Source organism: Carcharhinus amblyrhynchos, chromosome 14, assembly GCF_965287045.1.
Source record: "Carcharhinus amblyrhynchos chromosome 14, sCarAmb.v2.hapA, whole genome shotgun sequence".
In the NCBI taxonomy this organism is placed as follows: domain Eukaryota; kingdom Metazoa; phylum Chordata; class Chondrichthyes; order Carcharhiniformes; family Carcharhinidae; genus Carcharhinus; species Carcharhinus amblyrhynchos.
Genome location: NC_137337.1, coordinates 64613805 through 64863215, shown reverse-complemented (window position 1 = coordinate 64863215; position 249411 = coordinate 64613805). Strand labels below are relative to the sequence as shown.

The window sequence follows — 249411 nt, the reverse complement described above, 5'->3', positions numbered from 1 at the left end:
ATTGGCACTCAAAGAAACAAATAGATAGAAATGTCATATTGCTCTAGATTTCATGAGATCGCATACATTCTGTATCTAAATGTCGACCTTGATAAGGCTGCAACTAATTTGGCTTCAACTGTCCTTGCTGTAATGTACATGGATTCACTCAGGCTGCATTGTATAATTTATAATTTTTCCACAAAGTTGCACACCGTTTTTAGAAAGACTTCATATGTGTTGATTGTAAATAAGCCATGATCTTATCATATAGTGATAGTTGTTGCAATATTGGCTTGACAAAGCTGCAATGAGAGCAAATGTCCCGTCATTGAACCAGAGAGTAGGGTGGAACCAAGTAGCATCTGGATCCTGTTGAAGTTTTGTTTTTGTTCCAGCTAATTTCCAGCATATGAAAATTAGAGTTCACCCCTTGTACTACATTCCACCACTGCCCTGCCTCCCCCAAAGTCTGATTTTCCCAAATCAAGAACTCAGAATAGCAGGTGGAGTCCACAAGGCCGGAGCATCTGGAGGCCTAGCCCACCTTCACAGTGTAGGCCACATTCAAATACACTGAGCAGACACTGTGCCCTGCACCCAACCTGATTAATGGCCTGACTGGTGGATGAGAACAGCAATTTTTGTGGTAGGAGATTGTGGCTGGGAATCCATGGGAGCAGAGCCCGACAGTCAGAGGTGAAAGGAATGATCTACGGGCATGAGTAGGGACAAATGATGTGAAAGGATGGTGAGGTGGGGGAGGAAATCCGGGTGCCACTGGCTCTAGGCGGGAGCCCTTGTGAGGCCTGGGAGTTAGGAACGGAGCTGGAGGGAGGAATTGAAGGGAATGGGGAATGGAGGTGCTGGGGAATGGCAAGGGGACAGCTTTGTTGCTCTAGGCTCAGAGGAACTTAGAATCAGGTAAAGCTCTGACACTAGGCCCTGTCTGGGCCAGTTATTTCCTCCTATCCTTTTGTTGCTATGGACAACAACAAGGTCACTGCTATCTCAATCTTAAGTAGGCCCACCCTTCCTTTTGGTTGGCATGGATGGGACAGCCCAAGGGATGAGAGTGCAACAGGCCTAGGTCCTGTTGGCTGGACATTTAAAATCACCACCATGATCTATGTTTTATTCAGACACTTGATAAAGCCATAGTTGTGGTAAAAGGGTTAGTAATGGGCTGCAGATCTAACTGTGTGGGTGCCTCTGGAATTCATCAAACTAAAGCACATTCTTCACCAGAATCATCATTTTTCACAGAAAATCCCTACAGTGCAGAAGAAGGTCATTTGGCCCATTGAGTCTGTACCGACCACAATCCCACCTTGGCCCTATTCCCATAATCCTCACTTACCCTGTTAATCCCCCAGGGGGGACATGGGGAGAAAGTGCAAACTCCACCTAGACAGTGACCCGAGGCTGGAATTGAACCTGGGTTCTTGGCGCTGTGAAGCAGCAGTGCTCACCACTGCACCGCTACGCCAGGCCTTTTCCCTTTTAAGTATTTGTTTGTTTTCCCAGTGAATCTACTTCAGACAGAGTTCCAGATTCTAACAATTAGCTGTGTTTAAAAGAAAAATCTCCTCATTCCCCTTTGGTTCTTGCTGGAATTCCTGTAAAGTGTTCCTCCAGTCACCAACCCTGCTGCTAGTGGATACGGTTTCTCCCCATTTAACTCTATTAAAAGCCCATGAGGAATGGGTTGGCCATTCAGATCCATGAAGCTACTGCATGATCGAATGATATCACGACTGGTCTGCACCTCAACTGAATCTGGTGAATTGGTGCAGCAACCATAATCTCTCCCTCAATGTCAATAAAACAAAGGAGATTGTCATCGACTTCAGGAAGTGTAAATGAGAACATGCCCCTGTCTGCATCGATGGGGACAAAGTAGAAAGGGTTGACAGCTTCAAGTTTTTAGTTGTCCAGATCATCAACAACCTGTCCTGGTTCCCCCCCTGCCGACACTATAGTTAAGAAAGCCCACCAATGCTCTACTTTCTCAGAAACTAAGGAAATTTGGCATGTCAGCTACAACTCTCATCAACTTTTACAGATGCACCATAGAAAGCATTCTTTCTGGTTGTATCACAGCTTGGTATGGCTCCTGCTCTGACCAAGACTGCAAGAAACTACAAAAGGTCATGAATGTAGCCCAGTCTGTCGTGCAAACCAGCCTCCCATCCATCGACTCTGTCTACACTTCCCGCTGCCTCGGCAAAGCAGCTAGCGTAATTAAGGACCCCACGCACCCTGGACATTCTCTCTTCCACCTTCTTCCTTCAGGAAAAAGATACAAAAGTCTGAGGTCACGTACCAACTGACTCAAGAACAGTTTCTTCCTTGCTGCTGTCAGACTGTTGAATGGACCTACCTCGCATTAAATTGATCTTTCTCTACATCCTAGCTGTAACTGTAACACTACACTCTGCACTCTCTTGTTTCCTTCTCTATGAACGGTATGTTTTGTCTGTCTAGCATGCAAGAAACAATACTGTTACTATATGATAATACATGGGGCAATAATAAATCAAATCAAACCCACCCTTGATCCCTACCCCTACGTATACAAGAATCGTACTAGGCCTTAATGGTATTATCATTAGACTATTAATCCAGAAACTGAGCTAATGTTCTGGGGACCCGGGTTCGAATCCCCCTATGGCAGATGGTGGAATCTGAATTCATTAAAAAATATCTGGAATTAAAAATCTACTATGACCATGAAACCATTGCCAATTGTCAGGAAAAACCATCTAGTTCACTAATGTCCTTTAGGGAAGGAAATCTGTCCTTACCCAGTCTGGCCTGTTCTGCAGCCACAGCGATGTGGTTGACTCTCAACATCCCTCCAAGGGCAAATCAGGATGGGCAATAACTGCTGGCCAGCCAGCGATGCCCATGTCCCATGAATGAATAAACAAAAATGAGAGGATGTACAATCATTATTAGAAAAGGCCTGTTCTTTTGAAAAGGGAATGCTGAGGGGTGATCTCTTCATATTGGTAATTATTGAAAGGATTCAATAGTTAGAGGGACATTCTGTTGTTTCCTCATTGACTCAGCATTCATATAGGTCTAGATTTCCACTACCATTTGTGTGAAAAAATGTTTCCTGACATCATTCTGCAATGGCGGGGTGATTTGTGGTGATTATCCCTTTAAGGGCAACACAGCAGAGTAAGGGTCACCTGGATTGGAGGACCAATTGGGATGTAGAATAGAGAATCCAGGGGGTGGAGCTCCCCTTTAGGTAGGAGACACATAGGGAGCTAGGGCGGACATGCTGGCTGCTGTACTGCAGTACAGTTTTTTTAATTAATAAATATCTTTTGTGTTTCTAGTGAAGTCATTGAAAGTACATCAGTATATCTAGCAACGAGAATAAAATTATCATGACCCTGCCTTTGGCCTGAGTCCTGTGAGTATCCTATTTTAATTGAAGTCTGAAAACAAATACTCCAGATAAGCTCTGACCAAGGTTTGTAGCATCATTTCCTTAATTCTACATTGCAAAACTTCCAAAATAAAGGTACTTTTTGTATCTGTGCACAAACTTTTAGTCATCTGAGCACATGAACATCTAAAACTCCTCGATCTTCATACATGCTAATAGAAATTAAGCTGGTTGGTGAAGACACAGAGTTTTATTTTCCCAAGAAAATTTACTGACTCTGTTTGATCTTATACCTCTCCTCCATGCCCAGTGTCCCACCTATCCCCTATTTATATGCGACCACAGTACTTAATTAGACAATGTCGCTCATGTATGCAGCTTGACAATTTAACAATGCACACCTCCTAGTCTCTTGTCATAAAGATAATATTTAATTCAGTCTGTCACAGATACAAATACTGTTTACACTCAATTCTACCTGCCATGGCTTTCCCACTCACATATCCTTTCTATGTAGCTTTCCCCTGATGTCCCTGACAAACCTAACTATAAAAGTCTATGCAGTCAGCTTGACTAGATACATGAACTGGTCAAATGTAAATGCTTGTATGAGTGACACAGGTGAGACTCAAGATTGGAACTTAAAATTACCAGGCCATTACCCGGTTTCAGATCTCAAATTGAAAATCATCCAATTGATTGCTACTTGGGAAGAGCTGGGAGCCCAGTATCGATACCTGGAGAACACCAATTATAACATTTTGAAAATCACAACATTCTCTTTACCTCTACTCTTTCTCCTACATTCCAATCAAATACCAATTATTGTCACAAGTGTGTTGAGGAGGCAGAAAAGAGATAAAGGGAATGTTGTGATTTTTGGATTCTTACAACTGGTGTTCAGCAAGGAGGCACAGTGGGTTAGTACTGCTGCCTCCCAGTGCCAGGGACCCAGGTTCAATTCCCGACTTGGGTCACTGTCTGTGTGGAGTTTGCACATTCTCCCCATACCTGTGTGTGTTTCCTCCGGGTGCTCCGGTTTCCTCCCATAGTCTGAAAGACATGCTGGTTAGGGTGCATTGGCCACACTAAATTCTCCCTCAGTGTACCCGAACAGGTGCCAGAGTGTGGTGACTAGGGGTATTTCACAGTAACTTCATTGCAATGTTAATGTAAGCTTTACTTGTGATTAATAAATAAAATGAACAAGATCGCTTCTGTTGATCTACTTAACACAAACATAGAAACTAGGAGCAGGAGTAAGCCATTCGGCCCTTCGATCCTGCTTCACCATTTATTTGATCATGGCTGATCATCAACTTCAATATCCTGATTCCCCCATTCCCTCCATATCCCTTGAGCCTCTAGAGCTTTATCTAATTTCTTATTGAAGTTACACAATGTTTTGGCCTCAACTACTTTCTGTGCTAGTGAATTCCACACATTGACCACCCTCTGGGTGAAGAAATTTCTCCTCATCGCAGTTCCAAAAGATTTATCCCTTATCCTCAAACTATGACCCCTAGTTCCGGACTCTTTCACCATTGGGTACATTCTTTCTGAATCTATCTTGTCTAATCCTATGAGAATTTAGTAAGTTTCTTTGAGATCCCCTCTCACTCTTTTAACCCCCAGTGAATACAATCCTAACCAATTTAGTCTCTTCTCAAATGACAGACTTGCCATCCCAGGAATCAGCCTGGTAAACACTCTATAACAAGGACATCCTTCCTCAGATAAGGGCCTCCTGTATGGATATGACCAGCATTGTGTTGGGTGACAACACACTCTTCATTGGTGGGGGTATACATGAGCTACAAATTATGTCATTATTTTCCCTCAATGGCATTAGATACTTTGGCTGTTTTTGGTTCCTCATTGTGATTCTCACATCCTTATGAATAGTTTCATTCATTCTGATATCTTTGTTTAAATAATGTGCTCCAGGATTTAAAAAACACAGGTTTGTTTTTAACCCCTATCACACCTATTCTACACCCTAACAGGAATTTTCCCACAACTTCAAACAGGAAAGCATCAAGTCGGAGCTTATTTCAGACTTTATTCAGCGAATTTTATTTAGAACAAAGAAAAGTACAGCACAGGAACAGACCCTTTGACCCTTTGAGACCGAGCCAATCATGATGCCCTAACTAAACCGAAAAAATCCTTCTATCCTTACTCGGTGCATACCTCTGTATTCCCTCCCTATTCATGTACCCATCCAGTTGTCTCTTAAATGTTGCTAATGTATTTCCTTCCACTGCCTCCTCTGGCAGTGCATGCCAGGTGCCCACCACTCTGTGCATGGAAAACTTCCCCAAAACATCTCCCTTAAACCTTCCCTCTCTCACCTGGAACCTACGTCCCCGCCCCCCCTTGTAATTGACACTTCCACCCTGGGAAAAAGCCTCTGTCTATCCACCTCTGTCTATGCCTCTGATCATTTTGAAGACCTCTATCAGGTCTCCCCCTCAGCCTCTGTCTTTCCAGTGAAAACTGTGCCAGTTGTTATGATCTGGAATGCACTATCTGAAAGGACAGTAGAAGCCAATTCAATAGAGAATCGGATAAACGCTTGAAGGGAAAAACATGGCTGTGGAGATAAAGAGAGAGGGGGATATTACTATCAGAAATTTGCATAAGTATGATGGGCAAAGTGATCTCCTTTTGTGTTGATTGCTATGGAGTGAATTAACTCCTTGAGATAAAAATAATAAACGTTTCCAAATTCCATGCTAATCTTTATATATTCAATGATTATTTTCTGATTATCTCATGTCATGTGAAAACTAATTAACCAGAGAGTTCTAAGCTATTTGATGACTTAAATGAAACATAAAGATTGTCCAGCAGTTATGAATTTGAATAATTCTTTTCTTGATTCAAAGGATAATATCATCCTGGGCATATCTGAGCTAATAATAAAGATATGGCTGGCGAAAATTTGTAATCTGACTCATTCTTCTATTATGTAGCCATAATCTTATCTTATCATTGTCTTATGAGATAATGGGCCTGATTTTCAATTTAGGATTTGAAACCTGATGCCTGGGTAATTACAAGTCCCAATCTCGTGTCACTCACCCAATGCAATGGACAAATGTAAATGCCCTTTTTGTGGCAATCATGTAATATATATATCACTTGGGGTGACATATTCCTAAGGCGCAAAAAAATTATAACCTATGTAAATAAAACTTAATTTTTTTTTGCAAAATTTGCTGAACCAAAAAATGGCTGCTGTAAGTCATCTGATGCCTGGAATTGTAAGATGACCATGAAGGCATTGTATGGATTGCACTGGAGACATGCTCTGACATGTCGCTCCAAGAATCTGACATCTGGGATTGCCAAGGTTTATTTCGAAAAAGGAACTACTGAAAGGAAATGAATGCCATTTGCATCTTTATAAGCTTAGCCCACCCCCCAGCTGAGCCCAACACAATAGTTTCCTGGAAGAGGGTCATCAATATGGATGGTGACCATTTCAGAGGCGAATAACTGGACTTTATAAGTCATAAAACAAAAGCCAATCTAGACATACTAGATAAGCATCCCTTTGTGAAAGCGTTACGGAAGAAGGAGGTCACATGACTCAGGTGACCATTTTGAAATCTCGATAGACAATTGAGAACTCAGAGACGGGCCACCTACTAATTTATCTCCAACCTTTTGGGTGGCATGGTGACACAGTGGTTAGCACCGTTGCCTCACAGTGACCCAGGTTTGATACCTGCCTCGGGTCACTACCTGCGTGGAGCCTGCATGTTTTCCCCATGTCTGGGTGGGTTTCCTCCGGGTGCTCCAGTTTCCTCCCACAGTCCAAAAGATGTGCGGGTTAAGTGCATTGGCCATGCTAAATTCTCCCTCAGTGCATCCAAACAGGTGCTGGAATGTGGAGATTCTCACAGTAACTTCATTGCATTGTTAATGTAAGCCTACCTGAGACTAATAAATATACTTTAAACTTAACCTACAAATCCCTCCTGCACTCCAGACTGACTAAGCAACCTGTAACAAATCCTCCTCAAAGCCTATTTACCTGGAAGCCTCTGGCCACTATTTGCCAAGCAGACCAAGTCTATGTACCTCCTCCCAGTGCATCGCCATCACCTTGAAAGGAATTCTGCACTTCTGTCTTCAGCCAGGAATCCACCCTAACTGAAACTGTTCATTGAAGGAAGCCCTCCGGATTTTCATTATTTAGACTCTGGCAAACATGTGAACTGATTTCCATTTCCATGTTTCTTTTTACCATCAAGGTCACCATAGTTGTAAAACCTCTTTCCAATTATATACATGTGTGTGTATCTGGGTGTGTGTATGAAGCTGCGATTACCCCCAGTACACTGTTTACAGACCAATGTCAAGAGAATAAAGGAGTTCAGTTTTGCTCCTCTCTCATGTCCATAACACCAAGTGTACATATGATGTGTGTCAGTCTGGGTATATATTCAATGTACATTAGTTTGGGTGTATTTGTAATGTTTTTATGTCCAGGTATATATGCAATGTGCATCAGTATGCATGTATGTGTGATGTGTATCATCTGGGTGTATTTAAGATGTGTATCCGATGGGTGTCTATGCAATGTGTATCAGTCTGACTGTGCATGTGATGACTCAGTCTCAGATGCATTTGAGATGTGTAATAATTTGTGATGTGCTCCAGTCTGGGTGTATATCTGACCTGTTTCTTTGAGTTGGGAATCTATCCCTGTGAGTTATATGATCAGCCTGACAGATGCTGCTTATTTGAGTGTGCCATATCTTGATACATTTGGCAGTGTGTATACTCACTGTGTAATGTTTGAGTGCACCTCTGGTGTGTGTACACTGTGCAATGTTTGACTGTACAAAATTTGAGTATATCTCTGGCAGTGTGTACATTCACTGTGTGTATCTTCGGCCACGTGTACACTCACTGTTTGACTGTACCTCAAGCAGTGTGTACGTTCACTATTTGAGTGTATGTTGAATAGTGTGTACACTCACTGAGTGTACCTCTGGCAGTGTGTACAGTGCAATGTTGAGTGTATAGTGAGTGTACTCTGGCAGTGTGTACACTGTGTAAAGTTGAGTATACAATGAGTGTGCTTCTGGCAGTGTGTACACACTTGTGCAGTGTGTGAGTGTACTTTGGCAGTGTGTACACACTGCCAATGTTTGAGTGTACACTGGGTGCACCTCTGGCAGTGTGCACTTTCTGCAATGTTTGAGTGTACAACGTGTGAGTGCACTTGTGGCAGTGTGTACACTCACTGTGCAATGTACTCTGACAGTGTGTACACTGTGTAATATTTGAGTGTACACTGTCTGAGTGTACATCTGGCAGTGAGTACACTGTGTAATGATTGAGTGTACAATGTGTGAGTGCACCTCTGGCAGTGTGTACACTCGCTGTGCAATGTGTGAGTATACTCTGGCAGTGTGTACATTGTTTAATGTTTGAGTGTACACTGCATTAGTGTACCTCTGGCAGTGTGTATACCCACTGTGCAATGTTTGAGTGTACAATGAGTGTGCCTCTGGCAGTGTGTATACCCACTGTGCAATGTTTGAGTGTACAATGAGTGTACCTCTGGCAGTGCGTACTCTGAGTAATGTTTGAGTGTACACTGTGTGAGTGTACCTCTGACAGTGTGTATACTGTGACTGTACCTCTGACAGTGTGTGCTCTGTGTAATGCTTGAGTGTACAGTGTGAGCGTACCTCTGACAGTGTGTACTCTGTGTAATGTTTGAATGTACACTGTGTGAGTGTACCTCTGACAGTGTGTACACTGTGTAATGTTTGAATGTACACTGTGTGAGTGTACCTCTGACAGTGTGTACACTGTGTGAGTGTACCTCTGACAGTGTGTACACTGTGAGTGTACCTCTGACAGTGTGTACTCTGTGAGTGTACCTCTGACAGTGTGTACTCTGTGTAATATTTGAGTGTACACTGTGTGTGTACCTCTGACAGTGTGTACTCTGTGTAATGTTTGAGTGTACAGTGTGAGTGCACCTCTGACAGTGTGTACTCTGTGAGTGCACCTCTGACAGTGCGTACTCTGTGAGTGCACCTCTGACAGTGTGTACTCTGTGAGTGCACCTCTGACAGTGTGTACTCTGTGAGTGTACCTCTGACAGTGTGTACTCTGTAATATTTGAGTGTACACTGTGTGAGTGTACCTCTGACAGTGTGTACTCTGTGAGTGTACCTCTGACAGTGTGTACTCTGCGTAATGTTTGAGTGTACAGTGTGAATGTACCTCTGACAGTGTGTATACTGTGAGTGTACCTCTGACAGTGTGTATATTGTGAGTGTACCTCTGACAGTGTGTACTCTGTAATATTTGAGTGTACTCTGTGAGTATACCTCTGACAGTGTGTACGCTGTAATATTTGAGGTACACTGTGTGAGTGTACCTCTGACAGTGCGTACTCTGTGTAATGTTTGAGTGTACTCTGTGAGTGTACCTCTGACAGTGTGTACTCTGTGTAATGTTTGAGTGTACAGTGTGACTGTACCTCTGACAGTGTGTATATTGTGAGGGTACCTCTGACAGTGTGTACACTGTGTGTACCTCTGACAGTGTGTACACTGCAATGTTTGAGTGTACTCTGTGTGTGTACCTCAGCCAGTGGGTACTCTGTAATATTTGAGTGTACTCTGTGAGTGTACCTCTGACAGTGTGTACTCTGTGAGTGTACCTCTGACAGTGTGTACTCTGTGTAATGTTTGAGTGTACTCTGTGAGTGTACCTCTGACAGTGTGTACTCTGTGTAATGTTTGAGTGTACTGTGTGTGTACCTCTGACAGTGTGCACTCTGTAATATTTGAGTGTACTCTGACAGTGTGTACTCTGTGAGTGTACCTCTGACAGTGTGTACTCTGTGAGTGTACCTCTGACAGTGTGTACTCTGTGAGTGTACCTCTGACAGTGTGTACTCTGAGTGTACCTCTGACAGTGTGTACTCTGTGAGTGTACCTCTGACAGTGTGTACTCTGTGAGTGTACCTCTGACAGTGTGTACTCTGTGAGTGTACCTCTGACAGTGTGTACTCTGTGAGTGTACCTCTGACAGTGTGTACTCTGTGAGTGTACCTCTGACAGTGTGTACTCTGTGCAATGTTTGAGTGTACTCTGTGAGTGTACCTCTGACAGTGTGTACTCTGTGAGTGTACCTCTGACAGTGTGTACTCTGTGAGTGTACCTCTGACAGTGTGTACTCTGTGAGTGTACCTCTGACAGTGTGTACTCTGTGCAATGTTTGAGCGTACTCTGTGAGTGTACCTCTGACAGTGTGTACTCTGTGAGTGTACCTCTGACAGTGTGTACTCTGTGTGTACCTCTGACAGTGTGTACTCTGTGAGTGTACCTCTGACAGTGTGTACTCTGTGCAATGTTTGAGTGTACTCTGTGAGTGTACCTCTGACAGTGTGTACTCTGTGCAATGTTTGAGTGTACTCTGTGAGTGTACCTCTGACAGTGTGTACTCTGTGAGTGTACCTCTGACAGTGTGTACTCTGTGAGTGTACCTCTGACAGTGTGTACTCTGTGCAATGTTTGAGCGTACTCTGTGAGTGTACCTCTGACAGTGTGTACTCTGTGAGTGTACCTCTGACAGTGTGTACTCTGTGTGTACCTCTGACAGTGTGTACTCTGTGAGTGTACCTCTGACAGTGTGTACTCTGTGCAATGTTTGAGTGTACTCTGTGAGTGTACCTCTGACAGTGTGTACTCTGTGCAATGTTTGAATGTACTCTGTGAGTGTACCTCTGACAGTGTGTACTCTGTGCAATGTTTGAGTGTACTCTGTGAGTGTACCTCTGACAGTGTGTACTCTGTGAGTGTACCTCTGACAGTGTGTACTCTGTGAGTGTACCTCTGACAGTGTGTACTCTGTGAGTGTACCTCTGACAGTGTGTACTCTGTGCAATGTTTGAGTGTACTCTGTGAGTGTACCTCTGACAGTGTGTACTCTGTGAGTGTACCTCTGACAGTGTGTACTCTGTGAGTGTACCTCTGACAGTGTGTACTCTGTGAGTGTACCTCTGACAGTGTGTACTCTGTGAGTGTACCTCTGACAGTGTGTACTCTGTGAGTGTACCTCTGACAGTGTGTACTCTGTGAGTGTACCTCTGACAGTGTGTACTCTGTGCAATGTTTGAGTGTACTCTGTGAGTGTACCTCTGACAGTGTGTACTCTGTGAGTGTACCTCTGACAGTGTGTACTCTGTGCAATGTTTGAATGTACTCTGTGAGTGTACCTCTGACAGTGTGTACTCTGTGCAATGTTTGAGTGTACTCTGTGAGTGTACCTCTGACAGTGTGTACTCTGTGAGTGTACCTCTGACAGTGTGTACTCTGAGTGTACCTCTGACAGTGTGTACTCTGTGAGTGTACCTCTGACAGTGTGTACTCTGTGAGTGTACCTCTGACAGTGTGTACTCTGTGAGTGTACCTCTGACAGTGTGTACTCTGTGCAATGTTTGAGTGTACTCTGTGAGTGTACCTCTGACAGTGTGTACTCTGTGAGTGTACCTCTGACAGTGTGTACTCTGTGAGTGTACCTCTGACAGTGTGTACTCTGTGTAATGTTTGAGTGTACTCTGTGAGTGTACCTCTGACAGTGTGTTCTCTGTAATATTTGAGTGTACACTCTGTGAGTGTACCTCTGACAGTGTGTACTCTGTGAGTGTACCTCTGACAGTGTGTACTCTGTGTAATGTTTGAGTGTACTCTGTGAGTGTACCTCTGACAGTGTGTTCTCTGTAATATTTGAGTGTACTCTGTGAGTGTACCTCTGACAGTGTGTACTCTGTGTAATGTTGAGCACTGTCGGAGGGGGCGATGTGTCTGTGAGGTTTTCTCGGGACCAGGCTCTGGGGGATCGGGGTTTGCAGGAGCGGATCGGCCCGGGGGCTGCGGGCTGTGTGGATGTGAGGAGCGCTCCCACCCCGGGGAGGACGGGCTCAGCCCCGCAGTGTCCCGGGGCTGCTGCGGGAGAGCCGGGGTGGGGGGGCAGTGCCGGCCGGCCAGCCGCTCCCGGCGGCCCGCGGACAGAGAGTGGAGGCGGGCGGAGATCGCGGAGCGGCTCCGGGACCGGGGAGGGGGGGCTGAGCTCTGGGGCTGGGGGATGTTTGAGGAACCATGGCCGATGTCGGGACCCCCACCATCACCACCAGGATTAAGAAGCTGCTCCGCTCCCCTTCGCTCAAACTGCGGAGAAGCAAACACCAGAGCGCCGGCAAGAATATCTGTGAGAAGGTGAGTGTTTTACCCTGGGCTTGGACAGAGACTGAGCAGGGAAAATATCCCAGTCAGTCCCAGGCTCATTAACACTGACAGCCAGAGCACCAGGACTGGGTTAAAAACCCAACACTAACCAGGGAGAAATCTCCCAGACACAGAGGGATGGAGACAGGAGTTGATGAATTGCGTTAAGTAAAAGGGGTTGAAAGGGAAAGCTATAACCTGGTGCTAGGCAGCATTATCAGAGAGTACAGCTTAGCAGGAATGAATCCCGATTGGAATTTGCAGTGGATTATCACTCTGTTCCTGTTGCTGAGACTGCACTTTCCCCCTGTCTGCCTCAGAGATGTGGGGCATTATTTGTACCTGGAGTGTTTCCCTTCCAGCTCCACACTGTCAGCAATCCGGGCTCATGTTGTATCCACTCCACTTTCACCCCGAGGGTTCAGACCCACTCTGCTGCCAATCTGCACTCTCATCAGGGGATTTTCACACTAACTTCACTGCAGGGTTAATGGAAGTCCACTTGTGACACCAAACTACAAACTTAACATTATTTACACACTCTCTCCATCCAGAGTTTCATTATTCACTCTCACTCTCTCTGTCCAGAGTTTCATTATTCACTCTCACTCTCTCTGTCCAGAGTTTCATTATTCACTCTCACTCTCTGTCCAGAGTTTCATTATTCACACTCTCTCCGTCCAGAGTTTCATTATTCACACTCTCTCTGTCCAGAGTTTCATTATTCACTCTCACTCTCTCTGTCCAGAGTTTCATTATTCACTCTCACTCTCTCTGTCCAGAGTTTCATTATTCACTCTCACTCTCTGTCCAGAGTTTCATTATTCACACTCTCTCCGTCCAGAGTTTCATTATTCACACTCTCTCCGTCCAGAGTTTCATTATTCACACTCTCTCCGTCCAGAGTTTCATTATTCACACTCTCTCCGTCCAGAGTTTCATTATTCACACTCTCTCTGTGCAGAGTTTCATTATTCACACTCTGTGCAGAGTTTCATTATTCACGCTCTCTCTGTGCAGAGTTTCATTATTCACACTCTGTGCAGAGTTTCATTATTCGCACTCTCTCTGTCCAGAGTTTCATTATTCACTCTCACTCTCTCCTTCTGGAATTTCATTATTCACTCTCACTCTCTCTGTCCAGAGTTTCATTATTCACACTCTCTCTGTCCAGAGTTTCATTATTCGCACTCTCTCTGTCCAGAGTTTCATTATTCACTCTCACTCTCTCCTTCTGGAATTTCATTATTCACTCTCACTCTCTCTGTCCAGAGTTTCATTATTCACACTCTCTCTGTCCAGAGTTTCATTATTCACACTCTGTCTGTCCAGAGTTTCATTATTCACACTCTGTCTGTCCAGAGTTTCATTATTCACTCTCACTCTCTCCTTCTGGAATTTCATTATTCACTCTCACTCTCTCCTTCCAGAGTTTCATTATTCACTCTCACTCTCACCATCAGGAGTTTCATTATTCTCACTCTCACCATCAGGAGTTTCATTATTCTCACTCTCTCCATCCGGAATTTCATTATTCACATTCTCTCTCTCTATTTAGAGTTTCATTACTCTGACTCTCTCCATCTGGAGTTTCATTATTCACACTCTCACTGTATCTGGGCTGTCAGTTTTGATTTTGTCAGTGCTTGTGGGATTTCTCCTTGGACCGATCTGTGTGTAGCACTGCTCTGGGATAGCTGTTAGAATTTCACCGATAATTCCCCATCAGTCTCTTGATCTGATCATGGGCTGTTAGCCATCGCCTCAATAAGAAGTTGCAGAGATGATTGTCAGGACAGAGTTGATGGAGGGAGAGTGAATGAGCATGTGGCTGATATATTGAAATATCTCCAGTGGAGGTCAGTCTGGTTCATTGAGACAAGTTTTGACATTACATGATGTTTTGTCATCAGATAAGGATGATGGTCATTTCCACTTACACTTGTGCTGAGTCAAGATAGCTTCGTTCCATTTCTATTCTGCGCAAAGTTTCAGAGTGCAAGGGAAACCCAGCTACCATAGAAGATTAAAAATAGCACTGTCTGTAACATGGTGAACTTAAGTGAATGGCTGCATTTAACTGAATGCAAATGTATTTCGTTAGTTAAAAACTTCCTTCCTCCTCTTGCTCCCCTCAGTAACACGTTGCTCATTAACTGTTGACAGAGGTTGTGGGGGCGAGCTGATGGAGGTTTGTCTGTAAGATTATAAGGAGCATGGACAGAGTGGATGCTCAAAAGCTTTTTACCAAGATGGAATAGACAATTACTAGGGGGCGTAGGTTTAAGGGGCAAAGTTTAAAGGAGATATACGAAGGTGATTAGTGCCTGAAACTCGCTACCGGGGGAGGTAGTGGAAGCAGATACAATAGTGACTTTTAAGGGGCATCTTGACAAATACATGAATAGGATGGGAATAGAGCGGTATGGTCCCCAGAAAGATCGGGGGTTTAGTTCAGCCAGGCAGCATGGTCGTTGCAGACTTAGAGGGCTGAAGGGCCTGTTTCTGTGCTGTAATTTTCTTTGTTCTTTCTAACTGTGTAACTTCCATGATTGTGTGAGCACTCTTGTCCCTGGGCATCTCACTGTTAGAAGTCTCACAACGCCAGGTTAAAGTCCGACAGGTTTACTTGGTAGCAAAAAGCCACTAGCTTTTGAAGCACTGCTCCTTCATCAGGTAAAAGCTAGTGGCCTTTGCTACCAAATAAACCTGTTGGTCTTTAACCTGGTGTTGTGAGATTTCTAACTGTGTTTACCCCAGTCCAACGCTGGCATCTCCACATCATCTCATTGTTGCCAGGTTGGGACCGCTGTGGTCTGTACATTGTCCAAGTTCAAGCACTCGAGCTTTTGAAAACCTGAGCACGTTCAAAGGAAACCAGTCATCAGGCAAGTGCAATTGATGCTTCCTTCCAAGGTCCTGAGGAGGAAGTTAAGATGGAATGGATGGCAGGATATTGCTCCCAGCAGGATATTGCTACTCTCCTTACACTTTCTTTGATGATCTTTGCGCCAGAATTCTGGTGACTTCAACAAAAGTGCTGGCCTGGGTAAAACTAGCTTGCAGCAAAGGCAAGTGCTCTTTTCTGGGCAATGTGAAGGCCTTACTTTTTAGCACCCACTGCTGCATCCCCACCCCCACCCCCACACTCTCCACACCCTCACCCAGCGCCCCCCCCCCACGCTCTTCACACACCCAGCCAGTGCCTCCCCACCCCCCACGCTCTCCACATACACTCACCCAGTGCTCTCCACATACACTCACCCAGTGCCCCCCATGCTCTTCACACACCCACCCAGCACCACCCATCCCCCACGCTCTCCATACACCCACCCAGCACCCCCCCCATGGCCTCCACACACCCACCCAGCACCCCCCCCATGGCCTCCACACATCCACCCAGTGAACACCCCTCACGCTTTTCACACATCCACCCAGCACCCCCCACAATCTTGACACACCCCCAGCGCCCCCACCACCCAAGCTCTTCACACACCCACCCAGTGCCCCCCCCCACGCTCTTCACACACCCACCCAGTGCCCCCCCCCCACGCTCTTCACACACCCACCCAGTGCCCCCCCCCACGCTCTTCACACACCCACCCAGTGCCTCCCCCCACGCTCTTCACACACCCACCCAGTGCCCCCCCCCACGCTCTTCACACACCCACCCAGTGCCCCCCCCCACGCTCTTCACACACCCACCCAGTGCCCCCCCCCACGCTCTTCACACACCCACCCAGTGCCCCCCCCCACGCTCTTCACACACCCACCCAGTGCCCCCCCCCACGCTCTTCACACACCCACCCAGTGCCCCCCCCCACGCTCTTCACACACCCACCCAGTGCCCCCCCCCACGCTCTTCACACACCCACCCAGTGCCCCCCCCCACGCTCTTCACACACCCACCCAGTGCCCCCCCCACGCTCTTCACACACCCACCCAGTGCCCCCCCCATGCTCTTCGCACACCCACCCAGTGCCCCCCCCCACGCTCTTCACACACCCACCCAGTGCCCACCCCATGCTCTTCATTCACTCACCCAGCGCACCCTACGCCCCACACTCTCCAAACACCCACCCAGCACCCGCCACGCTCTCCATACACCCACCCAGCACCCGCCACGCTCTCCATACACCCACCCAGCACCCGCCACGCTCTCCATACACCCATCCAGCACCCGCCACGCCCTCCATACACCCACCCAGCACCCGCCACGCTCTCCATACACCCACCCAGCACCCGCCACGCTCTCCATACACCCACCCAGCGCCCGCCACGCTCTCCATACACCCATCCAGCGCCCACCACGCTCTCCATACACCCATCCAGCACCCGCCACGCTCTCCATACACCCATCCAGCACCCGCCACGCTCTCCATACACCCACCCAGCACCCGCCACGCTCTCCATACACCCACCCAGCGCCCGCCACGCTCTCCATACACCCATCCAGCACCCGCCACGCTCTCCATACACCCATCCAGCACCCGCCACGCTCTCCATACACCCACCCAGCACCCGCCAGGTTTTTTTGATTCTCAGAGTCTGGGTGAGCCATGAATAACAGCAATAACACAGCAAAAAAACCCACAATACTCTTAACAGACGTGCAATAAAAAGTAAAGTTTATTTATTAGTGTCAGTAAGCTTACATTAACAATGCAATGAAGTTACCGTGAAAATCTCCTAGTCGCCACACTCCAGCACCTGTTCAGGTACACTGAGAATTTAGCATGGCCAATGCACCTAACCAGCACACTTTTGGACTGTGGGAGGAAACTGGAGCACCCGGAGGAAACTCCAGATGGAGAGAGTGTGAATAATGAAACTCTGGATAGAGAGAGTGAGTGTGAATAATGAAAGAGACTCGGAGAGGATGTGCAAACTCCACAGTGACCCAAGCTAATGGGGATGGGCTGGAGAAGGTTGCAAATTGGAGGACAGAGACGAGGCAAGGACGTAGGGAGATATAGACATAAAGCTATGAATTTTAATTGTAAGGAGTTGTGTGACTGGGGACCAGAGTAAGTCGCTCCCCAGTCACACAAGTTCCCCCAGTCCCCAGTAAGTTGGGTGGTTAGGGAATGGAACTTGGTACACGATGGTATTTCAATGCTGGAACTATGGATGAGCTGAAATATATTATGTATAAAGAGGGATGAGAGGGTGGAAAAGCACTGGAATTGTCCGCCAGGGAGTGTCAGAATCATGGATAAGGATCAGATTGAATGAACTAGGACGGAGTGGACAATGTTATAGAATTTAAATTCGATGGAAAGGATAGGGAGTCAGATGTCAGGTCCAGGATCATTTAGGATGTCAACAGTTTTGACTAGCCTGGAGTAGCTGTCAGGGAGGGTGCTGGAAAGTGTGGCAAGGGCACAGAGTTTGTTGGGCACGGTGGGTACAAGGTTTTGATCTTACTAGTCCTTATCCAGAGGAAATTTCAGCTCCTGAGTCTGGGTACTGGATAAGAAGAAATAAATGATGAAGGACTCTGGAGAAAAGAGCTGGGAGCCAAGGATGGATCACTGGGGGCTTGTGCAGTGCAGGAGTGGGATGTGAAGCCACATCTGGAGATGCTGTGACCCTGCATGGAGTGAAGCCAAGCTACAGCAATCCCAAGGTGGGTTGCCGAGGAAGAATGTCCGCTAATCTTCACTTGAGCAGCTTGTGTGATACTAGAGGGGCATTGTACACAACTCTAGTCCAGGCCCTATGAAATCCAGGTACCACCTTTAAGTACTGGACAAAGGTTAATCGGCAATGGGGATGGGTGGCTCATTGTCTCCCCCTCTACCTAGCCAGACAGCAGGTCTTGTGGTGCAGTAGGTGGTATCTCTGCCTCTGAGGCAGAAGTTCCGGCTTCAAGACCCATTCGAGGACCTGAAGACTGAGGAAGGTGTGTTCGTAACACGGCCAGACAGACTGAGCACCAACCTGTAAATTCATCCAACACACACTGATGGCAGGCAGTAAGACAGGAAGAGATTTCTGCTGAGGGAAAGAAAATTGAATTCTGTGCCATCACTACTCAAAGCTCTGGACTACAACATGCATGTAAAAGTGTGCGTTTCCATAGAAACTTGGCCTCCCACGGGGTTGTGAGGGGAGAGGGGTAACCTTAGGAAGGATATATTGGCCTTGGAGGGAGTGCAGTGTAGATTAAGAATGATATCTGGGGACTTCAGGGGGTTAATTATAAGGAGAGATTCTACTAATCAGATCTGTTTTCTCTAGAATTTAGAAGGTTAAGTGGTGATCTGACCAAAGTCTTCAAGATGCTAACAGGAAAAGACAGGATAGATAAAGATAAACTGTTTCCACTGGTTGGGGATTCTAGAACTAGGGGGCATAGTCTAAAATTAGGGCCAGACTATTCAGGAGAGGTGTTAGGAAGCAATTCCTACATACAAAGGGTGGAAGAGATTTGGAACTCTGCTCTGCAAATGGCAGTTGATGCTAAGTTAGTTGCTAGATGGAAAATGCTTTAACCTCAGTCGCCTTCGTACCACAGTTGAACTCACTGGCAAAGGCCCTCATGGTCTAGTTTACAGATGACCTCAGTGTCGTTGCCCACTCTGTGCCAGGTTTACAATCCATTCTTGATCTCTTCAATTCTGCGCACAAAAAACTCAGTCTGTCCTTGAATATCGACAAATCAAAACTCAGATCTCAACCCACATCCTGGTCAGTCAAATATTCCACCTACTGTACGTGTTGAGGGAACCACTCTGGAATGTTTTGAGAGGGGCATAGGTTTAAGGTGAGAGGGGAGAGATACAAAGGGATCCAGAGGAGCAGTTTTTTCATACAGTGTGGTGAGTGTCTGGATCAAGCTGTGGTGGAGGCAGGCACAATTTTGCCTTTTAAAAAGCATTTAGACAGTTACATGGGTAAGATGGGTATAGAGGGATATGGGCTAAATGTGGGCAATTGGGACTAGCTTTGTGGTAAAAGCTGGGCAACATGGACAAGTTAGGCCGAAGGGCCTGTTTCCATGCTGTAAATCTCTGCGACTGTATGGCACCGGCCACACTTTGGCAACCACCTCTCTCAAAAGGCCACCATTGATGAGGAGACCCAACATTGGGCTAGCTTACCATCCAGAAACTGCAGTAACAAGCGTACTGCTTCTGTAAGCTCCAGTATGCCCAATAACAATGCCACATTGACAGATGGGGCTTCTCCACCATTGGTAACCTTTGTCTATAGTGCAGTTATCTTCGACAGAGCCAGTGCACAGAGCTGGCTCCACGTGTGTTCCTGGATGCTGCTTCTCGCTGTCAGATGTATTCCAGTTTGTCCTGAACTTAAATTTTGTTCTTCTGCAAATTACTGCTGCTGATATTGTGCCCAGGTAACGTATCAAATTTCAACCTGGGCCTGAACACACACTCAGACTGGAATAATCGATTTCCCACTTCTATCTCGGGGTGGGGGGGGTGTGGCGGTGGGGGGGGGATACAGTGGTGGGGGGGGGGGGGGGGCGGGTGGGAGTGTGGCAGTGGGTTGGGTGGGTGGGTGAGGAGGCGTGGCAGAGGTAAGGGATGACCGGAGGTGGGTGGGGGCATGGCAGTGGGTAGGGGGCATGTCTGGGGGTGGGTGGAGTAGGGGGAATCTTGGCGCTAGGTGATGATGTTCTGTTTCTTTCCTGTACTTTGATTTTGTGGGCACAATCTGGATGGAAGGGAACCTCGTGCTTTGGGTCTAACACATGCCAGGCGTGTGATATTTTTTACCAATGATTCGCCCACCCCATTTCACCACTGAACTTAGCACCAAGTGCCAGTGTCAGCGGAGATTTGTGCCTGAGTTTTATATTTGAAGTGAAATCCCCTTTTAGTTAATCTGTGGTAGCCTCACAGCGCCAGGGAACCGGATTCAATTCCCAGCTTGGGTCATTATCTGTGTGGGGTTTGCACATTCTCCCCATGTCTGTGTGGGTTTCCTCCCACAGTCTGAAAGAAGTGCTGGTTAGGTGCGTTGGCCGTGCTAAATTCTCCCCAAGTGTCCCCGAACAGGTGCCGGAGTGTGGCAACCAGGGGATTTGCACAGTAATTTCATTGCAGTTGTTACTGTAAGCCTTGCTTACAGGAACATAAATAAACTTGACTTCTAGTGAGTCAGCAGGAAATGATTGAGTTTTCTGCTGAGTCTGATTGTGCACTAAGTCCTGAGTAACTGCTTAGGCACTCCCTCCCTTCAGACACTTGAACTTAAGTGTGTGCTAAATAAACAGCAGTACGCTACGCTGAGCAAGAACTGAGGAATTCATGGTTGCAGGCATTAAACTCCAATTGATTCTTGTTGATCCCAGCTCTTGCTGGGACGAGTTGCTGCACAGTGGTTACAAGTATTACAGGGCAAGCTGTCACAATTGGAGCTAACATTGTGGATTCTGGAAATGTGAAATAATAACATTCTGTTGGAAATACTCCGCAGCTCAGGCACCTTCTGTGAAGAGAGACAGAGCTAACATTTCAGATCTGCGGCCTTTCATCAGATTGGCTCTGGTGTCAGTTCTGCAGAAGTGCAGCACTGCAGCTGATGTGAGCAGCAATCCAGGTCCTGTTACTCACCTCCTCGAGACTGGTCCTTTAAATTCATTCAGGGGACGTGGGCGTTGCTGGCTGGACCAATATTTATTGCCCTCCCTAGTTGACCTTCAGAAGGTGAGCTGCCTTCTTGAACCGCTGCAGCCCCTGAAGTGTAGGTGCACCCACAGTGCTGTTAGGGAGGGAATTCCAGTGACAGTGGAGGAAGGACGATATACTTCTGAATCAGGATGGTGAGTGGTTTGGGAGGGGAACCTCCAGATGATGGTGTTCCCAGTATCTGCTGCTTTTGTCCTGCTAGATAGTAGTGATCGTGGGTTTGAAAAGTGCTGTCAAAGGAACCTTGGTGAGTTCCTTCAGTCCATCTTGTAGATGGTGTACACGACTGCCTGTGTGCACCGGTGGTGGAGGGATTGAATGTTAGGAAAGGGTAGCAATAAGCGGGCTGCTTTGTCCTGGATGGTGCCGAGCTTCTTGAGGGTTGTTAGAGCTGTACTCCTTCAGGCAAGTGGGGAGTATTCCATCACATTCCTGACTTGTGCCTTGTAGATGGCGGACAGGCTTTTGGGGGATCAGAAGATGAATTACTTGCCGCAGGATTCCCAGCCTCTGATTCTTGTAGCCACAGTATTTATATGGCTGGCCTAGTTCGATTTCTGGTCAATGTTAGCTCCAAGAATGTTGATAATGAGTGATTCAGTGATACCACTGAATGTCAGGGGGTGATGGTTAGATCCTCTCTTGTTGGACGTGGTCGTTGCTTGGCACTCGTGTGAAGTGAATGTTATTTGCTACTTGTCAGCCCAAGCTTGGATATTGTCCAAGTCTTGCTGCATTTGTAGGTGAATGCAAATCATCTACAAATGAATGGTGCTGAACATTGTGCAGTCATTGGTGAACATCCCCACCTCTGACCTGATGATGGAAGGAAGGTCATTGATGAAGTAGCTGAAGATGGGCCTAGGACACAATCCTGAGAAACTCCTGCACTGATACCCTGGAGCTGAGATGATTGACTCCAACAACCATCTTCCTGTGTGCCAGGTAAGACTTCAACCAGCGGAGAATTTTCCCCTGATTCCCATTGGCTCCAGCCTTCTAGGGCTTCTTGATGCCAGACTTAGTCAAATTCTGCCTTGATGTCAAGGGCAGTCACTCTCACCTTGCCTCTGGAATTCAGCTCTTTTGCCCATGTTTGAACCAAGGCTGCAATGAGTTTAGGAACTGAGGGGACGGCACGGTAGCACGGTGGTTAGGGTGCCCCAGGGTCCTGGGTTCGATTCCCTGGCTTGGGTCACTGTCTGTGTGGAGTTTGCACTCGTGTCTCCCCGTGTCTGTGTGGGTTTTCTCCGGGTGCTCCAGTTTCCTCCCACAGTCCAAAGATGTGCGGGTTAGATTGATTGGCCATGCTAAAAAATTGCCCTTAGTGTCCTGAGAGGTGTAGGTTAGAGGGATTAGTGCGTAAATATGTAGAGATATGGGGGCAGGGCCTGGGTGGGATTGTGGTCGGTGCAGACTCGATGGGCCCAATGGCCTCTTCCTGTACTGTAGGGTTTCAATGATTCTATGACCCTGGTGAAACCCAAAGTGGGCGTCACTAAGCAGCTTATTGCTGAGTAAGTGCTATTTGATAGCCATGTTAATGACCCCTTCCATCACTTTACTGATGATTGAGATTAGACTGGTGGGGTGGTAATTGGCAAGGTTGGATTTGTCCTGTTTCTTGTGTTCAGGACATACCTGAGCAATTTTCCACATTGCGGGTGGATGCCAGTGTTGTAACTATACTAGAACAGATGGCCAGGGGTGTAGCAGGAAATTTACTTGAGGGATGAGTGAGTCCTGCTGGCCCACAAGCAGTGCTGTAAAAAGTACTTAAGGACTGAATCAGGTTGCTCCCATCTCCCTTTTAGTTGGCGATTTTCCCGATTCCCGGGAAAACCCGGCTGGCCGGTGTTAAATTTAAATGGCTGCCCAAGGATCAGTAATGGAGCCGCATTATCACACCCACCAGATTCCCAAATCCACTGTGGCTGAACCGAAAGTGAGATCATATCTGTCTTCCTCCTAAATTTTGGAATTCTCTATCCAAACCTCTCCGCCTCTACCTCACTCTGGATTAATCCATTTGAGTCAGGTAGAATCATAATAAACCACCAACAGCTCACACTCTCTTGCAATTCTCAATCTTTATGTCTAACTTAGCTTGGATAGGTGACTGGCTGATGGACAGAAGACAGAGAGTCGGGATAAATGGGTTTTTTTCTGGATGGCAAGAAGTAATTAGGTCCTTGGACCCCAGCTAGTTACAATCTATATTAATGACTTGGATACAAGGATAGAAGGTTCTATAGCTAAATTTGCAGTTGACACAAAAATGGCGGGTCAATAAATTGCAATGGCAAAATAAAAACCTTACAAATGGATATAGATAGGTTCGGAGAGTGGGCCAAAATGTGGCAGATGGAGTTTAACGTAGATGATTCATGCATTTTGGCTGTAAAAATAGGAAGGCGACTTATTATCTAAATGAGGAGAGACTTCGGGATGCGGCAGTGCAGAGGGATCTGGGTGTCCTCGTTCATAAGTCACAGAAAACTAGCATGCAGGTACAGCAGATAATACAGAAAGGAAATGGAATGCTGGTATTTATAGCTAAAGGAATAGAATATAAAGGTAAGGAAGTAGTATTGCAACTATACAAGACGTTGGTGAGGCCACACCTGGAGTATTGTGCACAGTTTTGGTCCCTTATTTGAGGAAATGGCATTGGAATTTGAGGAAAGATGTAATGGCATTGGAGGCAGTTCAGAGGAGGTTCACTAGATTGATTCCAGAGATGAGGGGTTTCTCGTATGGAGAGAGATTGAACAATTTAGACCTGTACTCACTGGAATTTAGAAGAATGAAGGGAAGATCAATTGAGGTAGACAAGATGGTAAAAGGTATGGATAAGGTACGCGTGGAGCGGATGCGTCCTCTTGTGGGGCATTCTAGGATGAGAGGTCATAGTCTTAGGATAAGGGCGAGCAAATTTAAAACAGATTGAGGAGAAACTACTTCTCCCAAAGGGTTGTGAATCTGTGGAATTCACTGCCCCAACGTGCGGTGGATGCTGGGACACTGAGTAAATTTAAGGAGGAGTTAGACAGATTTTTAATTGGTGATGGGTTGTAGGGAGGAGGCAGGAAAATGGGGATGAGGAGCATATCAGCCATGATCAAATGGCAGAATGGACCCGATGGGCTGAAAGGCATAATTCTGCCCAAATATCTTATGAACTCTCCCCTCCTTTAAGATGCTCCTTAACACCTACCTCTTTGACCAAGCTTTTGGTTGCCTGTCCCTAATATCGGCTTGGTGTGGCCCAGTGTCAGTGTTTGTCTGGTAGCGCTCCAGTGAAACACCTTTTACTGTGTTAAGGGTGCGATGGAAATGCATGTTGTTGTTGTACACCAATAGGAAACGCAGCACGTGCGAGGAGAGGGATCAGGTTTCAGATGTGGACTCTTTCTGGGAATGGTATATTCCACTCAGAAAGAAACGCTCCTTAAACATTAATGTGCGCGTTCTCCAGGGACACTAATAGTGTGACACTGAAGCGTGTCTTCCCTATTTTCTGTTTATTTTTATAGTGTTTGTAGTATTTTCCTTTTTAATATTAACACTCATTACACCAAACTTGATCGCTGTGAAGTTTGTAATTTGCCGCTTGTTAAGTATGCTAATTAGGTTAAATTTGCACATGCAAATAGTCTGACTCACTGAAAATATTTTGGATTTGCAGTGTCCTGGAATGTAGTTTTTATTTAGTCTGGAGCGCTACAAACTCTTTCTTTCTCCTGTGTTCATGTCAGCATGAAACAATTACAGCAAGAACTCTTACTCCCGGGTTAGGTACAGGACAAAGCATTTCTATTACATCTAATAAGCACTCCCGGTTATGATGTGGTTTTGTTCTGGTGTGTGCTGGAGGGGAGGGTGAGATCTGAGTGGGTCAGAGTAATCCACTTGAGTCAGATAAAATCATCATAAAACACCAACAGCTCTCACACTCTCTTGTAATTCTCAATCGTGTCTAACTCACTTTGCTCCATCTGTTTTGACCTTTCTGTCCCTTTCATTGTTTCCTGCTTTATCTCTCTATTAATTTGCCTGTCTCTGTTCTCTTACTGTCTCTGTCTCTCTTTCTCCGTCTCCTTTCTCTCTCTGTCTCTTTTCTCTGTGTGTCTCTCACTCAATCTCCTCTCTCTCTGTTCTTTCCCTCTGTCTCCTTTCATCTCTCTCTGTCTCTTCTCTCTCTGTTTCTGTGTGTTTATGTATGTGTCTCTGTCTCCTCTCTCTTTGTCCTTTCTCTTTTCTCCCTTTCTCTCTGTCTGTCGCTCTCTTTTCTCTTTCTCTCTCTGTTCTTGTCTCTATCTGTCTATCTCTCTGTCTTATTCTATCTCTATCTCTCTTTCTCACATGACTGAAAGCAAAATACTGCAGATAGTGGAAATCTGAAAAAAAAATCAAAGTGCTGGAAAACTCCTCAGGTCTGTGGGGAGAGAAAGTGAGTTAATGTTTAGAGTGTTACATGATTCTGTTTGAAACTGTCCTCTTGCTTTGCCTCTGCTCCTTCACCTCATTCATTCTTCCTTCTGTTTTTAACATCGTGTTTCTGTCTGATTCCGATGCCCGAGGCAGGCTCCAGAATTCGGGTTCCAGCTACTGATTCCACCCCCCCCAAACTCAGGACCTGCCTCAGGAATCCATCATATTTAATGCGTAGATTCAACATGTGCCAACTGATCCATTTCCCCCCTCCATCCCTCAGTACCCCCTGCCTGGGTACGTTATTCACAATGTGGAGATACCGGCGTTGGACTGGGGTAAACACAGTAAGAAGTCTCTCAACACCAGGTTAAAGTCCAACGGGTTTATTTGGTAGCAAAAGCCACTAGCTTTCGGAGCACTGCCCCTTCATCAGGTGAGTGGAAGTTCTATTCACAAACAGAGCACATAAGGATACAAACTCAATTTACAAAATAATGATTGGAATGCGAGTCTTTACAGCTAATCAGATCTTAGAGGTGAAGGGGATAGAGGGAGGTTTCAGCAACTCCAGCCCCAAGGATGGATGGATGGCAATAATACTCATGATGTGGAGATGCCGGCGTTGGACTGGGGTAAACACAGTAAGAAGTCTGACAACACCAGGTTAAGGTCCAACCGATTTATTTGATAGTAAACTCACAAGCTTTCGAAGTTCCCCTCTTCACCTGACGAAGCGGAGAACCTCGAAAGCTAGTGAGTTTACTATCAAATAAATCGGTTGGACTTAAACCTGGTGTTGTCAGACTTCTTACTGTAGCAATAAAATTCCCAGATATTAACAGAACTAGCCCAGGAGATTTGTTTATAATCCTGACAGATCTTCACCCTTTCCTATTTGTCAATCACTGCTTATATTCCTTTCAGTGTTGCGGACTGATCCACCCTTTGAATGTCTCTGTGTGTTTCCCCACAGCTACGCCCTGTGATGTACCCAATGAATATCCCACACGCATGAGATGTCCTCTTGTTGACCCTGTAACTCTCAATAGGGAATAAACAGTTTGGGCCAGTATTCCTATTTCTCCATTGTTACTGTGTTTTTCTCTGGTGGAGCCTGTACTGTGGGCTGCATCCCTGACAACCCGAACCACAGATTTTCAATCCTTCTCGTTTCTGGGACAACTCCCCGTGCTAATTTGACTGTCTTTCTATCTCTCGCCATCTGACAATGTTTCTTTCTTTCTCGTTCTGCTTACTGATCACATGTCGCTCCCAGTGGTTTATAAATAATTGCGATCCAGAATAACCGTAACCCCCTCAGGGCCCTTGGCTTTCTCTCCTCATTATTTTGTACCTGTGTGTGCAGGAATCACTTTGTCAGTCAGGTCTTTGAAATTTATATATGCCAGATTTCCGAGAGAGCTGATCTAGAGTGTAGCTGAAAAGAATGGCATAAGACTGCCGAGGTACGATAGTTTAGTGGTTAGTTTACTGGACAAGTAAGCAAGAGGTCTGGATTAACAGTTGCAGCAGGGTGGTTGGCACTGTTGCCTCACAGTGCCAGGGATCCGGGTTTGATTCCGGCCTCGGGTGACTGTGTGGAGTTTGCACATTCTTCCCGGATCTGTTTCCTCGGGGTTTCCCCCGGGTGCTCCGATTTCCTCCCACAGTCCGAAAGATGTGTGGGTTAGGTGGACAGGCCATGCTAAATTGGCCCTTAGTGTCAGGGGGATTAGCAGGGTTAATGCGTGCGGTTATGGGGATAGGGCCTGGGTGGGATTGTTGGCGGTGAAGACACGATGGGCCGAATGGCCTCTGTAGGGATTCTAACAAATTGAATTCAGATGGGAAAAACGTGCAGGTGAAACACTGATGTTGGGAAAAGTGACCATGAAGCTGTAAAACCCAACTGGTGCCTCGTTCTCTTTCACGAAATAATCCTGCTCGATCTGACCTGTGTGTGACTTCATTCCCGCATCAACCACACCTCCCAAACCGGTTTGGTAAACTCACCGTTGGCATTCCCAATCTAGCCACACTGGGGCCTGGATTTTACCTTTGGGCTGGGTATCTGGGAGCAGGTGCAATTCCACTCCTGACTGAGATCGCGTCGTTAACGCGGTATTACACTAGGTGACCAGTTAAGGCCCAGCGTGAACTGCATCTACCGGTTGGGTTTGCACCGTGCGGGGGATGGGAGCATGTTGGGCTGTGAGTCCAATGGGGGCACAGCAGAGAGGGGGAGGGGGAGGCCTCTCTCTGAAGGCTGTTAGGAGTTGTCGGGGAGGCTGACGGAGGGACCTGGAAGGAATCCAATAACTGTCCCTGTTCTGTAGTCATGGCCTTAGCTCTTGGTGTGATTGGAAAGTGGGAGGGCTGGTGGGGTGGGCATTCTGACCCCATTCCTCCAATCAGTGCCTGGGAATCCTAGAGGAGGAGGCCAATGCCAGCTGGCAAATTCTCATGCCCAGGAATGACAAGGCAAGGCCACCCCACCTGAGCAAGAAGGCTTGGGCAAAGGTCACTACCAGGTCAGTGGGCAGGATGTGGTTTGCTGCATATGGCTACAGGGCCACTAAAGGTTCAATGATCTCCTGCGGTCAACAAGGATAAGTTCAGCGAAGACATGGACCTGCGCAGGGAAAGGTAGTCAGATGTCCGTTCTTTGGGTAGCTCAAGGGTCTGAGTGTGTATGCCAACTGGCACTGAAGCCTACCCTGCCAAGGCTGGACTGGCAACATGATTAGCCTCAGTGTATTGGAAGATGAGGTGTAATGGCCCACTACATGCCAGGGTAGGGCCCGCTGGTTTGGACCTACAGGAAGGCAAAGCACAAATGAGGCTTTATAATGTTCCCTGTCAGAAGAAGACAAGCCACCACTCTGCGCAGCGCCACAGAACTGGTGGGCAGTTCCAAATCTGCTGATCTACTGGAACTATAGTGCCAGCGGCCAGCTCACTCCTGCGGGTCGTGGTGAGGGGTGGGGTGTTCTGGGATGAAGATAAGGGTGCAGGTCACACATGCATGTGCTGTGGGTATGGGCAATATTACAGAATTCTGTCATCAGAAGGTGAGCTACCACAGCCAGAGTGTCTACTGAAGCTGCGATGTAGATGGCACACACAGCATCTCTCCATTGTCTCTGCAGCCTGCCAGCACGCAGAGTGACGGGGATGATTGAATTCACTGATCTTTTTCCTTCCTTCCATAGATAGGCCTCGGTGACCTCGAGGACCCCCTTTAAGCTGCCAGGAAGAAATCACTCCTGCTCCAGGGTCATGCCCTCTCTCTGGAACCAGGCACAGTTCAGATACTTGCATGTCGGCGGGCATCAGGCCACGGGGTAGTGCGCAGTAGTGAGGGCACGTTGCACTCGCTCGGGGAGGTGGCCGAGGCAGGGAGCTCCCAGGATTCTGAGTAGGAGCATCGCTGGAGAGCAGGACTGAGTCCGAGGCAGATGAAGAGCCTCTGGAGGTTGGCAGATGCTTTAATGTCCAGTGGGATGCACGGGGAGATCAGGCAGAGATCCCTGAGGGACTGAGTGCCAAGGTGCCTGTCACATGCGGGACACAAACACTGTGCTGACCCTGAGCACTGGGCCTCCTCCATTGAAAGAGTAGTGAGTTATGTGGAGAAACTGCTTCAGGGACACCCTCAGGGGTCACACTTTGACCCGCATGTCAGCAGTCAGGCTGTGACCTCTGGAGGTCACTGCCGGTGTGAGAGATAAATGAGGCACTAAGTCTCTCTGATAAGTAGCCATCCATTAGTGGTGAGCAGGGAGGTGCAAACGCTTTCTGCCGTCTCTGTGGGCTTCCCTCAGAGCACTGTGAGGACAGCAGCTCCTCTATCCCTCCGCCAGTGCCCACTGCATCTGAGGAGCATCCAGTCATGGTATAGGATGTTCCTTCCCAGCCAGAGCCAACTCAGGCACTGGTCTCTGTGGGTGGGGGTGAGGCTAGGGGGAGGGTGGTGCACCAAAGCACAGCACCCACATTGCCAGTGGAGGGTCGAAGCACCAAGTTTTAAGCAGTGTCTTAAGGGAGAGAGAGGTGGAGATGTTTAGGGTGGGAATTTTAGAGTGAGGGCCTAGATAACAAGGTCCATCCATGATCCATCTCGGCCTCCTCCAAAGGTTCCCGGCCTCACAGATGTCAGCCAATTTGATGCACTCCACATGATGTCAAGAAATGGCTGAAGGATACTGCAAAGGCTACAGACCCTGACAATATGCCAGCAATAGTACTGAAGACTTGTGCTCCAGAACTAGCTGCTCCCCTAGCCAAGCTCTTCCAGTACAGCTACAGCACTGGCATCTACCCGGTAATGTGGGAAGTTGCGGAGATATATTCTGTACACAAAAAGCAGAACAAATCCAACCCAGCCAATTACCGCCCCATCAGTCTACTCTCGATCATCAGTAAAGCGATGGAAAGGGTCATCAACAGTGTTAGCAATAACCTGCTCAGTGACGCCCAGTTTGGGTTCCGCCAGGGTCCCTCAGCTCCTGACCTCATTACAGCCTTGGTTCAAACATGGACAAAAGAGCTGAATTCCAGAGGCGAGGTGAGAGTGACAGCCCTTGACATTAAGGTAGCATTTGACCTAGTGTGGCATTAAGGAGCCCTAGCAAAACTGGAGTCAGTGGGAATCAGGGGGACAACTCTCTGCTGGTTGGGGTCATACCTGGAACAAAGATTGTAGTGACTAGAGCTCAATCATCTCAGCTCCCAGGAGTTCCTCAGGGTGAGTGTCCTGGGCCCAACCATCTTCAGCTACTTCATCAATGACCTTCCTCCCACCATAAGGTCAGAAGTGGAAATGTTGGCCAATGATTGCACAATGTTCAGCTCCATTCACCTCAGACACTGAAACAGTCCGTGTCCAAATGCAGCCAGACCTGGACAACATTCAGGTATGGGCAGTTAACTGACAAGTAACGTTCACGCCACACAAGTGCCAGGCAATGACCATCTCCAACAAGAGACAGTCCTATCATCACCTGTTGACATTCAATGGCATTACCATCACTGAATCCCTCATTGTCAGCATCTTGGGGTTTATGATTGACCAGAAACTGAACTGGATCAGTCATATAAATACTGTGGCTAAAAGGGGAGGTCAGAATTCTGCTGCAATTAATTCACCTCCTCAGAATCTGTCCACAACCTACAAGGCACACGTCAGGAGTGTATTGGAATGCATTTCACTACCCATGATGAGAGCAATTCCAAAATTCAGGAAGCTTGATACTATCCAGGACAAAGCAGCCCACTTCATTGGCATCCCATCCACTGCCTTAAACATTCACTCCCTCCATCTCCAATGTACAGTGGCAGCAGTGAGGACCATCTACAAGGAGCAACACACCAAGGCTCCTTCAACTGTGCCTTCCAAACCCATGACCGCTATCACCTAGAAGGAAGGAAGCAGCAGATACATGGGAACACCACCTCCCGGAGGTTCTCCTCCAAGCCATTCTTAACCCTGCTTTGGAAATATATCGCTCTTCCTTCACTGTCACTGGGTCAAAATCCTGGAACTCCCTCCCTAACAGCATTGACTGCAACGATTCAAGAAGGTGCCTGATCAACACCTTCTCGAGGGCAATTAGGCATGGACAATAAATGCTGGCCTAGCCCCATCCCATATAACAAGCCAAAAGCAGCCAGGAATGACATGATGGTCAGAATTAGAAGATTCAGAGTTTTTGGGTAGTTATCAGACTGAAGGAGATTACAGAGGCTCAGAATGATTTGGACATGTTTATCAGAATGTTAAAATCAAAGTGTTTGGGAACAGGGAACCATCATTGGCCAGCGAGCACAGGGGTAATGTGCGATTGGATATGAGTTAGAACAAAGGGGGAATTTTCCTTCCTGCCCACCACGGGTATTGTAGTGGGTGTGGGGGGGGTGGACCATGCACAAATCTGTTGACTTTGAACGGGATTTTGGGATGAGCGTGGCCACAAAATCCCGCCCAAAGTGTTTGGGACCAGGGAACCATTGCCGGTCAGCAAACACAGGGTGATGTGTGAATGGGTATGAGATGGGACACAGCAGTAGGATTTGAAATGAGCTCACATTTACAGAGAGTGGGAGATAGGACAGCAGTCAGTAAACTGCTGGCCTTGTGGCCAATGTGGTTCTTCCGTGATTTCTTTATTTCCCTCGTTGATGTCTTCTCCAACATAACAGAGCCTCATGTGACTCCCCACATACACTGGCATCTATCAGCTGGGCTGATTGATGGGTTTGCCCAGGTTCTTTAGATCTGGGATTGGTTTTCCAATTCTCAATGACCTGTATTTCTCTCCATGCAGGTGGTTCTGGAGAAAGTGCTGGGAATCACTGTGTCTGGAAGTAGGGGACTTGCATGTGACCCGAAGACAGGACTTGTAGCCTATCCATCAGGGTGAGTAGATGTTCACATGGAGAATTTCCCTCTTTCACTGGGTTTATACGCAATGTTGGTATCTAAACAAAGACCCAGTAGATTGGGAAGCTAAATGTATTGGATTTGATGGTGATCTAAAGTTGCATGTATATTTTGCATTGATATATTAATTTGAATGCAGAGATTGCTGCAGCTTAGTGGCTGTACCCAGGTATTAGGGGAAGAACGTTAATGAGCAACTGTGTGTGACCCATTCCACCCATCCCACAGGTTGCAGAGAGATACTGGTCAATGCTTGATGAGCAATCCCAGCAAGGAGGTGAAAGGAGATATGCAACCAATGAAAATTTTGGTCATTTCTGTGCTAAAACTTGACCCTGGAAATAGACAACTCCATAGCCCCTAGAATGATCTGTCCAAGGAGGCTGTTCCAAAGATTCTGAAAAGCCAAAGGCTCAATATGTTCCTATTCAGGGCTGTTGCAAACTATTGTTTCCACAATGCTGTTGGCACAACTTTAAAAGCAACATGATTTATATATGGAACATATCCATGTGATGTAAGCAGTTGGAACAAATAGATGTTTCTAACACATACACACATATAGGTACTTACAGGGGTTAAATATTGAAATTAAACTGAAGGATATTTCAGTTCACTTAGGCCTCACTGTGTAAGTTGTCTGGAGCTGTTATTCAGCGAGGTGAGGGTTATCTGATGTGTCGCTATGCACTGTTCCTGTTTGGTTGCAAGTGAGGAAAAATAATTCAATTCTATTCTTTCAGATAGACAATTGCCACAGATTCCAATTATTCTGGATGTGTGTGTATGTACTTGTGGGTGTCCATGTGCCATGTGTGTGCGCCCATGTGCATCCATGTATGTATGTACCCATGAGTGTTTGTGTGTCCATGTGTGTGTCTGTGGGTGTATCCATGTGTGTGTATGTGTGTCCATATGTCTGTGTCTGTCTGTGCATGTGTCCATGTGCGCGTGCCTGCATGTGTGCGTGTCCGTGTATGTGTGTGTCCGTGTACGTGCGTGTATTGAGTAATTGAGGTAATAAACTCACCTCCCATTGCTGTCCAGAATTTGTTTTGTTTCTCTGAAATACTAATTGCCTACACTCCACACAGTCTTTCTGTATACGACTGGATTTTCAGTTGCCAGTTGGGGTGAGAACAGATGTGGGTGCGATTTGGAAATTGTGTTTCAGAAGAGAGGAACTTGGACCTTTCCACCTCTGGGACAGTTTGCTATATTAAACCTGCTTACTGCCAATTAATGCCCCTCTTGGTCTTTTAAGGAGATTGCTGGGAGCTTTGTCCAGAGCAAAAATGGGTTTTCTGATCTGTTTCTGGACCAAACCAAACAGTTTGGTATAAATCACTGTCAGCTCACCACAGGGCAAAATAAAGTTTCTTTCAACTGGTAACTACTCATGAAATTTGAAGGATCAATAAACATTGAGTCAAGTGCTTTACCTCAACTTGGCACCAGGACCATATTGCACCTTCTGGCCCTCTAGGATTTGCTTTTCCTTCTCAGCAAGGCTCCAGCAGTCCCCACTATGGCTGCTGCCTGCATTTGCTGCTAGCTACGCCTCCCCCCCCCCCCCCGGAGCAGCTGATGTTTCTAACTGGGAGCTGAGTACCGCCTACCCAATTAGCCTAACGATCTTTAAAAGTAGTGTTGCCAGAGTTCAGGGCTAGAGTTAGAATCTGGAATTCATCCAGGTGTTGGGTTCCTTACCCGCTTTGCTAATCTGGCCCCCTGTCTTTGCCTCTTTGTCCCTCTCTTTCTAGTCATCTCCATTTTTACTTCTTTATTTTCCTCTTCGTCTTGTACCTGTAAGTTGAGAATGGCTGACAGCCATGAGGAGGTTGGGAAACACACTTAGCCCCGCAGGTTGACAATTTGAAAATGCTGACTTTTATTCCGGGCACGGTTCAGATGAGGGATCAGTCTTGAGAGGCTCCTAATTCTGTGAGGTCATGACCAATGAAACCAAAGACATTATTGTCTACAAAATGGCCACTGCGGGCATGCAGTGCGGGTGTGATTTGATTGCATTTGTGGATAAGATGGAATGACTGACTTCCTGCCATAAGAAAATGAGCAAGGAAGATCAAAAATGTTACAAAAATGCATCTGTTGGAAGCTACTGGCCCAGTTCTAAGAATAAATGCTAAGGGAAGCCCTCCAGCAGGAAAGTTTAGGAAACCTCTTTTCACACTGGGAATGCATTGGCTCAGGTACAGGTGGGGCTAAAGTTGAGTCAGTGCCTGGTGGACAGACATGTCATCATCTACCCAAATTCTGTGTCACACACCCAGTGATGTTTGTAATAATTTGCCTGCTGTGTGGCTAAAGTTGACTGGCTTAGAGGTTTGAAAAAACGGGCAGCATGGACAAGTTGGGCTGAAGGGCCTGTTTCCATGCTGTAAACCTCTATGGCTTCACTGAGGATTTGCTCAGCTGGAGTTTTTTCTAACCAGCAAGTCCATGTCAATGGAAAATAAACCAATATTTTGGGGAAGGAGGTCAAAAGTCCAACTTTGCTACGTTCTTGTGAACATGTGACATTTGCCTCACTTTGCCGCAGTGTTGGCTGTCACTCGCCGAGGTTTCCCAACTGCCTCAGCAGTGCCAACTCCCGAGTTGGTGGGCCTTTGATTGGGCCAGCAGAGCTGCTGTCCGTGCGAAGTCTGCACGTTCTCCTCATGTCTGCAGGGGTTTCCTCCGGGTGGATCACAGAATCATAGAATCCCTACAGTGCAGAAGGAGGCCATTTGGCCCATTGAGCCTGCGCTGATCACAATCCCACCCAGGTCCTATTCCCTTGACCCTACATATTTACCCTGCTATCCCCTGACTGTAAGGGGCAATTTAGCATGGCCAATCCACCTAACCCCCACATCTTTGGAGTGTGGGAAGAAACCAGAGCACTTGGAGGAAACCCCTACAGACATGGGGAGAATGTGCAAACTCCACAGTGACCCGAGACTGGAATTGAACCCAGGTCCCTGGAGCTGTGAGGCAGCAGTGCTAACCACTGTGCTACTGTGCCGCCCAGTTTCCCGGATGGTCCAGTTTCCTCCCACAGTCCAAAAGAAGTGCTGGTTAGGCGCACTGGCCATGGTAAATTACCCCTCAGTGTACTCGAACAGATGCCGGAGTGTGGCGACTAGGGAATTTTCATGGTAACTTCATTGCAATGTTAATGTAAGCCTACTTGGGACACAAATAGATAAACTCAAATTTAATTGGACGGAGGGCTGGGCAGTAGCCAATTTGAGGCTATGATTGGTAAGGTCACCGAGCCAGTGCTGGCCAGGGGACTTCAGGACTCTCACTTAGTTCTGAAGTCAAGGTCCTCAGTGAAGGCTTGTGTGGCCTGTAGCTTCCATTCAAGCTCAAGAGGAAGGATTTCCCTTTGCTTGGCATTAAGCTGGAGTGTTGCCCTCACGCCAGTCTTTGCATCAGCTGAAGAGTAGGATTGAGATTGGTGGAGGAGGTAAAGAATGGGGAGGTGTCTTATTAATGTTATCCAGAGGACTGGGTTCAAATATTTACATTGACAGTCAGAGATTAGATTGGGAGAAAAAAAAACAAAATTCCCTCCAGCGCCAACCCTGACACAAACATCATAAAAACACGAGTTTCAGTGAAATAAGAACAGAAGGGGCTGGATTTTCCAGCCCTTCCCACTCGCAGGATCTTAACCACCCTGCAGCAGGCAAACAACACAAAACACTATTGACATTGGCGGGACTGGAAGATCCCACCACCATCCAATGGTGAGCTGCCTCTGCCGTTGGAAAATCCACCATGAAAGGGATAGAAAAATCCCATCCGAAGTGCTGGAAAATCTTAGCTGCTCCGGCAGCACGTGTGGAGAGAGAAACTGAGTTAACATCCCAAGTCCAGAGCGACCCTTCTCAAGGGAAGAGTTTTTGTTTAAAGTTTATTTATTAGTGTCACAAGTAGGGTTACATTAACACTGTAATGAAGTTCCTGTGAAAATCCTCTTGTTGCCACATTCCAGTGCCTGTTTGGGTACACTGAGGGAGAATTTAGCATGGTCAATGCACCTAAGCAGCACATCTTTCAGACTGTGGGAGGAAACCGGAGCACCCGGAGGAAACCCACGCAGACATGGGGAGAACGTGCAGACTCCGCACAGACAGTGACCCAAGCCAGGAATTGAACCCGGGTCCCTGGTACTGTGAGACAGCAGTGCTAAACATTGTGCCACGTGGTGCTCCTGGTTTTTATTTCACATCTCCATCTTCTGCAGCATTTTGCTTTTATTTTAGTGCAGGATTATCTTTTTAATATAATGACCTGGCTGCTTGATCAAGGGTCTTAAGATCGATGCTCTTAATTGTAAAGTAATAAAACAGTTTGTTGTACGCCAGGCACTTTGGGATATCGCTGAGACCCTGAACTCTCTGGAGTTGGGTCCTGGGTTCCTGTTGAAGTGGTGAATGTGGTTGGTGTGAGGGTTAATTGAAATTGGCAGTTCTTTAGCTATCTTGATACAAACCTCGCAGATTACCATTGAGTGTTGAACAGATGGAGCATGGTGTAAGGAAGTGCCTTCCAGATGAAACCACAGTGACTGATTCAGAGTCATAGCTTTGCAATTTAGACAACATGATGACAGGAACTAACTTGATTGTTGTTTCAAGGAACTTGTTATTGAATCAGAAGATGACCCATTGATTGAGAATGTGGCCTGAGCAGTCTATGGACCTTTTCTGAGTCATTAGGTTTAATAAAAAGGCTTGTCACTGTTATCCATGTGGAATTTTCATAGAATTATAGAATCCCTACAGTACAGAAGGAGGCCATTTGGCCCATCAAGTCTGCACTGACGCCAAGATCCAATTCCCATAACCCCACATATTTATCCTGCTTGTCCCCTGGCATGAGAGTCAATTTTAGCACGGCCAATCAACCTAACCCGCACATCTTTGGACTGTGGGAAGAAACCGGAGCACCCAGAGGAAACCCACGCAGACACGGGGAGAATGTGCAAACTCCACACAGAGAGTAACCTGAGACCGGAATTGAACCCAGGTCCTTGGCGCTGTGAGGCAGCAGTGCTAACCACTGTGCCACCGTGCCGCCCCCTGTTGTATGGTTTGCTTCTTGTATAAAAACTCTGAATCTGCTCCACAATTTGCTCCCAACTTTCTTTCCAGACCTGTGATTCGGGATATACGGTTTGAATATGCCCTCCTCAGGCAGGCCCCAGTTTGGAAAGGGGGCAGGGAAGGAAGAAACCCTTTACTGTTTCTCATAGTTCATGCCGACGTCTACTTTTCACAGACCTCCCGATCTTACTGACTGCCCTTCAATATGTCACTTGCACAATTAGACAGGAAGATAGTGGTCTTACACGATAAATAAAAATACAAAAATACATCCTCTTTGGGGAACAGGAGTACGAGCGGTCTTGTCACTTTGAGTTTAGCATGTGGGGCAGAATGGGAGGTGGGCCAGCCCAGAGTTTCTCACTCTACCAGCTGGGGCGCACCGTCTTTTTTGTTCAGGGAGGATTGAGCTGAGGGATGGGAGTGTGAGGGTGATCAAAGCTACCTGTCTGCAGAGTATCTGGTAGCCTGTTAGAGCAACTAAAGACCCTGTTACAGCCAGCCCACTCTGTAAACGCCGATTAGAATTTTCCAATCAGTGAGCCTAATTTTACCATTTTCATTCTAAGTGCTGAATCTGGGCACAATTCAGAACCGACTTGGAAATCTGTTTCTCAGACTCCCCCCTTTAAGCACTTGGCCTTAAAATAAGATCGTGAGTCTGAATGGCGCTGTGGGCAGGGCTCATCAGGCCTGGACCGATCGGAGCTCTGAACAGCGCATCCGTGGTCACAAAAAAATTGAAAATCGCTCCGCTGTCACATCGCTCCCGGGCTGCAGAAAGTGGATAAAGTGGCCCGGGAGTGATGGTCCCCCCCCACCCCCCCCCACAACATAACTGTCCCCCTTATCCACCCACCCCCTCCCCGCTACTCAGACCGATCACGACCCCCTGCCCCCTTTCTCCCCACCGATCACCCACAGAGTGGCAGTGGATGCCCCCCCCCCACCACCCGCCCGTCCTACCAGAGAACGATTTGGCCTCCTCCGCTACTCCCCCCCACCAGAGAATGATCGGACCTCCCTCCACCCTCCCCCCACCAGAGAATGATTAGGCCTCCCTCCTCCTCCCCCCACCAGAGAATGATTAGGCCTCCCTCCTCCTCCCCCCACCAGAGAATGATCGGGCCTCCCTCCACCCTCCCCCCACCAGAGAATGATCGGGCCTCCCTCCTCCTCCTCCCCCCACCAGAGAATGATTAGGCCTCCCTCCTCCCTCCTCCCTCCCCCCACCAGAGAATGATTAGGCCTCCCTCCTCCTCCCCCCACCAGAGAATGATCGGACCTCCCTCCACCCTCCCCCCACCAGAGAATGATTAGACCTCCCTCCTCCCTCCCCCCACCAGAGAATGATTAGGCCTCCCTCCCCCCACCAGAGAATGATTAGACCTCCCTCCTCCTCCTCCCCCCACCAGAGAATGATCGGACCTCCCTCCACCCTCCCCCCACCAGAGAATGATTAGGCCTCCCTCCACCCTCCCCCCACCAGAGAATGATTAGGCCTCCCTCCACCCTCCCCCCACCAGAGAATGATTAGGCCTCCCTCCACCCTCCCCCCACCAGAGAATGATTAGGCCTCCCTCCTCCCTCCCCCCACCAGAGAATGATTAGGCCTCCCTCCTCCCTCCTCCCTCCCCCCACCAGAGAATGATTAGGCCTCCCTCCTCCCTCCCCCCACCAGAGAATGATTAGGCCTCCCTCCTCCCTCCCCCCACCAGAGAATGATTAAGCCTCCCTCCTCCCTCCTCCCACCAGAGAATGATTAAGCCTCCCTCCTCCCTCTCCCCACCAGAGAATGATTAGACCTCCCTCCTCCTCCTCCCCCCACCAGAGAATGATCGGACCTCCCTCCTCCCTCCCCCCACCAGAGAATGATTAGGCCTCCCTCCACCCTCCCCCCACCAGAGAATGATTAGGCCTCCCTCCACCCTCCCCCCACCAGAGAATGATTAGGCCTCCCTCCACCCTCCCCCCACCAGAGAATGATTAAGCCTCCCTCCTCCTCCCCCCACCAGAGAATGATTAGGCCTCCCTCCTCCCTCCCCCCACCAGAGAATGATTAGGCCTCCCTCCACCCTCCCCCCACCAGAGAATGATTAGGCCTCCCTCCTCCCTCCCCCCACCAGAGAATGATTAGGCCTCCCTCCTCCCTCCCCCCACCAGAGAATGATTAGGCCTCCCTCCTCCCTCCCCCCCACCAGAGAATGATTAGGCCTCCCTCCTCCTCCTCCCCCCACCAGAGAATGATTAGGCCTCCCTCCTCCCTCCCCCCACCAGAGAATGATTAGGCCTCCCTCCTCCCTCCCCCCACCAGAGAATGATTAGGCCTCCCTCCTCCTCCTCCCCCCACCAGAGAATGATTAGGCCTCCCTCCTCCTCCTCTCCCCACCAGAGAATGATTAGGCCTCCCTCCTCCTCCTCCCCCCACCAGAGAATGATCAGGCCTCCCTCCTCCTCCTCCCCCCACCAGAGAATGATTAGGCCTCCCTCCTCCTCCTCCCCCCACCAGAGAATGATTAGGCCTCCCTCCTCCTCCTCTCCCCACCAGAGAATGATTAGGCCTCCCTCCTCCCTCTCCCCACCAGAGAATGATTAGGCCTCCCTCCTCCTCCTCCCCCCACCAGAGAATGATTAGGCCTCCCTCCTCCTCCTCTCCCCACCAGAGAATGATTAGGCCTCCCTCCTCCTCCTCCCCCCACCAGAGAATGATCAGGCCTCCCTCCTCCTCCTCCCCCCACCAGAGAATGATTAGGCCTCCCTCCTCCCTCCCCCCACCAGAGAATGATCAGGCCTCCCTCCTCCCTCCCCCCACCAGAGAATGATTAGGCCTCCCTCCTCCCTCTCCCCACCAGAGAATGATTAGGCCTCCCTCCACCCTCCCCCCACCAGAGAATGATTAGGCCTCCCTCCACCCTCCCCCCACCAGAGAATGATTAGGCCTCCCTCCTCCCTCCCCCCCACCAGAGAATGATTAGGCCTCCCTCCTCCCTCCCCCCTCCCCCCCACCAGAGAATGATTAGGCCTCCCTCCTCCCTCCCCCCTCCCCCCACCAGAGAATGATTAGGCCTCCCTCCTCCCTCTCCCCACCAGAGAATGATTAGGCCTCCCTCCTCCCTCCCCCCCACCAGAGAATGATTAAGCCTCCCTCCTCCCTCCCCCCACCAGAGAATGATTAGGCCTCCCTCCTCCCTCTCCCCACCAGAGAATGATTAGGCCTCCCTTCTCCTCCCCCCACCAGAGAATGATTAGGCCTCCCTCCTCCCTCCCCCCACCAGAAATGATTAGGCCTCCCTCCTCCCTCTCCCCACCAGAGAATGATCAGGCCTCCCTCCTCCCACCAGAGAATGATTAGGCCTCCCTCCTCCTCCTCCCCCCACCAGAGAATGATTAGGCCTCCCTCCTCCCTCTCCCCACCAGAGAATGATTAGGCCTCCCTCCTCCCCCCACCAGAGAATGATTAGGCCTCCCTCCTCCCTCTCCCCACCAGAGAATGATCAGGCCTCCCTTCTCCTCCCCCACCAGAGAATGATCGGACCTCCCTCCTCCTCCCTCCCCCCACCAGAGAATGATCGGACCTCCCTCCTCCTCCTCCCCCCACCAGAGAATGATCAGGCCTCCCTCCTCCCTCCCCCCACCAGAGATACATCTGACTTGCCTCCTGCTCCCTTCGCACCCCCACCACCAGAGAATGATCTTGTCCCCCTCCCCCAACCACCGATCTGAGTCAGAGAGATGTTGAAAGCTCTGAACTTACCCTTTCAAAGCTGGAGCGCCCGAACAGACCTTTGTTGAGCATGTCTGTTTCGTGCTGAATCTGGACAGGCAAACGCGATGGTAAAGGGGGAAATACAGGTAAGTTTGGGCGTCCAGCTCATTAAGTCAATTTAAGTACATGCAAATGCATTTAAAATGACGTCACGCCCGTTTCAGGCATGGTTCAGGTCACTGCCATTTTCGGGCCTTGGTAAAGTGGGCATCTGCGCAGACGTGGATCCTGCTAATCGCCTCACGCCCGACTTTACCAAGTTTTCGCGCCCAAAATCGGGCCTTGTATGTCCAATTGGCCTTAATTGGATGAGGCACTGCACCCCGGCCAACAATTGGCCAGCTTGTTAAAAGCCATGTCGGACATCAGGCAATTAAACTCATGGACTTGTGGAAAGTGGACACTTTATTTGTAAAACAAAATGGAGGATGGACACTCTGCTTTGAAGCAAAATGGAGCCGGGAGGTCAGGTGACCTCTTCTTTTGTACCAATATTCAATGACTATTCAATATCCATGGCTGGAAGATAGCCTGTTTGCCTGGACAGAATATTAAGATGATCTTTTGTGGAGAAGACATTAAGGCGTTCACCCGATGTCATGATGACAAATTCAGTCCATGGTCTTCGCTGGATGCTTCCGTGTCTCTCATTGGCAATGGGATTTATTTCTGAGTCTGCCATCAGCTTCACAATAGGATTATAGGAATTCCAGACAACAAAAAGACCAAGGGGTCAGCATGGTTAACCTTCTCCACATCATAACCTTCTACTAACTATCAGGTGCCTGATACAATAGAATGGGGTGTTAACTGATCATTGCAATCAATATCTATTTATTAATCTACTACAGATCAAGACATGAGGTGAGAAATACCCCCAGGTGTGGGGAACTTGCGCAAACATCTGAAGTTCCTCCTGATCATCTCGCAAATGACCGTGCCTCAGACGACCCATGCTCTGTCTAAATCCTTTGGGGTTGAATCCCACCGCGGCAGATGGTGGAATTTAAATTCAATAAGTATATGCAGAATTAAGAATCTACAGAAGGCTGTGGAGGTCAGGTCATTGAGTGTCTTTAAGACAGAGGTGGATAGGTTCTTGATCAATAAGGAGATCAAGGGAGAAGGCAGGAGGATGGGGATGACAACCATATCATCCATGATTAAATGGCAGAGCAAACTTGATGGGCTGAATGGCCTTTATCTTATGGTCTTACGGATGACTATGAAACTCGTTGTTGGAAAGACGCATCTGGTTCACTAACATCCTTTAGGGAAGGAAATCTGTCATCCTTACCCCGGTCTGGCCTACATGTGACCCCAGAGCCACAGCAATACGATTGACTCTCAACTGCCCTCTGAAATGGCCTAGCACGCCCCTCAGTTCAGGAGGCAATTAGGGATGGGCAATAAATGCTGGCCCAGCCAGCGACACCCATGTTCCACAAATGAGTAATAAATATGTTGGAAAACCGACCTGATTTGCAGCTAAAGGAATCGATGCTGTTTCCACTGGCGTCCCTGAGGACCCTCCGAAAATTGCACCTTGCCTTTATTTCAGTCCAGATTGCCAAAGATAGGTTTTTTTTTGCTGCTTCCTGACCAACTGATGTTGCGCCTTCAGTTCACAGCGGACTCTCTCGATTCACATGGCAGAGTGGGGGGGTGGGGGGGGGAGTTTGGCAGCGAGGCACATTGCTGTCTGTCAAAGCTTGCTGTTTGCAAAATGGCCACTGCGTTTCCCTACACGGGAACAGCGACCGGGACTCATTGGCTGTGAAACTCCAAGGCATGCGCTGAAAGGGTGCTATGGAAGTCTAAGTTGTTGTTGTTGTTGAGCGCTGCTCTCTCTCCCTCTCTCTCTCTCTCTCTCTCTCACTCACACAATACGCCCACACATGGGGTGAGCTCCTCAGTTGGGAATTCTCTGCCTCACTCACCGTTTCATTTCCTTCCTCGGCCATCACCGACTGAGCCTTGCGCCGTCTCCACATACCTCCTGTATTTGCGGTTTATTCAGGACTCGTCACTCCCCGCGGTGCACAACCAGCGTTTTCGAGGCACTAATCACTACTTCACTAATAAGTACCAGATGAACATGGGGAGGGGGAGGAGGTGGGGCTGTTTAGCTGCCATCGTTAGTTGAAGAAAGAATTGCATTTACGTAGTGCCTTGAAGGTGAGTGCTGCGATGACACGGTTTCCCGGCACCGTTTCCACTCTGCGCAATGGAGTAAGCTGCCCACCTCCTCAGTGGGTAACCTTTGTCACCCAGTACCCAGCTGTAGGCCTGAGGTGTAGGCCTGAGGTGTAGGCCTGCAGGTTTGACTCCCTCAGGATGTGAGAATCACGGCAGTTTGCAGGGAATCGTGCCGAGACTTGCAGGAAAACCCCATTGTGGTCACACACAAGCTGCACGTTGAGAGAATGAGAAGACTTTTCTGTCCGTATCTCTGTGAGCCTCCACTGTTGGTGCTTTGATAGTGATGTACGTGCGATCTACCATGCCTCGCACGTCATAGAATCCAGCCGTGCAGAAGGAGGCCATTTGGCCCATCGTGTCTGTACCGACCCAGGCCCTATCCCTATCTCACCCTGCATTTATCCCAGCTAGTCCTCCTGACACTGAGGGCTAATGGCCGATCCACCTAACCCGCTCATCTTTGGGCTGTGGAAGGAAACCGGAGCACCCGGAGAGAAACCCACAGAGACTTGGGAAGAATGTGCAGACTCTGCACAGACAGTGACCCAAGCCGGGAATTGAACCCAGGTCCCTGGCGCTGTGAGGTACCAGTGCTAACCACTGTTTCACCACGCTACCCTCTGTGGAAAGCCAACTATTGACATGAGCCCTTTAGCTCTGGGACTCCGTGGGGACGATTCTCCCAGCCCGACTCTGCTCGAGTAGTGGGCCCAGGACTGAGTATTCCGGGCCCGCTAGCTATCGCCCGCCCCCGTCGAGAGTGGTTCACTCCAGCAGGGTTTACTCCTGCTCCCCACTAACAGGCAGCCTGACCCCACTGGAGGGAAGAGAGGCCATTGAGGCCCTCCCTAGGTGGTTGGAAGTAAGGGGGGGGGAGGGGAGTCCTTGGGCAGTGCCAGGGTGCCATGCTGGCACTGTCTAAGGAGGTGTCTGCAAGGCTAGTGATATGGGGTTGCAGGGCTGGCCAGGATCGGGAAGCCAGCAGTGCGGGGCCACTGCGCACGCGCCGATCTCCGCTCTGACAGATTGGCAGATGTGCAATGGCCGACTCAGCGCTATTCTGCCAGGAATAGGCACAGAGTGCCTATTCATTCTGGAAATCACGCTAAAAATCAGAGGGATTTACTCCCATTTTCCTGCACGTTGCCAACTTAGAATTATTTGGGAAAATCCCGGCCCATGTCGTTGGGAACTTAGTTTTCTACCCGAGCCTACTAGATGGCCTTAGTCACTGATGGATGGCTGATTGCGAGATCCCGCAGAATTCTGGAAGGATCCAGATAAAAGTTGAGGAGTAACGTTTTTTTGGAAACTGGCAGGATTTGGGCAGTTGTCGCTCAAGGAGCGAGGTCTGCCCCCCAACAGGTCGCTGACTTTTCCAACCACGTCCCGAGACACTCTAAATCTTTGTCTGCTCTGCTTTCCCGTCATTCTGAGGAAGCTGTATCCATTCTGGTAGACCCTTCACTCAGGGTAATATCTCACCCTCCTCATCCTCCTCGCTCTGTCTGCCTGGGGATCCTGCCCACTCATGCCCAGGTACAAAGCTCCTCCAGCCTATTCTGCTGCCTTGCCCTTTCCTCAATGTGCCACATGTAGGAGGTTGCTGCTCCCATTTCTTCAACCTTCCTTCCTTTGTGAATCTCAAATGCAAATTCAGCCTGAAATCTGACACCTCTCGGAGCTCTATACATAGAAACTAGAAGCAGGAGTAGACCATTCGGCCCTTCGAGTCTGGCCTGCCATTCATTTTGATCATGGCTGATCATCAAATTCAATATCCTGATCCCCCCTTTCCCTCACATTCCTTGATTCCCAAGAGCTATATCCGAATTTCTTGAAATCAGACAACGTTTTGGCCTCAACTACATTCTGTGGGAGTGAATTCCACACATTCACCACCCTCTGGGTGAAGAAATTTCTCCTCATCGCAGTTTTAAAAGGTTTACCCCTTATCCTCAAACTTTGGCACCTAGTTTTGGATTGCCCCACCGTCAGGGACACTCTTGCAAAACTTAGCCTGTCTAACCCTGTTAGAATTTTGTAAGTTTCTATGAGATCCCCTCTCACTCTTCTAAATTCCAGTGAATATAATCCTAACCGACTTAGACTCTCCTCATATGACAGACCTGCCATCCCAGGAATCAGTCTCATAAACATTCGCTGTACTCCCTCTATAGCAAGGATAGCGTTCCTCAGAGAAGGACAACACAGTACTCCAGGTGTGGCCTCACCAGCAGCCTAAACAAGGCTTAGAATTCTTTACCTTGCCTTCAGAGCTGTTCATGTTTCCAGATCCAAGTCGAGGAGGACTCACAGCGAATATTACACATTTTGACAGTGAGAATCGCGACTTCTTGATATGACTGGGGGATTTATAAATGCCACGCGTGTGCTTTGTGCCCTGCCCTCTTCCACACAGCTGTCAATCGTGGAAATGCGGAAAATTGGGGCGGGACCTACGGATCTGGGTCCTGCCGCCATTTTGAACCCTCTAGGGCGTCTCCCCCAACTCCAAGAAAATTCGGCCCTATGACCCGACCTCTGACCCCACACGGCACACCCACCCTCTCTCTCCCTTCTGCCCGGGCATTACGGTGACCGATGGACTGGCAACAAGTTGTCATTGTAGGCAGCCATCTTTATTTCCGCTGAGAGAACGTGGATGACTGACCTCAGAATTTCTGCTTTCCATTTGAAAAATTGTGAGTACCCGGAAGGGGGGGGGCAGCAGGGCTCATGGCAGGATTCGCCACCAACAGTTTATTCACTAAGCTGGAACAAATCCAGCTACAGGAAACAGATTTGTGACTAAAATGGCAACAAGACTGCTTGAAAAAAGCAACTTCTTTCCCCAGCAATGAGTGCAGAAAAGATACACTTTTTAAAAACATATTAACAATCCTAATTCTGTCTCCAGGCATGATTGATTTGCTTTTATTTGATTTATTACTGTCTTATGTATTGTATTGGGATACAGTAAAAGGTATTGTTTCGTGCACACTTTACGGACAAAGCATACTGTTCATAGAGTACATAGGGGAGCAAGAAAGGAGAGGGTGCGGAATGTAGTGTTACAGTCATTGTTAGGCTGTAGAAAAAGATCAATTTAGTGCGAGGTAGGTCCATTCAAAATTTGACAGCAGCAGGGAAGAAGCTGTTCTTGAGCCGGTTGGTACATGCCCTCGGTATGTTTGTAACTTTTTCCCGACGGGAGAAGGTGGGAGAGAGAATGTCTGGGCTGCATGGGGTCCTTGATTATGCTGGCTGCTTTGCCGAGGCAGTGGGAAGTGTAGACAGTCAATGGATTGGAAGGCTGGTTTTCGAGATGGACTGGACTTTGTTCACAAATCTTTATAGTTTCTTGCGGTCTTGGGCAGAGCAGGAGCCATACCAAGCTGTGATACAACCAGAAAGAATGCTTTCTATGGTGCACCTATAAAAGTTGGTGAGAGCTGTAGGGGACATACCAAATTTCTCCTTAGTCTCTTGAGAAAGTAGAGGTGTTGGTGGGCTTTCTTAACTGTAGCGTTGGCATGGAGGGACCAGGACCGGTTGTTGGTGATCTGGACACTCAGAAACTTGAAGCTCTTGACCATTTCCACTTCATTCCCATTGATGTAGACAGGGGCATGTTCTCCACTCGGCTTCGTGAAGCCGATGACCATCTCCTTTGTTTTGCTGGCATTGAGGGAGGGATTATTACCATCGCACCAGCTCGCCAGATTCTCCAACTCATTCTGTACTTCGTCTCATCGTTGTTTGAGTGGGTAAAATTATCCAGTTATTTCCACTCTGACTGTTATATTATTCATGAGGAAATAGGAATTATTGGTTATGAGAATGGACAACCAGGTGCCATGTTGTATTGCTGTACTGGAGCCATGTGACAAGTACCAGTATATATGGCCACAGAAGAAGCACTGTAAGAAATGCACTTGATGAAGCTCTGACACACTTGAGTGTAAAATCCATAGAATCTCTATATTGCAGGAGGAGCCATTTGGCCCATCGAGTTTTTACAATCCCACCCACCCCTATCCCTGTAGCCCCACATATTGACCCTGCTAATCCCCCGACAGTAAGTGACAATTTAGCACGGCCAGTCAACCTAACCTGCACATCTTTGGACTGTGGGAGGAAACTGGAGTAACCCGGAAAGAAGTGCAGACACGGGGAGAATGTGCAAACTCCACACAGACAATGACCCGAGGCTGGAATCGAACCCGGGTCACTGGCGCTGAGAGGCAGCAGCGCTAAGCACGGTGTCACCGTGCCGACCCTGTGGGATCAAAAAAGCACCACGCAGGCCATTGTAGTTTCACCGTGGGCAGGCTTTAAAAATAGCATCTCAAAACGTCCTTCTCTGTCATTCCCAACATGAGAATAAAGCGCGTTGTCATGGAAACCACTATAATTAGCTCTAATAGCGCCCATTCCCTTGAATCATGACTGTTGCAATTATACGTTGGGATGAACATAACCAGAACTGCTCAGTAATCTGCTGCTTGTGATGGGATCTTCCCTTGTATCTTTGTGGTTTTGGTGCTATGGCAGTGCGGTGTGCAATCTTATTCATGTGCTGTCTGCTTTGAGGTTGGAGTGTATTGGGTACTCTGTGTCTGACAAGCCTGGTGTGATATGGAAAGAAAGGGGATGGGGGTTGTTGGGGGTGTGTCCCATTCCCGAGTGGTATTGAATCGCTTATTGATTTCAAATACCTCGATTAGATTATCCCTCGACCTTCTCAGCTCAGGGGAACACAGACCAAGGTTGATGCAACCGGTCCTTGTCATTTAACCCTGTAAGATCATTGTGGTGAAGCAGTTCTATAAACCCCTTTTTCCTGAGTTGAGCTGCCCTAGAAGTGATTACAGTTGGCTAGATAGGAGCTCTGGATGGAATTTTCTCATCTGGGACCAAGTCCTGCGGTGGGGAGGTGGGAGGGGGAGTGTTTCCCACTGCAGAGGCCATGCATGGTGGCACAGTGGTTAGCACTGCTGCCTCACAGCGCTAGGGACCCGGGATCGATTCCTGGTTTGGGTCAGTGTCTGCACTTTCTCTGCATGGTTTTCCTCCAGGTGCTTTGGTTTCCTTCCACACTCTAAAGATGTGCTGGTCAGGTGCATTGGCCATGCTAAATTCTCCCTCAGTGTACCCGAACAGGCACCGGAGAGTGGCGACTGGGGCATTTTCACAGTAATTTCATTGCAGTGTTAATATAAGCCTACTTGTGACACTCATAAATAAACTTTGGATGGCGGGATACTGCGCCGTATCTTCCAGCCCCCACTCATTAATTATGCATCTGGGGGTTTAGCGCTAGATTCTATGGCAGGGCGGACTTGAATGTAGCCTTCATATCTGGATGCTATATTTAAAAAGGTGCCCAATGTCACTGACCCACCATTGAGGAAAGGAGATGGAGCTCCAAGAACACTAAGGTTGGAAGCTGGACCTCCTCGATGGCATTGATAGATTCTCACACCACTCACTGCTGTGGTCTTCCAGGGTTGGCGGTGGCCTCCACCCTGGGGGCAGCTCCAGGTGTTGTCCAGGTGAGTCCCGATTTCTCCTTGCCACCCTGTTTGAGATGTGTTCCGGACTGGTGTCACGGAGAATTGCGCATGAGGGGCAGATACCAATCTGCCTCCCATTAATGGGATACAAACCAGCTTCACGCCTGTCTCCGATAATTTTCCTGTTCTGTCATAGTGGGCACCAACGGAAGATCCCCTGGGAAATTCACGCCGGTGTAAAACTGATCTCTGGGCCTCCTGTTGAATTGCCTCCCTCCCCCCTGCCCCCCACCCCGCCCAAGCCCACCATGCTGGCGGGGATGTGGGGAAAATTCTGTCCTTTAAACTGGAGCATTACTTGCTCACTGTTGAATTCAAACTGCTATGTGATAAATTTTCCATTTGCTTTTCTTATCGCCTCTTGTATTTAAGCACTAGTTTTTAATTATTCAGACTTCCTCTGTGACCTAGCAACAGTGAAGAAACAGCTGATATATTTCAAAGTCAGGATGCAGTGCGGCTTGAGGACAACTTACAAGCAATGGTGTTTCCATTGTCACTGCTGCCTTTGTGCTTCTAGGTGGTGGAAGCCATGGGTTTGGAAGCTTTTAACCAGCAGCAATCCAGGAGTTTGTATCATGGAAAAAATCCTGTTTCACGTTTCCAATGGTGTTGTGTCACCCTCCTCATTTTGCTTATTTTATTTATTCATTCACGTCACAAATAGGCTTACATTAACATAGAAACATAGAACAGTACAGGCCCTTCGGCCCTCAATGTTGTGCTCAGTATGTCCGAACCCAAGATCAAACTATCCCATTCCCCATCATTCTGGTGTGCTCCATGTGCCTATCCAATAACCACTTGTAAGTTTCTAAAGTGTCCGACTCCACTATCACAGCAGGCAGCGCATTCCACACCCCAACCACTCTGAGTGAAGAAGTTACCTCGGACATCCTTCCTATATCCCCCAACATGAACCTTATAGTTATGCCCCCTAGTAGCAGCTACATCCACCCGAGGAAATAGTCTCTGCACGTCCACTCTATCTATTCCCCCTCATCGTCTTATAAACCTCTTATTAACACTGCAATGAAGTTACTGTGAAAATCCCCTAGTCATCACATTTCAGCACCAGTTTGGGTACACTGTGGGAGAATTTAGCACCAGTGCACCTAACCAGCACATTTTTTGGACTGTGGGAGGAAACCGGAGCATCTGGAGGAATCCCATGCAGAAACGGGGAGAACGTGCAGAGACCCAAGTTGGAAATCAAACACAAGCTGTTGGCGCTGTGAGGCCGCAGGGCTAACCACTGTGCCACCCTGATTAGAATCATAGAATTGCTACAGTGCAGAGGAGACCATTCAGCTCACCGAGTCTGTACTGACTCTCTGAAAGGGCATCTTACCCAGGTCCAATCATCGCACCTGTAACCCGGGTCCCTGTGACCCGTGCATTTACCATGGCTAATCCATCTAACCTACACATCTTTGGGGCACGAAGGAGCAATTTAGTATGGCCAATGTGCCTAAGCTGCACACCTTTGCACTGTGGGAGGAAACTGGAGCACCTGGAAGAAACCCACACAGACACAGGGAGAATGTACAGATTCCGCACAGTCAACCAAGCCAGGACTTGAACCCAGTGCCCTGGTGTTGTGAGGCAGCAGTGCTAACCACTGTGCCAACCATTAGTCCTTTTAAGAAAAATTGTGTCACTTCTGGGTTGGCATCGTGTAATAAATTTGTCTCACTCTGTCTCGGGATTTGGCAGGAGTTGGGTGAGAGATGAAGGGTTGTGCTGGTGGCAGTGGGAATGAGGTCTTTATACCAATGTGCTGTATCTGAGGAGGCCTGATTTTTAACCCAGGTATGGGTAAAGGGAGAGGGCATGGTGATGGGGGTGGGGGTGACACTGTAATATGGTCTGTGGGGTCTGAGAGGAACAGGGTTTCTAACCCGATTGGAACTGTTCTGTCTCAGGGACGGCAGCTCTGTTCAGGCTTGTTCTCTGAATTACTGTTAGCAATTTGTTTCCACATGTTGGCAAAGAATGGATTACTTTTTTGCTGAGTTAGCAACTCCAGTGGGACAAAGCAACATTTATACTGGAAAAAATCTGCATGAGTTGCTGCATATTATTCTGGCAGGAGACTGAGTAGCAGCTTTTAGCTACATGTTTAATGTAGGATATTACAATATTTATAGTATTGTACCGAATATTCATTGCAGCATAATCAGTTCTGTGCCGTGATAACATCAGATCACATCATATCTTCTATAAAGCAGCTCATTGTTTCGGCTGTGGCTGAGTGACATTGCCTTTCAGCTCCGAGGTTATGGGTTCAAGTCCCACCCCAGGACTTGTTTAAAGTTTTAAAGCTTATTTATTAGTGTCAAAAGTAGACTTATATTAACACTACAATGAAGTTACTGTGAAAGTCCCCTAGTCGCCACATTCCAGCGCTTGCTTGGATACACTGGGGGAGAATTTAGCATGGCCAATGCACCTAAACCAGCACACCTTTTGGACTGTGGGAGGAAACTGGAGCACCCATAGGAAACCCACGCAGACATTGGGAGAATGTGCAAACTCCACACAGACAGTGACCCAAGCCAGGAATCGAACCTGGGTCTCAGGCGCTGTGAGGCAGCAGTGCTAATCTCCATGCCATCGTACCACCTCATTGAGCACAGAAATCAAGGCTGATGGTGCAGTGCAGTACTGGGGCAGTGCAGCACTGTCAAAGATGCTCTCTCTCAGGTGAAGTGTTAAGTCAGGCTTCTGTCTGCTCTTTTGGCTAAGATCCATAGCATTGAATGTGAAGAAGCAAAGGGTTGTTATCCCTGACCCCATTTTAACATCTATTCCCCAATTCCATTATGACATGGCTGTGTGTGGAATTTTGCTATGTGTAATATTCATTGCCACATTTCCTACTTTACAGCCCTGAATGCAACTGAAAAATGGCTCATTGGCTGGGAAGAGCTTTGAGACATCATGTGTTTGAGATAGGTGTTATATAAATGCAAGTCTCTTTTAATAACATCTCTCCACTGGCTGGAGTCATACGTGGCACAAAAGAAGATGGTTGTGGTGGTTGCAGGTCTGTCACCTCAGCTCCAGGACATCACCTCAGGGTTAGTGTCCTAGGCCCCGCTGCTTCATCAACGACCTTCCTTCCATCATAAGGTCAGGAATGGGGGTTTTCACTGATAACACAGAGCACCATTCGTGACTCCTCAGATACTGAAGCGGTCTGTGTCCATGTGCAGCAAGATCTGGCCAATATTCGGGGCTTGGGCTGACAAATGGTAATTAACATTCGTGCCGCACAACTGTCAGGCAAATGAGCATCTCCAGCAGGAGAGAGCCTAACCATTGCCTCTTGATATTCAATGGCATTACCATCATTGAACTCCCCACTGTCAACATTCTGTAGGTTATCATTGACCAGAAACTGAACTGGAACTAGCCATTTAAATACAACGTTACAACAGCTGGTCAGATGCTGGGAATTCTCTGGCAAGTAACTCACCTATTGACTCCCCAAAACTTGTCCACAAGACACACATCAGGAGTTTGATGGAATATTTCCCACTTGCCAGGGTTAGTTCAGCACCCAGGAAGCTCGACACCATCCAGGACAAAGCAGCCCGCTTGATTGGCACCCCATTCGCCACCTTAAACATTCACTCCCACCTCTATCAATGTACAGTGGCAGCCATGCGTACTATCTATAGATCACACTGCAGCAACTCACCAAGGCTCCTTTGATAGCACCTTCCAAACTCATGACCTCTACCATCTAGAAGGACAAGAGCAACAGATGGATGGGAACAGCACAATCTGCAAGTTTCCTTCCAAGTCTCATGCCATCCTGCCTTGAAACTATATCCTCTTCCTTCACTCTCTCTGGGTCAAAATCATGGAACTCCCTTGCTAATAGCACTGTGGGTGCACCTACACCACAATGTCTACAGCATTTCAAGAAGGCAGTTCACCACTATCTTCTCAAGGATAATTAGACCTAGCCAGTGATACCACATCCCGTGAAATTAAATAAATATATATGTCTCTGTGTTGGCTGTGGTTTGGAGTGGGACCTGTAGAGAGCTAATATTGGATAGCTGAAAGCATTCACCAAGCAGTCATTTCAGTTTTGACTTCAGAAGTTGACGGCACAGTGGTTAGCGCTGCTGCCTCACAGCACCAGGGACCCGGATTCAATTCCAGCCTTGGGTCACTGTCTGTGTGGAGTTTGCATGTTCTCCCTGTGACTGTGTGGGTTTCCTCCAGGTGCTCTGGTTTCCCTCCATAGTCTGAAAAACATGCTGGTTAGGTTGCTTGGCCATGCTAAATTGACCCTAGTGCCAGGGGATTAGCAGGGTAAATATGTGGGGTTACGGGAACAGGGCCTGGCTGGTCAGTGCAGATTCAATGGGCTTCTGCACTGTAGGGATTCTGTGAGTCTATGAAGTTGTTATAAAAGTGATGACAATTGGTCAGAATGATTTTGGGGCCCCTTCAATTGGTCAGTAACTAATTGGGTGACTAGATTTTGGAGCTGGCCAGTAATTTGTTTGGGGCTGGGGTCTTTCAGTTGGACATAGGTGGGCAGGACACATTACATTGGAGAATTGGTAAATAACATAACTGGTGAAAGTGTTTTGTGTGAAACGCCATTGTTGATTAGCAAGCTAAAATAGCAACAGTAACGTATGACAGTGCATTCCAATAACCTTTCACTCTCTAATCTAGACCTAGTTATTGGAAATTACGACTCACAGCAGGCTGCTAATTCTCCTGTCTGTTTTATTCCTGTTCTTGAACCATGATTAATTCTGTCAGCTTCATTTAATCGCTCCACCATTAGATCAACGTTTGAAGCTAAGATGCGTCATGTGTCATTCCAAAGAATATTCTCAGTTAAAGAGCCCAACGTCAAGTTGAGAGACAATGTGGAAGGTTTGATCAAACAGGATGTAGCAATAACAGCAAATGGTGAAAGCTTTTTCTGGTATCATGGGGTCATAAGGCGGGACTTTCCTATCCCACCCACATGGGAATCGTAGTGGGCAGGACAGAACATGCAAAGGTCCGTTGAGTTTCGGACAGGAGTTTCTGGCCTTGAGGTAAATGCAGCCAGAAAATCCCACCCAGAGAGTTTTGGAGCATGGAGAAAGGCCCTTCAGCTCAATGTCTCTGCACCAGCCAAGAGCTAACTATTCTAAATGCATTGCACCTGTACGCTACTGTGTTTCACAGACTGAGAGTGAATGGGAAAAGGGAATGGGAAAGTAATGGGAGTATGGAAGTGGGAGCAGGGTCTCATAGAATCCCGGCAGTGCAGAAGGAGGCCATCTGGCCCAACCAGCCTGCACCAGCAACAATCCCACCCAGGCCCTGTCCCTGTAACACTCCATGTATTTACCCTGACACTGAAGGCCGATTTAACATAGCCAATCAACCTAATTTGCCCACTTTTGGACTGTGAGGGAAACTGGAATACCCAGAGGAATCCCACGGGGAGAATGTGCAGACTCCGCACAGTCACCCGAGGCCGGAATTGAACCCACGTCCTTGGTGTTATGAGACAGCAATGTTGTTGGGTACAATGGGATGATTGGTGTCCTATGTTGCAAATAGTATGATGATCTACCTTTGTGCTTCTTGTGTACAAATTGGTTGCTATGTTCCCTACATCACCACAGTAACTACACTTCCAAAGCAGTTTGTCAGAACATGCTGAGGTCACAGAAGGTGCAATATTAATACAAGCGTGTCCGTCTTTCTATAAAACACAAAGGTGTTTGTAGACATTGGAAGCAGTTGGGAAGGATGGTGGTCTGTACAGTATCAATGAGCATGGAGGGATTTTGCCCGCTGGGAGTTAGTCCAAGAATGTGACAGTACTGTTTATCTTTTACTCTTAGTTAATGTGTCAGTCCTGAGCGAGTCTAAGAGTTCTGCAAACATAGATACTCAATTAAAAGCAACAGTGCTTGAGATTTCATGAGCTGTTGGCAGTGGAAATATTGTCTCTGCTCTATGTGAAATGTGTACTTGTTGGATTAGGTTTTTCTGTACATATAATTAGAGTGTATGTGTGCTTGTTAGGGTGTTGATTATAAGATGTCCTGTCAGGCGATTTGCGGATGGGACTGTCTCTGAATTCCTTTGACTGGCACTGACCAACAGTGTTAAAATACAATGCTCTATCCAGACTCTTAGCCTCAGCAGCACTAAGTTAACCCTTTCACTGCCTGTGCTTGCTTGCAGTTATAATCGTTACCCATCTAACTGAGGAGATTGGCCTCAGTCACATTGATAGCTTGTTGCCTCCAGGCCATCACACTAGCTTGCAATGGGATTACAGAGTGCCCCTTTTGGACCTCAGAGCCTGAGCTTTGATGAAAAGATAAGCTTGCTAGTGTAATATGCCTTCGGAGGCAGATGTCCCTTCACCAGAATCCCTTTATTTACAATTCCAACAGCAGTATACAGAGTGCTAGCCATCAGCGGTCTACTTTCAGGAGTGCCAGAGGAACTGACACTCCTGGCTAAATGCAAGGAAAAGACTCTCTGATCGGCCCATCAATTGACTCCTTAATCAGGGAGCTCATATTCCAATAGGCCAACCTCAATGGCCTGATTGAAGTTATTACAGGTAGGAGGTGAGTAATTAAGTGTAGGCTCTTTTCTTGGTGTTCTTAGCTAGTTGGCTATTTTCTTGAGTAAACACCTATAAACCTGAGTATAACCATAACTTTATTTTCCAGTGGTGATAGGTCAGGGATTAATTTGATCAGATTAAATCGTTGAACTGTTGTGGGGTGCCCATTTGGCCCATCCAGTCTACTTCCCCATTCAATCATGACTGATATGCTCCTCACCCCCATTTTCCTGCCTTTCCCCCATAACTCTTCAACCCATTACCAATCAAAAATCTATCTAATGTCTCCTTAAATTTCTCTGTCACCTCAAAGGGAACTTAGAAATAGGAGCACGTCATTCAGATCATTGATCCCCACCTGCCATTCAGGCAAATCATGGCTAAGCTATGTCTCAACTCCATTTACCCCCATTTACTCCACATCCCCTGATATCAAACAAAATCTCCCTTTCTCAAAATCTTCCTATCTCCATCTCTCAAAATCTATCACTAAACTATTAATCCAACAACTCAGCTAATGTTCTGGGACCTGGGTTCGAGTCCCGCCATGGCAGATGGTGGAATTTGAACTCAATAAAATATCTGAAATTAAGAATCTACTGATGACCATGCAACCATTGTCAATTGTAGGAAAAAATCATCTGGTTCACAAATGTCCTTTCGGGAAGGAAATCTGCCATCCTTACCTGGTGTGGCCTACCTGTAACTCCAGAGCCACAGCAATGTGGTTGACTCTCAACTGCCCTCTGAAATTTTCTAGCCAAGGGCAACTAGGAATGGGCAATAAATGCTGGCCAGCCAGCGATGCCCATGTCCTACGATTGAATTAAAAAAATGCAATCTTCACGGTTCTCCATATCCAGAGTCTTTTGAGGTGGGGGGAACAAGTTCCAGAGTTCCAAACACCCATTGTTGTAAAATTATTCCTGAATTTCATCCTTGAATGGCCTAGCTCAGAGCTTCTCAAACTGTGGGTTACAAGCGCGCCCCCTCCACCCACTGGTGTCATGAACTTCCAGGCAACAATGGCTGTCCAGGGGCTCTGGCTGATTTCTGACAGTTCTGAGGCCCCTTTAACTCCTTGGGTTTTGTTTTGTGAAGGCCCTGGCCTAATGGATTGCTCTTTGAGATGTGATTGCAGCTAGTGCAAGTAAATATGTGCATTTGGCTGCGTGGCTGCCAGCTTCACAATGTATGGAGTCTGCACATTCTCCCAGTGTCTGCGTGGGTTTCCTCCGGGTGCTCCGGTTTCCTCCCACAGTCCGAAAGACATGTGGGTCAGATTGATTGGCCATGCTATATTCTCCCTCAGTGTACCCGAACAGGTGCCGGGATGAGGCGACTAGGGGACTTTCAGAGTAACTTCATTGCAGTGTTAATGTAAGCCTACTTGTGACGCTAATAAACTTTAAAAAAACTTTCTAATTCTATAGAAAATAATTTGCTGCTGTCTGTTCGTAAGAAATGGGAGCAGAATTAGACCATTTGGCCCATCCAGTCTGCTACCCCATTTGAACATGGCTGATATGCTCCTCATTCCCATTTTCCTGCCTTTTCCCTATAACTCTTCAACTCGTTAGCAATTAAAAAATCTGTCTAACTTCTCCTTAAATTTACTCACTGTCCCAGCATCCATCGCAAATTCCACAGATTCACAACGATTTGGGAGAAATAGTTTTTCCTCAATTCTGTTTTAAATTTGCTAAGGCTATGACCTCTCATCCTACAGGAAGCATCCGCTCCTCGTCTACACTATCCACACCTTTTATCATCTTGTATATCTCAATTTAATCTCCCCTCATTCTTCTAAATTCCAGAGAGTACTGGCCTAAACTGTTCAATCTCTCTTCGTATGACTAACCCCTCATCTCATCAACATGTACAGGTTAAATTACTCCCCCAGAACTGTGCCACCAGAGTCCAAAGTCTTTTTATAGACCAAAACTCGAAGATAACCTTTGGTGGTTTTCCATGAGATTTCCTCCTTGAGCTGTGCGTCCCTGTGCTTTTTTTGTAAAGAGAGCAGCAGATAAATCATGGTGGAGGAGTCTGTACTTTCTTACTTTTCCTCCGTTCGAAGAATTTATCACCCCGCCACCAACTCAGGGAAACAAAATCCTCAATGGCAAGTAGTTAACTAGAGAGCACCAAAGTACGATCACCGTCATCAAAAAAGGGAGAGGGAAGAGGTTTGGAAAATGTATCTTTGTGCAGAGGGTCGATGGGGCTTGGAATACCCTTCTGGAGAAAGGTAGAGAAGGCAGAGTCCATTAAATAATCAGTATTTGAAAAGATAAAATTTAAGAGTGTTTCGGTGAAGATCCAGAGGAAAGGGACATCAGAAAGCGGGCTGGGGTTGAGTGGGCCGAAAGGTCTCACTTTGTGCTATGGTTATAGATGATTAAGTCAGCTTGCGGTGGTGTTAACTGAAACTTTGCTATGACCCACCACCCCCCCACCAATCATTTGCTTTTGACACCTAACTGAAAATTAGAAAAGATAGTCAGAATGCAATGTCTGAGAGTTTTTATTTATTCCTGGGATATGGGCGTCACCGGCTGGTCAGTATTTATTGCCCATCCCAAGTTGCCTGAGGGAAGTTGAGAGTCAACTGCATTGCTGTGGCCCTGGAGTCACGTGTAGGCCAGACCAGATAAAGACGGCAGATTTCCTTCCCTAGAGGACATTAGTGAACCAGGTGGGTTTTTCCGACAATGGTTTCATGGTCATCAGTACTCTTAATTCTAGATATATTTTCTTGATTTCAAATTCCATCATCGACTGTGGCAGGATTCGAACCCTGGTCCCCAGAACATTAGCTGAGTTTCTGGATTAATAGTTTAGCAATAATACCAGTAGGCCATCACCTCACCTTCACCCCAAGTGTGGTGGAGACAGATACAATCGCGGCTCTCAGAAGGGAACTAGACAGTTATTTGAAGAACGGGTTGGGGAAGGAGGCCGGGGAGTAACACTAAGTGAGATGCTCATTCAGAGAGCTGGTGCAGATCTGATGGACAGAATGGCCTCCTTCTGCGCTGTAACAGTTTTGTGTATCAATTTTATCTGTAGGTCTGAGTTGAAATTAGCATATAAAATATCACTGCCCTTCACATTATCTATAATTTAATTGTTGACTACCTCAGGGCAATAATATTCTCCCTTCATCAACTTGAGTGCATGCAGATGAAAGAGTTCAAACTCCATAAGCCATCTACCAGGAGATGGCAAAGTAAATCTGGATACATATTTATATTCTTCTCTTTCATGTATTCTGTGTTATTTCCTGTAACACTTGTTCTGTCACACGCTGTGTTGATAAGACCTCTCTTGATACACAACACGTTATCTTGTCAGGTCACGAGGAGTATTTGCATGGGAAAGTGAATTAAATCATCGGAAAATTGAATCATGACTCCCCCCTCCCCTAACCCCGTCCCTATTTTGGCAATGGGCCACTTGAGGAAGATGTAAAAGGCAAGTTTTATTGTGACAAAGGTTAAAACGTGTGAAAGGTGAGACTGCAGCACAGTTAAAGATCCTGATTTTAACCCGCTGCAAATTGATGGGTTAAAAGTGGGCCTGAACTCCCTACACTTGGCAGCAATCTGCTTGGGGTAGCATGGGAAGAGTTTGTATCAATGCACCAATGAGAGCACTGATTCTAAATATCTTATATCAGTAGCGTCGCCCCTTTAAGAGGTGGCTGTTCGTAGATCATATGACCCTCCTGGGACCTATCAGGAAGAAGCATTCAAACCATTACTTATCAGGTGTTAGGACGTGGGTCCTGGTTTGATTTGATTTGATTTATTATTGTCACATGTATTAACATACAATGAAAAGTATTGTTTCTTGTGCGCTTTACACACAAAGCATACCGTTCATAGAGAAGGAAAGGAGAGAGTGCAGAGTGTAGTGTTACAGTCATAGCTAGGGTGTAGAGAAAGTTCGACTTAATGCGAGGTAGGTCCATTCAAAAGTCTGACAGCAGCAGGGAAGAAGCTGTTCTTGAGTTGGTTGGTACGTGACCTCAGACTCTTGTATCTTCTTCCCGACGGAAGAAGGTGGAAGATAGAATATCAGGGGTGCATGGGGTCCTTGATTATGCTAGCTGTTTTGACGAGGTAGCAGGAAGTGTAGACAGAGTCAATGGATGGGAGGCTGGTTTGCATGATGGATTGGGCTACATTCATGACCTTTTGTAGTCTCTTGCGGCCTTGGGCAGAGCAGGAGCCATACCAAGCTATGATACAATCAGAAAGAATGCTTTCTATGGTGCATCTGTAAAAGTTGGTGAGAGTCGTAGCTGACATGCCAAAGTTCCTTAGACTTCTGAGGAAGTAGAGGCGTTGGTGGGCTTTCTTAACTATAGTGTCATCATGGAGAGGCACCAAGACAGATTGTTGGTATTGGTGTAGGGAGGAATCTGCTGTGTGAGCCCGAGAGTCAGTGGGACTAGACTAGACATGTATCTGTACAGAGCTTTCTTTGTATATAGTTTTAATCATCCTTCAATAAACCAACATTGTCATTCAACACATTCCTGGTTGCCATACCTCACACGACAATAAGTAGTTTTATAATTTTATGACACTTTTAACATAGCAAATGTCCCTTTGCAATATTTTGAGGGCAACGTAATCAGACCAAATAAACACAAACCAAAGAAGGAGACAGTAGGAGAGGTGGCCAAACACTGGGTGAAGGACCTGGGTTTTAGAAGCATCTTAAGGAGGAGAGGGAGATGGAGAGGTTTAACCAATGAATTCTTGAGCTTAGAACCCAGGCAGGTAAAACTTTGGCCACAAGTGACGGAGTGAAGAGAATTGGAGGAGCATTTAAGAGGCAGGAATTTGAGGAAGGTAGAGGCCTCCCAGAGGATGTCTCAGAGATAGGGAAGGAAGAGGCCACAGGATGTGGGAGTGAGGTGCATTGGTCATTCTAAATTGTCCCTTAGTATCCTGGGATGCGAAGGTTAGAGGGAGTAATGGGGTAAATAGGTGGGGTTACAGGGATTAAGGCCTAGGTGGGATTGTTGTCAGTGCAGATTTGATGGGCTGAATGGCCTCCTGCCACACTGCAGGGATTCTTTCTTCTATGAAGAATTTAAGCACAAGAATGGGGATTTTAAATTGGAGGTGAGAGGGAATCTTGGGCCAGTATGGATCAGCGTACATGGGAATGATGGGTGAAGTGGATGTCAAGATACTGACCGCTTAGTTTCAGATGACCTTCTAGAGTGTGGAGTTGTGTTGGAAGAATGTCTGTCAGATTGTCTGAGAGCAGGAGGCTTTCGGCAAGGGACTGCATCTTAGTTTTCATCACAAGCCCAGTGAAAGCTGCACTTGGAGTCAGGATGGCAGTGTTCCTCTGAGTCAGCTGACAACAATCCACTGTCTTGTAAAAGGAACCCGCAGAGAGCAAAGGCTCCACCTTCTGCCATGAAAGCTGCTTCTGAGTGAAGGCCCATCTGCTGTGTGAGAACTTTCTGTCATTGCTAGCTGTGTACAGCTGGGGAAGTGTGACAGTGTGACAGGGCGCTTGCAAAGGCTTGGCAAACAAAGACCTCATTCCACATATTCCGTGTGGAAAGATCAGATCTGAAGTTGAACACCCTGGTGTAGGAGAGGAACAGTGAATGCAGTGAGGACATCAGTCTCCCCATGCCTCTGGAGAACAGTTCCAGCACAATGTTCGATAGTTCACAGGAACCTGGGGCACTGAGAGAGCCGTGGAGATCCCTGCCTTCGGTAGCTACTGAAGCTGGACAGGGTCAGTTGACAATGTCGGAACTTAGGCTGACAGATCTTAGTTTGGGTAATAATATTCATACAGTCCCCACAATGCAGAAGGAGGCCATTCAGCCCATCGAGCCTGCATCGACAGCAATCCCACCCAGGCCCTATCCCTGTATTAACCCACCCAATTCCCCAGACACTAAGCAGTGAATTTTTCCATCCTGTCCATCATGGGAATCGGAGCGGACGAGGAGTGGACCATGAGAAGGTCCATTCACCTTGGGTGGGATTTTCCAGTTTCAGGGCCAACACGACCAAAAAATCCAACACCACCCCCCCTCCCGGCCCCAAGGCTGAGTTGAGTATAGCCAATCAACCTAACCCACACATCTGCCAGACTACGGGATGAAACACCGGGAGGAAACCCACGCAGCCACGGGGATAACATGCAGACTCCACACAGACAGTGCCCCAAGCTGGGAATTGAACCCAGGTTTCTGGTGCTGTGAGGCAGCAATGCTAATCATTGGGCCACCATGTCGCCCATGTAACAGTTCAAAAGGGCCACTGTCTCGTCTGAGTAAACTAAGCCGCCAGGTAATGGGTGGCACGGTAGCACAGTGGTTAGCACTACTGCTTCATAGCTCCAGGGACCTGGGTTTGATTCCCAGTGGGTCACTGTCTGTGTGGAATTTGCACATTCTCCTCGTGTCTGCGTGGGTTTCCTCTGGGTACTTCGGTTTCCTCCCACAGTCCAAAGATGTGCAGGTTAGGTTGATTTGCCATGCTAAAAAATTGCCCCCAGTGTCCAGAGATGTGTAAGTTAGAGGGATTAGCAGGTAAAGATATGGGGGTAGGGCCTGGGTGGGATTGTGGTCGGTGCAGACATGATGGGCCCAATGGCCTCTTTCTGCACTGTAGGGATTCTATGATGTAAATTTATTTTTAATTCTCATTATCCCTCTTCCCTTCAGCCATCCATCCAAGCTATTTTTGAATGTTGACATGTTCATATTGGGTGAGACATCAACCTCTGGTGTGCCATCCAGTGGTGGAACCCTCCGCTGAGCTTTACCCTCAGACCAAATGGCACAGATAAATTTTATTAATGTTTACGAGGAGAAGCTCTGGCTGGTTTCTTCTTGAATAATCAATCATACATCCACAGTTCCAGCCTCTGCGCAGTGATCAGCCAGGAATGAAGTTGGGCATCTTTACTATCCTGAATGACTCTTTTTGAGTGTTGATTCTGGGGAATGGGTGTCGCTGGCAAGGGCAATATTTAGTGCCCATCTCTGGTTACCTGTGAAAAGAGAAAGTGGCTTCTGACTTTACAGAGCTTCTGTTCTCGATGAAGAACCATTTGCCATCCTTCGACCGTGATCTATTTCTTCTTACTACTACCCACAAGTACAGGGACATTGCTGACCCATTGGCACCTTCTACCAATCTAAGAGCAGCCTGGCCTCACAAAGAGCTCAGTAACCCCACGCACGATTGGCAGTGAAACTGGGGACACTGACTAAGGTGCAGTGACTGGGCGAAGCCAGCAGAAACCAGCACAATACAAACCTGGCATGAACCCATTCAAATGACAATCTGGCAGCACGGTGGCACAGTGGTTAGCACTACTGCCTCACATTGCCAGGGATCCGGGTTCAATTCCCAGCTTGGATCATAATCTGTGTGGAGTCCGCACATTCTCCCCATGTCCGTGCGGGTTTCCTCCAGGTGCTCCGGTTTCCTTCCATAGTCCAAAAGATGTGCAGGTTAGGTGCACTGGCCACGCTAAATTCTCCCTCAGTGTACCCAAACAGGTGCAGCAGTGTGGCGACTGGGGGATTTTCACAGTAACTTCATTGCAGCGTTAATGTAAGCCGACTTGTGACTAACAAATAAACTTTAAACTTATAATTTCGTGAACCGAGCCGGTGGATGGGGGTGGGGTGGGGGCAGAAGGGGAGTGGGAGGTGGTGGGGTGGGGGTGGGTGGGAGGTACTGCAAGCCAAGAGGCAGAGCTGCAAACCATCATTGTAAAATGAAAGGGAGCAATGTTAATGTTATCACTCAAAGGACCCTCCTGGGAACAATCAGGAGTGACAGCTAGAATTGCTTCTGCTCACAAGAATTGTCTTCCACTGATGCTTGGTATTAAATGTTATCCTCGTTTATTCAGAACTATTAAAATGTCTCCACTGAGACCCTTTAAGCATTTCACCATTGCAGTCAACACAGAGTAATACTGGGCAGGGGCTGAAAGCAGCTGACCCCACGTGACTCCTGTCTCTTGGTTTACGTTTATTCCCACCAGAATCTTACAGAACAGGAGGAGGCCATTCTGCCCATCATTGTTTGTGATGATTCTTTGAAACAGCCATAAAATTAATCTTTTCCCTGTCGCCGTGCCAATGTTTCCCTTCCAATTATTTATCCGGTTTCCCTTGTGAAGTTTGTGACGGAATTTGCTTCCACTGTTTTTTCAGGCATTGTGTCCCTGATCACAGTGACTCACTGTGTAAACAAATTCCTCCTCCTCTCTGTTTTGGCACTTGTCTTAAACCTGTATCCTCTGGTTACCGACCGTCCCGTGAGTGCAAACGCTTTCTCCTTATTTACCGTTTTGAACACCTCTATAAAATCTCAGCTCAACTTTCTCTACTGCAAGGGGAGCAATCAAGGTCCCCAAACTCTCTCACTTTATTAATGGCACCATTTGTCTAGAGAAGACAGAACAGTACAGTACAGCACAGGAACAGGCCCTTCGGCCCACAATGTTGTGCCGAGTGTGACACCAAATTAAACTAATCCCTTGGGCTATATCCCTCTATTCCTTGCATATTCATGTGCTTATCTCAAAGTCCTTTAGACACCACCACCCCTGGCAGCGCATTTCAGACACCTACCACTCTGCATAAAAAACTTGTCCCTCACATCTCTTTTGAACTTTTCCCCGTCACCTTAAGTGCATTCCCCCTAGTATTAGAGGCAAATAGATGGCAGCAGGGTAGAGAGTCGGGTGAAATAAGGAAGGATATCAGCAAATAGCAGATAAACCGCAGTAGCAAAGAATGGCTCAGCTTCTTGGAGTGGCGACCACAAGGGATGTAGGAAGTTGTTGAGTAGGTAGAGCAAAGGGTGGCTTGAGTAAAAGCTGAAGATTTAATTCCACAAGGGAACGGTGGCACAGTGGTTAGCTCTGTAGACTCACAGCACCAGGGACCCGGGTTCGATTCCCAGCTCAGGTCACTGTCTGTATGGACTTTGCACATTCTCCCCATGTCTGCGTGGGTTTCCTCCGGGTGCTCTGATGTCCTCCCACAGTCCGAAAGACATGCTGGTTAGGTGGATTGGCCGTGCTAAATTCTCCCTCAGTGTACCCGAACAGGCGCCAGAGTCTGGAGACTAGGGGATTTTCACAGTAACTTCATTGCAGTGTTAATGTAATGTAATATGACACTAATAAATAAAGTTTAAAACATTAAACAGTGATGGACAGGGATTGTCGCACATAGGGTTAGCCTGGGGGTGGTGGGGTGTGCTGGGATTCCCAGCGGTGATGCATGTAGAGCCAAGTTGGTCTTGTGCCAGACGTGTCAAAAGTCAACAATTGAATTTTTAACAGGCTCATTGATCTCATCTCTCAGAGAACAGAGTTTGTACAAAAGGGGATAAAGAATCTGCTCTCCCCAGACACCGAGTGTTAGCCCTGCTCTCACCTGTATTGACGTTGAGAATCTATTCAGCTCGATCGAGGTACAATGCTCTTCGTTGTGAGAATTGGCAACGTCCCATAGAAAGCTGTGCGTGCAGCAGAAGTATTAATTTCTGACACTGTGTCTCTGCAGGATTGATATCACCAGAAAGGAGGTGGAATACTCAAATGGAAATAAAATACCGTAGCTGCAATAAAAACCAAAGATACTGGAAATTCTTAGCATCTGTGGGGAGAGAAACTGAGTTAGTGGGTACAAACTTCCCAAAATTGCACAAGAGTATTGGAACAAGTGGGAAAAGAATAGATCATGGACCATTCGGCCCATTGGGTCTGCACCAACAACAATCCCACCCTGGCCCTATCCTTGTAACTCCACATAATCCTCCGACATTAAGGGGAAATTCCACCCAGACCTGTTCACTGTAACCCCAACTATTTACCCCACCATTCCCTCCAACCTACACATCTTAGGACACTAAGGGGCAACTTAGCAAATGCCACCCATGTGACACTCCACATGACCCACATTGTCATGTAGTCATGTGACAACCATGTCCATCTCCAGCATCCAGAGAATATTGGCTTTTCATTGTCAGTTTAAAATGACCAGTATTGGATTGGCAGCCCATGGTACATCCCATTACGCTTTCTCTTTCGTACAGATTCATTAAGGAGGAGAAATAGACATAACCAGGGGGATAATACACTGCCAAGTGAGGTGGTTGAGGCAGATACATTAGCGACATTTAAGACTTAACCCGGGAGGCATATGAACAAACGAGGAAGAAAGGAGCTTGGGCTGAGCACCTGTGTTAATGAATGTTCGTATGTTTAGTTAATAAGTCTCCCATGTTTTGAAAGTTCCTTGTGCCATCATTGACATAACAGATTACGCAGAACTACCCGTTGTCAGGGCTGGCAGCATGACACAGGGACTTTGAAACATTGACCCACTTGTCTTTGGTGAGAACGTGGTGTACAGTTGGGACAGATTCAAGTAGGAATGGATCATCTTCTGTGTCTAAAGAAACCAAAAAGATATAAGCCTATACTCAAAGAAAAGTACAGCACAGGAACGGGCCCTTCAGCCCTCCAAGCTTCTGCCAGTCATGATGCCCTAACTAAACTACATAAAAAGCTTTCTTATTTGGCCCATACCCCTCTATTCCCTCCCTATTCATGTACCCATCCAGATGCCTCTTAAATGTTACTAATGTGTCTGCTTCCACCACCTCCTCTGGCAGCGTGTTCCAGGCCCCCACCACTTTCTGCGTGAAAAATTCCCCTGCACATCTCCCTTAAACTTTCCCCCTCTCACCTTGAACCTGTGCCCCCTTGTAATTGACACTTCCACCCCGGGAAAAAGCCTCTGACTATCCACCCTGTCTGTGTCTCTCATCATTTTGTATCAGGTCTCCCCTCAGCCTCCGTCTTTCCAGTGAAAACAATCCTAGTTTATTCAACCTCTCCTCGTAGTCAGCGCCCTCGAGACCAGGCAGCATCCTGGTAAACCTTCTTTGCATTCTTTCCAAAGCTTCCACATCCTTCTGGTAGTGTGGTGACCAGAACTGCACACAATATCCAAATGTGGCCTAACCAAGGTTGAATATAGCTGCAACATGATTTGCCAACTCTTGTATTCGGTGCCATGGCTAATGAAGGCAATCGTGCCATATAGCTTCTTAATCACCTTGGCCATCTGTCTGGCCACTTTAAAGGAGCTGTGGACCTGCACGCCGAGATCCCTCAGTGTGTTAATGTTCCTAACTTAAAGTATAATTCACACCTAAATTTAATCCTCCAAAATGCATCACCTCACATTTGTCTGGATTAAACTCCATCTGCCATCTCTGTGCCCAGATCTCCCGTCTATCCTGTTGTATCCTCTGACAATCCCTGGCCCTATCTGCAACTCCACCAATCTTTGTGTCATCCTCATGTTGTATATTCTGCTGGGCTTAGCAGCTCCCACAGTGGTCGGGAAGTTTAGATTGTTTAAATTAGGTTGGTGTTACCGTCACTGAATCCCCCACTGTCAACATTCTTGGGGTTACCATTGACCAGAGACTCAACTGGACTCGCCACATAAACGCAGTGGCTACAAGAGCAGGTCAGAGGTTAGGAATATCGCGGTGAGTAACTCACCTCCTGACTCCCCAAAGCCTATCCACCTGCAAGGCACAAGTCAGGAGTGTGATGGGATACTCTGCACTTGCCTGGATGGGTGCAGCTCCAACAACACTCATACATCAGGTTAACAGGCCTTTCAGCCATGTTAAAGCTACAATGCTACAACATCAGTGTGGGGTACAGGAAGTCTACCTAGCTGATACTTTCTCCAGGCCTTTCCTACCCACCACAGCCCAGGCTGATCATGAGGCAGACGTAGACATTGTGAAGACTGAGGTACTTTCCTCCTGCCATACCCAGGAGTTGGAGCTGCAGCGAGGTGTCGCGTAGACTTGACTGCATAATATCATCAAACAAGGCTGACCAGAATCCTCTGGGAAACCTCCTCTTGACCTCTATGTGCTCTTTGCTTTAAGAGAGGAGTTAACCATTCGAGATGGTTGAATCCTGTGAAGCCAGCGAATTGTCATTCCACCTGCTCTCCAATGGTGCTACGCCAAGTAAGTCCATTAAGGGCATCCCGGATTAGATACAACTAAGGCCAGGGCCTAAGAATCGCTGTATTGGCCCTCTGACATTGAGAGAGAACGCTCCAGTTGCTCCCCTGCAATGCACTTAAGCCCCACCAAACAAAAGAGACCCTACAATTGCATGAGCTCCCAGAGAGTTCACAGCAACAGGCATTTTTGAATGGGATGGCAGGCAACACCCGGTATTGGTGGATTGCTACTCTGGATGGTTCAAACTGGACTATGGTGCCAAGCACAACCAGCAGTTTGGTAATTGTGACACTGCCATGCATGGCAAACTTCAAAAGCTCATGACCAACAATTCCCGTCAGCCTGGCTTTGCGGAATTCCGTACCTTTGCTTCCACTTGGGATTTTCATCATGTAACAAGCAGCCGTCTATGGTACAGTCCAGTGGGCTCAGTGAGATCCGTACAGTCCACTAACCATCTTCTGGAGGAGTGTGCCTGAGACATCACTGATTTCTGTGCTGCATTTCTAAGCCTGAGAAATCTTCCCCGATAGAGCCTCTACTTGTCAGCTCGACAGCCCTTCTCTAAATGCACCTGGGCCATGATCCCGAGCGTCAGAACCTGTACCCAATGTGCGTGAAGCACGTTAAGGGGTGGCACGGTGGCACAGTGGTTAGCACTGTTACCTCATAGCGCCAGGGACCCGAGTTCAATTCCAACCTTGGGTCACTGTGTGAGTGGAGCTTGCATTGTTTCCCTGTGTCTGCGTGGGTTTCCTCCGAGTAGTCCTGTTTCTTCCCATAGTCTAAAGATGTGGTGGTTAGGTGGATTGGCCATGCTAATTTGCCTCTTAATGTCAGAGGGATTAAAATGTAAATGTGTGGGGTTATGGGAATAGGGCCTGGGTGAGATGTGGTTGGTACAGACTCGATGGGCTGAATGGCCTCCTCTTGTGCTGTAGGGATTCTATGAGCATTGCTACAATGTGGAGTAAACAACAAGGCACATTATTACAGATACGCTCACACGCCGTATGTCCTCTAGCACCAGACCAGACTGTCTGTTTGCAGACAGCATGAGGCTACGACCAGTGGCCAATGATAAGGCCCTGCAGCTATGCGGTGGTCTGTAAGGGCAGCCAGTATGTACACAGTCACCGTCACCTGTTGCCTGCAGCTGAGCCACCACCGGCAGCTCATTACCCTCATCCGCCACTCTTCCTGGACCTCAGACCCCACATGCCTTCCTCAACCCGGGCATCCTTGGAGTCCTGCATGGCGCATCCAAGGACTTCACACTGTACAATGTGCCCTGCATACCCACCACAACACACACTGTCGAGAGGACAGTGCCCACCTACCTGTTGGTGCCTATGCACATTCCAAAAGAAAGATGTCATGGACTCAAAGGGAGTGTTAATGGTGCCATTAAAGACAGAAGAGTACTAATTGTAACAAAAGCAAAGAAAGCAGAATGAGTTAATAGGAGAACTACGGTCAGTGCTCAGTGGAAGCCAAACTGAACAAGGGACAGATGGCCATGTGGGGAAGGGGTAGAGCTTGGTTCCCATGGGGCAAACCATGGGAACCAAGATGGAGAGGAAAGTTCGCAGTCTCAGGCTGAGTTCATTGTTGAGTACAGAAGGCTGTAATGTATCTAATCAGATGAGGTGTTGTCCTCCCAGTTTGCGTTGGGCTTCACTGGAGCAAAGCAGCAGACCCAGGATGGACATGTGGGCGTGGGAACAAAATACTGGGTTGAAATGGCAAGTGACAGGAAGATTGGGGTCATGCTTGTGGACGGAGCGATGGTGTTCCACAAAGTGGTCATCCAACCTGGTTTAGTCTCCCCAGTGTAGAGGAGACCGTAATGGGAGCAGTGCTGTAAATCCCTGCCTCCATTTGTAAAGCTTCTCTTGCTGATCAGCTACGCATTGACAATGCTTGAAAGCAAAATGAATCAACTAGTTGGATCTGGAACAGAGGGTCTGGGTGGTCTTCTCTTGTCTCTATGTTCCTGTAGATTGCAGCCTCTCTGACTAAGTCATTGTGCCAGAGAATGTACAGAGCAATGGAGTGGATTTGACACTGGCTTGGTGCTCGCTCTCGATAAATTATCTACTCAAATGCAGAGTAGATTTTCACTGTGGCCCTCTGAATAAGTTATGTGTGTCAACTGGATTAGACACAGTAAAAAGTCTGACAACACCAGACAACACCCACATCATGTCAACTGGATTAGACAGGGGACTACAGCTGCAGTGTTTATAGGGAGCACAGCTGGTAATGTGGGTTGTTTAGGTGTACTGGACTTGGGCAGGACTCTGTGCCAACTTGGGAGTTGGACCCAGGCTGTAAAGATGGCCAATGACAGCAGATTGTGCCAAATTTCAGTGCAGGATTTCCTAAATAGGTCACATTGTGGTAGAAACCCGACACCGGGAGCGTCACTCACACCGTGAGGTGTGCAGAGGAGAGCTTTACCCCTCCCTCCCAGAGCTGGTTCACTCTAACAAATGCTGCTTTAATTTTACAATCTGCATGAGCCAAGTCTAAATGATTGATTAAAGCAAAGGGGGCTATCCCAGTTAATCCTGTCTGGCACTCGTCTGCTCAAAGTGTTATGGGTGGGAGGTAACCATTACCCTTTATTTTTCTGAGGCTGGGGTTCTCCGGCCCTGCCCAGGGGTGGGGGGTCCTGTAGCAGGGGGGTTTCTCCTGCAGGGGGTCCTGCTGTGGTGGGGGGTTGAGGGGGGGGGTCCTGCCGTGCGGGGGGTTCCTGCTGGGGGTGGGGAAGGCGGAGTTCCTGTCGCAGGGGATATGGTGGAACAGTCATTTTTAGCTGGAGCAGATGACCCTGACTTTTACCCCCATACACTGCCCTGCTGGTTTTAACAATAGTTTGATTCCTGCCATGTGATCTCCATGGTGACAACGTCTGAAGACCCCATTTTCCTTTTTGTCTCCAATCTTAAAACATTATTTACTGTTTAAAACAAATGTATCTTCAACCCTCCACAGGTCAGTTGGGGCTGAGTAGTTTTTTTTTAACGTGTCTTCACACCTACACTGTTTATTTTTTTTTCCCCTTTTGATTTGTTTGTGGGAAGCAGTGGAAGGATTCCGATGGGCCAAATGGCCTCTTTCTGCACTGTCGGGTTCCTATGATTCTATGAGCCACTACAAACCCTACAGTGCAGAAGGAGGATGTTCGACCCATTGAGTCTGCACCAACCACAATCCCAGCCAGGCCCTATTTCCGTAACCCCACACATTCACCCTGTTAATCCCCCTGACACTAAGAGGCAACTTAGCACGGCCAATCAACCTCACCCAAACGTTGTTGAAATGTGGGAGAAAGCTGGAGCACCCGGAGGAAACCCATGCAGACACGGGGAGAATGTGCAAACTCCACAGAGATGGTGACCCAAGGCTGGAATTGAACCCAGGTCCCTGGCACTGTGAGGCAGCAGTGCTAACCACTCATTTGGCTCACCGAGCCTACACCGACAACAACCTCACTCAGGCCTCAACCTCAAAACCCCAGGCATTTATCCTCCTCGTTCCCCCCAACAAGTAAGGGGCGACTTAGCATGGCCAATCATCCTAACCTGCATATCTTTTTGGACTGTGGGCGGAAACCAGAGTACCCGCAGAAACCCACGCAGGCATGGGAAGATCTTGCAAACCCCACAAAGACAGTTACCGGAGGCTGGAATCGAACCCGAGTCCCTGGCACGGTGAGGTCATTGTGCTAACCACCGTGGTTCTCTGCACTGATTATTATTATGAATGCTGCTTCTGTGGCCAACAAGTCTTGATGTTGACTCGAACCTGGAGCTCCTGGTTCAGCGTTAGGGACACCCAGACCCCCTTCTGCTCAATAGACATTCACTCATCTCCCTCTGAGCCAGCGGGTCATGGCTTTGTGTCCCAGTAAAGCAGATTCTACTGATCATTGCCACATCTCTGTCAGCGGGATCGTGCTGTGTACTGCCACCTTTCCTGTGTTGCAACTTTCAGTAATACTCCATGGACTGGGAAGCGCTTCCGGGTTTCCTGAGGTCGTTGTGAACCACGCTATAAAGATTGGAGTTTTCCGGTCTGTGACGTCGGGAGGTCAGGCCCTGGGGCGGGTGAACAGGACTGTCACTCCCAGCTTGGCAAATGGCTGCAGAGCAGCAATAACACAAGACTGTATAAGGAGACAATATCCACTGGAGCAGGAATTCTGATAAAACGAGGAAAAACACAAGGCTGCATATTTAAAATGGTTTTTCACCAGTCAGTAAAACAATCTGCTTGTTTAACCCTTTAAATGCAGAAGTTATACAATAAGCATTTCATAGAATCCCCACCTTGCAGAAGAAAGGCCATTCGGCCCATCGAGTCTGCACCGACTCTCTGACAGAGCATCTTACCCCGGCCCAATCCCCGTAACCCCACATATTTACCCCACTGATTCCCCCTAACCCACACATCTCGGGATATAAGGAGCAATTGAGCGTGGCCAATCCACCTCACTCACACTTCGGAGTGTGGGAGGAAACAGGAGCACCCGAAGGAAACCCACGCAGACATGAGTGGACCTGCAAACTCCACACAGACCTGAGGCCAGAATTGAACCTGGGTCCCTGGCGCTGTGAGGCAGCAGTGCTAACCACTGTGCCACCCCCCAAGTGCCAAAGAATTTCTCCACAGATCTCTCTACCTCCCTCCCGCATTATTTTCTTTCTCGATGCTTGAAAAGCTTCCTGTATGCCTGGCAGAGGTCTAGTCACCCTCTCTAATATCTCACTCTCCGGTTCAGTGTATATCTGTGTCAGGCTACACTCTCTGGGACCTTTCACTACATTAACTGTCCTGTTTGCACATTCAGATAGTTACTGGGTATTCTGACAAAGGGAGCTGGGGCATTAAAACTGGCCTAATTTGTAACAGTCATCACCTTGAACCAATGCTGTTTTTTAAGGATCACCCATTCTGTAAAGCAGCTCAATGCCGTACGACATCTGTGACATCTCCCCGGTACCACCCACCCTTCAGACATTGTGCCAAAGGGGAAACCATAAACCTGGTGATGGAGGAGCAGTGGTTTGGATGAAGGGGGGAGGTCTGAATAGCCTCAAACATCTGGACCATGTGACCTTGTTGCTGAGACAACCGTGAGGAAACCATGGAGGCTGCTGGAGGTTGACAGCCACGTTTGATCGTCTAACCTTGATGCTCCGTTTCATTATGTGGCTTGCCTGAGGTCAGCCAAGAGATGGAGGCCTAATTCAGTCACTGCCAGTAATCAAAGCAGTAATTTATTTACCCTCTCTGTGGCTGAGTTCTGATATTAAAGACATGTCCTAATTGCATCATAGGTTACAAAGAATGTATACTTTAGTTATTTTGTAAGCGAGAATCAGTGTTTTTGCCAGGGCCATTGCTGACATTGCCACTGGGCAGCACGGTGGCACAGGGGTTAGCACTGCTGCTTCACGGCACCAGGGACCCGGGGTTCGATTCCCAGCTTGGGTCACTGTCTGTGCAGAGTCTGCACATTCTCCCCATGCCTGCGTGGGTTTCCTCTGGCCACTCTGGTTTCCTCCCACAGTCTGAACGACGTGCTGGTTAGATGCTGAATTCTCCCTCAGTGTAACCCGAACAGTGGCGACTAGGGGATTTTCAGAGTGATTTCATTGCAGTGTTAATGTAAGCCTACTTGTGACACTAATAAATAAACGTTAAACAATTTGGGTGAAACAAGTCATGCTTGCCCGATGCCACATGTTCACTTCACACTGTTAGCTCTGAATATGATTACTCCTCGAGGCACACAGTTTTTTTCTAAACTTGGTGGAAAAATGTTGTAAGAAAGATATTTCAGATCCAGTAGAACAGAGGATCCTGTGATGAATAAAACATCAAAAGATCATAAAATATTTCAAGAGTATCCACGCTCCCTTTGTTGGGTGCAGTTGCAGAGGAATAATTACAGAGTGTTAGAAAAGCATTTTCCAAAGACAGACCTCATATCACTTCTGGAACCAAGTGTGAGGGTGGGGGGAGGATTATTATTTTGTCCTGAATGTTGAGGCTCGTCCCCAAACCAGGATAGTAACTGGGGCAGGGCGTGGTTGCCTCTGATCTATAGAACAGAATCCCTACAGTGCAGAAGGAGGCTATTCGGCCTATTGAGTCTGCACAGACTTAGCAACTTAACCAGGCCCACCCCTGCCTTATCCCTGTTATTCTGCAAACTTAACGTGGCCAATCCACCTAACCCGCACATCTTTGGACGAGGAAACCGGAGAACCCAGAGGAAATCCCTGCAGATATAGATATGGGAATCAAGTAGATAAGGTTGTTAAGAAGGCATACGGTGTCTTGGCATTTATTGGTAGGGGGATTGAATTTAGGAGTCGCAGCGTTATGTTGCAACTGTACACAACTCTGGTGCGGCCGCACTTGGAGTACTGTGTGCAGTTCTGGTCCCCACATTACAGGAAGGGTGTGGAGGCTTTGGAGAGGGTGCAGAGGAGGTTTACCAGGATGTTGCCTGGTATGGAGGGGAGGTCCTATGAGGAGAGGCTGAGGGATTTGGGGTTGTTTTCACTGGAAAGAAGGCGGCTAAGAGGGGATCTTATTGAAACATATAAGATGATTAGAGGTTTAGATAGGGTGGATAGTAATAGCCTTTTTCCTCTGATGGAGAAATCTAGCACGAGGGGGCATGGCTTTAAATTAAGGGGGGTTAGTTATAGGACGGATGTCAGGGGTAGGTTCTTTACCCAGAGGGTGGTGAGGGATTGGAATGCCCTGCCTGCTGCAGTTGTAAATGCGCCTAGTTTGGGGGCGTTTAAGAGATCCGTGGATAGGTTTATGGACGAAAAGGGATTGGTTTAGGTTAGTGGGTCATTGTTTTGTAACTGGTCGGCGCAACATCGTGGGCCGAAGGGCCTGTTCTGCGCTGTAATGTTCTATGTTCTATGTTCTATGAATGTACAAACTCCACACAAACAGTCACCCAAGGCTGGAATTGAACCTCGTCCTTGAGGCTGTGAGGCAGCAGTGTTAACCACTGAGCTGCCATGCCACTCATAATAGAAGCTGGGGCAGGGCCTGGGAAAATCCATGCTTATTTTCCTGTGATCAAAGTCAATTACCACTCTCTCATCCTGAGGTAGTGGGAGGTTGGATGATAAAATCTTACAACACAGAAGGAGGCCATTTGGCCCACTGGCCCCCATGTCAGCTCATTAATCCCACCGCCCACCCGCCTCTTTCTCCAGACTCCTGCAGATCCCCTTTATCCAAAATGACTATTCAATTCCCCATCTGGAGAATCTGGAGTCCAACATTCCTTGGATTACCAGTAACAAATTGCACCATCCATTACTCATTACCACAGGAAGCAGTTGATGCCAAAACATTGAATGTATTCAAGAGGCGGCTGGATATAGTACTTGGGGCAACAGGATCAAAGGTTATGGGGAGAAAGCAGGATTAGGCTATTGAGTTGGATAATGAGCCATGATTGTAGTGAATGGTGAAGCAGGCTCGAAGGGCCAAGTGGCCTCTCCTCCTCCTGTCTTCTATGTTATTCCGAGTTGCATATGGTGGCAAACTGCTGAAGAAACAATGTGGATTAAACAACATGAAAATACAACCGGACCCAGCTCCATTTATTGGGAAATAATCTTGTCCTGTTGAAAGAAACAGCAGTGTTTACATTTATATTGCATCTCTTGTAACTTCAGGATTTCCTACAGTATTTGGCAACTGTTTAGATGCTGTATTTACTGTTTAATTTATCCAACAGGACCACCACTTTATGCTCGGCAAAGTTAAAGTTAAAGTTTATTAGTGTCACAAGTAGGCTTACATTAACACTGCAATGAAGTTACAGTGAAAATCCCCTAGTCACTATACTCCGGCGCCTGTTCGGATACACAGAGGGAGAATTTAGCGTGGCCAATGCACCTAACCAGCACGTCTTTCAGACTGTGGGAGAAAACACACGCAAACATGGGGAGAACGTGCAGACTCTACACAGACAGTGACCCAAGCCGGGAATCAAACCCTGGTCCCTGGTGCTGTGAGGCAGCACTGCTAACCACTGGGCTGCCCATACAGCAATATGGTAAATGACCATATCTTTTTTTTTGATACATTGCTTGGATATGGGTGTTGCTGGCTGGCCATCATTTACTACCCATCCTGTCCGAGGGCAGTTGTGAGTCAGCCACATTGCTGTGGCTCTGGAGTCACATGTAGGCTGGACCAGATAAGAACGGCAGACTTCCTTCCCAGATGAATTTTTCCAACAATCGACGATGATTTTGCGGTCATCAGTAGATTCTTAATTCCAGATATATCTTATTGAATTCAAATTCCATCACCTGCCATGGTGGGACTCGAACCCGGGTCCCCAGAAGATTAACTGAGTCTCTGGATTAATAGTCTAGCAATAATACCACCAGGCCATCACCTCCCCTGGTTTAGTGATGTTAGTTAAAGGCCTGGACATCAGGCAGAGCTCTTTACAGCTTGAGGTCATCCCTTGGGATCTTTCTGTGCATCAGGGCAGACTGGGCCTCAGGTAAAGGTCCCATTAAGAGATGGCGCCTCTGGGAGTGCAGCACCTTATTGAGACGTCAGCCAGAACATTGTGCTCCAGCGGGATATGCACTCCATAAACCTATCACTCGGAGAACGAGAGCGCCACCCAGCATGCCACAGCTGAGAGATCTGTGGAGGTAAAGTGTGACCGTCACTTCTGGAGGTGACATCTGTCACCGATCTGCCCACCTGATTCTACACTCTACACCCCCTCCCTCCAACTCTGCCCACCCCCATGAAACCCAGGCGTGTTTAATACAACATCATCTCCGGACTATACAATGGGGGAGAATAATACATTTACTCACAAAAACACATTTGTGAATTTTGTGCTCTTGGTCACGGCCCTTTTCAAACATCCGGAACAGATCATCGGGAATCTGCTTGGAATTGCCCGAGATTTTCCTGGAATGGATGACTGATCGCCCCCAGGGTGTTGCAGCTGGCTTCCTGAGAGGAAAAACATTTCCATGTTCTGGTTTCAGGTGGGAACAGTAGAAAGAGGAGGAAGCCATTCAGCCCAACGAGCTTGTTCCTGCATTCATCTCCAGGTTTATCTTACAGATTTTTAAAAAAATTACTTACAACAGCAGCTGCACTTCCAAAGTACGTCTTGGGTTGGAAAACACTTGCGGTTGTAAATGGTGTTTTATAAATACAAGTCCCCTCTCCCTCCCTCTCTCCCATTCACTCCCTTCTCTTTCCTTTTTCTTCCCTATTTCTGTTATTAAGTTCAGTCCTCCAATTTCTTTTACTAAGAATTTCCCACCTTTTCTCCGGAACCCCAGATACCATAAAATCTACAATCACCAAACGGGTGGATCTTTCTGGAGCTCCGAAGAGCATTCCCAGCCTTTACCAATGATGAGAACACCTTGGGAATGATAATCAGGCTGTCCCGTGATCAAGTGCAACCCTAGACATTTCTTTTTCTTTCACAAGAACATAAATAAGAGCGAGGCAAGGTGTTTGTGCATGAGAAAGTTCAACAGATCATTAATCATTTATAAGGTCTGCCTGTAAACTCCAGAGCATTTACTGGGGAAAATGTTTAAGAAGATACACACTCACAGACTGTGTGAATGTCCTGCAGCTGAACCACCAGGATTAATTCCAAGCAGAGTGAGTGGCTGGCTAGTTTGGGCTTAACTCACCCACACAGTGTGAAGGATAAGCTGGGCATGTAAGGACCTGGCAGGTTTGGAGGTGCTGAGACTGAGAGAGCCGTTCAGTACTGTATGGGAGTGAGCTGTGCCTTTTATCAGGTGTGTACTGTACAAGCCCACTTTCTCAACCCTGTCCCTCACTTGAGGTGCGCCGATCCTCAGTTAAATCAAATCAAAACCTCAAAAGGACAGAGCAGCCCATGGTCATCTGGGACTGTGGCAACTTTACCTTTACTGTGCAGGCATACACGCACGCACACCGTGCACGCACATCCACACACCCTGCGTGTACAGACACACACAAACACACACACCGCAAGCGCACACACACCGTACACACACACCCTGCACGTACACACACCGTGCACACACACACATCCTGCACGTACACACACCGTGCACACACACACATCCTGCGTGTACACATACTGTGCACACACACACATCCTGCGTGTACACACACCATGCACACACACACACCCTGTGTGTACACGTATCACACACACCGCATGCACACACACACACCATGCACACAACACATGTGCACTTGCACGCACACAGATGCACATACACAGACACATGTGCATGCACACACACCACACACATGCATGCACACACACAGGCACACACACATTCTCACAAATACACACCCAGGCACACATGCACAGGCACACAGGCATAGACACATGCACACGCACACACACAGAGTCAGATACACATACTGTCTCACACACACACCCACACAGGATACAACGCACAGACAAATGAGGGGTAAATGAGGGACCAAATGTCACCTTGACGATAGAGTGAAGAACAAGAGGAGTTCCGTTTATGGACAAAAGAATCAAATCTTAGAATCATAGAACCCCTACAATGCAGCAGGAGGCCATTCAGCCCATTGAGACTGTACCGACCACAATCCCACCTAGGCCCTATTCCCATAACCCCACATACTTACCCTGCTAATCCCCCTGACATTAGGGTCAATTTAGTATGGACAATCCACCTAACACACACACAGGCACATAGACACGCATGCACAGACACACACTACATAGTCATAGACACACACACATACGCAAACACACACACACTCGCACATACACACTCGCACATACACACACTCGCACATACACACACACACAAACGCACATACACACACACACTCGCACATACACACACACTCGCACATACACACACAAACACACACACACTCGCACATACACACACACACTCGCACATACACACACACTCACACACACACTTGCACATACACACACACTCGCACATACACACACACACACTCGCACATACACACACACACACACATACACACACACACACACTCACACATACACACACACAAACACACTGTACAGCACCAGGCAAGAGTCTTCCTGTTTCACCTCAGTATTGTAATGTGATTGGATGTAAATGGAACAGGTCATGTGTAACACTGATCTGGGTTGATAATTCCCCTGCTTGCCATGCAGCCTGTCACCCAGTATGTTCTCAGGTTTCACATCAATATTGTCAAACCCTCAGCTACATTTCAAACACTGTGTAACAGCTCCCACTGGGAGGCTGAAGTTCCTTGTACTCCCCGGTGGTACATTGTTTAGCTGCTGATGTTAACCCAACAGGCTGATAGAGGGATTGAACCAGAGAAACAGAATTGTTACAGCGCAGAAGGTGGCCATTCAGCCCACTCAGTCTCGAGCTGGTCCCATTCTCCGGCCCTTTCCCCATAGCTCTGAAAACCTTCTCCATTTAGATATTTGTGCAATTCCCTTGTTGAAAAGCCACACTTGATGCTGTCTCCAACGTCACTTCAGGCAGCGCGTTCCAGATTCAAACCACTCGCTGCTTAAGAAGAGGTTTTCCCTCACATTATGCAGCACGGTAGGACAATGGATGGTGCTGCTGCCTCACAGCACCGGGGACCCGGTTCAATTCTGGCCTCAGAATGTGCAAACTCGACACTGTCTGTGTTGAGTTTGCACATTCTCCCCATGTCTGTATGGGTTTCCTCCAGGTGCTCTGGTTCCCTCCCACAGCCCAAAGATTTGCGGGTTAGGTTGATTAGCCATACTAAATTGACCTTAACGTCAGGGGGATTAGCAGGGTAAATATGTGGGGTTATGGGAATAGGGCCTAGGTGGGATTGTGGTCGGTACAGTCTCAATGGGCTGAATGGCCTCCTGCTGCACTGTAGGGGTTCTATGATTCTAAGATTTGATTCTTTTGCCAACCACCATAAACTCCTCTTGTTCTTGATTCTTCTGCCAAGGTACATTTGATCCCTTATTTACCCCAGATCAGGGTGCACTCTGTGTCTTCAGGACTTGCTACGTCTGACCTCCCATATGCATAGGATGGGATTTTCCAGCCCTTCCGGAATCGTCTGGAGGACGATACAAGATGGTGCTGGAGCAAGGCGACTTCTTGCAAGCTGTCCCCAGCATATTCTATCCTTTACTCTCGTTCTGTGCTTCTAAAACTTTATTCTAAATCTTTGAAACTCTCTGACAATCCATGACTGTAACAGCACGTCCTGTACTCTCTCCTTCCCTTCTCTATGAACGGTATGCTTTGTCTGTATAGCGTGCAAGGAACAAAACTTTTCACTGCATACTAATACATGTGACAATGATAAATCAAGTCAAATCAAAGATTACGCTGCCCACCAATGCGAGCTGCGTCTACCGCTGGAAAACACACTGCGGTGGTGCTGGTGGGAGCCGGAGAATCCCATGGTTAGATGGAGAGACGCGAGGGTGGGGAGAGATTATCCCGGCATTCCTGCTCCTGATCACCGTCCGTGGGCTCCTGCTGGAAAGTGTGAGTGAGGGTGGGCGATTGGGAAGAGCTGCGATGCCCACTTCAGTCGCACAGCTCATCGGTACCTGCCCTGCAGGTGGGCGTTTAACCTGGATGGTTTGGAGAGCAGGTAGTGAGAGTGGCACTCAGCCCCAGCGTGAGGTCTGGCTTTCTGAGTGAGAGGAGGCTGTTTTATGTCAGTAACTACCCAGCCAAAGCAGCCTCATTGGCTGTAAAACATTCTGGGGGCCTGATGTTGAGGAAAGGTGTGACCAAAATACAAATCCTGCTTCACAACTCCTTTTGTGCTAATTAAGGGCAGTTATTCACACCACATGGTCACTATGACATATTCCTGGTCATGTAAAGGACATGTTTCCACCTTCCACGCTCCAGACAGCAGAGATTCCCCGGAGTTCTCCAGTGGGGCGCCAGTGTTTAGGATGGACTGGGCAAGGACAAGACCCCTCACTCAGTTCACCTTTCTGTTACAGTGCCACACACACACAGCTCAAACTCACTTTGAGATAGACCAAAAGCCTGAGTGAGGGAAATGGAAGGGGTGGGAGTGAGTAGAGTACAGACCCCTGCAACAGGAATAATCTTTCCTGCGTTAGCACAGGCGAATGCAGTACTGACTGGCAGCCAAGTTTTTTGGGCCCTAGGTTCTGGAACATCTTCCTCCAATCTCGCCGCCTCTCTCCCTCACCCTTTCAGACCCACCTCTATATTTAAGGCATTATAAAATGTAAATAGTTCTTCTGTCTGTATTCATGAGATATGGGCCTTGCTGTCTAAGCCAGCAGTTGTCTCCATCCCCAGTTGCCCTTGCTAAGGTGGTGATGAGCCACCTTCTTGAATCTCTGCCATCCTCGTAGTGTTGGCACACCCGCTGCGCTGTCACTAAATGAGACTCATTCATGGAATCATAGAATCCCTACAGTGCAGAAGGAGGTCATTCAGCCCGTCGAACCTGCACTGACAACAATCCCACACAGGCCCTATCCCTGTAACCCCACATTTTTAGCTCACTAATCCCCCGACACAAAGGAGCAGTTTAGCACAGCCAATCCACCCTAACCAGGACATCTTTGGACTATGGGAGGAAACTGGGGCACCTCGAGGAAAGCCATGCAGACACGGGGAGAATGTGCAAACTCTGCACAGACAGTGACCCAAGCTAGGAATTGAACCCGGGTCTCTGGCACTGTGAGGCCATGATCAGGAGAACAGTGACCACGATGCCACACAATCCTGCCACAGCAACCTCTACAAGATGTGCCGGATCATCGACATGGATGCCATCATTTCACCTGAGAACACCATCCACCAGGTACACAGTACATACTCTTGCAACTCAGCCAACATTGTCTATCTGATACACTGCAGGAAAAGATCCTGCATGGTATATGCAGGTACCATGCATATGGCACATTGGGGAGACCATGCAGATGTTACGACAACAGATGAATGAAAACTACTCATCAGTATTCTCTTCCTGTTGGGGAACACTTCAGTAGTCATGGGCATTCAACCTCTGATCTTCGGGTAAGCGTTCTCTAAGGCGGCCTTCACAACAGCGTAGAATCGCTGAGCAGAGACTGATAGCCAAATTCTGCACACATGACGACAGCCTCAACTGGGATCTTGGGTTCATGTCACACTATCTGTAACCCCCACGACTTGCCTGAGCTTGCAAAATCTCACTAACTGTCCCGGCTGGAGACAATACACATCTCTCTAACCTGTGCTTGGTCCTCTCTCCACTCACATTGTCTGTACCTTTAAGACTTGATTACCTGTAAACACTCACATTCTAACCATTATTTTGTAAATTGAGTCTGTGTCTTTATATGCCCTGTTTGTGAACAGAACTCCCACTTACCCGATGAAGGGGCAGCGCTCCAAAAGCTCGTGGCTTGTGCTACCAAATAAACCCTGTTGGACTTTAACCTGGTGTTGTGGGACATCTTACTGGCAGCAGTGCTAACCGCTGTGCCACCAGTAAATGGAAGGCAGGCTCTGAGGTCATGTTACATCGCTGTGCTCAAACATAGAGAGCAGCTCAGGATTCCAGATCAAACAGGTGTCCGGCTAGGGTTACCAACCCTGCAGGATTGGCCTGGAGTCCCCAGGAATCGAAGATTAATCTCTAGGACAACCCTGGAGAAAAATCATCGGGACATTAAAAAGATTTTTGTTTTTTTGTCATAAAAGAATTGAAAATTGGGAAAAAGGGTTGTTTGGCCGACAGTCAAGCATCATCCAATGGGATAATGAGTCTTCTTGGTTTCTGATTGGTGTAGGAAGGCAGTACGTCACAAGGATGGGTGAATTGGCCAACCAATGGCTGGAGGGGGGGGGGAAATCACGTGACCAGATCTCCAGAAATACCTTTAATCACTGTTGACAACCCATCTCCCAGCATGAATACATTCCAATCACTTAAATCTACACCTTCAAACCAGCTTGGTGAAGGATTTGAATTCAGTTTTTGAATATCTGCAAATAAAAACAGTGACAGCAGAAGCTGTCAGAGTATCATAAAAATCCAACCGGTTCATCAATCCTCCCATTCAGTATTGGGTGGATTGAAGTCACTGACTGGCTTTGGTTCCTTCCACAAACTTCATTTATAGAGTCATAGACGTTTACAGCATGGAAACAGGCTCTTTGGCCCAACTTGTCCATGCTGCCCTTGCTTTATCGCTAGGCTAGTCCTAATTGCCCATGTTTGGCCCATATCCCTCTATACCCATCTTACCCATGTAACTGTCTAAATGCTTTTCAAAAGGCAAAATTGTACCTGCCTCTAATACTACCCCTGGCAGCTTGTTCCAGAAACTCACCACCTTCTAAGTGAAAAACCTGTCTCTCTGGACCCTTTTGTATCTCTCCCCTCTCACCTTAAACCTATGCCCTCTAGTTTTAGGCTCCCCTAGCTTTGGGAAAAGATGTTCACTACCTAGCTGATCTACACCCCTCATTACTTTATAGGCCTCTATAAATAAGATCACCCCTAAGCCTCCTATGCTCCAGGAAAAAAAGCACAGTGGCACAGTGGGTTAGCGCTGCTGTTTCACAGCGCCAGGGACCCAGGCTCAATTCCAGCCTCAGGTGACTGTTTGTGTGGAGTTTGCACATTCTCCCCATGTCGTGTGGGTTTCCTCCAGTAGCTCCAGTTTCCTCCCACTCTCCAAAGATTGATTGGCCATGCTAAATTGCCCTTAGTTACAGAGGGACTAGCTAGGGTAAATAAGTGGAGTTAAGGGGATGGGGTCTGGGTGGGATTGTGGTCGGTGCAGACTCGATGGGCCAAGTGGCCTCCTTCTGCACTGTATTATTCTATCCAGCCTCTCCTTATAACTCAGACCACCAAGTCCCAGACTTCACGAACTCCCAATTCTGTCCACTGCAGTTTCTGTTACTGCGGGGACAACAGAGTTACTGGCCAATCAGGTTGGCCAATAGCTCTCTAAGGCATCACTTCCTCACGAGTGGGCGTTGGAAGTCCCGCCAATGAATGCTTATCGGAGCGTGGAATGGGTGTGGGACAGGCAGTGTCAGTCGGCATGTGTTCCCTGCCAACCCTTCAGACAGCGGGATGGGCAACCCACCATCGGAAATATCCTGGCCATTATCTCCATAATCCTCTATCAATATCGCGCTGGGAGCGTTAACCTGGAATGTGAAATCAGTCTTGAACCCTCAACCTTTTAACCCGGTGGTGACAATGCCACGCACTGAGACACAGCTGGCAACTAAGCGGAAGATGATATAAAAGGAGGTGATGTAAGTGGGTAGAATTGTCCTTAAGTTGTGTCCCGTGTGCCTGGGGTCGGAGGTAGGGCTGCAACAAGTGTTTCTCAGATCCTACGTTTCCATCGAGACAGCTCTGCTCACCAGTAGCGGGGATTTGGAGGACGGCCTTTGTAATACAAACAAACCTACCCGCAGTTTCATTGGTAACTTAGACAACTTCCACAGAGGGAGGTGATTTGCTGTGAATGGCACACAGAGCTCCTGTTTGTTCAACAGGGTAAGGATTACTCAGTTTGTAATACTACACGGTTCTTGTTTATAGCAAGGATATGGTTCATTGGGAATTATATTCCAAAGGGATTGCAGATAAAATAATCCATCTCCCTGATTAATACATTCTCACCATTATTCTCCCCGGTGACTCACTGACCAGTAAGTATCTCACCAGCCACACAGCCTAAATTGTACCTGCCTCTACTACTGCCTCTGGCAGCTCGTTCCAGACACTCCTCTGAGTGAAAAAAATTGCCCCTCAGGATGGACCCTTTTGTATCTCTTTCATACCCTCTAGTTTTATACTCCCCCAGCTTCAGGAAAAGATGTTGACTTTCTATCTTATTTGTGCCCCTCATTATTTTATAGACCTCTATAAGATCCCTAAAGCTCCCTCTAATGTGCCAATCACACGGTCTGGGTGGATAAAGTTCCTTTCCACATTTGTTTGGGCCACAATTATTCTTCCTTCTCTTGTGAGCAGCACCTGAGCCAGAGTTATATTTGCTGTGCTGGGTGTTGGAGGGAAAAAAACAGGAAATTCAAGGGCTGGTCGAACTGGCACAGGAAAACTAGGCCTTGCTCACTGCTCCTCTGGGGAGCTGTTACACATGATATATTGGACAGTAAAATACTCTCCAACCCTGAGGTACACGCTAGGGAAACATAAGACCGAGTGCTATTGATGAGTGAATGGACTTCGTGAAGCCTTGAGCCTTTGTCTTGGGCAGAGTTGCCAATGTACTGTGTTTTGCTCAGGGGTCGGGGTTTAAAATGGACAGGGCTGTGAGCAAATCCAGTAATTGAAACACGCAACCATTATAAAAATAAATTCCATTTTGGGAGCCGACCGTAGCTCAATAGGCAATATTCTTGTCCTTGAGTCAGAAGGTTGAGGACTTGGGGCAGCACGGTGGCATAGTGGTTAGCACCACTGCCTCACAGCGCCAGGAATCCGGGTTCAATTCCAGCCCCGGCTGACCGTCTGTATGGTGTTTGCATGTTCCCCCCGTGTCTGCGTGGGTTTCCTCTGGGTGCTCCGGTTTCCTTCCACAGTCCAAAGATGTGCGGGTTAGATTGATTGGCCACACTAAATTGACCCTAGTGTCAGGGGATTAGCAGGGTAAATATGTGGGGTTATGGGAATAGGGCCTGGGTGGGATTGTGGTCACTGCAGATTCAATGGTCCGAATAGCCTCCTTCTGCACTGTAGGGAATCAGTGATCCTATGACTTACAGTGCCGATACTCCTGTGCCGTACTGTGGGAATGCCACACTGTCTTCCAGCTACAATGTCAAACTGAGGTTGCGTCCTCCATGGCAACGGTCAAGTTTGATTCTATCAAACGGTTATTCTGTTAGGTGTAGACGCCTTGGGGCATCCTGAGGTTCTGAAAGGAGCTTTATAAATACAAGTTTTAAAAAATATTTCTAGATTTTCTTCTGAACACTTTTGTTTATTATTATTAAAAAGTATTGGCGATGTGGGAAAAGGTTGGTTAGCTGACAGACAGGGATTGTCCGATGGAATGAAGGGGAGTTTGTTTTCTTTTCCAGTTGGTGTGGGAAGGTGCCAGTGGGATCAATCACTCAGAGCAGGGAGGTCAGGACTACCACAGTCAGAGTTGGCAATCGCAGTCTGGCAGAATCCACTGAGAACAGTTCATTGACAGTCATTCACAGCACATTTTTTACATCAGCTGTTAGGAACTGGAAGGGTGGCGTGGTGGTTACCACTGCTGCCTAACAGTGCCAGGGATCCGGGTTCAATTCCTGCCTCGGGTCACTGTCTGTGTGGAGTTTGCACGTTCTCCCCATGCCTGCATGGGTTTCCTCCGGGTGCTCGGGTTTCCTCCCATAGTCCAAAGATGTGGAGGTTAGGTGGATTGGCCAAGCTAAATTGACCCTTAGTGTACAAAGATGTGCAGGTTAGGTGGATTGGCCATGCTAAATTAACCCTAAGTATCCCAAGATGTGGAGGTTAGGTGGATTAGCCATGCTAAATTGACCCTAAGTGTCCCAAGATGTGCAGGTTAGGTGGATTAGCCATGCTAAATTAACCCTAAATATCCCAAGATGTGCAGTTTAGGTGGATTAGCCGTGATAAATTGCCCCTAAGTGTCCTAAGATGTACAGGTTAGGTGGATTAGCCATGATAAATGGGCAGGGTTATGGGGATAGGCTGGAGATGAGGCTTTGGGTAGGATGCTCTTTCAGAGAGTTGATGCAGACTCAATGGGCTGAATGGCCTCTTTCTGCATTGTCGGGATTCTATGGAGTGCGCTGGCTGAGAGGATAGTGGAAACAGATTCAGTAGTAACTTTCAAAAGACAATTGGAGAGATACTTGCAGAGAAAACATATACAGACAGGGCTGTGGGACTAATTGGATAGTTCTTTCAAGGAGCCAGCCTTGAGATGGGCTGAATGGACCATGAGAGGGTTGTAAGGTTTATTCAGAAGGGTCACCCTCTGCAGCTCCCTTGACCTTGCCGTGGGCGGTGGCAGAATGTCACAACAGCATACATATCACACACGTACAGGACAAATACCCCTCGGAGCCAGCAGGAGCACTGGGAAACTTATCCATTGTAAAGGTTCGGGGCCTTAAGATGGACCTCCTGCCTCACCTCAGTGGGGATAACATTCACCCTGGCATTGGAATGATGGAGTTACTCCCCCTGCTGCCAGAGAACAGAATTGGATTTATAGGCAAAGAACAAAGAACAACACAGCACGGGAAACAGGCCCTTCGGCCCAACGAGCCCGCGCCGCCATTTTAACATTGTGAGTCCCCTCTTCCACCCATGACCCTTGTCTACGCTTATGGCACTCCACATTGGAAACCAGATTGAGGGGAGACTAATTTAGGGACAATTTGTTACACCAATCAGCCTAAGAGCACATCTTTGGGGTGTGGGAGGAAACCGGAGCGCCCAGAGGAAACCCACGCAAGCACGGGGAGAATGCGCAAGCTCCCACAGACACAGGCCCAAATCCATGTATCTGCACAGCAAACAGTGATAGTCACTGAGCTGTCGTGTTGGCGTGGGAAGGTTTTCAAAGAATTTTAAAGCAAAATACTGCAGATGCTGGAATCTGAAACAAAGGCAGAAAACGCTGGAATATCTCAGCAGATCTGACAGCGTCTGTGGAGAGAGAGTAGAGCCAACATTTTGAGTCTAGATGACCCTCTGTCAGAGCCATCCAGACTCAGAACATTGGCTCTATTCTTGCATATTGCCTACTCCTGCTCCTATTTCTTATGTTCTTATATTTTCTTGCATATTCTATTTCTGCTTTTGAAGGGCTTGATGGGCTGAATGGCCTCCTTCTGCGCTGTAAGATTTCAAGCTGTCCTCCCCCTCTCCCCCACCACCCCCCCACCCCACCCCTGATGCTCTCTGCCAGATTGAGACCCCCAGCGAGTTTCCGCTAAGACCTGTTGGGGGTGGTGGTGATGGGGGGGTTCATAGGTATTCCCCCCCTGATGTGGGGAATGGCGGGCAGAAGGTCCCACCTGTTACCCCCTGGAGGAGGGTGGAATGGGAACCTAGGGACAGAATTCCAGCAGAACCTCTCCATTTTCCAGCCTTGTGTTTGCTTTGCTTCGCTCCTGATTGGAACTGCAGGTTGTATGGATTTGATCGGGGGCCGCTGTACAAACTGTAACCACTGCCCCAGAAGCTCCACCTTCCCCGGTTTGTGTTAACCCCTCTGACACCCCCACCACACCCTCCAGCCATTGACTGTAACTCTTACTGCTCCAACTTAAGTCCAAAGATGTGCGGTTTAGGTTGATGGGCCATGCTAAAATTGCCCCTTAGTGTCCTGTGGTGCTTAGGTTAGAGGGATTAGTGGGTAAAATATGTAGGGATATTGGGGTAGGGCCTGGGTGGGATTGTGGTCAGTGCAGACTCAATGGGCCGAATGGCCTCTTTTTGCACTGTTGGGTTTCTATGATAATTCTGACAATATTGGGGTTAGATTCATTCTCATCTCAGCAAAACATTTCCATTCCCGACAACATTTTAATAACTGAGGTGTCAATGAATCACTCAGACTTAAAGGATTTCTTTTTGTAACATAAGGAGTGAGAAATCTGTAGGGCTGCTATTAAGTTGTGGTGTTTGGAAGCTGAATTTGGCAATGATGACATCTTCCCTTGTCACAGGGCTAATTATTCTGTTCTTTGTTGTTGTTGATCAGGTGTTGTTCTGCAAATTGCTTTTCGTAAGTGATTTAAAAATGATGGGAAGAGTTTAATATTCCACCATTACCCACCCACCTAATAAACCTGTGTGTGTGTGTATGTGTGTGTGTGTACATATGTGATTGTTGCTTATGTGTGTGTGTATGCTTGTCCCTGTGTGTCTGCTTGTATGTGTGTGTATGTGTGTGTGTACTTGTGCTTATGCTTTGTATGTATATGTGTGTGGGTATATGTGAATGTATGTGTGTGTATACATGTGTGTGTGTGTATTCGCGCTTATGCTTATATGTATGTGTGTATATGTGCGGGCATATGCGTGTGTGTGTGTATACGTGTGTGTGCTTGGATGTGTGTGTGCATGTAGTTGCATGTATGTGTGTGTGAGCATGTGTGTTTGCATGTGTTATGTGGGTGTTTACAGGCTCAGACAATGCACATGTTGACGTACTGATAGCCCACATGTTGGCTGGGATTCTCCCAAAAAAAACTCAAGTGCCCAACAATCGGGAAAACGGGGGATTTTACGACCCTTTTTTTGGACATACTTAGTTTTACGAATCTCCAGCACTCTGTGTTCTACAGAGTGCCTCAGGGAGATTCCCGCCGGGAAGTTGGGGGTAGGAGGGGTCTCATCCAGCAGGAGAGGCCGGCAGCATAGTGCTGAGTGAGCCATTGCGCATGCGCTGATCTGTCAGAGCGGAGATCAATGCCTGTGCACTGCCCCCCTCCCCCTCAATCACTGCCCCGCCCCCCCCCATCGCAGGCTTCCCAAACAAGACCCCCCCGCTCCAGCTGCTGGCCTACCTGAGGCTTCCATCCAGTCATCGACTTACCTGACCTCAGGTCAGCCCTAACCTTCCCCCCATGTGCAGCTCCGATCTCCACCCCATCCCATGTGCAGCTCTGATTGTTCCTCTCTTCCCCCTCCCTCCCCCACCGATCCCATTGCAGAGAGCATAGCTCCCCCCCACCACTTCCTCCCACTGTGATATCCAGTGATGCTACAATCAAAGAATTGTTACAGTGCAGAAGGAGGCCATTCAGCCCAATGAGACTGTACTGACAACAATCCCACCCAAGCCCTATCCCTGTACCCCCACACATTTACCCTGCTAATCCCCCTGACAATTTCACACGGCCAATCCACTTAACCTGCACATCGTTGGACTGTGGGAGGAAACCGGAGCACCCGGAGGAAACCCACGCAGACACGGGGATAATGTGCAAACTCCACACAGACAGTGACCCGAGGCTGGAATTGAACCTGGCTCCCTGGCGCTGTGAGGCAGCGGTGCTAACCACTGTACCACCCATCAAAAGGGAAGTTGTGATGGAAAACCAAAAGCCATCAATCACCTACTTTGAACATCCTCAAAAATTTACAAAACCAGAGGACGAGCAGGACAATATATTCCAAACAAAGAATCCTTTGTCTCGGTAAATCTATGCTTACAGTTTAAACCGAACCATTAACTTAAAGCCTTAAAAATATCAAATAAGAATTGTGACCACAAGCAGGATTACGAGTTCCGCATCTGGTGACACATTGGAATTTTAAAATTAAACTGCGAACCTGTGTCAGAGACAGGAGGTGAATTTAATCCTGGCTTTGGCAGCCACACCCATGTCCCATGTGAGGACTTTTTTTGAAGTGGATATTTAAGTTTTTAACTCAGTTGCCACACCCTGCTTCAAGTCTCAGTGTCAGCCTCAGTTTAGCGGGTCTGGGTCAAAAGGTTATTGGTTCAAGTCCCATTCCAGACACCCAAGTGTGTTGTCCGGGGCAGTACTGGGGGTGTGCCTCACGATGTGGAGATGCCGGCGTTGGACTGGGGTAAACACAGTAAGAAGTCTCACAACACCAGGTTAAGGCCCCAACAGGTTTATGTGGTAGCAAGTGCCACTAGCTTTCGGAGCGCTGCCCCTTTGTCAGGGGAGTCACCTGACGAAGGGGCAGAACCCCGAAAGCTAGTGGCGTTTGTAACCAAATAAAGCTGTTGGACTTTAACCTGGTGTTGTGAGACTTCTTACAGTGTGTCTCACTGTCAGAGATGCTGTTGCTTTGACATCTCATCAGAGCAAGCACCCATCTGCGCTCTCAAGTGGGCTCCATCTACACCCCTGACAGTGTTTGGACAAGTGGTGGAGTTCACGCCAGTGTCCCATCCAAGCTTTATCCCTCGGGCAAACTCACAAATAGCATAATCTGGCCATTATCACATTACTGCTGTGTTCAAATTCGTTCCTGCTGAGTGACTACAGTTCAAAAGTGCTTGTAAAGTGCTTGGGGAGTTCCCTCAGCTCGAGGGGCTTCTTAATTGCAAGTCCTTTCTCCCTTTAACGTTGCTCTGACAGCAATCATATCCTGTTGTGTGATGCTGAGAATTATTGCAGGACACAATGTAACATGCGGAAAGTGGCAACTAAAAAGCCCAGCATGTCCTGATTGTAACATTGGTTGGCATGGCAACGTCTCTGATCCGGGATGGGAGTACTCTAAAGGGACAAACTACTGTGCAAAAATAACTTTTAATTTCACTTTATTGCTGCCAGATGGTTGATTTTGGCAGAGGTACGGGTAGTGTAGCGTCGACCCTGTTCCCCAGTCACCGGCTCCTGACTTCACCGATTATAACAAATCTCCTGCTGCCTCGCTCACTCACTTCCTTCTCACACAAATACTAAACTCAGCACCCACTGACTTGCAGTTAATGCTCTCTGAAACTCAACACCACTTCACAGTAGGCGCACGCCTTCCGATAGAACCAGCCTCCAGAATAAAATAGAATAAAATCCGACAGTGCAGAAGGAGGCCATTCAGCCCATCGAGTCTGCACCGACCACAATCCCACCCAGCCCCTATCCCCGCGACCCCGTGCACTTAACCTAACTAGTTACTCTGACATTAACGGGCAATTTATCGTGGCCCATCCACCTAATCCGCACATCTTTGGATTGTGGGAGGAAAGCAGAGCACCCGGAGGAAACCCACGCAGACACGGGGAGAATGTGCAAACTCCACAGTGACCCAAGCCGGGAATCGAACCCTGTTCCCTGGCGCGCTGTGAGGCAGCAGTGCGTGCCACTGTGCATGGCCTTGGGTCCTCAGAACATTAGCTGGGTTCCTAGACTAATAATCCAGTGATAATACTGCTAGCCCATTGCCCCCGCTTATATCCATGATCAAAAAGGTGCTGCTTTCTCTAACAATGGTCCCCTTCATTTCACACACATCTTAACATCGGAAGTTCGGCCGTCCAAACTCAACAACCAACTTCCAAATATCCCCTTCCTGTTACAGACAAAGCAAACTCACTTTACAGAACGGACGGTTCACAGTGAAAGACCAAGATTCTCTGTTTACCATCAGTTGCCACTATAGTTCCATACCACAGCTACAGCTGTGGAGAAACTACTCAGAAATCTCTCCAACACTGTGGGTGCATTTGATAGAGATCAGAACAGCGGGGTGCGGGGTGGGATTAGAGACACAGGGTTCAGAGCAGCAGGATGGGGAGGTGGGCTTAGACACACAGTTCAGTCAAGAAGGGTGGGGGGCAGTTAGAGATATGGGGATCAGTACAGCGGGGGGGGGGTGTTAGAGACATGGGGATCAGTACAGCGTAGGGAGGTTAGAGACATGGGGATCAGTACAGCGGGGGGGTGGTGTTAGAGACACGGGGATCAGTACAGCGTAGGGAGGTTAGAGACATGGGGATCAGTACGGGGGGGGTTAGAGACACGGGGATCAGTACGGGGGGGGTTAGAGACACGGGGATCAGTACAGGGGGGGTTAGAGACACGGGGATCAGTACGGGGGTGGTTAGAGACACGGGGATCAGTACGGGGGGGGTTAGAGACACGGGGATCAGTACGGGGGGGGTTAGAGACACGGGGATCAGTATGGGGGGGGGGGTTACAACATTTCCCCATAAAATTGCAGCTTGCTCTGTGCTCGGTTTCTGAGTATATTTGCTTGTTAGAGCAATCATGAAGAGTTTTGTTTCCAATTGGAGCCTCTCTCTCAGTGACCTAGATATTTCTGACAAGCTCCCATATGCAGCAATGATGTTCCCAGCCTGTATTTGCAGCTTCAATGAAATAAAATCAACTGAGATGGCACATCTGTCAGAAACAAGTGCCTAGATTCATATGAGAGAATCATCAGTGTGTGTGCTGTCTGAGTACATCAACATGTACACTGTCCGTATCTGTACATCAATATGTACACTGTCTGTGTCTGTACATCAACATGTACACTGTCCGTGTCTGTACATCAACATGTACACTGTCCGTGTCTGTACATAAAAATGTACACTGTCCGTGTCTGTACATCAACACGCACACTGTCCGTGTCTGTGCATCAACACGTACACTGTCCGTGTCTGCGCATCAACACGTACACTGTCTGTGTCTGCGCATCAACACGTACACTGTCTGTGTCTGTGCATCAACATGTACACTCTGTGTCTGTGCATCAACATGTACACTGTCTGTGTCTGCACATCAACATGTACACTGTCTGTGTCTGCACATCAACATGTACATGGAGTGAGTTTGTGCATCAACATGCACACTGTCTGTGTTTGTACATCAATATGTACACTGTGTCTGTACATCAACATGTACACTGTCTGTGTCTGCACATCAACATGTACACGGAGTGAGTCTGTGCATCAAAATGTACACTGTGTGTGTCTGTACATCAACATGTACACGGAGTGAGTTGTGCATCAACATGTACACTGTCTGTGTCTGCACATCAACATGTACACGGAGTGAGTCTGTACATCAATATGTACACTGTCTGTGTCTGTACATCAACATGTACACTGTCTGTGTCTGCACATCAACATGTACACGGAGTGAGTCTGTGCATCAACATGTACACTGTGTGTGTCTGTACATCAACATGTACACGGAGTGAGTCTGTGCATCAACATGTACACTGTGTGTGTCTGTACATCAACATGTACACTGTGTGTGTCTGTACATCAACATGTACACGGAGTGAGTCTGTGCATCAACATGTACACTGCCTGTGTCTGTACATCAACATGTACACGGAGTGAGTCTGTGCATCAACATGTACACTGTGTGTGTCTGTACATCAACATGTACACTGTGTGTGTCTGTACATCAACATGTACACTGTGTGTGTCTGTACATCAACATGTACACGGAGTGAGTCTGTGCATCAACATGTACACTGTGTGTGTCTGTACATCAACATGTACACTGTGTGTGTCTGTACATCAACATGTACACTGTGTGTGTCTGTACATCAACATGTACACGGAGTGAGTCTGTGCATCAACATGTACACTGTGTGTGTCTGTACATCAACATGTACACTGTCTGTGTCTGTACATCAACATGTACACGGAGTGAGTCTGTGCATCAACATGTACACTGCCTGTGTCTGTACATCAACATGTACACGGAGTGAGTCTGTGCATCAACATGTACACTGTGTGTGTCTGTACATCAACATGTACACGGAGTGAGTCTGTGCATCAACATGTACACTGTGTGTGTCTGTACATCAACATGTACACGGAGTGAGTCTGTGCATCAACATGTACACTGCCTGTGTCTGTACGTCAACATGTACACTGTGTGTGTCTGTACATCAACATGTACACGGAGTGAGTCTGTGCATCAACATGTACACTGCCTGTGTCTGTACATCAACATGTACACGGAGTGAGTCTGTGCATCAACATGTACACTGTGTGTGTCTGTACATCAACATGTACACGGAGTGAGTCTGTGCATCAACATGTACACTGTGTGTGTCTGTACATCAACATGTACACGGAGTGAGTCTGTGCATCAACATGTACACTGCCTGTGTCTGTACGTCAACATGTACACTGTGTGTGTCTGTACGTCAACATGTACACTGTGTGTGTCTGTACGTCAACATGTACACTGTGTGTGTCTGTACATCAATGTGTCCCCTTGAACAGTGCCAGCCTGGTACACAGAGGCTTGGGGGTGGAGCGCTGGGGGGGTGGGTGGGCGGCGGGGTGGAATATGGTGGGGCGGGGGGGGGCTAAGGCCGTTAAGTGGCCACTTAGGGACCTTGATTAGGTGAAGGGGCGGGTTTCCCGCCGGCAACCCAGTCACTCCCATTCCTCCCACTCTATCCACAGATCCCTGCAATGTCATTTCCCTCTTGCACCCATCTGTTTTCCTTTTGAAATCGTTAATTGTCTCCACTTCCACCTCCTTTGGAGGCAGCAAGTTCCAGATCATCACCACTTGCTGTGTAAAAATGTTCTTCTCACACTCTCATTGGATCTCTTGGCCAAAGTCTTAAATCTGTGTCACCCTTGTACCACCAGCCAATGGGGACATCTGTCATGATCTTGCATACCTTTTATCAGATCTGACTTTGTTCTTCACTCTGAGGAGAACATCCCGAGCTTCTTCAATTAATCTTGTAATTAAAATCCTTCATCCCTGGAAGCTGACAGGTAAAAACTCCCTGTACAAAAAAGAACAAAGAAAAGTACAGCACAGGAACAGGCCCTTCAGCCCTCCAAGCCCATGCAGACCATTGTGCTCCAACTAAACTAACTAAAACCTTCTGCCCTGACTCAGTCCATTTCCCTCTATTCCCTCCCTATTCCAGTACCCCTCCAGATGTCTCTTAAGTGTTGCTAATGTGCCTGCTTCCACCACCTCCTCTGGCAGCACCACACTCTGCGTGAAAACTTGCCCCGTACACCTCCCTTAAACATTCCCCCCCCCCACCACCCTCTCACCTTGAACCTGTGCCCCTTGTAATTGACTACATGATGATAGGGGTCATGTGGAGTGTCACAGGGCTAGCGTTTGGCAGAATTACCCGGGACCTTGGGCAGAGTAGGTGTGTTAATGAGTGTTCGTATGTTTAGTTAATAAATTTCCCATGTTTTGAAAGTTCCTTGTGCCATCATTGACTTACCCGATCACATGGGCTGACAGGCATGACACAGGGACTTTGAAACATTGACCCACTTGTCTTTGGTGAGAACGTGGAGTATAGTTGGGACAGATTCAAGTAGAAATGGACCATCTTCTGTGTCTAAAGAAACCAAAAAGGTATAAATCTATACTCAAATAACAAAGAAAAGAACAGCGCAGGAACAGGCCCTTCAGCCCTCCAAGCCTGTGCTGATCATGATGCCCTAACAAAACTACATAAAAAACTTTCTTACTCAGTCCATATCCCTCTATTCCCTCCCTATTCATGTACCCATCCGGATGCCTCTAAAATGTTACTAATGTGCCTGCTTCCACCACCTCCTCTGGCAGTGCGTTCCAGGGACCCACCCCTCTCTGTGTGAAAAACTTGCCCCGTACATCTCCCTTAAACTTTCCCCCTCTCACCTTGAACCTGTGCCCCCTTGTAATTGACACTTCCACCCTGGGAAAAAGCCTCTGACTATCCACCCTGGCTGTGTCTCTCATAATTTTGTAGACCTCTATCAGGTCTCCCCTCAGCCTCTGTCTTTCCAGCGAAAACAATCCTAGTTTATTCAACCTCTCCTCGTAGTCAACGCCCGTGAGACCAGGCAGCATCCTGGTAAACCTTCTTTGCATTCTCTCCAAAGCTACCACCTCCTTCTGGTAGTGTGGTGACCAGAACTGCACACAATATCCAAATGTGGTCTAACCAAGGTTTTATGTGGCTGCAACACGATTTGTCAACTCTTGTACTCAGTGCCCGGGTGATGAAGGTACGTATGCCATATACCTTCTTAATCACACTGGCTACCTGTGTTGTCACTTTTAAGGAACCATGGACCTGCACGCCCAGATCCCTCAGTATGTTAATGTTCATAAGGGTTCTGCCATTTACAGTAATTCACACCTAAATCTGACCCTCCAGAATGCATCACCTCACATTTGTCTGGATTAAACTCCATCTGCCATCTCTGTGCCCAAATCTCCAGTCTATCCAGGTGTATCCTCTGACAATCCCCGGCCCTATCTGCAATTCAACCAATCTCCGTGTCATCTGCAAACTTAATAATCAGACCACCCACATTTTCCTCCAGATCATTTATATAAGCTACAAACAACAGAGTTCCCAGCAGTGATACCTGTGGAACACCACTAGCCATGATGTGGAGATGCCGAACACCACTAGCTACAGATCTCCATTCTGAAAAACACCCTTTCACCATTGTGTTATTTATGTTGGGGCGTAGCCCCTTTAAGGGAACAGTCAGGTGATAGTGGGTGTGGGGTGATCCACCCAAGGACCACCCTGAGGGTAGTTTTGGTTTGGAGTGTGAAGCAAATAAGACTGCAATAAATACCTGTGTTCTCTGACACCCGTCTGTGTTCCCTGGCGCCCGCCTGTGTTCACTGATGCCTGTTTGTGTTCCCGGACACCTGTCTGTGTTCCCTGATGCCCGTCTATGTTCCCTGACGTCTGTCTGCAATACCTGACGTCTGTGTTCCCTGATGCCTGTCTGTGTTCCCTGATGCCTGTCTGTGTTCCCTGACGCCCATCTGTGTTCCCTGGCACCCATCTATGTTCCCTGGCACCTGTCTATGTTCCCTGACTCCCGTCTGTGTTCCCTGACTCCTGTCTGCGTTCCCTGACACCTGCCTGTAGAGTGAGTCCCTGAAGGTCCCTCAGTAGGAGAGAATTTCACAACCCACAGCCACTGAAAGACCCTCACAGCCTGGCTAAAATATGGCACCCAGAACTGAACACAATACTCTTATTTGTAGCCTAACCAGAACTTTGTAAAGATTCAGCAAACCTTCACTGCTTCTGTAACCAGTACCTCCATTTAAGAGGCTCAAAATCCCATCAGTTTTGCTAACGTCTCTCAGTTCATCCTCAAGGATCCATGCGCATGAACTCCAAGTAATTTTGTCCTCTTACTTATTCATCCTGAAACCGTAAAATCCTTCCTGAGGTCAACAGACCTTTCCATTGTTTGCCCCTCACCCGCTCTGATTCCCGTGTTGGTGGGATGGTAAAACTCCATCCTAAAAGTCTACTGATGACCACGAAACCATTGCCAACCTTAGGAAAAACCCATCTAGTCCACGAATGTCCTTTAGGGAAGGAAATCTGTCGTCCTTTCACAGTCCTTACCCAATTCCTCTCTCCATCCACACTGTTTAGAATTAAATTGCCTCTCCCTGCCCCTTCTGCCAAAATGCATCACCTCACACTTCCCTTTATTAATTTCCATCTGTCACTGTGCGCTGATTCTGCTCATCAAAAGGATCAGGACTGTGTCTGGCCACAATGTATACTGACGTAGGCATTATGCCTGATCATTTCTTCAGCATTTTTTCTTCCTCTTACAGTGAATAATAAAATGCTGCCAGGTTTATCAATGCTGTAATGCTTAGCAACAATCACCTCCACAGAGATAATGGTGCAGTAAGGAAGGCAGTGGCACAGTGGTTTTATCGCTGGGCTAGTAACCCGGAGAGCCACAGTGATGCTCTGGAGACCCAGGTTCAAATCCCGCCACGGAAGATGGTGAATTCAATATAAATCTGGAACTGAGGGCAGGATTTTACGGCCTCGCTCATCCTGAAACTGGAAAAATCCCGTCCGAGATCAAAGACCTTTCCATTATCCGCCCTTCGCCCACTCCGATTCCCGTGGTGAGTGGTAGGGGTAAAATTCCATCCTGAAAGTCTACTGATGACCATGAAACATTTGCCGATCATAGAAAAACCCATCTAGTTCACTAATGTCCCTTAGAGAAGGAAATCTTTTGTTTGTACCTGGTCTGGCTTATATGTGACAATGTGGAGATGCCAGTGTTGGACTGGGGTAAACACAGTAAGAAGTCTCACAACACCACTCACCTGACAAAGGGGCAGAGCCCTGAAAGCTAGTGGCGTTTGCTACCAAATAAACCTGTTGGACTTTAACCTGGGTTGTGAGACTTCTTACTGTGTTTACATGTGACTCCAGGGCCATAGCGATGTGGTTGACTCTTAACTGCACCCTCATGGACAATTAGGGACAGGCAATAAAATGCTGGCCCAGCCTCCGATGCCCATGTCCAAAGAATACATTTTTAAAAACTGTTTTAGAACAGCTTGCCAGTCCATTCAGGGAAGTCTGTGAGACTACAGGAATAGTAACATCCCAAACTTTTATTAAAACCTAAATTAAATGAATTGTCATGTGGGATGTCTGCCCTCATGGAGGTTTCCATCAATTAACTTTTCTTCTTCATTTAAAATTGATTCTTTTCCAAAAATTGAAATCTATTCAGTAATTAAGAATAAAAACAGCAAATAATTTCCAACAGCGCAAAACCAATAAAGGCTGGTTAGAGAAACACACTGATGTAACAAAATGATTAACCTGATAACAAGGATGTTAACTTCATTAGTAATGACAGTAGCAACACTGTAGTATTATTAATACTATACACCAGTAACATTAGGGACTTCAGTAATATTGATGACTAGTAATATTAAAAGGTAATAATATTGGAAGCCAGTAACATTTTATTAAGTTAGACATTTGTAATATTGCAGACCAGCAATATTGGAAGCCAATAATATTAAAGACCCATAACATTCGAAGCCAATAATAGATCAGTAATATTGACTCCAGTAATATTGGAGAGCAGTAATATTAGAGACTTGGGCAAGGATGTTATAGCTCTGGGTGGGATGTAATATAGGAGATTAGCAGTATTAGAGATCAGTAATATTTGGGGTCAGTCATTCTGAGGGCCAGTAATATTGGGGGCCAATAACATTGGGGACCAATAATATCAGGGACCAGGCATTTTGTGGACCAGTAATATTGAGGGTCAGTAATCTCATGGACCAGTAATATTGGAGGCCAGTACTATTCGGAACCAGTAATATTGGAGGCCAGTAATATTCGGAACCAGTAATAATGGGGGCCAGTAATATTAGGAACCAGTAATATTGGGGGCCTGAAACATTGGGGGCTAGTAATTTAAATGGTCCAGTATTATTGGGGTGGGGCACTTATATCAGGAACCAGTAATATTGGAAACCATTAATATTGTGGAGCAGTGATATTGTGGAGCAGTAATAATGTGGAGTAGTAACTTTGGAGTAACAATACTGTGGAGCAGTAATAATATGGAGTAATAATAATGTGGAGGAGTAATAATGCAGAGGAGTAACAATGTGGAGCAGTAATATATGTGGAGCAGTAACATATGTGGAGCAGTAATATATGTGGAGCAGTGATATATGTGGAGCAGTAATATTTGTGGAGCGGTAATATTGGGGACCAGTAATATTGTGGAGCAATAATTGTGGGGCCTAGTACAATTCAGGGCTAGTAATATCATGGAGCAGTAATAATGGGGAGAAAAAGAATAGAGGACCAAAAAAAAATTAGATCATTTATATCAAGGACTTTAGTAACATTGGAAACCAGGAATGATAAGATATTTGGCAATGTTGGAGACATCAATCAATTAGAGGCTTTAATCTCTCCATATAAAATCTCAGTGACACTCAAAGAAAGATCAAAGAAAATCTGAACTATACATGTGAACTATACATTGCGCTTCTACTTTTATGTGTTTTGCTCCAGGTTTGATACCAATTATAGTCATTGAGAAGTCTCCTTAGTTTGGACTCCACATTGTTGAGCTTCGGACACAGTGCAGGCATCACTCTTTCTCCTGTTTCCTCCAGTTGAACTTGCCTGTGCCTCTGCCCTTTTCCTCACTCTGTGTGAAGTGGACACAACCACAGAGGCTGATCACTAGCAATGGGCTTGGCAGGCAGAGGAGGTTGCGAAGCGCGCCCCTTTAGATTTGCATGGGCCCGAAGGGCAGCTCACGTTATTAGGAACTTTACAGTTTTGCTTTAGACAAAGCACTCAAATGATGAAGCCTGTGCCTATCAAAGCCCTGTGTCTGTCATAGTGAGACCAATTATATTTATTACTGAAGGGCCCCAAGACTCCTTGTCACAGTTTTTGTAACATTGAGATATAGTTGAGCTTGTTGCTGAACAGCTCCTGTTTTAACTGTGCCATGTCTGCAGTGGTGCAATGGACTTTGGCTCATTATTAAGATGTCGTCTAATCATCTTGTAAACAACGAGGCTGAATTAACCTCACCGCTGAACTTGTCCCTGTCTGTGATTCTGTGCATATCTATGTTATTTAGCTGTCCCAGTTTGTCAGTCTGTCACAAATATAATTCCAAGGATGAAATTAGTTCCCACATCCTGTCACATGCATTATAGAAATCTCCTGTGCTAAAAGGGCTCACGCTTATGCAGCACTTTTACGACCTTCCAAAGCACTTCAGCACCAATGAATGTTGCAGTAATTGTGGTCTGGAATAATATATTATTTCCTTTGGCTATCAATTAAAATCTAACTGGAGGGAAAAGGGGCAGCGCAGTGGTTAGCACTGCTGTCTCACAGCACCAGGGACACTGGTTCGATTCCCGGCTTGGGTTACTGTCTGTGAGGAGTCTGCACATTCTCTCCGTGTCTCCGTGGGTTTCCTCCGGGTGCTCCGGTTTCCTCCCACAGATGTGCGTGTTAGGTAGATCTATATTGCCTCGTAGTGCCAGGGTTATTAGTAGGGTAAATATGTTGGATTCTGGGGATAGTGCCTGGGTAAGATGCTATCGAAGAGTTGGTGCAGACTCGATGGGCCGAATGGCCTCTATCTGCATTCTAGGAATTCTGTGATTCTATGATTGTAGCTGTGTTATTCCTGGTCTTGTGGGGTGAGTTTTAGAAGGTTTGATTAGTTCAGTGAGAAAAGTATACTTAAGACTTCAGTCACTGTGTAAAATGTAAGTGGAGTCATTCTACCAGATCCCAACTGATCAAATCCTCTTAATGTTTGGTGCTAATTTCAAGGAAGAATTTGCATTTTTATAGCATCTTCCACAACTTCAGGAGGTTCCAAAGTGTTTGATGACCAGTTAAGCTCCTTTGAGGTATAATCACTATTGTAATAACAACTTATATTTATATGGCACCTTTAAGGTAATAAAATGTCGCAATGTGCTTTGCAGGGACATTATAAAGCAAAATATAACACTAACCTAAAGGAGGGGGGGATATTGGATCTGATGACCAAAAGCTTGCTCAGAAACGATAGGTTTTGAGGAGTGTCTTAAAGGATGATAGAGAGGCAGAGGGATATAGGGAGACCTCGGCAACTGAAGGCGAGACCACTTCTGGGTATTCGGGAGTATTCAGGAGGCAAGAACTGGGTGAGCCAGATATTTCAATGTGCTGGAGGTGATTACAGAGAGAGGGAGGGACAAGGCCAAGGAGGGATTTAAACAAAGGATGAGAGCTTTAAAGTCAAGCTGGGCCACAAACTATTACTCGGCTATTAATTTAAACGTCCTCCAGGCGTTCCAGTTTAATGAGACAAACAAGAACAGGAGCTGAATCTTTAATTCATTCAGCAGTCTCTCTTTATTTAATTCTTTAGGTACCCACTCAAACTTAAATAGGTGCAACTCCTTTAACTCTTAACTGAACATTAACTCTGAACTTTAATTTTCATTATTTAACTGAAAATAGATACTAGCAAGTTTAGGAAAAGCCTTGGCCAAGAATATCTCCTTTGTAGAATATATCTTCGTAGTTCCCTGAAAAAGTCCTTCAGGGCACACTTTTTACAATGGTGTATCTCTATAGGATTATCATTAGCAAACAAAGGATGCATGTGTCTTTTATCAATAAATTCCTTCACTTGCTTCCAGAAGATTCTCTGTCATCCAGCCAAACGTGTAACCACAAACCGATCACACGGCCCGAACAGCCAATGAAATGACTCGTAAATGACACCGTTCTGCTTAGTTCAGATTGCATGTCCCTCACATAACAGCAATAAAATTCAGGGCCACCAAGTCTACTTGAAAATAAACAACTGCCCATATTTGGTCAACACAGGAAGCTTTAAGTCACCGTTCCCAGACCAGATCCTAACTCAGAGTAACTTCACAACCTACATCAGATTTAGAATCATAGAATCCTACAGTGCAGATGGAAGCCATTGAGTCTGCATCGACCACAATCCCACCCTATCCCCATAACCCCATGCATTTACCCCACCTAGCCCCCCTGACACTAAGGGGAAATTTAGCACAGCCAATCCCGCACATCTTTGGACTATGGGAGGAAACCGGAGCACCCGGAGGAAACCCACGCAGACACAGGGAGAATGTGCAAACTCCACATAGACAATGACCCTAGCCGGAAATCGAACCTGGGGCCCTAGCACTGTGAGGCAGAAGTGCTAACCACTGTCCCACCATGCCGCCTCAAAGAAGGGGCTTTGCATTAACAGAGAATCAAACCCAGGCCTCCCATGTGGCAGGTGAGAATTCTACCGCTGAACCACCAATGCATATTATAAGTTGACCAAAAATCCCAGCATGCTTAGTCCTCAGCCAGAATAGCCATTTTAAAGCCTCGATTGCCATTATTGTTATTAAATCATTGTTGTAGCCATTCTTTATCCATCTACAGAACCAATCTGGGTCAATGATCTAATGGGCGAATGGCACTTTGACACAAGTGGAGACACAGCCAGCAGAGTTTAGGATGATCTCAGGTTTATTGAGGGTAGAATGTGAGAGAGCAGTCAGGAGTGCACTGGAACAACCAAACCTACAGGAAAGAGAAGGAGCGAGTGACGGCTTCAGCAGCACGGGAGCTGAGACTGGGGTGAAGTCAGGTGATGTTATAGTGGCAAAAATAGACATTGCAAATGGTTTTCTGGTCACAATTAGATAGTTAGGCAAAAGGAACCCTGTCCAGATGGTGATAGGTAATTTATAGGAAATGTTTATTATGAGCCCAAATCTTCCCATTCATTCTCATTGTATACCATTCCAGTGGAGGCAGCTCTATTGAATGGCAGCGCCACTGGGAAGGCAGAGGTTATTGGTGGAACAACACCCATCCGAGGCCTACTGGATCCCAGGCCACAAGTGATTGATGGCGGGGTGGGTGGGGGGGTCACCAAGTGTCGGGATCGCAGGGGAGAGGTTTGGGAAGCTCTGGCAAGCTCTCACTGGGGCCCGCCCTTTCCTGATGTTGTGTCCCTTGATCATGAACTGAGGGGGTGATGCCTGGGGAGGGAGTAGCAGGAGATCGGGGTTCCTGCGCATTGGCACCCAAGCAGGCGGCCTGCAGCCTGCTACCCTCCCACTCCACACTGTCCATCCCCACCCAACACTGCCGTGGATCCCCTGACTGCCAAAACAAAGTGACAGAATGTGGGAAGATTGCTTGGGATAGCTTGCTGAAAACAAAGTTTTGACACTCTTATGACACTCAGGGTATGATCTTACCGGCTCGCCGCCCCAGTTGTTCAGCGAGGCAAGATGATAAGATTGAGTATGAGGTGAAAAATTTGGTTCACACCCGGTTTCTCACCTCACACAATTGTACAGGCACTGTATTGCCAACAAGATTGCCCACCGCTGGCATCCCAAGCTCTTCTGTCTGCTCCCAGCCATCGCCACATCTAAATGAATCCCCCCATGAGGCTCCCATTGGGGCATGCCCCTTGGCACGGATTGATACTGCCAGGTCAGCATTGCCAGGCTGGCATGGGCATGGTACCAACCTGTGCCAAGGGGCAGAGCCAGGGGGCATTTCCATGCCACTGCCTGGCCCAGGGCTATACTTACCTTTGCACCCTTGGAGATGCCCCCCCCACAACAGATTCATCTCTGTGTGAACCTGTTGTAAACCACACCAACGTGACGTCACATTGGCGTGGTGTCAATATATGGAGGGGGTGTCAATATCTGGCAAGGGTGCGGGTTATTAATATTTAAATACATTCAGATAAATACAAAGCATTGTCGCCCACAAGAGACAATGAAGATCCGAAATCTCCTTCCCACTGGTGAGAACTGCAACATCTGATCCTGAGCCCTCGCCGGCATTCTCACGGACAGCAAACACGGGCTCAGGATCAGCCTCAATGTCTGTTCTTACTCGCGCTCATTATATTGAATGTCAATTAATTGATCCAACTACTGCCATAGTATTGGATTCCAATGTGCTTTTACAGTTTGAAGTTTCACAACACTAGGTTGAAGTCCAGCAGGTTTATTTGGTATCACGAGCTTTTGGAGCGCTGCTCCTTCATCAGATGAGTGTTTTATAATAATTTTACAGTTTGAGGTGGCTGAAATGGTTCCCTGTAAGAAGTGTTTGTTGTTGCTGTTTTTTTAGACTCTGATGGAGAGTACACACTTGTGTGTGAACATGAGCCCCAGCTGCTTAATCTTAATGGACCAAATTCTTCAACTGCATTCCTACTGTCTCGGAACCATAATCACTAACTAATATTAACCCCCTGTTACCCAATGATCAATACACTCATTAACGTCAAAACTGCTTCTGAACGATTGACTCTTTTAATGTTCTGTTGGGTCTGTTTTATATTCTTGGTGCTGTTTTCATAGCACCATAGCATTGTTACAGTGTAGAAAGAGGCCATTCAGCCCATCAAGTTTGCATTGACTTTCTGACAGAGCATCCCACCCAGGTTGTATCTCCGTAGTCCCGCTAATCCCACTAACCTACACATCTGGGACACCATGCGGCAATTTAGCACGGCCGATACACCTAACCCGCACATCTTTAGACTGTGGGAGGGAACCGGAGCACCTGAGGAAACCCACACAGACACGGGGAGAACATGCAGACTCCTCACAGATGGTCACCCAAGGTCAGAGTTGAACCCGGGTTCCTGGTGCTGTGACTTATTTCCTGAGTACCATTTGTTTAAAACCAGGGGGTGTTATTTTCCTCCCCCTCTGCTGTGTGTTTCATGGCAGTAGGAGGCAGTACATGACTCACTGTAAGAGGGACTTTCTGGTCCTGCCATTATCAACAGGGTTTCCTGTTGAATGCATCCCTTGCCGCCCGGAATACTGTGGCAGGGGTGCACTGTTGGTGGGACCATCAGATCCCGCCGGTGAGAACGGCAGCAAGTTTTTGGCGCATATTTATTTCATATGAGTTCCTGATACTCAAACATGTTGCTTTGTCTCTGTCTTTGCTGAGGTTTTGCTACAGTTTAATGCAAAATACTGCGGATGCTGGAATCTGAAACAAAAAAATGGAAAAACGCTGGAAAATCTCAGCAGGTCTGTCAGCATCTGTGGAGAGAGAAGAGAGCCAACATTTTGAATCTGGATGACCCTTCATCAGAGCTGAGAGACTCAGCAGAGGTTTACATCATGAGGGTAGGGAGGGGTGGTGGAATTTATATTCCCTTTGTCCAATACCACTACCTCTCTCCGCCCTCACACTATAAATCTCTGCTGATCCTCTTTCCTCAGCTCTGACAAAGAGTCATCCAGACTCGAAACGTTGGTTCTAGTCTCTCTCCACAGATGCCGACAGACCTGCTGAGACTTTGCAGCATTTTTCTGTTTTTGTTCTGCTATAGATTGCCTGGTCTCCCAGCGACTCCCTCGCTGTACGTGTATTACACTCTGTTAGCTTAAATACTCCACATACCCTCAGTTGTGTTAAACTTGTGTAAAACACTGGTTAGGCCTCAGCTGGAGTACTGCGTCCAGCTCTGGGAACCACACTGTAGAAGAGATGTGAAGGATTTAGAGAGGGCACGGATTCGCGAGAACGATTCCAGGGACGAAGAACATCAGATGTATAGAAAGATTGGAGAAGAAAAATCATTGAGATTTAAGTTGATGGAGGTGTTCAAAATCATGAGATGTCGGAGATAGAGTAGACAAGGGAAAGCCGTTCCCATTGGTGGAGGTTGGACAACTAGATGCATGGATTTAAGATAATTGGCAATAGAAGCAATGGTAACATGAGAAAAATGTTCTTACGCAGGGAGTGGTTGGGATTTGGAACGTTTTTTTAATATTGTTCATGGGACATGGGTGTTGCTGGCTGGCCAGCATTTATTGCCCATTCCTAGTTGCCCCTAAACTGAGTGACTTGCTCAGCTATCTCAGAGGGCAGTTGAGAGTGAACTACATTGCTGTGGCTCTGGAGTCACATGTAGGCCAGACCAGGTAAGAGCGGCAGATTTCCTTCCCTAAAGGACATTAGTGAACCCGATAGGTTTTTAACAACAATCGACAGTGGCTTCATGATCATCAGTAGATTCTTAGTTCCAGATTAACTGAATTCAGATTCCACCACCTGCCGTGGCGGGATTCGAACCCGGGCCCTCAGAACATTAGCTGAGTTTCTGGATTAATCGTCTAGCAATAATACCACTGAGCCATTGCCTCCCCTAAAAGTGCTGCCTGAGAGTGTGGCGGAGGCAGAGAGGGAATTGGATCATTGGCTGTAAGCGAACAATGGGCAGAGTTATGAGGAGTGGCACAGAGATGATGGGCCAAATGGCCTCCTTCCGTGCTGTCACACTTCTGTGGTTCCACCCTCAATCCCAGTACTGAATGTGTTTTCTTTTCCCACTTTAGGTGTGTGGTCGTGCTCTTTAACCCTAAGAAGAACAAGCAGCATCATATTCTGAATGGATCAAGGTAGGATATTGCCAGCTCTCTGACCATAGATCATAGAACCCTGCAGTGCAGAAAGAGGCCCTTTGGCCCATCGGGTCTGCACTGAACACAATCCCATCCAGGCCCTAACCCCATATCCCTAAATATTATACCCACTAATCCCTCTCACCTACGCATCTCTGGACACTAAGGGGCAATCTCTTAGCACGGCCAATCAACCTATCCCGCACACCTTTGGACTGTGGATCAGTGTAAAGAACGTATTCACATCTTTATTGACGGCGTCACTTCACTAGGGGGCAAAGAAATCAACAATGAGCTGGCTAGCGCAAAATCACTCAGCGGACAGCCAAGGTCAGAGGCAGCGCTGATCAGAGATAGAGCTACAGCACTGTGGTGCCATGACTTTGTCTCTCACTGTCTCAGACACAGCAGTTGTTGGCAGTAGTGAATTTACCCCTTCAACCCCAATCTATAGGGAGCTGATGATGGGGCAGAAGAGAGAAAAGAATCAGAGGAATCATTGTCTTGGGTTCTCTTATCCTGGATATGAAAGGATTAGAGGGATATGGGCTGAAACACAGGCAACTGGGATTGGCATAAAAGCAAATTACTGCGGATGCTGGAATCTGAAACCAAAAGAGAAAATGCTGGAAAATCTCAGCAGGTCTGGCAGCACCTATAAGGAGAGAAAAGAGCTGATATTTCGAGTCCAGATGACCCTTTGTCAAAGCACATCTGGACTCAAAACGTCAGTTCTTCTCTCTTCTTACAGATGCTGCCAGACCTGCTGAGGTTTTCCAGCATTTTCTTGTTTGGAATTGGGACTGGCATGTTGGCATGGACCAGGTGAGCTGAAGGGCTTGTTTCCATGCTCTATGACTCTCTTTGAAAGGGAAAGAGGGGAGTGAAAATTCGTCTGGAACTAGTCCAGGAGATGATATGGACCATGTATTATCTATGAGGCGACTGGCCTTTTATGTGATGAGGAAAGCAGCCTGACTTCAATCCTTATTTTTTCCAGGAAAACCATCACGGCTGTGGCCTTCTCTCCGGATGGCAAGTACCTGGTCACCGGTGAGGTGAGTTCCTTCTCCAAATTCCAATGCCTGGTTCCTTGTGCCCTGTCCCAGTGTTGGTATGATAGTGGGACATGTGTCTCCCTTGTCTGATGCAGCAATGTAAGCACTGGTGTCTGGAGGTAGACTCCAGCATGCTCCCAAGCCTAGGACCCAACAAAGAATTGGTGCAGTGCAAGAAGTGAGACCTGTGGCTCCAGCCCCTATGGATGTAGATGGCAGCTCATGGTTGGCCTGAGACCAGAACAAAAATATAGGCTAACAGTTCAGTGCAAGACAGAGAAAAGATCTCACTGTAGGAGGAGCCATTTTTCAGATGAAGTATTAACCTTTCCAGGATGGAGCTAGAAGTACCCATGACAATATTTCGAAGAATTGTAAATTAACACAAATGCTTTGGGGTGTCCTTGCGAAAGACACTTTACAAATGCAAGTGCTTCTCTCTATATAAGCCTTTGATAGATTATGGGTGGAATTTTACACCCCCTCCCACCTCACTAGTGGGTTTGAAGGCCATGGGGGGAGGGGGGGGGTGGGTGGGGTGCTTGTGAAATGCAGCAAGAGGCCTGCCCACCACAATTCACCCCCCCCTCCCCCCCAGTTTACAGGGAGCAGTGGAGGCCTCAGACCTCAGTGGCCACTGAAGTGCCTCATCCACCCCAGCCACAATCTTAGCTGTGGTAGAGGGAGACCTATGCTGGTCAGGTAGCCTGGCAACTTTTGCTGGGCAGGCTGGTGTCGGACTAGGAGGTGGGCTAGATGTTACCATAGAACAATAGAATCCCTACACTGCAGAAGAGGCCATTTGACCCATTGAGTCTGCACCGACTCTCTGGCGGATGATCTTACCCGAGCCCTCTCCCCTGCCCTCTGCCCGAAACCCCACACATTTAGCGTGGCCAATTCACCTAACCCGCATGTCTTTGGACTGTGGGTGGAAACTGGAGAACCTGAAGGAAACCCACGCAGACACGGGGAAAACATTCAAACTCCATAGAGACAGTCACCCAAGGTCGGAATTGAATCCCTGGCGCTGTGGGGCAACAGTGCTAACCACTGCGTCAGCTTGCCAACCCATCGTCCCTTAGGGCATGCTGTGCCCATCAGAGACACTCCCCCAAAATGGTCAGAGTCCCCTCTCCGGCCTCTCAAACACCACCCCCTCCCTCCTTCAATCACCCCCATTCTTTTGTTGTGGCCTGCCAATGAGGCCCCACTGATACCCTGGACTGACCTGAAGTCCAGCCTCCGTTAGTTCCTCTTCTGCAGGGACTGCCTGCAGTTCCAGTCGCCACTGGAAGCTGGCGCTACAGAGCTGCTGGCCAACTCTCCGGGTGAAGTCCCAAAGTCCCATCTTTGGTTTGATGTGGTTTGGTTATTATTGTCAATGTATTAACGTACAGTGAAAAGCATTGTTTTTAGCACGCTATACAGACAAAGCATACTGTTCATAGAGAAGGAAAGGAGACAGTGCAGAATACAGTGTTAAAGTCATAGCTAGGGTGAAGAGAAAAATCATCTTAATGCAAGGTAGGTCCGTTCAAAGTCTGACAGCAGCAGGGAAGAAGCTGTTCTTGAGTCGGTAGATACGTGACCTCGGACTTTTGTATCTTTTTCCCAATGGAAGAAGGTGGAAGAGAGAATGTCTGGGGTGCAAGGGGTCCTTAATTATGGTGGCTGCTTTTCTGAGGCAGCAGGAAGTGTAGGCATAGTCAATGGATGGGAGGCTGGTTTGCGTAATGGATTAGGCTACGTTCATAACATTTTGTAGTTCCTTGCAGTCTTGGGCAGAGTAGGAGCCATACCAAGCTGTGATACAACCAGGAAGAATGCTTTCTGGGGTGCATCTGTAGAAGTTGGTGAGAGTCGTAGCTGACATGCCAAATTTCCTTAGTCTTCTGAGAAAGTAGAGGCATTGATGAGCTTTCGTAACTATAGTGTCGGTATGGAGAGACCAGGACAGGTTGTTGGTGATCTGGACACCTAAAAATTTGAAGCTCTCGACCTTTCTTACTTCATCCTTGTTGATGTAAACAGGGGCATGTTCTCCTCTATGCTTCCTGAAGTCGATGACAATCTCCTTCATTTTGTTGACATTGAGGGAGAGATTACTGTTGTTGCACCAGTTCACCAGATTCTCTTATCTCATTCCTGTATTCTGTCTTGTCATTGTTTGAGATTTGACTACGGTGATGTCGTCAACAAACTTGAAAATCGAGTTGGAGGGGAATTTGGCCACACAGTCAGAGGTGTATAAGGAGTATAGTAGGGGGCTGAGAACATAGCCTTGTGGGGCACCGGTGTTGAGGATGATCGTGGAGGAGGTGTTGTTGCCTATCCTTACTGATTGTGGCCCGTGAGTTAGGAAGTTCAGGATCTAGTCGCAGAGGGAGGAGCTGAGGCCGAGACCACGGAGTTTGGAGATGAGTTTGGTAGGAACCAGCTCCAGCCAGCCAAAGCTCCATGGGGTGTTAAATGGTGGCGCAGATGTCAGTATTGACTGGGGTGGGTTCCCCTTTGAGTGGTGAGGTGGGAAATTGCACCATCCGTCTCTGCATCCTGGGCAGTTTCCAGATTCTATTCCTCCCCTCAAGCGTTCTTCACATTTGGGCTTTTCACGTTGTTTCCAGAGGCTTTGTTCCTCTCAGTATGGAGAGCAAACACACATGGCAGAGTTTAAAACTAAAAAGAGTTGCATTCTTTGCAGTAATTCTGTCTGCATAGTTAATCATTTCATTCACACAATCTGGGGCTTTGGATTTTCCCGAGGCATTTATTTATTAAAACTGTACAAAATATTCCAATGCACAGCGGGCTGGGAATCTCTGAATTGTGTTTGGAAACAATCTGTGAGTAATTCTGTGTCACCAGAGGGATGGTTACACCTACAGGGGGTTCGGATGAGAGACTGTTACAGTCTGATTTGTCTGACCTGTACCCCTCGGAGTGTGTGTGTGAAAGCATAATGCCCCACCATTCAGTAAGATCACGGCATGGTGGCACAGTGGTTCGCACTGCTGCCTCACAGCACCAGGGCCCCGAGTTCGATTCCCGGCCTTGGGTCACTATCTGTGTCGGATCTGTATGTTCTACTGTGTCTGTGTGGGTTCCTGCTAGGTGCTCAAGTGTAACCCGAACAGGCATTGGAGTGTGGCGACTAAGGGATTTTCACAGTAACTTCATTGCAGTGTTAATGTAGCCTACTTGTTACACGAATAAATAAACTTCAACTTCAATCCCACATTCCTGCCTGCCTCCGATAACCTTTCACCTCTTTTGCCTCAAAAGTATTCCAGGTTGGTGAGGAAGAATCTGATTGGCTAGTTACACCGGTGTCACGCCAGTCGATCGGCATGGCGAGCCAATAAGATCGCACGAGATTCATGTCTGGTTTCTTGCCTCTTGCGACATTACCGGCCCTCTTCTGTTGGCGTAGGTGCAAGGCTGATTTTAATATTTATAATCTAATTTTAAGATGATTAGTGAGCCGGGGAGGGATTGAAGACAGCAATCAGGAGGGTGTTGGTTTTGGGGGCAGTGGGGCGCAATCGGAGATGAGAGGGTCTGTGATCAGGGGGATGATTGTGGGTGCCGTGGGGCGAGTGACACTCTGTACTCTTGTGCACCGGGAGATTAAGTGCATATGCAGTAGCGCACTCTAGTAGTCAACAGCCAGCTTCCTGGTGTGAATTGACTGAATCCACTCCCCCTATTGGCGAGAAACACAACTGGGTTTTTTTTCTAAGTACCATAAGATGGCGTGTAGGAGTTTGCTCAAAAAAATGGTTTTCACGCTCGTTCAGCATTTAGAATTTTAGTGGTAAGATCGTCCCCTCAGACTCCAGTTCCAGTGCCTTTTGAGAAAGAGAGTTCCAAGACTCGTGGGCCTCTCAAAGAATCTCTGTCTTAAATGAGCAGACTCTTATTCGTAAACTGTGACTCCTGGTTCTAGATTCTCCCAGAAGGGTTTTGAGTGGTGACCTGATGGAGGTTTTTAAGATTCTGAGAAAGTCTTTGAGAGGGTAGACATAGACAGGAAGTTTTCATCTGCAGGTGAGACCGAAACGGTGGGCTTTAAATAAAGGACGATCACTAGTACATTCTTCACCGAGAAAGCGCTGAGATTTTGGAACTTGCTACCACAAGGAGCAGTCTGCTGGACTGGTGCATTCAAGGGGAAGTTTAGAGGGTGCATACGGGAGGAGGAAATAGATTAAGTGGATCGATTGTCAAGGACGTAGATTGAGAGGGGACACCTGTGGACCAGTTTGGTCACATGACCTGTATCCATGTTCCCAAGATCCATTGAGGTTGTGTCACTTTCTGTCCTCAATCCTTACTTCAGAATGCAGTGCCTCACCACCACCTCCTCAGGCACAGTGAGAGATGGGCAATAAATTATTGTCCAAGAGAGGAACGCTCTTATCCCATGAGCAAAAAGAAATTTGACAATGTTGCATTTATTCATGGTTTACAATTTGAACTGAGTTCCTGATGGGAAAGGCACAGAATGACATGGAATAAACTAAGAGACTTTTATCAGCCCCTTCCCCATTTTGAAAATGGTGTAACAGCTCACTCCAAAACAAACCACCTGGCTTCGAATTGAAGAGGCGGCAACTGATGTTTCAAATGTTTCCTGTGAGAATGAGATATTACTGTAGAAACCAGGGCACTTCCTACTAAGAATTATCATTAAATCCCTACAGTACAGAAGGAGGCTATTTGGCCCATCAAGTCTGCACCAACCACAATCCCACCCAGCACCCTATTCCAGTAACATATTTACCCTGACACTAGGGTCAATTTAGCATGGCCAATCAACCTAACCCACTCATCTTTGGAGTGTGGGAGGAAATCGAAGCATCCAGAGGAAACCCACGCAGACACGGGGAGAACGTGCAAACTCCACACAGGGCAGAATTGAACCTGGTTCCCTGGCGCTGTGAGACATCAGTGCTAACCACTGTGCCACCATGCCACCTACGTAACACATTCTAAAATATCTTTATTTTTAAAAAATATTTAAATTCAACTTGTAATTAATTTTCCACAAGCAGTTTTACTGCACTCAGACCAAATTCTTCTCTTGGCTAACTCAAGAAAGCTGTCAAGAATTTAACTCTCTTCAACAGTATACTCAAAGGCAAAATACAGCTGGGACTGTAAATCTGAAATAAAATCCAGCAAGGCTGCAAATACTTAGTATGTCAGGCAGTTAACATAGACACAACAGCATTATCCTTGAGTCAAATCACTTCTTCATTAAGCAAAATATAAAATTCCAATGCTTATCACTACTGTACCCTGTTCAAAACACCCAAGTGATTTTACCTTCCTTACTACCATTACAAGTTTCTCAGCATAGCTTTAAACAAATAATACTTATTTCATGAAGTTGTGGAGACGTCACCAACTAATCATATGGCCAGATATGAGGGGCCACAGTGCCTCACACCTCCGGGGTCCCAGGTTCAATTCCTGGCTTGGGTCACTGTCCGTGCGGAATCTGCACATTCTCCATATGTCTGTGCGGGTTTCCTCTGGGTGCTCCGGTCAGGTTGATTGACCATGCTAAATTATCCCTTAGTGTCCCAAGATGCGTAGGTTAGAAGGATTAACGGGGTAAATAAGTGGGGTTATGGAGATAGGGCCTGGGTGGTGGTGGTGTCAGTACAGGCTCACTGGGCCAAATGGCCTCCTTCTGCACTGTAAAGATTCAATGATTTCTTTCTATGATGGTACAAACGGGGATCAAACTCCGTCTTCAAGCCGAACGCTTGAGGCTACCTTCCACCATGGTTTCTCCATTGGCTAAATCCGTCACAACATTTATACCTTCCTTGGGCTGTTCGTCTATTTGTATTTTGTAAATTGAGCTTGTGTCTTTATATGCCCTGTTTGTGAACAGAACTCACCTGACGAAGGTGCAACGCTCTGAAAGCTAGTGGCTTTTGCCACCAAATAAACCTGTTGGACTTTAACCTGGTGTTGTGAGACTTCCTTCAGATTACTCCAGACATCCCTGTTTACTGCTGCCCATCCATCACAATCACTCTCTCTTATTTCCCGTGTGATTGGTGATTGTTTACAACCACCAGTTCATTTCACATCTCTGGCACCTCCAATTGATAGCGATCATCTTTCAAAGACCAGATCTCCTGCTGTCTTGTATCCTGTGGCAAATTCCTTAGTGCCTTACAGCGTCTTAACATAGAAAAACATAGAACATTACAGCACAGTACAGGCCCTTCAGCCCTCAATGTTGTGCCGAGCTATGTCCAATCCCAAAATCAAGCTATCCCCTCCCTATAATTCTGGTGCGCTCCATGTGCCTACACAATAACCGCTTGAAAGTTCCCACAGTGTCCGGCTCCACTATCACAGCAGGCAGTCTATTCCACACCCCAACCACTCTCTGAGTGAAGAATCTACCTCAGACATTCCTCCTATACCTCCCACCATGAACCTCATAGTTTTGTCTTCTGCAACTTAACCACGGTTCCTACCAGCCCTTAGTGTCTCTGTAACTTAGCCATTTTTCCAGCAATATTTGGGCCAAAGCCACCAGATGGAAACAGTTAATGTTTCAGATTGATGAGCTGTCATGCGAATAGCACCTGATTAATGACTCTCCTCATCCTGTTGTTAAAGCTTGGGAGGAGGTTGGCATCTTAGTAAAGAGCTGGAGTAGGTGAGGAGAAATCATTTTACTCAGTGGCTGGTAAGCTGGAAGGCACTGCCTGAAAGTGTGGCGGAAACGGATTGAAGAGTAGCTTTCAAAAAGGGATGAGGGACCCTACTTTGAAAAGAGATTATTTGCAGGGTTGTGTGAGTGGGTCTAACTGTACAGTTCTTTTCGATGGGCTGAATGGACTCCTGCGCTGTATGATTCTTTGATAGATGACATCCCTGGACACTCCTTTGTCTGCTCATGGGATTTTCTGTTCCCACGTGTCGTGTTTTCTACTGGTGGAGGTGGCTTACTATTGGCTGGTATTTTATGTTGTTCGCCAGCTGCGACTGCGGGCAACCCACTGCAGGGGTGGGTCGCCATCGGGAGATCCCCACTGGCGGGAAGGACTGGAAAATTTGGCCAAATGACCGCCTCAAAAAAATAAATGAAGTGAGTCATTCCTCACTCTTACTATGCTAATGCTCTCTGACAGATTCTTCTTTGCTCATGTTACTCATGGTAGTTTTATAGATTTGTAGATCCAGTGAATTTTGACAGTGTAGAAGGAGGCCATTCAGCCCATCAAGTCTGCACCGACTCTCTGACAAGGCATCTTATCCAGGGTCTCTTCCCCAACCCTATCCCCGTAACCCCACACATATACCATGGATGATCCATTTAACCTACACACCTTCGGACACTAATGGTCAATTTTGGCATGGCCAGTCCACCTAACCTGCACATCTTTGGACTGTGGGAGGAACCCAGAGCACCCAGAGAAAACCCACGCAGACACGGGGAGAATGTGCAAACTCCACATAGCCAGTGAACCGAGGCTGGATTTGAACCCAGGTCCCTGTGAGGGAGCAGCGCCAACCATGCTGCCCAGATTGTAGCCTTGGTCTGGTCTCGGTCCAGACACTGACTCTAGAACTGGATGGCAAAGGAAAAATCATGACCTGAGGCCATTTCAATATCTCTGCGAATTATGTCAGCTAAAATAGTTTGAAGAACCCAATAGTTCTACAATTATTGTTAAATCAGACCCATGAAGGGAGATTATAAGGAGCTGGGAGCTAGTGTCAGTCTCTTTGACTTTCGTTATATTGGCAATGTGATAACTCCCTAGGACTTGCATGGGGAACCACTGATTGTCCTTCCCATAGGACTTGTTGAATACAAGCTCCCCAGATGTTAACTCGTGTACTGAGCCCGATATAAAGCAGGCCCCTGAGTGGGTCCATTATTGCTTTGTCCTGGTTGGGACCTGCTTGTGTTAACCACAGGCTTGTGGATTTTGCTTTACTTTATTCTGTGCAATAAAGCACTGTTCCTTTACAGGTGACTCCTGGAGCTATTATTGGCAATGGGCCCATACCGATCCAGCTAAACATGTTTAACCTGTGTTTCTGCATATGTCATTCTGCCTTGTGGATGGTGGAATTGTTCACTCAGTACTTAACCAGCATTCCAACACCGGCATTGCTGTCAGGCACACCAAGCCGCTTATCATAGAATCCCTACAGTGCAGAAGGAGGCCATTTGGCCCATCGAACCTGCCCCGACAATAATCCCACCCAGGCCCTGCCCCTGTAACCACACGTATTTATCCTGCTAACCCCCTGACACTAAGGGGCGATTTAGCATGGTCAATCACCCAACCCACACATCTTTGAGGACACCAGTTAAAGTTTAAGTTTATTTATTATTGTCGCAGGTATTTATTTATTTGCACGTTTATTATTGTCACATGAACACTGCAGTAAAGTCACTATGGAAGTCCTCTAGTTGCCACACTCCGGCACCTGTTTGGGTACACTGAGGGAAAATTTAACATGGCCAATGCACCTAACCCGCGCGTCTTTCAGATTGTGGGAGGGAACTAGAGCATCCAGAAGAAACTCACACAGGCATGGAGAGAATGTGCACACTCCACACAAGACAGTGACCCGAGCCGGGAATCAAACCTGGGTCCCTGGCGGTGAGGCAGCAGTGCCAATCACTGTGCCACCATGTTGCCAAAGTACAAAATGATCCCTGATGTAGACCCTCCCAACACTAAATCTGTCAACATTGGACGAGTCTTCGGTCACCTGTAGGAAGGAACAAGTAGTATTAGCATATCCCCTTTCTCCAGCCCCTCTTACTGCACTTCACGTGATGATAAATGTTGCCCCAGCAGTATCTAAAGCCCTATGGCTGCCTTCTCATCAGCAGCTTTCTTGCTTGTCCTTTCCTTCAGGTCCAGCTGGGGTTTAATGGCTTCTCAGGCCCTAGCTGGATGAACCTAGCCTTGGAGAATCAGCTGGGAATTCGATCACAGGAAGGTCAGAACTGAGCCAAACATGATCAGAGAAGAAACTCAGTGTTAGCACCCTAACCCAGTGAAACACGCTGATTGTCGCCATAGGGAAGTGGCTAATTCAGGACATTGAGGAGATCATTTTGAGGAGCGGGGCACAGTTACGATTTGTCTGTGGGTTTCCTCCGGGTGCTCCAGTTTCCCCCCACACTCCAAAGATGTGTGGGTTAGGTTGATTGACCATAATAAATTGCCCCTTAGTACCAGGGCGACTAACAGGGTAAATACGTGGGGTTACGGAGATGGGGCTTGGATGGGAGTTTGGTTGGCGCAGGCTCGATGGGCCGAATGGCTTCCTTCTGCCCTGTAGGGATTCTGTGATTCCACTCAATGACTGAGGGGCCACAGGCATAATGTGAACACCGGAGAGGGATGTGTTGTGCTTTGGGCCAGCGTTATACCAGGAAGAAAGTTAGCACATAAATTGTAACAAATGACATAAACTTGTGAAGAGTTTTGAAAGGTCATCATTCTGCAGGGCAGCACACAGCTGTCTGTGGATGAATAAGGAGCTGATACATCCACCATTCCAGTTTAAGGGATTGCACATTGATCTAGGCCAAAGAAAAATAACCAGTGAGATTGTAGTCCAGGAACAGCAATTTGGCATCTGTTGATCTATAAGTTTCTCTTTAAACTGTTACTGAGCCTCTACAAAACTACTTAGAACCATTGCAATCAATAGTACAGAAGGAGGCCATTTGGCCTATCAAATCTGCACCTTCCACAATCCCACCCTGTCCCCATAACTCCTTACCATTACCTTAGCTAGTCCCCCGATACCAAGGGGCAATTTAGCACGGCCAATTCACCTAACCCGCACATCTTTGGAGTGTGGGAGGATGGTGAGCCAAGACAAGAATTGAACCCGGGTCCCTGGCGCTGTGAGGCAGCAGTGCTAACCCCTGTGCTACTGTGCTGCTTATTCCTATGCTGTAAACGCAATGCAATTTTTATTATTTTATGGACATGATTGTTACAGTAACACATTACAATTTCCCTGATAGCTACATTTCAATGGAAAGCGATGGCCCAATTGCTAGATTATTGATCCAGAAACTCAGCTAATGTTCTGGGAACCCGGGTTCGAATTCTGCTATGGCAGATGGTGGAATTTGAATTCAATAAAATAATATAACTGGAATTAAGAATCTACTGATGACCATAAAACCACTGTCGATTGTCGGAAAACCCATCTGGTTCACTAACGCCCTTTAGAGAAGGAAATCTGCCATCCTTACGGGGTCTGTGCGGAATCTGCACATTCTCCCCATGTCTGTGTGGGTTTCCTCCAGGTGCTCCAGTTTCCTCCCAAAGATATGTGGGTTAGGTGGAGTGGTCATGCTAAATTGCCTCTTTGTGTCCAAAGCCGAGCCGGTTAGCTGGATGGTGAATTTGGAGTTATAGGGATAGAGCTGGGGAGAGGGTCTGGGTAAGATACCCTGCTGGTGCAGACTCAATGGGCTGAATGGCCTTTTCTGCACTGGTGGGATTCTGTGATTCTCCTGCAGTGGATCTCCTGGTGGCAGGATGGGAGAGCCAGGCGAAACATCGATGCCCAGAGATCACGCTGTGGCAAGCCACAAATGCCACTGGAAAATCTGGCCCATAGTCACAATAAAACCATGCTTATTGACCCTGGACACAGGTACAGAAATGCGAGCTCTTTCTTCTATCTGGTATCCAGTTTCTATCTCTGACAAGGTCAGCTACAAAAGGCCAGTATCAGGAGATGTCTCTGGGGCCGGGTGGAGGCGGGGGGTGGGGGGGGTGGTTAAGTTTGGGGACGTCAGTCAGGTATTTCTACTGGTTGCTGGATTGAAGCCCTCTGGAGTGTGGCATTTGAGGCCTGGGTCAGGCTGGCTAGGGAGGGAATGGGCCTAGCAGGGTAAACAAAGCAAAACACCAGAGGATTGTTCCAATCTCACTTGTGTGTGAAGCTCGACTGTGATGAGACAATGGAGCACAACACATTCCTTGGGTTTTTGCCTGTGTTTTTCTTTTCAATGCACCCGTTATCCGGAGAGAACAGGACGGTGTTGACATTTGAAGCAGCGCCACGCCGTGACACCCATCGAATCAGGTTCAACTCTTTTCCTTCCCGTTCCTGAGGCCGATGGCTCAGATTCCAAGCTCATTCCCGTTTCCATTGCGAGGTTCTGAACGCAGCACTTTGTGTGAACAGGAGGGAGAAGGAAAAAAAAACAGGAGGAGATCATTCAGCCTTCCCTGTCGTGGTCAACACCACCTTTAGGGCGGCACGGTAGCACAGTGGTTAGCACCGCTGCCTCACAGTGCCAAGGATCCGGGTTCGATTCCCGGCTTGCGTCACTGTCTGTGCAGAGACTGCACGTTCTCCCCGTGTCTGCGTGGGTTTTCTCTGGGTGCTCCGGTTTCCTCCCACAGTCCAAAGATGTGTGGGTTGGATGGATTGGCCATGCTAAATCATCCTTTAGTGTTAGGGGGATTAGCTAGGGGATAGGGCCTGGGTGGGATTGTGGCTGGTGCAGACTCGATGGGCTGAGTGGCCTCTACACTGAAGTATTTCTTTGATCCTGTATATCTCGCGATGCCCTTCCCTAATGAAACTCCGTCATTCACATTCTCGGAAATTAATTAAAGGCCTGATTAGCATCTGAAACATTATGTTCAGAGTTGGACATTATACCTCAGGAAGCGTGTGCTGTCTGTCCTTGGAGAGAGTGCAGAGTCAATTCACTGAAATGATATCAGAGCTAAAAGGGCTAAATTATAAGGACTGATTGCATACACTGGATGTAATATCCCCTTGAAATCTAATTGAAATCCTTAAAATGATTAAAGGAATTAATAGGATAGATACAGCTCCCTCTGGTGATGGAGCCCGGAACACAAAGAACAAAGAAAAGTACAGCACAGGAACAGGCCCTTCGGCCCTCCAAACCTGTACCGATCATGATGCCCGAACTAAACTAAAAAAAACCTTCACTTGATCTGTATCCCTCTATTCCCTCAGGTAGAAAAGTGCAGGTGGGGCCACGTCAGTCCAGCCACGATCTTACAGACTGATGAAGCAGGCTCTAGAGGCTGAATGGCAGTTATACTGTTCAAAGGTACAAGTAGGCCATTTGGCCCCTCGACTCTGCTCTGTCAATCAGGAAGATAATGGACTATCTGATGCGGCCTATTCCCTCCTGTCTAACATCGCCTTGAATATATTCAATAATCCAACTGCCACTGCTCACTGGGGGGTGGGTGCAGGTTGGAGCCAGGAGGAGAAGTGGTGGGGCTACTCTAAATGCTACCAACCCTCTGAGAGAAGAGATGTTGTGTGAGAGAGTGCAAATCTGGAACTCCCTCTTGCTGAGAAGCTGTGGAGGCTAGAGATCAGTTGAAAGTTTCCACGCTGAGACTGGGGATAACTACAGATAACAGATGAATGATATTTCTGAATTTGGAACCTAATGAGTGTAGTATAACACAGTAGAGATGGCAGGACGGGTGTTGTGTTGCAGCTGTAATGTGTGGGAGCTGGTGGACACCAGCATGAACCACAGTGACCATATCTACAGTAAGTGTTTGCAGCCTGAGGAATTTTGGCTCGGAGTTGATGAGCTGGAATCTGAGCTTTGGACGCTGTGATGTATCAGGAAGGGGGAAGGTTACCTGGACACTTTGGGTGGGATCTTCCAGCTCTTCTTGCCAAAAGGATCTTCCAGTTGTTGAGGATTAACCAGACAATGCACGGTGAGTACTCAGTCTCCCAAACTTCTTTTACTTGCTAGCAAGGAGAACAGACAGAGTGAATTTCACTCTGATATTCTGTCGATCCCTGCAGATAATTAGCAGTTATAGTTAATTACAACAAATGAGAAATAAGCAACTTTCTAATCCTTAATTTGCATACAGAATCCACCAATCATTACATAGCTTTTTGCCCTTTCTTATCTCATAGAAAACTGTCTCCTTCATTAGCATAATGTCACCATACCTTCTCTTTTGGTATTTGTCATGGTAACTTGTCTTTGTTTCATCCCGTGGCCAAGGCCAGGAATACAGTGTTTATGAAACTGACATGAGGTTAGATTAGTCTCTTTCCTGAATGCGCAGCTGCTGACCTCCACGAGGCCTTGTCTGCCTTCCTGACAGAGCAGCCTGCTATAGTTGTTGTAACTTAATTTGCACACAGTCCATGCTGAAGTTGACCCCCGTCCCTTCCCCACCCTCTCACTGAGCTGAACAGGTGAGCTCTGCAAAAGACTGTGGCGGAACTGGAAGTTCCCGCTAATGGCCAATGGCTGCACTGCAGGAAAATTCACCGTGGGGGTGGGCAGGGATCGGGGGAGGTGAGGGCGGAAGATCCCAGTCTTTGTTCCAGGAAGCAGTCACACCTCTTTGGACAGTTACTTCTGGTTTGGTGCATGATGTGGAGACAGGAGGGTGTGACTAACATATGAACCAGGAGCAGGAGTAGGCCACTTGGCTCTTCAAGCCTACCCTGCTATTCAATGAGATCATGCCTATTCTGACTAAGCTCCTGCCTATGTCTAATACGTCTTATTTTTTAAACAATGACCCCTACGGTGGGATTTCACAGCCTCGCTTGTCCCGAAACCATAAAATCCCACCTGAGGCCTATGGACCTTTCCAATGTCTGCACCTTACCCGCTCCGATTCCCGAGGTGGTAAAATTCTGGCCCTGGTTCTAAATCCCCCCACAAGAGGAAACATCCTCTTCACATTCACCCTGTCAGTCAAGTCATAGAATCCCTACAGTATAGAAGAAGGCCATTTGGCCCATTGAGTCTGTGCTGACCACAATCCCACCCAGGCCCTATCCCCGTAACCTTACATATTTACTCTGCTAATCCCCCTGACACTAGGGTCAATTTAGCATGGCCAATCCACCTAACCTGCACATCTTTGGATTGTGGGAGGAAACCAGAACACCCGGAGGAAACCCATGCAGACACAGGGAGAATGTGCAAACTCCACACAGACAGTGACCCAAGGCCGGAATTGAACCGAGTCCCTGGTGCTGTGAGGCAGCAGTGCTAACCACTGTGCCACCAGGTCACCTCTAACTCTTCTAAATGCCAATGGATACAAGCCTAGTCTATTGAACCTTCCCTCATAAGACAACCCGCCCCATTCCAGGTATTAGTGAAGTAAACGTCCTCTGAACTGCTTCCGATGCCCATGGCCTGTGTCAGGTATGACTAAGGAGTTGAGCTACAATCGTACTGAATGAGGGAACCGACTCAAAGGACCAAATGAGCTTTTCCTGCTTCTATTTATTATGTAACTTCTGTAACTGCGCATTGCTACGTTTAACACGAGCTGAATAAAGACATACAGTGTTGTTGTGAAGAGCTGACCTAATTTAGCAAGAATGCCTCTCCAGTCAGTGCATTTCAAAGGAAGATGCAGTGAGGGGTTAGTTATGAAGTTTGACAGCTCTCAGGATCTCTCCTCCTGCTTATCCATCTGTGAGCATCTGTCCCTCCTGTCACCTTTTTCACTCGCAGTTTGTATTTCTTTCTCTATCTTTGCTGTTTGCTTTTTGCCATCGAGTGTGTGTGTGTGTGTGTGTGTGTGTGTGTGTGTGTTTGTGCATATGTGCACATGTCTTTGCATGTGTGCGTGTTTGTGTGCATTTTCATGTGCATGTGTGTATTTTTGTGTGCGTGTGTGTATTTTGTGTGTATTTTTATGTGCGTGTGTATTTTTGTGTGCATGTGTGTGCGTGTCTGTGTGTATTTTTAAGTATGTATATGTGTGTGTACCATTCCATCACTCACGCAAAGCCTCAGTCCTTACACATGGACACCAGTACGTTAGGGTTGGCCAGGATTGGCCTGATCTTTCTAATGGAATGACGGCATGGGAGGAGTGGGAAGGTGGGGTTGCCATGGCAGCACTGGCTGAGATGATGGAATTGGCCAAGTATACTCATGTGACTGCACATGCTCTGTAGATTAGTGCTTGTTATATCTACAAGGAGTCAAAAGTATGAGGGAGTAGTCTCCACTCGCCTGGATGAGTGCAGCTCCAACAGTACTTGTGAAGCATGACACCAGCCAGGACCAGGACCAGCTCATCCACTGCCTTGAACATCCCCCGCAGTGGCAGCAGTGTGTACCCTCTACAAGATGCACTGCAGCAACTCACCAAAGCTCCTTTGACAGCACCTTCCAAACCCATGACCGTGACCACCAAGAAAGACAAGGGCAATAGATACATGGGAACGTCAGCGCATGCAAATCCCTTCAAGTCATTCACTATCCTAACTTGGAAATACATCGCCATTCCTTCACTGTCATTGGGTCAAAATCGTGGAACTCCCTCCCTAACAGCACTGTGGATGCGCCTACGCTACGTGGACTGCAGCGGGTCAAGGAAGTGGCTCACCGATTCAGGATAAGCAATAAATCCGGTCTGATCAGCGGTGCTCAAATCCCAAAAACAGATTCAAATAAAATTTCCCTCCATTACCAAACTGAGTTGGCACGGTGACACACTGGTTAGCAGCAGGGTCCCGGGTTCAGTTCCAGCCCAGGGTGATTGTCTGTGCGGAGTCTGCATGTGGGGGATAGCAGGGTACAAACACAGGGTTACGGGGATAGGGGCTGGGTGGAATTGTTGTCAGTGCAGGCTCGAAGGGCTGAATGGCCTCCATCGGAATGTAGGGATTCGAGGAATCCAAACATACAAATTAAGAGCAGAAGTAGGCCAGTTGGCCCCTCAATCCTCGCCTGCCATTCAATAAGATCATGGCTGATCTGTTAGTGTTTCAAATCCCACATTCCCCCAGCTACTCCAGATCACGGATGTTAATGTTAATTGTTGACCGGAGAGAATTAGGACAAGGTTACAGCTTTAGAAAGGAGTAACGCAGAGGCACTCTCGAAAGCGTGGGAATTGTCAAAGGCGAGTGGCTAGTATGAGACTCGGTAAATATGTGACTACCAATCTGCGAAATGGCTGGTCTGACACCAATTATCAGAAACTAGTCACTGGGATTATGAGGTGGAGACTGGCATAGCCAGGGACAGGATTGCTGGGAATCAGAGAGAAGTCACGGAGACATGGAATCCATAAAGTGCAGAAGGAGGCCATTCGGCCTATCGAGTCTGCACTGACCCTCTAACAGAGCATCTTACTTCCCCTGCCTATTACATCACGTCTTTAACCTGCTAATCCCCCTAACCTAGACATTTTGGGACACTAAGAAGCAATTTAGCATGGCCAATCCCACCTAACCCCCACATCTTTGGACTGTGGAAGGAAACCGGAGCACCCGGAGGAAACCTATAATATCTCTTTTCCGCATTTAACACTGAAAGTGCTCTGTGACAGAAACCTTGCAAAAGGAACTTCTTAATCTTCATTCTAATAATATTTAGTCAGTCGGTTGCTTTTTACAGTTGATGTCTTACTGTGCCCCTTTATTTGTTACTCCATTGAGGAGTTGCAATACTGGTTAGGGAACATGTTGCAACTGTACAGAGGGAAGACACCTTGGAAGGAACATGTAACCAGACACTGTGGGTAGAGCTCAGTAACAGGAAGGGGGCAGTTACTATGATGGGGCTGTACTACAGGCCTCCCAACAGACCACGGGAAGCTGAAGAACAGATATGTTAGCAGATTCTAGATAGATGTAGAAATAAGAGGTTTTTTGTAGTGGGAGACTTTAATTTTCATCTTATTAACTGGAAATCCCTTAGAGCTGGGGGTCGGAATGGTGACGAATTTATTAAATGTATCCAGGAAGATTATTTTGGAACAATATGTAGATAGTCCGACTAGAGAGAGGGCTATAATGGACCTGGTACTAGGGGATGAGCCTAGCCAGGTCATCAAAGTGGGGAGCATGTGGAGAACAGTGACCACAATTCAGTAAATTTTTGGGTACTCATGGAAAAGGACAAGTGTTGTCGTAAGGTTAAAGTGCTAAATTGGGGAAAGGCTAACTACATCCGGATTAGGCAGGATTTGGAGGCTGTTGTTTGGGAAAGGCTGTTTGAGGGTAAGTCCACATCTGGCATGTGGGAGTCTTTTAAGGAGCAGTTGATTGGGGTGCAGGACAGGCATGTGCCTGTTGGAAAGGATGGATAGGAAAGGCAGGATTCAGGAACTGTGGATGACCTGGGAAATTGCGAATATAGTCAAAAAGCAAGAGGATGCGTACGTAAGGTCAAGGCAACTAAAAACAGATGAAGCACTTGAAGAAAAGAGGGAAAGTAGAAAAGGACTCAAACAGGGAGATAGGAGGGCAAAAAGGGGTCATGAAATGTCGTTGACAATCAGGATTAAGGAGAATCTCAAGCTTTTTATACATATATTAGGAACAAGAGGGTAGCGAGAGAACAAGGACAAAGGAAGGGAATGATGCACAGAACCAAAGGAAGTGGATGAGATCACGAGTATTTTGCATCGATATTCACAAAGGAGAGGGACACGTTGATTGATAGTGTCTCGGAGGGATATGTAAACCCTTGAGAGCAAGTCATCATTACGAAGGAGGAAGTGTTAAGTGTATGAAAAAACATTAAGGTGGACAAACCCCCATGGCCAGATGGCATCAATTCCAGATTACTGAGGGAGACAAGAGAGGAAATTGCTGGGCCTCTAACAGAAATATTTGTTTCCTTGTTGGCCACAGGAGGATAGCCAATGTTGTCCTGTTATTTAAGAAGGGTGGCAAGGATACCCCGGGTAATTATAGGCCAGTGAGCTTGACATCAGTGATAGTGAAATTGTTGGGGAAGATGCTTAGGAATAGGATCTATATACATTTGGAACTGGATGGTCTTATTAGCGACAGACAGCACGATTTTGTACGAGGGATGTCATGTTTCACTAATTTGATTGAGTTTTTTGATAAGGTGATGAGGGAAGGGCCGTGGATGTCGTCTACACGGACGTTTGTGAGGGATTTGACAAGGTCCCTCATGGCAGGCTGGTGATAAAGTTAAATCACATGCAATGAAGGGTGAACTAGCTAGATGGATTCAGAACTGGCTTGGCCACAGAAGACAAAGGGTAGCAGTGGAAGGGTGTCTTTCCGCATGGAGGTCTGTAGTGGTGTTCCGCAGGGATCAGTGCTGGACCTCTGTTATTTGTAATCTATATAAATGACTTGGAAGAAAATGTAGCTGGTCTGATTAGCAAGTTTGAGCAAATACTAAGATTGAGAGGAAGATTGTCAGAGAATACATCAGGATATAGAAAATAGGGTGAAGAAATGGCAGATGGAAGGCGGGGAATAGAGGGATACAGGCGATTGGACTAGATAGGACAATGTGATTGGTGCAAGCTTGGAGGGCCGAAGGGCCTGTGCTGTACTGTTCTTCGCTCATTTCTATTTTAGGTTCACTGCCTTCGGCTTCATGTGGAAGGTTCTGGAGAGTGGAACTATCCCAGGATGGTTGCTGCCCTGCTTTCTTTTTGATTTTAAGCTTTTCTTTCAAGTCCTGGTTTGCTTTGAATCACTGGCTTCCTGTTTTCCTCATTTCCACCGTCTGTTTGCCTTTCTGCGGCTGGGCTACGTTTGAAGTTTGCAGAAGCCCTTAATCCGGACAAATGCGAGGCGATGCCTTTTGGCTGACCCAATTTAGATGGGAGCTATAAAATAAACGGCAGAACCATCAGGAACATAGACACACAGAGAGATCTGGGAGTACAGGCCCACAGATCCTTAAAAGTGGCAGCACAGGTGGGAAAGGTGGTGAAGAAAGCATATGGCAACGCTTGTCTTCATCAGCTGGGGCATTGAGTATAAAAGTTGGCAAATTATGTTACAGTTACGTAAAACGTTGGGTAGGCCACATTAGGAATCCAATTCTGGTTGCCACACTACCAATAAGATGTGGGAAAGATTGACCAGGATGCTGCCTGGTACGGAGGGTATTAGCTGTGAGGAGAGATTGAATAAACTGGGATTGTTCTCCCTGGAAAGACGGAAGCTGAGGGGTGCCCTGATAAAAATTTATATAATTATGAGGGGCTAGATAAGGTGAACAGTTGGAAGATTTCTCCCGGGGCAGAAATGACCATCACAAGGGGAAACAAGTTCGAGGTGAGGGGGGAAAGGTTCAGTAGAGATGTGCAGGGGAAGTTTTTTACACAGAGGCTGGTGGGGGTCTGGAATGCACTGCCAAGTGAGGCAGACATGCTTGCGATATTTAAGACTCACCTGGATAGGCGCGTCAACAGGTGGGGAATAGAGGGATACAGGCGATAGGACAACATGATTGGTGCAGGATTGGTGGGCCGAAGGGCCTGTGCTCTACTGTTCTTTGCTCATTTCTAATTTAGGTTCGCTGCCCTCGGCTGTCACCTGGCTTCATGTGGAAGGTTCTGGAGAGTGGAACTATCCCAGGATGGTTGCCGCCCTGCTTTCTTTTTGATTTTAGGCTTTTCTTTCAAGTCCTGGTTTGCTTTGAATCACTGGCTTCCTGTTTTCCTCATTTCCACCGTCGGTTTGCCTTTCTGTGGCTGGGTTACGTTTGAAGTTTGCAGAAGCCCTTTCAAGGAAGCGATCAGATCAGGTGAGTCGGAGCCTCTGGAAGTTTCCGGCACAGCTGTGACAGTCAGCGCTAGTGCCTTCCTGCGGGGACGTATCTGTATACTGAATGATGTTTCTCCATTCTCCTGCGTTAAAGAGTTATCCAGTCTCACGCCATGGCTGGAGCACATTTTGAAAAAGATACTGAATTGTTCCTACAGTTCCAGGCGATATTTCACCAGTGTCACTAATACAGACTATCTGGGCATTATCACATTGCTGTCATATGCAAGTTGGCTGTTTCCTATGTTGCAAGTACCCTGTTGTCTGTAAAATGCTCCAGGACGTCCTAAAACTGGAAAAGGAATATTAAAATGCAAGCTTTTCTCTCAGTCGTTCTCTCTTTTATTCTTTATTTTGTTCTTCCACTTTTTCCTCCCTTCCTTCCTCCCTGTTTGACTGAAATTTCAGAGGGTCCTTCGCTCAGGAAGGAATCTGTTGATGGATGGGTGATGGGCGCAGCACGATGGCACAGTGGTTAGCACTGCTGCCTCACTGCGCCAGGGACCTGGTTCAAATCCGATCTTGGGCCATTGTCTGTGTGGAGTTTGCACGTTCTCCCCGTGTCTGCACGGGTTTCCTCCGGGTGTTCCGTTTCCTCCATTACTCCAAAGATGTGCGGGCTAGGTGGGTTGACCATGCTAAATTGACCCTTAGTGTCAGGGGATTAGTGTGGGGTTACGGAGATCAGGCCTGGGTGAGATTGTGGTTGGTGCAAACTTAATGGGCTGAATGGCCTCCTTCTGCAATATATGAACTCAATGGATTCTATGAACCCTCTCTTAGAGAGCAATCCACACACTGACTACCTGGCATTTCCTCATTTTCCTGTACACTAGTCAAGCCCTTATGCACATTTATAATGTAGGTTTAACAAGTCCCTCTGCAAGAGCTAGAATCAAATATCTTCAGAACCCTCAGGATATTTTCCCCTATTGGTTAAATCACCAATCTCGAACTTTGGATGGGCCAATCTCCAAACCCTGTGGCCATTGCGATAACTGGCTGGAAAGCAGTCTATAATGACGGTGTTCGATTCTCTCTGGCAATGATATCTGCTTCCACCAGTATTAGGTGATGGCCTTAGTGGTTTCATCGCTATACTATTGACCCAGAAACGCAGCTAATGTTCTGGGGACCCGGGTTCAAATCCCGTGTCGGCAGATGGTGGGATTTGAATTCAATAAAAAAATTCTGGAATTAAGAATCTACTGATGATCATGAAACCATTGTCAATTGTTGGAAAAAAAACCATCTGGTTCACTGATCTCCTTTAGGAAATCTGCTGTCCTACCTGGTTTGGCCTACATGTGACTCCAGAGCCACAGCAATGTGGTTAACGCTCAACTCCCAAGGGTAACTAGGGATAAGTAATATTGCTGACCAATGAGTGATGCCCATGTCCCACAATTGAATAAAAGAAAAAGATTATAACCGGCTGGTCCACTCACCAGATCTCATGCCAAACTACCTTATTCACTTCACCTGAACACCAAAAGGAATCAGTTAGGCCGGGGCTTTTTGTTGGCATCTTGGAAGACAGGGCCAGTTTGACAGTACGAATGGACAAATAGGAAGAGTTTGTGAGCTCTGCCCAGCATCCCACCTGCCTGTCAAATCTTACCTGAGGTCCAATCAGACGGAATGTATCAGGTTTTGCAGAGTTGATACTTGTCCCATATTGAAGTTCAGATTTATTTATTAGTGTCACAAGTAGGCTTACATTAACACTGCAATGAAGTTACTGTGAAAATCCCCTAGTTGCTACATTCCAGCGCCTGTTCGTTTAGCATGGCCACTGTACCTAACCAGCACATCTTTCAGACTGTAGGAGGAAACTGGAGCACCCGGAGGAAACCCACACAGATTCGGGGAGAATGTGCAGACTCCACACAGACAGTGACCCAAGCTAGGAATCGAACCCAGGTCTCTGGCGCTGTGAGGCAGCAGTGCTAACCACTGTGCCACTGTGACAACCGTGGTGCAGTCACGACACCCACTCATCAGAGTCAAAACAGGCAATGGATTCAAGTCCCATTCAAGAGACTTGGGCACAGGATCTAGGCTGACGCTTCACTCCAGGACAAAGGGAGTGCGGCACTGTTGGGCGTACCACTTTTGGGATGAAACATTAAAACAAGGCCAGAACTTTCTGTCCCCTCCCACCGACAGGATCTTCCAGTCCTGCTGAAACCAATGGACATTTGAATAGCTTACTGTGTCCACCACAGTGGGTTCCCACCTCCACCCCTACCCCCACAGTGGGATGGAAAATTCCAGCCAAGTAACTAACTCCATGAAATGATTTGAAGAAAGGAATGGGATGTCTTTCCGGTGTCCTGGCCAATATTCATCCTTCGACCAACATTACCCAAAGGAGTAGACCTGGAGTGATGATGTGAAACAAGTGAGTGGACAGTGTATCTCTCCCTGTTGATATTTGCACTGTCTGAGAGGTTAGAATGCTGCCTTTCTGTACAAAGCCTAACACTGAAGGATTTAGGCTGCAGCCCTGGCTGGTTTTTGCTGATCTACACATTGGACTGCACTCTCGATGGCTACGCCTTGTAAAGTTGTGCTTTTAACGCTTTCCAGATTGCTTCAGGAACCTGAAGACGAGGTTGACGAAATGAAAAGTGTCCCAGCGCCTCACTGTAATAAACACTAAGAGACAATGTTTTAGTTCACTGCACAGTCCTAACTGCTATTGTAACAACATCTATATCAGATGATTTATCTGGATTAAAACATCTCAATTCTAACCTACAGAGAGTCCACAACTGAGACCCAGGAGACCATCTACATCCACAGTAAAGAATGGTGATTGGCCCAAATAACAACTTATCTCTCAGGCTGTCAATCAAATTAACAACAAACCAGTTGAGAGTAGCAAACATAGTAACTCAAGTTTGATTTGATTTATTATTGTCACTTGTATTAGTATACGGTGAAAAGTATTGCTTTTTGCGCGCTATACAGACAAAGCACACCGTTCATAGAGAAGGAAATGAGAGAGTGCAGAAAGTACAGTCATAGCTAGGGTGTAGAGAAAGATCAACTTAATGTGAGGTTGGTTCATTGAAAAGTCTGATGCCAGCAGGAAAGGAGCTGTTCTTGAGTCAGTTGGTACATGACCTTGGACTTTTGTATCTTTTTCCTGATGGAATAAGGTGAAGGAGAAAATGTCCGGGGTGCATGGGGTCCCTAATTATGCTGGCTGCTTTTCCGAGGCAGCAGGAAGTGTAGACAGAGTCAATGGATGGGAAGCTGGTTTAAGTGATGGACTGGGCTACATTCACAACCCTTTCTAGTTTCCTGTGGCCTTGGTCAGAGCAGGAGCCATACCGAGCTGTGACACAACCAGAGAGAGTGCTTTCCACGGTGCATTTATAAACCTTGGTGAGAGTCAAAGTGGACCGAGTTTTCTTAGTCTTCTGAGAAAGTGGAAGCGTTGTCAGGCTTTCTTAACTATAGTGTTGGCACGATAGAACTACAGCATCCAGCTCTTCAAGGCTTTTCTCATATTCAGTTCGATCATGGTTGATCCATTTCCTGACTCCATTTTCCTCCCTCGGTAATTCTGTCACCTTTAGTATTCGACCTGTTTCCACCTTGGTATTTTCGATTGACCCCTCCCCCTCCCCCCCATAGCCTCAGTAGCCTCTTTTCAGAGAGAGAGTCCCAGATTCTACCTCCCTCTTTGTGCGAAGAGATGTTTCCTGCTATCACCCTGAGCAGAAGAGTTCTAACTTGAAGATGAAGCACCCAGGTTGTGTGCTCCCCACCATTTCTGCAAATATTGCCCCATTAATTGCCCTGATTGGCTGCCCACTGCAGGTAGCCTGGTTGCCAGCTGGCTTCCGTCTCTGTCTCCCAGAAAAGCGCAGAGAGGTGGAATGTTGTGGAACCACCCCGATGCCAATCGATCACATTTTCCCTGAAGCTGCCTCCACGGGGTCAGAGACATTTGACCCAAAGTTGCGGCTCAACGGCCTTCCATTCAAATTGGAAAGAAGTTGTGGGTCAGCAGGTTTCACACAAGTACAGCATCAGTATTTGAAAGGGATTTGCCATTTTACTGTTGACCATGATCCGGCAGCCATTTTGTAATCCACCCTCTAACTGGGCCGCGCTCCCTGGTTGCCGCTAACTGTTTTATTTTGTCTCCCCTGTGCTCGGCTGCAGAGTGGACACATGCCCGCCGTTCGAATCTGGGATGTCAATGAAAGGACACAGGTGGCAGAGCTGCAGGAGCACAAGTACGGAGTGGCCTGCGTGGCGTTCGCGCCCAACGCCAAGTACATCGTCTCCGTGGGATACCAACACGATATGATCGTCAATGTCTGGGCGTGGAAGGTACATGGGGCATTGACGTTCACTCTGAGCACTGTTTCCCACATTACTGTCCCTGGAACATTGCCCCATGGACACACTGGTTTCAATCGAACACAGTAAGAAGTCTCACAACACCAGGTTAAAGTCCAACCAGTTTATTTGAAATAAACATCAAATAAACCGGTTGGACTTTAACCTGGTGTTGTGAGACCTCTTACTGTGTTTACCCCAGTCCAACGCCAGCATTTCCACATGGAACACAGCAGTGTAGGTGAAATGGGGAACACCATCGAGTTCCATCCTTTCCTTTATCATAGAACCCTACAGTGCAGAAGGGGACCGTTCGGCCCATCAAGTCTGCACTGGCCACAATCCCACCCAGGCCCTATCCCCATTAACCCATGCATTTACCCTAGCTAGTCCCACTGACACTAAGGGGCGATTTAGAATGGCCAATCCACCTAACCCACACATCTTTGGACTGTGGGAGGAAATCGGAGCACCTGGAGGAAACCCATGTAGACACGAGGAGAATGTGCTGACTCCACACTACTGAAAATCAGCTAGACAGGGAGCACTGTGTGTATTGAACAGAAGGAGTGAAATATTGCTGTTGGGCCACAGGGATGTGGGGGGATGATTGTTTCTACATTTAATGACAATCATTCATTCATTCAGCAGTATTTTACTTTGTTTTCAGATTTGTTTTGTAGCTGATATATTGGGATGAGGTGGGACTGAGTTGGGGCTCCACAGAATTTCAAATATACAGCTTCACCAAAAAACAGATTGCGAATCGCTGCTGTGTATCACTGCGGGTATCAGTATGTTCATGGTCGATGTTGATTATTTTCGGGGAAATTTAAATTGCATGTCTCTACATCCTTCCACAGAAAAATGTTGTGGTGGCAGCCAACAAGGTGTCCAGCAAGGTGACAGCCGTGTCCTTCTCGGAGGATAGCAGCTATTTTGTCACCGCCGGCAACAGGCATGTCAAGTTCTGGTATCTGGATGCGTCAAAAGCCTCTAAGGTGAGTGTGTCTGACCTCCGGGTTCATTGTTGGGCCCCTCCTCAACACGGTACCTCATCCAGGTTCCCTTGCCCTCTATAGCCGTTTAAACCCCCTCACTTGGCACCAATGCAGACTCCTGCCTCACCTGATGGACTGGATCCAACGCAGCTCACAGCCTCCTGCCCCAGTTGTAGCACCTATAGGTGCCACCACCACTGGTGGGGTGGTGTGGCCGGGACTGGAGAGTAGCCAGTATTTGAGTGGTAGGCAGCTTTTTGAGGCAGCACCTCTGGTCCAGGTGGGCTCAAGACCCAGCTCCAACCTATTTGTGGCCAATTGAGGCCCCAACACTGATCCTTGTGGGACACCATGAGTGGCGGTTTTAGGGAACCATGTAATTTAGTTAGGTGGGAGGATGGTGGGTGGAGACCTCACCCTTCCTGCCTCCACTCCAATTAATATCCACTTACGGGCCTCATCCTGCGAAGCTAGCATTGGTCAATTAGTGGATGGGCATGCTCACATTCAGGGGAATATAACAAGAAGCTTGTGTGGGTTTGCTTCTTGGTTGCCGGGGGAAACCCTTTAAAGGCACTCAGTGCCTGGTCAAGACACACAATATCATTGAAATCATAGAAACCCAACAGCGCAGAAAGAGGCCATTTGGCCCATCCAGTCTGCACCGACCGCAATCCCACCCAGGCCCTACCCCTGTATCGCTACATATTTAATTGCTAATCCCTCTAATCTACACATCTCAGGACTCTAAGGGACAATATTAAGAAGGGGTTTCCATTGAGAGCCAGCCCTCTGTCCTTGTCGCCCCCCCCACAATCCTTCCCCCACCCCTCCCACCTGATTCCCCTCACCCACCAACCCTGACATTCCCTACCCACTGCCCCCAGCCGATTCCCCATCCTCTCACCATCACTGTGACCTGTGAGGCAGTGACAGTCCTGGGCCTCGGGAGGCTGACATACCTACAGCAACCACCGCCTTCCCAGTGGCGCTGCTGCTCAGTGGAGTGATTGGCCGGCAGTGGGTGGGACTTCTGCCCCAGGGAACTTGGTCCACTTATGTGTTTGTGTGGCGCCGGATTTGGCAGACCAGCCCTCACAGGGGTACTGTAGGGCTCTCGCTGTTTCTGCAGCCAGTGGACAGCACCCTATCACCTCCACTAAATAATGCCAACATGGTCACTTCCTTCCAATGTGAATACTTACCCATTATCCTGTCCCCATTTTCCATTGTCTAACTAATCTTCAACCAGGTCAATCCTTTGCCTTTGATTCCATGAGTTTGAATTTGAGCAAATCTGTTACAATTCTTTGAGGAGATAATGAAGAAGTTAAACAAAGGAGAGCCAGTGGATGTGCTTTATTTGGATTTCCAGAAAGCTTTTAACAAGGTACCTTACAGGAGGCTGCTAAATCAGCTAAGAGCCAGTGGTGTTAGAGACAAGATACCGGCATGGATAGAAGATTGGCTGACAAGACAGAAGACAGAGAATAGGGATAAGGGGATCCTTTTCAGGATGGCAACCGGTGACTCATGATGTTCCACAGGGGTCAGTGTTGGGACCACAACTTTTCACTGCATGTACATTAATGAAGTGGAAGATGGAACTGAGGGCATGGTTGCTAAATTTGTGGATGATACAAAGATATGTAGAGGGCCAGGTAGTGTTGAGGAAGTGGGGAAGCTGCAGAATGATTTGGACAGACTAGGAGAGTGGGCAAAGAAGTGGCAGATGGAATACAATGTGGGAAAGTGAGAGGTTATGCACTTTAGTAGGAAGAATAGAGGCATAAAGTATTTTCTAAATGGGGAAAGACTTCGGAAATCTGAAGCACAAAGGGACTTGGGAGTCCTGGTTCAGGACCACCTTAAGGTTAATATGCAGGTTCAGTTGGCAGTTAGGAAGGCAAATTCAATGTTCGCATTCATTTCTAGAGGGCTAGAGTACAAGAGCAAGGATGTATTGCTGAAGCTGTAGAAAGCTCTGCTCAGACCCCATTTGGAGTATTGTGTGCAGTTTTGGGCCCCACACCTAAGGAAGGATGTGCCGGCCTTGGAGGGGGTCCAGACGAGGTTCACAAGAATGATCCCAGGAATGAAGGATTTGTCATATAAAGAGTGGTTGAGGAGTCTGGGTCTGTACTCAATGGAGTTTAGAAGGATGAGGGGGAATCTAATTGAAATTTACAGAATACTGAGACACCAGGATAGGGTGGACTTGGAGAGGATGTTTCCACTAGTGGGAGAGACTAGAACTCGAGGGCACAACCTCAGAGTGAAGGGACGGTCTTTTAAAACTGAGATGAGGAGGAATTTCTTCAGCCAACGGGCGGTGAATCTGTGGAACTCAATGCCACAGAGGGCTGTGGAGGCCAGGTCATTGATGTCTTTAAGGCAGAGATAGATAGGTTCTTGATTAATAAGGGGATCAAGGGTTACAGGGAGAAGGCAGGAGAATGGGAATGAGAATCATACCATCCATGATTGAATGGTGGAGCAGACTCAATGGGCTGAATGGTCTAATTCTGTTCCGATATCTTATGATCTTATGGTCTTATTGTAGTTTAGAAGAGTGAGAGGGAATCTCATTGAAACTTATAAAATTCCAAAAGGATTAGACAAGATAGATTGGAAAAGAATGTTCTCAATGCTGAGGGAGTCCAGAATTAGGGTCAGAGTGTGAAGATGAGGGGTAAACCTTTTAGGACTGAGGTGAGGGGGAAATTGCTTCACCCAGAGAGTCGTGAATGTGTGGAATTCACTATCACAGGAAGTAGCTGAGGCCAAAACGTTGTGTGATAGCAAGAAAAAATTAGATATATCTCTTAGAGAAAAAGGGATCAAGGGATATGGGGGGAAGGGGGGAGCAAGGTATTGAATTTGATGATCAGCTGTGATCAAAATGAATGGTGGACCAGGCTCGAAGGGCCAAATGGTCTACTCTTGTGTCTATTTTCTATGTTGCTAACAGTTTCTCATGTAGAACTTTATCAGTGCCTCCTGGCAGTCCATATAGACAACATTATTCTTCTCTCTTTTTTCTCTGGTGTTGTGTATCTCTCTCTCGCTCCATGTTTATTGTCTCGTTCCATGGGCTGTTTTTCACTGTGAACAAGTGGATTGGTTTTGATTGTGTTCAAACCGGGCCCCAGATTTTCTCCTCACCTCCCACTGTCCCTCCCTGTCTCGAGCTGTTCCTGTCGCTGTGGCCTGATCTTCCCCGTTGACCCCTCTTCCTCATTGCCTTCTTTTCAGATCAATGCCACAGTCCCTCTGCTGGGCCGCTCGGGACTTCTGGGCGAGCTGCGTAACAACTTCTTCAGCGACGTGGCGTGTGGGCGCAGCAAGAAGGCGGACAGCACCTTCTGCATCACCACCTCCGGCCTCCTGTGCGAGTTCAGTGAGAAGAGGCTTCTGGATAAGTGGGTGGAGTTGAGGGTAAGTGCCAGTGGGAATGAGAAGGGCCCAGCAGCGAGGGCCCACCTGGAGGGTGCTGTCCGCCGCTCCCAGCGCTCTCCAATTTTGGCACTGTGATTCCATCGCGCTTGACTAAGCTGCTGTTCTCCCGCTGCTTCAGCACTTAATCTGCTGATTGCCTATTTAGCGAGAAACTCTCAGTTTCGACTGTGACTGATTGGGTATTCCCCAGAGTCTCAAAACTGGCATATGTTGTAATTGACACTTCCACCCTGGGACAAAGCCTTTGACCTGTCCACCCTGTCCGTGCCTCTCATAATTTTGTAGGCCTCTATCAGGTCTCCTCTCAGCCTCCGCACCCAATAGACCTCTCTTCATTATGGGCAGAATTTTACATTGTGCTGGGGTTCCCATGCTCCCCCCCCCACTCTGTGTAAATTCTTTGCCCCTGCTCTAGGTGGTTGCCAAGCAACCATTCCATGCTTGGCAGGGTATTAATTAGCACGGTGTTGGGGGAGGAAGGGAGATGGGTGGAGGAGACTTCTGCCCCCCTCTGGGAGTAAAATGACTGGCAGCTGTCTGGGCCCCAGCAGCGCCACTGGGAGCCGTGGTCTCTGCTGGTACTGCAGCCAGTTCCTTATGGAGATCTTGACCGGGATGGTCAGTGGAGGAAGGGTTTTCAGTGGGACGGGCCTGCAGGTCCTGGTGAGGGGGTTGCGCAGTGGGGTGCTGGAGTGGACAGGAAGGGTGGGAAGGGAATTGTGAGGGTGCAAAAGAGTTCAGTGTGAAGGGAAAAGGCTGTCAGGAATTGAGGGGGTGGTGGTGGGGAGTTGGGGGGGTTGTTACCAAATGAGCCCAGGGGCGAAGGAAGTACCTCTCGCACTAACCTGGCAGCCCAAGCTGCTAGATTTCCCAATAATCCCCGGGCTGGTCACCCAATGCCCCCATCTCTGCCGGTAACACCACGATGGGGGCAGGGTGGGGGTATTGGTGCTAGAAATGGCACGAATGGCATTAGGCCCAATCTTAGCACCCCGCACCCCCCCCACCAAACTTCTAACCTGTCCCCACTCCCCCCGGCAGGGGGAGAATAACATTCTGCCCCGGGGTAAGGCTCTGTCACCTTGGCATCACCTGATCTCCACTTTATCAGAGGGTAGGGATCCAGACTGGGGGTTATTTCTCCTCCCAACTCTGGTGGGGAGGGGGCTGGGGGGGGAGCGGCGTCCGCAGCCCCACTGAGGGAGGCTCCCTAAGTCCTTCCAGTGTGTCCTTTGGCACGCGGTTCTCCCGACGAGCGATGTTTAGGATCTTGCAGACGGATTAACAGGCGAGCAGGCTGAATGGCCTTTATCAGCACTGACCTCTTGGTATAATGTCAGAAACGCCAACTTATGCACAGCAAGATCTCACCAACAGCAGTGACCAGGCGATGCTGCTTCAGCGATGCCAGGCCAGCGATACCCACTGAGCGGGGCAGGAGGATAGGTCAAAGATAGGTCTTTGTTCCTAAAGAGAGAAAATGCTGGAAAATCTCAGCGGGTCTGGCAGCATCTGTAGGGAGAGAAAAGAGCTTTGACAGAGGGTCATCTGGACTCGAAACATCAGCTTTTTTCTATCCTTCCAGATTCTGCCTGACCTGCTGAGATTTGGTTTCAGATTCCAGCATCCGCAGTAATTTGCTTTAATTTAGATCTTTGTTCCTGTCAGCTTGTGTGTGGGTTATATGCTGTGTGTACTTCACTGGGCATGCACAAACAGAGGAGCTGGCAGTTAACAGTGGCAAGTGCTACGTCGGTGAAGTTACCATCCCTGGTTCTGCCTACAAGAGGTGTGTGTGACAATGTGTAGCACCCCCCCCCCCCCCGTACCCAGTGTCTGCCCTCCTGTTGATCTGCGCTGGATAGCCAGGCAGGATAGCGATGTGGCCCGTGTGTGAGGTGTTCTGCTCGCTCAATGTGCTGCTTTTTACTGTATCTCTAACACTTGGTTCCCTCTCCTCTCCTGGCTGCTCTTCTCCCCCTGTTGACTTTGAAAAGAACTCAGACAGTACGACAGTAAGTGTACACGTCAGTGCCCGCATCCTCCATAACCCATTCACCTTGGGCATCCTCCATCGCCTGCATCTCTGTCACTAACCATCGTGCTTGTTTCACACGCACGAGGATTCAAGGAGTCCCACAGCCTGTTTGCTCTTTGAATTTGCTTTCTTGGTGTTTTGTGTGCCTGTTGCTACCCTGGGGGTGAGGAATCTTCCCGCACCTTCTCCATGGACCCCTGACCCTTCCACTGGCTGATCTACATTATCTCCTGATTTGGTTGCTTGTCAATCCTCAAAAACCCTCATCTTTGTTTGCCTCCCATGCCCCCCCTCCCTTCACTCGATCTCTGTAATCTGCTCCTGATCTCTGGAATCTGCTCCTGATCTCTGGAATCTGCCCCCGATCGCTGGAATCTGCCCCCGATCTCTGGAATCTGCCCCCAATCCCTGTAATCTGCTCCCAATCTACGACCCTCCGAGGTGGTCGCATTTCTTCAACTCTGACCTCCTGACCTCTCCCCTCTTCCATCACTCCACCGTTCAGCTGCCTGCGCCGGAAGCTCTGGAATTCTCTTCCTAAAACCTCTCCACAGTGGTGGTTGCCAATCGTGCGAGTGTGTTCACCCTCCACCTATTTGGCATTGACCAAGACAGACACCCAGGTTTGATTCCTGGTCTCGAATCACTGACTCTGTGGAGTTTGCACATTCTCCCCACGTCTGCGTGGGTTTCCTCCGGGTGTTCCGGTTTCCTCCCACACTCCAAAGATATGCAGGTTAGGTGGATTGGTCATGCTAAATTGTCACTTAGCGTCCCAAGATGTGTAGGTTGGGTGGATTGGTCATGGCAAATGTTTGGGGATAGAGCCTGGGTACAATGCTCTGTTTCAGAGTCAGTGCAAACCCGATGGGCCAAATGGCCTCCTTCTGCTGTGTAGGGATTCTATAAGACAGGGGCCTGGTTCCATTGCCATGGCCACCCTTCCCCATCTGGCTGCACCCCATGGTTGAGTTCCACGTGGATGGTCAGTGGAGATTTGACCTCAGGAGGGGGCAGACAGAGTTACAATAGTGAGGTTTATTTGGACAAACAAAATACTCATTCAGTTTGTGACACACCTGCGTTCTGATCAAAGCTTCACTCCCTTCTTTCTAACTGGCCAAAGGTCTTTTCTTCTTAAACCATCGATGCAGCCATCATTTAGTAACTCATTTATTAATTCTATCCCTCTCCTCCCCTCCTAATTTCCTTATTTTTATTTGTGTTGCTCCCCTCTGTAACTAAACTCTTTCCTCAAATCACTGGTTAATTGTGATTCCATTAATTTAAATCACTGCAGCCACCTTTTCCCAAGAAAACAAACCCTTTGTCTATTCAGTATCCCAAATTCCTGATATCCACAATTGCATTGACCTTCTATGCAGCCCCTCAAGGTCAGTAATATCCTTGCAACATCAGATTCTCACTGACCCCATCCCCATAAAAACAAATCAATGAAACAAATATTTGAAGTTCTTATAATTCTAATCAAAATGATGTTTAAATTTTTAACACAGTGATCCCAATGTCTGTGTACTTGTTTTCATTTGTTTGCAAATGTTTGTCTGTGCATGTGTGTGTGCGTGTGTGTGTGTGTGTTTGCATGCGTGAATGTGTGTGTATGTGCATGCATGTGCTTGTGTGTGCATGTGCTTCTATGTTTGTGTGTGTGTTTGATTATGTGTTTATGTGTGCTTGTGACGGTGTGTGCGCCTGTGTGTTTGTGTGTATGTGTGTGCACACATGTTTGTGTTTGTACATGTATGTGCATGTGAGAACATGTGGTGTGTGTTTGTTGAATGTGCAAGTGCTGTGTGAGTGTGTGTTTGAGTTGTGTGTGTTGAGTGTGTGTGTTGTATGATTGTGAGTTTGTGTGTATCTGTGTTGTGTGTGAGTTGAGTGTGTGTGCGTGGGTGTCGGTGTGTGCATGTGTTGTGTGCGTGTGAATATGTGTGTGTGTGTATGTGAGTTGAGTGTGTGCAATGTGTTTGTGTGTTTTGAGTGTGTGTGTGTTGTGTCAGAGTGTGTGTGTTGTGTGAGTGTGAGTTTGTATGTGTGCATGTGTGTGTTGTGTGCGAGAGTTAAGTGTGTGTGCGTGTGCGTGAGAGTTAATTGTGTGTGCATGTGTGCGATGTGTTGTATGAGTGTATATGTGTGTTTTGAGAGTGTCTTGTATGTGTGTTGTGAGTGTGTGTGCGTGTGTTTTTTGTGTGTGTGTGTGTGCGCAAGTTAGTGTGTGTGAGTGTTTGTGTGTGTGTTGTGTGTGGTGTGTGTTAGTGTGTGGGTGTGTGTGTGGTGTGTGTTTGTAAGTTAGTGTGTGTGAGTGTCTGTGTATGAGCGTGTGTGAGTTAATGTGTGTGTTAGTGTGTGTTGTATGTTGTGTGTATGTATGTGTGTGTTAGTGTGTGTGTGTGTGTTAGTGTGTGAGTGTTTGTGTGTGTGTTAGTGTGTGTGTGTGTTAGTGTGTGTGTGTGTTAGTGTGTTAGTGTGTTTTTTGTGTGTGTGGGTGTGTTTTGTATGTTTGTGTGTGTGTGTTATGTGTGCGGACATGCTATGTTGCTGCTTGGAATAGAAATCTTTGGCAGTAATAAATGATTCTTTTCAATACAGCGGCATTTTGTTTGAATTTTATTTGTGGGCAAAGTCCACAGCTATAAGGATCTTTTTATTAGTTTTAAAGAGAAACTGTACTGAACATAATGTTGTGCGTTTCCTCTCATGACAGACTACAATGGCCAACTGCCTGTCACTCAATGAGGATTTCATCTTCTGCGGCTGTGCTGATGGGACAGTGCGGCTTTTTAACCCTGCTAACCTCCATTTCATTGCAACAATGCCCAAACCTCACAACCTGGGCATGGACATCGCAGCTGCCACAGAGCCAAGGTGAGACCCAGGCTGACTTTGTGCTGTGTGGAGGTGTAGAGATATTAGCCCACCCCAGGAATATTCTGAAAAGATCTCCTGTCTAGTTTGACCACAGAGATCTGAGTTGAGAAATAGTTTGCAGAGTGTGAAGTCCACTGGGCGTGGGTGAGTGTGAATGGGGTCTGTCTCGGCCACCTCAGCTGACGATCAAGAGAGAGGGGTCACACCCCAGAAGGAGCGACACCAAGCAGCCTTCTCCTTATACCCCGTCACAGGGCAGAGGGATGGACTCTGAGATCCAACTGGATGGAAGTGGGACTCCCTCCCCACTGACAAAGAGTTCACACACAGAGGATCAGCCCTCTGGACAGATGTGAGCCCCACTGCCTCCGAAATATCAGCCTCTCACTGCTGACATCAGCAGTCTCCCAAGACATCCTTCCCACAGGAGAAGGTGGAGATGATTTGCCAGTGGCCAACGAGACTCCCGTCACTGGAGGCTCACTATCACAATAGTTGTTTGTGGGAGTTTGCTGTACACATATTGCTGGGCACATTCCCTACCTGACAGTAGTGACTACACCTCATAAAACACTTTGGATATGAAAGGCACTAGAGAAAGTTGCTCACACTTCCTCAAGTGGAGGCTGGAGTGGTGCTGAGTATGCCAGTGCTAACTACTGTGCCACACTCAAGGGCAGGACAGCGACACAATGGTTAGCACTGCTGTCCCACAGCACGAGGGACCTGGGTTCAATTCCAGCCTCGGGTCATTGTTTGTGTGGAGTTTGCACATCCTCCCCATGTCTGTATGGGTTTCCTCCGGGTGCTCCAGTTTCCTCCCACAGTCCAAAGATGTGCAGGTTAGGTTGACTGGCCGTGATAAATTGCCCCTTAGTGTCAGGAGGATTGAGGGGGTAAATATGTGGGGTTATGGGGATAGGGCCTGGGTGGGATTGTGGTCGGTGCAGGCTCGATGGGCCAAATGGCCTCCTTCTGTACAGATTCTATGATTCATTGTGGTGTAGAGTGGTTGTCCAAGGGAATGCGGTCTTCTGCCTGTCCAGAAGCTATGTTAATGAACCTGGGAATGGAACAATACACACACAGATCGAGCCATGAATCCTTCGCTTGTTCCCGGGTGGCTGCTGTCAGCCTACGATGTGAAAGTGGGTTTGATGGCACTTGGCTGCGTTTAGCGCTCCATACAAAAATGTTACCGTTGTGTGAGAGGTTTGCCCTTCAGCACAAACCATCCAACTTATAGAGTTAGTACCATTAAATGCTGAATGACTCTTATTAAAGGAGCAATGCAGATTTATTTTGCCACCAATTTCCTTTTTGTCTCATCTTCAGTAGAATTAATGAGGTCCAACTGTCTTCACTCCCTCACCTGAGGACCCATTCTTTGGGCCTGTGCTGCTTGAACCTCTGCACCAATGAGGATTTTCCTCGTGTTATGTCTGGCCCCGCTCATAAGTTCATGAAGTTCATAAGATATAGGAGCAGAATTGGGCCATTCGGCCCATCGAGTCTGCTCCGCCATTTGACCACGGCTGATATGCTCCCCATCCCCATTTTCCTGCCAGTTCCCTATAACCCTTCAACCCATTACCAATAAAAAAAATCTATCTAACTCCTCCTTACATTTATTCACTGTCCCACCATCCACCGCATTTTGAGGTAGCGAATTCCACACATTCACAACCCTTTGGGAGAAATAGTTTCTCCTCAACTCTGTTACCCCTTATCCTAAGACTATGACCTCTCATCCTAAAATCCCCCACAAGAGGAAGCATCCGCTCCACATCTACTTTATCCATACCTTTTACCATCTTATATCTCTCAATTTGATCTCCCCTCGTTCTTCTAAATTCCAGAGAATATAGGCCCTAAGCTGTTCAATCTTCCTCATATGACTGACCCCTCACCTCTGGAATGTAGACTGATTGACGGGGATTGATTGTTGTAATTAGTCAGTAACTCCTCTCTCACTCTGTGCCGTGACTGAGATGGTGGGAGACATTGTGATGGACCTTTTCCTACATTCCTAAGATCTTCAAGCTAGGGACAAGAAAAGTGCATGTTGAATCCTAGAATCCCTACAGTGCAGAAGGAGACCATTCGGCCCATCGAGCCTGCTCGGACAACAATCCACCCAGCCCCTTTCCCCGTAATCCCACGTATTTACCCTGCTAATCCCCCTGGCACTAAGGGGCAATTTAGCATGGCTACTTCACCTAATCTGCATATCTTTGACTGAAACGAGATCATGAGCCAGATCATGCCTGTTCTGTTTGTAGAAAATATCTATTCTTTATTTATGAACATTGCTGGCAAGGCCACCATTTATCACCTCTCCCCAGTTGCCTATGAGAAAGTGGTGGTGGGCTGCCTTCTTGAGCTGCTGCAGTTCAGGTGGAGAAGGCCAGTTTACTGGCTGCATCCTTCCCTGGGCTGGTTGTCCCAGATTTGGGAATAGGGGCAGCAAGACTACCTGCCCACCAGGTACCTGTCCACTAGGAGGCAGCAAGACTACCTGCCCACCAGGTACCTGTCCACTAGGAGGCAGCAAGACTACCTGCCCACCAGGTACCTGCCCACTAGGAGGCAGCAGGGCTACCCGCCCACCAGGTACCTGTCCACTAGGAGGCAGCAGGGCTACCTGCCCACCAGCAGTGATGCTTAACCTGATTTGAAAGCCTATTGTCAAAAGCCAATTGGAATTTTCTATTGGGCCTGCCCCTCCCCCCACTTCACCCTGTAAATCACTGGGGACTAGGCTGGTCTCCAGGCAACAGCCTCACGATGAGAGTCTGGAGGATCACTTCAGCAGCTAGGCTTTGAGACACTTTCCCCCCCTCCCCCTCACCTGTAGCTAAGGTCAGAGGTCACCACTGTGTGGAGGTGCTTCCCCCCCAGACTGAGGGACCTGTTGCTGAATCACTCCTTTTATTTAACATTTTATTTCCTTATTTATCTCTAGCTTGAGATGGCCGCCTTCTTGCTTATCCGAAATAGCCGGCTGCTGTCCCTTTGAGGCTGAAGGGCCTCCTGATGGCCCTCCAGTTCTGCGAGTCTGACCTCTAATTGGCCAAAAGGGGGTAAATCATTGCCTTTCACACAGTGCAAGGTTCTGACCCCTGTTGTACCCTGACATTGGGATCTGGAAACCCACAGGAGATGCTAACTATAGGCCCTGCCACCCTACTTGTCCTGGTCCTGGCTGAGGTCAGTTAAACACAGGCTGGGGGTTTGGCCTGGGCATTTCCTCGTCATCTGTAAATCAAGGTGATCACATTGCTAAGCGGAGCCCACACATGCTGCAGTCAGATGGATCTTTCAACCGTGTGACCAAAACCCAATGGTCCCTGCCGAGTCAAATGGTAGTTTTGATGGAGGCAATGGTGGCACTCGAGGTTTAACTTTCAATCATTGGAATTCTATCTTGTTGAAGCAAAAGCTCAAATTCAGGTGTTTAAGCAAGTATAAATGAGGGTACGTGCAAATAGAGAAGCTGTAGATCACTCAGCACCACTACTCTGTCCTGTGTCTTGCTCTTTTACAATGATTGTTTACTAACATCATTTTATTCCTTCTCCAGCCATCTATTCTCAAACAGAACAGATGCCAAGTACCCAGACACCATTGCACTGACCTACGATCCCACGAACCGCTGGCTGTCATGCGTGTACAATGACCACAGTCTGTACGTGTGGGATGTGAGGGACTTTAAGAAGGTGGGGAAAGTGTACTCTGCTCTCTACCATGCATCTTGCGTTTGGAGTGTCGAGGTAAGGCCGTGGAAAGACACTTAGAAAAGAAATTAAATGAGACAGCTTCCTCCAGAGTTCCTTACACACATTCTCTAAGTCTCAGTTTCTATATTACAACAGTGTCTACGCTTCAACTGTTCTTTGTTGACTGTTGCTTTGGGACATCCTGGATAGGGTGTGATATAAATGCTCATCCTCCTTCTCTTCCTCTCAAAAGAATCCCCTTTTATTTCCTCCCTCTTTTCTCCCTTCAACTCCTCCTCCCCTCTCTAATTCCCTTCCTTTCGTCCAATATTTTCTGACAGAGGAACATTATCCGGCCTCACTCACTTAAAGTAGTCTGCCAAATGGAAAGCTCTGGTCAGTGTCACTGTACAATATGAAGTCACGTTGATGGTGCAAAATGGGCAATATTGATAATAGCTGCATGATGGCACAGTGGTTAACACCGCTGCCTCACAGCTCCAGGGACCTGAGTTCAATTACAGCCTTGGGTGACTGTGCGGAATCTGCACACCCTCCCTGTGCCTGCATGGGTTTCCTCCGAGTGCTCAGTTTCCTCTCGTGTGCTGGTTAGGTGGATCAGCATGTTTAATTGCCCCTTAGTGTCCCAAGCTGTGTAGGCTGGGGGGATTAGCCATGGTAAGTGTGTGGATTTACAGGGAAAGGGCGGGGGAGAGGACCTGGGTAAAATACTCTGTCAGAGAGTCAGTGCAGACTTGTTGGACCAAATGGCCTCCTTCTGCACTGTGGGGATTCGATGTCATGCCTGAATTTTCCTTTCTGTAATTCTGTAATTGGGAGAGATGTGCAATGAGAGGCTGATTCAATATTGTCTGATTTAAGCTATTGCTCAGTTAATTCTGCCTGTAAACTTTGTCTGGAGCCATAAGCGCAGTGTGTGTGTTTTGATGGACACTGGCCTGTATTCTCCCGAAAAAATTCTAAGTGTCAAATTTGCGTGACAACTGGAGTAAATCATGCTGTTTTTTTTCAGTGGGAGTTTAAAAATGAACCTCCCACACTCTGCACTGCAGATTGCGCTAGCGTGAATCATTCGAAAAATCAATGGATGGGGCCTATTCCCACTGGAGAGGCCTCAGCGTTGTGCTGAGCAGGCCACTGTGCATGCGGTGATGGGTCAGTGCTGAGATCGGTGTATGCACAGTGGCCCCGCACTGCCGACCTCCTGATTGCTGGCCAGCCCCATGACCCCCGTATCGCTGCCTCTCTGAGCCCCGCAGGGCCCAACCGCTGGACCCCCAAGCACGCCCAGGCCCAGCCTTGACCCTCCTCCCCCACCACGCAGTCCTGATCTCCACCTCCCAGGTCGATAACCCACCCCCCCCCCAGCGGTCCTGAACCCTTCATCCATCTTGCAATACCGACCCACCGCAGACACAATCCCCCCCACCCGAAGCAGGCTGCCTCCCAACCTCCATTCCCCCCACGCCAATGCCTGTTCCCCCTCTGCTGGCCTCCCGCCCTCTGCTCGATACCAAAGCGCAGAGTGGCAACAGAACCCCACTCCCCCCATCCCCACTGATCGTCCCCTATAAGGCCCTGCCTCCATCAGACCCTGCCTCTAATAGACCCCATCTCTTGGCATTGCCCGATGTTTGATGGGCAGTGCCAAGGTGCCCCCGGACATTGGCACTTGGCCTCTGGGGCAGTGCCAGTGGGCCTAGGCTGGCACTGCCAGGGTGCCAATGCCCAGGGGGCACACCTTCACCAGCTGACCCTCTGGAGGGCCCTGATTGCAACCCCTTCACTCCAGTCATGCCTGCTTGCTTCCTGAAAGTGGGGAGCTATTGTAATCCCGGCTAGAGTGAACCACTCCGGCAGGGAGAGATGCTAGCGGGCCTGGAGATTTCAGTCCTGGGCCTACTAATCACATTTAAGATATACGGAGAAGCTCGTTTTAATAATTTATGTGCCTCCCGGCCTATTTCCAGCACAGAGTTGATGCCGCTGGAAATCCAGCACTGGGAGACACTATCGGAGCAGGATGCCCAGCATGGATCCTGTGGATCAGGCTCTGCTGGATTCTCCTGGCTGGGAGAATTGCCCCCTATTTGCCTGGATCAGAGAGACAGCCTGGATTCACAGAGCGAGCCAGTAATTCCAGCAATGCCGATAAACAGAATCAAAACATTTCCCTACAACAGGAGAACTAACAAAGGGAGATATCAGAACCACAATCCTTTCCACCAATTCCAACCTGATGTAACTGTGTAGATTACACTTCCTCATTAGGGTATGAAATATTGCTTCCTCAGAAGAAGCTGTGATAAGTCTTCCTCAGTAGAAAAAGCAGGCCCAGAAACATTGGGAATTGAAAGTCCATTCAGGCGTTAAGGATGAAAAGGATTAGGCCATTAACAGCCTATCAGTAGAGCTTGTTAATGTAAGCCAACTTGTAACACTGATAAATAAACTTTAAACTCACATCACCGAAGTTGTGTAACCAGCAGTTCAGAGGTTACATGAATTTTAGCCCCTGGTTAAGTCCCAGGCCTCTTTGAGTATGGATTTGGCCTTTCTGTTTTCAAATATCATGCTCAGACTCCCAATCGCTGCTAAACATTCAGAGTGTGTGTTGTTGTGTTTAACAGGTGTACCCGGACGTAGAGGATAGCAATCGGGCATGCCTGCCTCCAGGCTCCTTCATTACCTGCTCATCGGACAACACCCTCCGACTCTGGAACACCGAGGGCTCCAGCACCCATGGGACCTCACTGCATCGGAACATGATCAGCAACGTAAGTGCCCCTGCAACCCCAGACAACTGCACAGACTCGAGTCACTGAGACCAGAACTCTCATGGTCATGACTCTAGTGCTGGCCCATAAATTGATTGAATTACGTCCTGCAGCCTGGCATGCTGGCATTTGAACTCTTGAGGAGACAATGCTATTGCCACTGGACTAGTATTCCAGAGACCCAGGGTAAATCTATGGTGACCAGGGTTCGAATCCCACCAATTCGTCCTTAAAAACCCATCAGTTTCACTAATGTTCTTCAGTGAAGGAAATCTGCCGTCCTCACCTGGTCTGGCCTATATGTGACTCCAGAGCCACAGCAATTGCTTCAAATACAATCTGAAATGTCCCAGCAAGCCACTCTATTCAAGGGCCGTTAGGGATGGGCAATAAATGCTGGCCTCGCCAATAACACCCACATCCCATGAATGAATAAAAGACTCTCTGAGATCTTCACCCAGTGTCACATCCATTAGGTAACTTTGCCTGTGAGTTGTATCTATCTGTTGTAAGCTGCAGTCAAATGGGCTGGGATTTAATGATGACTTTAAAAGTTCCTCAAGACTTTCACGTTGCTCCTTCCCCTGGCAACGCTGCCCTTACTCCCTCTATATTATCCCCTGACCTCCTGTGGGGCACCTATAGCAGGCCGATGGAGCTAAGAGGCAGAGCGGCTATGATCTAATAAATGGTGGAACAGGTTTGTGGGTCCTACTTATCCTGATATTATTCCTCACAAGTGCCCCATTATTAAATGCCCGGCTCCCATCCAAATTGTGGCCATGCTGCAGTGTACTCATCGTGTAACCTGGTCAATGATTCTAGCCCTGAATGAGACCTGCTAGTTTGCTCAGATAGATGTAAATGATCCCATGGCGTTATTTTGAGGGGACGGTGTGAAGGCCTCCTCCAGTGTTTTGTACTTATCCATCAACCAACATCAAGACAATGGATTACCCAACCATTACCATGTGGGTTTGTGGGATCTTGCTGTGTCACATAAAATCCAAAGTGCAGAAGGAGGCCATTCAGCCCATGTAGTCTGCACCAACCACAATCCCACCCAGGCCTTATCCCCATAACCCCATGCAATTGACCTAGCTAATCTCCCTGACACTAAGGGGCAATTTAGCATGGCCAATCCACCTAACTCACACATCTTTTGACTGTGGGAGGAAACCAGAGCACCTGAAAAAAACTCACGCAGACGCGGGGAGAATGTGCAGACTCCACACAGACAGTACCCAAGCCAGGAATCAAACTCGGGTCCTTGGTGCTGTGAGGCAGCAGTGCTAACCACTGTGCCACCCCCATATGTCCTACATTACAATAGTGTCTACATTTCCAAAGTACTTGATTGGCTTCAAAACACTTTGGGTGTGCTGAGATCATATACACACAGATTCCCACTTTTGCATCTTTCATATTCCCATTGGAGGACACAGGTGCATGTACTGACATGCCCACACTTGTACCTGTACAGGTTTGAACGCACCTGTACATGCACAAACACGGACACACACAGGTGAGGGCTGATATTGTTTTGAATTTCTCCTTGTCAAAATCCAGGACTTGCTGAAGATTCTCTACATGGACTCCAACACATCGACCTTGCTGGATGTGGAGAACACCACAGCGGGCGGCTCTGACAAACCCGATTCCCAAACTGCCGAGGTGAAGACTGGAATCAGAACGTTGTGTGTGAGCCCTGATGGACAGCATATGGCATCTGGTGACCGGGCTGGAACTCTGAGGTACACCATCTCCAGGAAGACATCTCCCACTCAGCGAAATCGGACGGGTACTGAGAAAGTCCAGCGCTGGGAGCAGTGACATACTCCAGACTATTTTCTAAATGGGGAGAGAATTCAGAAATCGGAAGCTCAAAGGGACTTGGGAATCTGGTTCAGGATTCTCTTCAGGTTAACTTGTAGGTTGAGTTGGTAGTTAGGAAGGCAAATGCAATTTTGAGAGGACTAGAATACAATGTACTGCTGAGGCTTTATAAAGCTCTGGTCAGACCACATTTGGAGCATTGTGAGCAGTTTTGGGCCCCATATCAAAGGATGTGCCGGCCTTGGAGAGGGTCCAGGGGAGGTTCCCCGGAATGAAAAGTTTGTTGTATGAGGAGTGTTTGAGGACCCTGGGCCTGTACTCGATGGAGTTTAGAAGGATGAAGGGGGAATCTCATTGAAACTTACAGAGTACTGGGAGGCCTGAATAGAGTGGGCATGGGGAAGATGTTTCCATTAGTCGGAGAGACTAGGATCCGAGGGCACAGCCTCAGAGTAAAGAACTGAACTGATGAGGAATTTCTTCAGCCAGAGGGCAGTGAATCTATGGAATACTTTGTCCCAGAAGGCTGTGGAGGACAGGTCATTGAGTGTCTTTAAGACAGAGATAGATAGGTTCTTGATTGGTGAGGGGATCAAATGTTACGGGGAAAAGGTGGGAGAATGGGGTTGAGAAACATATCAGTCACAATCGAATTCTGAGGCAGCAATGGCCACCATGGAGCTCAGACTGAGTGAGGACTCAGACACCTTCTGCACTGGAATCACTTGAGTCATTTTTGTGCAACAAATGTATGTGAACTGAATGAAGTGACTTTGAATTAACAGCAGATGTACTTATCATCTGTCAAGTTCTATTAAGAGACACTTAGCTGACTGACCGAGGCCTATAATGCAAGACATCTTCAAGCTTCTGAAGAGAAGAGGAGGTGAGCAATGATTGGCTGACAGCAAGCTTGTATTTCAAAACAAGAGAATTTTAAGAGAGGGGTTTTATGACTTGCAGATCCTGGAAATTAATGAGATAGAAAGATAGGGACAGTGGTTAGCACTGCTGCCTCACAGCGCCAGTGACCCGGGTTTGATTCCAGCCTCAGATCACTGTCTGTGTGGAGTTTACACTTTCTCCCCATTTCTGTTTGGATTTCCTCTGGTTTCTTCCCACAGTCCAAAGATGTGCAGGTTTGGTGAAGTGGCCATTCTAAATTGCCTCTTAGTGTCCAAAGGTGGGTAGGCTTAGGGAGATTTGTGGACTGTAGGAGGAAAGCGGAGCACCTGAATGAAACCCATGTAGACATGGGGAGAACAGATAGTGACCCAAGGCTGGAATCAAACCTGGGTCACTGGCACTGTGAGGCAGCAGTGCTAACTCACTGTTCCTATCTTTCCATCTCATTAATTCTCAGGGATAAATACATGGATTAATGGGGATAGGGCCTGGGTGGGATGCTCTGTCAGAGAGTCGGTGCAGGCTCGATGGGTCAAATGACCTCTTTCTTGCACTGTAGGGGTTCAATGATTCTATATTGTGCTCTTCATAAGTACTGGACATCTCAAACTACTTTCCATCCAAAGTAATCTCAGACTGTGATCAGTCCAGAATTTAATTCAGCATTGATATCAGGCATAATCATAGCTCAAAATGAACATCAGTAAAGGGGTGCAGCCAAGGAACTCTGAAACTCCCATCATTCTTCAATGTGCTCAGTTTTCGGCAACGATCTCTCTGTAACCATGACAACAGCCTGCACAGTGCCTTCAACATAGGGAATACTGAGTGTGAGGAAATGGAAGCAAAGCCAACAAGAGAGAGAGGGGGGTGTTGGTGGGGGGGTGTTGGTGGGAGTGGTGGGGGGGGATATGTGGGGGGTGGGCAAGGGTCAAGTGGATAGTGGGTGGAGTGGCCAAAAACCCGGTCAAAAGAATGGGTTTTAAAGGTGACCTTATACAAGGAGAAGGAAGGTGGTGGAGAGGTTTAGAGAGGGAATTCCAGACAGCGAGGCCTCCGTGTGAGGGTACGACAGTCAGCGCACGTAGGGGCGGGTCAGTGTTGGAGTGGCAAGGGCACGGTGGGATTTAAAGGCACAATCTGAAATCTATTGCCCTGAGGATTCCAGGTGAGGTAATCAGCAAGGACAAGAGTAAGGGTTGTCAATTTATCCGTCCATCTTACACTGAGTACGTGTTACAGCCCAGACTGCACTGACGTAGCTATGTTGCATTGTGTCTCTCAGGGTCCATGATCTCCAGCTACTGAGAGAGCTCCTTCAAGTGGAGGCCCATGACTCTGAGATCCTGTGTCTTGAATACTCCAAACCTGAAACTGGTAAGGGTATATTTAAAACCGTTTGCATTCTATAGCAGGGTCATCCAATAGAAATTATTGGGGAGCCACAGATATTGCTATGGCAACATTGTTTTAATTACATACACTCATTTTAATAGGAAATATTGTTTGTCCCCTTTTAAAAGGGGAGGTGCTGGCCTAGTAGGGTTATCGGTAAATTATTAATTCAGAAACCCCTCAATGATTTCTACTGGATGACCGTGTAAATGCTTTACTCCCATGGTTCTGGATGGTAGTCAATATCTGTTAACTAAATATGCACGAGAAATACTTTTACCTGTAATGTGTGAAAGAACGAGAGGCATTTCCACCTCTTCTCGTTCTGCTTTTCATCTTACCATTCTATCAATCACATGAAGAGGTTAAGGTTCACCCGTGTACACTGCGCAAAGGTGAGGCCTGAGATTACATATCCAATGAGGGTGGCTGTTACTCACTTTCCTATTCACCAATCAGACATACAATTAGCCACACCTGGATTCCCAATTGGCCAAACATGGCGACAGGCTGCACTCCTCGATATGATGACCAGTGTCTGAGTTACCTCAGTGTACCTAGTGGTTGAACTTTGTAGCAGAGTTAGATCCTAGGTTCAATTTTCAGGTAGCTCTTAGTTTATTGACATCGACCAGAGTAGAAATGGACGCCCCGTATTTTGCCTCCTGGTGCCTCGGCCCAGAGGAGTTGCAATCAGCCAAGGCTTCCCACTCCTGATTATTTTCCAGTGAGCTGTGTGTGAGTACGGACACAGATTAACAATTGGAAGTACATTTACGTCACTCCCCTCGCGTCCTAGAGACACTCCAAAGCACTTCACAGACCATGGATTTCTTACAGGGAGCAGTGGGGTATGTGACAATGGAAAGGTGGTGGACTGGTGTGATACAGAGTCCAGTTCTGATGGTGAGGCCAAGGCATTTCATTGGTGCAGGGTAGAAGGAACTTTCTTCTGCTTTTGGCTCTGCCGCAGGCTTGTAGCTGAAGGGTTTGATGCTGTCGGCTGTGCTGAATATGGGAAGAGTTCCACTCCCTCCTACGTCCGATACCAATATTAAAGGCAACGCAAAAATGTTCCGAATTTTAAGAAAATGCATGGTGCACATGATAACGCATATGCTTCAGGCTAAAGCCGAGATTTTCACATCGGCTCTGTGTTGAAAGAGGAACATTGCAAAGTCCCCCTTTAAAATAGTGTTATGTATGGTAAGTTAAAATGGATACTGATTTAAGGCACTCACCCAGTCCCAGGAGACACAGATTAAATATGTTGTGCTGTACTGTTAAGTTTTTTTTTAAGTTCATTTATTAGTCACAAGTAGGCATACTCCTCATTCTTATATTCAAATCCCTCCAAGTCATCACCCCCTCCCCCCATTACTCCCCCTCCCCCCAAACCCCATCACCTCCTCTAGCCCCACAGCCTCAGAAATACCTGTGTTCCTCCAATTCTGGTCCCTCGTGCATTCCTGATTTTCATCGCAGCGCTGTTATTGGCCACACCTTCTGCAGCCCCTCCAGGGCCTGATCTCTGGAGTTCCCGCCCTGAATTTCTTCTCCCTCAGCCTTCTCTTTTTTAAGGTGCTTCTTGAAGCCGACCTTTGTGGTCCAAGTTTTGATCACCTGTCTGCGTATTCCGATGTTGCTCGGTCTCAGATTTTGCCCAGAAACTCTTACGAGTTTCATTGCATTAAAGGCGCTATCTCTTGCACGTTTTTTACTGTTGCCAGGCAGGTTTTGTCATCATATCTGTACCTGACCTTTATTTTAACTCTTTCCTTACCCTTCGCCAGGCATGAAGTTGTTGGCGTCTGCTAGCCGAGACCGTCTGATCCACGTGTTAGACGCAGAGAACGATTACACTCTGCTCCAAACCCTGGATGAGCATTCTTCCTCTATCACTGCCGTCAAGTTTACAGGTGTGTATGTGTGTGTGTGTGTGTGTGTATGCAGGTGTGTATGTGTGTGTGTGTATATGCAGGTGTGTGTGTGTGTGTGTGTGTGTATATGCATGTGTACATGTGTGTGTATATGCATGTGTGTGTATATGCATGTGTACATGTGTGTGTATATGCATGTGTGTGTATGTGCATGTGTGTGCGTGTATATGCATGTGTACATGTGTGTGTGTTCTTCATGCTTAGTGTTGCCGAAGAACACCATTTATAGAACATTGCCCAGCCCTATTAACCAGCCGTGCTGCCTTCACATCTTTTACTGCAGTGTGGTACCTCGAAACCACATCTTTTCCACTGGCGTTTGCTGTTCAGTATCAGAGAGAGGGGAGGATGCTGAGAGGAGCTCGGTTGTCTACCTGTGTTGCCAAATATGAGGTGGTATTTAATGGTGGCGACGGAGGTCTAACTGGAGAGCCAGCGAGAGCACCGCATCGCAGATGCCTCCTTTTGGGAATGCCCGCTCAATTAAATGCCAATCAGGCACTCCCAACAATACTTGAAAAGCTCTACATCTTCCAGGACAAAGCAGCCCACTCGATTGGTGCCCCACCCACAAACCTCTGTCACCGACGCACAGTGGAAGCAGTGTGTAAGATCTACAAGATGCACTGTAGGAATTCACTAAGGTTCCTTAGGCAGCAGCTTCCAAATCTACAACAACTGCCATCCAGAAGAACATGGATAGCAGACTCATGGGAACACCACCAAGACCCCTCTGAGCTATTTAGCATCCTGACTTGGAGACTTATCACCATCTCTTCACTACCGCTGGGTCCCAATCCTTGAACTCATTCCCTAACAGCACTGTGGGTGTACTACACCACATGGAGTGCAGTGGTTCAAGAGGGCAGCATACCACCACCTTCTGAAGGGCAGTTAGGGATGAGCAATAAATGCTAACCGGTGATGCTCAGATCTCATGAATTAATTAAAAAATACGAATACAACAGCTTCAACTGCGCTGCCTGCTCTGTCCTTCCTCAATAAACAGGCTGGTGGGCGGATAAGTCACTGCTGAAATGATTCATGACTGTCTTATCAGCATTCCTAATCCTCTGGGACCGAGGAAGCTGAAATTTTTCTGCCTGTTCAGCAAAACTGGGAACATAAGTGAGCCCGTTGCCAATCCCAAGTTACCATGGTAACTGAGTCACTTTCCTTTCTTCTTCGCAGCAAATGATGGGAACGTCAGGATGATCACCTGTGGTGCGGATAAGAGCATTTACTTCCGGACAGCACAGAAGGTAACAGATAGACAGCAGTGCTGTACATACAGATACATACCTGTGGCTGCAATCTACTCGAGGGGTTCAGATGGTTTATATATAGAATAATGGATACCCGGGAGTGAGTTACAGACTGGAATCTAATCGAGGGGTTCAGATGGTTTATATATAGAATAATGGATACCCGGGAGTGAGTTACAGACTGGAATCTAATCGAGGGGTTCAGATGGTTTATATATAGAATAATGGATACCCGGGAGTGAGTTACAGACTGGAATCTAATCGAGGGGTTCAGATGGTTTATATATAGAATAATGGATACCCGGGAGTGAGTTACAGACTGGAATCTAATCGAGGGGTTCAGATGGTTTATATATAGAATAATGGATACCCGGGAGTGAGTTACAGACTGGAATCTAATCAGGGGGTTCAGATGGTTTATATATAGAATAATGGATACCCGGGAGTGAGTTACAGACTGGAATCTAATCGAGGGGTTCAGATGGTTTATATATAGAATAACGGATACCCGGGAGTGAGTTACAGACTGGAATCTAATCGAGGGGTTCAGATGGTTTATATATAGAATAATGGATACCCGGGAGTGAGTTACAGACTGGAATCTAATCGAGGGGTTCAGATGGTTTATATATAGAATAATGGATACCCGGGAGTGAGTTACAGACTGGAATCTAATCGAGGGGTTCAGATGGTTTATATATAGAATAATGGATACCCGGGAGTGAGTTACAGACTGGAATCTAATCGAGGGGTTCAGATGGTTTATATATAGAATAACGGATACCCGGGAGTGAGTTACAGACTGGAATCTAATCGAGGGGTTCAGATGGTTTATATATAGAATAATGGATACCCGGGAGTGAGTTACAGACTGGAATCTAATCGAGGGGTTCAGATGGTTTATATATAGAATAATGGATACCCGGGAGTGAGTTACAGACTGGAATCTAATCGAGGGGTTCAGATGGTTTATATATAGAATAATGGATACCCGGGAGTGAGTTACAGACTGGAATCTAATCGAGGGGTTCAGATGGTTTATATATAGAATAATGGATACCCGGGAGTGAGTTACAGACTGGAATCTAATCGAGGGGTTCAGATGGTTTATATATAGAATAACGGATACCCGGGAGTGAGTTACAGACTGGAATCTAATCGAGGGGTTCAGATGGTTAATGGGTAGTATAATCGTTAGGATTAATTTACTTTTTGCAGCAAACGAGGGGGAAGTTTACTTTGCACAGAGCTGAGTTATTTTGCACGTAGGAAGATGGGAAGTGTGAGACAAAGACACGCTTCAAGTTCAGTGAAAAATTCAACAAAAGTTGTCATCAATATTCATTGAATTGAATATGAATATACATAAATATGTCTTTGAGAGAAGGGAAATGATTCTGTCTTGGAGAGAAAGGTCGAACGGTGCATCTTGTATGAGGAACATTGATTTCATTCATGGTTTGACTGCCACCAAACTGTTGGGATGAAGGTCTCCTTTGTCGGCTGCAAGCTTTCTTTCCAAAATGACACAGGTTCATTCCCAACCCTTTGTCCAAATGCGCTCAGATCCACACGTAATTAGATTTCATCTCGTGACTCTGCCCATTGTCATTCAGTTCATTGACTACAGAATCATTGTCATCACGAGCGAGTAACATAGATCTTCCTCAATGTATGTTCGGAAAATAAACTATCTTAATTCACCCAACACGTACCCCACCCCCCCATACCCCTCCCCCGCCCACATACATTTTCTCCCTGCCTGTTGTTGCTATGAGATTTTGTTGTTTAGTTTGTGTCTTCCAACACAACTTCTTCCTGGCAGGAAGAAGTTGCCGAGACTGCTGACACAGGAGTTCTGAACTGACACACACAGTTTCAATGGCCCCCGGCTATTGTCACTGCTCTTGCTCTGTTTTACATTGCAGACTGAACACGGTGCACCAACACAGAGACAGCACAGCTTTTAGAAACTACGTTCTATATCCACAACAATGCGCTTGTTTTAATGAGGCCACTGTAATCAGGGTGCAGCCTCTGAGCCCTGGAATGGTAGAACACAGCAAGGACCATGGAATTGATCTGACAACCCGCGTACTTATCTTTCCTAATGAGAGTATTATGAAAATGTATAATGATCCCTGTTGATGTGTTAGAGCCCAAATTTCCAACGCCCAGTAACACTCATGTATCCCTCAACAATCCAGTAGACCCCTCACACCTCACGATAACACTGCGATACGCCACATTTCTCGCTGTAACACTGATATACCCTTCATTGCAACACTGATATACCCCATACCCTTCACTAACACTGATATACCTCACACCCCTCACTGTAACACTGATATACCCCATACCCCTCGCTGTAACACTGATATACCCCACACCCCTCACTGTAACACTGATATACCCCACACCCCTCGCTGCAACACTGATATATCCCACACCCCTCACTGCAACACTGATATACCCCACACCCCTCACTGTAACACTGATATACCCCACACCCCTCACTGTAACACTGATATACCCCACACCCCTCACTGCAACACTGATATACCCCACACCCCTCACTGCAACACTGATATACCCCACACCCCTCACTGTAACACTGATATACCCCACACCCCTCACTGTAACACTGATATACCCCACATCATCACTGTAACACTGATATACCCCACACCCCTCACTGTAACACTGATATACCCCACACCTCTCACTGTAACACTGATATACCCCACACCCCTCACTGTAACACTGATATACCCCACACCCCTCACTGCAACACTGATATACCCCACACCCCTCACTGCAACACTGATATACCCCACACCCCTCACTGCAACACTGATATACCCCACACCCCTCACTGTAACACTGATATACCCCACACCCCTCACTGTAACACTGATATACCCCACACCCCTCACTGAAACACTGATATAGCCCACACCCCTCACTGAAACACTGATATACCCCACACCCCTCACTCTAACACTGATATACCCCACACCCCTCACTGTAACACTGATATACCCCACACCCCTCACTGTAACACTGATATACCCCACGCCCCTCACTGTAACACTGATATACCCCACACCCTTCACTCTAACACTGATATATCCTGCACTTCTCACTCTAACACTGATATACCCCACACCCCTCACTGTAACACTGATATACCCCACACCCCTCACTGTAACACTGATATACCCCACACCCCTCACTGTAACACTGATATACCCCACGCCCCTCACTGTAACACTGATATACCCCACACCCTTCACTCTAACACTGATATATCCTGCACTTCTCACTGTAACACTGATATCCCCCACACCCCTCACTCTAACACTGATATACCCCACACCCCTCACTGTAACACTGATATACCCCACACCCCTCACTGTAACACTGATATACCCCACACCCCTCACTGTAACACTGATATACCCCACGCCCCTCACTGTAACACTGATATACCCCACACCCTTCACTCTAACACTGATATATCCTGCACTTCTCACTGTAACACTGATATACTCCACACCCCTCGTTATAACACTGATATCCCCTCACTGTAACACTGATATACCCCACATCCCTCACTGTAACACTGATATACTCCACACCCCTCACTGTAACACTGATATACCCCACATCATCACTGTAACACTGATATACCCCACACCCCTCACTGCAACACTGATATACCCCACACCCCTCACTGTAACACTGATATACCCCACACCTCTCACTGTAACACTGATATACCCCACACCCCTCACTGTAACACTGATATACCCCACACCCCTCACTGCAACACTGATATACCCCACACCCCTCACTGCAACACTGATATACCCCACACCCCTCACTGTAACACTGATATACCCCACACCCCTCACTGTAACACTGATATACCCCACACCCCTCACTGCAACACTGATATACCCCACACCCCTCACTGCAACACTGATATACCCCACACCCCTCACTGTAACACTGATATACCCCACACCCCTCACTGCAACACTGATATACCCCACACCCCTCACTGCAACACTGATATACCCCACACCCCTCACTGTAACACTGATATACCCCACACCCGTCACTGTAACACTGATATATCCCATACCCCTCATTATAACACTGATGTCTCCTCACTGTAACACTGATATCGCCCATACCCCTCATTACTACACTGATATCCCCTTACTGTAACACTGATATCTTTTCACCGTAACACTGATATACCCACCAAACACATCTTCTCTTCACCCGATCTCAGCATTCTGTCGGGAGCATTCTCTCTCTAACATCCTATTTTATCACCCTGAACACCTCACCCCCTTCTCAAGGCACCTGCCCCTTTACCTCCATTATCTTCATTGTCCAAGGCCCAAACTCTCCTTCCAGGCAAAGCAGCAGTTTACTGGCATTTGTTAGAATGTAACCGGTGATAACATTGGATCTGTTGTAATGTGATCAATGGTAACAAGCTGGCCCACAAAACCATGTAATCAATGACAGAATGATGTGATGATCAGCTGACCAGCTGAATTAGTATAAGTATGAATCTGTTGGGAATTGTTAAATTGCTTGGAGTGGCCCAGGGTGCGGCCTCGAGTTTGGAGTAATGAAGTTTCTTTGTTAAACCTTTCCTTTGATTTATAAATTAGAGTAAGTTTTGTCATACTTTTATTGTCTACACTGGAAGAGTTCATTCTGGATGAACAGCACCTCTCTCCAATTCTGTTCTATTTGCCATCCGCAATGTGGTCACCTCTATGCCAGGGGGTGGGGGGGGGTGGTGTGGAGGTGGGGGGGGGGGACAGAACACAGATTGGGTAATGGCTCAATCCGCAAGCATGCACAGACCTCTGGGTCATTTGCCATTTCAATTCCCATCTTGCTCTTGTGCCCATATTTCTGCCCTTGACCTGTGGCAATGATCCAGTGAGGCCCAACTCAAACAGGAAGAACAGCACCTTATCTTCTGATTAGGCACTTCAAAGCCTTCTGGATTCAACTTTGAGTTCAACAACGTCAGACCATGAACTCTGTCCTTTTTTTTGCTCTCTAAGGGACAGTCTGTATCTTTTGCTGACCTTTTCTCTGCTATTCACACATTCTGCTATTTTGCTTTCAGACAGTGCTGACCTATATTCTGCAATTAACAGCTATTCTACATCAAAGCTTCAGACTATAATACAATCATTACCACTCCCATTGTCTTGTGTTCCTTGACATTGTCTTTCCAACTCTCCTGCTCTCTGACCTAACCCTGACTTTCTATTTTGCTCCATCTATCCCTCCCACTCCCTTACAACAACAGAAAACCCATCATGTTTGTACCTCTGATTCCGAAGAGCAGTCACATTGGACTCAGAACATTAGCTTTGTTTCTCTCACCACAGATGCTGCTGGACCTGCTGAGTTTTTCCAATTTTTTCTGATTCTATTTCAGATAAATGTATTGTTGTTGGCAGATGATGTAAGCACATTGTAGGGAATATATTTTCAATGCAAATCCTTTATTCTACATTTGTTGAGTTAGGGGCATGTTGCTTCTAGTGTGGTACAGCTTATGCATTATGTTACTGTTCCCTTTGAGTTGCTGACATAGTCCTCCAGAGGTTAGGCCAGGGTGTGCCCAGAACTCGGTGCATCCTACAGGATGTGCTGATGTTTCTAGGCATCCCTGGAATTTATTAATATGTGATGGGATTCTCCCGGAGGATGTTTATACACCCTCCTAGCCTGTCTGCTTCTCTCTGGGAACACCGGGTAGCCTTGCAGGATCTGGGTCCTGTTGCTAATTCTTCCACGTTCCATCCCCTTAGTCTGCTGAAGGCACTCAGTTCACCCGAACCCACCATGTGGTTCGAAAGACCACTCTGTATGACATGGACGTGGATTCCACACGCAAGTATGCTGCCATCGGATGTCAGGACAGAAGCATTCGGTGAGTTGGAACAGTAGTTACTATAGCTGGCCTCATGCACATGCAGGCAACAGGTATGCACTGAAAACCTCACTGTAATATTATAACCCACATTATTTGATATAATAATCTTATACCCCTGACCATATTAATACTATATCCCATTCTCTTTACTGTACGAATCTCACTTAATCTTATTCCACACCCCTCACTGCAATAATGCTGTATCCCTGTTAGGTCTTATTGTAATAATGTGATATTGCACACCCCTCGTTGTAATAATGCTATAGCCCACACCTCTCACTGTAATAATGTTATATTCTATTCCCCTTACTGTAATAATGCTATATCCCACGCCCTTCACTGTAATAATATCTCATTGCCTTCACTGCACCTGTGCCTCTATCTATAATAATGCTGTATCCCATTCCCCCATTCTGTTAATGCTATAATACACACTATTTAACATAATGGTGCATACCCCATACCCATCACTCTGCCAAAGCTACAGTCCATACCCTTCATTTCAGCTTGGACAGTATAAACAGACTGCCCATTGTGTTCTCAGAACTGATGTGAATTGGTCTCACTCTGTGTCCTATGGCTGTGAGGATGGAATGTATTCACACTTGCACAAATTGTTATATGTGTCTCCCTACCTTGCAGGATATTTAACATTAACAACGGCAAACAGAAGAAGTTGTATAAAGGATCTCAGGGCGAAGATGGCACCCTGATTAAGGTGAGTGCTAATTTAATACCATGACTTCCAGCTTCCACAGACCTGGCTGGCGGGGAAATCAATCGGCAAGTCATATTTTGTACCCTTAATTCTCCGGGCTCTGGGAAGGGAGGCTCGGGTCGTGTTGGGTATAGGGAGTGCCAAATCATAGGATCGATGGCATGGAGACAGGCCCTTCAGCCCAAACTGGTCCACGCCAACCAAAGTGCCCATCTAAACTAACCCCATTTGCTTGCATTTGGCCCATATCCCTCTAAACCTTTCCTATCCATGTAACTGTCCAAGTGCTTTCTCAATGTTGTCAATGTCCCTGCCTCAACCACTTCTTCCAGCAGCTCATTCCACATACATACCACCCTCTGTATAAAGAGGTTTCTCCTCAGGTTCCCATTAATTCTTTCCCCTCTTAATTTAAACCTATGACTTCTAGTTCTCGATTCCACAGTCCTGGGAAAAAGACTGAGTGCATTTATCCTACCCATGCCTCTCATGATCTTACACACCTCTGAGATTACCCCTCAGTCTCCCATGCTTCAAACAGAAAAGTCCTAGCCTGTCCAATCTCTCCCTATTACTCAGTCTCTTGAGTCCTGGTCACATCCTTGTAAATCTCTTCTGCATGCTTTCCAGTTTAATAACATCTTTCCCAGAGCAAGGCAACCAAAATTGAACACAATACTCCAGGTACAACTGCAACATAACTTCCCAACTCAATACCCTGACTGCTGAAGGCCAGCATGCCAAAAGCCTTCTTCACTTCCCTATCTACCTGTGACTCCACCTTTACAGTACAGTGCACCTGAACTCCAAGATCAATGGTAGGACCTACCATTCACTATGAAAATCCTAACTGGATTTGACTTTCCAAAATGCAACACCTCACACTTAGCTGTGTTGAACTCCATTTGCCGTTTCTCAGCCCACTTCCCAAGCTGATCAAGATCCTGCTGCAATTTTTGATAACCTTCCTCACTGTCTAGTCCAGCCTTCGCCTGCCGGGCTGGTTTCTGATGAACAAAAATGTTTCTGAGTGTGAGACAAAGACCAAACTCCCTTCCCACAGGAAGGAAAGAGCAGGAGTAGCTCACCGACTGACTTCCCTGGGTAATGATGACAATAGGGAAAGGAATCGAATTCCTCTGGTAGGTGTGAGGCCCGGAGGGTTTGCGGCCGAGGGGTGTTGACCTCACAAGAGTCCACGCATTGTCTCCCTCCACTTGGTAACACAGCCCAGGGGAGGTGCAAGTGGGAGCTGGGTTTGGGTAAATAAATAGGTATGTGTTTGCAGAGAGAGGGTTGGGTATAGGGAGGGGAGTGGATGTGAACAGTGTGTGGGAATCGAGTGAGTGTGAGGAGAGCGTATAGGGAGGGAACGAGTGTGTGAGAGAAGGGAGTGAGTGGGTGAGGAGTATGGGGAGAGGTAAGGGTCTGGGTGTGAGGAGGCAGGTCCCGGCAGTGGCGGGGGAGGGAGGGGTTCCGGGTGTGAGGGAGAGGGTTCCCGGCGTGAGGGTGTAGGGTTCCGGAGTGAGGGAGGGGGGTCCTGGCATGAGGGAGGGGGGTACCAGGATGAGGGAGAGTGGTCCCGGATGAGGGGGGGGTTCCGGGGTGAGGGAGTGGGGTCCCAAGGTGAGGGGGGGGGGTGGTCCCAGTATGAGGAAGGGGGGTTCTGGCGTGAGGGAGGGTGTGTCTCGGCGTGAGGGAGCAGAGAGGGGGCAGAGCGAGAGTGGATCCTGGGGAAGAGACAGCTGGATGTAGGGCTCGGGGGCAGAGAGGGGGCAGAGCGAGAGTGGATCCTGGGGAAGAGACAGCTGGATGTAGGGCTCAGGAGCAGAGAGGAAAGTTAGAGGAAGGATTTTGTTCTGAAAAAGTAGCTGACGTTATAACAGTGATGGGGTCTCCTGGGGAATGTGTTGGGCTAAATGTTCCCACCCATGGAGCATTGTTTCCTAATGTCAGTGGTGGGGAGCCAATTGAGGCAGTTAAAAAGGTCATTAATTGATAGTTTAGGTCAGAGATTTTGCAAGTAGCACCCCGGCCCTTCACTGGCATTGCTCACTGACAAGTGAGAGAGATGACAGTTTCAGAGCCAGAGACCAGAATGTCAGGAATTCTAAATCTGATGAACATATTGATTAACGTCCTCTCCGTGCAGTGAGTGACGCTCTCTGTGTAGCGAGCGACGCTCTCTGTGTAGCGAGCGACGCTCTCTGTGTAGCGAGCGACGCTCTCTGTGTAGCGAGTGACGCTCTCTGTGTAGCGAGGGACGCTCTCTGTGTAGCGAGCGACTCTCTCTGTGTAGCGAGGGACGCTCTCTGTGTAGCGAGCGACTCTCTCTGTGTAGCGAGGGACGCTCTCTGTGTAGTGAGCGACTCTCTCTGTGTAGCGAGCGACGCTCTCTGTGTAGTGAGTGATGCTCTCTGTGTAGCGAGCGACTCTCTCTGTGTAGCGAGCGACGCTCTCTGTGTAGCGAGCGACGCTCTCTGTGTAGCGAGCGACGCTCTCTGTGTAGCGAGGGACGCTCTCTGTGTAGCGAGCGACTCTCTCTGTGTAGCGAGGGATGCTCTCTGTGTAGCGAGCGACTCTCTCTGTGTAGCGAGCGACTCTCTCTGTGTAGCGAGCGACTCTCTCTGTGTAGCGAGCGACGCTCTCTGTGTAGCGAGCGACGCTCTCTGTGTAGCGAGGGACGCTCTCTGTGTAGCGAGTGACGCTCTCTGTGTAGCGAGCGACGCTCTCTGTGTAGCGAGCGACTCTCTCTGTGCAGCGAGGGACGCTCTCTGTGCAGCGAGGGACGCTCTCTGTGCAGCGAGGGACGCTCTCTGTGCAGCGAGGGACGCTCTCTGTGCAGCGAGGGACGCTCTCTGCGCAGCGAGGGACGCTCACTGCGTAGCGAGGGACGCTCACTGTGTAGCGAGCGACGCTCTCCGCGTAGTGAGTGACTCTCTCTGTGTAGTGAGCGACGCTCTCCGTGCAGTGAGCGACGCTCTCTGTATAGTGAGCGACGCTCTCTGTAGTGAGGGACGCTCTCTGTGCAGTGAGCGACGCTCTCTGTGCAGTGAGCGACGCTCTCTGTGCAGTGAGCGACGCCCTCTGTGCAGTGAGCGACGCTCTCCGTGTAGCGAGCGACGCTCTCCGTGTAGTGAGCGACTCTCTCCGTGTAGCGAGCGACTCTCTCCGTGTAGCGAGCGACGCTCTCCGTGTAGCGAGCGACGCTCTCCGTGTAGCGAGCGACGCTCTCCGTGTAGCGAGCGACGCTCTCCGTGTAGCGAGCGACGCTCTCCGTGTAGCGAGCGACGGTCTCTGTGTGCAGTGCCTGACTGACGAGTTGTCTCTGTCTGCTTCAGATCCCTGGGTAAATACTGATTTTGTGTCACTTGAATTGATTGCAGGTGCAGATTGATCCCTCTGGGCTGTTCATAGCAACCAGCTGCTCTGACAAGAACCTCTCCATCTTTGATTTCTACACGGGCGAATGTGTTGCCACCATGTTTGGCCACGCAGGTAAGATGGTTGCTGTGGGTCCTCTTCCTGACACTGTTCCCCTTTGATTAATGCTGCTTCCAGAATGGACTGTGCCCCAAGGTGTTTGCACTTCGCCCCTGCACCACCACCACCACCCCCCCCCCCACATCCCCAACCATTCCAAACCTTCTCTTCCATCATCCATAAGCTGTCCGTGTGGTAATGCCTCACGTCCTGAGCGACTGGAATATTTATTTTATCTCCAGGTGAGTGCAGGGGGGTGGCAGGGCAGCATTGTCACTGGAACCTGAGTGAATTGTTGTGTAGCTTTCAGTACCTGGGAAAGCCCCATTGTCAGGCAACCACAGATTCCAAGGCATTGAGTTGCTGTCAATAGGGGAGTGATCGAAACATTCATAAACTGATGCCCACACTCAGATATAGAAGGCAAGTGAGTCTGGAAGTGAATGGCAGAGTATTAGAGATATACTAATGGAGATATTTCCATGGAAACACAAAGCTGCGAGGTGTCAACGATGGAGCAGAGAAACAATGGTAATGTTGGAGGGCACCATCAGACCCAGAGGGGAGAAGGAATGGACTTCAGCTCAGAAGAGCGAAGAAGACGGGACGGCACGGTGGTTAGCACTGCTGCCTCACAGCTCCAGGGACCCTGGTTCAATTCCCGGCTTGGGTCACCCTCTGTGCGGAGTCTGTACATTCTCCCTGTGTCTGCGTGGGTTTCCTCCGAGTGCTCCAGTTTCCTTCCACAGTCTGAAAGACTTGCAGGTTCGGTGCATTGGCCATGTTAAATTCTCCCTGATGTACCTGAACAGGGGCCGGAATGTGGCGACTAGGGGATTTTCACAGTAACTTCATTGTAGTGTTAATGTAAGCCTATTTGTAACAATTATGTATAAAAACTTTAAAAAGACTCCAGTTGAAGGTTTAATAAAGGGACAATCACAAGCACAGCAGGAATCAGCTGCTGGCTAGATAAAATTACCTTAAAACTAAACAGTAGATCTGAGTCACAGCGGCCGAGCCTTCTGGACCCATTCAGTAGGGAAGCGTAATCCTAATGTCCAAAGAGTTCCAGGAGTTTGGAAACTGAATGGGAGCACTGCTACCTGAGGAAGAACAGGCAGAGTCTGCAATTATCAGATGGAATTTGAAATGGAGGGATTCACACAGAGAGCTTTGTGTGTTAATAAATCAGGATTGCTGTACATTGAGCAGCATGTGATGGTGATTCTCTCTGCACAAGTGAACTGAACATTGGATCTGACGGTGAACAGAGCTCTGGATAATTTCCTGTTTGATTGTACAGGGCTACAATGACTCTCCCACCTTCTGTGTTCTGTCCATTTAGCAGACGTTGTGTTTGAAGTTCAGTTATTGTGGGAGCTGACTTCACCATTGTGAGCCTCATTATTTATCCTCATCTCCTTGTTGCTTTATACTACATTGCCACCATCTGAAGGCAGGAATTGGGTACTGCAGCAATAAGGCACCATATAGATATGGGAGGAGGCCAGTTAGCCCCGCCATCCTGCCATGCTGTGCCATTAGGCCCATGGCTGATCTGTATTTCAATGCTACATTATATTGGACCGCAATGTTGGACATTCATTTGGCCTGGAGTTTCCTCCTGGGGCCGAAACCTGGGGAGATTGCATCTGAAATTGTACTCATTGTTCCCATGTCAGCAAACGCCCAAAAATCATGCCAATTTCATTACAGTGCAGCCAAACTGGGCGGCATGGTGGAACAGTGGTTAACACAGCTGCCTCACAGCTCCAGGGACCTGGATTTGATTCTTGGCTTCGGTCACTGTCTGTGCAGAGACTGCACATTCTCCCTGTGTCTGCATGGGTTTCCTCCAGATGCTCCGGTTTCCTCCCACAGTCTGAAAGATTTGCTGGTTAGGTGCATTGACCCAAAAAGGTGCCGGAGTGTGACGACTAGGGGAATTTCACAGTAACTTCATTGCAGTGTTAATGTAAGTCTTACTTCTGACTAATAAATAATCTTTAAATAAATAAACTTTAAACTGAAAATTCACGTATATTGGCATAAATCAGTATAAACAAGTTGAACCTTGTGCCTGTTGGGCCCGCGAACTCGGTGGGCTGGTAAATGGATGCGAAATACGCTTCTGTTTGTGATCAGCCCTGGAACGCGGTTTCACACTGGCTCACCAATGAACAGTCAGTCACCAGCAGAGACGCTGCTAAGACAGGGGGCCGGTGGGGATGGAAAGAGAGTGGACATTAAGATAGGGAGGGTGGAGACCGGTGCTTCTAATGGGCTCCCTCAAGGTGGGCAGTGGCTGTGGAGATTCCCATGTCAGAATGCAGGAAGCTGTGTGTGTGGGCAGCACATTCAGACACAAAGCTCAGTCCCCTGGACACCTCAAATTTTATTCCTCCATTTGCTGGGATAATCCTCCCCAGCCAGTGTTGGTCTGGGCCCCTCACTAATGTCCAATCCTTGGGATGACACTCACAAGCCAGCTTTGGTTGGGGTGGAGCTGCTAATCAGTTGGAGCGATGTTCACTAATTCATGTGGGTCAGACCTACCCTCACTGACAGACATTAATCAGATTTGTCCTCATTAACAAGCTGTTTCTACAATGACTGTGTCTTTTTTTCCAGAGGTAGTTACAGGGATGAAATTCACCAACGACTGTAAACATCTCATCTCTGTGTCTGGAGACAGGTATCGATTCTCTCTATCTGTATTACAACTCACATCCTGAAGTCTCCTCTGTCCCTGTAACAGTTTAGCACTTCATTTGTTCTTGTTAAGTCAGTCAGGTTGTTAATCTTTATTTTGTGTGTTATATTCTCTCTCTGTTTCCCTTTTTGATTGAAGCACATGCTCTCTCCTTCCCTCTCCCCACCCCCTTCTCTCTCTCTCTCTCAATCCCTCCCTCCTTCCCTCCCTCCCTCCTCACCACCCCCTCCCACATTCCATCCCTCCCTCTCCCCTTCCCCTCCACTTCCCTGTCTCCCTTCCCCTCTCCGTCCTCCTCCGCATCCCTTCTCCCTTGTCCCCTTCCACACCTCTCCCTCTCCCTCTCCCCCTCCTCCCCTACCCACTTCCCTCCCTCCCTCCCCCTCCGCTCCTATCCCCTTCCCTCCCTCCCTCCCCCTCCACTCTCTTCCCCGTCTCCCCCATCCCCCCTCTCGAGTTCACAGTGTGAAAGATTGAAAGGAGAATTGGCCAAGCTCCTGTCACTGCCCCACAATCTTATCAATAGCTGCTCTGATAATCAGCCACGAATCAGGATTGTATTGGGGGAGGGAGAGTGTGAAAGGTTTGTGCTATTTTATCCAGTGCGCTGCTTTCGATGTGAAGGATCTGTCTGCTTTGCCCACAGCTGTATATTCATCTGGCGGCTCAGCTCTGAGCTGACAATTAACATGAGGCAAAGGCTGGCCGAGATCCGGCAGAAGGAGAAAAAGCAAATGAAGACACCTCCGCGGAAACACTCCACTCCAAACAGGTACAAGAGCAACAAGAGTGCCATATGGCAGAGGGAGGGAAAACTGTGCCCTCCAGTGCCCTCACCTGCCCCTCTCCCATCCAATTAAATGCATGACCACCAAACGCACCACAGAAGGTATTAAATTCCACCCATCATTTGCTGTAAATCCTGACCTATAACTCAATGACGGGCAAAGTGATGTGAATGGTCTCTGGTTATTGATGGGTCCTTTTGTCCCAGAGACTGATCAATCACCTCAAATCAAAATAGCCAATGGAATCACACCCTACTGAGGTCAAAGGGCTGATCGATTTGACTTAGCCTGTGAATGACCAGAGCTTTTACATTGGTATAAATAAGACCTTTCTCGCTGATATCTATGAGAATCATCACTGTTGGATGACTATTAGAAACAGTTCCTGCAAGAACCAGGTGCACTTTCACTGGGAGAAACTGTAAATTGCACCTTTAACATGGAACAAAAATGTTCCTTGGTGCTTAATTTGAAAGAATTGACACCAAGCCAAGTGGGGAGGTGTTTTGAGGATGATTTAAAGCTTGCTTAAAGAGAAGACGATGACTTTGATATGACCAATGTTTAAGCAGAGGAAATTGTGGGCTGGATATTGGATAGCTATCTGATAACAGAGGTAAAGTGTTTTGGAGGATTGCCGTTGAACCCTCATAGCAGTGGGGATACTGCATGAACTGAACACTGGATTACACAAAGAATTGTTAACATTGAATACTGTGTCATTATGTTTTGAAAAATAACGCTAATTACGCCTTTGGATCCATCACTATCTTTGTCTTTAACACTTCTCTCTCTCTCCTCCCACCCCCATCCTGTCCATATCTTACCCTTTCATCTCTTTTTCTCTAAAGTTTATTTATTAGTGTCACAAGTACGTTTACATTAACTCTGCAATGAAGTTACTGTGAGAATCCCCTAGTCGCCACAGTCCAGCGCTTGTTCGGGTACACTGAGGGAGAATTTAGTATGGCACCTCTATATATTATCTCTCTCATTCTCCGTTGTGACAAGCAAGCAGTTTATTCTAGAATGGAATATTCATCCATCTTTGTTCACTCCCCTTCCCGCAGACGGGAAACATTTGATGTAGCCGCTCAGACGGCCATGTCCTCCGACAGCGAGAAAGAAGCTGAGGATGATGGGAATGAAGAGGAGGAAGGTCACTGTGAGGGACCCACGCACATCGCACCAAAACAAGGCCTGACGGACGTGGGCACTGGTAGGTGCACTCTGCCCTGCTCTCACTGCAGATGGGAAGGGGTAGTTGTGTGAATGTGGAGACGGATCCCTTCGCCCTTCCGCCAGCTCTTTGAGCTTGTTGAGGTGTACATAAACTGAGGCAAAGTGTATATAAACTGTGAATAGGATCTGTCTTTCTCTAGATCTTTCAGTTAATCCAAGGATACAGTACTGTGGACATTGGGTGCCATCCAGTTCCTCCCCTTCCTAACCAGTCTTCATGGACAGCAGGTTACAAACTATACCACTCTTAGAAATGTGCTGCAACATTGGCCCTATGCCTAGAGCAATTCGGTAACAGAAATTTCAATCCCTTCCAGCAGAATATTGAGACTGTGCAAATCCATCACACATAGCTGGGGGTGGGGAGGGCGGGGAGTGAATGCTAGATATTCATAGAATCCCTACAGTGCAGAAGGAGGCCATTCAACCCATCGTGTCTGCACTGACCACAATCCCACCCAGACCCTATCCCCATAACCCCACATATTTACCATGCTAGTCCCCCTGACACTAACAGACAATTTAGCGTGGTCAATCAACCTAACCCGCACATCTTTGGACTGTAGGAGGAAACCGGAGCACCCAGAGGAAACCCACACAGACACAGGGAGAATGTGCAAACTCCACACAGTGACCCGAGGCCGGAATCGAACCCAGGTCCGTGGCGCCGTGAGGCAGCAGTGCTAACCACTGTGCCACTATGCCGTCCTTACAGATCTGCAGTGATAGGCACTGTATCTCTGGTATCCTGAGCAAAAGGAGTCCAGCGCTGCACCACTAAACTCACTGAGTAATGCGAGTCCAACGCTGCACCATTACTGATTGTGAGCAATGGGAGTCCGACGGGGTCATATTACTTGCACAAGGCAATGGAAATGAGTGTTATTAAGAAATAGGGGTCCAACGATGTATGTTATTACTGCTACTGACTGATGGAGGGGTGCGACACTGTCAGACACTGGGAATCCGTTATTAAACATTAAAACTATAATGCTGTGTGAAATCCCACTATATAAAGTTAGAAGTTTCTGTATAAAATGATGATTGGCATAGTCTTGGGTCAACTTGTGGAGGTTACTGCAGCACACTGTTGGAGGACAGGAGAGTGCTGGGTGACTGTCCCGGGAGCTATGGAGTTACATTTTCCTGGGCAGCAGCCTGGATAATGCCACGGAGGAAAGTAACATTTTGATGTCCCTCCTCTCTGTTTGTTCCAGATATCCCCACAGGAATACAATATTCTGGGAGTGTGAAAAGCCTGTACCGCTGGGAGAACAGTAAGGTAAGCTTTCATCTGCACTGAAAGTGTAACAAAATTTCAGCTCAGAAACTGTATGTAGTATGTCTGTTTATTTAATTATTCAATGCCCACTTTTCAGCTGGAGGTAATTGAGGGTTTACTTGAGAATACCAAATGTGTCAAAATTTTAAGACTTGATTGAGGGTTAAGTATAATACAATCTACTTTGCATCATCAATATATCTTTCACATATATACATAAACTGACTCATACCTTATATCCATGATATGAACAATATATAATCCACATTCATATAAAGTGAACATGATATAAATGGTTTAATCATTATATAAAATATATACATATATATATAAATTGATATATATATATATATGTGTGTGTGTAAATGCAGTTTAATATTGGGTGGCATGGTGGCACGGTAGTTAGAACTGCTACCTCACTGTGCCAGGGACCCGGGTTCGATTTTGGCCTTGGGTGACTATTTGCGTGGAGTTTGCGCATTCTCCCCATGTCTACGTGAGTTTGCTCCGATCTACTCCCACAGTCCTCCAAAGGTGTGCAGGTTAGGTGGATTGGCCATGCTAAAATTGCTCCTTCATGCCAGGGTGACTAGCAGGGTAAATACATGGTGTTATGGGAATAGAGGCCTGGCGGTGCAGGTTTGTCAGTCCTCAGGTGGCGTTATGCCATCTTTTGCCTAGTACATAGTAGAATAGAATCTCTACAGTGCAGAAGGAGGCCATTTGGCCCATCAAATCTGCACTGACTCTCCCTCACCATATCATACCAAGGCCCACCCCATCCTATCTCTAATCCCAAGTATTTACCCCACTAATCCCCCTAACCTGCACATTTTTGGACACTAACTCACCTTGCCCAATCCACCTAACCTGCACATCTTTGGAGTGTGGGAGGAAACTGGAGCACCCGGAGGAAACCCGTGCACACATGGGGAGGATGTGCAGATTCCACACAGACAGTCACCCAAGGCTGGAATCGAACCCGGGTCCCTGGAGCTGTGAGGCAGCAGTGCAACCGTGCCACCCTATAAAACACCATGGGAGATTGAACTGGGTTAAAGGCACTATATAAATGTATGTTTTGTTGGTCTTGCGATGTAGGACATCAGTTTGCCTTGCAGAGTGATGACTTTGACTTGCAAGAACTTAAGCCTGTTGTAATGTTAACTTGCTTCCCACTTCTGCAGACAGATGACGTGCCAACAAGGCTGGACTCGCTGCACGACCATGCCCCGAGACCCCGGGGACGGTGGTCCCGCCGTGCCAACAACCTTGACCTGAGTGTGAAGTCGATGTTGGACCTTCGACACCTGGACTCTTTCTCCTTCTCGCCCTCGATGGAGTCTGTGTCCCAGACAGGAACGTCGCTATCCAGGAGTAGTGTGTGTGAAGAAGTCAATGATCAGGAGCGCAGGGTCCGGGTCAGCATTGAGACTCTGCTAAGCGATGTGAGTCTTGTCCTCAGAAGGTGCCCATTCATTTGGCCCATTTGACGGCACAGTGATTAGCACCGCTGCCTCACAGCGCTAGGGACCCAAGTTCGATACCCGGCTTGGTCACTGTCTGTGTGGAGTCTGCACATTCTCCCTGTGTCTGCATGGGTTTCCTCCGGTTGCTCCAGTTTCCTCCCACAGTCTGAAAGATGTGCTGGTTAGGTGGATTGGCCATGATAAGTTCTTCCTCAGTGTACCCGAACAGGCACTGGAGTGTGGCAACTGGGAGATTTTCACAGTTACTTTGTTGCAGTGTTAATGTAAGTCGACTTGTGACACGAAATAAACTTAAACTTTAATGTCTGTGCCAGCTCTTTGAAAGAGCTATCCAATTAGGCCACTCTTCCTTCATTGTTTCCTAACCCCCCCCTCCTCCCCAACCCTCCACAATGGGTGGCACGGTAGCACAGTGGTTAGCACTGTTCCTTCACATCGCTAGGGACCCGGGTTCGATTCCCGGCTTGGTCACGGTCTGTGCGAGGTCTGCACATTCTCCCCGTTTCCTCCGGGTGCTCCGGTTTCCTCCCACATTCTGAAAGACATGCTGGTTAGGTGCATTGACCCCAACAGGCGCTGGAGTGTGGCGACTAGTGGAATTTCACAGTAACTTCATTGCAGTGTTAATGTAAGCCTTCCTTGTGACCAATAAACAAATAAACCCCTCAGCCCAGTGTTCCGTTCAAATATTTATCCAGTTCTCTTCTGGAATTCCTGTTGAATCTGCTTCTACCATGCTTTCCGGCAGTGAATTTCAGATTGCAACAATTCCCTACATTAAAAAAAATCCTCTTTCACAAGTCACCATAATCTGTGTCCTCTACTTACTGACCTTTTTGCTAGTGAAAGATGGCTCATTTTATTTATATTATCGAAACCCCTCATAATCTTGAACACCTCTATTAAATATCTCCTTAATCTTCCCTATGTTAAAGAGAATAACCTCAGGTTTTACAATGTCTCCACATAACTGAAATTCTGTGGCCCCCGATCCATCCAATGAATCCCTTCTGCACCCTCTCCAAGGCTTTGACATTCATCCAAAAGTCTGAAGCCCAGAATTGGCCCACGGAACTCAACCCAGGGCCTAATCGATGATTTATCAAAGTTTAGCATAAATTCCTTGCTTTTCTACATTGCTCCTCTGCTGGGGGTGGCACAGTGGTTAGCAGTGCTGCCTCACAGCACCAGCGACCTGGATTCAATTCCCGGCTTGAGTCACTGCCTGTCGAAGTCTGCATATTCTTTCCGTGTCTGCGTGGGTTCCCTCCGGATGCTCCAGTTCCCTCCCACAGTTCAAAGATGTGCAGGTCAGATGCATTGATCATGCTAAATTATCCGTTAGCATCCCGGGATGCTTGGGATAGAGGGATTAGTGGGATAAATACTTGGGGTTACAGAGATGGGGCCTGGTGGGATTATTGTCAGTGCAGACTCGATGGGCCGGATTGCCTCCTTCTGCACTGTAGAAACTCTATTCTATAAAGCCAAGGGTTCAGTTTTTTATTCAACAGCCTTCATAACTTGCCTGCCAGCTGAAAAGATTTTCAGTCAGTCTTCTCTCTCTGTTGCTGCACCCCACTATGAAATGGCACCATTTCTGCAACTGCGTGCAGTCCTACATTCCTCTCACTGAGACTTTCCTCTCGGTCTCTGGGTTTGAATACACCTTCCATTAGTTGCCTGGATCCATGGTTGAAAATTCCCTCATGGCAGCCTTCCACCTCTGCCACCTCATTAAGACCCTCCTGGCTCACCCCAACTCCTTCCATCATCATCTTCTGGCTTGGGGTCAATCTGATTTTTGTGGATGACTTTATGATACTTTTTCTGTGTGTTAAGTATGTCCTATATTGGCAAGCGAAGCTACAAACCAGGACTAATTGTGCGCCAAACAACATAAGCAGCAATTGATAGACAGAATTCAGCAATCTCACAACCAACGGATCAGATCTAAGCTCTGCGGTCCTGTCACATTCAGTCGTGAATGGTGGACAATTAAACAGCTCGCTGGAAAAGGAAGCTCCACAAATATTCTCACTCTCAATGATGGAGGAGCCCAGCACATCAGTGCAAAAGATAAGGTTGAAGCATTCACAACAACCTTCAGCCAGAAGTGCCGAGTGGATGATCCATCTTGGCCTCCTTCAGAGGTCCCCAACATCATAGATGTCACTCTTCAGCCAATTTAATTAACTCCACATGATATTGAGAAATGGCCAAACGCACTGGATACTGCAAAGGCAGTTGGCCCTGACCATATTCTGGCAATCGTACTGAAGCCTTGTGCTCCAGAACAAGCTGCTCTCTTCAGCAAGCTGTTCCAGTACAGTTACAACATTGGCATCTACCCAGCAATATAGAGAATTGCCCAGGTATGTCCTGTACACAGGAAACAGGACAAATCCAACCCAGCCAATTACCGTTAATCTACTCTCGATCTTCAGTGAAATGATGGAAGAGGTCGTCAGTAGTGATAGCAGGACCTGCTCACTGGTGAGTGACTTGGCCATGACCATCTACAAGGCCAGTAAATATCTGGGAACGCCATCGCCTGGAGGTTTTCCTCACCATGCTGACTTGGAAATATATCGCCATTTCTTCACAATCACTGGGTCAAAATCCTGGAATTCCCTTCCTGACGGCACTGTGGGTGTACCTACACCTCAAGCATTGCAGCAGTTCACCATCACCTTCCCAAGGGCAACTAGAGTTGGGCAATAAATACTGGTCTAGCCAGCAACGCTCACATCTCATAAGTGATTTTTGATAAGTGATATCTGTGACCAATAAGGGTCATTTTGACTATGGACGATAGTGTAAAAGGATTCTTATCACATTGGCCATTTTTATACATCTCTGCCGATGTAAGTGGAGCTGGAAACCAGGAGAGAGTTATAGGAATATTGATTATCTTATGCTATTGTCTGAAGCTGCAGAGTTACACCCACTATATTTGGCTGTGTTCTCTCACTCTGATCAGGCAGGGTCAGACCTGTACTGAGCTGTCTTTGCTATCGGCTTATAGCTGGGCCAAGTGCTTCAATCTGTCCAATGCAACCTGGCAGATTTCAAGACACAAACTGGCGGGGCTAATTTACTGATTGGCTTCTACATTATCCCAGACAGAATCCAAATGACTGATCCTGACCATTACTTGTCGTAACAAATCACTTACTTACCTTATTAAAGCCAGCAGCATCTGCAAGCAGCAGATATTTAACATCTGAGACTCACTGTATCAAATCTGTCCTCCTGTAAATGGCAAATGTGCCAGTTCTATATTGACAAGTGTATAATGTATATAACATGTATGAATCACAAGGAAGAAAGAGCAGGCGCTGCAGCCTAAGATAGGACTGCCAATGTTGGTGCTGGGCATTTTCCTGAAGGCATTGTCATATGATGTACCTCTAAAGGCCTTCCCATGCCCCTGCCACACCTTCAGCATTGGTCACCCAATATGTCCATTGGTGAATGGAGCAATTGGTCAATTCTCATTGGTCACCCAGTATGCCCATTCTTATTGGTCACCCATTAGTCAATTCTCATTGGTTCCCCAATATGTTCATTCTCATGGTCCACCACCAAGAACCCCCATTGGAAAGCACACTGCTTCTTCCTTTATCAATTGGATGGTTTTTGACAGTCACACAGCCTGTTTTCTTCCCTTGTCTGCTGTTTTTATAACTGACAACTGAAATGTTCCTTTCATCATTCTCTTTAATGTGCCTGTGATTAGTGTCCTGAGACTGCTCGCTCCAGTGTTGTGGAAATTAGTCTTTAATTCTCGGAGGGCTTTCTTGCAAACCCTGTCAGATTTAAAGCCCCAGCCTGAGGCCCTGTTCTCGTTCTTTCCCCCGCCAGATAGAAGAACAGGAGTCAGTGGACACGCACAGCTCGTCCTTTGCCAGGCCCTGCAGCATCGCACTACCGCTGTGCGAGGAGGGTATATTCAGCCAGGAACTGGAGACACCAGAGGTCGAAGAGCGGACCATCTACCCGGTTCACATGGGGAGTACTGGTGAGACGGAGGGGTGAGTGCTGACACTTATCTGAGATCTGTGTCCATGCACAGGCCACTTGGCGAGAAAATGGGGGATTTAGGCTGAGGAATGAGCAGGTTTTGGGAGTGAAATGATTGGTGTTCATTTGTGAAGCTAGTACTGGGATTGGTGCTAATCTGATGAGAGTTTGACCTGGTTTCATTTCTCAGTCTGTCAAACAAAGAACAGAATGAGGAAATGTAATCTTCTAACGAGTGGTTGGAGTTGAGGTTAGTTCCAGTTTTATCTGGAAGATTAGGTTTTGGAATGCTATTTTGAACATAATAATAATTAATAATAGTTATTTATTAGTGTCGCAAGTAAGCTTACATTAATCCTGCAATGAAGTTACTGTGAAAATGTTATCGAGTTTTTTTAGAATCTTTTTCTTAGCATTCATAAGAACATAAGAAATTGGAGCAGGAGTAGGCCATCTAGCCCTTCGAGCCTGCCCCGCCATTCAATAAGATCATGGCTGATCTGAAGTGGATCAGTTCCACTTTCCCGCTTTCTCCCCATAACCCTTCCTTCCCCTGTCTATCAGAAATCTGTCTACCCGTGACTTAAATATGTTCAACGAGGTAGCCTTCACCACTTCAACAGGCAGAGAATTCCAGAGATTCACCACCCTTTGAGTGAAGAAGTTCTTCCTCAACTCCATTCTAAACTGCCCCCCCTTATTTTAAGACTGTGCCCTCTAGTTCTGTTTTCCTTTCTAAGCGGGAGGAATCTCTCTACCTCTACCCTATCTAGACCCTTCATTATCTTATATGTCCCAATAAGATCCCCCCTCAGCCTTCTAAACTCCAACGAGTACAGGCTCAGTCTATTCAATCTCTCCTCATAAGCTAACCCCCTCATCTCCGGTATCAGCCTAGTGAACCTTCTCTGTACTCCCTCCAAGGCCAATATATCCTTTCGCAAATAAGGGGACCAAAACTGCACACAGTATTCCAGTTGCGGTCTCACTGTACAGTTGCAGCAAGACGTCCCTGCTTTTATGTTCTATCCCCCTCGCTATAAAGGCCAACATTCCATTCACCTTCTTGATCACCTGCTGCACCTGCAGACTGGGTTTTTGCAACTCATGCACAAGGACCCCCAGGTCCCTCTGCACAGTAGCATGCTGCAGCTTTTTGCCTTTTAAATAATAATCCCTCCTACTATTATTTCTACCAAGGTGGATAACCTCACACTTGCTAACCAAGTGTGAATCCTTGCTGATTCATATCACGATGCCAGCTTTCACAGACAAACCAAGTCTCGCATCAGCAAAAACCTATGTCTTCACTCCCTCCCTCGCTGGGCTAACAGTTATCTTCTAATCTTCTAAATTACCCACTCGACAATATGGGGAATGCATGCCATTAACTCCTCAAGTTTAAAATGTCCCACCTTTGCATACAGCCTTAAACTACCTGATAGAAAAATGGGGTGTTTAGAAATATAGGCAAAAGAAAGGCCATTCAGCCCCTCAAGTCTATTCTGCCATTCAGTGGCTAAAGCTGCACTTTAATCCATCTTGGTTCCACAACCCTTACTACCAGTTATTATCAATTTTAATTTTGAAATTTTTAGCTGACCCTCAGACCTGGCAGTCTTTTGAGGGTGGGAGCTCCAGATTTTCACGAACCCTTTGTGTGAACACTTCCTGAATGTCCCTGCTCTAAATTTAAGGCTATGCCCCCTTGTTCCAGGCACTTGTCATTGAAGGAAATAGTTTCTCTCTAATCTACACCATCAAATCCTCTAAGCATCTTCCACGTCTCAATCAGATCACCGCTTAATCTTCAAAACTTACGGAATACCAACCTAGTCTTTGCAACCTGCCTTCAGGGCAGCATGGTGGCACAGTGTTTAGCACTGCTGCCTCACAGTGCCAGGGTCCCAGGTTCATTTCTGGCCTTGGGTGACTGTCTGCGTGGAGTTTGCACATTCTCCCCGTGTCTGCGTGGGTTTCCTCCCACAGTCCAGAGATGTGCAGGTTAGGCTGATTGGCCATGCTAAATTGCCCCTTAGTGTCAGAGGGATGCACTAGGGTAAATACATGGGGTTACGGGGCGAGGACCTGGGTGGAATATTTATCGGTGTAGGCTTTTGATGGGCTGAATGGCCTCCTTCTACTCTAAGGATTCTATGAAATCACCCTCAAAATGACTGCTACTGCATGCTGGAAAGTTGGCTTTAGTTGTATCAGAAGGGTTGGTGACTGAAGGACAGAAGCAAAATAATCACTGAGCCCAGGAACACAGACACACACATGCACACACACTGTAGTGGGACAGCACAGTGGTTAGCACTGCTGCCAGGGATCCAGGTTCAATTCCAGCATTAGGTAACTGTTTGAGTGGAGTTTGCATGTTCTCCCTGTGACTGCGTTTGTTTCCTCTCGCGTGCCCCAGTTTCCTCCCTCAGTCCAAACATGTGCAGGCTAGGTGGATTGGCCATGCTATATTCTTCTTTAGTGTCCAAGATGTGTAGGTCAGTTGGATTAGGGGTTACGGGGATAGGGTGGACGGGGAGGGTGGTGTGTGGGCCTGGGTAAGATGCTGATTCGATTCAGACTTGATGGACAAATGGCCTTCCTCTATTAAGTTATTGAGTTAAATCCAGCAAATAATTACCACAACCGGGTTAAGGTGCCCACGTCTAGGAAATAGGCAGAAGGTAGAAAATGGCTGCTTTTCTCGGGAAATCATAGCCGCAACCCACGATAGTTCCAATGTTAACTGTGTCTGCAAATCTTCTTTTGATTCCCTTAAATTAAAGTTCCAGAGTTATACTATTTCATTGCCTTTGATTCTGTCCCCCAGTGGAGTTGTCTTTTGGAAGATATGTGCCATTTCTTCACCTCTCCACTTTGAAGCTACCTTTCCCATATCCTCGTAGTTTCTCCAGATACAAATGTAAAATACTTGTTTGCCACTGATAGGCTAATTCACATCTCATCATTTTCCAGCTGTTTGCCTCAAATCAACTCCCTGCTTTTACTTAGTTTGCTTTTTATTTTAATTTTCCCCAGTTCCGCACACACATGCACAAACACACGTGCACACACACATGTACGCACACACAGGCGTACGCACACAAGCATGCACACCGACACACATGCATATACACTTTCTATGCAAGCCCTCTCTCACTCCCTTGGATTCAAAGGGAATCCTGTAAATTGCTAAAGGAAACTCAGCATCTGGTTTTCTGAAAGTGTGAGTGGGCCCTGTAGAAGCAGCCTGGGCACAAGATATCTTCTTAATAGTATTGTTGGCCCGTTTACGAAAGCATCACTCCAAGGAGGGACTGGGCAGGTCTCCTGGGTGATTGGGGGCACACCCGCTCCCCCCCCCCATGTTATAGCAAGCCTGGCAACATTTCCTTTGCTGAGCATCCTTCCCCCCCCCTCAGCTGTTCCTTCTACTGAAATGTATAAACCCTTCCAAGCTGCAGGAACTTCACATTCCCCGTCCCTCCCCCCACCACTCCCAGACAGCACAAGTTGAGTGTCCCCGGCGGTGCCTTCTGGATAGCGGTACAGCCAGACGTGTGTACAGCTGAGCGAGAACACTGCTGAGGGAATATTTTTACCACACGCGCTCCAGCTGTTCAGGAAGAAAGTGTTGTAACAACATCCTCTCACTGGCCAAGTAGGGATTTATAAAAAAAGAGGACTTGCCCTTTTCATGATCAGGAGGTGACTCAAAGTGCTTTACAACCAGTGAAATCCTTTCTGAAGTGTATTCATGATCTTGATGCAGGAAAGGCAGCAGTCATTCTGTGCACAGCAAGCTCCCACAAAAAGCTGTGTGATAATTACAAGATAAAGCTCACGCTGGGGCTGGAAAATCACAGGGGAGGGGCCATAGCGTGTTTAGCACCGAGGAGAGACTCTTTTGGGGTTCCCTCCCCCCCTCACATCCTGAAGTAATCTGGCCCATGCACAGAGAGGGAGGGAACCAGATTAACATATGTAAATCCTCACTTAAATCTGCTCTGCTGGCTTTAAACTGGATTCTCCCAGCTCGACAAGAATTACTGCCGGTTTCCAAAGATAGAAGCCAAGCCAAGGGGCTCAGAGGCCATTGAACCCCCGTCGGATGGTTGGGGAGATGATTGGGTAGTGCCTTGGCATCCTGGCAGTGTCAAGGCTGACATTGGCAAGTGGTAGGAGGGCCTGAAGGAGGTCCCTGAGGGGGCCTTGGGTGATACCATAACAGAGTATTGCTCAGTTGGCGGTGGGGTGGAGGAGAGGGCTGATGTCCCTGTGCCGATGTGGATTGATAGTAGGGGGGGGGGGGTCAACCTCATGCCTTCTGATTTGATTTATTATTGTCACATGTATTAGCATACAGTCCAAAGTATTGTTTCTTGCACACTATACAGACAAAGTATACTGTACATAGAGAAGGAAAGGAGACGGTGCAGGATGTAGTGTTGCTAGGGCGTAGAGAAAGATCAGTTTAATATGAGGTCCATTCAAAAATCTGACAGCAGCAGGGAAGAAGCTGTTCTTGAGTCAATTGGTTCGTGATCTCAGACTTTTGTAACTTTATCCCGATGGAAGAAGGTGGAAGAGAGAATGTCTGGGGTGCATTGGGTCTTTGATTACGCTGGTTACTTTCCCAAGGCAGCAGGTAGTGTAGACAGAGTCAATGGATGGGAAGCTGGTCTGCATGATGGCTGGGCTATGTTCACAACCCTTCGTAGTTTCTTGACTGTGTGATATGGGGGATTGACCCGGACATTTAGTAATGGGGAGAAATTGTCCCTCAGGTCATGGGTTAGGGGTGTTGCCCATGAGTATGTGGCGGTGGTGTGGGGGGGGCGGAGGCGGCGGGGGTAGTGGTGTCTATAGGGGGGAGGGGGTGGATATAGGAGGCGGACCTTCAACTTAACTTTGAGATCAGCGCGCCTCCTAAAAAGGTTGGAAAGGCAGTGACAGTGCAGTTACTCCTTCAGCACTGAAGTTTTTTGTGTTCCTCTCCTGGAGTGGGACAGCTGACAGCAACCAGTCAATGGCAACCCTGCTAGCAACAGCACAGCCTGAGAAGGAATTGTTCGGAAATAAGTCCCCTTCCCCTGAGGCAATCTATTCAATCAGGCAATTGAGGTTAGCCTGCTTGAATATGAACTCCCTGATTCAGGGCGAAATGGATGGTCCAGTCTGGAGCGCTATGCTCTGTATTTAAACAGGCGTGTCAGTTCCTCTGGCACTCCAGATGTGGACTGCATTCTGAGAGCGCTCTGTATAAAGTTGTTGGATCTTGTAAATAAAGGGATTTTGGTTAAGGGACTTCCTCCTCCGAGGACTTATTACACTGTTCCTTAACTATTATCCTTTACGTGTTTAACTTGCACCTAATGTTAAGACTCTGCTTCCGTGTGTGCCAGTGAGTACCCGGTGAAGGAGTTGCAGAAGGGAACACAAGAGAAGGGTTACCGCAGCCATGGTCTCCTCGAGAAGCAGAGTCCCGACAGTGCCTGCTCTGTGGATTACTCCAGCAGCCACTTCTCCAGCCCTGAACATCCACACGAAGGTCAGAATGCACTTTCAATTCATTCCCGTTCCTCCCTGTTTTGTGCTTTTTAATCCTCTCTGATCAGCAGGTGCTGCTATTGAAACATAAAGTGTCCAGCACAGACACAGGCCATTTGGCCCTACTAATCCTCCCTACTGAAAATGCTCCTCGCGTCCCTCGTCATCTCACCCTAACAGCATACCCTTCTATTACTATCTCCCGCTGTGTGTCCACTTACTCTCCCTCCAAAGCATCCCTGTTAATTACTGATAGTGGAGAAACATTGAACCTCCAGTATTCACTTTCTGTTCCAGCACCAGATGTTTTAGCAGCTCCCTGTGTGCTGCCTGTGGACATTCTTAAGGCATGCACTCACACAGAAAAATACCTCTGCTGTGTTTTGACTTAAAACCAGATCCCAAAGGTAGAAGCACAAGCCTGGACATTAAGTTGCGGGCAACATTAGCTCATTCATATGAAATTTCTCTAAGAGAGGATGTTCCAGAGGAAACATGGCCTTGGGGCCTCTTGAAGGCAGCTCCAAGAAAAGGCCATGTGACTTGGGGCAACTTCTTTACGCAGAGGGTGGAGGGTATATGGAATGAGCTGTCAGAGAAAGTTGAGGCATGTACAATAGCAACATTTAAGAAGCATTTGGATAAGTACATGGATGGGAAAGGATTAGAGATATATGGGCCAAACACAGGCAAATGAGACTAGCTGGGAGGGCACTATGGTCAGTATGGACTGGTTGGGCTGAAGGACCTCTTTCCATGCTGTGTTGCTCTATGATTCTATGTCTTGGAGATTTTACTGCTCATCCAAGGAGCTTCCCTTTCTTAAAATGCCTTCTTTCATCGGATGTGGGCATCCCTGGCAAGGCCAGCATTTGATGCCCATCCCGAATTGCTCTTGAACTGAACAGCTTGTCACACCATTACAGGAGACCATTAATAATCAACCGTATTGCTGTGGATCCAGAGAATCCGGAGATTTCCTTTGCTAAAAGGGCATTAGTGAACTAGCTTTTTCGATTCCAGATTATTCATTGCACCAGCAGCCGTGGTGGGATTTGAACCCCTAACCCCAGGATATTAGACTGGACCTCTGGATTACAAGTCCAATGACATTACTAGTACGTCATTGTCTCTCCCTCTTTGTGTGTCTCTTTGCTCAACCATATGGAAATAAGAACCAGTGTCAACATTTGGATTCAAAAGGTGACCGGAAGGTGATTACTGCCTATTAAATGTTACAGATTCCGAATGTACGGAACCATTGAGCGTGGACGGAATCTCCTCCGACATGGAGGAGGAAGAGGATGAGCTCAGCAGGAGCTTCTCACGGGAGACAACAGTGCCAAGAACTCCGGATCAGGAGAAATTCCTGAAGCAACATTTTGGGACTCTGGCTGATGAGAGTATTGGAGGTAAGGCTGTCTCCACTGTGAGGAAATTTCAGATTCGCAATGGATCGTTATCTTAGCCAGTGACCACCGTGGAATTCTTTCTGAATGATTGTTTCATGGGAGTGGGGGTATTGCTGGCAACTCTATCCCTAATTGCCCTCCCACCGAGTGGGTGCTTGGCCATTTCAGAGGGCGGGTTAAGGATCGACCACATTGCTGTGGTTCTGGAGTCACATGTCGGCCGGGCCATGCGATGGCAGATTTCCTTCCCTAAAAAAAAATGATTATTTTATAGTTTCTATTCCTGAGACTAGCATTTTGATTCCAGATTTTTCTCACGAAGAAATTAGACATAGCCCTTGGGGGGAAAGGCGGGATCAGGATATTGAATTATGATTGGCCATGTTCAAAATCAATAGCAGAGCAGGCAGGATGGGCCGAATGGCCTTCTCCTGCTTCTAGATTCTCTGTTTATTGGGTTTAATATTCTACCAGGTGCTGTGGTGGGATTCGAACCCATGTCCCTGGGCATTAACCTGGGTCCCTGGATTACTAGTTCAGAGGACATTATCAATATACCCCACTATCTCTCTGCGTGCCCAATTGGAGAATGTGGACCTGAGAGACTTTGTAAATCTTGGAGGTTTTATCCTCTTGGTGGAGGGAGGAATTTCCCAGCATTCCAATTTTTTTAAATTCATGGCTCTTGGAAATAGGGGCGGCACGGTGGCACAGTGCTTAGCACTGTTGCCTCACAGCACCAGGTTCCCGGGTTCAATTCCAGCCTCGGGTTACTGTCTGCGTGGAGTCTGCACATTCTCTCCATGTCTGTGTGGGTTTCCTCCGGGTTTCTCAGGTTTCCTCCCACAGCCCAAAAAAGGTTGATTGGCCGTGCTAAATTAATCCTAGTGTCGGGGGATTAGCAGGGTAAATATGTGGGGTTACAGGAATAGGGCCTGGGTGGGATTGTGGTCGGTTTCGTCTCAATGGGTCGAATGGCCTTCTTCTGCTCTGTAGAGAGTCTATGATTTTAAGGGATGTGGGATCGCTGTCTAGACCAGCATTGTTGCTGTCTAGACCAGCATTCATTGCCCATCTTGTTGCCCTTAAGAAGATGGCGTTGAGCTGTCTTCATGAATCCACTATGGTCTCTTGGAAATGTTCCCCTGTGGCCAGTGATGCAGATGCACAAGCTGGCCGCTGCTTATCAGCTATAGTTGATGCTGTATGATTCACACCAGCTCTTTGGGCCCAGAATTGCTGTATGTTCTTCACAAAATTAGCCTGGATAGCTAATCATACATAACCAAATTGTTTCTTCTCCATGTGTTCTGAGTGCTACCAGCCCCATGCCATGTGAAGATCATCTTCAAATATTCACTTCCCAATCAATGTACTTATCTGCATTGTCCAATTTTTAAACATCTTGTGTCATTTGTACCCTCATTGTTGTATGTCTACTTCTTTCCTATGGTCTTCATCCTTCCTCCTCTGAAGGCAATAACTCTTTGGGGAGGATACAGCGCTCCATTGCTCTCCAGATCTTAACCTATGATTTGATGTAGTGAGGGTGAGAGGGAAAGGGGAGTCCTGACTGAGAAAGTCCTGCCCACACTGAGCAATAGGTATCTGAAAATCTGCACCATTCCCTCTTGCCAGTAGAGGCCGCTGGATGGTATATCAGGAACCCTAACCAAATTTCAGCTATCATGCTGAGAAACAGCACCTCCCACAACCTTGTGCTTATAAAAGCACCTCACAATCAAGTACATTTTGAGCCATACTGACCCTTGAGATGTAGGAAACGCGGCAGCCAATTGCTGCACAGCAAGAGCCCATAAACAGCAATAGATAATGACCACATAATAACAGATGTTGATTGAGGTTGTTATTGATATTGATATTGGTCAAGGCATCGGGAGGAAGTCTCCCCTTCGCTTTCAAAAGACTGCCCAGGGATATTAACACACACCTGAGAAGGTAGACAGCGTCTGGGGTTTTCAGGTCTCATCCCTCGGCGCAGCGCTCCCTCGGTGCGGGAACACCTTGGCTCGGCTCTCCCTCGGGATCCGGGGGTTACAATTAACCAGAAACTGAAGTGGCCTAGCCATATAAATAATGAGGCGAGCAGAATAAGTCAGTGGCTAGAAACCTGATGGAAAATAACTCACCTCCTAACTCCCAAAAGTGCCCATCCACCATTTACAAGGCACAAGTCAGGAGCGTGATGGAATCCTCTCCTATTGCCTGGGTGAGAGCAGTTCCAACAACACTCAAGAAGCTCAACGCCATCAAGGACAAAGCAGTCGCTTGATTGCTACCCATTCCATATTCAATCTCTCCACCCACTGGTGAAACAGTGACAGCCATGTGTACAATCCACAAGATGCACTGCAGGAACTCACCAAGGCTCCTTAGGCAGCACCTCCCAAAGCTATGACCATTACCATCTAGAAGGACAAGAGCCGTAGACACATGGGAACACCAACACCTCCAAGTCATTCACCATCCTGACTTGGAAACCTATCGCTGTTCCTTCACTGTCGTTGGGTCAAAATCCTGGCACTCCCTCCCGAACAGCACTGTGGGTGTACTTGCACCTCAGGGACTGCAGCTTTTCAAGAAGGCAGCTCACCACCACCTTCTGAAGGGCAACTAGGAATGGGCAATAAATGCTGGCCTAGCCAGCAACAACTAGATCATGTAAAATGAATAAGGAAAAACACCACTGCTTCCCCCTGATGGAATAGATCCCTGTGGATAGCTGTTAGGATACACAAGTCAATGCCTGGGAATGGTTTCCCTTCAGGAAGAGACTCCATGCATCATTAATTCACTGGGATTGACATTCAACTTTACTGAGTTGCACCGAGCACCCTTGTCGTGGTTCTGCATTTTTAATAACATGCGATATGAATTACTCCGGCAGTGAAATCTGACCATCGGCTGGACAGCCTGAAGCTATTGTTTGCAAGAGAGACTCAAGAGCTTCTAAACCCTCGGCTCAGCATTTCAGCAAGGTTCCTGTCTCGATCGCTGACATCAAGTTTCAGGTCAGTAGGACAAAGTCACCATGGACTTCACCAGTAGAATGTAATTGGTTAGTGAAATCAAATACCGAAAGACAACATTTGGTGATCATTTAAAAAGGGAGTATGTTCCGACATGGAGCGAGGACAACTGAAAATACATATCACAAAAATCTGTATTTTTAGTTAGTTTTAGTTCCACCAAGAGAAATCCACTTTGAAATAGTGCAAAAGGTCCAACAGCATCTGTGTGTGTGTGTGTGTGTGTGTGGGAACAAGAGTTAAACATTACCTCTTTTGCTCTTGCCACAGATGCTGCCTGACCTGCTGAGTATTGACGGCCCGAATGGCCTCCTTCTGCGCTGTAGCTCCTACGATTTCCAGCATTTTCCACTTTATTTCAGATTCCTAGTATCTGCGATATTTTACCAGTGGTTCATAGAATCTTTACAGTGAAGAAGGAGGCCATTCAGCCCATTGCCAGCCAGGCCCTAACCCCATAATCCCACGTATTTACCCTGCTATTCACCATGGACCTTTAAAGGGGCAATTTAACATGACCAATGCACCTAATCCACATATCTTTGGACTATGGGGGGAAACCCACGCAGACACGGGGAGAACATGCAAACTCCACATACAGTCAGTCACCCAAGGTGGGAATTGAACCCGGGTTCGTGGCGTTGTGAGGCGGCAGTGCTAACCACTGTGCCACCCTACAGTTCATTAACTGGAAAGGACTTAACTACGATGAACCACTGCTAATTATATTGGTGTACAGGTGCCAGTTTCTTATTAATTTGGAAAATACGTGCTCAAAAAACCTTTGGAGTGTGCTGAAAAGAAGTAGTTGGATTTTCAAATCTTCCGCATCCGAGTACGGAAATCTCCTAGTGGTCATTAATTTGAGCTGAAGCATTGATCTGTCTTATGGCTGGGGTCAGCCTTAAGCACCATGTTCCTTAAACCAGCAACAAAAGATTGCAGGAACTCAATCTGACCAAATTCACACTCAATATTCTCAGATTCTTTTGTGCCAGTTTGATGGGTTTTTGGGCGAATTGCTTTGAAAAAAACCCAGTGCAGGGGCCAAGTGGAAACTCCAGATTACTTCCTAGCCAGAGTAACAGTGAGAGTGGGTTCTGAGACAAGGCTGAGGTGGGCGAGAGCCAGATGAAGGAATGGGGAGTTATGGAGTGAGTGGGTGTGGAATACAGATGGCTGTTTCCAGAGGGAGGAAGAGCTAAGGGAGATGTGGGAGTGGGCAGAGTTAGCCACACCAAACACTCAGAGGTAATGTGGCCATGGCAGATATCTCAACTGGAGGGGGTAACCTCGCATGTGCTTGGCGGAGCTGAGGTGTGTTAATGTTGCAATCCTGTTACAATGAAGTGTATGTTCCAGTGGTAAGTGAGGGCAGCTGTTAGTATTGGGAATAGTTTAGGATATTATTCTTCAATATATATATACATGAAAACTAATTTCCACCTGTGTGGAAGTGGGGGGAAGTAAAAGGGAGTTTGTGGGTGCAATTATCCCATTGAGTTGTGGCAGGCGAGGGGCAGAGGATAAATATTTGATAATAAATACAAAGATATAGCATTTATCACATATCTGTTTCTTTAAAAATGGACACTTGAAAATAAGTATTTGATGGACATTTGTGTCAAAGTAATAAACAGAAACAGTGGAGTAAGTCATCCCCTGTGATGTGTGCTTGTAAATATGTTGGATAAAAAAGTAGACTGAATTCGGATACCTTTGGACTTGTTTGAAGTGATACTTGAAATTTGTACATCTGATGTGCTAAGTGTATTTTATAAGATGTAAATTTTAAACTTACACCTTGTAAAATTACACTTAGCGCATCAGGAATCAGGATATTGAATTTGACCATCAGCCATAATCAAAATGAATGAGACCAGGCTTGAAGGGCCAAATGGCCTACCCTTCTCTTATTTTCTATGTTTCGAATCCCACGGGAATTGAAAACTCGATTTCCCAGCGGTGGGAATTGACACTGGGCACTCGAGGTCCATTGCTGTCATGGTGGGTTGCCATTGTTGGAATGCAAATGAACGCCAACTGGAATTTCCCCCCAACTTTCAATCATTTCCCCCTGCTTCCCCCACCCATCCCAGTGCACATCCAGACCAACCTGGAGCGTATGTGCCCTGGAGGCTTCCAGCAACTTTGGACCCTGACAGATTATGTGCAGCGATGGGTGGGTGAAGCATCTATCATGTAGATCCTGGAGCTGTAGCTGTCTGGGCACCTTTTAAATATGGTGCCCAGATATGAAGCTGGGTGAGTGCCATCCTGCCTGGCCTATTGTGGAAAATATCCGAGGAGCCTTTGAAGACTCTGGGTCTGTACTCAATGGAGTTTAGAAGGATGAGGGGAGATCTCATTGAAACTTACAGAATATTGAAAAGCTTGGATAGAGTGGACATGGGGAAGATGTTTCCACTAGTGGGAAAGACTAGAATCTGAGGGCACAGCCTCAGAGTAAAGGGACAACCCTTTAGAATCTGGGCAACATGGTGGCACAGTGGTTAGCACTGCTGCCTCACAGCGTCACGACCCTTGTCCAATTCTGTCTTCAGGTCTGTGCAAAGTTTGCATGTTCTCTCTGTGCCTGTGTGGGTTTCCTCCGGGTGCTCCAGTTTCCTCCCACAGTCCAATGATGTGCGGGTTAGGTTGATTGACCATGCTAAACTGACCCTTAGTGTCAGGAGGACTGAAAGGGCAAATATGTGGAGTTACGGGGGTAGGATGGGATTGTTATCAGTGCAGGCCGAATGGCCTCCTTCTGTACTATAGGGATTCTATGATTCTAACTAATGAGGAGGAATTTCATCAGCCAGAGGGTGGTGAATCTGTGGAATTCATTGCCACAGAGGGCTGTGGAAGCCAGGTTATTGAGTATTTTTAAACTAGAGATAGATAAGTTCTTGATTGGTAAGGGGATCAAAGGTTACAGGAAAAATGTGAGAGAATGGTGTTGTGAAGCTTATCAGCTATGATCAATTGTTGGAGCAGAGCAAATTTGATGGGCCAAATGGCCTAATTCTGCTCCTATATCTTATGGTCTGGTACCACCCCCACCACACCGCCCCCCTCCCCCCACCCCCCACCCCACCAGAGCTGCATAATTGACAAGCTTGGTATTGTGCGATTTGGAGCAATTTCCTGGTGGGCTACATGGTGGGAAAGAGTCACACTTTCCGCTCCCCCATCATGGGACTTAGGCCCAGAGCAGTAAAGTAGGGCCTGTACCTGTGGTCTCTGGGTTTTGTGACTAAACCTATGGCTCCAGATTCCTCCTTTACTCAGTGAATGAGCACTGTATTAGAGGAAAATGTTTGGAGAACGGGAGCAAAGGGATTTACAGAGGTGACAGGAAATTAGGGCAAGAGTAGGAGCTTTTTGAGGACTAGTTCTTCAATACTTTATTCAGAAATCCCCTGTTTGTCAATTTGACAGAGCAAATCAATTCTCAGAGGTTTCAGGTGGTGCTTCTCAATGACTGTAACATGTTGGCTCAGTGATCTGTATTGTGACTGTTATTAATGATCTTTCACGAACCATCTGTCTGAATGGTCTCCTGACACTGATATCGCCAAGGGGACATCAGTCAAGCACAGTTAATATGAAGCTAAAAAGCTGTAAAGCGTTTCATAAAATCGAATTTGTTTTGCAATTAGTACATGCAAGAGAGCAAAGACGTTCTGTTCTTACTTCACTTCAGGATGCAGTTTTCGATGCCTTTTGTTGAGTCTTGTACATTACCAACAAAGTTAAAGAGCTCCCTGCAAGGATGAGGATCAGACCCCATGGCTGAAATTTTGCCGTCCCACCCCACTGCCGCCCTCCCTCCCCCACAGCCAGCCCCCCACCACGAAATCAGTGCGAGTGAAGGGTGGACAGTGGAAATGTCCGTTGACCTCGGGTGGAATTTTACGATTTTGGGTCGAGTGAGGCTGTGATGTCCCACCCCTTGGGCCTGAAGCCATCTAAGAAAGTAGGCAGCAAGAGTTGTTAATCCCTCCTGATTGACAGTCCAACACACTACTGTTGAGTTAGAGAAACCTCTGAGAGCCTAACACTATCACAGAGCAACAAACAAAGCGGCAGAACTTTAACTGAGAATCTAATCTTCTCCTGTATAGCGACAGGTCCCTAACTGAGGGATCAGAACATCACTCAAGGGCTACAAACTCTTTGAATGTGTTGCCCAGTGCTTGCTGCTGGAACTTCAGTACTTGTTGAGTGTGGGTCCACTATTCATCTGCAGTGATGTCCTCTGATTAGAAGCCAACTACATTCCTGTTAAAACGATTTGACTCAGAAGTCTCACAACACCAGGTTAAACAGGTTTATTTGGTAGCAAACGCCACTAGCTTTTGGAGCACTGCTCCTTTGTCAGGTGCCCATGTTGCTGACCTTTCTGTGTTTTCAGGAACTCACCAGACCTCAGCTCCAAGTTCCTCCAGCCTGGTGAGGCAGGAGTCACCCAAGGCACACTCGCTGGCCCTAACCAAGAGCAACGAGGAGAGGAGGCCGTCAGAGAGAGAGACAAACAAGAATCACTGAAGGGGGAAGACTCAGTCAGATGCAGAAATGACAATCAGAAACAAGCAGATGATGTAAGTACTGCGTGACATTTTGGATTTTTCCAAAATTTCTTTACTTATATATACAATAGTTTCCACAGGTACACCAATTCTAATGGTGAATGCGCAGAGGAACTTTATTAGAGTGATACCAAGCTTATCCAAAGGATGTGCAGGTTAGGTAGATTAGCCATGGTAAATTGCCCCTTAGTGTCCAAAGATGTGCAGGTTCGGTGGACTGGCCATGGTCCATTGACCCTTATTCCCTCCCTATTGACATTGTTAGTCAACCCACAGCACATGGACTGCACCGATTGATTCAAGAAGGCAGCCCACCACCACCTTCTCAAGAGTAACTAGGGATGGACAATAAACGCTGGCCTAGCCAGTGATGCCCACGAATGAATGAATAAAATGAGGTGTGAATCCAGAGGCAATATTAGCTGTGAGCCATATCTGTGGAAACATTGATGGTGAGATACTTCAGTATGGTTGTTGACAATTAATCTCTCATTTGGAAATATTATCAGTCAGTAATTCCGAGCAGTACATTGATTCTGAGTCTCCCCTATGAGACGTTGCTGTGAAGTCTCTCCTCTGAGACCTTGCTGCCGAGACTCTCCTATTGCAGCCTGATGGTGATCTTAAGGTAGGTTCCAATAATGGGATCAGAGCAGTATGTCAAACATTGGCTTCTACACAAAAGCAGATCCAAGTAGCATGCTCATAGATTAGTAAATAACCAAAGGATTTACTTTCTCTTACCTTGTTTTTTCCTGCAGCCCACAGGGGAATTACTTTCGGTGTCGAATTTTGCCCCAGGCAGAACTCCAGTGAAAACCGTATTGAGAATGGAGCCTAGTGCTGTTCCGGATAAGTCAGGATCTCTCCGAGCCATGTACATCCAGAGGAAACGCAACCCTGCCCTAGAAACACGGAAAGTGTTCATCGGATCCACCAAGGGACAGTCAGCCTCAGCACATCCGAGTCCAGCTGTGTCACCAGGTCCAACCATGAGAAAATCCCAATCTGTTCATGACCTGATCCATGAAGGTAATGAGAAAGGAGACAATCACATATATTTCCACCAAGGATAAGTTGATTAAAGATAAAGAAAGATCTTGCATTTATGTCGCGTTGAGGATAAGCTCAGGAGATCCAAGTTCTTGATTTGATGCCCCTCAAAATAAGAGCTTCTGCAAAAAAAAATCCTATATAAATGCTAGCTACATGGAGAAATATAGAGTGGTAAATAATATGTGCAGGAGAAAAGATTCTTTAACATTTTCCTTTCTCAATGCTGTAGCTCGAGAAAAGGGAATCTGGTCACACAAAACTGAAGATACAGTTTGATGTTGTAATGGATGACCCAGGGCTGAAATCCTGATGTTTGTTGATAGTTCAACTAGCGGACGTTTAGTCAACCCTTTAGGTGGGTTATCGTCTGGGTCTTTTGGCAGCTCACAGTCAGTCAGTCACTTTAAGAGCACACATGAGGAATTTTGGGATGGTCTATATTTCATTAAACCAGAAGGGTGGAACCTGAGCAGCTGCAGAGTGTTGCTGGACAAAAAGAGCAAAGGATTTATCGATGTTGAGGGCCCCGTACTGAGGAGTATCTCTTGATATTGAGGGTCCCGTAATGATGAGAATCTCTCGATACTGAGGGTCTGTTATTGATGAGGATCTCTCAATATTGAAGGCCCCATACTGAGGAGGTTCTCTCGATGTTGAGGGTCCCGTAATGATGAGAATCTCTCGATACTGAGGGTCTGTTATTGATGAGGATCTCTCAATATTGAGGGTCCCGTACTGAGGAGGATCTCTTAATACTGAAAGTCCCGTACTGACGAGGATCTCTCGATATTGAGGGTCCGGTACTGATGAGAATCTCTCAATATTAAGGGTCCCGTACTGAGAGGGTTCTCTCGATATTGAGAGTCCCGAACTGAGGAGGATCTCTCGATATTGAGAGTCCCGAACTGAGGAGGATCTCTCGATATTGAGGGTCTCGTACTGATGAGGATCTCTCGATATTAAGGGTCCCATACTGAGGAGGTCCTCTCGATGTTGAGGGTCCCATTACTAAGAGGGTTCTCTCGATATTGACGGCCTCATACTGAGGAGGCTCTCTCGATATTGAGGGCCCGTTACTGATGAGGATCTTTTGATATTGAGGGTCCTGTACTGATGAGGATCTTTTGATATTGAGGGTCCCATACTGAGGAGGATCTCTCAATATTGAGGGTCCCGTACTGATGAGGATCTCTCAATATTGAGGGTTCCATACTAAGAAGGTCCTCTTGATATTGAGGATCCCGTACTGATGAGAATCTCTCGTTATTGAGGGTCCCGTACTGAGGAGGATCTCTCAATATTGAGAGTCCCGTACTGAGGAGGATCTCTCGATATTGAGAGTCCCGTACTGAGGAGGATCTCTCGATATTGAGGGTCCCGTACTGAGGAGGATCTCTCAATATTGAGAGCCCCGTACTGAGGAGGATCTCTCGATATTGAGAGTCCCGTACTGAGGAGGATCTCTCGATATTGAGAGTCCCGTACTGAGGAGGATCTCTCGATATTGAGGGTCCCGTACTGAGGAGGATCTCTCGATATTGAGGGTCCCGTACTGAGGAGGATCTCTCGATACTGAGGGTCCCGTACTGAGGAGGATCTCTCGATACTGAGGGTCCCGTACTGAGGAGGATCTCTCAATATTGAGGGTCCCGTACTGAGGAGGATCTCTCAATAGTGAGAGTCCCGTACTGAGGAGGATCTCTCGATATTGAGAGTCCCGTACTGAGGAGGATCTCTCGATATTGAGGGTCCCGTACTGAGGAGGATCTCTCAATATTGAGAGCCCCGTACTGAGGAGGATCTCTCGATATTGAGAGTCCCGTACTGAGGAGGATCTCTCGATATTGAGAGTCCCGTACTGAGGAGGATCTCTCGATATTGAGGGTCCCATACTGAGGAGGATCTCTCGATATTGAGGGTCCCGTACTGAGGAGGATCTCTCGATACTGAGGGTCCCGTACTGAGGAGGATCTCTCGATACTGAGGGTCCCGTACTGAGGAGGATCTCTCAATATTGAGGGTCCCGTACTGAGGAGGATCTCTCAATATTGAGGGTCCCGTACTGAGGAGGATCTCTTGATGTTGATAATGAGGGTCTTCTTCTGAATGATAAGGAGTCAGTGGTTCTTCTGTAACATAACATGAGCTAAGATGAGACCCTGACAGTGATAAGTATAATCTGATACTGAGATTGGTTTCAATGAATCCTTTGCAAACCGGTTAGTTGTTTCTGGTTTTCATTGTGTTTATCCTATTTAGTTTACCCAACAGACGCGCCATCTACAATAGTCACACCTGCAAAGCTGCAGCCTCAGGCAGTGACGGTAACTGAGAAAGATACCAGGGCGTGCCAGCGACGGACTTTGCCCTTAGTCCCCAGTAAAGTGGATGCCCCTCTGTCATCACTGGCAAAAGACAGCACTCAGGGAAAGAGACAAAAATCCTACATGAACCCAACCACCAGCTCCATGGCCAAAATGTCACGCAGTGTCTCAATGGGAGACAGCCTGAACCTCAGCGAAAATAGTGAAAGTTTGACACTGGGTGTGAGTGGGCCACCTTTGGAATTGTCCCCTCTGCTGATCACAGACACTGTGAATGAAAACTTGCACAAGCAGGAGATCGTTAAACAGAACCTAAAGGATCCTGCAAGCTCCAAGCCATTGTTACAGCCATCAGCAGGCTCCACAATGTCACCCGTTAACAGCTCTCAGGCTAAGCTAACTCTTGGCACTCGGGCTAACTTATTCCTGGATCTACCGAAACCGCTGCCCGACCGACCTTCCTTGACTTCATTCTCGCCTCCCATCAAGCTGAAGTCTTGTTGCGATGGCGAGTCCTTCAAGTCGCCTGTTTCCCCAGCAGGAGGAACAAAATGGAGGCTGTCCCTGGGCGATGGCCATGTCACACAGAGGAACATCCAAGAGAAAAAGAGTGGGGGTGCTTCCACACCCGGACAGGAGACAGCTGCTCCTCTGGAACGCCAGCCGCCCGTACAATGTCACCGTGAGTCACAAATAGGGACATCTCTTAGCCCTCTTTGTCAGCAAGTGTCTCATGCTTGGCTGCCCGCTGACGCTGAGCCCAGATGTGGCAGGCTTGTTAGTGAAGCCTCGGACTCCTTATCCAACACCCCAGAAGCAAGCAGCCAAGTGGCAACTGTTTCGACACCAGCAACACTCCCTCCTTCTGCAGCTCAGGAAGCTTTAGCAAGGGAATCAGGTAAGAACTGATCCCAATTCTGGATTGACCTTTACCTGCACTTGGCAGTTGCTTCACAATTCTGCCCATTGCAGCACACCGTGCTGGGGTACACTTCACCTTCTCTTTGTTACCACCATTCTATTTCACATAAATTGACACATCCTGTGTTCAAGTTGTCTTATCTTTCTCCCCTTGGTCTTCCGAATTCAATGCTGTGTCTCCAGAGAGTGGCTACAGCAGAAGGAGATGATGGCCTAGTGGTGTTATCGCTAGACTATTAATCCATAAACCTGAGCTTGTGATCTGGGTTCGAATCCCACCATGGCACACGGTGGAATCTGAATTCAAATTTTAAAATCTGGAATTAAGAGTTGACTCATGACAATGAAATGATTGTCGGAAGGAAATCTGCTGCCCTTGCATGGTCAGGCCGACGTGTGACCCCACGTGGGCCACGTCCATGCCCTCTGAAATGGCCCAGCAAGCCACAAAAATTGTATTCAAAGAAGGCAGCTCACAACCATCTTCTCAAGATCAACGAGGGATGGCCAATAAATGCTGGCCTAGCCAGCAAATGCCCATGTCCCACTAGTGAATTACAAAACAAAATCCAAGAACAGCATCTCTACCTCCAACCCTTCCCTCCAGCACCTCCACACCCCACTTTCCCCCAGATTTCAAGGGCACACAGTCAGGGCATATCCCAGCTTTATAAACCCGACTCAGTGGGGGGAGGGAGGGCGGGGCAGAAGGTCATATTTTAGTTCCATGGTGACGGAATTCTCTGCAAGCTGGGCAGGGTGACCCTCAAACAAGGCAGATCATTCTAATTGCTGGTGGAAGGCTGCCTTTGCCTCCCCATGTTCCACACAACCCCATGGCCCCAATATCTTCCATGCCAACCTCTATCCCTCTGCCCACTCCACCACGGCCTATCATGTCTTCTATGCCAACCTATGCCTCTTCCCACCTCTTGAAGTCTTGATGCCGATTAATGCCAACCCATATCCCATCAGTCATGCAGCACTAATCCAGTAATGGTAAGGTCAATTTGGGAAGGCAGAGTGAAATAGCAAGCAATCATTTTTTGACGCACCAGACCGTTTTTACAAAGGTTTAAAGGGCAGGAGTTTTAAATGTTCTTACAGCTCCTTTTTGGTCATCCCTTTTAATGCATTTGGCAGTTCCAATGAGTTTCCCAGTTCCAGTGAGTTTATGCACCATTTAAGCACTTCCATGCTCACTTGCAGCAAAATCCCAAAGGATAATTGATCCCTCATAAAATTGTCCTGCGACCACATCCAAAGGGGCTTCTTATCTCTCCAAATTGTATCCTGGCTATCCAAACAAACCCACAAAGTTCAGACCTACTCCAGGTCTAATCTGCTCACACCAGGTTTCAGATAGTACTTAGTGATAGTGACTTTTAATGAGCATCTTGACAAATACATGAATAGGATGAGAATAGAGGGACATGGTGCCCGGAAGGGTAGGGGGTTTTAGTTCAGATGGGCAGCATGGTCAGTGCAGGGCCGAGAGGCTTATCCCTGTGCTGTAATTTTCTTTGTTCTTTGTTCACTTGCATCAAAATCACACCAGTGGAGCCACCTGCTGATTTCTACAGGCAACTGCATGCACAAAACATGACCTGACCTCATTCTCCCCCCCAGCCCCACCATCTCCCCATCCACAAGAAAATGGTAGATGCTGTGTTCGGAGGTGGGGTTTCTGACTTCTGGGTTCGATTACCACTTTCACAAAAACATAGAGGGTCGCTCTCATTGTGAAAATCCAGGCTTCTGTTTACAGCGCAGTACGATTTTGTTCAAGACCTGTGGGGCTAAAACCTCACCCTCTTCTTGTGACAACGGGCTGCACCATTCTGCCTGTGTAGAATACATTAGTGTGTCGGTCACACCAAATGTGACGTTGTGGGAGTTCCTTTATTATCTCCAATTAAGGCTTTTCAAATTAAAGTCATCACTGCAGTGTTAACCACTCGCTCTGAACACTGACTACATTAATATCTGATACTCTGAACTCCGCACACAAGATGAGTCAGGAGGAAAATGCCCAGAACATTTTGATTTAGTTGGGAGACGGATGTGGGACAAAAAGTGCTTCGGAGAGCTTGAATTGCCCGTATAAAATGGGGTAACAGCAATTTCCTTTCTATTCTGTTTTGTTGACAGGTCCTACTATCAGTGTTCAGAGTTGTAAACTCTTGGCGAGGGAGCTGCAGAGCTGTTTAGAGAGAGCCCTGAGCCTTTACCGTATGGTGAGTGTTATTGGCATGGTCAGAGCAGTCACGTAGTGGTATTGTCACAGGACAAGTAATCCAGAGACCCAGGTTAATATTCTGGGGACCGGGTTCAAATCCTGCCACAGCAACTGGTGGAATTTGAACTTGATTAAAAATAAGATTAAGAATCTGCTAATGACCATGAAACCATTGTTGATTGCTGGAAAAACCCATTTGGTTTAAGGAAGGAAATCTGCCAAACTTATCCCATCTGGCCTACATATGACTCCAGACACTCAGCAATCGGGTTGACTCTCAAATGCCCTCTGAGAGGGGAGTCACATCCCGTAAAATTACTTTTTTTAAATGTGTCTAAAGTAGATCCAGGGGATCATTGGTACATTGAAAAATGAAAACTTAACAAGAAAGGTCCATCTGCGACTTATGAAGGATTTTCAGGATAGTTAGGCTTAAAGATGAGACTTACCATGTTGTAAAAAATAACAATGAATCTGAGGATCAGGAGCACTTTAGACATCAGCAAAGAGCCACCAAGAAGTTGATAAAGAAGGGAGAAAATGAGAGCATATTAGACAGGAATATAGAAAGCAGATTGTAAAAGATTTTACAAGTATGTAAAACGGGATTTGTGCCCAGGGCAAATGGGCCCTGAGATGTCCTTGGTCTTCATATAAAGTCACAGAGTTCTACAGCTCGGAAAGAGGCCCTTTCGTGCCTGCACTGGCCATCAAACACTGAGCTCTTCGAATCAAGTACCTACCTATTCTCAGGAAGGGTGTCATTGCATTGGAGTCAGTACAATGTGGGTGGCATGTTAGCACAGTGGTTAGCACTGCTGCCTCACAGCACCAGGGAGCCAGCTTCAAATCTGGCCTTGGGTCACTGTCTGTGTTTGCACGTTCTCTCTGTGTCTGCATGGGTTTCCTCCTGGAGCTCTGGTTTCTTCCCACACAAATGTGCGGGTTGGGTTTATTGGCCATGCTAAATTGACCCTAGTGTCAGGCGGATTAGCAATGTAAATGTGTGGGGTTATAGGAATAGGATTTGGGTGGGATTGTGGCCGGTGCAGACTCGATGGGCCGAATGGCCTCCTTCTGCACTGTAGGGATTCTACAATGGCAGTTTACTAGATTGGTTCCCTGGGATGAGAAGATTATCCTATGATGAGAGGCTGAATAAATTGGGCCTACATTCTACAAGAGTTGATCGCATTTAAAACACATGTAAGAATCTGAAGGGGCTTGACAGTTTGTTTCCCCTGGCTGGGGAATTGAGAACACAAGACAGACAGTTTCAGGATAAGGGGTCGATCATTTTGGACTGAGATGAGGAGAAATTTCTTGGTTACGATTCTTTGAAATTCTCTACTCGAGAGTTGTGAAGGCTCCATCGTTGAATCCATTAAGGCCGAGATAGAGAGATTGTTTTCTCTCTCAGAGGAACAAGGCATACGAGGAGTGGGCGGGGAAGTGGAGTTGAGGCTGAAGTTCAGTTACAATCATATTGAGGGGGGCGGGGGGGGCAAATGCGAGTGGCACAGTGTTTAGCCCTGCTGCCAAACAGTGCCAGGGACCTGGGTTCAATTCCCAACTTGGCTCACTGTCTGTGTGGAGTCTATACATTCTCCCCATGTCTGCATTCTCCAGGTTCTCCAGTTTCCTCCCACAGTCCAAACGACATCCTGATTCGGTACATTGGCCATGCTAAATTCTCCTCAGTGTACCCAAACAGGTTCTGGAATGTGGAGATTCGGGGTTTTCACAGTAACTTCATTACAGTGTTAATATGAGCCAAATTGTGACACTAATAAATAAACTTCAACTTGAACAAATGGTCCACTCCAGCTCCTATTTCTTGTGTGCATGTGTTCTAAACACTTGCTGTTAAAAGATGGTTGGAGTAATGTTCACTCTTTAGGAGAAGGGGACTATCCAGAAGTCATGGCTCCCTTATAACAGTCGTTCCTCTGCATCTCTGTTTCAGGTAGCCAATAACAAGGACTCCTCGGATGAGAGCCACCAGATGACAGCCGTTCTCTCAGAAACATTCGCCTTGGTGAGGAAGGAATTGGACTGTCTCCAGCACCCGGCAGCAGGTCCCAGGCTATCTCCCCAAGGTCCCAGCCAGGCTGCCTCTGCCCCCTACCCAGGTGGTGACCCCCCAGCGAAGGGCGACGGCTTTGAAGATGTGAAGACCCTCGCTCTGCTCGAGCAGTATTCTGAACTTTTACTCCAAGCTGTGGAGAGAAGGATGGATCATAAGCAGATAGGAGGAAGGGGGAGTTCAGAACTGTAAATTGTACAGTGCACAACACAATTTGAAGCTTAAAAGCTCCCCGACACGGAGAGACAACCATAAAAAACACTCTTCCCACTGGAGGAAGGAAAATGTTACAACACAACCCAATGTGTTGGTCACAATCAGTCTCGTATTTAACCTGGAACTGGTTAAGTTCCAGTGTCTAATTGACCACAAGGAACCTTTATTGCCATTGCCTTCCTGTGTTCTTTTCTCTCTTAATGTTTTAGTTCTGCACATCCAGCAATAGGCTGGATGGGTGGAATCACAAATGTTGCCGCCTTCTCGCAGAGGTCAACTCCGGAAGTGGTCAGTGAAAACATTTCATTTCAACCTGGAGAGCAACAGAGAGGGGCTGTGGCTCACCCAAGGCTGCTGGGCAGGGGGGTGTAGGTGATCCACATAGTGAGAGTGGGAAAGGGAAGCTATCGGAAGAACAAAATATTGTCTTGGCTCGATGTGAAGAAGCTGCGACAGAAAGACAGGGGCGTTGTCAGTCTGACACAGGCTCATGGATGGTTCCCTAAGCTTTGTTATAAAACCCTCGTGTTTGGTATCTTGTACTCTCACTCTCTCTTTCTCTCACTCTCCGACCACCTATCTCTTCCTCTCTCTAACCAGATGGTGCTCAGGTACCTCCAGTTAGGCACTAACTCAGTTAGTACAGTGACCTGGTAGTCCTGCTGGTGAAACTAGAAACCTAGAATGGATCACGGCGGATCAGGGCATTGTTGGAGCTGATCCGAGGGACTAAATGCCGACTGGAGCCACTGGGCAGAATTTTACCGGCACGTCCGCCCAAGGTTCGTACGATCCCGCCTGAGGCCAACGGAGAATGCCGTTCTCGCCCGCCCCCGGAATCGGGACAAGCGTGCCGGTAAAATCCCAGCCTCTAAGCTGACGGTCCCTTTAAGAGAGGGGAAGGGAGCCTGTAAACCAGTGTGTGCTTTTGATATTCCTCACAGTGTGTGATATAATGTGCATTCCCAAATGATAGGACCACAGTTCCCTTTCTACCTTCCTCCAATCTCCAATATATATTGGAAATCAGAGGATGTAACTTTTGGGAACATTAACATGTTTACTTTTTGGAAGGTCTGCTCAAGAGTTAGGACAAGGAAGGTCCAGGTGTGAGTGGAAAAGGGTTTCCCCACTTTCGCAGTGTGCAGTATCCCCTTTTATTGTTTGTTCTGTACAAGCTAAATCTTTCAACTCCCCAGTGGGCACGGGAAGGGTACAGATGCTGTTTGACGCCCCAGTGGCTACAACAGCAGTGGTGTGATGGACCTATGAATGTGACTATATACCCCCTGCCATTATTTCAGGTTGATTTAGCCATTAAGAAAATGCCAGCACCTGACTGCAGAGTGATATTTGGAACAAAGTTCATGAAGCACCAGCATAGACACCCCACCTCAGAACAGGAACCCCGCCCCACCCAGTGTCTCCGGGTGGACTCCCCAAACTTTGGACAATAACTTGGACAGGAATTCATAAATGCTGGACATCGCGCACACGCAACACTGGACCCGAGACATACACACTGGACAGAAGACACACCACATTGTACATCACACGCACACACTGGACATGACACACACACTGGACACCACACAGGACAGGAGACACACACGCACTGAACAGGAGACTCACAACACACACTGGACACATACACACACAGGACAGGAGACATACTTACACATACACACTGGACAGGAGATACACACATCCACTGGACATGACACACACACATTGGACATTACACGCTCACAGCAGACAGGAGATACACACTGGACACAACACACAGGACAGGACTCACACACACACACTAGACATGGCACACACCCACACACACACTGGACAGGAGACTCACACACACACTGGACATGGCGCACACCCAGACACACACACGCTTACACACACAGGACAGGAGACACACACACTGGACAGGAGACACACATGCACTGGACACAACACACACACATTGGACATCACATGCACACAGTGGACACAACACACTCTAGACAGGACATGCACACACTGGACACATGCACTCTAATTCTGGGCAATAATCCCCCAACTCTTTGAAGACGCTTACCAAACTTTGCCAATTTGTACAAACCTTGAGTAGCAATCCTAAAAACTGAAGAATCCTGATGGACGAAGCTTCTCCCAATCCTCAGTATCTTCCTGGAGATGTTTCTGGAGATGGTGAAACTCTATGGGAAATCCCTGCTGAATCTTTGGTTGCATTCCATGCTACTCAGGGAAATGGGGTTTGCTGAGTGATCACAAGTGAGCAGGAGGGCTTCACGGTTTCTCAGTGAAGAGGTTCCTCCAGCAATGCGATCGGAACTGTGAATCTGTTCCGAGGCAGAGGCGAGGTGTCCTTGGTGGAGTTTTTTCAATGAGTGAGTGTGCGGCTGACTAACTGAGGTTGTCACTGGCTGTCTATTCACAATGTTAAAATGGTCAAGAGTTTCAGATGGGAAACAGGGACAAATGTTTCTTTTGTTTTGTAAAAAAACAGATTTTTTTAAACTTTTTAAAAAAACTTTGCAGAATACTGAGACTTTGTTACAGATGGCCGTGATTGATGGCAATTGCATGCTTTCAGAAAAGTGTTTAAATACTGCCTTACCTACTCAGATTTCTCAGTGTGTAAGTGAGGCACGTGGGGTAGTGTTGAGCCATAGATATCAGGAAGTTCCCAGATTTGGTTCTTGGGTCTAAGATCACAACCAGACAGTGCTGGAGGGGCTGACACTGATGATTGGCCTCTGGTTATCCTTGGCATCATCGCTAGATTATTAATCCAGAACCTCAAATAATGTTTCTGGCGACCCGGGTTCAAATCCCGCCACGGCAGATGGTGGAATTTGAACTCAATAAAAAGTATCTGGAATTAAGAATCTACTGATAACCATGAAACCATTGTCGGAAAAATCTATCTAGTTCACTAACATCCTTTAGGGAAGGAAATCTGCTGTCCTGGCCTACATGTGACTCCAGAGCCACAGCAATGTGGTTGACTCTCAACTGCCCTCCAAGGGCAACCAGAGGATGCCCTTGCTGGCTAGCCACGAACGGATAAAAGTTGGTGTATTTTTCCTCACCTACTGGGGGAGTGTGGCTTGATTGCTCCTGGCAGTGTCGGTTACCCCTCCTGCCTGGGACCTGCTCCATTCACGGGGAATTATTTATAAAAATTTTTTTCTAATAAGGTCACTTGACGACACAGCGGTTGGGATCGTCCCAGATTTTTATTAGTATTTTAAATGTGAAGAACTATAGAAACCTCGACCTGGAATGAGACAGAATATCGGACGTGGTAGTCCAGGATGGAACTAGTATGTGCATGAAGGTTCGTTGCATGGTGCATCCCAATGATGCACATCAGTGGTGCATGTTAAAGGCCGATTTGGAGACTTTTTAAACTCCAATTTCTTCAAACGATTGTCCGTGACGATGAATTAGTATCAGTGTATTTTATAATGGAAGTACCGTCTTCATTTCTATATTGGGTTCCCAAACTAATTTCTAAGCTGGTTGCTGTGAATGTTTCTTCCTTCCTCGTGTGTTTCTGGTACCGTAAATTACTGTTTTTACCTGTTTTGCCATAGTGTTTGTACATGTTGATCACGTCTTAAATATTTGCAATAAAATCCCAGCGTCTGGGAGGAAAGCCATTGGAAAGACTCTTGTTACAAGTGGAAGATAATGATGGGTGAGATCTTTAAGGATAAGGTGCTGTTTTTAATCGATTAGCAAACCATTACTTATCCCTCAAGCAAGGCGCAGATAGATCACTGCTGTTTGTGGGAGCTTGCTGTGTTCAAACTGGGTGCCATGTTTCCGACATTGCAGTTCTGAAGTATTTCACTGGTTGTGAACAGCTTTGGGTTGTCCTATGGTCAACAGCAAGGGCAAAATTTCATGTCCCCTTCCCCCTGCCCCCACTCCCGGCAGATTCAGAAGAGGGGGTAGGTAAAATTGCAAGGACAGGATTCCCTCTGGGATCTTGCCCACCTCCAGTCATGAGTTAATGCTGGGCCAGGCAAAGCCTCAGAGGGGAGGCCTGCCTTGCCCCTATTAAGGTGCTCTTAAGTGGTCACTTAATAGCCACTGAAGGGCCCTTTTGTACCCAGCCTCAATTTTTAGGCTGGCAAGTTGGGCCTACATCAGAGGCTCTCTTCCCCTAAGGGCTTGGTGGCCTCCAGACTCTTAACTGCCCTCCGAAATGACCAAACAAGCCACTCAGTTGAAGGGTAAGTAGGGATGAGCAACAAATGCTGTCTGTGCCAGTAATGCCCACATCCCTCGTTTGGAAGAGAGAACAAAAGTATTATTTAAATGGAGAAAGACTGCAGAAAACTGCAACATAAAGGGACTTGGATACTTGTGCACAAAACCCAGAAAGCTAGCACACAGGTGATCAGGAAGGCTAATGGAATGTTAGCCCTTGTTTCAAGGGAGTTGGAGTTAATGAGTAGGAAAGTCTTGCTGCAACTGTACAATGAACTTGTGAGACCACATCGAGAGCACTGTGAGCAGTTTTGGTCCCTTTATTTATGGAATTTTATTATTGGAGGCAGTTGAGAGGAGGTTCACTAGGATGATTCCTGCTATGGAGGGATTGTCCTATGAGGAGAGGTTAAACAGACTGAGACTCTCCTCATTGGAATTTAGAAGAATGAGAGGTGATATCAATGGAACATATAGGATCCTTAAGATGTTTGACAGGGTAAATATTGACAGGACGTTTCTCCTCATGGAAAGTCTATTTGTTGTTCGTCCATCGTCATCGATGAGGACCTCGACACCATGAGTCATTCTGAGGCTGGGTGCAGTGTGTCCGAAGATGACTGATCAGGCCAATCAGGCATGGAGTGTCCTGGCACAGATTGGACAGACTTGTGTAGACACTGTAGTTGTTGCGCTGGTGGCTCTGGACTTGTATATAGTACACACTGCTGCTACTGGGCGTCAGTGGTGGAGGGAGTGGATGTTTGTATATGTGCTGCCAATCAAGCGGGCCGCTTTGTCCTGGATGGTGTCAAGCTTCTTAAGTGTTGTTGGAGCTGTACCCATCCAAGAAGTGGTATTCCATTTAAGAGAGTCTATTTAAGATTGTGATGAAGATGAATTTCTTCTCTGAGGGTTGTGAGTCTTTGGAGCTCCTTGCCACAGAGAGCTGTGGTCTCAGAGTCCTTGGGCCTGATTTTACCACCTTGATTCTAAGTGCTGGGCGGACTTGAAACCGGGAGTGTTTCAGATCCGACTTTTAGACCTGTCCTCCGGCGTCCCCAAACACTCCCTGCCTGAAGAAAAAATCAGCAAATTCTGAATCGCACTGCACAAGCCTGTGGACGGGGCTTATCGCGCCCGAAACACTGCTGCTCCAATCAGAGCCTTCAACTGTGCAATCACACTAAAAAAAATAGAAAAACTCTCCCCTGCCACATCACTCCTGGGTCCAATAATGCCTCTCCCCGGCCCCCACAGACGTTGCCCCACAACATAACTGTCCCCCTTATCCCCCTCCCCACTCCCCCTCAGCTACTCAGACTGATCACGGCTCCCTGACCCCCCACTGATCACACGCGGAGTGGCCGCGGACCCCCCCCCCCCGAGCCCCCCCATCGATTGCACGGAGGCTGGCCATCTGACCCACCTCCCTCCCTCCCCCTCACCAGAGAGTGATCTGACCTGCCTCCCTCCCCATCCACCAGAAAACGATCTGACCCTCCTTCCACGGCCCCACCGCCCCCCCCACCCCCATCAGAGAGCCATCTGTCCTGCCTCCCCACCCCCCCTCAAACCCCACCACCACCGATCTGAGTCAGAGAGCCACTGGAAATTCTGAACTTATCGCTTCAGAAACAGGAGCACCCGAATCGGATTTTTGCGGACCCACAAAGAACAAAAACAGCCCAGGAAACAGGCCCTTCGGCCCAACGAGCCCGCGCCACCATTTTAACATTACCAGTCCCCTCTCTACCCATGACCCTTATCTATGCTTATGGCATTCCACATTGAGGGAAACTAATTTAGGGACAATTTATTACTGCCAATCAGCCTAATAGCACATCTTTGGGGTGTGGGAGGAAACCGGAGCACCCAGAGAAAACCCACGCAAGCACGGGGAGAATGCGCAAACTCCCACAGACACCGGCCCAAATCCATGTGTCTGCACAGCAAACAGTGATAGTCACTGAGCTGTTGTGTTGCCCAGCATCTGGTCCAGTTTAAGTGTGCACTAACGACATGAAGCAATAGGCTATTCTTGAACATCCAAGAGCAGCCCTTGTACGACCCATCGCGTGTATGCCCCTCGTTGGACAACAAGGCGGACCGACTTAAAACCTGTGAATTAAAAGAGAAAAACATTAGTATCATTCCACATCCTTTTACATTACCAGGGACGTCCCAATGCTAATGAACCTTATTTAAAACAATCTCCTATATCCTCCCATCTCCAACCCACTTATGTGCCTGTCTAAGTAACTCTTAAACAACTCCAGCGTGCCGGCCTCCATCACCTTACTTGGCAGAGCATTCCATACCCCCACTACCCTCTGTGTGAAAAACCTCCCTCTAATATCCGTGTTGTACCTCTCCCCCCTCACCCTAAGCCCATGGCCCCTTGTACTGTGTGTCTCTAACACAGGAAATAGCTTACCTCTGTTTACTCTATCTATACCCTTCATATTCTTATATACCTCTATTAGATCCCCCCTCGGTCGCTGTCTTTCAAGGGAAAACAGCCCCAATTTGCTCAATCTTTCCCCATAACCCAGTCCTTCCATACCAGGCAACATCCTGGTAAACCTCCTCTGCACTCTCTCCAGACTCTCCACGTCCTTCCGGTAGTAAGGCGACCAGAACTGGACGCAGTACTCCAAATGCTGCCTAACCAACGTTCTATACAACTGCAGCATTAGACTCCAGTTCTTATACTCTATACCCCTTCCTATAAAGGCTAACATACCATAAGCTTTCTTCACAACCTTCTCCACTTGTACTGCCACCTTCAAAGACTTGTGCACTTGCACCCCCAGGTCCCGCTGCGTTTCTATACTCTTTATAGGTTTACCCTTTATCATATAACTCCCCCCTACATTATTCCGGCCAAAATGCATCACCTCACATTTATCAGGATTAAACTCCATTTGCCACATATCTGCCCAATATACCAGCCTATCAATATCCCGTTGTATTGCCAGACACTGCTCCTCACTGCCCACCAATCCAGCCATCTTAGTGTCATCTGCAAATTTGCTGATCACCATATCTGTTTCACACCGATTCCAGATGGGCGAACATGGTGGTAAAGGGGGAAGTGCTGGTAAGTTTGGATGTGCAGCCCATTAAGTCAATTTAAATGCATGCATGTGCATTTAAATGGACATTGCGCCCGTTTTGGGTGCGGTCCAGATGGTGGCCCAGTTTTGGTGATTGGTAAAGGAGGAACGGGCGGGGAGGTGGGCGTGGATCACGTTATTCGCCTGATGTGATGTAAGAAATGCAGCAGCCAATCTGTGCACAGCAAGATCCCACGAACAGTAACCTGATGAAAGGAATGACTTACATTTAAATAGCATTGTTCACAATCTTGAAGTGTCCAAAATCATATATTGGTGTCTATTCACTCTTACAACGAAATAGATAACCTGACACAATAATGAAACAGTGTGGAAACTGCTGAGATGAAAATGCAACTTGCTGGAAAGATTCTGCAGGTCTGTGGAGATGGGACCAGAGTTAACATTTCAGCCTGAGAACCTTTCATCCGGCTGTTAGTTGAGGGTTAGATATTGTCCAGAGGAACTCATGGGATCTTCAGCAGAGAGGGCAGGTGAGGACCTTGGTTTAACATCTCATCCAAAAGACATTGCAGTGGCCATCCAGTATTGGACTGAAGTATTAACCTTGACTTTGTGCTCAAGTCTTTGCAATGAGCCTCACAATTGATCTAACTCCTTGAATTGTCAAAATAACAGCTCCTGACTCCCCAAAGCTTATCCACCATCTACAAGGCACAAGTCAGGAGTGTGATGGAATACTCCCCACTTCCTGGGTGAGTGCAGCTCCAATAACACTCAAGAAGCTTGACACCATCCAGGACAAAGCAGCCTGCTCAATTGGCAGCACATATACAAACATCTACTCCTTCCACCACCAATGCTCAGTAGCAGCAATGTGTACTATATACAAGAGGCACTGCAGCAATTCACCAAAGGTCCTTAGACAGCGTCTTCCAAACCCATGACCACTTCCATCTGGAAGGACAAGGGCAGCAGATACATGGGAACACCACCACCTGTAAGTTCTCCTCCAAGCCATTCACCATCCTGATTCGGAAATATATCACCATTCCTTCACAATCGCTGGGTCAAAATCCTGGAATTCCCTCCCTAATGGTATTGTGGGTCAACCCACAGCACGTGGACTGCAGCAATTCAAGAAGGCAGCTCACCATCACCTTCTCAAGGACAACTAGGGATGGGCAATAAATACTGGCCAGCAAATAAAGTAAAAACTAATTTGCCACAGGGTGAAGATGGTGATGACAGCATTTCACAAGCTGAGTCTGAGCATCATCTGCATTAAACGTTACAATTCTCTCAGAAGTGCCTGGTATGGAGACCTTGACAGTGCCAACCTTGGTGAAGTCAATTGAATGGATGACAGAGGGCATCCTCTCCTATCCCATATAATTTTATACACTACAGTTAAATCCTGCCTTAGCGTACTCTTGTCACAAAGAAAACAACCCCAGATGATCCAATCTTTCCCCATAGTTAAAGTTGTCCATCCCTGACAGCACATTTGTAAATCTCCTCTATATTCTCCTTTGTGTGTGTCACTTGCCCACCGTCTCTAAGGCACAAGACAGGAGTGTGATGCAGCCCACTTGATTGGCAACTGTACACCACCTTAAACATTCACAGCATGCAGTCCATCTCCTGTGCCACAACACTCACCCCCTCCCCTCTATCCCAGAACAAGGATAGAGTCCCCCTTGATCTCACACTTCACCCCGCCAGCCTTCGCATCCAAAGCATAATCCTCCGTCATTTTCACTAACTCCAGCGTGATGCCACCACCAAACACATTTTCCCTTCACTCCCTCTGTCAGCATTCCACAGAGACTGTTCCCTCCGGGATAACCTAGTCTATTCTTCCACTATACCCAACACCTCTCCCGTCACTCATGGCACCTTCCCATGCAATCGCAGGAGGTGCAACACCTGTCCTTTTACCTCTTCCATAGTTACCATCCAAGGTCTGAAACACTCATTCCAGGTTAAACAGCGTTTGACTTGCACCTTTTTAAATTTGGTCTATTGCATTCACTGGTCTCCTCTATATCGGAGAGACCAAGTGTAGACTGGGTGATCGCTTTGCTGAGTACCTTCGGTCTGTGCGCAATCAGCACCCTGACCTTTCAGTTCCTTGCCATTTTAACACACGATCCTGCTCCCATGCCCACATGTCTGACCTTGGCCTGCTGCAATGTTCCAGTGAAGCTCAGCACAAACTGAAGGAACAGCGTCTCATCTTCCGGCCAGGCACTTTACAGCCTTCCAGTCTCAACATCGAATTCAACAACTTCAGATTAATGAGCTCTACTCCACCTCGACCCCTTTGTTTTCATTCTGTTTTATTCAATTTTTTTCTATTCTCTATCTTTTATTTCTTTATCGTCTTTCTTCATTTTTCTTTCCCCCTCCTACTCTTTCCTCCTACTTCATCCCCCTTCTCTAATCTTTTCTCCTCCCCCCCCCACTTTTCTACATTCTACCTCCGTCCCATTACCCCTCGCCCCCTACCCCCACATTTTCATCTGTCACAGCTTACAGTTTCTCTGCCATTTGGCCATTTGCACCCTTTATTCTCTCTGTGGGCAGCTATTAGCAGTATTTTTCCCTGCTTTGTATGAATCTTTCATTCCCTCCCCCTACAGTATAAATATCTCCCACTTTCTATGTCTTTTAGCTTTGACAGAGGGTCATCTGGACGCGAAACGTCAGCTCTTTTCTCTCCTTACAGATGCTGCCAGACCAGATTTTCCAGCATTTTCTCTTTTGGTTTCAGATTCCAGCGTCCCATGGTAATTTGCTTCTAAACATTCACACCCTCTACCACCAGCGTACAGTGGCAGCAGTGTCTACCTTCTACAGGGGAGGCAGTGGCCTTGTAGTAATATCACTTTTCCCAGAAAATCAGTTATATTCTGGGGACCCGGGTTTGAATCCCACCATGGCAGATGGTGGAATTTGAATTCAATAAAAACTATCTTGAATTAAGAATCTACTGATGACCATGAAACGACTGTCAGAAAAACCCATCTGGTTCACTAATGGTGGCACAGTGGTTGGCACTGCTGTCTCTCAGCACCAGGGACCCAGGTTTGATTCCTGGCTTGGGCCACTGTCACAGAACATAGAACATTACAGCGCAGTACAGGCCCTTCGGCCCTCGATGTTGCGCTGACCTCTGAAACCAATCTAACGCCCATCTAACCTACACTATTCCAGTATCATCCATATGATTATCCAATGACCATTTAAATGCCCTTAATGATGGTGAATCCACTACTGTTGCAAGCAGGGTATTCCACACTCTTACTACTCTCTGAGTAAAGAACCTACCTCTGACATCTGTCCTATATCTATCACCCCTCAAATTAAAGCTATGTCCTCTCGTGCTGTCTGTGTGGATTTTTCATGTTCTCCCCGTGTTTGCATGGGTTTCCTCCACATGCTTCAGTTTCCTCTCTCAGTCTAAAAGACATGCTGGTTAGGTGCATTGGCAGTGCTAAATTCTCCCTCAGTGTACCTGAACTTGTGACTAGGAGATTTTCACAGTAACTTCATTGCAGTGTTAATGTAAGCCTACGTGTGATAACAATAAATAAATTTCAATGTCCTTTAGGGAAGGAAATCTGCCGTCCTTACCGGGTCTGGCCTACATGTGACTCCAGAGCCACAGCAATGTGGTTGATTCTCAACTGCCCTCAGGTAACTAGGGATGGGGAATAAATGCTGACCAGTCAGTGATGCCCATGTCCCATGACTGAATAAAAAAAAAACAACATGCACTGCAACGACTCCCCAAGGCTCCTTCGTCAGCACCTTCCAAACCCACAACCTGTAACATCTGGAAGGAAAAGTGCAGCAGATGCATGAGTTCAGTGGAGTGAGAGGTCAGGGGTTCGGGTGGGCATTAGTCCAGGGCATTGGGCAGTCAGAGTTGGATTGAATGGTCATGTGAGCACCACTGTTAAAATACTGACCAATGTCAGGAATTCACAATGAGACACACTGGGGTATCGTGGAATAGACCCAAGTTTCTGACACTGAGGTCAATATTGGAGACACTCTCTGCTGTCAGCAAGGGAAGATCCAGGCCATTGGTACAACATTGGCTATCCTTCAGTCCTCTGGCACCACTGCCTGTAAGAAGTCTCACAACACCAGGTTAGAGTCCAACCAGTTTATTTGATAGTAATCCCACAAGCTTTCGGAAACAGTGTTCCTTCGTCAGGTGTGTGGAACCTCCCAAACACCTGACGAAGGAACACCATTTCTGAAAGGTTGTGAGATTACTAAGATGTGCTTTTAGGCTGATTGATTGGGTACTAAAATTGTCCCTAAATTGGACCTCCCTGATCCTCGCACGTTAGGCGTACACTAAAATCATGAATAGGTCACTGAGATAGTAGGACGGCGGCGCGGGCTCGTTGGGCCGAAGGGCCTGTTTCCCGTGCTGTGTTGTTCTTCTTTGTTTCTTCTTCTTTGTCTGCGTGGGTTTCCTCTGGGTGGGCTCCGGCTTCCTCCCACAGTCCAAAGATGTGTAGGTTAGGTCGATTGGCCATTCTAAATTGACCCTTAGTGTTAGGGGGATTAGCTGAGTAAAAATGTGGAGTTATGGTTATAGGGCTTGGGTGGAATTGTTGTTGGTGCAGGCTTGGTGGGCTTCTTCTGTACTGTAGGGATTCTATGTTCACTGGGGCCTTTTATCTGTGCAGAACACTGAGCAACACTTTCAACCTTCATGTCAAAGGATCCTAGTGTGGTCTGTGGGCGGGGGTGAATTTAACATAATATGGTGTCCAAACACCAGCTATAAATATCTTATAGTGTAGACAGGTGGTGGCAGAGGGGTAAAGTCATTGAAGTAGTAATCTACAGGCCAAACAAATGCTCTGGGGACAGGGATTTGAATTCCAGCATTGCAACTGGTTAGGAAATCTGGAATTAAAAACAACCTTTGGTAATAATAATCATTGTCGAATGTTATAAAAACCCACTTCGTTCACTACTGTCCTTCTGGGAAGGACATATGTTGTCCTCACCACAAGATCATAAGACATAGGAGCAGATTTAGGCCATTCAGTCCCTCGAGTCTGCTCCACAATTCAATCTTGGCTGATATGATTCTCATCCCCATTCTCTTGCCTTCTCCCCGTAACCTTGACCTCTTATTGATCAAGATTTTATCTATTTCTGTCTTAAAGACACTCAATGACTTGGCCTCCACTGCCTTCCGTGGCAATGAATTCCATAGATTCATGACCCTCTGGCTGAAGAAATTCCTCCTCATCTCAGTTCTAAAGAAGTGTCCCTTCACTCTGGGATGGTGCCCTCGAGTTCTAGTCTCTCCCACTAGTGGAAACATCCTCTCCATGTCCACTCTATCTAGACCTCTCAGTATTCTATAAGTTTCAATTCGATCCCCCCTCATTATTCTCAACTCCATTGAGTATAAACCCAGACTCCTCAAACGCTCTTCATATGACAAACCCTTCATTCCTGGCATCATTCTTGTGAACCTCGTCTTGACCCCCTCCAAGACCTGGTCTAACCTACATGCAACTTCAGACCCTCAACAATGTGATTGACACTGCCCTCCAAAATGGCCTAGCTAGACACTCAGTTGTACCAAACTGTTACAAAGCCTATAGACAGGCACTAGAAACAACGATAGCAAAGCCAACTCTCATACTCATGAAATCATCTTCCCAGGCACCACCATCACCAGACATGACAACACCGTGGTATATTTACAAGACAGAACCCCTTATCATCGCTGAATCCTCCTACAATCAGAATCCTGGGGGTTACCATTGGTCAGAAACTGAACTGAAGCAGCATATATAAATATTCTGGCTACAAGAAAAAGGCAGTGGGCTGGCAATTCTGCAGACAGCATCTCGCCTTCTGATGCCCCAAAGCCTGTCCACCATTCACAAGTCAGGAGTGTCATGAATGCAGGAGTCTGTGGACGAGTGCAGCTCCAACAACACTTAAGGAACTCAACATCATTCAGGACAAAGCAGCCACTTGATTGGTACACCTTCAACATCCAGTGCCAAAGCACTATGGCAGCTGTGTACCAGCTACAAAATGCAGTGCAGAAACTCACCAAGGTTCCTTAGGCAGTGCCTTCCAAATCCTTGACCTTTGGGCAGCAGATACGTGGAAACACTACCTCCAACATTCACCCCCCCCCCACCCCACTTATCCCCAACTCTGAAGCAACTTGCCGTCCTGATTTGAAAATATATTGGCTATTCCTTCACTGTTGCTGGGTTAAAATAACAGGTGCAGAGGGACCTCGGGGTCCTTGTGCATGAGTCGCAAAAACCCAGCTTGCAGTTGCAGCAGGTGCTGGATGGCCTACTCCTGCTCCTATTTCTTATGTTCTTATGTTCTTATGATTCCCTCCCTAACAGAATGGTGGGTGAACCTACACCACATAGACTCCAGTGGTTCAAGAAGGCAGCTCACCATCACCACATCAAGGGGCACATCAGGGATGGGCAATAAATATTGGCCCAGCCAGCAACGCCCACATCCCGTGAAAGAACTTCGCTGTCAAGAAGTCAGAAAATAGTGGAAATTGAGGGCACCCGTTTAAGTAAGGTGACTGACAGTCACACCGAAGGGGTAAGTTTTAGGTATTGGAGGAGAGAAGGAAGGTGACAAGGAGAGGAGGCCCAGCGTGAATGAAAAGACCAACATTGACAAGAAAGACTGAAGACCAAGCAGCCAAAAGTGGGGTTTGGAGGGAAGCTGGAGCGTGGTTGCTCCTGTCCCCAAACACCTACTGATGGTTCAGTGGATTGCTGACAAATTCAGAGTTGACCGATCAAATAATTATTCGTTCTCCACCAACTTTCCTCCCCCACTGTGATTTATTTTAATCACCTTTCTTTTTCTCCTGAGTTGCACCCTATCTGAGAAATCAATTAATCTTTAGTGCCTGGAGACTCCAGGATAACTCTGGACGGTTGGCAACCCAGGTCCAGGCTGGAATGAGAGGGTGTAAGGATGGATTTATCAGGATCATTTATCTGGTCATTGCAAAGTGTTGAGAAGAAGTAGCTCTGTCTGACCCGTTGTGGACTGTGAGTCCTCCCGGCCTCCGAGTGTCGCTATGAGTCCTCCGGTCACCGGCTGTCGCTGTGAGCCGTCCCGCCTCGTGGTGTCGCTGTGAGTCCTCCTGGCTCTGGGTGTTGCTGTGAATCCCCCTGGCCTCTGGGTGTCGCTGTGAGTCCTCCCAACCTCAGGGTGTCGCGCGCGATGAGTCCTCCCTGCCTCCAGGTGTCGCTTTGAGGCGGGGCCGCTGCTGCCGGGGCCGCGGGGAGATGCAGTCGGTGCGGGAGAGTTTGTGGCGACTGGCGCAGGAGGCGCGGGGTGAGTGAGTGTGAAAGGGCCGGGCGGCGGCTACTGATGCTGCTTTCTGATCCGCCGATCCTCAGGCAACACTAGGGAACCACAGCCCCGGTGCTCGGCCCCTTTGCCCCTTGACCCCCTGCGTCCCCTCATCTTATCCTGCCCCATCTAACGTCCCACCTCTGACTCTGCCATTCCTCTCCTGCCCACCCCCTCCTCTTGCTCATTCCCCACTGCCCATTCCCCTACCCTCCCCCCGCCTGCCCACTCCCCCCCCCCCCCGCCTGCCCACTCCCCTCCTCTCCACCCCGCCTGCCCACTCCCCTCCCCCCGCCTGCCCACTCCCCTCCCCCCCCTCCTGCCCACTCCCCTCCCCCCCCTCCTGCCCACTCCCCTCCCCTCCCCCTGCCTGCCCACTCCCCTCCCCTCCCCCTGCCTGCCCACTCCCCTCCCCCCCCTCCTGCCCACTCCCCTCCCCTCCCTCCTGCCCACTCCCCTCCCCCCCCTCCTGCCCACTCCCCTCCCCCCCCTCCTGCCCACTCCCCTCCCCCCCCTCCTGCCCACTCCCCTCCCCCCCCTCCTGCCCACTCCCCTCCCCCCCCCCCTCCTGCCCACTCCCCTCCCCCCCCTCCTGCCCACTCCCCTCCCCCCCCTCCTGCCCACTCCCCTCCCCCCCCTCCTGCCCACTCCCCTCCCCCCCCTCCTGCCCACTCCCCTCCCCCCCCTCCTGCCCACTCCCCTCCCCTCCCCCTGCCTGCCCACTCCCCTCCCCTCCCCCTGCCTGCCCACTCCCCTCCCCTCCCCCTGCCTGCCCACTCCCCTCCCCTCCCCCTGCCTGCCCACTCCCCTCCCCCCCCTCCTGCCCACTTCCCTCCCTCCCCTCCTGCCCACTCCCCTCCCCCCCTCCTGCCCACTCCCCTCCCCCCCTCCTGCCCACTCCCCTCCCCTCCCTCCTGCCCACTCCCCTCCCCTCCCCCTGCCTGCCCACTCCCCTCCCCTCCCCCTGCCTGCCCACTCCCCTCCCCTCCCCCTGCCTGCCCACTCCCCTCCCCTCCCCCTGCCTGCCCACTCCCCTCCCCTCCCCCTGCCTGCCCACTCCCCTCCCCTCCCCCTGCCTGCCCACTCCCCTCCCCTCCCCCTGCCTGCCCACTCCCCTCCCCTCCCCCCACCTGCCCGTTCCCCCCCTCCTGCCCATTCCTGCCATTCACCTGACGAAGAGGGAAACCTCGAAAGCTTGTGAGTCTATTATCAAATAAATCGGTTGGACTAAAACCTGGTGTTGTCAGACTTTTTACTGTGTTTACGCCAGTCCAACGCCGGCATACCCACATCATCCCTGCTGGACCAGTTGTGCCTTATTGCTGGCTGTCTTTGGAGTACTTTATCCGGCCATCCACTTGCTCAGAGAGCATTGCTAACTTGTCTTTGCTGGTATCAACTCTGACTCATTTTGGTGGTGTTATGTCGACTATGTGATGGGAACTTGGTAACCTAGATATTGAGTTTGTCTGGCAGCGATAACAGGGTATCTGTGAGCACCATTTCTTCTCTTGGAGTGAAATTGTAACTCAGAAACCTCAAGAGGAACTTCTCTTGCTGGGGCTGTATGTGTATCTTTTTTATAGATCTACTCTTATAGCTGTTCATCACTCTCCACAATGAAATTTCACTCAGAAAAATATATGGAATTCCTCACTTCCATACACAAATGCCAAAAGCTGTCTTTCCATATTGTCATACCATATCTCAGCTGATGTTAGGGTTTTAGATGTGAGTGTTATTGGCTTCCCAGTTCTTTTGTAGAAGCATCTGCTTGCAGAGTAATAGGTTGATCTTTCTCTACAACCTAACTATGACAATAACAGTGTTTTGCGCCCTTTCCTTCTCCTCTATATACTCTTTAAATGCTATGCTTTGTCTATATAGCACAAGAAACAATACTTTTCACTGTATCCCAATAAATGACAATAAAAAATTAAATCAAAAAGGTTTATCTTTGCTGTAATGTGACAGTCTTTTCTTCTTGCATACTTCTACTTTGAGTTTGTTAAACTCCTCTCAATAACTCTCATCAACTCTCTTAGGTTTGCTGTGTGTTCCAATGATTAAAGTTTATTTATTAGCTTCACAAGTGTAATGAAGTTACTGTGAAAATCCCCTTGTCGCCACACTCCAGTGACTGTTCGGGTACATTAAGGGAGAATTTAGCATGGCCATTGCATCTCACCAGCATGTCTTTCGGATTGTGGGGGAAAACTGCAGCACCCAGAAGAAACTCATACAGACATAGGGAAAATGTGCAGACTCCTCACAGACAGTGACCCAAGACCGAAATTGAACCCGAGTCCCTGATGCTGAGAGGCAGCAGTGTTAACCACTGTGATGTCCTTGTTGACTGTTACTGAATAACTCTTCCCTCAGCACCCTGTATTACTGACTGTTTCTCTACTGACAATGACTGACTCTGAATGTAGGAGGAAACCGGGGTACCTGAAGGAAACCCCACAGACAAGAGAACATGCAGATTCCACACAGACAGTGACCAAAGCCGGGAATTGAACCCAAATTCCTGGCGCTGTGAGGCAGCAATGTTAACCGCTGTGCCATTGTGCCACCCTATGTGCAGGTTAGGTGGATTGTCCGTGGTAAATGTGCAGGGTTATAGTGCTGTGTGGTGGTGGGTGGGTATGGCTGGGTATGATGCTGTTTCAGACAGTAGGTACAGACTCGATGGGCCAAACAGCCTCCTTCACTGTAGGGATTCTGTGGTTCTGTCGCGGTGTATTGGTTCAAGCCAAGGAAACATCTTTGTTTTTTCTTGTCCCTCGGAGCTTCCATTTCTAAGTTAGCTGTGACATTTTCAGGACTTGGTTGACAACATCACGTGTGTGTGCGTGCATCCAACGAACTGGCATTGCGTCATGTTCATAATGTATTTGTCTGTGTTTAGCTGGATCCCAGCTCACCATGTTCTCTCCATGTAGGTGATAGCCTTTTTTTATCTCAACCATAGATTTGGGTATGCCAACTGTTCCCTTGCATCCTTCCATTTCTCATCTACTTTCTGCTGGAACACATCTGAGCTCACTTTATTTGGTTTGATTTATTATTGTCACATGAATTAATAAACAGTGACAAGTATTGTTTCTTGTGCACTATACAGACAAAGCGTACTGTTCATAGAGAAGGAGAATAGAGAGAACAGAATGTAGTGTTACAATCATAGCTAGAGTGTAGAGAAAGATCAACTTAATGCAAGATAAGTCCATTCAAAAGTCTAATGGCAGTGGGGAAGAAGATGTCACTGAGGTGATGTCTTGAGTGATGGAGTGAATAAATCATTGGAAAATTGATGAAGCAGCTTAAGATGTTTGGGCCTAGGACACAATCCTGAGGAACTCCTGCAGTGAGTCCTGGAGCTGAGGTGATTGACCTCCAACCACCACAATCATCTTCCTGTATGCCAGGTATGCTTAGAGTGCAGCTCGAGCATCATTTGGGTAGCTCAGCACCATCCAAGCCAAAGCAGCCCATTTGATTGGCATCACCTTAAACATTCAATCCCTCCAGCACCGATGCGCAACAGCGGCAGTATGTACCATCTACAAGATACGCTGCAACAAATACCAAGACTTCTTTGACAGCACCTTCCAAACCTGTGACCCCTGTCATTTAGAAAGACAAGAGCAGCAGATGCATAGGAACCCTTCCACCTGCAAGTACCACCGCCCCCCCCAGGGCTATACACTCACCATCCTGACCTGAAAGTGTATTAGCCGCTGCTCCTTCACTGCCACTGGGTCAAAATTCTGGAACTCTTTCCTAACAGCATTTTGGTTGTACCTTCAACACTTGGACTGCGGTGGTTCAAGAAGACAGTTCACCACTACCTTCTTAAGGGCAGTGTTGGGGAATCTTTTGGAGAAGATGTTGAGGGATAGGATACATGTACATTTGGTAGAAAATGGACTAGTTAGTGACAGGCAGGTTTTGAATGGGGAAGATCTTGTCTTACCAACATGATTGAGTTTTTTGAAGATGTGACAAAGATAATTGATGAGGGAAAGGCTGTGAATATAGTATTTGACATTCTATAGTATAGAAAGCATTTGACAAGATCCCACATGGCATTTCTGATACAAAAACTAAAACCATATGGGATTTGGGGTGGGCTGGCTGGCTGGATGGATACAGAACTGGCTTGGTTATAGAAGAAGAGTAGCAGTGAAAAATAATTTTTCACAATGGAGATCTGTAGCTAGGGGTGTTACGCAGGGATCAGTGCTGGGAACTCTGTTGTTTGTAGCATATATAAATGATCTGGAGGAAAACGTGGCTGGCCTGATTAGTAAGTTTACAGATGACACGAAGATTGGTGGAGTTGCAGATAGGGCCGGGGATTGTCAGAGGATACAACAGGATATAGATAGATTGGAGACTTGGGCGCAGAGATGGCAGATGGAGTTTAATCCGGACAAATGTGAGGTGATGCATTTTGGAGGGTCAGATTTAGGTGTGAATTACTGTAAATGGCAGAACCCTTAGGAACATTAACATACTGAGGGATCTGGGCGTGCAGGTCCACGGTTCCTTAAAAGTGACAACACAGGTGGCCAGTGTGATTAAGAAGGTATATGTCATGCTTACCTTCTTCGGCCAGGGCATTGAGTACAAGAGTTGGGAAGTCATGTTGCAGCCACACAAAACCTCGGTGAGGCTGCATTTGGAATAATGCTCGCAGTTCTAGTCACCACACTACCAGAAGGACATGGACGTTTTGGAGAGAGTGCAAAGAAGGTTCACCAGGATGTTGCCTGGTCTCAAGGGCATTGGCTATGAGGAGAGGTTGAATAAACTAGGATTGTTTTCGGTGGAAAGACAGAGGCTGAGGGGAGACCCGATAGAGGTCTACAAAATTATGAGGGGTACAGACAGGGTGGATAGGGCATTTTGCCAGGGTGGAAGTGTCAATTATAAGGGGGCATAGGTTCAGAGTGCGAGGGGGAACATTTAAGGGAGATGTGCAGGGGAAGTTTTTCATGCAGAGAGTGGTGGGTGCCTGGAACGTGCTGCCAGAGGAGGTGGTGGAAGCAGGGACATGAGCAACATTTAAGAAGCATCTAGATGGGTATAGAGGGATACGGACCGAGTAAGGGCAGAAGGTTTTTTTCAGTTAGGGTATCATGATCGGCACAGGGCTGAAGGGCCTGTTCCTGTGCTGTACTTTTTGTATCCATGCCTCTGTTACTTGGTGTTAACTATTTCAGTTTTCTCCTTGCTGTCCTCACTTTGTGCACGTTCAGAATTCTGCGATCCTAACACACACCAAGTCCCAATTACTTATCAGCCCCTGTGCTCACTGTCCTACACTCCCACTCTAACAAGTCCATAATTGAAAAATTCCATCATTTTTCTTCCAAAATCCCTCAATGGCCTCGTCCCTTCCAGTATCTGTGACCTAATCCAGCCGTAAAAATATTTGCAATCTCTGTGCCCCCGAGTTCTGGTCTTGCACATCTCTGATTTAATTAATTCAAATTCATTCTTAGCTGCCTGGATCCTAAGCTCAGAAACTGCCCCTCTTCTTCTTGAAGATATTCTTATAAGTTGACTTCTATAGCAATTCACCCAAGAGTCTTAAACAGCACCTTCCAAACCCACGACCACTTCCATCCAGAAGGACAAGGGCAGCAGTTACATAGGAACCTGCAAATTCCCCTCCAAGCCACTCACCATCCTGACTTGGAAATATATCGCCGTTCCTTTGCAGTCGCTGGGTCAAAATTCTGAAATTCCCTCCCTAATGGCATTGTGAGTCAACTCACAACACAGACTGCAGCGATTCAAGAAGGCGGCTCTCCACCACCTTCTCAAGGGCATATAAGGATGGGTAATAAATGCTGGACAGCCAGTGATGCCCATGTCCCATGAATGAATAAAAGAAACCTTGGGTCATCTGTCCTAATAGTTCCTGTGTTTAGATGTTGAATTTTAATTGATGAAGCACCTTGGGACATTCTGCTACGTTGTATGAATTATATAAATATGTGTTGTTGCTTCCTTGCTAAAGTCCCCGTCTCTACTTTGTTTACAGAGCTGTACTTGAATGACTCAGTCCCATACTTAGAGCAGCCCCCCACGCCACTGGAATTGCAACGAAACTGGCTGTGCCCCAACAAGCCCTTCATTGTGCGGAATGCTATCAGTCACTGGCCAGCAGTCTCCAAATGGACAACCACCTACCTAAGGTGCATTTCTAACTCTGTCTCCTTATTGTGCTTTTGTCTTACTTCAGTCTTCACACCCAGTAATTCTTCCCTGGGCCGCCCCAAGGCACAGTGACATAATGGTTAGCACTGCTGCCTCACAGCGCCAGGAACCCGGGTTTGACTCCTGGCTTGGGTCACTGTCAGTATGGAGTCTGCATGTGTTCCCCGCGTTTCCTCTGGGTGCTCTGATTTCCTCCCACAGTCCGAAAGATGTGCTGGTTAGGTGCATTGACTGTGCTAAATTCACCTCAGTGTACCCGAACAAGCACCAGAGTGTGGCGACGAGGGAATTTTCACAGTAACTTCATTGCAGTGTTAATGTAAGCCTACTTGTGATGCTAATAAATAAACTTTAAACTTTTTTCTGCAATCAGTCTCAGCCATTGTTTTGTGACTGCACTGAGCCATGCTGACTAAATCGACCAAGGAAACTTTGTTGGTGATCTTGCTCTGTCACTTGGCATGGGTTGGATGGGGACTCGTGTGGGAAGAGAGCTTTTTTATTCTTTTCCTCAATTTCCATTAATTTTCCTCCCCCAAATGGTTCAAATGGTACAAAATTACAATTTAAAAATTTTCACCTTTGTTTTCAAATCCTTTCCTGGCCTTACCCCTCCCTATCGCTGGAATCTCCGTCAGCCCCAAATCCACCAAAATATCCAATTCTGATTTTTAACCGCTCAACCAATTAGATCCATAAAACAGGCTCTCATCTCCAATGAACTGGGGAACAAGGTAAGACTGTACTCCACAGAATGCACTGGAGTAAAGTCTAGGCTGTGTGTACACATTTTCACTTATCTCTGAGGAACAACTTCTTTCAAAGGGTTGTAAATCTGGAGCTCAGTGCCCCAGAGTGCAGTGGAGACTGAATCAGTCAACAGATTCAAGAAAGAGATAGATTTGTTTCTAATGAAAAGCAGGATAAAGGGCTATGGGGAGCAGGCAGGAAAAATCAGAGGTAGCAGCAGTAGGCAAATTCAGCCCTTTGAGCCTGCTCCGCCATTCAATCAGATCATGGCTGATCTTTCCCTGGTCTTAAATCCACCTCCCCACCTGTTCCTCATATCCCTCTTTCCTTTTTTTAAAATCAGAAATATATCAATCTCCCTCTTGAAACCATTTAATGATTCAGATTCCACCATGCTATGGGGCAGCGAGTTCCACAAATTCACCACCCTCTGTGAGAAGTAGTTTCTCCTCATCTCAGTTTTAAATCTACCGCCTCTCAACCTGTACCTGTGACCCCTTGTTCTGGATTGCCCCATAAGGGAAAACATTTGGTCTACATTTACTTTATCAATCCCTTTTAAAATTTTATAAAGCTCTATCAGATCCTCTCTCATCCTTCTAAACTCCAGCGAGTATACACCCTAACTGTTTAATCTCTCCTCATACATCAATCCCAGAGTCAATGTGGTGATCCTCCTCTGAACTGTCTCCAGCACCATCACACCCTCCCTCAAATAAGATCAAAACTGATCACAATGCTGCAGATGTGGTCTCGCCAGCACCCTATATAATTGCAACAACACTCCTCTACTTTGAGTTGAGACCAGGATAAGTTCAGCGATGAACATGTTAAATGGCGGAGGAGACTCAATGGGCTGAATTGCCTACTCCTGCTCCTAATTCCTATGTTCCTATTGGTGCTGTGCTTTCGGCTGCCTAGGTGCTAAGCACTGGAATTTCCTCCCTAAACCCCTCGGTTATCCTCCCTTAAGACGCTCCATAAAACCTACCCCTTCCACCGCAATATTTGTTCATCTGCTCTGATATCTCTCCCCGTGGCTCAGTGGCAAATTTTCTTTAATAATTCTTCTGTTGAGCACTGTGGACTGTTGTTCTACATTGAAGGCGCTGTTAAAATGCAAGTTGTTTTGATCGTGTTTAACATTCGGGTGTTTTAACCTGCAGAGAAATGATTGGGAAGCAGACGGTGAGCGTGGCGGTGACCCCCAACGGTTACGCTGATGCCGTGCACGAGGGCCGGTTTGTGATGCCCGAGGAGCGGCAGATGCCCCTTGCGGACTTTCTGGACATCATAGAGAGGAAGCGGTCTGCGAGTGGAGTGTTCTATGTGCAGAAACAGTGCTCAAACTTGACGGAGGAGTTCCCTCAGCTCCTGCCAGATATAGATCCCCACATCCTGTGGATGAGTGAGGCTCTAGGTACTGGAATACTGAGCGAGAGGCGGCAATCACAGCTTAGTTTACTCTGTCATATGTGTTCATCGGTGCTCGTATCGGCAGTTATAGAAATAAGTTAAATTATTTCCTTTCCTAATGCTCTACCAGTTCATACCCACTCCAGTTAGATTTCCACCACTAAGGTGATCACACTTGAATCATGGAATCCCTACAGTGCAGAAGAAGGCCATTTGGCCCATAGTCTGCACCGACCTGCCGACAGAACATCTTAACCAGACCCATCCACCGCCCTCTTCCCCGTAACCCCATATATTTACCCCATTAATCCCCCTAACCTACACATCTTGGGATGCTAAGGGGCAATTTAGCATGGCCAATGCACCTAATCGGCACATCTTTGGACTATGGGAGGAAACCAGAGCACCTGGCGGAAACCCACATAGACATAGGGAGAACAGGCGAGATCAAATCAGAGACAGTCACCCAAGGCAGGAATCGAACCCAGGTCTCTGGCACTGTGAGGCAGCAGTGCTAACTACTGTGCCACCTAGCAACTCCTTGAAGTGGTGCTTTTTTCGTGATTCCCTGGGATACACTCTTCACACGTTGAGGATTTTTTTAATGAGTGTTAAGTGCTGTGTTTTATGTATTAGAGTAAGACCCTCTCTAAAGCTGCACGGTGACTTGGTGGTTATACTGCTGTCTCACAGCGCCAGGGACCTGCGTGCGTTTTCTCTGGGTGCACTGGTTTTCTCCCACAGTCCAAAGATATGCGGGTTAGGTTGATTGGCCATGCTAAATTGCCCTTAGTGTCGAGGGACTAGCTGGGGTGAATGCGTGGGAATAGGGCTTGGGTGTGATTGTGGGTGGTGCAGACTCAATGGGCCGAATGGCCTCCACTGTAGGGATTCTATGATAAAGCGCTTGTCCTAAGACTCTGACACACTGATGCTGGGACACTGAGGTAAATTCTGCCACTGCCCCTCAAGCAGACTTAGGGAAGAGCCAGAGACTGTTGCACCATTCATGTGCAGAGCATGGAGCTGGAAGAAGGTAGATTCCTAGGATGTGTGATGATGAGACTCCTGGAGTAGCAGCGGTCCACATCTCCTCCCAATCCCAGCAAAATAACAAGGTACCCACCTACTTACTTCTGGGTCTGTTCAGATGGATTGCTTGCAGGCCATCCAGTTGGAGGGACCTCAACAAAATGGAGATGACCCCAGTACCTTGGGGTGGGGGCAGTAGATGGATCAGTAAGTTCTTACACTAGGTGGAGGCCTGAAGATTCAGGCTTCTCTCTTAACAGGCCTATGGGCAGTCGCTCTGTGCCAGTCTGGGTTCAGATTCTTTTACTGTGAGCTTGATGGGTTTTTTTTCTTTGCTCTTGTTTTAGGGAAGATACCTGATGCAGTAAATTTCTGGCTGGGGGAGTCGGCTGCAGTAACTTCCTGTAAGTAACCAGAGCCTGTTATTCGCGTAATAATCGGGTGTTGGGCAGGGTGAAAGGGAGGCGGTGTTCTGTTTTTGGGAGATGTTGCCGGGCAGAATTGCTGCAAGGAACCCGTGCCAGCCAACAAGAATCTTGCCCTAGGTGTCCTTTCCATTATTGATTGACCTCCAGAGACTCCAGTGTTGATCCAGAGTTTGCCAGTGTTGGGCTCACATCCCGATGGCGGACAAGTCCAGAATCAGGAGTCATAGTTTGTGGATAACTTTTAGAACCAATTTGCTCGCATCCTCTTTATTGTTTTGTTGCTAGTTTTACTCCCTTTACCCACATCGACCAGAAGATAGGGGAGTCTAAAACTAGAGGGCATAGATTTAAGATGAGAGGGGAGAGATGCAAAAGGGTCCAGAGGGGCAGTTTTTTCACGTAGAGGGTGATGTGCCTGGAATAAGCTGCCAAAGGCAGTAATAGAGGCAGCTACAATTTTGTCTTTACATTTACATGGGTAAGATGGGTATAGAAGGATATGGGCCAAATGCAGGTAGTTGGGACTAACTTAATTGGAAAAATCAGCCTCATGGACAAGTTGGGCCAAAGGGCATGTTTCCAAGCTATAAACCTCTATGATTCTATAACTGAGTGAGGAGAGATTTCTTTACCTAAAGGGTGGTGAATGTGTGGAATTCAGTACCACAGAATACAGTTGAGACCAAAACGTGGTATGATTTCAAGAAGAAATTAGATATAGCTCTTGGGGCTAAAGGGATATGGGAGGAAGGGAAGATCAGGATATTGAATTTGATGATCAGCCATGATCAAAATGAATGGTGGAGCTGGCTCAAAGGGCCAATTGGCTTATTCCTATTTTCTGTCTTTCTGTACCTACTTCTACAGCCATTCTGTTTGGCATGACGCTTATTGAGCTTCAGTTTGATTTGCCAGCTGGTCCTTGTGCCTCGTGTCATGCAGTCTCACTCCCACCCCATGGCCTGCACTGACCCATTACAGTGTTGGTTTGTAATGAGGTCAGAGGGCTCAGTTTTATAGATGATCCTCCTATCCAATGATCAGAACGGGAATAGATTTCAGTATGAATCAGAAGCTGCTCCACAATGGGTCTAGCCTGACTGTCGGTTTCAGAATATCTGTGGTTTCGTGTGGTTAGCACTGCTGCCTCACAGCGCCAGAGATACAAATCGATTCCTGGCTTGGATCAATGTCTGTGTGGAGTTTGCACATTCTCCCTGTTTCTGCGTGGGTTTCCTCCAAGTGTTCCGGTTTCCTCCCACAGTCCAAAGGTGTGTGGGTTAGATAGATTGGCCTTGCTAAATTGCCTCTTAGTGTCAGGGGGACTAGCTAGGGTAGATGCGTGAGGTTGTGGGGCTAGGGCCTGGATGAGATTGTGGTTGGTGCAGACTCGATGGGTTGGGTGGCCTCCTTTTGTACTGTAGGATTCTATGATTGCTTTAACCTTTGGAGATATCAGGGATCATTTTCCAGACATCTGTTAATGAAAGGAGACCTGCCCGTTGGCTGTACAAATTGGATTATTTATGCACAGCCCATGCTTCTCTGTACATTTAAACTAGAAGACAGAAAATTGTAGTTACTACGTTTGCAACTCCTTGATAGGGACCCAAGTCCATCACATCTACTAACAATATCTACTGAAAGGTAACTATTCTGTCATGTGGCACTGTCTGGGAAGCCATTTGAGTGATGGTGTGAGAGAGCTGAATAAAAATTAGTAAAGACATAGTCAGTAACACACAACTGGGTTACTGAGTTACAACGTGAAGGAGCTAGGTTAATATCAGAAGAGATTAACATCAGTAAAGATACAGTCAGTTGCATGGGGAGGCGATGACCTAGTGGTATTATCGCTAGACTTATCCAGAAACTCAGTTAATGTTCTGGGGACCCGCATTTGAATCCTGCAATCTGGAATTAAAAATCTACTGATGACCATGGAGCACTTGTCGATTGTTGGAAAAACCCATCATCCCAATGTCCTTTAGGGAAAGAAATCTGCCATTCTCACCTGGTCTGGCCTACGTGTGACAATGTGGTTCGCTGTCAGCTGCCCTCCAAGGGCAACTAGGGATGGGCAATAAATGCTGTAAGAAGTCTCTCAACACCAGGTTAAAGTCCAACGGGTTTATTTGGTAGCACAAGCCACTAGCTTTTCAAGCGCTGTCCCTTCATCAGGTGAGTGGGAGTTCTGTTCACAAACAAGGCATATAAAGACACAAACTCAATTTACAAAATAGTGGTTGGAATGCGAGATTTTACAGGTAATCAAGTCTTAAAGTTACAGACAGTGAGCGGAGAGAGGGTTAAGCACAGGTTGAAGAGATATGTATAGTTTCCAGCCAGGACAGTTAGTGAGATTTTGCAAGCCCAGGCAAATTGTGGGGGTTACAGGTAGTGTGACATGAACCCAAGATCCCAGTTGAGGCCGTCCTCATTTGTGCGGAACTTGGCCATCAGTCTCTGCTCAGTGACTCTGCATTGTCGTGTGTCATGAAGGCCGCCTTGGAGAATGTTTACCCAAAGATCAGAGGCTGAATGCCTGTGACTGCTGAAGTGTTCCCCAACAGGAAGAGAACGTACTTGCCTGGTGATTGTTGAGCGGTGTTCATTCATCCGTTGTCACAGTGTCTGCACAGTCTCCCCAATGTACCATGCCTTGGGACATCCTTTCCTGCAGCGCATCAGGTAGACCACATTGGCTGAATTGCAAGTGTATGTGCCGTGTACCTGGTGGATGGTGTTCTCACGTGCGATGATGGCGTCCATGCATGTCTTGCAGCGGTTGCTGTGGCAGGGTTGTGTGGTTACCCCAGTCAACGCCGGCATCTCCACATCATCAGTAAATGTTGGCCAGCCAGCGATGCCTGTGTCTCATGAAGAAATGATAAAAAAAGATTTCATCCTCCAGTAGGAATTTTGCTCTGGGGCACCCTTGAAACCTTTCTTTCAAAAAAACATTTTACTGATTCAATTGGATTATACAAAACATGAAAGCCACAATAGGTGGACTTGTTGCGGCGACACGATGGCACAGTGGTTAGCTCTGCTGCCTCACAGCTCCAGGGACCCGTTCTCACTATGGGTTTCCTCTGGGTGCTCCGGTTTCCTCCCATAGTCCAAAAATGTGCAGGCTAGGTGTATTGGCTAAGGTAAATTGAGTTAAGAAGTGTCACAACACCAGGTTAAAGTCCAACAGGTTTATTTGTAGCAAAAGCTGCTAGCTTTCGGAGCGCTGGCTGCTCCTTCATCAGGTAAGTGGGATTTCAGTTCACAAACAGGACATATAAAGACACAAACTCAATTTACAAAATAATGTTTGGTCCGCATTAAGGTAAATTGCCCTTTGGTGTCCCATGATGTATATGTTAGGGGGATTAACTATGGTGAAGGTGTGCAGGCGTAGAGTAGGGGAGAGGGCCTGGGTAAGATATTCTATCAGCGAGTCAGTGCAAACTCGATGGGCCAAGTGGCACTGTAGGGATTCTGTGGATTCTATTACCATTTTCCTATGATAATATTTAGACTATAAAATACTTTATTTGGTTTTCTCATTACAAATATTTATCTGAAGTGTGTTACAAGATCTTAATGTCAGGTTCCACATATACTGCTCTATTGACCAACCTCCCACCTGTCACCCCATGTAAACTTGAGCTGATCCAAAAGGCTGCTACTTGTGTTCTAATTAACACCAATTCCATTCGCTCATCACCAGGTGGTCACTGATCTGCATTGGCTCCCGATCCACTTCTATAATTCTCAACCTTGTTTTCAAATCCTTCTGCATCTTCTTCTCTCCCTATCTAACCCCCACCAGCCTTCCGAGATATCCTCACTCCTCCAATTCTGGCCTCTCAAGAATCCTCTTTTAATTGCTCCACCACTGGAGTAATTGGGGCCTTCAGCTCCTAAATCCTGGAATTTTCTTCCCGACTGTCTCTGCCTCACCACCTCTTTATCCTTTTGGATTCTCCTTAACCTAACTCTTAGCCAAGCTTTTGGCCAAATGTCTTGTCGAATTTTGTTTGATAGTCATTCCAGTGAAGCTCCTTGGAACATTTCACTGTCTTTAAGGTGCTATGTGAATGCAAGTTATTGTTTGTCATAAACAAGATTTTGAATGCTATGTTGGGTGTTAGAAAGTGAGCAACCCTAGCTAACTGTGTGCCTGTGTGTTCTCCATGCTATGATGTAAATCCACTGCTTGATTTGGCTGCACTGATTTCCTGCACAGTTGTGCAGTTTTACTGATTCTTATTTCTCAACTTTATTTCAGTGCATAAAGATCACTATGAGAACCTGTACTGCGTGGTTTCTGGAGAGAAGCACTTTATCCTCCACCCTCCCACTGACAGACCCTTTATCCCATATGGTAGGTCAGGCTTTCACAGCACTGCCCCTTACCTCTGAAATCCTGTCCAGCCTGGCTGTAAAAATGAATGAAATTAGTTAATCTGAACGAGTTTATAGAACAGATCATTATTCCATATGGATTGGCAGTCTCCGTTCCAGATATTGGCCAGTAAGGGAAATGGGAAAAGATATGGAATGAATTTAGTCTGCGTTATTTCATCAAACTCTTCCCGGCAAACATGTGTCACTAGTTAGAAGTATATTCCCACCAAACGGTTCCAAATAAGGACTGAACTTCCCATCCTGGTCTGTATACTAGCTAACATTATAAGTGCTTTCCTCCCCTTAGCTGTTGCCTCCCATCTCATTTCGTGCCTTCTGTCATCCACCCTGACTTTAAAAAATACCAACCATTCTCCTATCTGCTCTTGTACAACATTAAACCCCATCTCCAACCTCTTATAGAAACCATGCAACGCAGAAAGAGGCCCTTTGGCCCATTGAGTCTGTGCCAACCACTATCCCATCCAGGCCCTACCCCCATATCCCTACGTATTTACCTGCTAATCCCCCTAACCTGCGCTAAGGGACAATTTTTAGCACGGCCAATCAACCTAACCTGCACATCTTTGGACTTTGGGAGGAAACTGGAGCACCCGGAGGAAACCCACGCAGACATGAGGAGAATGTGCAAACTCCACACAGACATTGACCCAAGCTGGGAATCGAACCCAGGTCCTTGGAGATGTGAAGCAGCAGTGCTAACCACCGTGCTACTGTGCCACACTGGAACACCTCATTGCTTCCCAGATCCACGCTCACCTTTCCTACAGTTTTACCATTAAATGTTTCAATCATGTTTCCATTACTTCCACAGCACTGAAATAGCCTTAATCTAAGTCAAAAATTACATCTTACACAACCTTAGTGCATTTTTTAACATTAACAAGCACCATCTTCTCCTTGGTCCTCTAGTTCAGTGAGATTTCCCATATTGATCTTCTCATGCATGTGCACTGATGGTGTCCTTTCCTGTCTCTGCACTGCTATTTGCAAAGAACCCTAAATGATCTACCCTTTCTTCCTGTCCTTCCTCATCTAAATGCTGCATATTGGAACAGAACTAAAGATGTGTTCAACATCTGTGGTGACACAAATTAATCTCTCCACTGCCTCTTGATCCCACTGTCTCATTGTCAGACTGCTTGGCTGATGTCCAGTTTCGGTTGAACTGCAAATCCTTTCATTTAAACACTGGGATGACCAACATTGCCTGTGGCCCTCACTACAGACTCCATATCTTCTCTCAGCACCTTCTTAGGCTGAAGCAGACTGTTTGTAATTCTAATCGTCCTTTTGAATCTCAGTTGAGCTTCTAATCAAATATCTTCTTCTTTAGAAAAATCACCTCCTTCCAATTTCAAAACATTTGCCATCTCCACCCCTGTCTCAGCCTATATGCTGCTGGATGCCTCACCCTTAATATAAAAGTCTGAGGTCATGTACCAACAGCTTCTTCCCTGCTGTCATTAAGATCTTTGAATGGACCTACCTTGTATTAAGTTGATCTTTCTTTACACCCAAGCTATGACTATAACACTTACATTCTGCAGCCTCTCCTTTCCTTTTCCCCTATGCACTGTATGAATGGTATGCTTTGTCTGGATAGCATGTAAGAAACAATACTTTTCACTGTATCCCAATACATATGCAAATAATAATCAAATAGTGTGACAATAATCAAAGTCACATCCAAATTCTTTAACATCTTTGCTTTATTCTGTCTCTGCAACCTTCTTCAGCCCTAGAACCCTGCATTTTTACATTTTGTTTCCCCATCTTTGCTATCCACCAAATGGCAGTCCATACACTTTACCTGTTTGGGTTCTACGTGCAGGAATCCCTTCTGTCAACCCCTCCACCTCCCTATCCTCCTTTAAGTTCATCCTTAAAACTCACTTCTTTGACTAAAGTTTTAGTCTCTGCTCCTAATATTTTTTGCTTCCTTACATCTCCATACCTGGACTTTAAGCTATTTTCCACATTAAAATCACTAAAATAAATGCTCTCTTGCTTCCCTTAGTTGCTACTCCTGCTGGTTGGCCAAGCCAGGACTGCATCATCTGCAGCTGAACAAGTAAACAGGACCTCGTTCCAGTCACCAGGGAGTAGTCTTGTGTACTTAGACACTACAACGTGCACAAGGACCAATTCTCCCACCAAGTGCCTTTCCCTCTCTGTGGGCTGTTGCTGCTCATGGCATGACTGAAATTGGAAGGTCAATAAACAAGAAATGAGAACCCTCCCCTCCCACACACCTCCATTTTCTGCCATAGTTCCATAGTATAAACTGGCCTAAATATTGTGTATGGAGCATGGCACTGGTGTCTTGAATGTAACATTGTGATCTGGGCTAATTATTGAAACTCAGGTTGTCGCTGGTTTTGCAGAATTCTTCCAGCCTGCAACATACAAGGTGAATGAAGATGGTTCCTTTGATGTGATAGATGTACAGAATGCAGAGAAGGTAATCAACGCTTCACAATTTTGCTTAATGTTAAGCAGTGGGAATAATAAGAGGAAGGAGGTGCACACTATTCTTTAAAGTTTAAAGCTTATTTATTATTGTCACAAGTATGCTTACATTAACACTGTATTGAAGTTGCTGTGGAAATCCCCTAGTCGTCACACTCTGACGCCTGTATAGGTACTCTGAGGGAGAATTTTAGCATGGCCAGTGCACCTATCCAGTACGCCTTTCGGACTGTGGGAGGAAACCAGAGTACCCAGAGGAAACCCACGCAGACACGGGGGGATCTTGCAGACCCCGCACAGACAGTGACCCAAGCCAGGAATCGAACCTAGGTCTCTGGCACTGTGAGGCAGCAGTGCTAATCACTGTGCTGTCGTGCTGCCCCATAGTCTTATCTAACGTACAGTATGTATAATTAATGCTATACTTAGGAAAATAATACACGGTGTATTAAGAACGATTAAACTAGTCCTTTTTGGACAAGTCAATTTATTTTTAATTTTGTGTGTTAACCATCCCACAAGTTATTGCCTGTCACATCATTGCTTTGTAAAACAGAGGAACCTAAACCTGAATGGTGTGGTTAGATCACAGTGAGGGAGGTAATAAGTTATAAGGTTACATATATTGTACGCACAAACCAAATTACACAGGACAATTAGCCCATTTTTAGAAATGTTTTCCATATCAAGTTGTAGGTAGTTTGGTGATAAAGGATTTTGCTCAACTCTTTTGTGTCGTATTCTAACCTGGTCATGTGGGCACTTTGCTCCCAGGGTCTTTCATCACTGTTCCCTGCAGGCATCCAGCAAATGCAGGGGAAGAGTCCATTGTGCCCTGGGGGAACACCTGGTTCCTGTTCGACGTGCTACTGCATGATAGTGTGGCCGAGACTGGAAATAGTGTGGCAATTTACAGGCTCAAACTGGTGTCCTAACAGTCAATATCCAAAGCACCAAATCTTCAAATCGGTATGCCTGTTGCAGCTAAGTTGTGGTCACTCTATCATAGAAAGGATATTATTAAACTAGAGAGAGAGCTGCAAGGATTTACTAGGCTGCTACCAGGACTTGATGGTTTGAGTTATAAGAAAATAGACTGGGACATTTTTCCCTAGAGTGAAGGAGACTTATGGGTGATCTTATAGAAGCCTATAAAATAATGAGGGGCACAGATGGTGAATATCTTTTCTCAAAGGTAGGGCAACCTAAAACTAGAGGGCATAGGTTTAAGGTGATAGGGGAGAGATACAAATGGGTCTAGAGGGGCAGTTTTTTCTCTGAGGGTGGTGAGTGTCTGGGACAAGCTGCCAGAGGTAGTAATAGAGGCAGGTATAATTATGTCTTTTAAAAAACATTTAGAAAATTACATGGGTAAGATGGGGTGTAGAGGGATATGGGCCATACACAGGTAATTGGGACTAGCTTCGTGGTTTGAAAAAAAGGGCAGCATGGACAAGTTGGGCCAAAGGGCCTGTTTCCATGCTGCAGACCTCTATGACTCTAATTTCTAGTGAACTAAAGATGTACTTAAGATTCTCCTCTGAGCCTTGTGACTGATTATTCCATCTGGTTTAAGAGCTCCTAGTAACAGTAGTCCTGGATTATATTGCGTGGGTTGAATTAAATCAAGATCACAGCATGTAGAGATGCTGGCATTGGACTAGGGTGGGCACAATAGGAAGTCTCACAACATCAGGTTAGTACCCAACAGGTTTATTTGGAATCATGAGCTTTCAAAGCGTTGCTCCTTCAACAAGTGAATGGACCTGACTTTAACCTGGTATTGTGAGATTTCTTACTGTTCATTTTAACCATCATTATTATTGGGCGCCACAGTAGCACAGTGGTCAGCACTGCTGTTTCACAGCTCCTGGGACCTGGGTTCGATTACTGGCTTGGGTCACTGTCTGTGTGGAGTTTGCACATTCTCCTTGTGTCTGCATGGGTTTCCTCCAGGTGCTCCAGTTTCCTCCCACAGTCCAAAGATGTTCAGGTTTGGTTGATTGGCCATGCTAAAATTGCCCTTAAAAGTATCCCGAGGTGCATAGGTTAGAGGGATTAGTGGGTAAATATGTAGGGATATGGGGATAGGGCCTGGTGGGATTGTGGTCGGTGCAGACTCGATGGGCCGAATGGCCTCTTGCTGTGCTGTAGGGTTTCTATTATTTTCTATGATTATTTTTTGCTCACATCAACCGTGTTTCCCGTGGCCCAGTAATCCAGCAGGTTAATGGAAATGAGAAAAGCTTCATCCACGAGGTAAATGTCTTTATGGCAGTGCTTGTGGGTCAGGAGGAGCAGAATCGTCCCTCCAGTCCCAACAATCTACCTCTTAGCCCACCCCCCCCCCCCCCTGCAAATACTCCCAGCAATCACTCTACTCCCTGTGCACCCACAACATCACCTGTCCCTCTGACACTGTTGGAACTGGAGAGAGCTGCAACGATAAGCATTGCTAAAGCAGCCATGGGTATATTCATACCGACAGCTTCTCTCCTTCATGTCACTTGGAAACCTAAGCTAAACCCTCATTCTCCATGGACCAAAAAAGCCATGCTCTCTCCAAGCTTACTGCCCACTTCAAGTCAGGTTAGTTCCTGTTCCTTTAGTCATTAGGACTCTGTCATTGCAAAGTGATTGTGGCCTTGACAGTGGGCTTTGTTTTCAGAAACATGGGTGAAGTATCAAAGAAATATCCAACCTGAGATAGTTGGTGGGAGTGTGGACACTGCTTTCCACCTCCCCTTCATTGTACCCCAACTTCAATCACAGCCACTCCACGGCCTCAGGTTAGTGTGATAAACAATTGAAATCATCTGTAAAAGAGTATTTGGTATGAGTGTAAGTGCAGGTCAGTCTCCACAAATCCACAGATAATGCTTAAAGAGTATTAGCAATTTCTTTATCCAGGATAATTGGCTGGTTCAGCTCCTGGTTCTTCACAGATAATATCCTTATCTCAGGTATGCAGACTGCATACAGGCTGTAGCAACCAAGAATACAATGGAAATATGTCAGGAAATCACTAAAGCAAACAAAAATGGTTGGAAACTAACTTTTTTTGGCTCTGATTCACTGACTCTACCAGGCCGAAATGCTTTTGAGTGCCAGAGCTGGCCTTGCTCATGGACTGTTGATCCAGGTGGGCGGCACGATGGTACAGTGATCAGCATTGCTGTCTCACAGCTCCAGAAACCTGGGTTCGATTCCCAGCTTGGGTCACTGTGTGGAGTTTGCACATTCTCCCTGTGTCTGCATAGCTTTCCTCCGGGTCCTCTGGTTTCTTCCCATATCCAAAGATATGCAGGTTAGGTTGACTGACCACGCTAAATTGTCCCTTAGTGTCCTGGGATGTGTAGATTTGAGGGATTTGCATGATAAATGTGTGGGGTTGTGGAGATAGGCCTGGGGTGGGATTGTTGTCAGTGTGGACTCAATGGGCCTCTTTTGCACTGTAGGGTTTCTATGATTCCAGCTGAATTAGTTATTGTGGTGGAGGGAAAAATGGGTGAAACATGAGGAAGCTAGTGAAAATGAAAGTTACTGAGAACTTTTCATCCAAATGTCAGTCAAGTAGTTAAATAAGTTATCAAGGAAAGCCATCAGAGCAGCCAGTTTAATTGTGAGAGTGAGTTGTTGTACATGTTGTGAAAGATTGAACAAAGAATTGATCTTTCAAAAAAAGATGTTTGTTCCACCTATTGACATTTTCCTGTTCCGATGTAACCATGCTAGTGTCTCTGCAACTGCACACATCATTATGCACTGCTACTAGCATGCCACTTACAGCATCCTCTCCATTGCCAATAAACTCAGCATTTGAAAGGCCTCAACAGGCCCATTCAGTCCCTATAACTGAGGATCTGTTCTCAGATGGTTAACGTGGCCTTGTAATCCTTTATCCCTTACAATATTGTCGGAGTGTGATGAGTGCAATGGAGTGGCCTCAGTGAGGCTTGCTCTGTTAATGAGGAAAACATAGAACCATTGTGCTGCATTGTTTTGTTTTAATTTATTTTTCTCTCTCAAAATTCATCCAATAATGACAACAAAAGGAGGCTTTTGAATCAAAGCCAGTTGTGGAGTGCTCTTCTATTCTACCTTGCTTTGCCTAATGAAGTTGTGATCCCAGGGAAAGTGACTGATAATTCCAGGGTTTGTGGATTATGTAACATACAAACACTGATTAGTCAATTTCAGTTGATCTGCATAAGCCTTGCAGACTGATTGCCAAGCTGTGTTTGGTATTTTGCAAATCCCAGATAAACAGAGATTAGTTTGTAATCGGCATGATTCAGTGCTGATCAACAATGATTGATGGCCACAAAAACTGCAGCCTGCTTCTGTACAAATCTCTCGACCATTCGCTTAAAGAGGTATTTAATGTGAAGATGAGTTCAGAAACTGGTTCAATGCTGGGGAACCAGTGGCTAATGAGGTTCAGGGCATTCATTTTTCGGACTATTTCACAAAGCCCTTTACATTACGACTGGATCACAGGTGAACAACTTAAAAGCACGGCCCTCCCAAATTGCTTCAAACTTCATCACCTGACTGCCTGTGCTTTGATGTTTTGTGCCATGTTGCTGGCATGCTCTTGTGTCATGACATTAACAAAATAAATATCTTTCATCATAACGGTGCAATGATGTTGAAAAGACTTGCATTTGTGTAGTGCCTTTCACACCCACCTGATGTCTCAAAGCGCTCTACAGACAGCTAAATGCTTTAGAAAGTGTAATCACTGATTTAGTGCAGAGAGTGCATCCAGTTTTGCGCACCACTGCAAACAGCAATATGATAATCAGACAATCTGTTGATGTGATGTTGATTGAGGGATAAATATTGGCCGCAGCACGAAGGGTAACTCATCTGCTCTTCAAAAATAGTCCTTTGGGATCTTTTGCATCCATCAGAACAGATATATGACAGCTCATCTTATCCAAAATACCACATTCTGACAGTACAGCAAGTGCTCATAACTGCACTGCGGTGTTAGCCTTGATTTTTATGTTCATGTCCTGGACTGAGATTTGAACCCAGAACCTTGCAATTCAACCTTGCGAACTGAGTCACAGCGGACACACACTGCCTCTGAAACCCACTGCTATGACTCAGTTATAACCCATTACAACCAGGATGATCGGCGAAAAACCTTAACTGCCGCTCTAAAAGATGAGGCAGATTTATTTTGGTGTGAAAGGCCCAGACTATGGAAGGCAGTGGCTGAAAGACAGAATAAATTCCCCTCCAGGTGATCAAAACAATTAGGGATACATGGAAATGACCCAAGTAGTCACTTGGGTAATGCCCCCATTTCAGCAGAGACCTCCAGTTAATGTAGGAGCTCTGGTTGACCTTTGTGCCTCGCCAGGGTGTAGAGACCAACTGAGATCAATTAATTCAGCACAGACAAGGAATCAAATATGAGACGGTGTGCCCAGCATAGGTTAGTAACCCACCAGGCTGCACTTTAACCAGGCAGGCCACTGGGGAGCTGCATACAGCTGGATTGTACAAACTTAATGTTATCTATTTTCCAATATATTGCAGTGTGAATCCCTGATATTTTTGCTTAACTATAATATCATCTGGATGTGGGCTTCACTCCAACACACAATTTAAACTGACACTCCAGTAATGAGTGAGTGCTGCATTGTCCGAGGCGCTTCACTTCAATTATATCTCAAGCTGAGACCCTGTTTCCCTGCTCAGGAGGGCACTAAAGATTCCATGATACCAATTGAAGAAGCAGAGTGTGTTTTGTGTTCTCCCTCAGCTAGCACCACCAGAAAGGAATGAACTGATTACTACACATTACTTTAAAGTTTGAAAGTTTATTTATTAGTGTCACAAGTAGGCTGCAGTTTGAACTGCAATGCAGTTACCGTGAAAATCCCTCAGTCGCCATAATCTGGCTCCTGTTCAGGTACACTAAGGGAGAATTTAGCACAGCCAATGCAGTCAACCAGCATGTCTTGCGGACTGTGGGAGGAAACGGGAGCACCCGGAGGAAACCCACGCAGACAAAGGGAGAACATGCAAACTCCACACAGACAGTGACCCAAAGAGGGAATTGAATCGGGGTCCCTGGCGCTGTAAAGCAACAGTGCTAACCACCATTCCAGCCCATTGTAATATTGTTAATATGATTTTAGTGCATAATGGTTGCCACATTTACCTATACAACAGAAATTGCACATCAAAGCACAGCATTTTCTGCATGCAGCAGTTGGAGAGACCTAGGGCAAGTATGATTTGCATCTACTCTGGTTTTATGTAACTAATTGTCTCTTCTTTCCTCCCCAAAATCAGGTTCCTTGGATTCCTCTTGACCCATTGAACCCTGACCTCAGCCGTTACCCGGAATATTCTCATGCCAGGCCTCTCCACTGCACAGTGAGAGCGGGCGAGATGCTATACCTGCCCTCTCTGTGGTTCCACCATGTCCAGCAGTCACACGGCTGCATTGCAGGTACAGCAATGCGATCTGTCACAGAAATGAAAACTAGACATCAGGCATTCACCCATTGTGAGTGAATGAACACCACATAGGATGGTACAAAAAGCAGAGATTAATGAAAGCAAATATGGACATGTCAGAAGCAGGTGTAATTATAATGGGGAACAAGGAAATGGAAGAGGCATTAAATACTATCTATCTGTTTTCACTGTAGTAGACTCACAAAGCATTCTGGAAATAATGGGGAACAAAGGAGCAAGTGAGATCGGGGAACTTAAACAGACCATAATAAGTAAAGAAATAGTAACAGAAAAATTAATGGGACTAAGTGGCAACAAATCTCCTGGACCTGACGACGTGCTCCCTGGGTTTTGATCTTCTAGAAACCCTTAGATTCTAAAATAGTTGCTAAGGATTGGAAGGTTGCGAACATAACCCCATTATGTAAGAAACGAGGTATGGGGTTGGCACAGTGGTTAGCACTGCTGCCTCATAGCGCCAGACACCCAGTTCAATTCCAGCCGTGGGTCACTGTGTGGAGTTTGCACTTCCTGTCTGTGTCTGCGTGGGCTTCCTCTGGGTCGTCTGGTTTTCTCCCACAGTCCAAAGATCTGTGGGTTAGGTTGGTTGGTCATGCTAAATTGACCCTAGTGTCAGAGGGCTTAGCAGGATAAATGTATGGGGTTGTGGGAATAGGGCCTGGGGGGGGATTGGTACTGACTCGATGGGTCGAATGGCCTCCTTCCGTATTGTAAGGATTCTGTGAAAATGTCCAATTGTAAGTCAGTTAGCCTAACATCAATAGTAGCCTGCGCTAAAAGTGCTAAAGTCTATTATCGTAGACATGGTAACAGGACACTTAAAAAATCATAATATCATTAAGGGAGTTAACAGGGATTCGTGAAAGGGAAATCACGTTTAACAAATCTGTTAATTTTTTGAGGATTAACTAGCAAGATGGAATAGGGGAACCAATGGATGTAGTATTCTTAGATTTTCAGAATGCACTTGGTGAGTTGCTATACAAGAGTCTTTCGGACTTATATAATTGGGGGTAATATATTAACATTGATAGAGCAGGAATGAAAGGGATATTTTCAGGTTGGCAGCTGTAACATACAAACTAGGAGCTAGAGTAGGCCACTCATCTGTTCTGCCATTCATTTAGATCATGGATCTAATTGTAACCTCAATCTCACATTCCTGTCTACCCTTGATAACCTTTTACTCCTTTGTTAATCAAGAATCTATTTAGCTCTGTCTCAAAAATATTCAAAGATTATACTTCCTCTGCCTTTTGAGATAGAGAGTTCCAGAGACTCAGTACTCTGTGAGAAAAAAACATTCTCCTTAAATGAGCAATCCCTAATTTTTAAACAGTGACCCCCTGGTTCTTGATTCTCCAACAAGGGGAAACATCCTTTTCACATTCACCCTGCCAAGACCCCTCAGAATCTTAGGAATAGGACGGTATCTCAGAATCCTATTTCTTTTGTTCTTATGTTCTGTGTGGAGTTTGTACGTTCCCTCTGTGTTTGTTTGGGTTCTGCTGGGTGCTCCAGTTTCGTCCCAACTACAAAGATGTGCGGGTTAGGTGAATTGAGCATGCTAAATTGCCCCTTAGTCACAGGAGATTAGCAGGGTAAATACATGGGATTGGGGGATAGAGCTTGGATGGGATTGTTATCAGTGCAGGCTTAGTGGGCCAAATGGCCTTCTGCACTGTAGGAATTCTATAGTTCTATTATTGAAAGGTTAGCTTTTGTTACAAAGTGAATGTTACATTGTTGCCTTAAAAGCCAGTATTTTGATAGCTTTTTTTTGACAATATCCATCTTAGCTGCTGCTTTTAATGTTCTATGAATCTGAACCTCTAGCTAGTTCTTCCACACCATCTAATATTCCTCCATTTTTCACTTACTGACAGTGTATCCCATTTACCTTCCCCATTCCACCTTATTGCAATCTCCTTTCAAACTTCCATTCATCCCCAGAATGGGTTAGCATGCCTACTGTCGAATTTTCTGCAAATTTGGACCCCAATACTTCTAACCGGATAGTTGTATACACAACCAAAGCAAAACAGGCGCTGCCACATACACACTGTAAAACTATTCTCCCAGGAATGTGCCTCCGCCCCACATTCAGAGTAGTGCCCTTGACTGTTCCAGAGTGACATTTTTCCCAGCGCTAACCATCTTGTTGGCTCTCTGCGTGAGATTACCAATTCAAAGACTCAATTGGAACCTGTGCTCAATAAGAATGGACAGAAACTGCACCTTCAGCAGAGCAAATGTTTCAAAATCAAAATTGAAGAAATGCCTCTTTTTGTCCTGAGAATGATTGTTAGTACTGAGTTTCTTTCATTTCTCTATTTCAGTGAATTTCTGGTACGATATGGAGTACGATATCAAGTACAATTACTTCCAGTTTCTGGACTCTGTAACAAAAGCGATGAATACAGTGTGATTTACCCAGACAAAGATCCAAGACAGTTTGGGCAGAGACAAACTCGGATTCAGACTTCGAGCTGCTCCATATAAATGTGAACCGCATCAGAAATACTGTTCACACATGGGCTGGGCTTCTTACTATGTGCCTGATTAGTCACTGTGTGACCACTGCAAATTTGTTTTCGCTTTGGTGAAACAGAGCCAATTACCAAGATGAAATCATTGCTACAACCAGATAGTTCATTTTTCCTGACTATATAACATAATGTGCCAGTGCCTCAAAATCAGTGTCTATAGACCTGACCTTGTGTTTACATGTGTGGTTTCTCAGGCTTGAATGAGTCATAGAGGTTTACAGCATGGATAAATGTGTGCCATTGAATGAATAGAAGACAGAGATCCATGAGGTGGTTTTGAAGATTGTGCATTTTGTTCCTAATCACTTCAGGGTACTTTATCTAATTACTAACCTGGTTTAACAGGTACATTGGTGAAGCAATGATTGACTGTGTTCTTCAATAGTAGCTCTGTACAAACTGCAGAACTCTCAGTGTTAATGATAATCCATATCAGCAACTCACCATGCCTCCTTCAACCTACCAAAACCTGCCTTGACCACTGGGACATTGCCTACTGCAGTTTCTGCACAAAGTTTCACACTTGGAACTCGATTTATGTTCTATCACTGGGTCAGAATCCACTCTGGCTCTGACAGTGGTTATAACAGGAGGCTGCAGCAGTTCAAGAAAGCGCTCACCACCATCTTTTAAAGGGCAGTTAGGGACAGGCAAGAAATGGCGGTCTTGCCAATGACACACATCCCATGAAATAATATTTCAAAACTCATTGTTTAAATAAGGTTGGACTATTTAACAGATAATCATTGGTATCCCATGTGGAGCACTCCTTCATGACCATTCAGGCTACATTTGCCTTCCAAACGTCAACTGTCTGTGTAGCTTTCAGAAACGTGTAGGCGGCCCGAAACTCAGGAACACAAGGTCCCAACTGCATGACAAGCAATGTGTTGAGTAAGCACTGAATATTTTACTCTACCTCATTAATAGCAATAAGCAGAGCATAAAGAGTGGAGAACAGTGATACATGAACTTCAATCTACAGATGAGGCTGATGGGCACAAAGTAAACTAATAATTATGAGATAACTTGGATATCCCTGTTTTCCAACATATATTCTGTATTTGTTGAATAATAAAATAAGCGTATGATAAATATGTTTTCTGTTATTTATGGTGAGTTGTCCTAATTGTTTTGGTCATTTGAACCATGAGGTGAACGGTGGTTTAGACACTGAACAACCCTTTGCCAGCAGTGGTACAAACACCCGAAACTGCACAGTGGCATTAGGGTTTCTCTGCATGACACCACAGGATTCCTTAGTGGATTCCAGCCACTAAACCAGTGCCAATGGGGAGGGGGGGGGTGGGTATGTTGAGGGCAATTGGGTGGGGGCAAGCTCTTAATTTTAAATCCACTCAAGCCCGCAACATGAATTGATGACCGACTCTCTGATTTGCCAATTATGTGCTCACTCATTGCCTGTTAACTAACATGCAGCCCTTTGTTCAGCGGTCAGGATGGTCAGTGTAGGAGCGAATGAATGAACTTAGTCTTCCAAGACCATGTAGAACTTTAACAAAAAAGGCTTTATTCAACGTGCATGAGGGAGAGCAGAACTCGTGGCTGTAACTACAGTTTGCTTCCAAGCTAGTTTACTGAACATTGGGTCTTACAGATTCTTATAACCCTTTCTTTACATTACAAAGCATTACATTTACATCAGATTGTCATAGTGTTCCTTTGAACTGTTGCAGTTTGTTTTTGATTACATTATATGGTTCCATTGTCTTGTGTGCGAGTTTTTAATCATTTTCTGGACATCTGTCTACCTGTATATAATATCAAAGCATTGGGTTTATCAAACTGATTTCGATGGGGTGTTAATTGTCCCATTTCCTGAATATTTGATTGTTTTCAGAGGCACAGTCGTTCCTCTAGATCTTTTGGAGCCTTGATCATTGATATCAAATCAGATATGATTGTTGTAACTTTGGAGTGTGACTGTTTCAGTGACATCTGAGATATAGTTATTGGTATTTTGTCCCATCTGCCATCTGAGCGTGTGTATCAAGTGTTTAGGAAGGATAGGCGGGAGGAAAAAGGGGGAGGCGTAGCTCTGCTGATTAAGGATAGCATCTGGGTGGTAGTAAAGGAAGATATAGGAGCCAAAGAGCAGAAGGTGGAATCGTTGTGGGTGGAGATTAGGAACAGCGAAGGGAGGAAGACGCTGGTGGGTGTCGTCTATAGGCCCCCAAATAATGATCTGGAGGTGGGGTGGGCTATTAACGTGCAAATAAATGCGGCGTGCAGGAATGGAACAGCGATAATTATGGGGGATTTCAATCTACGTATTGATTGGTCGACCCATGTTGGACGAGGTGGGCTTGAGGAAGAGTTCTTGGAATGCTGCCGGGATAGTTTCCTTGAACAGTGCGTGTTGGAGCCGACGAGGGAGCGAGCTATCTTGGATCTGGTGTTATGTAATGAGGCCGGTAGAATTAGGGACCTTGTGGTGAAGGATCCTCTTGGGAAGAGTGATCATTGTATGGTGGAGTTTCTGATGCAGGTGGAGGAGGAGAAAGTGGGTTCCCGGACCTGTGTCCTTTGTTTGAACAGAGGGGAGTACGATAGGATGAGAGAGGAATTGGCAAATGTTGATTGGGGGAGCACATTGGAAGGTAGGTCTGCTGAGGAACAGTGGAGGATCTTTAAGGAGATCTTTCTTGGTGCTCAGCGGAAATTTATTCTGATGGTTAAAAAGGATCGGAGGAGGAGAGATAATCAGCCGTGGATAACGAAGGAGGTAAAGGAGAGTATTAAATTAAAAGCAGATGCGTTTAGAGTAGCTAAGAGTAGTGGGCGAGAAGAGGATTGGGAGAGGTTTAAATATCAACAAAAAATGACGAAGAAGTTGATAAAGAAGGGTAGGAAAAACTATGAAGCTGGACTAGCGCTAAATATAAAAAAGGATAGTAAGAGTTTTTATAAATATATAAAAAGGAGGAGGCTGGCTAGGGTGAACATTGGACCCTTAGAGGATGAGAGAGGGGATTTAGTGGTGGGGGATGGGGAAATGGCTGAGGCCTTGAATAACTTTTTTGTTTCGGTCTTCACGGAGGAGGACGTGAATAGTTTGCCGGGTGTTAGCGATGGAAAGATGGTAGGAATGGAGGGCCTGAATGACATTATTGTTACTAGAGAGGCAGTGCTCAACAGACGGGAGGGACTGATTGTGGACAAGTCCCCAGGACTGGATGGAATGCATCCAAGGGCTCTGAAAGAAATGGCGGAGGTGATAATGGATGCCTTGATGATTAATTTCCAAACCTCGCTGGATTCCGGGGAAGTTCCGGAAGATTGGAAAACGGCTAATGTTACGCCGTTGTTTAAGAAGGGTGATAAGCAAAAGGCAGGGAATTATAGGCTGGTTAGTTTAACGTCTGTTGTAGGTAAAATGCTTGAACCCGTAATCAAGGAGAAAATAGCGAGGCATCTTGAGGAGAATTGTTTGATAGAGCGGACGCAGCACGGTTTCGTTAAGGGGAAGTCATGTCTGACGAATTTTTTGGAATTCTATGAGGATGTGTCTAGTGTGGTGGATAGAGGAGAACCAGTAGATGTGGTGTTTCTTGATTTTCAGAAGGCATTTGACAAGGTGCCTCACAAGAGGTTATTGCAGAAGGTAAGGAGGCATGGAGTTGGGGGTAGGGTGTTAGCGTGGATAGAGGATTGGCTGTCAAATAGGAGGCAGAGAGTGGGGGTCAATGGGTGCTATTTGGATTGGCGGTTGGTGACTAGTGGAGTGCCCCAGGGATCGGTGCTGGGGCCTCAACTATTTACCATTTATATAGATGATCTGGAGGAGGGAACCGAGTGTATGGTTTCGAAATTTGCTGATGACACCAAGATTGGTGGAACAGCAAATTGTGCAGAGGGTGTGGAAAGTCTGCAGAGGGATCTAGATAGGCTGGGCGAATGGGCCAGGAACTGGCAAATGGAATTTAATGTTGGCAAGTGTGAAGTTGTCCACTTTGGTAGGAATAATGGTAGAAAGGACTACTACTTACATGGCGAAAAACTGCAGCATGCTACAGTGCAGAGGGACCTCGGGGTCCTTGTGCATGAGTCACAAAAACCCAGCCTGCAGGTGCAGCAGGTGGTCAGGAAGGCGAATGGGATGCTGGCCTTCATAGCGAGGGGGATTGAATATGAAAGTAGGGAGGTCTTGCTGCAACTGTATAGGGCACTGGTGAGGCTGCAGCTGGAGTACTGTGCAGTTTTGGTCGCCGCACTTGCGCAAGGATATTTTGGCCTTGGAGGGAGTGCAGAGGAGGTTTACTAGGCTGATACCGGAGTTGAGGAGATTGAGCTATGAGGAGAGGCTGAATAAACTAGGCTTGTACTCGTTAGAGTTTAGAAGAATGAGGGGAGATCTTATTGAGACATACAAGATGATGAATGGGATGGATAGGATAGAGGTAGAGAGGCTCTTCCCGCTCAGAAAGGACAGTAGGACTAGAGGGCACAGCCTCAAGATAAAGTGGGGGGCAGTTTAGAATGGAATTGAGGAGGAACTTCTTCACTCAAAGGGTGGTGAATCTCTGGAATTCTCTGCCCGTTGAAGTGGTGGAGGCTGCCTCGCTAAATATATTTAAGACGAGGGTTGATGGGTTTTTGATAGGCAAGGGGTTTAAGGGTTATGGGGAGAGGGCGGGAAAGTGGAACTGAGCCACAACAGATCAGCCATGATCTTATTGAATGGCAGGGCAGGCTCGAAGGGCTAGATGGCCTATTCCTGCTCCTATTTCTTATGTTCTTAAGTTCTTATTATGGACACTACAGTGCTGTCTGTTTAACGCTTTCATTCCTCTCCTGTTGCAACACACACACCCTAAGTTTTGCCCCACTACAATCAGATCACCAGACACTCAGGCCAATCTCCAGCTGGTTCACAACCACTAACCCACTAAAAGACCCCCAGGTTTCAGGGTCAAGTCTTCTGTTTCCTACTCCTCCTGTTCTCTGAAGGTATTGTTTTAGTAAATTGCATGTGTTTGGAACCTTTAATGTAATCAGACTGCCCAAGCTGCTTCACATGAGAGTTTCCAGATAATATTTGGTGTTGAACCACATGAAATGTTAGGACAGGAGACTGAGTTGGCTTTGAAAAGCATTGAGCAGCATCAGGAGGGATCATTTAGAACACGTTCAGGGACTTTGGAGAGGAACGCAAGGTTGGGTAAACAAATTATTCTATCCGTTTAAATCTATGCCTGTTGGGTAATGGAGTTGACATGAAAATCATATAGGGGAATGAGTGAATAAGTAATTTAGTCAAGCTTATTCATAACTTCAGATTCTGACACAGTCCACGCCTGCATGCAGGAAGACCTGGATAACATTCAGGCTTGAGCTGGTATGTGGCAAGTAACACTCACACCACATAAATGCTGGGTAATGACCATCTTCCAACCGTGGGCGGTGTGGTAGCACAGTGGTTAGCACGGCTGCTTCACAGCTCCAGGGACTTGGGTCCGATTCACAACTTGGGTCACTGTCTGTGTGGAGTTTGCACATTCTCCTCATGTCTGTGTGCGTTTCCTCCGGGTGCTCCGGTTTCCTCCCACAGTCCAAAGATGTGCAGGTTAGATTGATTGGCCATGCTAAAATTGCCCCTTAGTGTCCTGTAGGTGCTGGAGCAGGCTCGAGGGGCTAGATGGCCTACTCCTGCTCCTATTTCTTATGTTCTTGTGTGTCCTGAGATGCAAAGGTTAGAGGGATTAGCAGGTAAATATGTAGGGTTATGAGGGTAGGGCCTGGGTGGGATTGTGGTCGGTGCAGACTCAATAGGCCAAATGGCCTCTTTCTGCACTATAGGGTTTCTATGATTCTATGAAGAAAGAATCTTCTCGTTCCCCCATTGATATTCAATGGCATTGCCATCACTGAAGTTACACCAGCAATGTCAAGCTCACTATTGACCAGAAATGTAACTTGACCAGACACACAATATGGTGGCTGCAATTGCAGGGGTGATATGGTGGCACAGTGGTTGGCACTGCTGCCTCACAGCACCAGGGACCCAGGTTCAATTCCAGTTCAGGCCACTGTGGAGAGTTTGCACATTCTCCCCGTGTCTGTGTGGGTTTCCTCCAGGTGCTCCGGTTTCCCCCCACAGTGTGAAAGACGTGCTGGTTCGATGCATCGGCCATGGTAATTCTCCCTCTGTGTTCCTGAACAGGTGCTGGAGTGTGGCAACTAGGGGATTTTCACAGTAAATGTAAATCTACTTGTGACTAATTTTTAAAAAAAGCAGGCTAGACAATGAAAATTTTGCAGCAAGTAACTGCATTCACCCCTTCCATCACCATCAGGACACACAAGTCAGGTGTGTGATGGAATACTCTTCATTTGCCTGGATAAATATAGCTTCAACATCACTGACAAAGTCCAACACTATCCAGGACAAAGCAGCCCACTTGGTTGGCACCCTACCCACCACCACTGCACATTGGCAGCAGGATCCACCAGATACACTGCAACAACTCACTAAAGCTCCTTTCACGGCACTTTCCAAATCCGCAGCCTCTACCATCTAAGACGAGAAGGGCAGCAGACATGAGAATATTGCTACTTTCGAGTTCCCTTCTAAGTCACACACCATGCTGACTTGGGACTATATCGCTGCCTCTTCACTGCCACTGAATCAAGCTTCCAGAACTCCTTTCCTAACAGTACTGTGGGTGTCCCTACATCATGACGACTACAGCGGTTCAAGAAAGTGGCTCACCATCACCTAAGCAGCAATTATAAATGGGCAATAAATGCTGGGTTTGCCAGTGATAACCACATCCCATGAATGAATATTTTCACAGTAACTTTATTGCAATGTTGATCTAAGTCTACAGTAATAAATAAACTTTAAACTGAACGTATATAAATCATGTGTACAACTATCACCTCATTTAATCTAACCCTACATCATTAATGCTGTGGTCTAAACAGAGCAGAGCTTTGTACAGCTGTAACAAAACTTCCACCTATTTATATTTTTAACCCTCTAGTTATACAGACTTCCACTGCCCTAACCTCTCACAATTTTAATAATACTTACACCAGTGTGCAAAATAGATGACTTTGCACTTATCTGCATAGAAACAAATTTGCCGTAGGTTTGAGGCAATGCTTGGCATTGATTTTGTTTTTGAGTTAAAATAGAATTTGATTCAATAGCAATGATTTTCTTGGTAAAATCTCTTGAGAAAGCTGATTTGAAAATTTCCTGAACACGCACTTCTCATGCCTATGTCATTAGGGAATATGTCAGTATTCATTTGCTACGGCGTTACCACATAAATCAAAAGGTTGTATTCCAGCTAATAGTAACTTTCAAATGGAAATTGGATATATACTTGAAAAGGGCGATTGGGAAAGAGCAAGGGGACATGGGACTAAGTGGCTGGTTCCTTTAGAGTTGGCAATAGCATGATGGACCAAATGGCCTTCTGGAGAGACAGCCTGGCTATCAAAACCTCAGTCTGAATGTGACATTGACATTTACTCAGCTATATACAGTTCCACTATTCTGATTTCTATTACACACAAGTCCTGTGATCCTCTGGGAGTCTGTTCTGGCCAAGAGGAACCTAAGCTTGATGTCCCAAGCCAAAGTAATTTGATAATTGTGGACATGTCGGTGGGATGTGTTGATAGGACCGCCTCTGTTGCCCCAAGTCTGAGCTTATCCGCATCAGAAATGCCAATTGATCTTGGGACAGACCTTACTCTAGAACTTATAAACACCCCCGCATTGAGCAGTGTGGTGGCACAGTGGTTAGCACTGCTGCCTCACAGCTCCAGGGACCTGGGTTCGATTCCCGGCTTGGGTCACTGTTTATACGGAACAAAGAAAATTACAGCACAGGAACAGGCTCTTCAGCTCTCCAAGCCTGCACCGATGATGCTGCCCAACTGAACTAAAACCGCCTACACTTTCGGGGACCATATCCCACATTTCGATCCTATTCATGTATTTGTCAAAACGCGTCTTAAAAGTTACTACTGTATCCACTATCTCCGTCAGCAGCAAGCTCTAGGCACCCGCCATCCTTGTGCATCTTCTTTAAACCTTGCCCCTCGCACCTTAAACCAATGCCCCCTGGTAATTGACTCTTCCATCCTGGGAAAAAGCTTCTGACTATCCACTCTGTCCATATCCCTCATGATCTTGCAGACTTCTATCAGGTCGCCCCTCAACCTCCGTCGTTCCAGTGAGAACAAACCAAGTTTCTTCAACTTCTCCTTATAGCTAATGCCAAGCAACATCCTGGTAAATCTTTTCTGTACCCTCTCCAAAGTCTCCACATCTTCCTGGTAGGGTGGCGACCAGAATTGAACACTATATTCCAAGTGCGGCCTAACTAAGGTTCGATAAAGCTGCAACATGACTTGCCAATTTTTAAACTCAACACCCCAGCCGATGAAGGCAAACATGCCATATGCCTTCTTCACTACCGTCTCCACTTTCAGTGACCTATATACCTGTACACCAGATCTGTTTGCCTATCAATACTCAAGGGTTCTGCCATTTACTGTATATTTCCCATCTGTCTTCGACCTT

At 47.1% G+C, this 249411-nt stretch overlaps 2 protein-coding genes across 4 annotated transcripts; both read left to right on the top strand.

Annotated features, from left to right (window-relative positions):
- The first annotated feature begins 12505 nt into the window (after positions 1-12505).
- Positions 12506-204001, top strand: mapkbp1 (mitogen-activated protein kinase binding protein 1). Of its 2 annotated transcripts, XM_080203017.1 has the most exons (31): positions 12506-12645; positions 32078-32169; positions 106838-106900; positions 107904-107961; positions 131734-131904; positions 132777-132914; positions 136170-136352; positions 141137-141297; positions 144884-145073; positions 147671-147817; positions 149387-149571; positions 151845-151936; positions 153748-153873; positions 155086-155156; positions 161018-161139; positions 161785-161860; positions 165247-165358; positions 167978-168041; positions 168706-168831; positions 169918-170066; positions 171307-171371; positions 172559-172819; positions 176729-176898; positions 182296-182441; positions 183682-183852; positions 186761-186884; positions 191323-191509; positions 192259-192529; positions 194813-195775; positions 197950-198035; positions 200004-204001. In XM_080203017.1, the coding sequence occupies exons 1-31, from the start codon at positions 12529-12531 to the stop codon at positions 200313-200315; spliced, it is 5199 nt and encodes a 1732-aa protein (XP_080059143.1). In that variant the 5' UTR covers positions 12506-12528; the 3' UTR covers positions 200316-204001. The 2 variants fall into 2 exon arrangements, with proteins under 2 accessions (XP_080059143.1, XP_080059144.1); XM_080203018.1 differs by lacking the exon at positions 194813-195775.
- Positions 204002-214960: 10959 nt separating this feature from the next.
- jmjd7 (jumonji domain containing 7) lies at positions 214961-241928 on the top strand. Of its 2 annotated transcripts, XM_080203015.1 has the most exons (8): positions 214961-215026; positions 221100-221253; positions 223192-223445; positions 224821-224877; positions 229184-229279; positions 231711-231787; positions 238111-238270; positions 240639-241928. In XM_080203015.1, the coding sequence occupies exons 1-8, from the start codon at positions 214978-214980 to the stop codon at positions 240725-240727; spliced, it is 936 nt and encodes a 311-aa protein (XP_080059141.1). In that variant the 5' UTR covers positions 214961-214977; the 3' UTR covers positions 240728-241928. The 2 variants fall into 2 exon arrangements, with proteins under 2 accessions (XP_080059141.1, XP_080059142.1); XM_080203016.1 differs by lacking the exons at positions 224821-224877; positions 229184-229279.
- The last annotated feature ends 7483 nt before the right edge of the window (positions 241929-249411 follow it).

Coding starts and splice junctions, on each gene's coding strand:
- mapkbp1 (XM_080203017.1), top strand. CDS start 12,529: ATGGCCGATGTCGGGACCCCCACCATCACCACCAGGATTAAGAAGCTG. Junction 149,572..151,844: donor GACCGGGCTGGAACTCTGAG/GTACACCATCTC, acceptor TGTGTCTCTCAG/GGTCCATGATCTCCAGCTAC. Junction 155,157..161,017: donor ACTTCCGGACAGCACAGAAG/GTAACAGATAGA, acceptor CCATCCCCTTAG/TCTGCTGAAGGCACTCAGTT.
- jmjd7 (XM_080203015.1), top strand. CDS start 214,978: ATGCAGTCGGTGCGGGAGAGTTTGTGGCGACTGGCGCAGGAGGCGCGG. Junction 229,280..231,710: donor CAGACCCTTTATCCCATATG/GTAGGTCAGGCT, acceptor CTGGTTTTGCAG/AATTCTTCCAGCCTGCAACA. Junction 231,788..238,110: donor ATGTACAGAATGCAGAGAAG/GTAATCAACGCT, acceptor CCCCAAAATCAG/GTTCCTTGGATTCCTCTTGA.